Genomic DNA, 244412 nt, shown 5'->3' on the forward strand with positions numbered 1-244412 from the left:
GATTTTCAATTTTAACGCAATATACAAAAAAAACTTTTGTTGGACGTGAACTAATTTCAGAAACAGGATTTTGAAAAAGGTCGTTCTCCTCGGATGCGTAAGCAGTAGTTGCCCTCTCGGCCATGAATGCAGTGGGGAAATCATTCTACGCGCCGAAAAATTACGAATTCTTACCGAGAAAAAGCATTTCCTCTGAGGGCACTCGACTGTATTACACTGCGGTCACGACCACTACTGAGATCTGGGAATAAAGTCTCGTAGAAACACGAGCTTGGAGATTAAAGTCTCAAAAGGTAAAAATAAGAATTGTATATATATATATATATATATATATATATGTTGGAGTATTTCCACTTTCGTTTTCGATGAATGCTTGCACGTGTTGTTTGTCGTCCCATCTTTATTAGTCATGGTTTATAAAAACACGCGCCGACTTATATATATATGTCGGCGTAAATATGACTATTTACCTACCTATTATAAAAATAATAATGATTCAATGTGATAATCGGATAATCTGGTCATCAACTAATCACTCTGTGTTTGTTAAGATGAGAAATTGATGTAAAAACAGTCCTGTCAAAACTTGTAAACACGCTGACGTGTACCAAGCATAGACCTATATAGTAGGGACACGACATATTGTTCTATACGTACAATTGCTTATATAAATAGCACCCATTTTGAAGGCACACACATAAACATATATCTATCTCGTTCTTACTCAGTACTTTAACTCGCAGGAAAACAATATAACAGTATTTCAGTGCGTACATAAAATGAAACATGAATATACGTAAATGTCTCCGTCTCCGTCTAATGAGGCCGAAAATCCGCCATGTTTAGCGCGCCAAATGTCATTGTCACGTCAGTTCGGCCGTCTGTTTTGGGTTGTACATTATTTATTGACTTTGATATCGATTTAATATGATTGCTTAAATAAAATTTCTAATTTTATCATGCTTAAAACATACAAAAATAATAATTAAAAAATATTTTATAGGATCTCAAGAAAGTCGATGCCCCAAAACTATTATCTATATATATTTAAATTCATTATGGAGCCCTCATCCGAAACATAGATTATACACTTAATAATATATTTGAGTCCGAAATATCGGACACCATTTTTCGGTCGGAATCTATTCATCATGACACTAATCATAAATACCTCTTTAAAATATGTCATCAAAACATATTTAGACATTCTGTTTAGATATTTCGAGAAAAAGGCTACCGACAAAATCTCTTCGGAACTATTTAAATAAAATAGTTTTATTCCGCAGTGAGTAAAACACTATTGTAAATTCGTTAAATATTTATTAATTAAGTGATTTTAGAGAGGAAGTCACAAGGAATGACGTTTGTAATTTCATTAACGAATAAATGTTCTGTAGGTGTTTTTTTTTATCAGGCGGACCCTTGATAAGTTTAAAATTTGAATCACTCTCAAGTGAGAGTGATTCAAATGGTGCGGTGCACCTTCCTTGAGGTGCACTGCGGTAGTCTGTTACGGACTTTAGAGTCAGCAAAACAATTAAAATAGATTGTAATAGTCTAAGAAAAACACGTACTCAAAATACGATAACATTCAGCATGCTAGAAATGGGCTGATGGCATTGTACTATGCCATATCTTTATGTTTTGCGGCAAACGACACCTTTATAAAATCAGTGTAGCAAATTTTAAAAATCGTCATATCGTTTACTTGAAAAATTTGAAGCACGAACTCGTCTTAGATTTCACATAATATCTAAATCACATCTTCTTTGCACATAACAATATACTTAATTCCTATTAAAGTATAAATTCTACAAATACATTCATACTCAACAATATTTAAAATAAAATAAGCCAAGAACGTTTATCGATAAAACCTACTAACATTAAAATCTTCTGGGCAGCACTAAAACCGCCATGTTTTGTGGCCAGATGACGTCACAGTGGCACGAATTTTTTGTTGACGTTTCATTTCCATAGGTTTCCTACTTCAGTGGTACCAAGCCCTATAAATACGGCCGTGCTGTCTGGCGCTAATTCATTCCCGATCCTGCGGACAGAATGGAAAGCAGTCGACGTCGCCCAAAACACGTCATCTCGGATCCGCCCGATCCACTAACGGTGCTTCTAGGTACTTCAAGCACCGGTCACCGTTCTCGTCGAACCCGTCGCTTGCGACGAAGGGCTCGACGAGTAAATTAACTCTCAGACACAGCCCACTGAGTTTCTCGCCGGATCTTCTCAGTGGGTCGCGTTTCCGATCCGGTGGTAGATTCTGCGAAGCACGACTCTTGCTAGGGTTCGTGTTAGCAACATCGTCAGGTTTGAGCCCCGTGAGCTCACCTACTAAAGTTAGGGTTACGCTGACATAGCCTCTCAAGGCTCTCAGCTTAGGTAGGAAAAAAAAAAAAAAAAAAGGCGCTAATTCATTCGTGTCCGAGCCGTAGTACAGTACTGATCTCTCTGAACGTTGTCACGCTTCTCGTGAAATATACGCAGTTATTGTGAAGTTCTGGTGAAGTTTTGTTTCGGAAGCCCAAACATGAGTCATCGTCAATAAAGCAATAACCGTGACGTCAGCAATGCTGACGTCACACTTTTTAAAAACGTTCCATCTGTATCTCCCTCGACATATATATATATATACGGACAGAGTAAGCCTTACTAAAAAATCATTGTTTATTGTAATCTATACTTAATATTATAAAGCTGAAGAGTTTGTTTGTTTGTTTGAACGCGCTAATCTCAGGAACTGCTGGTCCGATTTGAAAATTTTTTTCAGTGTCAGATAGCTCATTTATTGAGGTAGGCTATGTATAGGCTATATAACATCACGTTAAGATCAATACAAGCGCAGCACCAATAAATAAAGTTTCAAAATCGGGGTTTTTTTCCCTTTTGAGAGCTTCCGCTGCGTGTGCTACGGAAACGGTTAAAGTTTGGCTAAAATAATGTATGACAAAATTGTTCCCCTTTAAAAGTTCTAAAAGAATTTTGAGACAGCGTTTGTCTATATTTTAAGGTTGGCTCACTATAACGTTTTTTATGCTAACTTTTGTTCTAAAATAAAGCATTATTTTTGAAGGTGTTTTTATAAAGATGATATTAATCCTTATCCAAATCAACACGTTATTCATTACAAGCATTTAATTTTAAAGCAATTTCCCCTCACTTGATTTTAATGAGGATCTCACTATGAGTATTTTAATGAGTATGAGAAGATATCGCAGCTTGAAAATAACATCGCAGCAAAATAAGATCAAGCGCATAATATTGAGATACAAGGCGCCGGCCAGCCGGTGCGCGACGGCACGGGATAAGTAGAATAACAAGAAACACCCAAATCATTTCAAGATAGACTTTGAAAACTATAGATTTCTGTGGATTTTTCCAGGATTCCATCATCAGGTCTTGATGATTACAGGACCATTCGGGAAGTGCACCCATTCGAACAAAAAAAAATGAATTATCAGAATCAGTCATCATCGTTCTCGAAAAATCGGTGAACATTCATAGATATAAAATGGTGCTCGAATTGATAACCTCCGCTTTTGAAGTCGGTTAAAAAGCGTGATTTTGATACCTTAAATAGCTCCTTATCCATTCTATTATTCAAAAATATTTTCACTTTCTACGTAAACGAAGTCGCGGGCAAAAGCTACTTGTCCTATAAGCACTTATTGTAGTTAGATAAAATGTGAAAAGTATGAAATTCGTTTGACGTTATCGTGAATTCAGTAACAAATCAATTTCAAAACAATTATCGTTCGCACTGCCTTCATTACTACTCTGCCTATCAATTATTGTTTTACTTCAGATAGGTAATTATGGGCATTGGTCAAATGCATTCGCCCGCCCAATAATCGATAAGCTTGATGGCAATCCAATAAACATCATCAGTCACGAACTCCCAGATACTGAAGTTAATTAAGTTGTTTTCGGTCCAACTTGGTTAATCTCAATAGGCACGTTTGAGTGAAGTCGATGAGCCCAATGTTTTTGTTGCTAATGGAGGGAGAAACTGGAAGATTATTTACAAACTTCGTCATTATCTCGAGATAAGCCTCATATCTTATTAACCGGCTTGACCTTTGAACTTCCATTGTGCTAGATTAGCTAATCCACGTGAAAGATAAACTAGATTTCAAAACCTTAAATTTTTTCCTGTGCACAATTACACTAACAACAGTAGTTAGTAAGGTACATTAACGGGGATTACTTCGCGGCAAAATTAGGTATCTTAGGCGGCATATGGGTGGACTCACAACTTTTACTACCTCATAAAATTATACTTATATTTATTTGAGCATCATAAACTATGTTATTTTTAACAATTAAATTATATTAACTAACAAGCTGACCCGGCAGACTTGTAGTGCCTCAATCGATAAGTAAAAGACCTAAATTTTTGTATAAAATAAACTTAAAACAAACAAAAAGAATTTTCATATTTATCTACCTTTTTAAACCTTCTCTGGACTTCTACAAATAATTCAAGACCAAAATTAGCCAAATCGGTTCACCCGTTCTCGAGTTTTAGCGAGACTAACGAACAGCAATTCATTTTTATATATATATAGATATTAAAACAATTTACCTAGAGTTTTGATTTCAAACTTACTTTTGATTAGAATAATAACAAGCAAATGTTGCATAACATGATCAATTTTTCTAGTAACAACAATAAGTGGGTATAGTTTGTCGACGGGCGGGCTCATCAGTCGTAGACAAGTGATGTTAACGAGGCTTTAAACACGGTTCGTTAGAGAAGCTTGAGTGGGTAGTTACTGAGTGCCTCCAGTTGTAGCAGGGTTGCAGCGTATGAAGTGAAATTATTTTGTCGTTCTCAGCAAAAAAAAAATATTGTATGACTCACCTGGCAAGTAAATATTTTAAAGTAATCGCTGAATATAAAGTAAGACGCCTTTTGTACTCATATAACGCGATGTCTACATGGCGGTGTTCAAATCAGTTCAGATTCAGTCAGGTACTAATTTCACCAATGAAATACCAAAATAAGACACGTCCAATTTCTTTCGCGATAAAGGAATAACATATTAATGAAACTGACAAAATAATGATTTGCGTAATTACTGATGGTAGGGCGTCTTCTGTGTCCGCGCAGATGGATACCAATAACTTGTGCCATCAGTCAAGCGTTTAAAAGTCGGAACAGCCGTTATACAATACAACTCAGAATTCGAACTCACGTAATAAAATATTATATCCTTAAGTGGGCGAATCCGGTGACGTCATACTTAATGCGTGTCAGGAAAATAATGGCGCGCAGAGGTTTCAGACGGCGCAGGCGCCAGTGACGAGCGCTTTTCGGACACCAGTGTGCTTAGTTCGAGCTTTTTAACGTTCTCAATAGCGTAAAAGTTAACAGCCGTAAGTCAAATTTGTAAGCAGTTGGAACAGCGTCCCTAGCGGCAAACGTAAGCATACGTTCCAAATCCATACAAATTTCAGTTAACTTTTACGCTATCGAGAACGTTAAAAAGCTCGCACTAAGCACACAGAGAAAGGCGGACGTGGTTACATCGAAGTCGCTTTATCTCTTTATATAATTACAAATTTGTTTGGAAGTTGAGATGTTTATGTAGCAATTCGTGTTGACTGTCTTTCTATTTGTTAGAATTCGTTCTAGAATCATTGTCATACACACCAATATATTTCTATTGAGTAAATTAATGATTTTGCAACATTTACTTGGGACTTACATATGTAAGTAAAACGTAATCGTTAATTATTTGCGATCGTTTCCATAGTTTTCTGCGCACCGAGAGTAATATAAACTAAAATGCGCCAAAAATAATAATCAAATAGTGACAACCCTACAAGTCAGCATATAGAGGTCAGTGTGATAAATATACGGTATAAACGTTCTATAGCTGTACTAGTGATAACACAAAAATTAATGTTTCAACTTAAAGACCAACATAGCATCACACCAATTTAAGAATTTACTAGAACAATCGCGAATTTATTAAAAAAAAATGCAGTGAAACATTTACAACCAGCGAAGCGGAATAAACAATTTAGCTTGTCTATTTATTCAGAATAACTATCCGAAATACTCGTTCGTACGTATGTATATATAATATGTAGTATAAGAACGTTTTAATTCTCTAAAACACACTTAGTCTTGTCTCAGAAAACTTGAGCGTGGGGCTTAATATAAAGGCAGTCCGTGGCTCTTTGTGAATAAAACAAAGAAGATGGGTAGATAGTCTTGTAAGTTAAGTGTTCCTTGTAATTAAATTTAAGGCACTTTTATCCAGCCCGGTGTGAAGTTTAGCCGAGAAGTTTCGTGGATAACAACAATCAGTTGTTAGATAATATGGATTAAACGTAACCCAAGTGAAATAAAGCTTAGATTAACTTCTTCGGATATTACTTTAGTGAATAATAAATTATTGTCTTATATTGTGCATTTAGGCAGCGGTTTGTTTGCTGGCATCGCTGATGTCCATGAACATCGGGGACTAGTTACCGTCCGTATGATCGTCTGCCTACAGTGGTAACAAAAAAGCACTTTAAAAACGATTTACGACAATTCGAAAAAATAACAAATTTACTGGTAGTAGGACCTCTTGTAAGTCCGCGCGGGTAGGTACCACCACCCTGCCTATTTCTGCCGTGAAGCAGTAATGCGTTTCGCTTTGAAGGGTGGGGCAGCCGCTGTAACTATACTTGAGACCTTAGAACTTATATCTCAAGGTGGGTGGCGCATTTACGTCGAACTGACTGAGACGTTAAAACACATGCCTTAACGTGGGTGTCGGAATTTACCTTGTTCATTATGTCTATGGGCTCCGGTAACCACTTAACACCAGGTGGGTTGTGAGCTCGTCCACACATCTAAACAATAAAAAAAAAGTAACCAGAATAATGTTCAAACAAACATATATTTCCTTTGAATTATGATTTTATAGGACAGATCGACGATCTCACTCACGGCCGACCTGATATTAAGTAATCCAGAGCCTTGCCAGAACCCAGATACTCCACGAATGCCACCACCCACTTCGAGACATGAACTCTAAATCTCAATTATATAGTATACGTTAAACTGCTGTTTCAACCTTTCAAACGGAGATATGCAATGTAGTGGTTAGTACCTACTCCTGTGTGCTCACACAATGCCCTACCATAAGTACCACGAATTCCAAGTACCGAAATTTCAGACAACAATCAAAAGCTTAGATAACAAACAGATTTTATTTTTGTAAGTCACTATTAACAACATACGAAAGACAATGTCTTTTTCGTACAAATCTCTATGTCAACAGCTTGTTCTGTAACAGAAATATACTTCGAAGACAAAAGAGATAGGTGGCGGACATTATATAAATTGGGCCTTTTTTTTTTCGCCTACATCGAAATGAAAACGTGACCCGTTTCAGAAACAATTTGTAAACAGCATAGCGTTCGTATAATTTGATGACTTATCTCGGATTTAAATGCTGATTTACTCAGCTAAAATAAAATTAAGGAGAAACAGGAAGCTACTTCAAACGTATTCAAGATATTATCTTATACCTTTAAACGAGCAATTCTTGTATATTAATATATATGTATATAATCTGAATCTCAGAAACGGCTCCAACGATTTTCATAAAATTTAGTATACAGGGGATTTCGGGAGCGATAAATCGATCTAGCTACGATTTATTTTCAGAAAATGTTGTTTTATTCGTGTTTTCAATAATCAACTCTTCCCGACATCTATTGGCGAAGAATAATACTATTTTTCTTAATTGAGGGCAACTAGCCGCTTTAAAGACACAACAAGATGGCGTTATAAAAAAAAAACCGTCATCGTCTAGTGTTATTTATTTAAACAACTGAACGTATTGAACCATAAGAATTTCTTTTAGAATGGAAACGAAATATAAAAGTACCTCAATTGAACTGGTGTGTATTTTCGACTGTATTTCCATCGTATTACATTTTCTTTGAGTCTCGCATTCCGGGCCCACCTTATTTATTTCCGGCACAATTCTTCCGAATGAGTCGTGGAGGGAAAAAACAGTTCTCAGAGCTTAGGCTAATCCTGTTCGAGCAGCGCAACATGAGCTCACTTACTGAGAGATTTACGGAAATTGCTGGCCCGTGAACATCTCATTGTGTTGCCTCGACTCACGTCACGTGCGATGTAGCGGCGCCCTTTCAAATACCCTTTTTCTTAAAATGTTTGTGCTTTTGCTTTTAACGTATCACGTGGCTCGATCAAATAAAGTAACACGCTAGGCGCGATCTTTGTTCTTGGTTATAATCCTTCATGGATTGTTTATTGTCACGGAACGTAACTTTTGTGCAATGAGTCTGGCAACACGGTCTTAAGAAAAAACACTTGTTAAATAATATGTGAAGCGAACCGGTTGCAGTTTTTAATTTTTCGTAAGTTAATATTGTAAATGTGCTAAATACGGAAGAAAATGTCGTATTAATCGATAACAAGTATTTTCCCTCAAGATCCGTCACAGCTATTCAAGCAATATTCGATATAATTGATCGAGAGCTGTTGATATTTACTGTCATTCCAAAGCCTAAGTAAAACCTAAACTAGCTCTTAGTGCTCACATCTTAAAGCTTGGGTTGACGTTGAAAACTGTTTATTTATCAATCTTGATTTTTTGTCATTAACAGATACACTTGAATAATCAATAGAAATAAATCTTATAGTGACGTCATCGTCAACGTCTTCATAAAATTTCTGGCTCAAATATTTTGAATAAAATTTATCATTTCGCAGTGATATTTTCAATTAACAATTCGTTATTTCAATGATAATTTCATTTCTTCCATCACTTACACACTTCATTGTAAATATAATTAAAACCACTTTTATGGCTTAATCTCCTTTTTTTAGTTTCGCGACATGGTCGGTCGTTTGCGACCACGAAATGTTAAGTTCGAAGTCGTCGTTGCCCAAAATGATAAGATGCCTAGTGCTCACTTATTGAGAGATGTGAGAGATACCGGTACTCAAATTTTTTCAATAACATACGTAGTTTAGGCTTCTTCATGATTTCCACAATGGAGAAATACTATTGTGCAACAAAAATCAAACCCGCAATACGTATAATTTTTTGCAAATTCAGATTCAAGCTTAACAAACAGTTAGCTTAAAAGTTTCCAGTTCAGCAAAAAGGAATAAAATGACCAGGTAGTATTTAAAAACAATTTTAAGTTTTTTTTATTATTATTTATTATCATAGATTCACACAACTGGATAAAATCTGCACACATAAACATTGAACTTATTTAGAAAAAAAAAAATACATTATAGTATTCACCCTTTTGGGTGTGAATACATCTTGTTTAAGAGCGGTTGTGCATAAGATAAAAATATCGATAACTAATATTAAAATTAAGACAAACAAAAAAAACTCAATACAAAAACCTACAAAAAACAATCAACAACAAAAAAGGCGGAAATTAATGTTCAATAAAAATCATATGTGGTTGGTCTACAGCTCGGTGTGGATCACGGATATTAAATTTATTTTAAGTGAGGCTGAGTGAGAAGCATGGCAAACAAATATGTCGATTTCATCACTATACTATTTGTCAGGAAAGTCATACGATAGACAAGTATCTAATTTAGTCCCTTTTTTACTTCCGGTTTGTGTTTCAATGTACCGAATTGTATTAGATAATCCCGTCGGACTGGTAGTTGGCGTGACCTGTGATTTCGTCATTAGGCCGGTCGAACGCCCGAGGCCCAGTTTGGATCAGTGTGAATAGTGCGACTTTTGTAACGTTATCGATAGCGTAAAAGTTAACTCAAAACTGTATGGAGTTGGAACGTTTGCCTGTGTTTGCTGCTAGGAGCGCTTTTCGCTGGCGCAGGGGCATGTTCGCTGAGCGCATACAAATTAGAGTTAGCTTTTATGCTATCGAGAATGTTAAAAAACTCGCACTAAGCACACTGTTTCCGCAGTGTGTCAAGCACAAGCGGCTACTACACCCGTCGCCTGGTTGACGTTACGTCGTAGTGGCCGGGAACGGCCTCCTTTGGATTATCAATTCTTGCTGTCTCAGTATTGTAACTAATCCTTTCGTTTCCACTTCGTCCATCTCTAATCAAATATTCACTGAATTAAGAGTGGCATATAATTAATCCTAAATTAAGGTAGGATTACTACCGATGCTATTCACACGACTTCATATTTAAACGCAACTATTCCTATGTTCTTTACCGGTTTTTTAAAAACGCTTCAAGAATTGTCAGTGGAAATGTGTATAAATACCAGTCATCTGTAAAATAACTAAAATAGGGAACATAATTCAACTGTTTCAATCACACTTATTCAAATACAAAAATTTTGTTATATTAAAAGCGACAAACAGAAGAAGAGGATTAGCCATTTCCTGAGAACAGACCATGAGAAAGTAATCGAAAACATACAATATTTTTGTTTGGTCACTCCGCACGGAGAGATATATTAGACAGCCGTAACTCAGGAGAACAGCGGCTGTAGAACAAACAAAAACACACTCCGCCTTCGAACGCGCACTCCCGGCGTCCGTCTGATTGATGACCATCCACTACATTTTTTTCGATAACGTTATCCACACGACAAAACTCTGAAAAGTTTAATGGCACGACTAGATATTTTCTATAACGTTTCACTCCATTACAGTAACTGAAAAAGATAAAGCGTTTCTTAAACACAATTCACTGACCGAAATCTTAATAATCCAAGAGGACTTTGTCGAGCGGAAAATCTCCTTTCACAAGCCTGAATATAAAAAAATAACAAAGTTTTTCGATAGTATTTTCCTTAAAATGTACGGATCAAACGATAAACAAACAAAATAATTCCAGGTTTATTTACATAGAGGCCACAGTTTCGGAATTCAGAAGCATAGGCTCAGCTTCCATTATAAGAGCGTAACGATGGATTTTACGATCGGGGGAAGCCACAACGCTTTGTACGGTTCCGTGGCGGAAAGCGGCTGCAACCTTACCCTATAAAGCCTTAACCAAACAACTATCTCGATATCGAATTCCGCCCGACTTTTGTCAATCACGCCTTCGACTTAAACAAGATTTTAAAATTTCCTTTGAAGGCTTTCTTCTTTTGGCATTCTTCCTCATTTTTATTTATTGGTAGTACTTTGGTAAATATGAGAGAGGTTCGCTTAAGCTAACGGTCTGGAAATAGCTTGATACTCGTTTCTAAATATGAAGTTGATCCAAAAAATCTTAAGATTTTATAAAAGCTTGGAGATTTATATACCACACTGTTAAATCCAAAATTCCTATCAATAGTTTACAAAGCAACGAAATATTAGGGTCGCTTTTTTATTTCAAGGTCTTTACAGATCGATCGAACTTTAAGGATTTTTTTCATTTATATGTCGGCGCAGCGCCAGGGATGGCTAAGCGGTAGTTTCCGTCATCACTCGTATTTGGTTGAACTCAGTTTATAAAAAGTCAATAAAACCTTTTGAATAATAATTATTGAAACTCAACACACACAACTTTCACAATGACAGGGTAAACCGACAGTTTCGTTCCACATACCGACAGACTGACTGCCAGGGTCTCACTGACTGAGACGGACGGACCGTCCGATACGGACTGAATGACTGTCTGACACGGAATGCCACGACTCTGTCCACGTACCACCATTTTATACTGTGGTGTTACGGAGTCTACCCTACATTTTGTGATATTTATCAAAACAACATTTCATCATTTAAAATAATAGTCAAAACAACGTCTTAATATTACTAAAAGTCGTTAACCACGACATATATATAAAGAGAAATAGGCTACGTAAGTTAGAACATATGGATTTATAGTCTTAACTAATCTTAATGTTGATCAGCGGACGATCCGAGTTCACGTGTTAAGAAGCTACCCCAGATAACGCTACACACTCAACCCTACCCATTCTGAATTTTGTCTCGGAATCGGATGCTTGAGTTAGGAAGCATCGAGTTTCCTAAGTGGCTTAGGTTTCCGCATACCCACCATACAACCCCAACATGGGGGGCTTGAAAATGTGGCGATTCAATCCCTGGCTCAAAAAATATACGAGTATAGCATAACATAAACACCTGGGGTATTAGGCTTAAGTATCAATGGCAATTCAAACTGAAAAACATTATTGCATCGTGGCGCGAATAGGCAAAACCGTGAACAGTCATATAAACTACCATCGCTATTAAGAATTAAGGATTTACGATTAAAATAATAGTTCAGGGCATTAACATACTTCTACACAGGGATGTTAGAGATGTTACTACATCTCACTGTTACACATTTACAATAGCTCGAACAAAGATCGTGTAAATATGTATGTATATTGTAATTATCATAAACTGGTATTCTTAGCATTATGAAATGTCCTTTTCCAAACCAGATTCGAAGAGAGATTTTTTAGACAGTGGCTAAGCTGTTTCGCTGTCAGTGTTGGCGTTCGCAGGCGACGTTGGTCAAACATGATCTGTGGGCCCACTCGTCTGCCTGTGAAGGCTTAAAAAGCATACGCATTCCAATAGTTGCCATGGCAACGATTGCTGTAAGACTGGTAGTTTGTGGATCGGAAAATGAGAGCCAACTCTTTATCTCGGGAAAACGTATTAACAATTTAAATGTGAAAACCACGTGATACATTTAGTAGAAAACAAATGCCAATCAATGAAAGCAGCTAGCTGTCTATTTTATTTGAGAACAGGGATGAATAATTTAATTTCAGAGCACAATATTTTGGTAGAATTAATTCGGCACTGGGAATCTCAGCTGCTCTATTTGTTTGTTTATTGTAATTAGCTTGTTAGTTGCAACGGTTACGGTTTTAGATAGGGATGGATTCATGAAATGTTGCTACTGACAGGGTATCAACAAGGATCAGCTCATTTAGACCATCGACCGTTCTCGACGCCCCAAGTCCTTCATCCTCGCGAAATTAACAAGCAAACAAAATTATTCTAGAATACTAGCGGCACGCTCCGGCTCCGCTCGGGTCTTTAAAAAAAATTTCAACGATGTATAACGTTGTTTAATTTTTTAAATAACAGAATACTTATTGCGGCGTAACTATAATAGTTAATAATGTAATGTTCTACAAAGTCGTAGTACATTATTTTATTCTATCATAAATAGTTTTCATAGGGCACGCGATGTAAAGAATGTTTTAGGTAATTTTTTACACCTTGTGTTACATTATTGGAGTTTTAGTAAGCATCCTATATTTTTTTCAAAAAAGATTATAATAGCCTATGTCACTTGGGAATAGTGTAGCTTCCAAACAGTGAAAGAATTTTTCAAATCGGTTCAGTAGTTTCGGAGCCTATTCAATACAAACAAAAAACAAATCTTTCCTCTTTATAATATTAAGCATAAACAAGTAGTATAATCAATTACTGCATGAATTTTAAACAAAACCGTATCCCCTATATAATAAGGAAGGAATGATAATGTTAACCCTACCCACTTTACAATGGGATTTGTGTTCAATTCCCAGCTTAGACACAGTTTTATTGTCACTCTTGTGTTTTGGCTGTACAGTAACATTAGTAATCCTAACTTTGGATTATTGACTATAGAACGTTTACTAATTCAGCTTAATCACGAGGCGGTCAAGTGATTCACCAGAGTATGGGTAGCAACATTTTTTAAGTTCCTATGCTACCAATGTATTGCGATAACAAGTATCAGCGCCAACAGACTTCGGTCACATATCTCAAGGTGGAATGCGACACTCATATTTGGATTAATATGGGCTCCGGTAACTGCTTAGCACCGGGTGGGCTGTGAGCCCACCCGCGTCGTGGCCTAAAAGATAAGACGTCCGGTGCATTCTAGCGTTGCAACGGTGTTCGAATCCCGCAGGCGGGACTAATTTTTCTAATGAAATACGTACATAATAAATGTTCGCGATTGACTTCCACGGTGAAGGAATAACACCGTGTAATAAAAATAAAAAACCCGCAAATTATAATTTGCGTAATTACTTGTGGTGGAACCTCTTGTGAGTCCGCACGGGTACGTACCACCACCCCGTCTATTTCTGCCGTGAAGCAGTAATGCGTTTCGGTTTGAAGGGCGGGGCAGCCGTTGTAACTATACTGAGAACTTAGAACTTATATCCCAAGGTGGATGGCGCATGTATGTTGTAGATGTCTATGGGCTCCAGTAACCACTTAACATCAGGTGGGCTGTGAGCTCGTCCACCCATCTAAGCAAGAAAAAAAAAGCTAATTCAACTATCAACTAAAATAGAAAATGCGAAATTAAATTGTTGAAGATTTAATTATGTCTACGACTTGCTCAAACCGAAATAAATATTATACATTATCCTAGTATTGTTTTCTTTACAAATACAATTTTTTCATTTCAATAATTCTCTTTATAACGAGTTTTTATTTAGTTAATATTTCAACCGTACAGAGATAATTATTGTCGTCAATCTAATCCGACAATTTTAAATATACAAAAAATCCTATTTCCGAGCCAACTTCACCGTTGATGATGATACCCTTCATTATCTAAACGACTAATCTAGATGTTTAATTATATTTTCCGCATTACGGTCACGGTAATGTTTTAAACGAACCCTTTTTATTATCACACGGAACTCGGATGATGTTATATGTAACCATGAAAATCTAGAAATTACACAAAATGTATCCTAGAATAACGACAAACAACAAGACCTATAAAGATGAATAAAGATGATTTCATTAAACTCGTTTGAATTTGGCAAATCAGTAAATAAACGAATGAATAGAATTCAAAATGGATTTTCTAAATTACTCGTATAGAACGTACCTTTTATAACGCTCAATGGAATATCAAATTTTCCGTTCTCACGAGAGGACAGTAATCCAAGCAGTGGCTTTCAAACTTGCTATCGACGCGTGCTTTTGTTAACGGGATCGACCGTTACGTGGCAACTGGGAGCTTGACCCTCGTCAATTACCTTCGATCTATCACCTCACCTGCGTAAGTACTCGTCCCGTTTTCATAAAACGCTTATGTACATATATAACATATACTGTACGTGTGACGCTTTGAAAATAAATGAATATGAAAATTGATGCCCCAGAATTTAGAAAAAAAAAAAAAAAAACGTCGTCGTATAACATCGATCAATAATGCTCGTAATTTATAATTATAAAATTTAATAGATACCAGTGGTCCCGCAGTAGTCGATTATATAATTCGACTATAATTAATTGGAATTGCAAGTTTGTACACCATTACGATTGTATTTTATACTTCTATAATCACAAATTTCGCAAAGACTACACTATAAAAATATTAACAAAGACAAACAATATTTAATCTATTCTCAATTTGACGACAGACGTCAAGAACAAAAGTTTGACAATAAATAGTATACATGCGTGTGTGCGTCAAATACATGGTGTGTAGTGTGTGTAATGTTTTTTTATGGATTTAATGTATCTTTTATGCATTATTTTAAAAAAATATTTGCATTGTGCACTTCTTCTCTATATTCTCTACTAGCGACCCGCCCTCGCTTCGCTTCGGAAACATTAAAACACACATGAAACCAAAAAAAATGAAATAAAAAAAAATAAAAAAAAGTAGCCTATGTTCATCAGGGACAATGTCCGCTTCTAATGGAAAAAGAATTTTTCAAATCGGTCCAGTAGTTTCGGAGCCTATTCGAAACAAACAAACAAACAAATATTTCCTCTTTATAATATTATTAGTATATTAGTATTAGTAAGTATAGATAAGTGTGGAAAATTTCATACTCCTCCGTCCGCGCAATTTTCGTACAAAGGGATACGAAGTTTTTTCCTTCACGTATTAATATACCTATATAGATTACGCAAAAAAAGAATCGTAAAATTTGAATCGTTTCCTTCGCTCCAGTTCGATAATTTTTTCGCCACGTAAATGTTCGTTGCTGAAAATTCTAATCTCTAAAGAACCCTAAAATGCGGCATTAAGGTCCCGCTAGTAAATAAATTCAGAAAAATCTCTGTTCGCAAGGTTTTGTCCTCGCAAAGGGTGACCTCGCAATGGATAATTTAGTGGCGGAACAATAATTCGACGACCGCCATTAATCTAGACGATTTGAAAGGCGTGTACTATTTGGTGGCCATTGTAATAAACATAAATAATAAGTGTTAATATTTTCGGTGCTACCACTTCGTAATAAAGTATTGTGAATAATAATAATAGAAAGCTGTATGATTATTATTTTCAATTAATCTCCAAAAACACATGATTACTATTTTACAATTTAATCTGGCATTTATTATTTCCGTCGCTCTTATTATTTCCGGTATACCCTACAATTTTTACGGTTACAAACACACGACGTTATTTGTCAAATTTTGAATTTTATGCTAATTTAACATCCGCTGATGCAAGCAGCGCAGGTTTGTGGCGAGACTTGGGGGAGCCCTATGGTCAGCAGTGGACGTCTGTGGGTTGATAGAATAGAAATAAAAGGAACTAGGAAGGAAAGTTCAACAATCAAAATAACTTAATATTTTTTTATAGTTTAATATGTTTAATATTTCAAGAGCTTACTAATGGAAAAGAGCACTGTCGTCATACATAAGATTTCTTAAAACTGCTGTTTTTTATTAAAAAATTTAATTGCTAAAACGGTATGCTGTTGCTGGTATTAAGTGGTCACCGGAACCCATAGACGTCAAGTATGCCAATGCCGGTCCATCATGAAACATGAGTTCTAAGTCTCAGTTTTCACTGTATAACGGCTGCCCCATCCTTCAAACCGAAACGCATTACTGCTTCACAGAAGGCATAAGCAGTTCATGCTTCCGCTCATACAGGTACATCACATGATGGCCTACAACCAGTAATTAAATATAATTAAATTATAATTATAATTCCTGAAACTGTAAATTCTATTACCCAATAATCTCGCGCTTTTAATGTCGATAATTTATTCATTGAAAATACCCAAAGTTTCGCATTAAACACTCAATTTACTAATTATTTACTCAAGGAATTCTAAACACAAACATAATAAAGTAATTATCAATGTTCCTAAACTAACAAATATTATAATTTCAATTCATTCCATTGACTTCGGAAGCTAAATGAACATCAAATTTAGAGCTTCAAGTTTGTTTATATTCGTAAACAGGTAGACCCTTTTAGTTTGCGAGAAATAATTTAATTTTAACCTGGCTTGTATTGTGAGCGCGTCCAAATAACCCTTATTTTAATATGAAGGTCTCTCGCATTGAATACGTGTTTTACCCAACGAAGTGAATATATTTTGTGCTCTGAAAATATCCTATAACTTATAAGTTCAAAGGACTTTCTAATATTAAAAGTTTGAATTGTTGGTGTGGGGGAATGATACCCCGCCCTGCTTAGCTGCTTACAATGCAGTTATAGTAATGATCAACATACGTTAGTCAGTGACTGGTCAACGTGGAGCGATCCACTGCGGTCGCTGACGCGAATAAACATCTAATCATACTCAGTGTTTTATAGACCGCTCTGATGAGGTTTATGGAGGACAACACGCCACAAACAACCAACGCACACGCCTCCTCCGTCTTCTCCCTAAAAACCTCACATTGGCAACATTGTATCTTTACAGAATTTGCAGTTGCTTAAGCTAACTTTAATGTTGTTTAGTAATATCTATATTTCAATTATTGCTATTGTAACTTTAAACTGTTTATCTGTATTCTAACTATGAACATATTCTCTGCAACCTACATTGAAGCATAGGCCTTACGCTGCCGAAACAAATATTTACTTTTCGGCAGTAATTCGCTGGCTCGTGGTAAATATTATTCACATTCAGGTAAAGAGTCCTAAATAAAAAAAATGACTGAATCAAAAGAATTTCATGGTTTATTCAATCATTAAAATATTGATACGAAAAAATATTTTCGTTTTTTTTTTGGACTAATGAAATACAATATATTTAGATTTGGGCATGGAATACACAATATTATTTCGTTTCTATTCAACGTCACGTAAATAAACATGGATGCCGAGCTTGCGCCTTTTGAAATGGAAATAGCTGTTGATAATTTTCATTTCAATTTATAGAAAATACAAAATGAATTCGATCAAAATAAAACAAGAAACAAATTTTCATGCAAAGCTAAGGGAGCGTGCTGTGAATACGAAAATCTCGACTAACGTTGATGGATTATACTAAATCACCCAACAGGGATTATTTCTGTATTGAAAAACCACTAATTCAATACAACGGGCCCATTTTATGTCATTTTTTGCAGTAAAAAACAGAAATTGAATTCAGTTTGGACGGAGCACAGTAAGCAAAAGCATTTCTGTTTTTTTTTTTAAATACATAGTCCATCTGACTACAATGGACCGTCGATATCGAGCGATGTTGTACAGTAATTACTATATTGTACGGCATTCGCGAGTTGTGGACTACTAGAAAACAACTTTATGGTTTAACCTTGTGTCTTATCATTATTATTTCCGACTTCCGAATTATTTCCGACGTTTCCGATGTTAGATATTTAAGGCGATTAAATGTCAGATATAACTGTAAAAATAATTTTAAGTATGTTAATTAAAATGGTTCTTATTTAGTGCATTAATGGACATGTTCGTGTATATCTAAATAAACCTTTAAATAAGAGCACAGTAACAACGTCATTCATTATATCAATTACCTAATAATTAATTTTAAAAGTAAAAAAACTAGGAATAAAATTTTAATTCGAATCCTTTTAGAACATGCTCCAAACTTATCTTATCTTATACCTTTAAACGAGCAATTCTTGTATATATATATAATCTGAATCTCGGAAACAGCTCCAACAATTTTTATAAAATTTAGTATACAGGGGATTTCGGGGGCGATAAATCGATCTAGCTACGATTTATTTTCAGAAAATGTTGTTTTATTCGTGTTTACAATAATCAACTTTATCGATAATCAACTTTATGACTCTTCCCGACATCTATTGTCGAATAATAATACTATTTTTCATAATTGAGAGCAACTAACTGCTTTAAAGACACAATAACACTAAAGCTATTTCAGCAGATGGCGTTGTTAAGCCACCCGAAACCAATGAGTGTTTGGTTTAAGGTTAGACCAAGAAAATGAATTGTTTATTTATATTATTTGTGTCTTTTTAACTCACGTGCTCACTTAAAAATGCCTAAACGATCTTGGAATATTTCATCATTTTATCAATATGTAATTCGCATTTAAATATAATTTCTAAAAAACACAATTTATAAAAAAAAAATAAAAAAATCCCGAGCAAAGCTCGGTCATCGTCTAGTTTATTAGAATACAAACTTGAAAACATAATATTGTGAGGAATATTTGAAATTATTAATTCTACATAATTTACATACACACATTCGGTTTTACATTTTCGCGTCTGTCAAAACGCAAAGCCCACTACTCTGTATTTTGATTTCTTATTCGTGTTTCAGAGCTCAACATTATTTAAAAATATTAAAACTCATGTATCTGACGGCGTTAACGATATTTATGTTATATAGCACGTGCAATAGGAGTGACTCACACAAGCCAGGTGCGCCGGCCGTGTCGTTCCACTCGTAAACAACAGCTGCAACAGAAGTGACTCATAAGCCAGCTGCGCCGGCTAGTATAAAAAGGCGGAACGTGCCTTGAAATGAACACCACTTCGATAAAGCGGCACGACACGAGAACCCTCTCATCGTGGCCGCCGGTAACTACATTCCCGATCCTGCGGACAGAATGGAAAGCAGTCGACGTCGCCCAAAACACGTCATCTCGGATCCTCCCGATCCACTAACGGTGCTTCTAGGTACTTCAAGCACCGGTCACCGTTCTCGTCGAACCCGTCGCTTGCGACGAAGGGCTCGACGAGTAAATTAACTCCCAGACACAGCCCACTGAGTTTCTCGCCGGATCTTCTCAGTGGGTCGCGTTTCCGATCCGGTGGTAGATTCTGCGAAGCACGGCTCTTGCTAGGGTTCGTGTTAGCAACGTCATCAGGTTTGAGCCCCGTGAGCTCACCTACAAAAGTTAGGGTTACGCTGACATAGCCTCTCAAGGCTCTCAGATTAGGTAGGAAAAAAAAAAAAAAAATGAAATGAACATTCGTTCGACTGCGTTTGCCCGGTGCACTTACTATATCGTTGTTACGTTGTGTGATTCAGTGACTGTTGTACGTACTGGTTAAAGTTGGACAAGTGTTAAAGTGAATTGTCAAGTTAACATATTGTTGATTAAATTAGAAATCAAAGGTGACTTCGTTTTACTTGGTGTTCAACAAAATAATATCTACCCTCAAGCCAACATCAGAAGTGAGATCAGAACTCTACTCTCACTGGCGTGACGTGTTTGAACATGTTCGAAGTACAGCAAAAAAAAACATGATGCAGATCAGAATACTAGTAGTGGTACGCCACAAGAGCGTGAATGCAGCATACGTAAGTCGTGTAATAACGTCTCTGTTACCTCGATGGAAGATCTGAGCCACGAAGAAATCGTCACATCTTACGTTCTGGCTCATGTTGCCCAGTTTGACTGTCGACTTCATCACATGGCATTTACTAACGGAAATACAACACGTAACAAGCTATTGCAAGAAATTAAGGCAAGTGCAAATCTCAAGTGAAACTTCGATCGCAATAATGGATCTGTCATGACGAGTGGGTAGTTCCGACACGAATCGTTTTTAAGCCAATGACTACTGCTAGAGTTACATGGCACTAGTACAGTAAACCAGGACATGAGACTGTGAATTGTCGCTGAAATTTTAGAATCTACTCGATTCAATACCAATAACACTACACGTTCGATGACTTCGGGCTCCAGCAAGCAAGCAAACAAGAAAGCAAGCAAGTTTCCGTGGGGAAGAAAAATTGACACATCTGAAGTCGTCGTGACCTGTAAGATAAGACGTCCGGTGCGTTCGTGTCTGGCGATGCGGCGGTGTTCGGGTTCCGCTGGCGGATGCAGGTTTTTCCGGTGAAGTGCGTGCTTGTGCGTGCTTGACATGTGTTCGCGGTTGGCTTCCTCAGTGTGGGAGTAACATCGTGTAAGAGAGGTGGAACCCGTAAAATTGTAGTTTGCGTGGTGGCTGGTAAGATTTGTTGCGGTAAGAAGTTTGCATGGTGGTAAAATGTCTTGTGAGTCTGCACAGGTAGCCGGAGGTGAGACTTCCGCGGTCGCGGCCCACCCAGTCGGCGAGAACCGGGCAGATCGCCTCGACGGTACGGAGGCCGGCCGACGGGTCCGCCAAACGACGAGACCATGCCTCCAGCACGGACTGCCGATATTGGAGCCCCCGCGCTCCGGCTGCACTTGCGCTAGGGCGCGCCGCCTCGTAGGAGACTGTGAGGTATCATTGAATAACTCTGACTGCGATCGCGCGCTGCCGGCGTCGCAGCGCGGCGACGTTCTCGTGGGTAAGGACGTGGCACCAGACGGGTGCTCCGTATAGTGCCATCGACCGCACGGGTACCATCACCCTGCCTATTTCTGCCGTGAAGCAGTGGTGTATTTGGTAGGTTTGAAGGGTGGGGCAGCGGTTGTAACTATACTGAGACCTTAGAACTTCTATCTCAAGGTGTGTGGTGCGTTTACGCTGTGGATGTCTATGGTAACCACTTAACACAAGGTGGGCTGTGAGCTCGTCCACACATTAATACGAAGAGCATAATCAAACGAAATTAGATACGAAGTTTAAAGGGCCGTTTAAAGTAGTTGAAGTATTGGATGGTGTCGATTTAATTTTGACTCTCACACATTCGCTTAAGGCTCGAGCTGCTACTTACCTCGCAAAAATACAGCCTGGTAAGATATCCTGGCCTACTATTAAAGAGATGCTGACAAAATTATCTAATGATGCAAGACCACTTCGACCTGGTTATTAAATTTGAAATGGAAAGCAAAAAGGGACCTGCTGAAGCCGGTATCCGGCTATGGCAACTTATAAAGAAGATTCCCGACGCTAATGTGCCAGAACAAATAGCCATCGGATTTGTTATATCAATACTGTCGCAGTGTGATGAAAGAATCCGTCGGGAATTGAACTCTGTCGTTATTACCACAAAAAATCGTCTATTTCACACATTACGTGGCTTTACCCCAAAAGAAAAAACGAAGATCCTGATAAAGAACCAAAACGCTCTCGAAGTTTTTTTTCGTGGAAGCTGCCATTTCTGCGGAAAACCTGGGCATCGTGCCGAAGGGTGTTGCGACAGATACTGCTCTCAAACTTTTTTCGATATTCCAGCAAAACCTGAACAACCTCCTCATCCGTGGGCGCCCGGCTCTCGCCTGCAAGTCAGCTGTTACGTGTGCGGTGATGCGAGTCATGTAGCTTCTGGGTGTTCCATGTGCTACAAGAAGAAAAACGGACACTGCTCCAGGTGCTGTGGCAGGTGCAACCAGAGACGTCAACGTGTGTTCCAGAGCTTCAGTGTGTTACAGATAAGTGGTTTTGGCTTCCCCTTTATGTTCCATTCAGGGTCAGAATGTAGTCTTATAAAACAAAGTCATAGTAATTTATTCAACGGTAAGCGGTTTCATGAACAAGTCACTCTTTGATCTGAAAGTAACTTAGACCCAATCATGATGGTAAGAGCACTTAGGGGATATTCAACTCGCCCTTAATAGTGCACGTTGTCGAGTAACAGGGTTTACTCCAATAGAATAGACGTTTGCCGTTCAGGGTAGTTCACTTGAAATATCTTAAAGTTTCAACAGAGTGATAATCCCTCTAGATTAGATCTTGATTTAGCACGGTCGAAGACCGGCGAAAACATAATAAAAAAGGGCACAAACTGAAGCTTGGTTTAGTCGAGGCAAAGCTAATATCATAGACCACGTTTTAAGTTGCATCCGTTAATGTCAGGATGAACGAACACGTTTGTTGTTCACAGACATACCATAAGAATGCGCGCACGAGGACGAGCGCACGTCAGTATGGCCGTGACGGCGTTAACGATATTTATGTTATATAGCACGTGCAATAGGAGTGACTCACACAAGCCAGGTGCGCCGGCCGTGTCGTTCCACTCGTAAACAACAGCTGCAACAGAAGTGACTCATAAGCCAGCTGCGCCGGCTAGTATAAAAAGGCGGAACGTGCCTTGAAATGAACATTCGTTCGACTGCGTTTGCCCGGTGCACTTACTATATCGTTGTTACGTTGTGTGATTCAGTGACTGTTGTACGTACTGGTTAAAGTTGGACAAGTGTTAAAGTGAATTGTCAAGTTAACATATTGTTGATTAAATTAGAAATCAAAGGTGACTTCGTTTTACTTGGTGTTCAACAAAATAATATCTACCCTCAAGCCAACATATCTATTAATTTTAAAGTATTCTTCAAAAATTTTCACAAACGTAGTCCTTTCGATGTACAGTATTCACGAAATGTTAATAATAATTATCGATTATTCCCGTCAGTGATTACGAACAGTTTCATAAACAGGCTCAACTGAAATTTACCAGTATTATTTATTACCTTAGCAGTCAAAACATAAAAATATAACAAAATAAGAGTTATTAATAAAAAGTTAACAAGATTAATAAACAAGAGTGCAAATTTTAAGTAAAAAGCTTAATTTCTAGTCACCGCGGAACATTATAAAGTTTTCGTTAATCAACCAAGACACAACAAGAGAACAATTAAAATGAGCTAATCACCATCATCATTAATGTAACTTGACTTACGGCTTATCTTTTCTGTACAATGTTTTGGAATCATTAAGTAAGCTGCGAAGTAAATAAGCTATTATAATTGGTGGTAGGACCTTTTGTGAGTCCGCGCGGGTAGGTACCACCGCCCTGCCTATTTCTGCCGTGAAGCAGTAATGCGTTTCGGTTTGAAGGGTAAGGCAGTAGTTGTAACTATACTGAGATCTTAGAACTTATATCTCAAGGTGGGTGGCGCATTTACGTTGTAAATGTCTATGGGCTCCAGTTACCACTTAACACCAGGTGGGCTGTGACCTCGTCCAACCATCAAGCAATAATAATAATAATAATAATAATAAATTGTAACTGGTACATAAATCAGCTGTCATATACAGCAGGAACAGCTGTTATACTATACAGTGGAGACTTGGACCTATTGTCTCAAGTTCAGTCTTTTTTTTATTGCTTAGATAGGTCCACGAGCTCACGGCCCACCTGGTATTAAGTGGTTACTGGAGCCCATAGACATCTACAACACACATGCGCCACCCACCTTGAGATATAAGTTCTAAGCTCTCAGTATAGTTACAACGGCTGCTTACCACCCTTCAAACCGAAACGCATTACTGCTTCACGGCAGAACTAGGCAGGGTGGTGGTACCTACCCGTGCGGACTCACAAGAGGTCCTACCACCAGTAAGTACGCAAATTATAATTTTACGGGTTTGGTTTTTCTTACACGATGTTATTCCTTCACCGTGGAAGTCAATCGTAAACATTTGTTAAGTACGTATTTCATTAGAAAAATTGGTCCCGCCTGCGGAATTCGAACACCGGTGCATCGCTAGATACGAATTCAAGCACCGGACGTCTTATCCTTTAGGCCACGACGACTTCAAAACTTCAAACTGTCACTGTATTGTGATATCTATGGGTTCCGGCATTTTTCGACGGCGGTGATTAAAAAATAGAAATAATATTAATAGTATTACATGGTAAAAGTGCTTAGAAAATGTATCAAAGTACTTTACTTACTTCTATTCAACGTATATAGATGTTAAGGGAAACGACAACAGGAATTATTGAAACAAAAAACGTGTTACAAATTGTGAATTCTAGAATAGTTATTGCCCCATTACGCTGATTAAGTACGATGCTTCGCGTAAAATGGCGCAAATTGAACATATAAATAACACAAAAGTATCGTCATACGATGCAATTTAAATAATACTAGACGTCCCGCAGCAGTCGAAATTCGACTATAATTAATTGGAATTGTAAGTTTGTACACTATTATGATTGTATTTTATACTTCTATAATCACAAATTTCGCCAAGACTACAATATAAAACATATTAACAAAGGCAAACAATATCTAATCTATTCTCAATTTGACAACAGACGTCATGAACAAAAGTTTGACAATAAATAGTATGCATGCGTGAGTGCGTCAAATACATGGTATGTAGTGTGTGTAATGTTTTCTTTATTGATTTAATGTGTCTTTCATGTATTATTTAAAAAAAATATTAGCATTGTGCACTTCTTCTCTATATTCTCTATATGTGTGGAAAATTTCATAATCCTCCGTCCGCACAATTTTCGTAAAAGGGATACAAAGTTTTTGCTTCACGTATTAATATATAGATTTACAAATTACGAGCATCCGACGCACCCTTGCATTCTCAAGCCATACTACATATGTACATACCATTGCTTTTTAGCCCAATTGAAGTTTTTGCATTGTAGTGTGTATATGTTCCGAAAATTTCTGTCGATGACTTTGAAACATTCGTACTTTAACGGATGTGACGTCGAGTGTATTCGTTTCACGTTTCGAATCATGTGACATTCTAAACTTGTAGCCTCTTAACAACTTTGAAAAACTCTTTTATCTATACATATAAATAAAATTGGAGTGTCTGTTTGTAATATTGAAACAATCGCTTTTTACTACATGCATATGAATATATATACGGTACATACACCAAAATAACATTTATTACAAATTTTGTCTATCTGTCTGTCTGTTTGTTCCGGCTAATCTCTGGAACGGGAGGACCGATTTTGACGGGACTGACAGGTAGCTGATGATATTTTTTTTCCACAGGAGAAAATCGCCGGATCCCCACCCGCACGGCAGGAGGGGTATGTGGGAGTCGAACCTCACTAAAAACTCCTGCCGTTCACAGTCGGCGCCCTACCCCGGACCGGGAGGGTACCCAGTCGGAGCTATTGAGACGGCGGGACAAGGTTTACGCAGAGCACATTACATCTATCCCGCCGTCCCCCAGACGCCGGACCGGCGGCCGCCAGCAACATGACCGCCGGTTCCCTCGGTCGAAGGGCCAAGAGCCCGATTGATAGCGCCGCGCTACACCTTCCCCCGGAGCGGTCGGGGGAACGTGACCTACCAAGCCGCCCCACACCTGGGTTCCTCCCCGCACAAAGCGGGTGGAGCCCGAAGCCCTTAGGGGGCCGGGTTACGGACGGGACCCCGGTCGCGACCTCCTGCTCGGCGGCGGCGGGTTTCTGCGTAGTGAGGAGAGCTTTGCCTCACTCGCCCCGCACATCTTAAATCTTTTTTCCATCCTACCTTTTTTCTTTCGTAATTACGCATTTTGACTAAAGCAATCACGCATTCTCGTTTGAAAGGATATTTATACCATTTATACCGTATCCATGTACTTTATGATATCCATAGATACGATTAGTAATAATGCTGACAAGTTGACGGCTCATCTAGAATTGGCTATTGTACCCACAGCCGAATGACACCTACTTATCTCCTACCGCTTTGATTTATTAGAAAAATATTTTTCTTCCTCCGCAATTTCAACCCCGGAACACTTTCATCGCATTATTGGTCGGGAGTACATCGGGTATTTTAATTAATAAAGTAAAACAGACCACAGAAGCCAACAGTCTACTATTAATCTATTTAACTCAAATATATTTAAGAACATATAGACAGGCGGAATATAAAAATGTATAAGTATGTATGTAATTTTTCGTCATTTACAACTGAACCATGAAAATTTTTATTGAAAGAGGCCCATAATTTCACTAGAAAGTTGGCTAAATATCGTGTTGTTGCATCTGTGCAGTTGCGGAACGTGAGGGGTCGATGTTAATTTTGGCGATGCGCCAAATAGAATTTCCGTAATCATTGTCCATGTTCCGTCCAAATGCTTGTTGTTTACGTGGTATATAACGTTGGAGAATCGGGCGCTCGGCTATGCAGTTTTCGTAAAGTTCGCGAACAGAAAATGTAAGCAAAAAACCTCTTTCTGCCTTACGTATTAAAATGCAATCCAGAATAAGTTTAGTAGTGAGCGTGCGTGACAAGTTATAAGCTAATAGGCATAAGCCGCCGTTCCACCAGCATAACGTTTGGAATAAATTAAAGAAATATATTGGAATCAGGAGTCTATCTTATAAGATAGACTTATAACCATTATAATGGTTTATTTTAGTTTTTAGATCTAATTTGGCTTTTGCTTGTGAAGGCAAACGAATTAAGGACCTACCGATAAGTAAATGGTTACCGTCATTCATAGATATGAGAGCTGTAACAAACGGCTTTTGGCGTGAATTTTCGACAGCCCCAAAAACCCAATTTCGCTGCTGAATTCTTTAAGCGATAAATAAATCTCTATAGTTCGATATAATTATATCTGTTCACCGACTCACGAAGATGGAGTTTCCCGGTGGGGACTATTAAATTAAGGAAACGTATTTCGGCCTAAATACGTTCATCTGTGAATACGCTTCTACCTCTAATGTAATCATTTGAATACACGAAGTACACAATTGACGTTACGTATTATTTTAACACAAGGAAACTAACTCCGACTAAAAAATAACATTTAAAAAAATTCGTTAAAAAATACAAAAAAAAGGCTGTTACTTTTTTTTTATTGCCCTTGTAGGGAAACGAGCATACGGACCACTTGATGGTGAGTGGTTACCGTCGCCCATGGACTTCAGCAATACCAGGGGTAGAGCCAAGCCGCTGCCTACCGCTTAATACTCTCCACAAGCCTCGTTTGAAGAAGGACATATCATAGCGCTCGGGAAACACCGTGGAGGGGAGCTCATTCCATAGCCGGATGGTACGTAGCAAAAAAGACCTCTGGAAACGTACTGTCGATGAACGCAGCGGTTCCAGATAATATGGATGAATTCTGCTCCGATGGCGGGAGGTGCAATGATAAAAAGGAGATGAGGGGATCATCTCAAACAATTCTTCAGAGCACTCCCCATGGAACATACGGTACAAAATATAGAGGGAACCGAAGTCCCTCCGCAGACCCAGAGGTTCCAAGCGATCCGTGAGTTAAACTTAGACTGTTATAACTATTAGGTGGTATTTTTAATTAATTTAATCTCGCGTTTTTTCGGTCATTATTTCGTTTTCAATACTGTACAGTTGTCGTGGCCACGGATGTACCAGTTTTTATTGTATCTACGATTCACGAAAACCGAACAACACACTGGATAGTATTAAGCTAAATAAACCTAAAGGCGACCAATAGCATCATCCAAAACCTTTTTGCGAGGTTATCTGGCGCTATATCCATTCAATTTGCACACGTGACACATGATGGCTCCGATAGCGTTTAGCAAATGCCACGCCATTTCTTTTATTTGACGTTCCCCGCACCTCTGTGGGGCAGGCGCCAATCTCTGCGTAATTGTACTGAATTGAACTGTCAGATACTGAACGACAGGAGTCGAAAATATAATTCTATCTATATACGTGAAGCAAAAACTTTGTATCCCTTTTCACGAAAATTGCGCGGACGGAGGAGTATCAAATTTCCCACACTTATAGAGAATATAGAGAAGGAGTGCAGAATGTTAATATATTTTTTAATTATACATAAAACTTCATTAAATCAATAAAGAAAACATTACACACACTACTATGCATTTGACACAACACATACATATACACACACATATACTCTGCGTTTATTGTCAAACTTTTGTTATTGTTGAAAGTCTGTGGTCAAAATTGAGAATAGATTAATATTGTTTGTCTTTAATACTATTTATCTATAGTGTAGTTTTGACGAAATATGTGATTATATTAAAGAAGTCTAATAGTGTTTGACAATATAACTATAATAATGTTTATAAATAAAATTTAAATTAATTATAGTCGAATTTCGACTACCGCGGGACCACTAGTAGGTACATATAAATTCCCTGATCCGGTTGATTTATTCATCAAAGTACAGGCAAAAATTCTATATCTGTGGCGTTGAAAGGCACAATTAAATGATTTCTGGTTTAATATTTCAAAAAGGAAGTTAAATTAAGAAAATAAATGTTTAATGGAAGATCTTATTCGTATATGATATTCGCTCTCGAATATAATTAATATAATATAATTTACCTATAATAATTTTGGAGAAATCCACTAAGGAAACATCTCTCACTCCGAGTGGGTGTTATTGCTCGATAGACCTATGGTCTCTATGTTCTTTTTCGGAATTTATGTATATTCAAACCTACATTGAAATTATCGTTAGCGCCTTTTAGGTTTCTGTAAATTTCTTTTGTATTATGGAGCTATACCCAAGTACTTTTTGATGTAATTGATAATAGGTATTATTAAAACACACAAGTTCATTACATATATAATAGCAATAAGGTGATCAAAAGGCCAATGCCCATTTTCTATGGGCGTTTGGGCCCCTAAAAAAAGTTGTCGCGCAATGATGGTTTTAACTTAATTTGATAGACAAAGAAATATCGTTTCATATTCAGAAAACGATTTTTATATTCTCACCCAGGTTTAAGAGAAATCTGTTTTTTTCTGCAGCCAAAATTAAGTTGTTAATTGTTTTCTTCGAAATCAATAATCGCTCTCATCATTATTTACAGTATGAAATAAGTTAATTGTGGTTAACGTTGCTAGAAATAAGCCCTTACGTACATTTTATTATTATTATATCATAATAATAAAAATAAAATTAAATGAAAATCCGGAAGCCGGCAACGATATTGTTGTTGTTGTTTTTAAATTCGCCAATAATTAGGCAAAGAGCGTAGCCTATACAGCCTAGTCTGTCGTAGTTATATTTTTTTAATGTCAATAAAAAGCCGATGTATCTCTTTTTATTGCTTTTTGGGAGTTTTGACGCCAACTCGATGAATAGCACATTGAGTGAGCGTGAATTTCCGCAGATCTTTTATCTTGAAAAAAAAAAAACAGTCACTGCTATGTTAGCCACAGTTTTATTCCAATGCCTCAATAATCGTGAACAACGATTATTGACGTTTAATACACAAAACAACACCCAATTTATATATTATACATCACAATAAACTATTAGAAAAACATTAAAATAAAACTTCAAGTGACTCGGGTTGCTGCCAAAACTCTCTGATCATATATAATAAGAATAGAGTAATGGTAGGCCATTGAGATTTTTACTAATGGAATCATTAATATCTAAAAATATTAAATAATTCATGTTTTTAAGTAATAATTATTATTTCAATACATAAATATTGAATTGAACAACAATAAACTAAAAAGTCTGTGAATTATAACCATTAGCAATTTTTTTAATTTGTTGTTCAAGTCACAGACAACTCTTTCGTTTGTCAGCATATAAGTTTACTATAAGGCTGTATGGGCTAATTTTCCCTTTGTCTATTGGCGAATTTAAAAACTATGGCACTCAGTTTTGGGATGTTATCAAATAAGTAATTTATTTTTTTGTAAAACAATGCCAGGGTGAAAGAAATGTTGATACATAAACTAAACAACATGAAAAAATAAGGCATAGTTTTTCAAGTACAAATAGTTTTGTCATGAAGTTGGCCCACTTTTGGGCATTGTCCTTTGAATGGGGAAACATATTCCTTAGTTTTTTTTGTTTTTTTTCATTGCTTAGATGGGTTGACGAGCTCACACCCACCTGGTGTTAAGTGGTTACTGGAGCCCATAGATATCTACAACGTAAATGCGCCATCCACCTTGAGATATAAGTTCTAAGGTCTCAAGTATAGCTACAACGGCTGCCCTACCCTTCTCACGGCAGAAATAGGCAGGGCGGTGGTACCTACCCGCGCGGACTCACAAGAGGTCCTACCACCAGTACAAATATTACAGGTATTAGAGTACTAATTTTCGTTAAAGTAAATAACTAGATACATGTCTCACAAAATTTCAGACTCAATCTTCGTCTGGGGGAACAAAGTATAATGTTCGAAAGGGAAAAAGAAGAGAGCTTACTTCGATACTCAAAGATGACGGTGTAGAGATTTCCTAGATGACAGATACCACTGCGACTCTATATGTTGCTATATTCTCTAGTGCAGACATACATATATTATGTTGTGTGAACTGTAAAGCCTCTGACAATAACTAATTTACACAAATTTTTACTAACTTTTCACTAATTTACACAGCCAAGACACAACCTAAAAATACTACATAACCATAAATATAAAAACCACTACCATTACAATACAATTAGACGTTTTTATGTTTAATTTCGAACTCCAAATTGTCATTTTGTGTGTCATTGGCTTTTTTGATGGAAGAATTGCTGGCGATCCAGAGGTCTTTCCGGCTTCGCCAGGACAGGTGAGAGAGTAGTCAAAAACAATAGAATTTGCCAACAGCTGACCAAGCGCCTCTAAATAAAAGTTAGCAGCTCGAGGCCAGCTGTGAATACATTTGTCACCGGATCGGAATCCTCAGTTTCAATACCCACTGAGAAGATCCGGCGAAAAACTAAGTGAGCTGATGCTATGGGCTAGGTTTCGCGTGGATCTCTTTGACGATTTCGACGAATACGATGACATGTGCTTTGGACAGTTTCGTTAACAGTAGCTTTCAGAAGCACTGACAATGGACTAGGTGGATCCGTTTGAACGCGTCTAAGGCGTCGACGGCACCTGGCTTGGAAATTTGGGTTTGAATTTGATGACTACAATGGATATTAAATAAACTAATCCTTTTTTTTTTAATGCTTAGATGGTTGGACGAGCTCACAGCCTACCTGGGGTTAAGTGGTTACTGGAGCCCAAACACATCTACAACGTAAATGCGCCACCCACCTTGAGATATAAGTTCTAAGGTCTCAAGTATAGTTACAACGGCTGCCCCACCCTTCAAACCGAAACGCATTACTGCTTCACGACAGAAATAGGCAGGGTGGTGGTACCTATCCGCGTGGACTCACAAGAGGTTCTACCACCAGTAACCATTTATATATCCAATATGAGATTGCGATAGTGAAGCGCTTAATGAGGATTATTTCCCGTATTTTCAGATAATAAGGTGTCTGGCCGCACACGACCGATTTCCCTATTATATTCGTTATAATTTTGTATACTAATTATCTCATTAATTTAATTAGCAACTCAACACTTTTGCAACGAAAGTATGCATAGTATTTAAGGAAGCACTTTTTTTTTAAATCCAGAGATTCCCTTGTTCTATGTAATTATTTGTAGTGCAGAATACTTTTATCCTATGTTATATGCGAAATAATATCAAAACATTTCAATAAATAATTTAAAGATAACATATCATGTAAGTATCGGTTTCACCAGATATCGAACCACATTATTAGTCTTGTTATGTTTACAGACCGAAGACCTAATATACCTTCTACCTTCACGCCTAGAAAATCATCTAAATATCTTATACTTCTTTAGTCCATACTAGCTAAACACACCTTTTTCATGCTTCTACTCATGCTGTAGACTCCGGCACAGTAGTGACCTCTTTTAAAATTAACTTCGTTTGTAAGCCAACAAAATTCATCTACGATTTATTCTTCATGGTGGCATCAATTTGAGGTGATACCGCCATCCCCGACATGATCACAATTTCAAAACCAAAATAACATTACCAACCAAACGGTCCAAAAAAAATCTTTTTGTGTTATCAATTTCAATTACCTACATAGAAATCTGTACAATTTTATAAATATTGTTTATGAATATTTTACAGAATAAGGAATGTAACATCGCTATATTATATGAACTGATACCGCTTATATCGGTTCGGTAACAATGGAAAATTAACCGAGATTCAAATACCCTGAAGCAGCTTAAATAAAAGCTCATCTCATTCCGAACGATAATATCAGATCATTTTATAATGCGATTAATATCTTAATAGGTATTCGGGATTACCTCAATTTTTAATTGAACAATTCGTTTTCTACCGAAATTTCGCTGTGACAATTTTTTGGGAATTACGATACTCATTTGTTTTTATGATTGTTCTAGACCTGAGATTTTCCCATGAATAGCGTCTGCACAAAGATTTATCTCTGTCAGTTAAGCAAATGCGTAGAAGACAACGAAGAAGCAAATTAACAATACACAAAAGAAATATTCTATTTTTTTTCTTTTTTTCTTTATTACAATCTATTTAAGAAACTATTTTAATATCACCAACATATATTTAAAGATGACTATTTTATTGCGTCGAATTACTTGAAAGTATTTTTTTGAACAATAGTTTAGAGAACAAATGTTCACGATTGACTTCCACGGTGAAGGAATAACAGCGTGTAATAAAAATGAAACCCGCAAAATTATGATTTGCGTAATTACTAGTGGTAGGACCTCTTGTGAGTCCGCGCGGGTGGGTACCACCATCCTGCCTATTTCTGCCGTGAAGCAGTAATGCGTTTCGGTTTGAAAGGTGGGGCAGCCGCTGTAACTATACTTGAGACCTTAGAACTTATTCTCAAGGTGGGTGGCGCATTTACGTTGTGGATGTCTATGGGCTCCAGTAACCACTTAACACCAGATGGGCTGTGAGCTCGTCGACCCATCTAAGCAAAAACAAGAAAGAACAAAAAAAACGATTAAACAATAGTTGAAACTACCAAAAAAATTTACAGATGATTTATGCAAATCAATGAGAATACGCACCAAAAATATTCCCCAATCCATCGGAGCATTAAGTGGAAACCGGCATTATTGTTCGCTTCGCCAAACCTCTCGACGAGATCACTTTGATATGATCGTCAAATATTGAATAAAGACATGCGGCTGTGACGTCACTCGCGCCTTCGTCTCGGAAAGTTCGAAACTTCTGTCACGTAACGTCAGACTTTCTTAAATCAATAGTACGTGTTAAATCACACTTTATTTTAATCCATTAAAAATGTAACTTATCTATAAGTTACATTTTTAAATGAATTGCTGTTCGTTAGTCTCGCTAAAACTCGAGAACGGCTGGACCGATTTGGCTAATTTTAGTCTTGAATTATTCGTGGAAGTCCAGAGAAGGTTTAAAAGGTAGATAAATATGAAAATTCTTTTTGTTTGTTTTAAGTTTATTTTATACATAAGTTTAGGTCTTTTATTTATCGATTGAGGCACTACGAAGTCTGCCGGGTCAGCTAGTTTTAAATATTTTTCATGCTGTAAGTTATTTTTAATATACATAAATCCGTAACGTAATTAAACAGCTGTTCAGCGCATCATTTTTCTATAGCATATATACACAAGTACAAACTATAAATCGCTTGCCCTGACTTACTGATTTACTAAGACCCAGGTCAAACTGGACTTATAAAATTGTACAAATTACTTGAGCTGATTTAGTGATTCACCAAGACCCAGCTCGAACTAGATCTATAAACTTGACGGAGTATAGCTATAGTTACTAAGAAAGGTATATTCATAATTCAACCCTAAAATGGGAAGAAACAAGTAAGACATTTACATGCAAAATCTTATTCCCTTGGTCATAAGGTGGAAAAGTTGAATGGATAAAACTTATTCCTTCGTCGCATTAACATGAAATTCTATAATACTTGTTAAAACAGAGATGTAACCAGTATACGTGTATCACAGAATGTCAATTTCAACTTTTACAGAAGTTAAATTACAGAATAAATTTACAGAAGTTAAAAAGGTGATACTTGGAACATGCAGAGCAAACGTGCGCGCAAGTCCGCGGGGCGTGGGTTGCTGACGGGGGTATAGGGAGACCCAGTGAAACGGTGCCTGCCGCCGCCCGCCGGTCAGTAGGGGACCTGAACCTGGGTGTCACAACTAAACTCCGCCCCAGGAAGCTGTCCCGCCAACCGGTGCAAAATCCTGTCATGCGGTCGTCGTGCCGGAGTCGGAGACCGGAGTGGGTCCCGGCGATCGTATGCAGGGTGGACTGGGGGCCCTTCCATGCCCTGCGTCAGCTTCTCGCGCAACCCCGGATCGAGTGTTCATTGTGCCCTGCGCTTTATTCAGGTATTGCCTTGATCTCACCTCTAGCATCCTATCTCTCCAAATCCTTACTCTCCAACTAAAATTATCATGAAAGTCGACAAAAGAAAAAGAGTTTTTTCGGCGGATCCCCATTCCACGTTTAATGTGGATTTCAGCAATGTCAGGGGCCTACACAGTAACCTTGACGCCGTACATCACCACCTTGAGACGGCGCAGCCTGCCCTCTTTTTCCTGACTGAGACGCAGATATCTGCCCCGGACGATACGTCGTACCTCGGATACCCCGGCTACGCATTGGAGCACACCTTCCTGCGTAAAGCCGGGGTGTGCGTGTTTATCCGGGAGGATGTCTGCTGTCGTCGGCTTCGGGGCCTCGAGCAACGGGACCTGTCCCTCTTGTGGCTACGCGTGGACTATGGGGGCTGTACCAGAGTCTACGCTTGCCTGTACAGGTCTCACAGCAGTGATGCGGGGTCAGCTCTGTTTGAGCATGTACAAGAGGGGACTGACCGCGTGCTTGAGCAGTACCCATCTGCGGAGGTGGTGGTCCTTGGTGACTTTAACGCTCATCACCAGGAGTGGTTGGGGTCCAGAACCACTGACCTCCCGGGTCGGGCTGCCTACGATTTCGCCTTGTCCTACGGCCTCTCACAACTGGTGACACAGCCCACCCGTGTCCCAGACATTGAGGGGCACGAGCCTTCTTTGTTGGACCTTCTGCTGACCACTCACCCAGCTGGATACAGTGTGGTGGTCGACGCTCCACTTGGATCGTCTGATCACTGCCTTATCCGTGCTGCCATACCACTCTCTCGTCCTAGTCGTCGAACGACGACCGGGTTTCGAAGAGTTTGGCGGTACAGGTCAGCAGACTGGGATGGATTGCGTGAATTTTACGCATCCTACCCATGGGGGCGGCTCTGCTTTTCCTCCGATGATCCTGACGTCTGTGCGGACCGACTTAAAGACGTGGTGCTTCAGGGAATGGAATTATTCATTCCTTCTTCTGAGGTGCCCGTTGGGGGTCGCAGCAAACCCTGGTATAATAAAGCCAGTAGGGATGCTGCACGCCTCAAGCGGTCTGCATACGTCGCATTTAATGTTGCTAGGAGATGCCGGGATCCTGATATCTCGGAGAAAAGGCGGAAATTTAACGCCGCCTCTAGGTCCTATAAGAGGGCTATTGCCAAGGCGAAGTCGGAGCACGTTGCCAGAATTGGCGAGCGACTGAATAGCTATCCCTCTGGGAGCCGTGCTTTCTGGTCGCTAGCTAAGGCTGCAGAAGGTAACTTCTGCAGGTCTAGCCTTCCACCACTGCGTAAGTCCAATGACAGTCTGGCTCATAGTGCGAAGGAGAAGGCTGACCTTCTGGTCAAGCTCTTTGCTTCATGCTCGACTTTGGATGACGGAGGAGCCACGCCGCCCAACATCTCCCGGTGTGACAGCTCCATGCCTGAGATTCGCATCACACAGCGTGCGGTCAGGCAGGAGCTTCGGCTTCTTGATGTTCATAGGTCGAGTGGGCCAGATTGCATCCCCGCAGTGGTTCTAAAAACATGCGCCCCTGAATTGACACCCGCGCTAACGCGTCTATATCGCCTCTCGTACAATACCAACAGGGTTCCGTCTTCATGGAAGACTGCTCATGTCCACCCTATCCCCAAGAAGGGTGACCGGTCGGACCCCTCGAATTACAGACCTATCGCGATAACTTCCTTGCTTTCCAAGGTGATGGAGCGAATCATTAACATCCAACTTCTTAAGTATCTTGAGGATCGCCAGCTGATCAGTGACCGGCAGTACGGTTTCCGTCATGGTCGCTCAGCTGGCGATCTTCTTGTATACCTCACACATAAATGGGCTGAAGCCTTGGAAAGCAAGGGCGAGGCTCTCGTTGTGAGCCTTGACATCGCGAAGGCCTTCGACAGGGTCTGGCATAGGGCACTTCTATCGAAGCTTCCAGCATACGGGATCCCTGAGGGACTCTGCAAGTGGATCGCTAGCTTTTTGGATGGGCGGAGCATCGCAGTTGTCGTCGACGGCTGCTGCTCCGATACCATGACCATCAACGCTGGTGTTCCACAAGGTTCGGTGCTCTCCCCCACGCTTTTCATACTGCATATCAATGACATGCTATCTATTGATGGCATGCATTGCTATGCGGATGACAGCACGGGGGATGCGCGATATATCGGCCATCAGAGTCTCTCTCGAAGCGTTGTACACGAGAGGCGATTAAAACTTGTGTCTGAAGTGGAGAACTCTCTGGGGCGGGTCTCCAAGTGGGGTGAACTGAATTCAGTTCAGTTCAACCCATTGAAGACACAGGTTTGCGCGTTCACTGCGAAGAAGGACCCTTTTGTCATGGCGCCGGAATTTCAAGGAGTATCCCTGCAGCTTTCCGCGAGTATCGGGATTCTGGGGGTCGATATTTCGAGCGATGTCCAGTTTCGGAGTCATTTGGAAGGTAAAGCCAAATTGGCCTCTAAAATGTTGGGAGTTCTCAACAGAGCGAAGCGGTATTTCACGCCTGGACAGAGACTTGCGCTTTATAAAGCGCAGGTCCGACCTCGCGTGGAGTACTGCTCTCACCTCTGGGCCGGGGCTCCCAAATACCAGCTACTTCCATTTGACTCCATACAGAAACGGGCTGTTCGGATGGTCGATAGTCCTGCTCTCGCGGATCGCTTGGAACCTCTGGGTCTACGGAGGGACTTCGGTTCTCTCTGTGTTTTATACCGCATGGTCCATGGGGAATGCTCTGAGGAATTATTCGAGATGATTCCCTCATCTCCTTTTTATCATCGCACCTCCCGCCATCGGAGCAAAGTTCATCCATATTATCTGGAACCGCTGCGTTCATCGACAGTGCGTTTCCAAAGATCTTTTTTGCCACGTACCATCCGGCTTTGGAATGAACTCCCCTCCACGGTGTTTTCCGAGCGCTATGACATGTCCTTCTTCAAACGAGGCTTGCGGAGAGTTCTTTATGGTAGGCAGCGGCTTGGCTCTGCCCCTGGCATTGCTGACGTCCATGAGCGACGGTGACCACTCACCATCAGGTGGGCCGTATGCTCGTCTGCCTACAAAGGCAATAAAAAAAAAAAAAAAAAAAAAAAAAATGCAGCAGTAAAGTTTGTGACCAAAATAAAGTGTAGTTTCTTCCATCAATACTTGATTTCCTCAATAGCGCTCTACTCATATATAGTATAAATTATTTTTTGTTCATAACTTATGCGTTCTTACATTAGTTTTCCAATTGACTTGAAACCGCACAGCTGCCTTTGGCCTTTTAAGGAAGGTTTTTGTCAAAGTACTAGAGGCTCAAAGGTGTCAGCCTAGAATTGTACGAACCGATCTCTTCTCGTAGGTGCCGTAAAGCCGACCAAGGGATTTTCCAAAGAATAGGCAGTTGTATTCTCGGAGTATTATACATTAGTATATCATTTACTGCTGGTAAGAACTACAGTAAGCCTGTACTAGTAGGAGTCATCATCTTACCTCTTTCTGCAGCGAGACGGTCGTTTTGACTTAAAAAATAGGACAGTCCTAATATAAATCAAGGGTGGCAACATTCACGTTGAGATGCTAATGGGCTCCACATGTCTCCACTGGTAAGTGTAGCCTGTTTCGTCCACCAATGCCATAGATAAAAAAGAATAGACTCAACAAATGGATGTATTTGACAATATTAGCGATGCTCACAAAGAAGCATATCAGATTGTGTTCATTATTTCTAATAACGGCTCGTGTTAGCAGGAATGACAGTAAACGGTAAAAAATTGAAACTTGTTCAAATGTTTATCTGTAAAAGAAAGCTTTCAAAAACTAATACAGATAATGCACAAGAACTTAGAGCGTTGTCTTATTTTTTCCCTGCCTACTCGCTGGTAACCTAAGGGGCTATTTCAGCTACGCCCAGACGGGTATGTGAACTCTCGGACTCAACCTTAGAAAATTTGCAATAGTCTTTCATGCTTCGAAAATACGCCTTAGAACCTAAAGCCCATATAAAAATAAGGCTTCACATTATCAGTAAGCACTCTACTGAAATTTTACTGTTAATTGACTCCTGCAGTGATAACAACACAACAAAGAAAACCAATTTAAACTTCTAATAATATTACTTACGTTTTGTTTGTTCATTAATACGATCCTATGAAATGTTCAGTTATCTCGGTCTGTTTGCCCTACAAATGCGACTATTAAAATTAGGTACGTAATTTATATTCTACACCATACTAAGTTAAATAGCTCGTCATCCAATTTTACTTTATCAGAAACATTGTATGTGAACCTGAATACCAATTTTATTAAACAAAAAAACCTGTGGCAAAGACCTAAAATAGATTATGTAATTCTATAATGTTTCATTGTTCTCTACCGATTCTGATTATCATAAAGATTTAAGACTAACATCAAGAGCTGTAAGCATAGATAATACACATAAATTAGTTATAGATAGGCAACTCAAGCACTCAACAAAAATGTTTACGGGCGTCGGCCACTAGATGGCTTCGTAACGATTAGTTTCTCATTGGTCCTGTAGATGGCAGTAACATATTATCTATCCTATATTTTATTTTTAATGAAGGATTTGGAAATTTTCAAAAACCACAATTTGCGAAAATTTTATCCATTTATCTATAACAAATAAAGATTTGTATGATTTTTTAATTTTCTGTGTTTAGTTATACAATAATGAAATGCCTTACTGTAACAGGATATAAGTTTAGGGGCATCCGATACAAGATGTCGATAGTTTCCATACAAATAATATTTGTCTTAAAGTATCCCCGTTTCAGAGCGCTGATTGTAAGGTGCAATTTTCTTGACGTATGCTTTCGTGCCCTCTTAAAATCATCAGGTAAATCTATGTTAACAAATAACTTTCGTCGTAAGATACAGTTATATAAGAACACTAGCGACCCGCCCTCGCTTCGCTTCGGAAATATTAAAACACACATGAAACCAAAAATAAAAAATAAAAAAATAATTAAAAAAAGTAGCCTATGTTCATTAGGGACAATGTCGACTTCTAATGGAAAAAGAATTTTTCAAATCGGTCCAGTAGTTTCGGAGCCTATTCGAAACAAACAAACAAACAAATCTTTCCTCTTTATAATATTAGTATAGATATAGATATAGATTATTCAACCGCAAAATTCGTAAAATTAAATAATAGTGGTTTATTTAATAAAATTAGTGGTAGTAGGACTTCTTTTGAGTCCGCGCGGGTAGGTACCACCACCCTGCATATTTCTGCCGTGAAGCAGTAATGCGTAAATACTTGAGACCTTAGAACTTATATCTCAAGGTGTGTGGTGCATTTACCTTGTAGATGTCTATGGGCTCCAGTAACCACTTAACACCAGGTGGGATGTGAGCTCATCCACCCATCTAAGCAATAAAAAAAAATACAGTACATATTTATTGTACCAAACGAACATAGTTTCGAAAATATAACACAGGTACACAAATAGCTTTTATTGCTTCGAGCGCAAACAAAACATTATTTTTTCCGCAAATAACTCTCGCCAGGAAACGTTTCCATATTTTCGCAGTCCCTATTGCATAAACCAAAGATATATTCTATTGGTTCCGTTCGATCGGAATAAGTTGGGTATCGTAAGTCAGCGACCGATGTGCGCCCAAAATCTAATTCAATACAATGGATGCGCACAGCGGGGTCGCGCGATCCACCCGCCGCAATTAGTCTCCTCCACTTAACTGTTCAAATATTTCTTCAGCAACAACCAATAAACAAAGTAAACGACGAATCGTTTTGTTTGCCTGCGCCCTGATTGATTTCGTATCAATGTTGTTTCGTGTTTTTTATTGCTTGTTTACCGAGGGAAATAGAAAAAAATCTAGTTAGTTGTACTGGGCGCATTTTTTTTTTGTTTTTTTTTTTATTGCTTAGATTGGTGGACGAGCTCACAGCCCACCTGGTGTTAAGTGGTTACTGGAGCCCATAGACATCTACAACGTAAATGCGCCACCCACCTTGAGATATAAGTTCAAAGGTCTCAGTATAGTTACAACGGCTACCCCACCCTTCAAACCGAAACGCATTACTGCTTCACGGCAGAAATAGGCAGGGCGGTGGTACCTACCCGTGCGGACTCACAATAGGTCCTACCACCAGTGATTACGCAAATTATAATTTTGCGGGTTTGATTTTTATTACACGATGTTATTCCTTCACCGCATTTTTTGTTTTAGTTCCATAGAGACAAATGATTAGATGTTGTGGCGGGTAGCCATCATACAACGCAAGATAATTGACAGATGCCTGAATCTCGCTTACGACATTTTCAAGATAAGCTCGCATATATACAAGTTCCGAACAACAGCATTTGGACCGTCGGTCTATCGAGCAAATAACACCCGCTCGGTGGAAGATCTTCCTTTCGTCGTTCAGCCTCCCACAATGTCACAGGTAACATAGACAGGTCCATAGACTTAAATACTGTCTTAATCGGGAAGATCAATGCAATAAACTGGAACGCATAGAAATAAACGAAAACCATCATAGGGACTAACAACGCTGCCTGCCTATCCTATGTTCCGAATTTTCATTTACGAACCTATATTACCATAATATTAATTGTTAATTACTTTTTTTACCTAAATTTGTTTTGATTTAAGGAAACACAAAAAAGTAATACATCGTACTAGCCATAGATTATACACTTAATATCTGAGGTACTAGCGAAATGTTTAACTGCCATTCGTATCATTCGATATTGCGTTGGACGGTTTTCATTGTCACTAATCAGTGAGCCGAGAAGACGCCACGGATAGTGGACGCCGACCGACTGAACGAAAATAGATATCTGTGGAAAATATGCTTCCGAAGATAATGTTTATTGTTTTTTTTTTATTACTTAGTTAGGTGAACGAGCTCACAGCACACCTGGTGTTAAGTGGTTACTGGAGCCCATAGACATCTAAAAGTAAATGCGCCACCTACCTTGAGATATAAGTTCTAAGGTCTCAGTATAGTTACAGTTACAACGGCTGCCCTGCCCTTCAAACCGAAACCCATTACTGCTTCACGGCAGAAATAGGCAAGGTGGTGGTACCTACCCGCGTGGACTCACAAGAGGTCCTGCCACCAGTAAAAATTATATTGTATAAGTATATTGTGAAAGTCTCACTGGCGTGGTACAGATAAAAAAAAAATATTAGGTAGAATATTAAATAGTAATAGGTAAAACTCGTTAAAGATATACATAATGTCATTTTAAAAGATTTCTTCTCTAGTACTGAGTAAGCACTTAATATACCTTAAAAAAATATTTCGTTAAACTTTTTTTTTTTATAGCTTAGGTGGGTGGACGAGCTCACAGCCCATCTGATGTTAAGTGGTTACAGGAGCCCATGGACATCTACAATGTAAATGCGCCACCTACCTTGGAAACTTAATGCTTGGTTTATTAAAAAAGTTCACGGACGTTAGTTCAGTGGTTACCGGAATTCATAGAAATTACAGATCAATGCCATACACCTTAAAACAAAAGTCAATTGTATAATTAAGGGCTATCCCATCCTTCAAACTGAAATAACACATGACTGCTTCGCGTAAGAAATATACTCACAACTGATTACGCAAATAAATAAAAATACAGGTTTTAACAACTCAACATTATTCTTTCATAGTGAAAGTCATACCTGAGGGATTCGGACACCTTTATACAAATACATGAAGTATCAGGAGCCCCCTCATACGATTAAGGGGCAAGATCTCCGGACTAAATTCTATTCTACCATCAAAAAAATTGAACAGGATTTGTTAGTGCTTGAAGATATGACGACGCTTACTAATCAAATACTAAGTTCCAAATTTACAAACCAAATTTATTGAGTACAAACATTACATTCAAGCTACACAACGAAATACAAAAATTAAGAAAAATCCAAAAAAAACGAGCACTATTTCGTAAAACATTTAGTGTTTTAGAACAATTCCATATCGGTAAAATTGTGAGACTACGCAAATCTATTATGACAAGCCACGAGATGTTAAGCCCGGAACCGGCTGACTGGAAAAGGGGTTAATTAAAACGTGAATCTACCCATCGACGCCAGTAACAGTGCGAATCTATTTAATAGGCATGTTTCCGGTTCGATTGTGTACAATATCTTAAACGTAATAGCTGACGTCATAATAAAATACCGATAAATTTAACATATTTTATTTGTATATTAGATTTTAAAAATTTATAAAGCAAACTACCTTATGTATTGTAAATATGAAGAACTTTTTTTTTACTAATTCATAAAAACCTTTTTTTTGTCATAATTCGCATAACAAAAAAATATATGCTTATCGAATATTTGGAAGTTAAATTATCGACTACCTATTATGTATTACATGACAATTGATCTGGTATAAATACTGATCATTGATATTGAAAGGATCTCAGCTAAAGTTTATTGGTAACTACAAATTCTATATATTTTATATATTTACTGCCCTATTAAATCAACTATTTATAGGTTTAAAAAGACGACCTAGCTTGTATCAAAAACTGGACAACAATATAGACACATGCAAGTTATTGGACAAACAATATCAAAGTGAAAATAAAATAATAAATCGAATTATAATTATTTACCAAACTAAAGAGTGATATAAACTTTTAATAAGTTCTCAAACCCGAAGTGATATAACGGACCCTCCGTGTGGCAAGTTTTAATACATCGTTAGCTATTAAAAAAAGCTCGTTGGTGTTTTTTTTAGTAGTTAGACTAACAACATTAGTGTCCTGTTAAAAATCACCACCTGAACCTTTCTTTAGAGCTCTTTCGAGCTCGTTTTCGTGAGCTGCTTCAATAAACACGTTATCCATGCTCCAAATTGCTCCCTCATTTGGTAACCACCGCCGATAAAAGAGGTATTACTTAAATATACAATGTAAATAGCTCAAAATAAAAAAAAATACAATGCTCACAAGCTTCTTGTGACGGGTAGCCATCACGTCGCTGTCACCAGTATAGATGCGAATGAGTATTGTATGGGTCGTCCGGACGTGTAGCGTAATGGAGAAAAGGTACCTGAGTAGGCGCCGTCGGTGGTCGTTTGGGTGGTAAATCAACTACGACACCTTGCACACTAATTAAATGTTTATTACAAGTAACACTTAGTCCACCCGAAAATACAACACAGTCTATCTTATACCTTTAAATGAGCAATTCTTGTAGGTATATATAATCTGGATCTCGGAAACGGCTCCAACGATTTTCATAAAATTTTGTATACAGGGGATTGCGGGGGCGATAAAGCGATCTAGCTACGATTTATTTTCAGAAAATGTTGTTTTATTCGTGTTTTCAATAATCAACTCTTCCCGACATCTATTGGCGAATAATAATACTACAACTAACCGCTTTAAAGACACAACAAGATGGTGTTATCAAAAAAAAAACCGAGCAAAGCTCGGTCATCATCTAGTATTATTACAATAACGAAGAAAAAAAGGTTACGAGCACCTACTCCTACGCCTACGGTGCCTACTCAGGTAACTTTTCTCCATTACGCTACACGTCCGGACGATCCATACAATACTCATTCGCATCTATATTCTCAACATTTATATATCTATTATCCACAAAGACCATACCCACTTAAGAGTACGGGTTCCCTTTTGTTCAAGTCCTGTAATGCCTAGTTTACTTCTGTATAAGTTGAAAAGATTATTGCATGCTTAGTGGTTTATATACAAGTCGAGCCTTCTAAAAAAATTTATGCCTTTATTTATGTAACCGCTACTATTACTCTAGTAAAAGTGGCTAAAAAAGAGAGAGAGGAAATTTATAAGTACACGTATTTCCATTTGAGCTTGGCTAAATATAATTGGGACTTGGCCAGGGGCATCTTTCAGGCGATGAATTAATCTCTTTAAGCACTCAAGTGCTTTAAGCTGTAGCTTTATGAAAACATTTTACTTTTTTAATCATTATAAAAGCAAGCATTTTCGGCTGAATAAATTAGGGATAGTTAATCATCAAATTCAAGAACATTTTTAGAAAATTAGATCTGGATTAGTCTGTTGATAAAACTGACTTGAAAAAATTGCTACGTATTAATTCTATACATTTCAATTGAACGTTTATCATAAAACATTGTAGGATAATAAAACATTGGTTAGTTAATTAGTTTATAAAAATTAAGTAAACGTGACTTCGAAGAAAAAATACAGGCTTCGTTTGAATAAGCCAACGGTGCTTTGATCCCAAAAATACAAATAACTTTGGACCAACATTTGAGTAGAGCGTAAAAGATAACAGAAAAAGAAAAACATCCGAACAACCATTTTCATAACAAAAAAAGGTTTTCACATGACTATACATTGCGATACGGAACAGAACAAAACTGACCTCACCCCGATAAGCTCTCGGTTGTTATAAGCTTAAGAAGAAAATTGGTTGGATCTGTAATGATCATAACTGAGCGACTGTCAATTCAGTTACGAATCCACGACTAAGATTTATGGTTACGGCTCGGTATTAGCAGTAAATTATTTACCTTCAGACGATTTACCGCTTGCAATGATTAATGCTCGCCACCTTGGACCGTGACTTCGTTGATTCTGGATAACACCGTCCGAATTTCAGTATTTGGCAAAAACCATTAGTGAATTACACAAACATTATTTACCTTAGATAGACGACGAGCTTACCGTCACTCTTTTATTGAGTGATGGCCAAAGCCAATGGGGACCACAATGTTGATGGGCTTAATTTGAGACACTCTTCGTTGCATAGTAATAACGACAGTCCTATCTGCCCAGATATAAGCAAAAATAGTCCGGATAGACTATAAAATAATAATAAAATCAAAAAGGACATTGCTTTTTTTTATTGCTTAGGTGAGTGGACGAGCTCACAGCCCACCTGATGTTAAGTGGTTACTGGAGCCCATAGACATCTACAACGTAAATGCGCCACCCACCTTCAGATATAAGTTCTAAGGTCTCAGGTACAGTTACAACGGCTGCCCCACCCTTCAAACCGAAACGCATTACTGCTTCACGGCAGAAATAGGCGGGGCGGTGGTACCTACCCGTGCGGACTCATAAGAGGTCCTACCACCAGTAAGAAACAGGAACACAAGCTAGCGGCTCACCCGAAGTGAAATAGCCAACGAAACTAAAAGACAACGCATTATGAATCCGGCATTTACTTGCCTTATTAAAGACTGTCACATCCTGTGAACTGAAATGTTTAACTGCATTATGGTAAAAATAGACTTGGATGGTGGAACTTATCCAAACCCAGGAATGCTCATGTTTGTTACAGTGTAGTGTGATTCCCATACGCAAGGGGTAAGCAGTAAGGTAATTAACATATAAATCTAAATAAAAAGAAAACATGATTAATACAAATTTTCATTCTCATTCTAATTCATAATTTAGTTATGAAATTTCTTGTTATTTTTGTATGCAACGCAGCGACTGTATTTTTTAATTTCATCACTGTACTATAGTTTGATAAAATTAAAAATACGTATGCGAACGATAACTCATTACACGTCCATGATATTGAGAATGCAATTTGTAAATGGGAATAGTTGCATGATTCAATCGTAAAAACGTACAAAAGATTCACACAAATGTAATGTAGTGAAACTTAGTGAAATTCATAACGGCTACAATTCACGCAAACTGTCTGGATTTCCGTTGCGAAAGCACTCCGCTGTACGACGGCACTTCATTACGGACTATCATGGCCGCACAGTCGGGAAACTGTTGAATTTGTACGTCGAGGGTGTTATTAGTGAGAGGAAGTTGCATCCAACGTGACAGACTGCGGCCGACCGCGACACACCTCGCCCCGGGGACGATTTAATTAGCCCCCGAGCTAGTTTTCACGTACGACAATAACTAACATCCAACTACGCTAACTTAGCTACTTTCCTAAACAAACATATACGTTGCTCGAACAATTATATAGAACTGTTCATGCGATACTTCACGCGTGACTTTATAATCACTTCCATACAATTATTGCGAATTCGTGAGCGTATACGAACATTCGGTTATTCATTATCGTCAAATACTATTAAAATCATTCTTATATTTTGGAAACTAGATTATTATATTGTTTAGACGAACAGGCGAGAGCAATGTAATTACATGTATATTTATTTTATATACGTATTTATTTTTATTCGTTATTTAAAATTAAATAGTTTTTTTTTTAAATAGGCCATACCTATATGCATGATATTAAATAGAATAATGTGATCGAACATCCTGAGAGGTCCTCGCACCTAGGGAGCGTGCGGAGTATGTGAGACTGCGCAACTGCGAACCGCGGGCCCAAGGATATTTTTTTTGGCCCTACTCTACTAGACAACTACTCAGTACTCTTACACCCGACGTCCGATCTCAGCCCGGGGTCAGAACCCGGTCAAAGTAGGGGGGTTCCCGCGATCAAAACTCCCAACGACACTACACGACCAGACTCGCGGCGCCATTGACACCAGGACGCCCGACCGACAGATCGTCGAGGCGATAGTCGACGACCAACGACGCCGACTTCCGCAGTACGATGGCCCTATTAGGCCGCCCAGAACACATAACATACCTTTTTTTTTTTTTCGGGTAGAGGGCCGAACCTCCTACGAGGTCCCCGCGCAAAAGGGGCGCGCGGGGTATGTGAGACTCAACGGTCTGCATGGTGTTGTGAGCAGACCGCGGGCCCAAGGATTTTAGGACCTACCCACTAAACGACTCCCCTGCACTCTTACACCCGACGTTCGACCCCCTCCGAGGTCAGAACCCGGATGAGGTAGGGGGGCTACCGCGGTCAACACTACAACCAGACGGCGCGGCTCACCCCAAGGACGCCCAGCCGACGGAGCCTTCGAGGCGAATCGATGGCTCTGAAACGTCGGCCGTCTCGGTACGGCAGCCCGTCGGGCCGCCCAGACGGTGCCGCTGGTGTCCCGGAATACCCCGCTGGACCAGAACCAGCCTGCCGGGTTGGGACGCGATACACCGTCGACCGGTCGCTCTATTCACTCCACAGCAGCGCGCTAGAGTGCTGGTAGCGCGCCGCGCGGCCTCACCCCCTCAGGTCGCCCCTTGACCTTCATCGGGGGGAGGCCGCTACCTACAGGGGCCGGGACGTACGGGCGTATTCCCGCCTCCGGCCCCCGGCTCGACGGCGACGGATCGGTGCGGAAAGGGAAGAGCTCTCCCTCTCTCGCTCCGCCGCCTCCTTCTGCGAGATGGTGGACTCGCAGAAGTCGAGCATCGCCTTCCAGGACGCGTCGCTGCTGAGCATCGTAGCCACGACGCGCGGCAGCGAGAGGTCCTCACCTATGACCGCGACGACGGCGGCGCGTTACTCGTCGAATCCAGAGCAACGCGCCAATGTATGTTCCGCTGTGTCTTCCTCGTCGCGGTCCGCGCAGTGATGGCACTGCGCCGTCGGTTCCCTTCCGGCTATCTTAAAGAGGTACCGGCCAAAACACCCATGGCCGGTCAACATCTGCGTCAGCCGGAAGGTGAGGCATCCGCGGTCGCGGCCCACCCAGTCCGCGAGAACCGGGCGGACCGCCTCGACGGTACGGAGGCCGGCCGACGGGTCCGCCAAGCGGCGAGACCACGCCTCCAGCACGGACCGCCGAGATTGGAGCCTCCGCGCTCGAACTACTCCTTCGCCGGGGTGCCCTTCCCCCCTAGAGCGGAGGTCGCTACGCCACCTGTAATCGGCAGCGAGCGCCTCCGCCTCCAGGTCCCAGGGTGGCGCCCCGGCAAATAAGCACGCCGCCTCGAAGGAGACGGTGCGGTATCCTCCGATGGCCCTGACCGCGATCGCGCGCTGCGGACGTCGCAGCGCGGCTAAGTTCTGGCGGGTCAGGGCCTGGCACCATACGGGGGCGCCGTATAGTGCCATCGACCGCACCACCCCCATGTAGAGGCGGCGCGCCACCTGATCGGGACCCCCGACGTTTGGAAGGAGCCGGCCGTCGCCATCAGTCGAGGGCCCAACTACCTGCCATATCTTTTTTTAAATGTTCTTAGATGACGGAAGGTTGCCTAAAGCCTAAAAGAGATCGTTTTTAACGATAAGATCACCTATTGTACCAATTATATACACCTGTTGACCCATTTTTAATGTTAATTCGATTTTGGTATACAATAAGGTATACTCTGCCTCTCTCTCTTTCAGACTAGTTCAGGACCTGCATTGTGTTCATAAACATTTTGAAACGTCCGTGGCAGTATCTTATTCTGAGTCGATCTCTTCATTGCTGAAGGTCGTGTGTAATCTGAAATGTGGACCACTCGATGCACAATGCTTCCCCACGTTTTCCTGTCTTCGGCGGTCTTTATAGCCTCGGTTATTGGCAGGCCGGTGAGCATCTTAACCAGATCAGACCAACGGGTAGGTGAGCGTCCGCGTGATCTTCTCCCGTCAACCTGACCAACTACCATCAGCTTCTCTAAGTTATCGGGGCCTCTACGAGCGATGTGGCCGAAGTACGTGAGAATACGTTAGAACAGCCTTGCGGCAATACCGAGCTCCTTCAGTATACGGTTTGTAAATTGGCAGTATACGGTTTATAAATTTCGTTAAGTGGAATGTTGTACTTGTAGCCATTCCACTACGCTGTAATTCGATCCTAGGGTAAGCACCGATTAGCCCCTTTTAATATGTATGTAGCTAAAGTGTTTTTACGAACGATTACTAGAAACGACATGAGGTCTTAAAAATAAAATCTCTAAATTTGTTGAGGTTGAAGTAAATCTCATGTCTCAAGATGCGCCGCACCAGTAATATTTTTTACCAAAATATCAGTGAAATCCTCACTCCAGGTAAAATATCTATAAACAAATCAAAGTAAAGAAAAAAGCTAATTACAAAAGCATACTTATAATGCAAACTAATTTATAGACCAATCCCAGAAACTTGTATACTGTTTATAGCCTTTGGATTTTTAATTATCTGAAATGTCAGCGGCAGGCAAACCGCAAATTAAACAACTTAATACGTATAGATATTATAGTGTGCCATGTTTAATTTTTGGTCTGAAATTGGAATCAACACAATATTATTTCACGTATGAAAACAAGATTCATAAATCTTTTATATCATTACGAAATCTGACCAATCGAGCTCTTCAATGAATTTACGAGTACCAGTTTAATTGAATTTCTTTTGAACTAAATTTTATTCAGTTTCAAAGTCGAAAAATGAAATTCGCCTAACCACTTCAGAAAAAACTTGAAGCGCCTCTGTTCAGTGACAACGAGTTTCGTAAGAGATTAAAAAAGTTTAAAACCGGCCAAGACTATTTTCTTTCTTTAAAAATTTTTCTCGAGAGCTGACGCTAACAGCGAGAACACTAAAAAAATGGACAAATGTGGTGGTTTTCTTAACCATCGATTTATTTAATTCGTAGAACCTCATCGCAATAGCAAAGTTGTTTATAGATGATTACATTCAGACGAATTTTCATTGCTCGATCATTCAGATTGTAAAGATCAACACAAAAGAAGTCACCGAATGAAATCCACTAATGAACATTCCTACAGTCGGGAACTACCACACACATTTTGTCTGGTCTTTTTGTTGGTTATCATTAATAAGGGTAAGAAATAAAACTCGCATCCAATAAAATATTTTACACCTCCCACGCTTAACAAATGAAACTCCCACTTAACAAATGAAAACGGTTCTTCGAACGAGGCCCTTATTTCACGAATGCACTTAAAAAAATATGCTAGTCCCCGAATTAAATTCTTTTAAGGGGCTGGTGTCTTTACAAAAAGATCCCATGAATAGCAAAAAGACAACCTTTTCATGAATTCAAGAATAACATAATCCTTTTCATGAATTCAAGAATAATATAATATTGTAAATTAGTAGTAACTGCTATTAGTAAGCACGTCCGGATTAGTTCCATCCTGCTTATTCTAGGCGCGAAATATTAATATTTTCCAATTTGAAGAATGGAACAGTAATTAAATACAATTGAGAGATATTGACCAAATCTGATATAATTGGGTGGCCCCACTCATAATAAGACATCGATGACACTAAGTGGTGATGAAAGATTTCACTTAATTAAAAGAATAAAATTCATTTAATTGAGGGCAAGCATTCGTAATTATAGCTTAGATATTTGCTGGATAGCTTAGACTACGATCGCATTTGAAGATCTTCAAACGGCTTTAGTGAGTAAGGAAAAGTTAAATCCATTTGTTACACAAGTCTGATCTTTTTAAAAGTAGGGTCATCATATACTGCATTAAATTATACCGTTAAATCTAAAAATGGAGCCTTTCGAACAAGTTCAACGATATCATTAATGAAACGGCTGAAACAATCGCTATAAGGCCATTACAAGGCACTTTGAATGCATGTCGGGAACTATCCGTGCTATATCTCAAACGCCTATTCCGCTTCGTTGCACACTAACTGCCTCTTAAAATGTAAATTTATAAACGGCCGATGTTGCAGAACCACCCTCGGTAACGTCAATGAGGATAATTAATACGAAGCACGAGCTGACCCCTGAAATATGAGAGCTGGATGAATTCTCGGAAACACCAACTCGCTAAGTGCGCGCTCGTTAACTTCACACAGAAGTGAGTCCGTGAAACTACAATCCAACTATGCTCGAACCGCCTTCTCTTGCGGATGCTAAGATTTAACTCAAACTTAAAAAGGGTATTTAAAGAAACTTCTTAAGTTGTTAAAGTCGAGAACATGGCACTGCTTTATAGCACTGGTTTTAATTGAGCAGAATATTTTCCTGCCAGTCAGTTATTGTAGAAGCTATTATACTGATAATTACTACTACATCGTGTAGTAATAACATAATTGTTGTAATAACATAATTAGTATGATTTATACGATACAAATAACATACACGATGGGGTAGCCGTTGTAACTATACTGAGACCTTAGAACTTATATCTCAAGGTGGGTGGCGCATTTACGTTGTGGATGTCTATGGGCTCTAGTAACCACTTAATACCAGGTGGGCTGTAAGCTGGTCCATCCATCTAAGCAATAAAAAAATAAAAAAAGACTGGCCAAAAGATCATCTCTATTTAATTAACCAGCTATTAATTAGAACATACGAGGATACAGCGCTGAGCTTTTCTATTTTTCACTACATCCCCCTATTCCTTTCATATTGCAATGTATATGAGTTTCAGCAACCGCTTAACATTAAGTAGACCGCGACTTCGTCCACGGATTCAAAATAAAAAAGAAGTAAATCAAAACAATAAGGGTACCTGTTGCTTTACTCTAATCAAAATCATTGGTTTCTCATTTATAAATCTCATTTAAATACGTTTAATCTCGAGTTTTAATTCATTTTATATTATAAATCCCTACTTTTTGTTGTTGCTTTAATTTTGAACTGACTCCTACTGATTTGGAAACTTGAGAATTGCAATCCAAATATACCTCTAAAGTTGTCGTGGTACCGTCTGTACAACAAGCTAGTTTGCTAGAAATGTTTTAGTTACAAAATCTAACAACCCACCAAGTTTCACGCCAGCTCGCAATGCAAACTAACGATGTTAGCCAGAATATTAACAAACTTCTGAGGCAGTGGAGACATTGGTAATCAGGTGACCAACAACGCTCCAAAACAAGTTAATAAACAAAAAAATTACTTACCATAGAAAAACAAAGCTTACAAAGTATTTCATCAGAAGATATTATAAGACAAAGTAAAAGTATGTGTTTATCCCAATAATAATGCTCCCAATAATTGCCACATAAAAATGCTCGGTAGGCAGCGGCTTGGCTCTGCCCCTGGCATTGCTGAAGTCCATGGGCGACGGTAACCACTCACAATCAGGTGGGCCGTATGCTCGTCTGACTACAAGGGCAATAAAAAAAATAAAAAAAAATACCATCGGTATCTAATTTTTATCTAGAACTGTTTTGCCTTAAATGATATAAAACAATCAGGACTAACAGCTTATTTTTTACATTATACATAGTCAGTTCATAAATTCTGTCACATGTTTAATGTAAAATAATTGAAACAAGTTTATTCATTATGTAACCATTCATATACCAAAATGAACTTAACAAAACATAGATTATTATGACACTAAAGTTTATTCAAAATGACCTCCGTGATTTTGAATACAGGCCTTCAATCTGCGCGGCCAGTCGTCCAGAAAATAACCTCGTTGGACACGCGGAATACGGTTGCTCGCTTCTTCACTACTGTGTGCGTACACCTTATCATTTTGTTTGTTGTAGCTCTCTTCTACGGTAAAAAATTTTTCATCCGAAAAAAGAATTTCCCGATATTTTTTTCCCGCGTACCGCTTCAACAAAGCGCAGCATCTCTTCAGTCTCAGGTCCATTAGACGAGCATTCAAACGATGTCCTGTTTTTGTTCGATATGCCCGAAGCCCTAAGTCTTCATTTAACACCCTTTTCACCGTGGTTCTGCTTAACCCCATCTGAAGGGCCAACAGTTTCTGCTTACATTTGGGATTTCTTTGAATTCGCGCCTTCACAGCTTTTATCACTGCTGGAGTCCTAACAGACCGAGGGCGACCACTTCTTGACCTGTCATCTACACTAGAGTCTTCATTGTATCGTTTGATGGTACGATAAACGAATCTTTTGGTTATATTCAAATTTATCAGTATTTTAAAAAAATTAATTGGCGCGTAACCGCAACGATGTAACGCAATAACTGCAACACGGTCTTCTTTAAGCGTCCACTCCATATTTAAAAATGAGTAAAATTCTAAAAGTATACATTTTTATTTTCATGAACAATTCGAAATTCGAATTCAATAAACTTTTTTGTGGCCAGCATTCTAAAAGAAAAGTTTTTACTGTGTGACAATACTTATGACCTGACTAGTTATATATATTTACAACGCATGCGAAATCAATGTTTTATTATCGAAGGTAAACAATCTATTTCTGGTGGTTACCGGATTCTAAACACATCACAACCTGAAAGGCTTTGCCTGCCTGCTTTGCATTTATACATGATATCGAACCTTTTAAACCACAACGTATGATGCACAGCTATACAGTATATTGATACCTGCCATATCTACCTGCGAGCTTACCACAAACCCTACCACCAGTGCGCTTAATTTTTGTTACATGACCCAATTCGTTTGTTGTGGAAATCGGTCTTAAGCACATACTTCCCTATGAAATTTGTTATCTGTCTGGGGGATCTAGATAAAGCAATAAGATATGACCCTATAAACTTTTAATAGCCGAATAATTACAGCTACACATTACTATTTTTCATGTCCTTGGCCATATTTACACAGTTTAAATCCAAATACACAATCTGTTTCCAACCGACAGGGTAAAATTGTTTCTAAAAAGTATTTGGATATAACGGGGCTCGAAATTATCCCAAGATCGAACATTCCTCCCGTTTACATAAAAATACCTTACCTTCGAAAAGGCTGGGTCCGTGAAATGCTGGCAACTTTTAAAATAAATATTTTAGGGAGAAACTCTGAAAGGTTTCCTTTACTGTGGATAATGTCTGGCACGCCACCTTTTAATCCTTTCATTTAACGCAACCGAGTCACGGAAGCTGTTCTTTTTTATATTATTCTACTCTCTACGCGAAGAATACTTAATTAAAACTCTTAACTTACCTGCGTACTGAATAAAGAGAAAATGGCCCGCCCTCACATCAATTGCAGAATTATCTTTTTTTTTGTTTTCTAAGGAAAGAATTGTTAATGGTTTTGCAGGATTTTGGAATTTAAATATTTTTGTGACAGACGCTTCAGAACGTCTCCGAGCTTAAACTGTAACACATCAATACATAATATTCCGTAGTTCCCAAAATAATGTAAAAACATCTAAACCATTACAACAGATCAAGGGCTACTCTTGCAAATTTACATGAAATGCTCCGTTCGAGCTTTATGTAAATATTGAACTGGCCAGAGCTTTCGGAGCTATACTCCGCAAATATATACGAGATACCTTTCGGGAATTTATGGCCTCACGACGGCTAATTTGGCCCTGAAAACCGCGGGCTGTAAATCGAAGCGGGCAGAAGCATTAATCATGTGAGGCTGGATTTAAGCTCCGCCCGCGCTTTAACGCCGACCATCCCGAATACCAATGTCCGAACTAATTAAAAACCAATCACTACCACTTAACGTTCTCGTGAAACACACCTTTGTTAATTGCAAAGGCGTTCCAAGGTTTCTTTTATCGACCGCAGTATCCCAACAATAATTAAACATCCTAATGGAAGGTAAGATTTATTTTAATTTAGAACAGAAACAAAACGATTTGGTTTTATTATAATTAAATATCGTATTACGATGCTATAACGACTATTCGTATTTCACAGATCCAAATCTAAAATAACTTTAAATATATTTCTCAGTATTTCCTTTGATGAAGAATCAGTTTTTAGAAACCTACGGTTGAAGGTTGCCGTTGGCTTGGGATACTTTGATACCTTGTGTGGCGAAGGCACGGTGTCAAGAAGTTTAAGTGACTTCAGTGCAGACACTTGGTGCATAAAATTCAACGGAGACAGGTTCTTGTAGCATTTGCCTAACGGTTGGATCGTTACATCTGAGAAATTAAAAGGATACCAAGTTTTAATAAGTAATTATAATTAATAATCATGTAATTTTTCATTATACGAACATCACATCAAACATAATATTATAATGAATGAGGCAATTTTAGTATCTGTAGCTTGTTTCATATTCGCAAATTTAAATTATAACAAGGTTCTAAGAACCCTTTAGTTTATATAGGTGAACAAACTCATCGCTCATCTGGTATTAAGTAGTTACGGGCATCTATAGACATCACACCGTGAATTCTACTGCTCACCTTGAAACAATACAATTGAGACTTTGAATTGTAACTGAGGTTTCAATTGTTTTTATGACAGCTGTCTACGCTCTTGTTTTGTTTTTCCTACCTAAGCTTGTTATCTGAGTTGTGTTATGTATATGTTATCTGTTGAGAGGCTATTTCAGCGTAACCTTAACTAGTAGGTAGGTAGGCTCAAACCTGACGTCGTTGCTAACACAAACCCTAGCAAGAGCCGTGCTTCGCAGAATCTAACATCGGGTCGGAAACGCGACCCACTGTGAAGATCCGGTGAGAAACTCAGTGGGCTGTGTCTGTGGATTAATTTACTCGTCGAGCCCTTCGTCGCGAGCGACAGGTTCGACGAGAACCATGACCGGAGCTCTTTCAACGAGAACGCATGACTATAGGTAATTCTAATTAATAATTAATATTTCAGTTTTTTTTTATTTCTTCAAGTTTTTAACAATATTTTAACTATATTAATCCTAAATAAACTTAATAATTGAAATCTTCGGGTGCAGGCGTGTTAAACATAACAGAACTTTTCAATTTTGAAATTTCATACCCTAAACTATGTAGTACTCTCTGTTTCGCTAAAAATTTTTTAAAACTAATATATGAGTTTTTTTATTGTTCTGTATTTTATTCTTTTATTTTTAAGAACAATTTAAGAAATCTACAAATCCCCGACTTACCCCGAATCGAGTTCCATCGAGAATCGTACACGTACGGAATGTCAGGCACGTCTTTATTATTAAGCCTGGGAGTTTGCGATTGAAAATATACAATTTTCTGGTGTTACATACTCACTTAGTCCAAGTGCACAAGAGAACAAGTCTATGTGGCAATGGTTTATCATAGGTCTATAGCTGTACGTTTTCATATCCGTCTTCCATATTTGCGCGCAAGCCGGTTCGTATATGTCAGCGCAGAATGTTGGGCACGTATGATTACATGCCTGATGTCCTCCAACTATACTAAAATCATATAGCCTTCGTCCGTTCTTTTCCATGTGTGGCTTACGTATATTACACAGACGATCCGGTATTTGACGTATATCTTAAAAGTGAAACGTTGGCCCAATTAAATTTTGTAAACATTGCACAGTTTGATTTATTTCGCCTGCATATATCGAGTTTAGAGGCACATTTTTTATTATATTTTTGAAAAATAACATCTTATATGATATTTTTAGCTAAGAATATTTTCAATAGTTTATTTAAAATTAGATTGAAGAAATTTAAAAAAAATCCAAACAGAAAACAGTACACAAAATTACGCTTATGTTTGTCTGATATATCAAATTTGAAAACATATTATTCTTCAATATTATACACACCAAGTAGAGATTTAAATTGACATCTATATTTTTTCAGATGACAGATATTTTGATATTTTAAGATAACTTGGGCACCATCTGATGCCTCCGCCACTCCACACACGTTGTCAAAAACATTGGAGCATTTAATTTCTTCACATGATTCAGCGAAAGTAGCCTGAAAAACTACTTACAATAGTTTTAACGATACAAGTTTTCACTAGTACAACACTTGTTTATTATATATTTATTATATACCGGTCGAAACTCCTTTACCTTCCCTTTGGATCTATTGAAAAACGTACAAAAACATTCTTTTGTTAAAACTACTCCGGTGAAAGGTTCAGAGAGTTCACATACTTTAAAGTCAATTAAATAAAAATCTGTAAGCAATGCTACATTGGGTTGAAGATTATCAAATTGTAGATATTGTTTTATGAAACCTTGAAAAACAGTTTTATAGATTGTTTAAGTATGATATATTTGCCAGATTCTAATAATAAAGAATTCTGTGGAGTTAGTATTTGCTCTACTCCTAGTACCTAAATGTGAATAAACGATCACTGTATGTCAGTAAAAAAATCAAAGAACGCTGCTGTAATTCCCCGATGATACCTTAGTCATTTTCAATGAGGCTCTGGAGAACACGGAACATGCAATTCTAGACCTTAAAGATTGATTAAACATAACATACTCACATACTGAAAAAAGCAGAATTAATCTAATAAAAAAAAGTTGATTTTGCGAATCGTAGAAAAAATACAGCATTCCGATCTCATATTTTTACACAAAAATGAATTTTCCTTTTATGCATGTTAGCGAAATTGCTTTTTAACGTTTCCAGTGAAAGTTTAACGACTAAAATTTTAATTAAACAAGTTAATTTATATCTGACCTTAAGACTCAGTATCGCAAGAAAATTCCCTATATCACTTAGGTCGGCCGGTGTTGTTTAATCTGTGGGAGTGGGAAATTATTCTATCTCGCGAAGCGCACAAATTGCGCAAGGACACAGCTGATTTATGAATGGACGTTAACTTTGGAGGTCGGACATTAGTGGCAAGTGATAGCCTCGCGACGGCGCCTAATTCAACACCGGACAACCGAAACCAACCCTATCTACATCTATATAACATCCACGTTCATTTGCAGTCCATCAAAAACCGCACTAACCTACATATTCCATTTACGTGCTTTCTCAAAAGGAACAATACAGAGGAGACGTTAAAGATATCTTGTCAAAATTTATTTGTGTAATAACATCAACTAACTAACTATATAGAATTTTTTTAGCCGACATTTGCACACATGAGCTTGTTGTGACTGGTCACAGCCTGCCTATATGGAAATTCCAACTGTGTCACTTACACTTTTTTATGAATACAATGATTTTAATTATTTTTTTCCAAATTTAAATGAATAAAATTTTTTTTATTGCTTAGATGGTTGGACAAACTCACAGCCCACCTGGTATTAAGTGGTTACTGAAGCCCATAGACATCTACAACGTAAATTCGCCGCCCACCTTGAAATATAAGTTTTAAAGTCTCAGTATAGTTACAACGACTACCCCACCCTGCAGACCGCAACGCATTACTGCTTCACGGCAGAAATTGGCAGGGTAGGTTTTACCTACCCGTGCTGACTCACAAGAGGTCCTACCACCAGTTTATTGCTCTTGTAGACAGACGCACTATGGCCATCTGAGTGGTTATCTTCGCTCTTGGACACCAGCAAGGGGCACAGCCAAGCCGCTGTCTACTGCTGCGTTTTTCCGTAAGCCTCGTTTGGAGAAAAACATGTCCCGTAACTCAAGAAGGGAAATTCGTTTCAAAGTCGGATAGTATATGGCAGAAAAGTTTGATCTATTAAGTTAGATTAAGAGTAGGCGTTTTCCAAAGTTACTAAGCCATCAAATAGTATTCAATTTTTTTATTATTGAATGTAAGTGAATATAAGTGATGCTAGTGATGAAGACAAGGTTATTCGTTGTCATTCAAATGTCACCTTATGTCATCCACGTAAATTTTAAAGTACCAGTGTATTCAAAACTTCGGAAATAATGCAATGATAATAAAAAAACGCCATATTAAACAGTTAAAATAGTTTTAATTATGTCTATCACTCGCAAATATCGGAGAACTACTTACTAACTCTTACATTGAATTGAGATCATTGCACGAACTTTCCCGTGACACCCGCGTGTCCTCTTTGTGTAGATAAGTGAATCTCGGTCGTTTGTCACATGCTTGCGACAGCTAGTATGCAAGTCCGTAGCCTGGAAAGCTTATCGTGAAACGCAGCGAGCACACTCGATCCGACATTTGTCAGAAGACTACTCTTGACCCCTGCGCGCATATATCACTGAGGCCATTCGGGCTTGTTCTATAGACGATATACATAGATTATACTGGATTTGCCTCGTGCCTTCACACACATGAGATTTTCTGTTCAAAAAGAATGAAACACGCTGCCCCTTCACAAACATATTAATTGCATCAACCACTTTTCTATAAACTATCAATCGACTTATAAGACTCATTGGTATGTGTCATCACAAATTAGCGAACACGCTATCGGGTTTAGCATAGGAGATAGATATATGTACCTGGCGTCCCAATTTTATAATTTATTTTATCATGATGGAAAGTATCGTACATACCTTCGTGCGCAATGTCATACAAATACAGGGCAGCCATCTTAGCGTGATTGGGTAAAAAACAACAAAAAAAATTCACATTTCACTGAAGATTATCACACATTTGCGATTTTGTTTGGCTTTAATCGACTTTGCTTGCTAGTTCACTTTATATAGGGTTTCATTTTAACATTGCTTCATTGAGGACTCCTTGCAACCTGATGGTGGGTGGGACTGCAACACGGTTTCTATTACTGGCAGTCAAATGTACAATGCCTAAAATTGTACTTTGCTAATTGCTTAATAAAAACTATTATTGTTAAACTACTATTATTAGCTAGGGGTCTTGGGCACGACGTGGGAGGAGCTAGAACAGACTGCCCAAGACCGATATAAATGGAAAAATTTGATTCGAGCCCTACACCCCAGCAGAGGGTAATAGGAAAAAATGATGATGATGATGACTATTATTAACCTTGCTTTTTATTATTATTACTACGACATGTCTTGAGACTGCACAAAAAAAACACATTTCTTTCTATTACATGAAGCAATCAAACATTCCAGTTTCAAAAGCAAGGTAGACTTTCTCGAGCCTAAAGGTGATAATTACACACGTTTGCGAAATCAATGGGCTTAGCTTAGCTTAGCTTAGCTTAACTTTGCAGCTATTGAACACCGTGTAAGCATACGTGCATGACTGAACTAATGACCAACGTCAGTACTGGTGCTTCATACTGAAAGTAAAAGAATTAAAGTCTTAATAAAAACTAACGACTCCATCAAATATTCGTCAACGGTTCTTAAATAGTACAGTACCTAGTATACTATTCGTCTAGTTCTTATTACCTATTCCAATATATTTATCACTGAAATCTGATAAGCTAATCTGAGATTGTACCTGTGACGCGTAATAATAATGTTATTAGCTATTCCCACCGACTGACGCACCCGTAATGACAAGGATTACGTTTGAATTAAGGCAGCACTTTATGGATACCCATTCCAGTGAAACGGCACCAGTTCGCAATTTATGATCATCGAAATTAAAATATAACTCAAACTCCCAGTTCACCTTTCACTGGGAATACAAGTATCTCCAAGTCGTATTTATTAAAATTATTTTGGAATGTTATTTTAGATGTTTTTTCTTGTACAATAATTTTCATTGTGATCGCAATCTACCTATTCTTGATTAAGATAGAAGTTTTGAATTAGGTATGTCAACGAAATCCCAGCCTCCTTGTATTAATTGGTCCTGAAGCCTTTGAAAGTCGTCGTGGCCTAAAGGATAAGACGTCCGGTGCATTCGTATGTAGCGATGCACCGGTGTTCGAATCCCGCAGGCGGGTACCAATTTTTCTAATGAAATACGTACTTAACAAATGTTCACGATTGACTTCCACGGTGAAGGAATAACATCGTGTAATAAAAATCAAACCCGCAAAATTATAATTTGCGTAATCACTGGTGGTAGGACCTCTTGGGAGTCCGCACGGGTAGGTACCACCACCCCGCCTATTTCCGCCGTGAAGCAGTAATGCGTTTCGGTTCGAAGGGTGGAGCAGCCGTTGTAACTATACTGAGACCTTAGAACTTATATCTCGAGGTGGGTGGCGCATTTACGTTGTAGATGTCTATGGGCTCCAGTAACCACTTAAACACCAGGTGGGCTGTGAGCTCGTCCACACATCTAAGCAATAAAAAAAAAAAAAAAACACTAGATGAAAACTACTATCCAAACTATACGAGAACCCACTCAAATACGTAAATTGTGTAAAATATTTACTAATTAAAAACTTTCTTACAATGACACCTACAGATTTCAACATTATATCTAAAAAACCCAGGGACCGTATAAAAAGATCAACTTAAATATAATTTAGATGATATTCATTAGATTAAAGATTATAACATATTATAATTCACATAGATATATATAATAATATGATACAAAATCGAGTTTGTATTCAAATTCGTAATTAATAAAAATGAAATAAAAATGTATTTGTTCGTTATCTTCACTAATTTAACAGACTTTATTTTAGGTACACACATATACATACGAAAAGTGCAATTATACAACTAGCTTTAAATGTAATGGTCATAGAATAAATGTTAGGACATGCATTATTCTTAACAATACACATTTTGTATTATAAACTACATTTCACTATTGCTCTTAACAATACAGGAGCTCTTGTAATTATCAAATAGTAATTTCTTATTTTCAATTACGGCGATACGAAGTGTAGAGAAGTGTGAAATATGAATAAGCTGTGGTAAGTATCTGAAAATTATTATACAATTAATTTAAACCAATTGAAATGTTCATAAAGGCCTTTGACGTTTTTGGAGATTTCTTTAATCTAATGTACTCCAATCAAAACGTAAAATTATTTTTACTAATGTTCATCTTTAAATATTTTTTTTATTGCCCTTGTATGCAGACGAGCATACGGCCTAATAGTGAGTCGTTACCGTCGCCTATGGACTTCAGCAATGCCAGGGGCAGAGCCAAGCCGCTGCCTACCGAAATTTAAAAGTATTTTCCTTCAGTGTAGAATGGCTACGCAGAGTGTGTGAACTATTACAGAATCCGAAACAGCATCAAACTACTGGCCTTACGTTTGTCGAATTTATTAAATTAAGCAAAGATTTTTATGCTTTCAGTAGTGTTTCGTGTTTGGGAACACGAAAAGTTATGTTAAGTTAGCAAGCAGACGCTCTCGCTAGTGACCATGATTCTTACGCGTCAGACTGATTAATTCAATTCACCCAACGGTCGAAATTTGACCATTATCACTGAAAACCTAAAATCCAGATTCATTTTATACATTAATTCTAGTCTTTCATTTTACTATTATCATTTATTCTAGGACAGTTAGAAGAAAAATATTTCCAAAAAAAGATAAAACAAAATGAAGGATTGATGACCGAGGAGAAAAAAATTACTGAACTGTTTTATCATTATCTACTTATGTATATATAGATTGAAAAAACATCAGTAAAATATATTTATTCTATAGATTTCAGTGTTATCATGTCAGGATTTATTACCAATACTGTATTTTTGGAACGCATCCAACAAATTCTCCATTACATTCGTTTCATCGAAAAACATTATTCTCAATTCACAAAGACTATAATGTTTAAAAAGTATTATTTACTTACAGAGCTATACGTGGTCATTGTGATTGAACGAAATTTCAAAGCAGTGAAATACAAAGGTTTTTGTGACCTGCAAATGAATATGACTCATTTATTAAATTAGCATGAATATTTTAATTAAAAAAATATGCATAAAATTACTAAGCTTGTTTTTCAACGAATGAGACAAATAATGACATTTTCTGAGTAAAAAAACACCTGTAAACATTTACCGTTTTTGTTTGGAAAACGCACATTCAAAATTTTCCCAAAACATAAAACAGTATTTTAAGTGGAAATGAATTCAAAACATATTCGGTCACATTGTATTTTCATGTCCGGACATTTCCATATTCACGAATCGACCGTTCGACAGAATAAAACACATTCAACAAATCAAAATAAACATTGAACAATAATAGCTGAAACCTTTTTCAAAATACATACATAAAATATAGAACATCGAATTCCTGCACCGATGGGATAAAAATATTTCTAAGAGAGGATTGATTATATGAATATAATGACCAACGGCGAATGAACGTAATCCATTACCTTTGAAGTACGACCAGGAGCGCCCGCCGGCAACGGGTGTTGGTTCTGTACCAGCCGCTTTCATACACCGCGTCAGATACGCCCACGCTCTGAAAACATTTTTCTGTCTTCACATACAAACATCTACTTGTAGGCTTTTAGCACATACATACGAACACAAACAACCCTTTGCCAAAAAAAATAATCTCTTTGTATGTTTTTCGTATTCGAAGTTATTATTGTAAGAAACCATTTCGTTTCTCGAATTGGTTCTTTTTGGTGTGAAACGAAAGTAAAGCTATGTGAATTATTTTTATTTCAATTTAGTGTTTTTTGCCGCGCATAATGTCTTATGAAATTCTTGGTAAATTCTCAGCTTCGTAATACTGAAAGGTTTCATTTTACTTTAACTAACTTAACTAACTTTTTACTGGTGGTAGGACCTCTTGTGAGTCCGCGCGGATAGGTACCACCACCCTCCCTTTTTCAACCGTGAAGCAGTTATGCGTTTCGGTTTGAAGGGTGGGGCAGCCGTTGTAACTATACTGAGATCTTAGAACTTATATCTCAAGGTGGGTGGCGCATTTACGTTGTAGATAACTATGGGCTCCAGTAACCACTTAGCACCAGGTGGGCTGTGAGCTCGTCCATTCACCTAAGAAAAAAAAAAAAGAAAAAAAAATTAGGCAGATAGGCAATAGATAGGCAAACTATATTAACTTTACTACTGTTAAAATCATCCATGACAAAGAAAACTATTATATAAAGTATTCGAAACGTCAAAAAGAATACAATGACAATAAAAAACGCGAGATTGAACCGTAAAACTAGTTTTAATCATGTCTACGACTCGCGGAAACCAGAGAAAATACTTAACAACCAGTTCCTAAAACAGTCTATATTAATAAATTTATAAAATTCCTAAAATATGTAGTCTTAAGAAGAACTATGACGATACATACATATATATGCACTTAGTAGACCTGTGTTTGTCTACGTCGTATTTTACGTTCATTTTCTTGTAAATAAATACCTTGAAAATGTTGTCATTATAAAAGTACAAATAGAAAATTCAATAATTAAAAGTAAGAAAATGAAATCCTATCCAATTTGTTAGGTACATAACCGTTAACATTTTATTAAGCTTGACCACACAACCATTGCATAAAAGTTTTCTTAAAGCCAATAATTACGATATACCATAAATGATGAGTAAAATACAATTTACGAGTGAATTTTGTAAAACAGCTATGTCACAGCAAAGATTTGTGTTTTTTAAACAGCATTGGAAAACACCCTATTGAATATTGCAAACCGAATAATGGATTTTGGTTTCACCATTTTTACGCTGCGCAACAAATCCTGCGCTGTGTAAAAGCTCTCAAAGCAGGTAACATAAGCAGAAATTCATGTTATATTGCCTTTATTTATAGCTTTTAGAGTTACTATTCTTACTAGAGAGCAAGCCAATTTTAAACTGAATTATAAAAGTCAGAATACCACTCTTGATAAATATTCAAAAGGCAATTTTTATTTTTTTGGTAGTGATTAAAATCCTAGCTACAGGCGCGAAGCTTATAGTGTATATCACTACTGCGAGCACTGTTTTGTATCACTCTTGTGTGGTTTCAGGTCGAAGCAATTTCAGATTTTTTTTTTATATTTCAACAGTGGAGCAGAAGATAACCACCGTAGACCTTACCAAAAAGCTTATGGGCCAGGACGCGGAAGCCAACATTCACGAATTTTAAATCTCAATTGTAATGGAATTTGTCTTACACTTTTACTTATAATTTCTTGGTGACAAACGTACCCAGAACGGCTAAGCTAAGTATTGCTGGCTCACACCACTACTTATTTTTCTGTAAGGATTTCCGATAAAATTTACAGCAGAACATTAAAAAAAAAAACTGAAAAATGTTAATCCATTTGAAATCTCTATATTTTACAATAGTTAATTTCAATATAATATGTTTTTTTTATTTATTTAAAACAAATCCAGTTCTCTACCTACCCTACAGTACCTAATCTTACACAAAGATTTTACTGAACCTAATTTGTTCGAGATAATTTTATTATTATTCACTTTTTTCAGTTCAATAATCAAAATGCGAAATAAATTTCTTACAAAATGAGTCTCTGGTTTTTTTTCTACTGAATCCAACCGTATCCAAAACTCATGGTAATTGCACAAACATGGAGATAATAAAGCGCTCGAACATGTGAAAGAGAATTGTGCTTATAACAGAGCTATTCAAAAACATTCGCCACTCCAAATCCTTCTTTGGAATAAAATGAATATGTGCTGAAACATCCGACGCCCCGGGATTACTTACTTGCCCAAATAACATTCCACGGATTCTTGAGACCTATTGTCTTAATTAGAACTCTGAAGCTAATACACTAAACCAAATGTAGAACAGCGGTTCCGTAAGCATATTGTTATTACGTTTCAAACTTTCTAAGTATGTTTATGCGTTATTAAACACGACTACTTAGTCTTATAGTCTTTAATAATCCTTAAGATACTTTTGTTTGTACTTGTTTTAGCTTGAGTAGGTGAAAATATAAATCCACTATTATCTGTGACGCAAATGGATATATTGTTATTCCTTTAAAATAATTAAAAAATTTCCATGACCTTCTCAAGCTTGAGAATATGTTCCCCGAGGAGTGAATAACTAAGGCTGTCTAGACGCTGTAATCGCAAAAGACGTGGTATGTGTGTGACAAGTTATTTATATTTAAATCAATACAATAAATTTTCATTTCTAGTATTCAAAGATATTAAAAGTATTTACACCTTTTTTATTGATGTACAAAAAAACTGTTTAATAATTTCAAAATAAATAAACAAGCATAGCGATCCAATATTAGTAATTATAACTTAATAAAATCAATATGTGTAAGTAACAAGAATGAAAGAGTTCAAAAGATACTTACCGCTCTATAAATATCGTCAGCGTACCAGCAAACGATTCCCATTTGAGTCAGAGCAGCGCCTAAGAAAAACTTATCACTCATTTCCATCCAGGGCTGTAGAAACTATAATAAAATTTAAACTTCAATCTACGTCGCTTCTCTACCGCTTGACATCTAAATAGTTTTAGATAATAACGTGAAGTTAAACATAATTTGCTAAACCCAAACTCGGTTGCAGACTCTGGCTTATTGGTTGGTCTTGATATTTTAATGTTATCTGCAACTTGTGATGGCGAATTTAATTCTTCTAGTTGGATCTTTAGTATTATAAAATTTACTCACCACGATCGTAAAAACGACGCAGCAGATATTAACAGAACTGAGGAGGACGTTTATGAGATTAACGACCGAAAAAGCATTCTCAAGATCATTGATGTAGCTAAAAATTTACAAAGGAATTATCATTGATATTTTAATTTATTGAAAGTTTTTTCGTACTGAAAGGCACTGGCATTGCTTACGTGCATGAGCGACTATGACTACTGCATTAGGCATTAGGTAGACCGTATGTTCATCTGGATCGCACCGCCCGCCACCGGAGTAGAGTTCATCAATACTACCTGGAGTCACTGCGGTCGTCAACAGTGCGTTTCCAGAGGTATTTTTTGCTACGTACTATCCGGCTATGGAATGGCTATTTCCCGAGCGCTACATGTCCTTCTTCAAACGAGGCTTGTGGAGAGTATTAAACGGTAGGCAGCGGCTTAGCTCTGCCCCTGGCATTGCTGAAGTCTATAGATGACGGTAACCACTCACCATCAGGTGGGCGTATGCTCGTCTGCCTACAAGGGCAATAATAATAATAATAAAGGCACTATCCTAATATAAGCGTATTATTGAAATCCAAAGAGTTATAGCACTGATATTTAGTCTCAAAAATTGTTTTATTCTTTTTAAAATTACCTACACTGGTCAAAGTCAAATAAATCCTCTTTCCTCAAGTACATAAATACTCACTCCATTATGTTTCATTTTAAGATCGTTTATTATAAAAAATATTTTCAGATTAATTTTATAAGATTACATCAATAGGCAAAAAGAAAACTTTTCAATACGATTTTCTTCTTTGTTTATTAACTGATTTCTTTTTTGTTTAGGAACCACTGACGACTTATAGAGATAATGTCCATAAAAAATTTGGAAACCGTATTTTTCCTACCTTACGAGAATATGTGAAATTAATAAAATTGTGTCTTAAGGTCAGATGTTGACAGTTCGGCGAAAAACAGTCATTCAAAATCACGTGATTAAAACGACTACCACTCATATAAGAACATTTGTGTGTGTATAAAAAATTGAAGTATATGCCGCTTTTAAAAAGATCATTTTGGTAATTTGGCAAATTAGCAGCGGCGTATTAACACAAAGGGACAGTTCCATACGCGGTAGAAGACTACATTAGACTGTTACTATAACAGAAAATTTTATAATTACCCAGCCGATTTACTGAACCTAATTTGTTCGAAACAATAATTTTATTTATTATTCAGTTTTCTCAGTTCAATAATCAAAATGCGAAATAAATGTCTTACAAAATGAGTCTCTGGTGTATTTTTACTACTGAAATGATTTCATCGTAGCAGTCATTGTCGGATTCGTAATTGCGCCCCTCGGTTGTAGCTAAGCGACGTATCTGCACTTCCAACAGACGTAACAACATGCTAATGTGGCTGGACATTGTCATGAATAACAGGTCTGAGCCGAGCATACAGCATACTGATATAACCCCTGGGAATAAAGCAAAACTGTTTAGCTGAATCGAAAAAGAACAAAAGCGGGTGTCCGTGAATAGTTGATACATTAAATTAGTTTTGCTTTCACATTGTTACTCGGTAATTTGGATATTATATGATGCAACTTTTGAGACGTGGCATTTTATTAAATGCTACTTATTGCACAGAGATGAATAACTATAATTTAATTCAATTAACTAATTTATTACGACTATATCCCAAATTATTCTCAGAACCTTTATTTACCTTTAAACCTTTATTATACTCTATATATATACTTTATTTCTCACTTAATTTGTTGAACGAGAAATAAAATATAACTAAATAAAATAAAATATAAAAAACGTTAATTTAATATATAGTAAGTAATACCTGAAAATGTTTCGAAAACATAAACTATTTCGTGAAAGATTGGTTGGGTTTTGTCGAAAGGATAAAGAAGCTGCCATACGAAGCCAAGCTCTCCAGGAGTCCCTCGCATTTTTCGGTACAAAAGAATGGCAATTGGCGTTAAATTGTACAACCAAACTCCGAGAACATTCCAGAATGCGTATACTAAAATACGTTACAATGTGTGATTAGACAGAGTATTATTTTTAACGTAGACGGTGTTTTAATTTCTTCATCGAAAATTACTTATATCACTTCTTTCAAAAATATCAAATTCCGAAACCATCGCTACTAAATAACAATATTCTTTATTAATATACTTAAATCGTTCTAAATAGTTTTGTAAAAATTTGCATTTTCTAAAATCCGTAAAACCTACATTGTAGAGACTTGTTGGTTCGACACAAGTTTTTTAAATATTTTCATCGTTTTCAAATCCGATTTCTCTTTCTCTTTCTGTCGATGCCATTCTAAGCGATAAAACTCGTTCGCAAAGTAAGTAAAATATGAACTTATTTAAATTAATGAAAATTACAAGCTCACGACCAATATGAAAAAATTCATATCCGACCTTTTTGACATCAAGAAATGTTGTCTGTTTTGCGTTAACTTACAAAATTGTCTTAGCTTTAAAGCGGATAGGCTGTCTCGTTTTATTTGCGCTGCTACTTCATCCTTAATCGAAACAGGCCATATGACTGCCAGTTCCTCAACTAACTGCTTGAAGGTGTTTCGTTTATACCATATCGTTATCAACTTCCCGAAACCTGGTTAAAATGTTTTTTTTATTATAGATTTAAAAGTAATTTATTTTATAGAGTCTCAGTGCTGTTTGAAATATTTAATTGACGAGTTAATTGATTTAAATGAACAGATGAATTTTCTTCTCTCTTTGATTTGATTAATTATGGGAGCCAATGGACATCAAATACGACGGTCGATTTAAAAATTTAAGACAAATAGGCTTCCATTGATGACTCTTCCAAAGAAAACTAAATATTTATCTTTAACTCAACGGTCGTACCAAAATAGTAGTGATACATATCTGTGTTCACTCTCGCAACACTGTGGTAGGTAACATGACGGCAAATTAAACATTAAAAAAAGATGTGTGGTATCGTGGGACACCCGATATGAACGAAGTCCCTTATTATAAAAATACTAGCGGCCCGCTCCGGCTCCGCTCGGGTATTTAACAAAAATTTCAACGATATTTTACGCTGTTTTATTTTTTTTAATAAAAGAACACTTATTGCGGCATAACTATAATAGATAGACATATGCTGTCGCGACACTTTTTGTAAATAATAATGTGTTCTACAAAGTCGTAGTACATTATTTTATTCTTTTTACACCTTGGGTTACATTATTGGAGTTTTAGTAAGGATCCCTGATTTTTTTCAAAAAAGATTATAGCCTATGTCACTCGGGAATAGTGTAGCTTCCAAACAGTGAAATAATTTTTCAAATCGGTTCTGTAGTTTCGGAGCCTATTCAATACAAACAAACAAACAAATCTTTCCTCTTTATAATATTAGTATAGATTAATTTTAAGTTTTATTCGAGGTATAAAGAATATAAAACTGGAGGTTTCGCAACAACCCACGATCATTCGGTAACGTGCGAACTTATTGTGGTACACTTCATTCACGGTTGTTTGCATAAGAATGTATTGCGCAAACGAACGCTCTGAGATCGTGCTCTATGAATGATAAAAAAATATGTTATTTTTTGTACGTTATTACAAAGTTAAGTCGTACACTGTGTGCATTACTAATAAAAATCTTACGTTACGAACCTTTTTTCCCGGTTAGGGTACCCCCCCGCATCGTCCCATAAGGAATTCCATCCAAAAACAATATTAATCTCATCTTATATACTGAATGATACTCTAATTAAAATATACATACAAACATACTCATCGTATCGTATCCCGCAATGTGTAAATAGCTTCCAACGAATTCTTCAATAGAAGCAGAATTTATCATCTGCCCAGCAACGTAGGCCACCTCGCCAGCGAGCATCAGAACTAACATCGACGATGAGAAAATAAACAAAAAGTACTTTTTTAATTTAGCTAAAACCGTTAAAGGTACTTCGTCGATGAATGATAATCCAACCCTGCGGATGCAAAAATTACATAACTTTAAAGTTTCTAATATTTCCATTCTGGCAAATTTTTGGTCGCTTTCAGACATATTTCTATCTGTTTATGAGGTTTGAGTACGAGTTACGTCCTAGCTCTCAAAGAAAATCTCTTACAAATGAACAAGTCGATATTTTCCGTAGCCTATATAAATGCTTTATGTTGTATTAATAATTTCGTTACTTTGAAAGTTATACCATTTGATAACATATACATAAAATATTCATTATCAAAAAAAATCTACATAAAACGCAAATGGGTTACGAACTCTCCCATAAATAATGTACGTTTTAAGAATACGAGCATTCATTAAAACTTTTTTTCAGACCTATCCCAGTTATGACTTTGACGAATGTTATTTGTCGAATATTAAACTTATTGGGGCTCTTTTGTGAAACTTTTTGGATTACTTCGAAAACATTATTAAATCTCTAACGAAAATTAGGCTGAATAGCACAATATGTAACGATCCAGATATATTTTCAAATTCATTTTAGTTCTACGCCGATCTTACTTACATTTAGATGCTAACAATTCCGAATTACTTATTGTATTATTTCACTGAGGACTTTGTTGCACACCGTAATTACGTACTTGCGTGGTTCCTTAATAAATAAATAACAGTCCCTTATCTACGATTAAGTCAAAAAATAAAAAAAAAAGCGACATAGACCAAATACAGCTACTATAATAACAAAAATCCTACTCTAGAGAATTGTACTAGAATTGTGGGTATTTTAAGATAAAAATCGCATAAAGTATACATTGCGTGATAGGGCGTATTGTAAATCAAGGAATCACATGCTATACGTATAGATGGCACAGCTCTGGTTGTTTTTGCCGCGAAATAGTTGTTGAATGGTGGCATTAGTATAATAACGTCTATGAGCTACGGTAAAATAAAATAAGGGAAAGGGAATGTTCACATGCTTTTGCTTTTGCCGTTTGCTTTGCGGGTAAAGAATAAAGAATTCCAGAATTTAATTGGCCAATTCGCTTTTTCTAAATCCTCTTATTATATAATATTTAATTCTATTGTTACGATGCCGTAGATTTATCCTTCGTCTCACCAGATTACTATCTCACTCGAGTATTTCATAAATTGAAAATGCTCGTAACCTGTTTCACTGTCAGACGCCATGCTCTAACTATAACATCTGTTTAATACACACCATACACAGAACAATCCATAAGGCATAATATTAAACAGAGTAGATAATTACACGACAACGACATTTTAAAATCCGTATGAATCCGTTAGTAATGGACATTTAATGATGAAAACTCTTTTTTACATTACTTACAACAGTTACAACATTTCATACTTGTACATGGCGCATCTTATCCAATTTGTGATGAAGGTTTAATTTTTATTATTAAAAACATTTGTTTTGTTTTAATACAATGCATCAAAACAAAATAATTTATGGTCGCTAAATTCTGACGTTTCTTGTTTACAGTGAAACAATATACGCACAAAATTACGACCGAGCATAAACATCAGCATAATTTAAATTTGTGTCATGTAAATTAGTGTCATTTGAATAATTTCGTTCGGAAACTCTGCTCTTTTTAGCTAATTACCTTTAATAGAAAACAAAACAAAAAACAGAAAATTCTACCGTGTACTAAATAGTAAGTAAACTGCCAAAGCACATTATTACCATGATTTTCATGCAAATTTATGAGAATGAAAACAATACAGTAGTTTTAGGTGAATTATTTTGAATTTAATTATAGTTTGTGAGCACACATCACGATAAGACGTTGATGAAGTGCAATAAACTGAACCCATTAATGTTAGACCGTTATCTGTTAATGTAAAGAGTCAAAGAGAGGATACGGTACCGAATATTTATAAGACATCCATTGATTTTTACACGAGATTAATAGAGGCACATGGAATAGAAAAAATTGTGGGTAAAATAACAACGTAACAACAAAAATAAAAAGAACAATCATAAAAAATAAACATGTCAAACGAAATTGTAATCACGTACATTCATATCAAAAATTTCAATCGTGTAACATAAGATACTTATCTAAATTATTTATTCACCTGAGCGTCAAATTATCTTTTATATGTTGCCCTATATCACATACATATTTAGGATAAAATGAGTTCGATTTCGTCGGAAATTATTATTATGGAAGCAAATCATGTGAATTTTTCTAAACCAGTACACTTGGCCTCTGTTCCTGAACAATGAAGCTCGACTACTAACAAGATCCGAAGGTCTGCAAATTTCGGATGGGGCGAATGCAATTAAAACTGTATCAAAAACAGAAAACTTATTTAAATTATATTTTAATAAGTATTAATTTGATAATTAATTGAATAATTAAGAGTTTTGCTAGTAATTTAATCGAAAAATCATAAATCATCGCATCGTCTACGATCTTGCACGATAATAAATTAATGCAATATCATACATACATACATTTTTATGTAAAACAATGATTATAAAATTTCTGGGACATCATAAAAGTTCAAGTTAAGAATCATAATGAGATTTTAATAAATAGAGGTCTTCACCATTTCGCATGCCCAAAGGTTTTTTTTTTGGTCAGTTGGAAATCGCCGAACTTCCACTGCAGATGGAGGGCGGGGCATGTCAGAGTCGAACTGACTAAAACCTCCTGTTGCTCAACAACCAACGTCCAAACCTCGCATGAGACAGAAAAGGCAAAGGGGGGAAGGGGAAGCGTTTAGTGCGGAGCACATCTCTCCCATCACCCTCCCCTCGGGACGCCGGACCGGCGACCGTCGGTGCCACGACCACCAGCCCTCTCGGTCGGCAGGCTATCCGGAGCCCGCCTAGATGGCGCCGGTTAGAATGGATTATCCTACGGAATACCCTGCTGGGTCAGAACCAGCGTGGGTCGAGGATAGCCGGCCTTCCATCGCCCGGATGCTCTTATGTAAAACGCGTGCAGAGCAGCTTGCACGTCGTCTTCTTAGGCCCCCCTCGCCGGTCCCCAGACTGACATGTGAGGGTGACTCGAAACACTTAGAGGGCCAGGGCTTGGGCAAGATCCCTGGCCCTGGATGCCCAAAGGGTAAATTAAATTTTAGTCTGTCTATTTAATCCGTAAAAATACAGTAGTTTTCACCGGAAACATGCAGTATAAGGCGATGATAAATTGATATAGCTCACTATAACAACAAGTAATTAGATTAGTTCAATAAATGAACTTGCTTTCCACTTACGAGTTGTTTTCGCAGTTTCAGCTTCAGGATCGATTACACCACATATTTAAGTCTCCTTCTCCCTTCAGTAACAACGACAATAACTATAATGATAGAATTTAGTAGCCCTAGTTTTTTGATACTCAATGAAAATTCTGTATGTGTTTCATCGCGAGAACTATCTATAAATCTATCTATAAAATGTAAGTTATATAAAAAATAGCACGAAATCACTTTAAAAAAAAGAGAGAACTTTAAGTATTGATGTACAATATTCCTTATTATGTGAAACATTGACATCGCCCTAAATATTCTATCGACTTTTTTTATAAATGTTTTTCTACTTGTAGTTTTCGGTTTAATTTATAAATAAGATTTTAAAAAATAAATCCATCCGTTGACGTAAGCAAACTATGTGCCGCAAATCCCTGGCTTGATGCAGTAAGAGGCTCACCTGTCCTGAGATTATTCTGTTCCCGCATTTAGAAGGCTTTGCAGCTTTGCGGGATTAGGTACAAGCGCGGGATCTCGTCTGTAAGCAAGCTGCTGCTGGATTCGCTTCTAACAAATCTTCAGTTTGCTGGAATTCTCCTCCGTAAAATATAACGTACCGAACATTTAATTATTCTGAAACATCTTCTTCGAGATATTAATTCAATAGGCAGCGGCAGTGGCATTACTGACATCCATGAGTCTACTTACCATCTACTACTACTTACCATCAGGCCGAATGCTAGTCTGCCAATATGGGGAAAAAACTTTCACACTTTTATAAATTTGCGTAATCCTTTGAAGGGTGGGACTTGCAAGCATGAGAAGGAAAATTTCGACCTGATATTCTCATAGAAACGTTATAATGTAATTGCTGCCCATCTTGAGATATGACATCGAATTTCCAATTGAACTGTATAACAAACTATCCTCTAACACAAGTAATTACGCAAATTAAAAAATTATGCTATTTTTGTTACACAACGAACTATTCATCATGGAAATAGTTCAAAAATATGCTGTGTTAAGGAATGTATTTTAGAAAAATAAGTGGAATTGGAACACCGATGACATTAATCGATACGAGTACACGGGGTATCTTTTCATCTAGACCACGATGGCTTACGAGACGAAAGATCATCTATGTCCAAGTACAATGTCCAAGCAAACTGATGATAAAGCAAATTATTTAAAAAAACAGTCCTTTATCTAAAAAGAACTGTTTCTTTTAATAATTTAATATTTGTAGAAATTTATAAATCATTAAATCTGTTAAAAAAAAACACGTTTTCCTTTACGATTTCTCGTGTTCATAGCACAGAATTCAAATAACATATTTAAAGAAAAGAACATCAGCAAAGAGAAATCAATCTCTTATCGGGGTAATCACATCCCTCAACGATAAGGAAAACAACACAAGGAAAGGAAAGAAACTTATAACTCAAACAGAATTTGAAAATAACAAAAACAAAATTACGTGGTTTAAAACAAATCGTGAGGAATCCATAAATAATAATAACAGAAATACAACTCCTTCTATCAGAAATTCATAGACTTATAAGCTTGGAACGTTATAAAGCTTTGAGTGGAGTTAAAGAAAATGTAAGGATTCTCAGCAGCTTATACGATTTTTCCATTGCATTGCCGTTTCTGTCATGTAATCCGTATCTCTACCCGCTTTTGAATCATTCATATTTCGACAAAGACACAATTCATAAACACATAGACAACAATTCGACATTTAAATTTAAACTTAAGCTTTCCTGTTACAATTTAAACTCATATTCTAACTATCATTCAAGATTATTCAGACCTCTCAAAATTTAGTATCCGTTTTCGTAATAAACCACACAGGAGAAAACCGCAAATTTCTCATGCCGCTTGCAAATCGATGTCTGAAGTGAGAAAACATAGTACTAAAGGACTTTTATATTTAATATAATAGCAAAAGCATCTAAAAACAACATTTAACTATGTAGATAAAGTGGAAATAAAAACTCTGAAATGTACATATTTTTCTTTATTCTTTGAGTTAAATCATCTAAGCAATTTCTACAGACCGAAGCGCACCGTCAATCGAGATACACATTTATCTTAATGATACACTTTCAGGGCTGTATTAGATAATATTTTCAAATACTATTCTAATACTATTATCATTTAATATTAATAATAGGGCGCATAGCATGTAGATAGCGTAGCGTAGTAAGTAGGTTGCGACTGTGCATATGGTCTAAAATAAATAAATATTTTTCTCTAAGTACGGGTCACTTCTGTTTATACTGTCATTGGCAAAATCAATGCCTAAGGAATAGGCATAAAAAAAATGACAATTATTATAATGCAATACATGCTTAACGCGGTATGTTCAATTTCACGATGAACGAATAATATAATTAAATAAAAGTCAAATCTGTACAGATGATAGCTTGCGTAACTCTTGTAAGTACAGAGTAGTTACAACCAAGTACACCACGCGGCTTATTTGCGGCATTTGTCCGGAAGGGTGGGACAACCGTCATAGAATTGATTAACTTTGTCTTTGTGTTCCAGTAACTACATAACAAGAAATGGAAAGTCGTCTGAGTATCTACAACTATAAAACAAACGAATCACTAGCAGTAACGTAGAAATTTGAAAAACCTTAGTATTGCGTCTGATGCTTAGATACTTCTTTGATGTCTTTATCAAAACAGTAGCATAAAATATTATATACATATATATATTTCGAATGGGCTAGTAATAAAATATTTTTATCTTTCTTCTCTTTTACGGTTCAGAGGCACGGTATTTACACAATACCTACTAGTGAATGGCTGTCGCCTTTCGCTTTATGTATCACTAAAGATTTATAATACACACATTTTCTTTAATCTAATCGGGTGCTCTCATAACGTGAAACTCTAATTTACAAATCAAAAAAACATGTATTTGCTAGCTAGCTAACGATGTAACAGAAGTTTAACACTATTATTTTAAAGGAAATGGGTAATTTGAGCCGTTTAGATATTAAAAAAAAACTGATTTACGGCTAATCAACAAAAACGTTCCTTTAGAAGTTATAGATTTTATAAGAACTAGAGGTCCCGCAGTAGTCGAAATTCGACTATAATTAATTGGAATTGTAAGTTTGTACACTATTATAATTGTATTTTATACTTCTATAATCACAAATTTCGCCAAGACACTATAAAAAATATTAACAAAGTCAAACAATATTTAATCTCAATTTGACAACAGACGTCAAGAACAAAAGTTTGACAATAAATAGTATGCATGCGTGTGTGCGTCAAATACATGGTATGTAGTGTGTGTAATGTTTTCTTTATTGATTTAATGTATCTTTTATGCATTATTTAAAAAAAAAATTAGCATTATGCACTTTTTCTCTATATTCTCTATAAGTGTGGAAAATTTCATACTCCTCCGTCCGCGCAATTTTCGTAAAAAGGGATACAAAGTTTTTGCTTCACATATTAATATATAGATAATGGGTATAGTAATAAGAATAATGGGTATAGGAATGTAAGTGGTTCATAGTTTCGAATTGATTTTTTATGTAATTTTGTCGTTGTAAGTTGTTGTAGACTATAGATTTCTTTGGTGAAATTACCATAGAACCTGAGGTCGATTATGATCGGTTAGTGTTTTTATAAAAAAGATATTTGGCATTCGGGGTCTGCGTGTGTGTTCTTGTCTCTTATGCGCATATTTCTGGCACCCGTAGCTCAAAATAAAATCCTAATTTAATGTATTGAGAGTATACTCGTAGAAAAAACATTGATATTGGATCTAGAGCAAAGAAACGTTTTCTTTTAAGGTGCCAATTATGTAATAGCTTAGGCGAAAGTTCACGTTTTCGTTTAGAAAATAAAATCCTTGACTATTTTAGTAGCAAGTCGCCGCGCCGCAGCCCTGACTACTGCAGCGGTCAACGATAGTCGCGACGCCCAGTCACCGACAACATCTACACTTGAATTTGTCCCCATCTCCCTGCTGAATTCAATTACACTAACATGAATAAACATTTATTTCTCTTTGTATTTTAACACGAATAGCTGCATCGCACTGCAGTAACTTTGTGGGAATTATAAAACTGTTTAAATAAAACTATTTGTAGATGATTTTTGTGCATTTGTAGAGAACTTTATTTCTTTCTATGAATATCAATGAATTGATAACGAGATTAAAGTTGTTATCGAACTGTTTATACAAAACCATTGCAGATCTTTTGAAATTTATTCACCATTTCGTCAGCAACGTATTTTCCAAAATTCAATAAATATTAATAGGGGAAATAATCTTCTGAACGTCAGTTTTACCAATGGTAATACATTAAGTTACCGTCCACTCAATCCCTAAACATATCAACGTGTATTTTAAGCTATCTATGTAAGCCTTGTTTCAAGAAAGCCCCATCATAGCATTTGAGTGATACTAACTTCAAAGTTATAGAACTCAAAATTTGAAAGAAAGGATCTTCACTGTTTTTCATGTTCAGACTTCTCACTCTCGTTCCGCGTAAAATATGTGGCCTCGAAATAATAAAGTGGTAAAAAAAATGTGACCACGTCATTTTCATTTCTTGCTCGAACTATTGACTGGGAAAGTGCGGCGACGGATTTAGGCTTGATGCCGCCCTAGGCCCTGTTTAACGGGCCGCCCTTATCTATACGCCATTTACTGGTGGTAGGACCTCTTGTGAGTCCGCGCGGGTAGGTACCACAACCTCGCCTATTTCTGCCGTGAAGCAGTAATGCGTTTCAGTTTGAAGGGTGGGGCCGTCGCTGTAACTATACTGAGACTTTAGAACTTATATCTCAAGGTGGGTGGCGCATTTCCGTTGTATATGTTTATGGGCTCCAGTAACCACTTAACACCAGGTGGGCTGTGGGCTCGTCCACCCATCAAAGCAATAAAAAAATCAAAAAAATCATAATAACATGTGTTATTAAAATACGTGCTAACACCTGAAAACGTTGAGTTTTGTGAACCGACAGTTCTTAGATTAGATTAATATCTAATTTATAATACAGCTTAGATAAGGATAAATATTAATCATGGCGGTGCGTTTGATTACTTTAAGCGTTTAGTTTCTTTCCTGTAATTATTCTTGTCCATCTGATAGTTGTCTGGAAGAGATCGCTCTTAGCGATAAGACCGCCAATTGTATTTTTGTATAAATATTTTGCGTTTGTGTTTATTTTGGTATACAATAAAGCATAATCTACTCAACTCTACAGTAGTTGTCAGAATAAAAGGGTGTGTTTCTAAATGGGAAACCCCCAAAATTTACCATGAGTACTATTTGTTTTAAACTTTTACGGCTATCTACAATTAAAACATTATTATTTCCCGTTATTGTTATTACTAATACTAATCTATATTGGACATCAGTTGGAGAGGCCTATGTTCAACAGAGGACAGTGGACAAGCTGAGATGATGATGACGATGATGATTAGTTCCTGATATTTTTCGTTAAATAATACTATGTACTTATAATTTTAAGTTCTATTGGCAAACTATAATATGTTATAAGTAATTACGGACGGCTATTATCATCATATTTATTTCTGATATTAATGGTCGTTGTATCAACAGAGTTATGAATTAATTGTATTTCCTTCTAGATATCTTTTTTTTAAATTAATTTTGTTTTGGTCTAATAAAGTATTTTCTCTCTCTGTGTCTCTCTATGATCGGCGGCGACCATGTGGTGGCTACAGCAACTTTGTCAGCTAGGCCGTTAGATGTTCTCTTAGTCAGTCTTAGTCAAGAAAATATGTTCTAAAATATGTATATATGTATATGAATAATCGATTTTCTATGGCATCGGAGAGTTAAGAAGGCCCTTTAGTTTTTACATTCTACTCATAATGTGAACAAACTTGAAAAATAATCACATAGTTTTCGGTCAACATTGTCGAATATGTGAACTTGGAAAAACATATCTTATTTTCTCACAATACTGCCGTTTGTAAACTCAGTGGTCTTATTTATGAGGGTACGTGACACGCATTTGTGAAAATATTGTCAGCTCCTTACACGACACCACACAACGCGGGCCCTCGCATCCGGAAAACAATGCCCTATCGTCAACTACAAAAGACAAGGACAAACAACAAAACAGTTCTAGTGATGTATACATATTTATGAACCCTTCTTTATCAAATTCAATATCTGTCCAATTTCAAAATAGAAATAGTGATCTTCTTCTTCTTCTTAGTCGAATACTTCATTGCTGAAGGTCGTGTCCTTGAAAGCCCTTCGTGGCTCTTTGTACCCTCAGCTTCCATTTGCTTCAGTTTTCGGCTTCTCTCAGGGCGTTCGTAACAGAGAGTCCAGTGAGCGAAGTTATCAGAAATAGTGATATTAGGTACTTAAAAATGGAAAAATTAAGTATCAACAGATTCAATACAGAAAATATGTAAATGAGCTGATAATAGCGTTCAAGCCGTAAAATTTTTTCCTCTACCTAATCGTTGGTAGCCTTAGTGGCTATTCCGACTTCGCGCGGACCGGTAGGTGAGCTCACGGACTCGACCTGAGAGAATTGCTAACACTAGCCCTAGCAAGAGCAGTGCTTCGCAGAATCTACCACCGGATCGGAATCGCGAACCACTGAGAAGATCCGGCGAGAACGTCAGTGAGCTGGGTCTATAGGATCGTTCGCTGACGGTGACCGGTGCTTGAGGGTCCTAAATGTGTAACGCGTGATTGCTTCGCGACCGTTACAATTATTTATTATGAAACCAATGTTGTAAGAAATTATTAAACTAACTATAAGACATAGGCAGGGTGGTGGTACTACAAGGGGGCTCCTCCTCTTTGCGTCGATAATCCTCAGTGCTGAGGGTCGTGGCCCCCTCTAACAACTTTCTCCTGTATTATCCTGCGCCATTCCTGCCTATCCTAGGCTGTGTGGATAGCAACGTAGCAACGTGACACGGGCTCATACCCACACATTTATACTCAAGCTAGGAGTTAGGTTCAATTTGAAAATAACCGGCTAATAATTAACTAGGTTCAATTTGAAAATAACCGGCTAATAATTAATTTTTGAACATAACACGTCATGATAAACTTGTTTTTCGGTGTTGTAAGATCGTCTTATGACCGGTCTATAAACAATAAACAGGGTGTATCTCTATACAGTCGATATTGACGGAGTCGTTATAAGTATTTATTCTCACAATGTTGAAAACTCATCCGGTGGTAGATTCTGCGGAGCACGGCTCTTGCTAAGGCTCGTGCTAGCACGTCGTCAGGTTTGAGCCACGTGAGCTCACTTACTGGCTCGGCAAATCTAGAATAACCCCTCGAGGTTAATAGAATAGGTAGGAAAAAAAAAGATGAAAACTTTCAATTAAAAAGAATAGTGTTCTTATTGTACTCTTAGAAGCAGCTATAGTGGTGTGAGTAATATCCAGACTGTTCGTATGAAAAATCCTCTAGCCTTGTTTACGTCTTACGAAAACAACAGAAAAAAACTAACATCGTCAAGTGAAATCTCTTATCACTTCACATTTATATATCGCCCGTGATTTACGTTACGCCGGAAAATATGTCTTTCTTACATAAACCGGAATTATGACAACAAAAATAGGTCATACGAAAGGAAAATCTATAAAATCACAAAGATATTCAACGATATTACAACTTCGTCGAATATTCTATTGAAGAATCCCGAAAACTTTAAAAATAAAACGATTAAATTTACCCGTGTATGTATAAGTAGGTATATATCACCTTTTTTGTTATGTTTTTGCATTGAAAATATTATTTTAAAAGTTGATTTTTCATCAAATTCGTGGCGCTATTGTGGAAAATACAATGTAAGAAGTTTTCGTTGTGGCTATTTCTAGTAAATAAGTGCCTCATGGCATAAGGAAACTAAATGAAAAGCTAATATATGTGTTCAGGTACATCAAGTTGTGTTCAAGTACATATGAATGAAATAATAATTATGTTTTGCATTTACCACCCACTTACTACTTACTACTACTGTAACTCGTAAACAAATAACTTTTCCTTTTAACTTTTATGTACTTTATTAGTTTTAATTTAATTGATTAGTACCAAGCGGTGACAACAAATACCGATTCACACCAATAAATTTGAATAAGAGAGAACTTGATGTAGTTGTAGGCAGCGGCTTGGCTCTGCCCCTGGCATTGCTGAAGTCCATGGGCGACGGTAACCACTCACCATCAGGTGGGCCGTATGCCCGTCTGCCTACAAAGGCAATAAAAAATAATAAAAAAATAAAAAAGTTATTCAATGGTAAACGTTGTCGTAATAACATAATTTTCGGCCTAAAAATTGTTTATTCGAAGACTCTAGATACAGATAAACGAGAGAGCAGATTTCCTTTAAAAAAAATACTTACCTGCAGAAAAATAGCCGTCCCCAACTAAATACTTTCCGTGATTTTGTTTCAAAGGCTGTTGAAGAGTATTCCTTCACATTAAAAGAACTTAACTGAGACGCCATTTTACCTTAGTGAAGCTAATATTAAGCCCTCTTACACTACTTAATTAAGTCAGTAGTGAATGAGTCGTGAGACCGCACGTACGTCGAGCACTCCAGCTACCAATTGCTATTTCCACTACGAACCGAGTGCACTAATGAACAACGCAAATGAAGTACGGCTACTGGGTACTGAATACATTTGCTAGTTCAATCTGGAACTGTTAAACCAAATCACATTGCAGTTATCATTCATAAATCTATGAATTACTTGCCGGATTGCCGGACCACATAGTGTAATCCGTGGTCAAAATGAACGTTTAAAATTCAATTAGAATTGGCCACCCTCATGACTGGGTACAAAAACACGCTTGCCAACTAAAATGGTATCACAATATACTTTCGCCACAAGTCTTAAGATGGTATTCACGATGCGATGTATATTTAGTACCACTTGATACCAGTTTCACAATGAGTTAGTCTATACCTACAGCAATAAACGAAACTAACAATTTTGTTAGAGTTCTAAAAATCTGTATAGACTAAATACGCACTCGTTTTTTCGGTTTTTTTTTTATTGCTTAGATGAGTGGACGAACTCACAGCCCACCTGGTGTTAAGTGGTTACTGGAGCCCATAGACATTTACAACGTAAATGCTCCACCCACCTTAAGATATAAGTTCTAAGATCTCAGTATAGTTACAGCGGCTGCCCTACCCTTCAAAGCGAAACGCATTACTGCTTCACCGCAGAAATAGGCTGGGCAGTGGTACCTACCCGCGCGGACTCACACGAGGTCCTACCACCAGTACAATTACATTAAGTACCAGTACAGTTATTTATTATTTATATTATTTAGGTATGTTTATTCTTATGTCATTCAGAGCCAATTAACTCTAGGATTATTGACGTACATAGTAGTACATCTATATACGAGTAAATCCGTACACGGCGTGAATACATTGACAAGACGAAAATGCATACTTTTCAGGGCAGCCATTTTTAAGTTTACATCTTATTGGTAAATCTATTTTTTTATCCTTTTATATAATTTTTATGCGTATTTAAGTAATTTCATCGGAATTTTCACACAGTGTAAGTATAATAATCAATTAACGTTTTAATCAAGAAAAAAATGACATATCAAGTTGCTCACCGACGACTTGTCAATTTATTCACCTAAGCAATTTATTAAAATCCGAGAAAAGTAATAAGATTGTTAACATAAGAGATTTAAAAAAAATACATAAATACGTAATAGCCATTTGATGGTGGTTGGATGGTGAGATGGGATGGGATGTGATGGGATGGTATGGACATGTGAGACCTTAGAACTTATATCTCAAGGTGGGTGGCGCATTTACGATGTAGATGTCTATGGGCTCCAGTAACCACTTAACACCAGGTGGGCTGTGAGCTCGTCCACCCATCTACGCAATAAAAAAAATGTGCTGAGACGAAATGATAATGAGGTTGGTAAGAGAGTGTTAACTATAAATGTGGAAGGATATAGAGGAAGAGGTAGACCTAAGATGAAATGGATGGATTGCGTGAAAGACAATATGTGTAAGAGTGAGCGAAGAAATGCTATATGATAGAGGAGTATGGAAGGAGAAAACAAGTTGCGCCGACCCCAGGTAACTGGGAGAAGGGCAGGAGAATAATGATGTAATAATAAGTCATTTGAATTGATCAATCTCAAACTAAAACCCAAAACGTGTACTTAATTTTATTTTTTATTAATTAAAAGAAACTGAAATTATTCTGCTTCTGGAATTACTATTATATTATTCTTTACTGTTCTTCTCCGTTTCCCTCTAAATCAGGGTCTTCAGTATCAGAGTCGTGGCATTTTTTGGTGGGTTGTCAGTCTTTATGTTTTTATAAAAATCGTGAAATGCTGTGTCTATTAAAGGTAATAAATCCACCAAATTCTTCTCTTTTCTGTACTTATTGGCAAGATGTCTTTGGAGACAACTTCTATCTGGACGTTATATACGTTACGTCTATATTATATTTTCTCCTTTTCTGAAAGTTGATTACCTTAAAAGAGCTTTCACTGTCAAATCTATCTTGAAACGTATTTCTCCAATAGGTTTTTTGTATTGCAGCCATTTTACAGTTTGCCGCAAGAATTTATCTTCAGAACTGTCTTTTTTAAATCGTGAATGGCTCTTTTTCGAACTTAATTTAGGAAATTTTCGCACTTAATTGGTACAACGGCATATGCGTTATTAATCTTACAAGATCTTGAGTTGCAACCAGTCATTAAAATAGATAGTTAATTTTAAGTCGCCTTTTCTTGTTGGTTCTCTCAATCAAGGCATTATCCGAATCACACATCATGTGAATCACAATCCAAGAAACTTGTGATTAATAGTATCTTGCGTTGGATACACATGAAGTAAATACATGAACATCGTTGCACCCGTATTATTTTTGTTTTGGCCTCCACATGTATCTGAATAAAATGTGACCTGTTTATCTTTTGAAGGCAAATTCTGAAAAAAATGCCACAGACACGACGCGATTTCACGAGCACCGATGGTTTCGTCCTACATGTAACATGTAGCCTTATTAGTTGCTAAATCATGGATTGTGAGATTGTAGGACCATAGCGGTCGTTTATAAAAAGAAACAGAAGTTTTAAGATAGGGGGTGGGTAAGCACTGCTGAAGATCATATGTATATGTTCGACTGGATGAGTTGCACTTTGCTTCATCTTTATCCTTTCTTTTTTCTAAATATTATTATGCTTTTTCATGCCGGTAATAACTTGACAACCGGATATGTATAGTCGCGAACACAATTATGGGCTATGTGAATAATTGATCATCTAAAGGTATTCTGTTAGTTCATTTAATTATGTGACGTAAATAACTTAACGTGTTGAGTTAATTAAATAAAAAACACTAATATGTTTAGACATATCTAAATGTCATTATGTTCTCGTTGGAAACAGAGTTGTTTAGTAATTCACAAGTGCGATATCCCAAAAATACGTGAGAGAATCGAGTTACTCATTTATTCCCCATATAAAACAAGTAATCTGGACGACAATTCTGCTATAACTTAAAATTTGATATTAGTCGACTTGTCAAGTTATTCACGCCGTGTACGGAAATAATCCATAAAGAACCCAGGCGACGCGCGCCGTCGTCTAATAAACTCTTCGGTAAGTCTTCCCGGCGTGTTAATTTGCCCACAGTGATAATATTTGCGTTTTTACGCTGAGCCGCTTTTATTGACGCCTTCACTGGCACTGGCAGCACAACATTGTTTACGCTCCAGTCTGCAAACACAAACAACCGTTCTCTACGGTCGTTTAGCTATACATGTGTACTAAAATCGATTGTCCGTACGTATGTGGACGTTAATCTCCATAATGATTGAACTAAATTGTATTCATGATGATCACGTATGTTTTCAGTGAGAAATAGCGATTTAGTGTGTGGCGGTAGCCATCATAGAACGTAACTATACTGAGACCTTAGAAGTTATATCTCAAGGTGGGTGGCGCATTTACGTTGTAGATGTCTATGGGCTCCAGTAACCACTTAACACCAGGTGCGCTGTGAGCTTGTCTCGCCATCTAAACAATTAAAAAAAAAATATTTTTGAGATACCTGAATATCACTAACGACATTTTTAAGATAAGCTTGCTTATATACAAATTCCACACAATAACATTCGGACCGTCGCCACGTCTGTCTACGGAGCAATCAAGGACGCTCAGTGGAAGATCTTCTCTTCTCGTTAAAAGGTATTGTTTCAGAAATCGGTTAATACAAAAATTATTCACATTAAATAGCCCCAGATTAGGATTCTTACATTTGTTATTGATTCCGAAATCTCACTAATTGTTGATAAATATGTTTAACTCCGTGCTGTATTCTGTGTAACTAAGACCGACGTAGCTCAGAGGTTCACCCAAGGTAAGAAAACTAAACAAAATAATAAAAATACTATAACATCTAAACGTTATTTAAATTATATTATATTCTTATATTATTTCATTAAATCATATTCACATATACAACGTTGTACAAATTAATGACCTCTTTTTCAATACATATTATTAATAGTATAGTTAGCTCTAGTAAGGTTTGACTGAAATTCGTCACATAGAAAACTCCAAAGAATTTTGAGAAAGTCCTAGAAAGATGGAGACACGAAAATTAATAGGTATTAGGAGTGCCTAAAGATTTATGGACCTAATTTGCATTCGCCTGACCTAGTCTTACTCAATAAAAGTTGAACCGCCATTTTTACGACCTTCGCTTCGAATTCCAAGCACTTTCGTTCAAATTGTCTTTTGACCATTTCTTGAGACAAACGAGTAATTTACTGTCAGCTGTTAACATTAATATGTAATGTGGTCCGACTTGTTTCAATAGACTGGTTGTAATGCGACAAACCCGCACATGTAAGTAGCACCGCACCATCTTACATATTTCAGTAACCACGTAACACGGAGCAGAGCGTGAGCTCATACAATGATCTATGCAATGAAAACAAAATTAAGCTTTCACTTTGATTGAATTTTTGTCAAATCTATACTATTATTATAAAGCTGAAGAGTTTGTTTGTTTGAACGCGCTAATCTCGGAAACTACTAGTCCGATTTTAAAAAATCTTTCAGTGTTAAACAGCCTATTTATTGAGGAAGGCTATATAACATCACGGTAAGACCAATACAAGTGATACACAAATAAAGAATGTTTCAAAATAAGGGTTTAAATAGCTCCTTAACATTCTACAATTCAAAAATATTTTCACTTTCTACGTAAATGAAGTGGGGAGTAAAATATAGCGTTATGCCAAATTAACTATTCCACGCGGACGGAGTCGCGGGCAAAAGCTAGTTTATAATATATAGTAGTATTATCTAATTATCAAAATATTTTTCTAGCGTAGTCTGGTTTTAAGCAGTTACTCTAAGATATGAGTACCGCTGTCCACTTGAGGGGTGGTGTTGGAATACCAATTGCTTCCAAACCATCCCGCATCCTGAAAACGGAATTGTGTGGATTACAACTACAAAAATCCTATTGCTATTATTAGTTGATGTAGCAACAATCAGACCTGAAAGAATCTTTGAGATACTTTTTATCGTGTGGTAGTACCTACAATTTCGCATCCACAACTTATTGTAATCGGGCTACGCATCAAAATGAAAACAGTCTCTTAGATTTACGTTCCTTTTTTTAAAATCTGGCATTAAGCAGCTACCAGAGTCCATAGCCAATGTGAATGCTGTTACCCACGTTGAGACATCATGATCAGTTTAATTTGCATTGAAATAAAGGCTTTCGACGCTTCAAGTATTTTTAAATATTCTTGTTTACTAGATTTTACATACATTGTATTACGTTATAAGTGATGTTTAAGAACCATGCTTGATAAGAATAATACATGTTATAAGAGAGAGGGACGGTGAAAATGTAGGGTGCGGCGAACGCCCCAGGGGAGAAGATCGGAGCGAGTGTCCCTCCTAAGATAGGCATGTGTGATTTGGACTCTATTGTATTTTTCAAAAAGACCTTTTTATTCCTCTTTTATATTGTACCTTTTGAAATTTAACGATTCTGAATAAGAGTGATTTTGCAAATTTTGTTACCAAAACATTGTAATTTTTGCTTCGCCCCGCTTTTTTTTTCTTACTGTAGGGATGCATGAAAAGCGTCAAGACCTACTTGATCTAGTGACCTAAACCTATAGATATCAATTACAAAAATCGCCGCCCATCTAGAGACATGAAAATCTAAGACCAGATACAGACGACTAAAACTGTTAAATATTTGAAACGCCAGAACGTCGGAAATAATAAAATAACAATAGAAAACGCGATATTAAACCGTAAAACTAGTTTTAATTAAATTTACGAATCGAAAAACCCGAAGAAAATACTGTAAAACTGTAAAACAACATTTATCACATCTTCTATTCGCAAATAGGTTAGTAAAATATACATAATAGTTATATAATAACAGTCCATTGTTAATTTAAACCCAGTTCTAACATCAAAATAAAAAAGAAGAAATAAATGCTTCTTTTGATTAAAACTAGCACTAACAAGTTATATTGCTCATTTGAATATCATCAACGTAGTTTTTCCATTACCGTAGTTGTTGTTTTGCTGTGAGCGCCGCGGAAAAGCTCTCGACACTTGAATAAAATATAAATCGCACCAATTTTAAATCCAGCTCGTGGAAATCCCTCTCGCGCTCCATTTGAGGAGTTGTTTTTTTTTCTAAATTAAAAAAGACTATTCTAGTTAGATGTTACATTTCAGGCTAATATGGGGCAAGAAATGTTTATATCATTAACTAGCTGACCCGGCAGACTTCGTAGTGCCTCAATCGATAAATAAAAGACCTAAACTTGTGTATAAAATAAACTTAAAACAAACAAAAGGAATCCGTCCGACGGGGGACACATCAAAGGGAAAACAAAATTGTTATTTTTATTTAATTCCGAGCTTTTTCATATTTATCTACCTTTTAATACTTCTCTGAACTTCCACAAATAATTCAAGACCAAAGTTAGTCAAATCGGTCCAGCCGTTCTCGAGTTTTGGCGAGACTAACGAACAGCAATTCATTTTTATTTATATAGATAGATTATAAAGATTGATAGCGTATTGAACACACTTTAAATATATATATTTTTCATTCGATGAGATATACTGATACACTGATAGCATCGTTGCATTTCAATGATAACCTATTCAATCGCCACAAAGGTAATCAATCTAAAAGTAGCCTTCTTAAAGGAAGATTTAGTTTTAGATAATATAAAATAAAATACAGATTATTAATATTGAGCAAACAGGTTTCAATCATACTTCAGTGGTTTCAAGCTTCATATCGGTATTTTAAAAGAACTTCCTTTTTCATATTGATATTTTAAATATATGGACAAGGTATTTTATTTACTTCAGTATTTCAAAAAGTACCAATATGAAGAATCTGAGAAGAACAAGAATGAAGAATGAAGATATGAAGAATACAATATTACAATATAACAAAAATTTTAAAGTCTGGAATCCCTCAAAAGATAAAACAATTCATCTCTAAAAAAATTGACGTGCAGTTAATTTTCTGTCAACATATAAGTACACATGATTTTTACCTACAATGAAAATTGGCGCGTGAATGTTAATCATAATGTAAATCAATACTGTTTCCATTCAATTTGAACGACTGAAAACGAAGTCTTTTTTTTTTTTTATTGCTTAGTTGGATGGACGAGCTCAGAGCCCACCTGGTGTTAAGTGGTTACTGGAGCCCATAGACATCTACAACGTAAATGCGCCACCCACCTCGAGATATAAGTTCTAAGATCTCAGTATAGTTACAACGGCTACCCCACCCTTCGAACCGAAACGCATTACTGCTTCACGGCGGAAATAGGCGGGGTGGTGGTACCTACCCGTGCGGACTCCCAAGAGGTCCTACCACCAGTGATTACGCAAATTATAATTTTGCGGGTTTGATTTTTATTACACGATGTTATTCCTTCACCGTGGAAGTCAATCGTGAACATTTGTTGAGTACGTATTTCATTAGAAAAATTGGTACCCGCCTGCGGGATTCGAACACCGGTGCATCGCTACATACGAATGCACCGGACGTCTTATCCTTTAGGCCACAACGACTTCAAAAGACTTCATTAGCTATTTTTATTTTCAAACGAGAACATTGACGTAAACATGACTGATGAAATAGTATTTAATTTTTTTACTAATTCCAAATTTAAATTCGATATTTCAAGCTTACTAATTGACCGAATATAGTTCGCTTAGGCTAGAATAAACTTATGTTTAGGCTTCATAAACACACGCTACAGCATACTTTCAGCAATTAAACAGTATAACTAAGTTGATTAACTATATTCAATAATTTACTATATCTCATCCTCATCACCTCAGCCTATCCACTGTCCACTGCTGAACTTGGCCTCTCCAAATGATGTCCAGTGCGGCCGATCCGTTGTCACCTGCATCCAACGTGACACAACAATTTTCACTAGGTTATTTTTACTGGTGGTAGGACCACTTGTGAGTCCACGCGGGTAGGTACCACCACCCTGCCTATTTCTGCCGTGAAGCAGTAATGCGTTTCGGTTTGAAGGGCGGGGCAGCCGTTGTAACTATACTCAAGACCTACTTCGAGAATCTCAAGGTGGGTGGCGCATTTACGTCGTAGATGTATATGGGCTTCAGTAACCACTTAAGACCAGGTGGGCTGTGAGCTCGTCCACCCATCTAAGCAATAAAAAAATAGGTTGTCGCTCAATCTATTAGGAGGCCGTCCCTCACTGCGGTTGCTAGTACGTGGTCTCCGCTTGAGGATCATTCTGCCCCATCGGCCGTCCGATCTTCCTGTAACACTTTATATTTAAAAGAAACCAAATATACAAACATAGACATATGTCCTGAATTTTGTGTCAGTAAAACAGCTAACATACATATACATAATTATAATTCGAGATTGCCATTCGAAATTTCACATATTGAAAATCTTTTGTTGATTAGGGTTTAAATAACTACGCAAAACGAAATAGAAGATGCGTTGAATTTCTATTTAGCCCATCTATTTATTTATACTACCTCATTTTTCTCATGCTCATTGATTTTGCGAAGTGAATATACTGTTTCTATTAAAGGCATTTTTTTTCCGTAACGCGTAACATCAAAGCCGGTAGGACATTTAGCTTCCGCAATATCACTATCACTGGAATTTCCGATAGATTGAACACAAGGCAAAAGGAAATCTGATTTTAAAAAGTGAGTACTTCCGCGAATTTCATTCTTTTTTCTTTCTCTATAATTACAGATGTTGCAGCCTATTGCAAGCATCACCACCCGCCTACTTTTATTGTAGAGACATTATGCGTCACGGCTTGCAAAGTTAATAGCCGTAATTATATTGTATGGAAGGGAATGAAAATTAATAAATAACAGCTTAAAATTTAAGACTTATTTTTTTGCACTACACCAGATAACTGACCGGAGCCGATGGAGGCTGGTAGTCAACAAGCTGGAACGGAGTCACGATCCTCAGCAATGAAGGAGCGATGGAGAAGAAGAAAGAAGTGAAAATTTACATTCATTGTTGAAGTTTTATCACTATGTAAATTTTCCGAAAACTTGTTTTACCTAAATAACATTTTGAAATAATTTACATATCGATAAGATCGTCGGTTCAATTTATAAAGCTTTCGTTCTTTTTCTACTGTCTTCTACAGTTGAATGATGATTAGATTGTAAAGGAAAATTGTAAAAATTAAACTTGCGTTGAATTATACGTTTGAATAAATTCTTCTCTCCTAAAATCAAAATTAGATTCAGATACACATATTACGTTTCCTTGGTAAAACAAAATGGAGGGTAAGATGATCCCAATTCGAGATCGACTAGATAAAGCACACCGCCTCCGCTACGTGGTGACCTGGAAAAACAAGCACACTTCTGCTTGCTTCAGATAGACGCTTTATCAATATTTAAAAACCTTTTTCTAACCTCTTTTCTATTTGAATATATTTGTCATGAGACAAACTGAGATGAATAACAGAAATGACATTCAAAATCATGACATATTTCTGAGTATATTTCTTATTGGTTCATTTAGTGCAAATGTTAAGTAAAACTTAGTGCAATATTTATTACCAATAATATTTTAATACGATACAGTTAAATCATCTACCCTTACTAACGGTCCACACTGTACAATTCTCCCTGTTAATTCCTATGGTTATTGATCAACGTCTTTATATGTTGAATATGTTTTTTATAATAACCAACGTAAATGCAATCTCGAAACTCTTAAAAACCGTTGAGAATATAGCTGAAAAACATCCGTACGTCGTTGCTTTATTAACGGATACAAAAGAGTACTCTTGTACTGGATCTATTATAAATAGCCAAACTGTTCTAACATCCGGAAATTGTGTACAAACCGCACCTGCTTTCGTCGCTGTTGGACTGGCTGTTTTAAGTCAATCAATGAATGAGAAGAACATTTTTAAGGTTACCCGTATCGCATTACACAACGACTACATCTTCGAATCGAAAGCCACAGAACTAAATATCACAAAAATGCACAGTAATATTGGACTAGTTTTCACTCTTCGAACAGTTCTAGATGTTTTTATACCTCCAGTTGAAATTGGCAATAGCTTTGCATCCGAATTGAAGGAGAAATATCTCGTTACTTTAGGATTTGGGTATATTAATTCAAATGTTATTGTTCTTCAAAAACAAAGCTATCAACAATCGCCCTGTGAGAATCCTAAATGGTATTACTGTATTTGTGGAATCGAAAAAATGTCTAGAAAATATTATGGACGAGAATTCGGCGATGGAGCTCCAGTATTATTCGGAATGGAAATTATAGCTATAACAGCTTCACCTTGTCGAAAGCTATCTCTTAAAAGTAGGAATACAAAGTATAATATCTTTACAGTCATTGGACCATACGTGCCGTGGATCGAAAGAACTATAAGATACGCAAATGCCACATATCGTCTTCAAAGTAACAGAGCTATTGGAAAGATACTTTCAGTTTTATCACACTGGCTTCTATTGCTTCCATTATTCGTTACAATATAAACGAGAAACACCTTCTCACCAAATCAAATAACATTTTTAAAGCATTTCGATGGAATAATCCTATTAAATATAACACTTCAATAAGTACTTCTAAAATTTACGTTACAAATAAACGATAAAGCTAAATGAAAATTTTTCATTTTCACATTTGGTCGTTAAACATGTGAAGTGCAAATTAGTTTGAAATTAGCGAACATTAATTAAAAAATTGTTGGACTTCCTTATATTTGGCCAGGTCTCGAGAAGTATCATTCTTATGGCAGAATTAGTGTTGTGAATTAGTGTTGTGTTACGAAAGCTTAGATTGGTCTTCTGAAATAAATACCTTCGAGTTAAAACTATAAACAAAATACTTTTTAAGTACGGATTTATAAAACAGTTTGTTTACGTCAACTTTATAACACCTTTAACATTGTTTAAAATAAAATCAAGGTTTGTTTTTTTTTTAATTTAACTACCCACTTAATTTCTCGTCGTTATCAAACAAAAATAATCGATATTTCTGATGTTTGTGTTATCAAAAATGATGTCGTCTAAACCTTTGACCTGCGCAGGGAGATAATGCTACCAGAAATTTTAGTCTCTAATATGTTTCCAAGAGATCAGTCGGTGATATTTACATGTAATTGTATTGAAGCATAAAATTAACCATGAATTTTGTTAAAATTTTTGTTCGTAAGATGAGTCAAAATACAATTTTGAAGCCTTTGAATCGAGTTGGCGTTATCGGTGTGCCGTTTGAAAAGGGACAAAAGAAATACGGAGTTAGCATCGCACCGGCAGCTGTAAGAGCAGCGGGTCTCATTGATGAACTAAAAGAAATCGGTAGGCCGAGTATTTTTTATCTAATCGTTTATTTTCGATAAGATGACTGAATATTACTTTAAAAACTATTGAATTCATGAACTATTATTACTTGCTTGTAGATGGTTTAGATGTAAAAGACTTCGGGGACATTGAAACAAGTTCATGCGAAAATAATGTAAATGTCAACAACATGAATCATTTACAACTAGTGTCGGCTTGCAACAAGAATTTATCAGAACGTGTGTCACATGTTCTCAAAGATGGAAGAATTGCAGTAACTGTAGGCGGAGATCATTCTATTGGTGTAGGTCAGTTCATTTATAGTTTTCTAAATGCAATAAGACACGATCTTGTATTAATATTATCTCGCTATTAAAATTTTAATGTATTATATTTAAGGTACCGTTGATGGACACTATAACGTGAATGAAGACATGATTCTAATTTGGGTTGATGCTCATGCGGACATCAATACGAACAAGACTTCGGAATCTGGTTCGGTTCACGGTATGCCAGTGGCTCTGTTGGTCAGAGAGCTTTCTGACTATTGGCCTTATTTGCCTACTATGGACTGGCAAGTTCCTAGGTATAAAAACTTTACAATTTTTTTTTTAATGTCAACTTTGACTATAACTAAAATAATAAAACACGGTAATTTTTTTGCTATAGTACAATTAAATAGATTGTTCCTAAATTAAAAAAAAAACACTTTTCTTCAAGATTTTCAATAAAAAATTTGGGCTATATTGGTCTACGATCGGTGGACAAATATGAAAGACTGGCCATAGAAAAATATAATGTTCCAACTTTCACAATGGAAGATGTTGATTTGTAAGTACAATTTTATATTGAAAATTATGAGAAAATTGATTATATGAGTGAAAATTTAAAATCAAACTTTCAGACACGGAGTAGAAAAATCAATAACGCATTTACTTAAAGTGTTAGACCCAGAAAACAGGAAACCTATCCATGTGAGCTTTGACATTGATTCACTAGATGCTTTGGAAGCTCCAAGCACGGGAACACCAGGTTTTTAAGTATTTTTATTTTAAAAATTTAATTATGAAAATGCACGAAAAATCCCATTAATCCTATTAATGCAATGCCTTTTAATCTGGTAAATGAGCATTTGGATAAAAATATGTACAAGCGTAGATACTTTAAAAAAACCAGGATGCTTACTAAGCTAATCGAGTTTTAAAAATAGATTAGGTGTAAGATATTTTCATATCTTTTTATATTACACTAGCGACCCGCCCTCGCTTCGCTTCGGAAACTGTTATTTATTATTGATTTCTCCACTATTTAATGGATGCTATTATAGATATAAGCCTTCTTCTTCAATCACTCTATCTATTAAAAAAAACCCGCATCAAAATCCGTTGCGTAGTTTTAAAGATTTAAGCATAGGTACATAGGGACAGACAGATATAGGGACAGAGAAAGTGACTTTGTTTTATACTATGTAGTGATTTTGCCGACATGTAACGCCCTATTTCTTTGTGTCCAAAACTCTTGTGGTACTTACTTTTACTATGTTTTTCTTTGTTAATTACAGTAAGAGCTGGCCTAACTTTACGAGAAGCAATTAAGCTGATGGAGATAATTCACACAACTGGACGTCTGAGAGCCATTGACTTGGTAGAGATTAACCCGGCAATCGGCAACGAGAATGACAGGAAAAAGACGATAGAAGCTGGTTTATGCGTGTTGAAAGCAGCTTTAGGGTTTTCTAGGAAAGGCTGTCCTCCTAAAGGCATAACAGATTTGCCCATACAAACAATTAGTAATAACAAAGACTTTGCTTAAAATAAGCTTAGGTAAGAAATAAATCGTATTAAGTTAGTTTTATTGACAATCTGTTTTTTGTAAAGACACTAAAGGCACAACTGTTGTGAAATAATCACTGACGTCTATGCCATCAAATCAGAACACACATTCTAAACAGGGAATCCTAGTGTTAACTAGAACATCAACGGTATTTAGCGCACTATTGTGTTAGAACTTCTTCAAAGTCAATGAAAATATATAAAAAACTATAATACGATTTTCGATTTTTTAATACGATTTTCGACGCGGAAGTCGGAACTAACGCTGCAGAAACAGCTCATAAATCAATATTGCGTTTGCAAATGTTGCGGAGAAATGATAATGAACGCACCGTTGCGATTTTGGTTCAAACGCTTTCGTGATGGAAATTTTGATTTGAAGAACGTGGTTGACCGCCCACACATGTGAATAACAATTAATTGAAATTTAATTAATTAATTCCTTGATTACCAATAAAGGAAGTAGCGAACCGGAAATACGGAGACGGACTGGCATGGCAAAATCTGCAATGACCCAACTGAGCAAAATCTGGAGAGACCATAATATTACCCACCGAACTAAAATACATCTGGTCCGCACCCTTGTCTTCTCCATTGCTCTATATAGTGCAGAGACGTGGACACTCAAAGCCGCAGATAGGCAGAGAATCGACGCTTTTGAGATGTGGTGCTGGCGACGTATGCTACGAATACCATGGACGGCCCGCCGCACCAACATATCTATTCTCAGGCAGTTAAAAATAGAAAAGATTCAACGTCTATTCACAATCTGCCTACAAAGAATATTGCGGTATTTTGGTCATGTTACACGTAGTACAATTTGGAACGCCTTGTGGTGACCGGTAAAATAGAGGGAAAAAGGCCTAGGGGTAGAGATCCCAAACGATGGTCGGACCAAATAGCGGAGGAACTGGGGATGCCTATCAGCGACGCACTCCACCGGGCTGCAGGGCGGGATCGATGGAGACAGTTGGTTGACGAAATCGGACGGAGTCACGATCCTCAGCAGTGAGGAACCGATCGAAGAGAGAGAGAGAGAAAGAGATGGTGGAAGCCGATCCGAGCCAAACTACCCAGGAATTAGCGGCATGGTTTAACCAACAATATTGACTCAATTGCGTAAAATAAATATGAAAAATGGGCACCTCATGATTTGACTGATCTGCAGAAAGAAATGCGTGTTGAAACTTGTGTTGGCTTGTTGAATAGATACATAAATGAAGGAATATTTAATCGAATTGTGACATGTGATGAGAAGTGGATTCTTTACAATAACCGTAAGCGAAAAATGCAATGGCTGACCCCAGGTTAAACTCCACAACAGTGTCCTAAAACGAAGCTTACCAACAAAAAGGTAATGGTAACTGTTTGTTGATCTCAGCATGATATTATTCACTATAGCTGTCTCCGATCTGGTCAAGCAATAACGGCAGATATCTACTGTGCAGAACTGCGAACAATGATAGCAAAACTTGCAGTGAAACAGCCCAGACTCATGAATCGATCTTGATCCATTATTGCTCCAAGATAACGCAAGACCTAATACAGCACGAGAAACCGTTTTAACTCCACAGGAACTGCAATTAGAAACCATTCACCCTCCGTATTCGCCAAACCTTGCTCCAACGGACTATCATTTTTTTTGGTGATTTGGACAATTTTCTACGTGATATAATTTTTCTTCCGAGGAGGCAGTACAAAATGCTTTCACACAGTTTGTAAAGTCTAGATCACCAGAGTTCTATCGCAAAGGCATAAATTACCTCGCTATTAGATGGCAGCAATGTCTAGATATTAATGGTAGATATTTTGATTAAATAAATGTTAGGAATATAAATAAAAAACAATTTTCAATTTTTCAGTACAAATCCGCAATTTCATACATTAACCCCTAATATAATAACGAGGATATATCGCATGCTGATTTCGGCTGTGACGACTTGTATGTTTTTGCAATTATCAATATGGGTGCTAGCAATCACGTTGTGAAGTCTACTGTAGTAGCACCAGGGCTCATCTAGATCGGCCGCTCTTTTGAATTGGTAGTAAAAAAACATGAAAACGCAAATTGCAGACTTTATAAATGTGATTATTAATTTCAGTAACCGTTTAATGGGAGGTGAGCTATCTACTCATCTGCCCCTCTTCTTTAAGTTAAAAAGTCTACGTTAGAAACTCACATTTCAATCAGTAAAACATAATAAGCGTAACATTCATAACGAGTAATTTTTAATCTAACTTTATGTTCCTATGTATTTGATTTCTTTATCTTACTTCAAATGCATAGTAGTTTAATTCAAGATGGTAATTTTTTCAGTAAGTTTGGAAACAGAAAATGTTTACTGAAACATATTTATATTTAATATATTATATATTATTTATATTTTTTTTTATTTAACAAAGTACTAATAAATATTCATTTTCGCAGGTGTTCATATTATATTTATCAGTTGTAAGTGCATTAAAGCCGATGTCGAGTTTAAAAGAGGAAGAAATAAAAAAAATCGTTGGAAAGTACATCGATGAAATACCTGACATTGAATCTCAGTATGTTGTCAACGAAGGACTCTCCAAAGCGATTTCTCATTTCTTCAAAGGGAAAATAAAATCGTTTCCTTTATACAAGATAAGCTTAAAGATTGATAAAAATCCTGTCAAAATACCGTGGAGTCTAAGCGAAGGAGGTCAAAACACGAATGTGAAAACCAAACAAATCAAATATAAAAAGAATAATAAAAGGGAATAAAAGACATTTTCTTTTTGTTTGTATTTTATTTAAGTCTTTGCAATACACATTCTGATCTATTATTAGAGTGAATTTTAAATATTGTTTTCAAACTATAATATTTAAAACACCCAATTGAACTTCGGAAAAATCACAGCCAAAATTTATAAATTAACATTTAAAACATAGGCTTTGTTTTGCATGCATAATGCCATTGATTTTGCAGAAAAATTAAAAGGCTTCCTCTATTCATTGTGATAAGCAGCCATTGTGTTTGGATATCTGTTACTGGATTGTACACACATTGCAAATCACAAGAGTTTGATGGTCATTTCCAAATCATGGATTGTTTTCAACAATTGCCTGACATTTCCATGTTGATTGGGATATATTGTTTGCTTAATAACAGAACAGCAATGTATAAGCGATTGCCTGAAATCGAGATGAAGGATCTAGAAATTTACTTGTGGTCGGTAATGTTTCTGGAACTTGTTGGTTTTCATGGACATCTTCATCTCCCATTTTGCTTGTACACGCTTCATGAAGTGTATATCCCGAGCTTTCCTGTGTTGAAACAAATATATTACAATGGTTTCGTATAAATGATGCCAAAGACAGCAAGATATTTCATTTCAAATTGTGATTATATTTTATACAATACTATAATGTTTACTAATTCATTTTGAAATTATGAAAATTTAAAGAAACTACTTACTTGGCAGCCATTTTCTGTTCCTTTGGCGCCCATCCCAGGGCTTTATAAACACCTAAAAGCCTGTGCAGTTTCCTATCAGATTTTTTTATTAGTGCTTGACTGCTCTGTGTCAAATTCTGTTTGTAGTATCTGTAATAATAAGTTATGTATTGCAACAAATAGAACATACTGTAAAAAAATGTTTTAGATCACATTTCAAAATTTGGTTGGTGACAAAATTCTAATGCATAACATATGTGTAATTGAGAACTATTAAGGTCCACCTCAAAGAGACATTTGGAAATCTCAATTTTATTTCATTTTACTAGAGTAGTTCTACAGACTAGCTCAGTCTTTGCAATCAGAGATGATTGAAGCCTAAAACAATCACATAGTAAATATTGCAGCATCCTTTAACATCAAAATGCCTTGAAATAATGTCTTTATCAAAATATTCAAATCAAAATAAGCCTTCCCCTAGAGATTGAAATGTATGGCTAACCTTACAAAGAATGATGATAGCACTGCATACAGTTGCCAAGATATAATAAAATAATTTATTTGAAATGTGTAGGAAATTAAGATAATGATTACTATGAATAACAGATGATAGGACTAATTGTCAAACTATTATATTATATTAATTCTCAATTAATTTTGCTAATTTGTTCTATAAAATACCTCATCAAAGATCTATGACCAACAGTAACTCCAGATGGCAACACCAATTGGAAATCATCTCCTTCCAGTGTTGCAGGACCATCTATTTCTTCATCAACATTCATATCTTCCCTTTCATCTTCATGATCAGGATATGAAGAACTAGAAGACAATGATACATATTATGGTGAAATATGTAATTGTTTTGAGAAATTATTAATCATATTACAGTAATTTTGTGCACTATGTCCTGTCCATACACTGTATCCGACCTCATTTACTCTAAAATACTGTGTATGATAATAAAGAAGCTAAAAAACAATCTGTATTTATATAATATATGTACATATAAAATTCATTTAAGAAATATGTTGAAACCTGTTGCATTTTTTTAAGACAAAAGTTGCATATGTCACTCTCTCGTCCATAAACAACCAGTTTTTTAGCAAACAATTACCATTTTTCCTATTTGTATGTTTTGCTATTATGTATGTGATGGTAGATAAAAAACCCATACAATCAATAAGATTTGCATAAGTTCATTCTAAATAAATCTCTAATTCACAAAAGGAGTTTCTATGCCAATTCTATCAGAGAGATAGTTTCCAAGATATTTGAATGAGTAAGCAGTATATCCCCTTTTACCCTTTTATTATGCCTTGAACTAAAGTTGATGATTAATTTGCTTCTTAGCAAGTATTCTACCTGTAATCATAGTAGTCTGCATACTCCGCTAAAGCAAGACCTTCGTGTAACATCTTGCAATGTCCCTTATCAATCATGTGGGCCCGTGCTGCCTCCATTGAGTAGAATGTCCTTCCAGTGTCATTACACCATAGGCACATATATCCCTGTGATATCTATTTCAAAGTAAAAAATGCCTTTAGATTTGCTAGCAGTTTGTTAATAAATACATTTATCACTATTTTGTGCTTTACCTTTTCTCCTAAGTACAACAGCAGACCTCTAATATTTATACAAAATTCTACATCAGGAATGAAGAACGAATGTGCTTCTGACATGTGTTTTAAGTTTTTTACCATATTCTTACTGTGATGTACACAGAACAAACAATCCCGGGGTTTGATAAGTGAATCACTTTCTTGGATGCGACACTCATCCCATTCGTCGGAATCTAGCTGTTGATAAAAATAAATAGTTAAGCTTTGGTCTTCAATCAAAACCCTTTGGTACATAATTAAAATTTACCTCCTCTATTTCAGAGTCAGTTTCTATATCTTCTCCAGAATCAGTAGTATTCACAACAACAAATTTATTCCTTTCGTTGGTTAAGCCGGTAGTACATTCAACTTTAACAAAACTGTCTGTATCAGATTGACCGCTGTTCTCTTGATCCTTTTGACTTTCTGTGTATCTTTCAACACTCACTTTGTGTTTCTTACTATTCAAATGATTGTTATACGAGTTCTTGGTGCTGAATAACTTTGAGCAGCATTGGCAGTATTGTGAATCATCTTGCTTTTCATTTTGACTTTCTCTGTGTTCTTTAGCTCTCTCTTCAAACTCCTCAAGGGTGACAGGTTCGATAGACGCTACTTTTCTTTTTAAATTATATCTATGCCAATCTAATTTATAATGTTCACGTTGTAATTCGGATGTGTTAAACAACACCTTACAGGTTATGCATGAAAACATTGTCATATTGTGCAATTAATAACTATGTTAGCTAAAATGGTAAAAAGATTATGGATACGCAATTAAATTTTTCAAATAAATAACAAAGAAATCTCGTATTTTCACCTGCGTAGATATTGCGTTTTAGCTTTGGAGGTGGACTACTTTGAAGGTGTTTTAACTTCGTGCAGATAATTTTAATATAAAAATGAGTGATTGATAGTAATTTTCCTACTTCAGTGATATTGAAGTGTAGTGTGATATTATCTGTGATAATTGTTGGTTTTTTTTCTATCAGAATGGCAAATGAAACATAGTCCATAGTATGTAAAATTTACATTCTTAAAAAAAGAATGTCTTCCCAAAAAATTGTAAAGTGAAATAAAATATAGACCAGGTATGTCTACCAGAATCTGATGGCAAAAAAAAGTGAAAAAAATAGCGATTTTCATATGGCAACAAAAAAAATGTCATCTGTCAAAACTGAAATTTCGAGTAATTGTTTTTGGTTTGGCTTCAAATTTCCTGTAAAAAGTGGTGAAAATGTCGAAGAAACCTCTTCGATCGCAAGCAAGAAATATTGTTTTCAATGTTTATCAAAGAATACTTGATGAACAAGGTGCAGAACAAACACAATCATCGATATAGAACCATGTGCGTTCACGGGTTAGTAGGAATGACACGTCTTGATGCTTTGGTTTATTACATTTTCGTGTGTATTATATATACTAAACTTTGGTTTATTTCAGGCTTGGTTTATTTCTAAAACTACCATAAGACGAATTGTTGCTGAAGAAAGATCTAACAGAGGCGTATTTAGTACGCCCGGTAAAAAGAGGAAAGGTGGCAAAAATACTGCGCCTTCCTCAAAACGTTTTACTTACTTTACTTGCTACCCAGTATTGCTAGCGTCAATTTCTTTTTTCCCTTTTTGCCATCAGATCCTGGTAGACCTAACCACCATTTTAGTAAGATTACATCTGATTACATCTCGTCTCGTCTCGTCTTGTCTCATCTCATCTCATTTCACTTCATATTATCATTTTTCATAAAAAGAAGAATATAAATCAAAATAAGACTTGACCTAAAGGTCTTAGTTACCAGGTCATAAAATCCCTTAAAAAAATTACGGCATAAGTGTTTTGACGTTTACAAATTGACACAAATAAATTTCACAATTTTATATTAAAATCGCCATAGAGTTGCTGCAGATGTGAATGATTTAATTTAATAAACTTTAATTTATAACAAAAACTAGGTAGGATATCGAAAATGGGGACCTATGGACAATGTGAAGTTTTCTTTTGCGATGTACTGGATTAATTTGCAAATAATTGTCGTTCTAAACAGTTGTTAATTTAGTGACAACTTAAAAAGTTTATATGAAGAACTTTAGAAAGTGTCCAAAACAAAAAAATACTAAAGTATTTGATTCATGATAACAGAAGAATTCTAATCAAATTGTGCAACAATGTTGGAAAACGATGATTTTGACGACGATTTCTTTACGCCCGTAGCGAGGTAATTAGTTTTAGAAGAAAATTTTCAGATAATCTTCGAATTACAATGAAAACAGTTTTAACTTTTCAGCACTACATTGGCTGACATCTTTGGTAATAAAGAGCCTAATTTTGGAAACTCAGAAGACAAAACATTAAAATATACACCACCTAAACCACAAATTTCTCCAAAACCTGTTGATACTAAACAAACACAGTGTGTATATGCTTGTGCACTAACTGCATATGAATGGTAAATATAAGAAATTCGATTAATTGAATTATTATTTATTTTAAATACTTAATTCATGTGTTCTTCTGTAATGAATGTATTTGTCAATGTGTTTTTTAATCAGGTAGCTGATTACTTACATACCTATTAGAATTCATTTTTCAGAAAAGTACATATACACAGCTAATAATTGAGAGTGAGCAGATTTATTTATTAAGAAAATAATTGTTTTTAATCAATTACAGGACTCAAAATGCATATGTATTAAAAGGGAAAGTTGGCTTTGCCATAATAAAGCAAACAATTGGAGAAATTCACAACATAGTGCTTTATGATTCTAACAAAACTACATTATCAAGTACAATAGTTTCAACAAAATTGCAAATAGTAGTAAATAACAATCATTTGGCTTTCTATGATAGTCTTCAGAAATACTGGTGCTTATATGCTGCAGATAATGAAGTAAAAATCATTACAGAGATCCTTAAAAAATTTGATATTGTATTAAGATATGGTGATAAAACTACACCACCCGATCTGGAAGATGAAACACCTGCAACAAACATAATTGAAAGTACAATTAAACAAAGTAAATCTCAAGCAAACAGTGATACAGACTCTTCTATGAATAGAAAAACTAAAATATCAATATTAAACAGAATGGCTAGCATGGGTCAGTCTGTATTACCAGCCCATTGTCGAATAGCAGACAGGGGAAATGACTCCTCAGACACTGAAGACAATAAAGAGCCACCGAAATTAGTTAGACATAAACCACCAAAAAATGCTATGAAAAAAACTTTCCCTGATAAAAGTATTGATATTTTACAGCCACAAAACATTGACAGACACAACTCATTTATAACAAAGATGCAAAAGCCTCTGGATAACTCTGCTTTATATACATTTGTGAATGATATATTAGTACCGGTAACAAGTACAAGCATTATTACTAACACAGAGCCAAAAGATGACAAAAATTTAGATTTGTTTTTGACCGAACAAAGAGTAAACAATGGTGAAATAAGAATTAACATAAACAGATTAAATGACAAGGTTGATAGTGTTTTAAATAAAATGTCAGATTTACATCATCAACAAAAAAGCACTTGTACAAGTACCGAAGTAGAACTGTTACACAAATTGCTCAAAGAATACGAAAGTAAAATAAAAATATATGAAGATTTGCTCAGATGTAAAAATCACGATAACCCAACTCAAAACATTACAAGAAACTGTGATGTACAAAAAGGGGACAGCTATCAACATGAAGTTGAGTTATTACAGAATAAAGTAGCTGTACAAGAAGATGCATTAAAATTAAGAGAAAATGAAATTTTTAAACTTAAGGAAAATTTAGCAGAACTAGAAAAACAATTATCTGTTGGTCAATTTGAATTACAAAATAAAATTAACTCATTAGAAAAAACATTATCAGTAAAACAAGAGGAATTAACTAGTACCACTAAAATATTAGACAACCTATCATTAAATAATACTGACACAGGGGTTACAGACAAAGTCAAACAAATAATGAATGAAACATATCAAACAGTTATAGAAAACTTTAATGATGACGATATGTACTCTGGTAATGATGTCAAAAAAGTTATTGGTAAAGTGATAAGAAAAATCACTGTGAACGCTTTAAAGAAATAAGTAAAAATGAACATAGAGTATTTAGAAATATCTAATTTCTAGTCCAACAATGGTTTATAAATGGTTATAAATAATGATTATTCTATAAAATAACATATAAGGTTTAGCTCTAAATAAGCTTATTAATAGTATAATCTTTATTTTATGTGCAGTAAGTGCTGCTGCTACTACTACAATTCCTTAAATGATAGTACATACTATAAAATCTAAATGCAAATTAGACATTACAGATTATCATACAGCTTATTGATTTTTTTATTTTTTTATGAATATTTGTTTTATTTTAAGGCATGGAATATTTTTAGACTAAATCAAGATAGACAAACCATTATCGTATTCTATTTTCGTATGGTTACCGACTTACCGTTAAAAGCAATCTATCGACTAAAATTATTTGAAAAAAAATAATGTCAACTTGAAATCCTTTTGTCAAAGGATTCGTGTCTGAGTAAATCCATGAATGATTGAGCTACTAATCTAAGCGGCATTAAATTGTATTAAAATTTAGTAGTGTAAATTTATTTACACTATTTTACAATTCGCAACTGTAAATTCCCACCGTCTAGCTAAAGCTATACTTCTCCTCTCCTAACACTTGCGATAATATCTCATTTTACCTCATTCATTTCTATTTCGTTGTATTAATCAATTGCCTCATTTATTTCTTCTATCTAATTTTTCTTACAAAAAGGTGGCTTTACGCTTTACCTTCTTTTAAATTTGGGTAATATAATTTATGTTCCTTTTGCCTGTTAGTGTATGAATATAAAAAGAAACATTTAATAAAGGGTACGTAAAATGGGGTGATTAGGGATTGAGAGGTGAATGGGGAAAAAACCAGGAAAATCTTTCGACGCATACAAATATTAGTTTTATAATCGTTGCAAAATCTTCCATTTTTTGTAGTGTAATAGTAGAATGTTGAAAGTTCACAAAACAACTCTGAATATGCATGATAATAGCTGATATGCTATAAAGAATCGCATTTCAAATTAACTTCTTGTGGTAGTAATTATTTTAGTGCTAGAAACTTTGCTCTCTTTTATTTATTTATTTTGTCTAGTTAGTGTTTGTTCAGTTTTAAATGTGTAATAACGGTGGTTTAATAACTGTTTAATATCAGTGAAAGTGCAAAAAAGTGGGAAAATGAAACAAAGCCGCTGGACGTAACTTCTCGGGATCCTCCAAAAGTCCACTGAAAAAATCTCATTATATGACCACCATTTTACCGAGATTATATTTCATCCCATATCATCTCATCTCATTTCATTTAATTTCATCCCAGTTGATTAATGTCTCAAATTAATCATCTTCATTTCACTTTACTCCTTAAAATAGCATGTTTAAGGCATGTTTAATGTAAAATAGCCATAGACCTATATAGTAGGGACACGACATATTGTTCTATACGTACAATTGCTTATATAAATAGCACCCATTTTGAAGGCACACACATAAACATATATCTATCTCGTTCTTACTCAGCACTTTAACTAGCAGGAAAACAATATAACAGTATTTCAGTGCGTACATAAAATGAAACATGAATATACGTAAATGTCTCCGTCTCCGTCTAATGAGGCCGAAAATCCGCCATGTTTAGCGCGCCAAATGTCATTGTCACGTCAGTTCGGCCGTCTGTTTTGGGTTGTACAATATTTATTAACTTTGATATCGATTTAATATGATTGCTTATATAAAATTTCTAATTTTATCATGCTTAAAACATACAAAAATAATAATTAAAACATATTTTATAGGATCTCAAGAAAGTCGATGCCCCAAAACTATTATCTATATATATTTAGATTCATTATGGAGCCCTCATCCGAAACATAGATTATACACTTAATATATTTGAATCCGAAATATCGGACACCATTTTTCGGTCGGAATCTATTCATCATGACACTAATCATAAATACCTCTTTAAAATATGTCATCAAAACATATTTAGACATTCTGTTTAGATATTTCGGGAAATAGGCTACCGACAAAATCTCTTCGGAACTATTTAAATAAAATAGTTTTATTCCGCAGTGAGTAAAACACTATTGTAAATTCGTTAAATATTTATTAATTAAGTGATTTTAGAGAGGAAGTCACAAGGAATGACGTTTGTAATTTCATTAACGAATAAATGTTCTGTAGGTGTTTTTTTTATCAGGCGGTCCCTTGATAAGTTTAAAATTTGCGTGCGGTGCGGTAGTGCGGCGCACCTTCCTTAAGGTGCGCTGCGGTAGTGTGTTACGGACTTTAGAGTCAGCAAAACAATTAAAATATATTATAATAGTCTAAGAAAAACACGTACTCAAAATACGATAACATTCAGCATGCTAGAAATGGGCAGATGGCACTGTACTACGCCATATCTTTATGTTTTGCGGCAAACGACAACTTTATAAAATCAGTGTAGCAAATTTTAAAAATCGTCATATCGTTTACTTGGCAAATTTGAAGCACGAACTCGTCTTAGATTTCACATAATATCTAAATCACAGCATCTTTGCACATAACAATATACTTACTTCCTATTAAAGTATAAATTCTACAAATTCATTCATACTCAACAATATCTAAAATAAAATGAGTCAAGAACGTTTATCGATAAAACCTACTAACATTAAAATCTTCTGGGCAGCACTAAAACCGCCATGTTTTGTGGCCAGATGACGTCACAGTGAAACGAATTTTTTGTTGACGTTTCATTTTCATAGGTTTCCTACTTCAGTGCACGAATTTTTTGTTGACGTTTCATTTCCATAGGTTTCCTACTTCAGTGAAAATAGCATGTTTAACCGTAAGGCCTTAAAAAACAGGGCAGAAAATCCCTTAAAAAAAACCATGCTAATCTGTGTTAACTGATAAATACATAGATTATACACTTAATATTTGTTTGAGAGATAGGTAAATGTTTAGGTTTCAAAGCATTGCACTAATGCCTACGATCATAAAGTGTCTTTAGATTAATTTTGTTGATACACTAAAAACTAAAAACATAAATTAAATTGACCCTATTGTAAATATTGTAACCGCACAAGTAATGAAAATCAAATCGGTACCGGCAAAAAATGGAAGACCTTGAATCGTCTTTAAATCAATACAAAGAACAAGTGAGTGTAATCTTAGAAGGATATACTCCAAAATAATCATCACGAATGTAGAAATAAATTGATAATATTTTTTATAGATTAAAATTGTGCAGCAATCCCTAGAAGCCACACATGACCTCAAAGAGAAAGAGTCTCTTTTAACACTACAATCTGATTTAAATCAACTAATTGAATTAACTCGAGAGAGCTTAGCAACAGCGACCAGCAAACATTTAAAATCCGATCTACAGAACAATGAGCAGAATAATTTGGATGAGGAATATGCTAAGTTCATGGTAATAAAACTTCTTTGTCACTTATGTAAATGTTCCTGCTCTTCTCAGACTTAAATAATTGTAATGTGGTCCGTTTTGTACGAAACCAATTATATCCTTACTATTTACACCTATAAAATCACAAGTAATAATATAAAAAATGGGTTAAGATACCTATTTTATAAGCTATTTGTTGATATTTAAATGAATCCTTGATAGATCCACTGCTTAAAAATATCAAAGGATTCTAATATCAAAATCTGGCATGATAAACTATAGAAATGAGTGGAGAACTATTCTTTTTTCAACATCAATACCAGAAAAAGCTATATCTGTTCATTTGATAAGATGTGATAACTAAATATATCAAAACAGTAAGTTGTGGTGGATCACCTCTGCAATAATCCTCAAGGCAATCTAATCTATCTAATCCATGGACTGGTAGTTCTAATAAAGTTATATATATTATAAAATCATCATTGATTTCGTACATAATGTTAAATATTATTTAAAACATTTTATTTGGCAGGCAGAAATGAATGACTCAAATGCATACAATGATGATAGCAAAAACAAAAATGATTCAGAAGAAAATAACGGCAACAGTGACATAGAGGTAAAGTCTAATATATACAAACTTTAAAAAAATGTCTACAATATTATTCAAAATGAAACAATTTGATTGTCGTCATCTGTTATACTAAATAAGCGTGCCTCTAGAAAAATAGCGAAATACTTGACAGAATGCAAAACATGAGAAAACAAGCAATGAAATGGAAACTTAATCCATAGACACTAAACATCTGTAATGAAGTTTGATGGTAGAGTCAGGATTAGCAACAACTAACTGAAATAGTGTGATGATTTAGTTAGTAAAATTGTGAAGACAGAAGCATCTTCTGATTAACTGCAGAAGATCATACTATTAATGCACTGGATCTGTCAAATGAAAACAAATTATTGCTTCACGGCAGAAATATACAGGGTGCTGGTATCTACCCATGCAGACCCACAATGCGGTTTTTATTTTTATAACGTAACATTATTCCTTTAAGGTGGAAGTCAACCATGACCATGTATTAATTATATATTTTATTAGAAAATTTGATAGCTTCCTGTGGGATTGAAACAGCATTGTATCGCTTGATATGAATGCACTGGGTGTCTTATCTCTTAGGCCACAACGACTTCGTAATTCTGAGCAGCAATACAGTCAAACCTGGATAAGTGAGAACTGGATAAGTGAGAAAACTCTATAAGTGAGAGTAATAGCCAGGACCCGTCATTTTAAGCTGCTAAAACCTCTATTAGAGAGAAACAGAAACCTCTGTAAGAGAGAGTCGTTTTTCCCTCATGGACCTCCATAAGTGAGACTGCGACTTATCTATACCTCTATAAGCGACAGTCGAGCTTTATTTATTTATTTTATTTAGGAGGAACGAGTGAAAAAACAAATTACAAATTTAACATCTGCTATTTTATGACTCATTCTTAACTTTTGTGGAACTTCCTACCATTGTTTTTGAATTGTTTTCTCGTCAATATTGAACCTATTCTATTTCGTGGAACTAAATAACGTTGTTATTTTATCGCATTCTTTTCGAATGGACACGTGTGCCTGTGTACCGTCATGTTTGTCGGACTTACTCAGTTTATCGTTAATCAATTGCGAAGAAAAATTCTATTCTGCATCATGTCTAAAAGGAAAATTAAAGTACTGTCATTAAGTGATAAACTTAAAATAGTGAATGCGTTTGAATACGGAAAATCGCGAAATAAAATTCAGAGAGAGCATTAGCGAGAAACACGGGTTAGTGAGAAACCTCTTTAAGCGGAAATGAGATTGTGCTCCCTTGAACTCTCTCTTATCCAGGTTTGACTGTACTTGTCTTATTTCATTATATTACCTCATGTCTCGACATGACTGAGCTATTTTTGATATAATAAAACTATTAAACCTTCTTTTTCCCTTCACACTGACAACTGCAGGATGACCTCTCTAGTTTATTGGGTATGAAGTGTGCTGTTTATCATACACACAAATGGGGTGGCCAGCCTAGTCTACACAATGCTATGGTCAGCTCGATACTGCCTAGGGCAGATGATGACCAATTCAATGATCTTAAGGTTCGTATATTTGTGATTTTTACTTTGATTACTAGTTAAGGTTACGCTGGAATAGCCTCTCAAGGCTACCAGCTTAGGTAGGAAAAAAAAAGTTTGATTAGTATTATAGTTTTTGCAAATATTTTACAGAAACGTGTTTTTTTTTTGTTGCTCAGATGGGTGGACGAGCTCACAGCCCACCTGGTGTTAAGTGGTTACTGGAGCCTATAGACATCTACAACGTAAATGCGCCACCCACCTTGAGATATAAGTTCTAAAGTCTCACACGCACGGTCTCTCTCTAACGCATTACTGCTTCATGGCAGAAATAGGCGGGATGGTGGTACCTACCCGTGCGGACTCACAAGAGGTCCTACCACCAGTAACGTGTGTTGTGTTTTGGTCTTTTCATCATAAGTTTCAATATCTAGACTGTAACTTTAGATTGATTGCTTAAAGAAATTTTTCCCTATCCATAGTCCATTAAATATCGATAATACATTATGCCTCAATTCTAGTTTTATTATGGCTGACTTTATTCTTTTCATGTCAACATGTAAAAAAACTATAATATTAAAGTGTTATAGGAAGTTGAGAGGACAAAAGATATTCTAAATTTTCGTGAGTCTATTTTCAATTTGTGATTTCAGGTTCAAATATTATTTACTCATCCAACACATGCAGAAATGTTGCCTTGTCCATTTTACCTAGATGGAGATTGTAAGTTTAGTGATGAACAATGCAGGTGAGCATAAAAATTTATATTTTGTATTACTTTAAATTTGCACTTCTGTAAGTTTATAAAAGCTCACACATGCCAAGTTTAGATGGTATAATTCCCAATAACACCAATAAGGACTACATTTATATTTTATTTTCAATTCAAATAATTTAAGTTAATTTCCACTACTAATTTCTAATAAATAATTTCTACTTTATACTAATTAATTTATCAATAAATTCTACATTATATGATTTTAAGTTAGTGATGATTATTTCATTAAAATATTGTGTCTGCATTTAATAAAATCTTATTAATAACCTCAATTAACATGCATTTAGTTCTAAATATGTTGTTAGGCTGGATATGTATGTGGTTGATGTACCTTTATTATATAAATATGAATCCAATTTAAAATCAAAAATCTACTGGGGACATTGAAATTTATAACTTAAAATAAAATATTACAGTGGGATTATTAAAACACAACGTACTGCAGGAAGTAGAAATCCTCTGAAGGTTTATATTCTGTTATCTAAGTTCGACTGCACTTTTGCATTATTATCTAACATAATCCAAATCTTGAACCAACATAAAATCGTGAGCGAAAGTCTGCTTTGCTCTCTACTTTTAGTGACAAAGTCTATTTCGCTTCCTACTTTCAGTGAAAAAAGTCTATTTCGCTTCCTCTTTCAGGCGGAAGATGCCACCTCCTCATAATTAAATAGGTTAATAAATTAATATGCATGCTTCAGTTTTCTTGGTGCATACATACCTACATTTTTAAAACATGCAACTTAGCAAAGGTTTGAATATATACCATGGCCAAAAATGGATTTATAGACTATGCACAATATACTATGGGCTTATACTAATACTGCTTGTGAAGTACATTACCACATGGTTTTTGTTTCAGATATTCGCATGGTAATGTTGTACAACTGTCTGACCTAAAAGAAGCAATAGAACCGGATTTCAGTTCACTTAAATCCGGTAGCAGTATTTTGTTGAAATTGAAACCACCAGATGATGAGGTAAATTAAGCAGCAATTATCGTGTAGCTGACGTGATTTTCGAATTTAAGACACATAATGCTGACTGTGGACTTTACGCTTTTGTTTTTGATGATACTGATTTTTGATTTTTAATCTAATTCTCAGAAACCTAAAAGACTAAAACATACATTCACAAACAAAAGAAGGTAATTAAACTAAGCGCCTAGATTGCAAAATTAGGCAATCCAGGCGCTTAGTAATAGAAATCGACATAATTACTCCAGTGCGTCCCGTAGGGCACCGTTGACCTACATGGAGTGTTCCTACAAGATATGTACAAGAAGTGTTCCTGTCAAATTTTACAGTAAACACAGGCAAGATGGTCATCATACACTGAAAGTTTGTCTGTTACTGTCTTAAATATGTAACTAGTCTGGCCATAAATACTGTTACGTAAAAACATTTCGTTTTTTTTTAACTTTTTATTTATTTTGAATTTGGAACACGTATATTATTTTAAAAACTTTTTTCGAGTTTGCGCCATCTCACATATTTTTTCGTGTTCATTATCAAATTACAATATCGAATGGGGTGTTAAAGAAAATAGGATTGCAGTGATCGTCGCCTTGCACAAAGTGGGTATGGAGCCGTCGGTCATATTCCAGACACTTTAAAAGCTTTGTATCAGCCGTATGTTCGTATATCGTACTATCAACAGATACAACAACACTTCGTCTATCGAAGACCAGAAAAGATTGGGGCGGCCGCGTGCTGTTAGAACTACAAAGACTGTTAATGCTGTTAAAGCCAGAATTCGTCGAAACCCCATTAGGAAGCAAAAAATCTTATCGCGAGAAATAAGATTCCCGCTAGGACTCTGTCGCGTATTATAAAACAAGACCTGGAGCTCGGTGCTTATATACAGGATATGCCCTAAATCAATATTTAGAATTAAAGAGAGTGGATCGATCAAAACGCCTTCTTTCGCGATACGCAGGTGAAAGGTACAGAAATATCCTCTTTACCGATGAAAAAAATTTCACGATCGAAGAACACTACAATAAGCAAAACGATAAAGTGTATGCTCACAGTTCTATAGAAGCTACTCAAGTGGTCGGAAGGGTACAACTTGGTCATCATCCTGCGTCAGTGATGGTTTGGTGGAGCGTGTTCTATCAAGAGAGTCACTAAACTACATTTTTGGGAAAAATGAGTGAAAACTTCACCCAAATTGTATCAAGAAACAGTCTTGGATCATGTTGTGAAACCTCCCAGCAATACACTTATTAAAAATATACCGTAGGCTTTCCAGCAGGACTGCACCTGTTCACAAGGCACGAACTACCCAAGCCTGGCTTGAAACCAACGTTTCGGACTTTATAAGAGCTGAAGACTGGCCTTCACATAGTCCAGACCTCAACCCTTTAGAAAATTATAGTCAACTTTAGAGGATGGCCTGCTCCGAACCACACGGCGACATTAAGTCTCTTAAAAAATCTTTGGAGCAAGCAGTGGCGAAATTTCTCTTGGAAACAATGCGTAAATCCAGATTCGTGGCCAAACAGATTAAAGGCCTGATAAAAGCCGAAGGTGGCCATTTCGAATAGAATATATATATATTTTTTGCTAAGGCTTTAATAAATATGTAAATAGGTATAAATGTTCATAATATTACATTACTTCATTAAAAAATGCATTTTAATTTGTAACAAAACTTATGGCTGGAGTAGGTACAATACAATAATGACAATCTCGAAAGACTTCTCATCACCGGCAAAGTGGAAAAAAAGAGACCTAGGGGGCGTGGTCCCATGCGCTGGTCCGATAAAATTAAGACGACTTTGGAATTCAGCATCAATGTCGCTATCCACTGCGCGGAGGACAGGAGTGAATGGAGGAACATAGTCCTAATAAAGTGCTCCGTAAAGGTCACGACCCTCAGGACTGAGAAATACGACGCACGGAGGAGGAGGTACACATAGAATTTCAGAAATGTGATGGTGATGACAATTATTTCCGATTTCCAGCATTTTCCCTTTCACAAAAGTCGCGAACTGAAATAAAGAATGCCTCAGATATATAATTTTCGTATAAATATTATCTAAATTTTCAGGATGTAAGCATAACAAAAAAGTCTACAGAAAAATATCATCTATGGCATAGAGGAATAGTGAAATCTATAGACAATGAAAACCAATTGTGCACAGTTAAATTGGAGCACGGCGTTAAAACCGGCGAAAAAAGGAAGATGGGATCAGATGAAATTAATGTGCGCATCGAAGATATTTTCCCTCTTACCTGTAAGTATAAAATCTAACAAAATAAATAAAATATATAGAATGAACTTGATTTTTTAAGTTTTTTATCGTTCAAAATAATTTGTAAATGCCCATAGTGCAAAGTTTTTATGTAACATAAACAATGAATCTGATATTCCTGATACGATGTTTCACCGTTTTTACCAGATTATTAAAAAATCAATTTTCGCAAAATCATTGGTCACAAAATAAAAACAAAACATTTTCTTTCGCATTTTGTTTTTATTTATTAAGGTAGATCGGTGAACGATCTGATAGATAGCCCACTTAAATGTAAAGTTACTGGAGCACTTAGACATCACAATGTAAATGTCGCCACGCACCTTGAAACATAAAGTCGAAGTTTTTAATTTTTTTTTATTGCTTAGATGGGTGGACGAGCTCTCAGCCCACCTGGTGTTAAGTGGTTACTGGAGCCCATAGACATCTACAACGTAAATGCGCCACCCACCTTGAGACATAAATTCTAAAGTCTCGAGTATAGTTACAGCGGCTGCCCCACCCTTCGAACCGAAACGCATTACTGCTTCACGGCAGAAATGGGTAGGGTGGTGGTACCTACCCGCGCGGACTCTCAAGAGGTCCTACCACCAGTACCTATTCTATTTTGATTTTGATCCAATATTGTGTAACGGGTGTCCCACTCTTCACCAAACCGACGAAGCTAGAGTAGCCCCTCGAGGCTAACAACAATTAAGTAGGAAAAAAACCCTTAAAACTGGGATGTGATTACTTGATGGTTGAATCAGGATGGTGTTCACGCTTGCGGGCTTACAAACATATAAATATACATACATATATAACATATTAATTTATATTTTGTAGCCGAATGCGAAGATGATTCGGATTCCAGTGAAGATCTGAGCGACTCTGAATATTCCCAGCAGAAAACAATACGAACGGAAATCGACAGACACACGCTTATCGTCGAAAAGAGCTTACAGAATAATGCACCAGCTATGGGAGAGTGGGAGCGACATACTAGAGTGAGTATGTATTTGTTTCATCTTTTTTTAGGAATACAAACCACTTATATGTATAAGCTTAGTTTTCTAGTGAAATTACTTAAATAGAAAGTTGTATTTATTTTGTTTCATATAGCATTGTACATATGCTTGCACAAACCTGTCAAGTATCTGAAATACTATTTTATAATGTTATAACTCTTTTAAAATGTTTGATCAGACAGTCTTAACCTTAACCAGAAAACCTTAAATATTATGTTGTTTGTATATGTAGTTTTGTTGCATACTTTGAAGTCGTCCGGTGCATTCGTGTTGAGCGATGCACCGGTGTTCAAATCTCAGGCGGGTACCAATTTTTCTAATGAAATACGTACTCAACAAATGTTCACGATTGACTTCCATGGTGAAGGAATACTGTCGTTACCAATAATACTACTCTTTGTTAATGGAGTAAAGCAGAATTAATATAATATTTTTAAGGAGACTAGTTATACTTCTTATACGTCTTCACTGAAAGACCAATAATTGTTAGTTAAATGAATATTTAGAGTAGCACTAAATTAAATCAGCACCAGATTTAAAGTTGATTAGTTGCAGTGATGAACTAGATCCAAGAACGATTCTAAAACATTTTGTAAGGTTAAAAAAATCTAATTTAACATTTGATAGTACAATTTAGAGTCCTAATAAATTAAGAGGACATATCTATAAATATTAAAAAACGGTATCCGTTGCTAACAAGCAAATTAAAGAAAAAACGCAAATTGAAAATTTCTGGGATATATACACATGTATTATAGCTCATTCTTTCAAATTTAGAAATTTTGTTATAGTGTAGCACCATCATAAATAAATGCATTTTTTATTATTATTTTTTTATTGCCTAGATGTTTGACGAGCTCACAGCCCACCTGGTGTTAAGTGGTTACTGGAACCCATAGACATCTACAACGTAAATGCGCCACACACCTTGAGATATAAGTTCTAAGGTCTCTGTATAGTTACAACGGCTGCCCCACCCTTCAAACCGAAACGCATTACTGCTTCACGGCAGAAATAGGCGGGGTGGTGGTACCTACCCGTGTGGACTCACAAGAGGTCCTACCGCCAGGATTTTACTACCCATAAATAATTAATTGAAAAAAAAAAGGTTTTAAGTTGATTAATATTCGACAGTCAAATGGTCTGTGAACAGGGTATAGGCTCGAAGATTATGTTCGCCATGGGCTATGTTGCGGGCTCCGGTCTGGGCGCCGCGGGCGAGGGGCGGACGCAGCCGGTTGAAGCGCGGGTGTTGCCCGTCGGAAAGAGCTTAGACCATTGTATGGCGATCAGCGAGAAACACGCCGGTCAGGATCCATTGAAGGTAACATTAACGGTTCTGATATAGAGACATTTCTGCATGTAAATAAATTATCGTCATTATCGTCCTTTCGCATTAAAAGTGTACAATTTCCAAAAATATTCGAAATTGAGTTAATATGCGGAATCATTTGGTATCACCAGCATTTTTCTCATAAATACTGTCAAAAGAACGTAGTTTAGTAATTTTTTTTCCTATATTTTGACTACTATTAACAAAATTAATACATAATTTCTTATTTCTTCTTATCTTACTTTCAAAGACAGATAATGCATCTGGTAAAAAATAAAAAAAAATAATGTTGCAAAGATGATTAATATTAAAAATACCACATGGTAAACCTTTAAAACACTCTCCTGTAAAATTAGTAAGTTTTGAGATTATACAGTTTTAACGAGAAGACGATATATTGCATGAGACGTGTTCCACCACTTGGTTTTAAGTCATTATCACCCTCAATTGAAATTACAACGCGAATATTGCTACAAACCTTGAGACATGAGGTCGATTACAATTGTTAACTGGATTACTGGACAACAATAGCATTGCAACAGCGATCCTGCATGTCAAATCCGAACATAGGATTGCTTCATGGCTGAAGTAGTCAAGACTGTGATCTACACCAACGGATACTCAAAATCCAAAACGTCGGAATCCGATAAAAAAATAGAGAATAAAACATTTATTGGATATTACCGTTAGTGTTAATGTCCCTAAATGCCACATATATGTACACTTTCATAACTGTTGCATAACCAGTTCGGTACTGGCTGGTAATTATTTGCAGGGGTTTTTTAATGTAATTTAATAATTTTTTAATTAGTATACTGTATGCATGATAATAATTGATATTCTAATTTAAAGGTGCAGCAAAAATTGAAAAGGTTACAAAAGAAAGAAGAAGAAAGAAACAAAAGAGCTTACGAACGCGAGAAAGAGAAAGAGAGAAGAAATGTTTTCAATTTTATCAATAGGACTTTGGGGGATAAAGAGCAGACTGAAACCAACAATTGTGATCCGACCGAAGTTGACGTTAAACAGTCCACTAGTAAAGATTTGAATATAGAAAAATTTAAAATAGATGAAGATGTAAATAGAATCGAACGTGAAATAATAAAGTTGAACAACTCATTAGTTAAATATCCTCAGGGAACAAGTGGTCACACGAATATTAACCTACAGATCAGAGAGAAAACTAAAGAACTACAAGCTTTAAAACAACGTGAGCGAGATATCATTAAAGAACAAAGACATAGAAAAGAGAAGGAAAAGATGACAATATTTTAAGTAATTAAATTGATAATTACAAATTGTTGTTAACCTAAATGTGTTTTAATTATTTTATTACACGGTTGCATTACGTATATTAAATATTTTATTTTTAATTAACGTAATAGTATATTTATTATTCAAAATAAATGTAATGATATTACCATGTGAGTTTCATTATTTTCCAAAATGTTTTATATGGATTGAATAGGGCGCGGGGACGGCTCTGCTAAACGCAATTTATCAAATTGTATTTGGCTTAAATAAACAGCCATGCATTTTGATTATGTTTAGGTTGACGCCGAGAATGAACGGAAAACTAACTGTCTTCGACCTACTTGATTGGCATTTACCCAAAGCCATAGTGTTTTTAACATCACGAGAACTGGGATAGGGATGGGGAAAGGGAGACATTTATTTTAACAGTTATGAACTGTGTTCAATTTCCTAACATTGGCTTTGTTTGATTGTAAAATTATCATTTTTATTTAAAATTGTAACACAAATAAGAATTCATTATCGCGGTAAGCCATTAATTTTGATTTATCAATGACGTTCGAAATGCTTATTTATTTCTGGTATAGTGGTTAGATCAAAGGATATTTTTTTTATTGCTTAGATGGGTGGACGAGCTCACAGCCCACCTGGTGTTAAGTGGTTACTGAAGGCCATAAACATCTACAAGGTAAATGCGCCACCCACCTTGAGATATAAGTTCTAAGGTCTCAGTATAGTTACAACGGCTGCCCCACCCTACAAACCGAAACGCATTACTGTTTCACGGCAGAAATAGGCGGGATCCCATATCAATATATAAAAAGTGTCCGCTGAAAGGAAGACAATTAAGGTGGGGCCATAATAGCAAGTGGAAAGATTTTAAAAACAGCGCCATAAACTATCACACTTCAGCTATGTTCTGATATACACTGCGAACACTGGAGTGTGACGCAAATTTATTATACTGCGAAGCCGTTTCTTTATAGTTAGCTATGCCGGTCACTGTTTAAAACGGAACACAGTAGATTATACTGTAATCGACATTTGTGGACTGTATATGGTCAGTCCTTAACGGAACTAATTTCTCCCCAGTATGAATAATGCTAATGCATATCGGAACATAGCCCTCACTGCAATCCGGCACATGTCACCTTTCAAACTGCTATATTCATACCCTTTCCACGTCCTACACTAGCGCTATTAAAAGTTGGTAAAAACGATTGATCAATATCAATTAATTATAATAACAAATATAATAAAAAAAAAATCGAATTCCTGGGGTTGTATAATTTTTTTTCGTATTTATTGTTACTAACATTTGCTTATAAAATAACCAGAACTCTATAAATTTTGTATTTAAAGATTGAAGAGTTGCGTTTGAAAATTATAATCCGCCATTTTTTTTATTTACCTTTTATTGAATAAAAGTCATGAATAATTATAAATTTTATATTTACACGTGTGATGTTTTAGTTTTAAAATAAGCGTACATGGCATAAAATTATAATTAATATTTGAAATATTTTCCTATAAATTAGTTATTTGTACTATCAATCAACATTATAAAGTACTTAAACATAATAATTAAATGGGTGTGTGACTAGCAAATAATATTTGCTGAATTTAATACAATATATTATAAAAATGAAATATTTTAGTAACAGTGGGTCAAGTATTGAATCACCCTAAATATTCTACTAATACGTTATGTTTGGAATAGTGGATACTAATAGCTAACTTTATAATCATTGTTTTTTCGCAAGCATTGATTACGCCAGAAAGTACGTAAGTTAATTATTTTTTTTGTAACATTATCATTTATTTAAAACTACAAAATAAAATGAGTATAAGGTTGTTAAGTTTTATATTAAATGTTTGCATTACTTAAAAATTTCGCGTTTTAATATACTAAATCTTAAAATTGCTACGTGAGCAAGATATTTGTACTTTACGAAAGTTATCCGTGCGGCTGTGTCGTCCGAAATCGTTTCCACGAAATATCTCTACGTCGAGAGGAATAGCGAATAAGACCCACTGTAAGTACATTTCAAACAATTAACTAATGTCGTCCATAGTGAATCATCTGACCTCCGTGCTCTTTGACATTATGTATAATTATGAATCCTTTCTTAAGATTCAGGACGAACGTTGTGATTACTAGACTTGCATACACAACTATTGTACACGACGTGTACCGTACGCAAACTATTTACTATTCGCTAAAATAATGAAGTGTAACTACACAGTAAAATTTCCTAAGCAAATTCATCACAGAGATTTGTTATATCCTCGTTGAGACAACCTTTGCGCTCTCACATTCATTCCCTTTCGTGCGTTATTCGTTAGAACAACACTTTAAATTTACAATCTATAAAACAATTACATTTATACAATAGAGAGTGATGAAATAAAAGAGAGACATTATTTTGTACTAAGCTAAACGTCTTGAAATTAATAAGTACACTCATATGAGACTCTTTTCCACGCGAATAAAATATTACTACGTTTTAAAATGATGTTTGTAACATTGTGATGTCTTTATTTAAGTATTTGTGATCGTAGGCCGCTCCTTGAGGTCGGAATGTTACATTTCTCGGACAGACCGATTAAAAAAACACTATTATAACATTTAATTAAAAAGGAAGGATATAAAATATCTAAAATATTTTCTATCAGAACGTTGGCTGCCTTGTGTTGTATGAAACTGATTATTCGTTGTTTTTTTTTTTTCAATCGCCTCATATAACTTTTTCTATATAATGTAACAGGTATAATACGGCAAGTGAGATTCGCTCGGGAGAAACCGAAACTGACTAAAGTTCCAACGCGATACAATGTGACGATTGTCGATTCGAAGCGGCGTATACCGTAGACCGGAGAAAACTTGCTTAGTTTTTCCGTAGCTTTTTTTTTATTGTTGTTGTTATTGTATTTTTATATAACTGAATCAATTCTCACGAACGATTCGTGGTTGCGTAGACTACGCGGCCCGCAGCCGAGCCACGACGCAAGCCATCGCCGATTCGACATTGTCGAACACCGGCACGCCCGCCCGCCGCGCCAGATCCGACAAGTAATGTCGGCCGCGATTGTAGTCCTTCACCGCCGCTTCGCTGTACTGTAAGTTAAATAAGTAATGGTAAAGTAAATATTAAGAAGAAAAAAAAAATTTAATTCCGGGTAAAAATGATCAGGCCGACATAATAGGTAAAAATTATAATTTGCGTAATTACTGGTGGTAGGACCTCTTGTGAGTCCGCAAAGGTAGGTACCACCACCCTGCCTATTTCAGCCGTGAAGCAGTAATGCGTTTCGATTTGAAAGGTGGGGCAGTCGTTGTAACTATACTGAGACCTTAGAACTTATATCTCAAGTTGGGTGGCGCATTTACGTTGTAGATGTCTATGGGCTCCAGTAACCACTTAACACCAGGTGAGCTGTGAGCTCGTCCACCCTTCTAAGCAATAAAAAACAAAAGTATATAGGTAGGTATTAGTTAGTATTAAAAAAAAAAAAAAAAGGTATTAGTTAGTAGGTAGGCCTGGGTAAAAATTATTAAGCCGACATAATAGGTAGGTAGGTAGGTAGGTATTAGTTATTAGGTATTATATGTATAGGTAGGTAGGTATTACCATCGGTCCTGATACATGTATAAATTTTCGAATTAATCGGACGTCTTGAAGTCGGTCAAAATGACGTTAAAAGATTTCATTACACAAATCGATATACATACATATCTACAGATAAGCTGATTAAAACGCTATATTATATAGGTGATTCATTATTCTTTTTTATGAAAATTACTTTATTTTAGAAAAAAAACTTATATGCACCTTAATCCTTGTGCTTTTTTATGAAAGCTTTATGGCATCGATTAAATTGTGTCGGGTACATATGAGTCGTCTATTATCAAAGGCGGCAATCTGTACATTTGGACAAAAAATTTTTATTGATATGTCAATACAGATTTATTTGAATATAATCGTCTCCTTCAAAGAATACGGTTCAAAACCTGCATTAAATAAAGGTTAATAGTTAACCTGTTATTTATCTAAGATGTCGTTCCGAAGAGTTTTGTGACTGCCAATGGAATACAAAGTCAATAATTCGTTTTTCTGATTTACCAATCATTGTCCAACAGTCAGATTGCCGCCTTTGATAATAGTCGACTCATATATGTTATTATATATTTACGCAAAAACAGTACCAGTCCTTGCTTTGTGTAGCCAAGAGTCAACACTATCATGAAAATAACAAAAATAATAATGATGAACGTGTCTTGATTTTTTCCAATATTTATTCATTTAAATATCTAATGAAATGTACTATATGTGATTGTATTTAACTTTTTAAACATAAACTAAATAATATTGCCAACAACCAAAAGATCATTATTTTTATAATAATTTTACTACTTAGCGATAATTTTTACTTTTATCAACAGAAATTAATACATAATACACACTAATACACAATACATTTCAAAATATCAATCTATGATTTCCCAACCCTATACATTGTCTTTGGTTACTCGTCAGCCATTGTTGTTTACTACATTAGTCTATATGGAGGGTAGAGGTAAGGAGAACCGTCTGATATGGGAGAAGCTTGAAGTATCCCACTTTCAGTACTAAATAACAGTTCAAAAATCCTCCAGAATGGCGCTAGCATAGGCACAGGGTATGATATTAATTTAGCAGTTGTTAACTGATTGAAGTATGCTGTTAGGAAATTTAATATGTTTAATAACTAGAGTAGTTAGTGACAGTGTAATTTAAAAGACCTAGACCAAACTAATTTTGTCAATGTAACCTAAATATATTGCTGAGGTAAAATGCGGAGACATCGATTGCATTTTCTTATCTGCTTTAAATAAAATACTTTTTGTGATATTTGTAGTGCTTACAGTTCTTTCGTCCTTTTTTATTTCTTTATCTTATTCTAATAACTTTTAGCGCCTTTTTTTAAATTTACCCGTTTGCTACTGTAGCGCCACCCTTATTTAGCAGATTTTAACGGACACATTTTTGACGGAAATTTTACGATGCGCGCACACCGTGACATAAAATTAACAGAATGAAGTTGCCCACTAAATCGCTCATTACAATACGACCGACGTAACTTGGCAAGTCTGAATATAGCCGCAGGTGAACTTTCGCGCATGTTCACTCGTAAAAAAGTATTATTAGCATTCATTTTTTAGTAATATAAATGACAAAATTATTATTTAATATAATTCATACTAAATATTATTAAATTATGAACGTTAAATATTTATTATTAATTATTTAATATTAAAAAAAAAGTAATAAATTTAATAAAAATAAAGTATAACTTCTTACGCGCGTACATAGGTACACGCACCCTTTTTTCACAAACAGAGACGGTTCTCCTTACCTCTATCCTCCATGATTAATCTACTGAGATTGGACAACGTATAGGTAGGAGTGTTTATACTCACAGCGGGCGCGGACTTCCTGTCCATCGGTTGAACGATGAGCACGGTGTTGGCGGGCCGCAGCCCCATGTAGTGCGCGGCCAGCACCATCGCCGCGAAGCAAGGCGCGTCGGCGCTCATGCAGAACACGAGCACGCGCGAGCCCAGCAAAAGATCCTCGTCGTATGTACCTGAAATTTTTATTTTCAACTGATTCATTTACTTGGATACTTGGGGACGGTTCGCGATGTGTGAAAAATAAACATAAACTATATATATACATAATGATATCCGAGTATGTACTTCATAGTAAATAAACTTAAGACAAAAGACTTAGCTGAGTTTTGTTATAACAATATATCTGATATAATAAGACAACACTTAAAGCCCTTAATCTCTTTTAAATTTAATATTTTAAGCAGTATTAATATATTATACAAATCTGAACTTTCTTTTTACTGAATGACACTGAAGAAAAACCCTTTCTTAAAACTAAAGAGTATAATAAAGGTTTTTCTTTATATATATAAATATTTTATTTAGATAGAACTGGTGGTAGGAACTCTTGCGAGTCCGCACGGGTAGGTACCACCACCCTGCCTATTTCAGCCGTGACGCAGTAATGCATTTCGGTTTGAAGGGGGGGCAGCCGTTGTAACTATACTGAGACCTTAGAACTTATATCTCAAGGTGGGTGGCGGCATTTATGTTGTAGATGTCTATGGGGTCTGGTAACCACTTAACACCAGGTGGGCTGTGAGCTCGTCCACACATCTATGCAAAAACAAAATGAACACGTTTATACCTTTAAAGGGTTGGGGCGTGACATCCTCGGAGACGGTATAGTAGTCGGAGGCGCTGAGTCTGTCTGTGCGGTCGGTAGTGGCGCGGTCTCGCAGCGTGACGTCACCGAGTGTGCGATCCCGCAGCGTGACGTCGGCGGCGGCGTGGTCCCGCAGTGTGACGTCACCGGCGGCGCGCGCGTACTTGTCGCGGCGCGGCGACTCTGCGGGCTCGGGCGCCGCACGCCTTCCCGCCGACGAGAACATGCGCGTGTAATCGTTCGCACGCGGAATCACGTACGAGACTCCTTCGCGCCGTAATATTTCTTCCGGCCGCGTTGTGTCACTCTGAAACCAATCAAAAATATAGATAAAAGTTTTGATAGATGTTACAATATCGAAGCTATAATGTGGTTCTACAATATTCGTAGTAGTATATCTTGTTCCTGGATCTTGACCTCTAAGATTATGCTCTATCTTTATACATATATTCGTCCAATGATCGAAAAATAATATTATCATGACCACTTAAAGATTTAAATTCGTTTTCTCTGTTTTATGTTCCTTTTTGTTTTTTTTTTTTATTGATATTCAATGTAAACATTGTACAATGTAAACATAAAACTGATGTTCCTCAAAAGTAGTAAACAAAAAAAGGAAAAAGAAATTGGTTAAAAATTTCATTATATTATAATAATATGTCAATGTATTGTCTTTGAATTTACCTTTATAAGCAGAAGAAAGCCTATGAAATTTCGTTTCGAAAATGGCCGTACTTCCACACATCCTTTCATGCTTTATAAAACTCCTATACGAATCTGTCAGTCGTGACATATAGTTGTACATAGATATCCACTATGATCGCTCTGTAGAGATATAGAGGTGATCGGCTTGTTTTGGGGATAGACAAATTTTGGTGGCCCGTAGATCTTTCATTAAGAGTCGTGGATGAACTCAAGTACTAGGAGGGGAGGTCCGCAACAGTTGCGCGAGCGTCTCCTGATGTCTAACAGCCCAAGGGCAGTATAAGCCCAGTAGATTACCTACCGGGAAGGTGCCACAGAGGTAGACGTCGTGCGTGGGCGCGCCGAGCATGGCGGGCAGCCTCTCGAGGCGTCGCTCGGTGCCCGGCGTGAACACGCTGTCGCCGCTCTCCGCCGTGCCCGCACCCGCGCTCTCTCTACCTGTCCTGTTCCCGCCATTCTGGAACACGAACATAACTGTTTTTTTTGACGTGACAACGTCTTATAATTCGATGGAGCCGGCTGCACGCACGAAAAAACATGACTCATGCGGCGTTACCTCGCTCTGAGGCGTATTTTCATATGACGCTGTCACGTTCAACTATCGTCAGTAAACCAACTTTACAGACAACCGTTTTTTTTTTACACGCTTTATATTAGCTTCACGTGTATGTATGTTTGTATGTTTGTAACTGACTCCTTTAGACGCGAGACTATCGAGGACCGATGACAATACACTAATTTGATAAGATTATTCCATTATTCAATTTGCAAAATAAGATTTTTGACAAATTATATAATTTTTATCTATAGTCGATAAGGCAGGAATTGATGTTAAAGTACTTAATAGTTTTAAAAATACGCTTTTATAGAAAATTTAACTAAAAAATTAAAAATAAATAATAGTTTAAAGAACTAAAAAACACGCTTTATATAAAATTCAACTAAAAAATAGAAAATAAATCTTTATAAATTTAAATTGAAAATATGTAGTGTAAAATATATTTTATTGTAAACAAAGCGTGGGGTGCTTATTCCCTACCTATGCTGATAGCCTTGAGAGGCTCATTGGGCTGTGTCTATGGGTTAATTCACTCGTCGAGCCCTTCGTCGCAAGCGACGGGTTCGATGAGGGCGGTGACAGGTGCTTGTGGTACCTAAAGGCACCGTTAATGGATCGGGAGGATTCGTAATGACGTGTTTAGGGCGACGTCGACTGTTTACCATTCGGTCCACAGGATCGGGTATGGGAATGAAGGAACGGAGCGGAGCGGTATGGATGAATGGCAGATATAGAGCATGACTGAGTGAGAGATAGGATAGGAGATGTCGTGTTAGGAAGTAAGAAAGACGGCGAATTAATGTGGAGCACATAGTTTTATTTTTTAAGTGTGAGGAGGTTAGTTACCGGTCGCGACGGCAGACAAAGGCGGTGTAACTCTGAAGACGTAAGACTTTATATTTTAGTTCCATAGATTATCAAAGACGTAATAAACATCAAGTTTGTGTCAACCGTTTCACTGGCCCAACCTGAATAGAAAACCCCACATAAAACTACATATTATCAAACCGCAACCCGCACAAAACTAATACAAATCGACGGGTGAATGGTTATTTGGTTCAAGCAACATTTTTGCAACTTTACATGCGAGCCATTTAAAGTAAAAAATTTGGAAAACTATATCTTAACATATAAAAAAAAATCTTCAGCTATGGGTCAGAATGGGGTAAACTTAATTGAAGTTCAATTAAAAACATCGTATTGTTGATACTACGAGCAAACACAACGGAACTTTAATTTTTTTTTTTATTGCTTAGATGGGTGGACGAGCTCACAGCCCAAATGCGCCACCCACCTTGAGATACAAGTTCTAAGGTCTCAAGTATAGTAACGACGGCTGCCCCACCCTTCAAACCGAAACGCATTACTGCTTCACGGCAGAAATAGGCAGGGTGGTGGTACCCACCCGCGCGGACTCACAAGAGGTCCTACCACCAGTAAGTAATTACGCAAATTATAATTTTGCGGGTTTCATTTTTATTACACGATGTTATTCCTTCACCGTGGAAGTCAATCGTGAACATTTGTTGAGTACGTATTTCATTTGAAAAATTGGTACCCGCCTGCGGGATTCGAACACCGTTGCATCGCTACATACGAATGCATCGGACGTCTTATCCTTTAGGCCACGACGACTTCAAATAAACAGATAAATGTCGCTTAAACCAAGTAGCCTTTTACTGTGGCTAATTGTATGAGGAACATTAATTCCTTGAAATTTCTCGCGCGCCACCTTCTGAACTTTGATCCTACTGTATAATAACTTATGTGTCATTACGGTCTATAAACGATTTTTTTATTGTTTAGATGTGTGGACGAGCTCACAGCCCACCTGGTGTTAAGTGGTTATTGGAGCCCATAGACATCTACAACGTAAATGCGCCACACACCTTGAGATATAAGTTCTAAGGTCTCAGTATAGTTACAACGGCTGCCCCACCCTTCAAACCGAAACGCATTACTGCTTCACGGCAGAAATAGGCAGGGCGGTGGTACCTACCCGTGCGGACTCACAAGAGGTCCTACCACCAGTAATTTACATTTTAAAGTTTCACCAAAATCGCTTCAGTATCTTTTGCGGGATATAACCACAAACATTCATACGTACTAACTAGCTTTCACATTTATAATATTAGTATGACGTTAATGAGGGTGTGTGTAAATGAATTGCTCAGGAGCAGTAGGACTACTGACTTCTAATTCTTATTTCGACTCCATTCATAATTACAGGCCACGGATTTGGACCAGCACAGTCGTGCCTACGTCCGTATTAGGGATCCACCCTAAACGTCTTCTACGTAAGGTAAAGATCTAGCAATAGCGTTCCGTAGATCATATCACACCGTATTTACTATTGGTAGGGTATATTGTGAGGTTTTGTTTGTGCCGCATAGCGATTATGCTTTGCGGTTTAAAAGGGGAGACGGCTTTTGTGCATATTTTGGTCTTTGAGTATGTCTCTGGGTGAGCAATTTACGTTGCGACATCTATGATTTAAACCACGTGGGCCCAAAACATTGACCGCCATTCTAAAGAAAATAAAATAAATCAAGCATCGCACCTTAGGAATGAAAAGTCCAAGCTTCCTCCCGTACGCTCTTAGTCTGGCGTTGTACACGTGTCGCACGGTGTTGTCCCGGGGCGCTTCACCACGGTCACCCCTCGTTTCTGCACCACCTTCAGAACTCTCCGTGCCGTTCCGATTTTGCCATTCTGTCATTATAAACGATAAACCATTGCTTTATTCATCTTACGGATCGGACGTATTTTTTATACGTTTCGTTTTACAAATATTTACAGCGAACAAACGACACACCGTTAGTCGTAGTGATGATAAAATAAACGCAACAAAAAAAAAAACGCAACATTCACGGAAACGCATCTCATAATCAGACGACCTCATGACAAAATAATGATTACGTTCGATGACGACTCTGCGAATGTGACATGCGCGCCTCATGATGTCCAACGACAGAAGCATAATATTAAATCAGAGCAAGCGAAATCGAAATCGAAAACAATGGGGTGTCGAACGTGCAGTGCAGGGTCGCACGCACCGGCTGGGGAGGGGGCGAACAACTCGCGGAGGGAACGGAACGCGCGCCGCACCCGCGCCCCCACGCCCGCGCCCGCCATCTCCGCGCTCGGAGATGACACACCTTCAACAGACACCGTCTCGACTTACTCAATACATATTCACGATTCGGGACTACATACAACACTTTATATACCGTAAAATGGGGGGAATCGGGACACTTTCAAAATCCAACACAAATTTTCCAATAAAATTGAGATTAAAATGGTTCCGGAGATTTAAATTTGTATATACGATGGGTTATTAGTTCATTACAAAATATTCACAAAAACTAGCTTGACCCGATTCACTTTGGCTTTGGAGTGAATCAGGTTACGTATAGAGACAATAGTTTTTCGATAGGGCTGGCACTATTTAGATTTTTGATAGGACTTTTTAATATCTTTAATGAGTTACAAAACTTTGATGACTAAATTAAACTATTAAATTTTTTTTAAACACTAAATAAAAGTCATTAACAGTTCAACAAAGTTAAATCTAACAACCCAACAAAAGTATTGTGACATCCCAGATTTATTCCCTATTCTAACTCTAGTCTCTATTCCCCCCAATTTACTGTACTGTAATTTTATTAATGATGCCGTCGAGTGTCTCACCTGCGTCGGTTGCGAGTTCGGCGACGGCCGCGCAAAACGTTTCAAAGTCGACAAAGTCTGCGGCGGGCAGGCTCCGTTCCGCGTTCTCTTTCGACGTTCTCGTCACTTCTTTGAGGGCGTCGATCGCCCTGGTGCGAGGTAACCGGCCGTTTCGCCCACCGGCTGCATCGTAGGCGCGTTTCAATCGGAGGATCGTGTGACCGAGCGACTGTCGCGGGTGCGTCCTAGCTCCGCGCAGCACGGTCCCGGCGCACTTCAACGCGGCCGGGATGTCGGTGAACGCGGGCAGACCGCGACGTTCCACCGCTTCCTGTAAAGTGGCTCTCGCTCGCGACAGCTCCACGTACTCGCTGCAATAGTAACAGTTCTTTCGAATTCAAAATAGAAGTTTTAAAGTTATAAAGCTACAAGTTTTTTTTTTATTGCTTAGACTGGTGGACGAGCTCACAGCCCACCTGGTGTTAAGTGGTTACTGGAGCCCATAGACATCTACAACGTAAATGCGCCTCCCACCTTGAAATATAAGTTCTAAGGTCTCAAGTATAGTTACAACGGCTGCCTCACCCTTTAAACCGAAACGCATTACTGCTTCACGGCAGAAATAGGCGGGGTGGTGGTACCTACGCGCGCGGAATCACAAGTGGTCCTCCCACCAGTATAAAAGTAAATTCATTCACAAGCTACAAGTAAATTCTTCAAACTCACTGATCAGAAATCGTCTCGTTGCCGATGTTCTGTCGGCGGGTATACGGGCGCAGTACGAGCAGCAAGTCGCGCGGTGCAGCTGCGAGGTGTGCGGCCTCGACGCTGGCGGCGACGGCTCTCGTCTCGCTGTCCAAAACGAAGAGAAGCGCTCGAGCTGCCGCTTTAGCGCGATGCTCGACCTCTATCAGCTCCGTGGACCAATCTTCCACTTGCTGTTGAACAATTCTGTCTCCATTATATCCAATGATAATGAACACGAAGCCCGCACAGATTATAACAAGACATGTAACATCTAATCTGTTCATAAAAACCTACAGCGACAACAGAGGCAATATATGTAATTTATACTAACGCTAGGTTTTTTCAATCGTTACAATCCAATTTAAAGCAGATTTAGAGGTCTGGAGGCCTCAGGGCAATAGAGGAACCGAGGCCCCCTAGCCCCAAATTATTTTCTAAATAAAATGAACAATCTTTTTCAGTCGAGTTTTCCAGTAAATAATTTGTTGTGGAACCACGTAAATTCTCTTGTTGTGGAACCACGTAAATTCTCTTAGTATTTAACAAACACATAAATATAATCAGAGACAAGAATTATCTGAAATTAAATTTTAGTGTTAACGTTAACATTACGTAAAACAGCGAAAAAAAGCATATCGAAGGAGAAGGAAAAGATGTTTACTAGTGTTTACTTGTCGGAATTTGAGTCTTTTTTTTCAAATCTCTATTGTGAGGGTCCTCCGTATGTGGAGGCTCCGGGGCTTTCGGCCCCGGTTGCCCTGCCCTAAGTCCGGCCCTGATTTAAAGTGAGCTCCCATTAGTAGATCCATTGATTGTGAATTTCAAGCGGACACTTGAATACATTTAAGTTATGTACAATGTATGCTAAACGTAATACAAAAGAAAGTCAACGTATGCTATTTTTCATACAAATTAGTCGTTTTCCGATAGCAGCCGTTATTTGTTTGATTTAATTCGTGAACGTGCAATTTATATTAGGACGTGTTTGTATCTACTCTGATAAGGATCAAAAATGATATAATGTTTTTCTCTTAATATTATAACATCATATTGAGCACACGTACGAATCGGAACTTTTTCTATGCGAACACGCATTATTGACGAAAGATTTTTATCAACCTTTTAGATAAGCTATTCGAGTTTTTTGAGAATATTTTTGATATATCTACGATACATTTGAATTAAATCCGATTAAAACTAATAGAGGTCCGCGCGGGTAGGTACCACCACCCTGCCTATTTTTGCCGTGAAGCAGTAGGTAATGCGTTTCGGTTTGAAGGGTGGGGCAGCCGTTGTAACTATATCTCAAGGTGGGTGGCGCATTTACGTTGTAGATGTCTATGGGCTCCAGTAACCACTTAACACCAGGTGGGCTGTGAGCTCGTCCACCCATCTAAGCAATAAAAAAAAGCACGTTAGATTTTTCAAGTCATTGTCAATGATTCAATGTGATGGCGATTGGTTATCGTGAATTGGAATTCGTCACGTAAACGAATCACAAGAAACCGGAATCATCACACGAAAAAGTACTTCCTTACTAGTGACGTCACGTTATAATGTTCACGGAGATTAATTGAATTAATGTCGGTAGCATTTATTAATTATCTTTGGCCTCGTGCTTGTTATCGAATTTCGTTTAATTGTAGATACTAGAAAATATCTGTGATAAAGTGCGTGTTTCACAAAATCATTCATTTACTTTCTAAAGCATCGACGAAGATCAACAGGCAGATAGATAGTCGAAAATATAAACGTTTTTATGAACTTCACAACGGAGATGTCAAGAATTTAGTTGTGACATCACTCTGCGTGTACGTTTGTAATTTAAGCAATCACTTAAATATATCTATATAAATAATTCGTTTCGTCTTTGATTGTTGTTATTATACTCAGTTGTTTATCTCGGTGAACTTTTAAAACTATTGTGTTTCGTCAGTAGTACGATTAAAAAAAAATTGTTTACAATCTCAGTTTTCTGTATTTAAGTTGACCTATACATAAAATGTTTGTTCACTGTTAACGCTGTTTTACGCTGTTGATTAATATTTTAAATGAATGAATATATGAGGCCGTCATCGTAAAAGTGGCTTAATCCACAATTTTTCATAATCATCATCATCATCATCAACAGCCCACAGTCGTCCACTGCTGGACATAGGCCTCTCCCAATCTTCACTATGCTTACCTATATTTATATTGCAATTTATTTAAAATATAATAAATTTTGATGCAAAACCGGCCTATCCGTAGTTTCACCCATGGATAACAGATGGCTTTGTAAACATTTTTTTTGCGTGCGTAGCCCACTGAGTTTCTCGCCGGATCTTCTCAGTGGGTCGCGTTTCCGAAGTAGTTTCTACGAAGCACTGCTCTTGCTTGGGCTAGTGTTAGTAAATTTGTCACGCTGAGTCTCGTGAGCTCACCTACACGCTCGATGATCTAGTTTAACCCCTCGAAGTTGCTAGAATAGGTGGGAAGAAAAATACCTGTAATGTAACAATCGTAATGCACAAAACTCACCGGATTGAAATACGTTATTCCCATCTTCTTTAGCATCGGAATAGCAATGTCCGATCTCCAAGTAGTCGGGTTGCAGGAACCGCCGAGGAATACTTCGCATGGCGGAGGCGACGGCTCGCTACCTGCGCATCATTATCGTCAACAAACGGTTCAAGGGTAGACAGCGGATAGCTTAGCGGAATTGAAAATCTTAAACTCGTGTTAAGTCAAGTTCGAGGTCTTTATATGCAATAATTTTAGAATATAAGTTTAATATACTATACAATCTAATTCAGACGTGATCAGCTTGAAATAAAAATTTTAGTCACATTTGTTTTGGTAGTTTTGTTTTGCTTAGATGGGTGGACGATCTCACAGCCCACCTGGTGTTAAGTGGTTACTGGAGCCCAAATACATCTACAACGTAAATGCGCCACCCACCTTGAGATATAAGTTCTAAGGTCACAGTATAGTTACAACGGCTGTCCCACCCTTCAAACCGAAACGCATTACTGCTTCACGGCAATAATAGGCAGGGCGGTGGTACCTACCCGTGCGGACTCACAAGAGGTCCTACCACCAGTAATTATGCAAATTATAATTTTGCGGGTTTGATTTTTAATACACTATGTTATTCCTCCACCGTGGAAGTCAATTGTGAACATTTGTTAAGTACGTATTTCATTAGAAAAATTGGTACCCGCCTGCGGGATTCGAACACCGGTGCATCGTAGATACGATTACTCCGGACGTCTTATCCTTTGGGCCACGACGACTTCAGAGGCAGATAGTTTGTCTCGTTTAGAGATTATTGACGTCCATCGACAGGACAGTGTGAATGTCGTCACCGACTTTTAAACATGGATCGTGGTCTTTGCTTTTTGGCCGACGAACAACAGCCGACTTCGTAGCTAGTTACCGTAGCACACGCGTAAACGACCATCCCATCATTCAAACGCATGATCAAGTGAAAAGTCGTGCGAACTGTTAATGAAAAATAATCCCGATTTTTTTTTAAATGGAATCCGTTAATTTTCTAATTTGGCGAATTTCTGGTAGAATCGTGTATAGCAAGTAAAAACGTCTCTAGTTGTGTCGCGAAGCAATCGCGCGATCGATCTGAACCGCTGTCCCACCCACAACGGTCCTACAATACAAGCAAAACTTCGATCTCATATCTCAGCTTAAGCTACAGTTACTTTAGCATAGCTATGGACTTCGGTAATCATTTAACAACAGGTGGGCGGCCAAATCGTGGGCCCAGCTACAGAAAAAAAACACCTTACCATAAACAATAACGTTTACATTTTATGTTTTATTGTAGGATAGGATGACATTTTATCTTGAAGTTTCATAATTCGATAACCACCTCACGTATATACACATTCATCAAAATAGGCACCAGTCCCAAGATCTAAGCAAAGTTATATGACCATACTGAAACTGTTAATGGTCGTAACATACAGACTTTTCAACCTGAATTCAATATATTTGACCTTTCAAAGTTAACTATTTTCCACAGATATTATGTAAAATGTAGGTATTTAAATTGTAATCGACAAATGAGGTGTAGTCAACAAGGCGAAGATGAATTATGAATTTAAGAATCATTATAAATATTGTGACAAGGTTGATTAATTGCAATGAATCGAACTGTTGACATTAAGGATCGACTGTCCTATTCAATGATGGGCTAAGGCACGCAAAAGAAACACGTTTAATTGAAAACAATTGCGGTACGATTTAGCACGCAACTAATTTGAAGATATCGGCGTGGGAGGCACTGCGGCTCGAGTAACGTGAGTACTCATCATTGAGATGTTTGATACGTTTGAATTTTCAAATTTAATTCGAGTACCTACATTTTACGGTTGTGCGAAAAAAATAGTCGCTGTTGGAATGTCAATTAACACGCAACCGAGAAAAGCAGGAAAAGTTCGCGCGATTCTTTCTAAAATTATAGAAGAAAAAAAACACTAAAATATATTTACGTTTCATTAGCGAATGCAAATAACAAGTTTGGAACGCGTTAAAATTGGATTGGCTCAATAAAAAATATCCGGATAGTCGAAGAATATAAATAAAAACAAAAACACAATAGACATTCACGTAAGTGCTTTATCGAAATCTGATCAAACGATCGTATAGTTAAATTAGAATGATGAATAGTCCTATTGGACATATAGATAATTAATTATGACAACTTGTACGAGAAACCGTAGTGCCTGCTAACAACAGATTTCGTTCGTTCAAAGCTGTGCTCCTCGTCAATGATTGATGACTATCGACCGCGTAGGTTGCGACATGTAGGCCGCACGTACTATGCTCAACACACCCACTTGGAGATTAATGATTCCCATAAATGGTAATGAATTCGGTCATTTAACTACTCAAGATTTTTAATAATAACCAAATTGATCGTCTCGTGCGAAGTTATTTTACTGCTACCTTTGGTACTGCCTACGGTTATAATAAAGGTATTGGCGGGCTATTAAAACAGACAATCGTTGTTAGAATTGAATTGAATTCATTCATGTTTACAGTGCAGTTTATAAGTCGTGGCCGGCCAGCACATCAATCCAATTCGGGAACCTCGTTCAATGCCAAAACGAAAACGTAAACAACAAGGCGGCGGACAGATCAACAAACGCAATGTACATCGCCGTGACTATCCACACGCGGCGATTTTTAAAGTACCACAATCGTAATCTCTCAAACCTAAAACGAGAACTTGCCGTACTATTTTTCCTAAATCCAGTTAACACAAATACACATCACTCGATACAATGTATTATTATTCGACACGGACACAAACGTTTTTGTAATTCGGAACGTAAAATCGATTTTCACCGCGTAAATGTAGGGTAAATAGTATTTGTTTATATGTTAGCGGGAATAATTTTTAAACGCACAGGGAACTATCATTGTGGTAGGCGGCATGTCTGCAGATGTATCGTGCAGCCGTGCGTGGCTGCGAAGCACGATGTCCACCCGCGGACGGACGACGGCCAACTGACTGGCGTTCGCGCCACACAATTACTCGTCCAAGGAAGTACTAGCCGATGCCACATTTTAAAATATTATGTATAATCCGTCATGTCTATGGCACTACGAACACATGGTTGCGGGAATTAGTGACACTTCAAAGACTGCTCCTCTTTGCATTACTTTCAAGTTTCTTGACTTACAAGATGAAGAGACAATCTGACCAATGAAGATGATCATAATCAAGGTATGTATTAGGGTAGCAGATCAATCAGATTGTGTCAATACAAATAAAGCAGACTGAATGTACAAAGTTTGCTGTTAAAAATTAACGATGAACAGACCTAACGATCGTTTAACATAATTTAACAAAACAATGACCCGAGTACTTAATCTATTAACATAAATTCAGATAATGTTATGAAATATTTAAAAAAAAAAAAAAAAATGTTCTCAAACTGTCAATTCAAACTACATCTAATAAATGTCAACTAGATTACAAAAACGCCATTATAGAATTGTATTAGCCGTCTCACAGAACGGTCTTCCGGGAGATAAGGAAGTAAATGCGCTTCTTCGTCGTTTGTTTACTTTATAATATGTCGTACGTTAGTATCACGTGGTGTGTATTTGCGTTATCCGAACAAAAATCGTGGGCACCTCGTTATTCGTTCGAGGGACAACAGGCAGACAAAGTGACGTTTCCTTAGTCTGTTTATAGTACGAGCGGAAGAGCCTGGAAGGCCGCATACAATATTTACTTAGTCACGATCACGCACTTCCACGAATTCAGTAAATTAATGAGAAACGAAAGTCATTTTTCGGTCCTGTTTTGCCTAAACTTATTTAGGATCGCATTCAAGGTACACCGTGACTTTGAGACGTCACTATCCTCACGTTGTATCGCACGTGATGCATTCTGAAACCCACGGACGCTATTGATCATTTTCTCACATAAACGATTTAATAGCTTTATAGAAACTCTCGATGTTTGATCTTGCGTGTTGTACGCTTAAACCGATTCGTATTATATAACCAGTTAGTTATTTTGGAATATTATATTATTCAGCAATCCACGGATTATAGATCTCCAGTCTGACGTTAGCAGCTTATCTTATTAATAGTAAATATAGATTGAGATTTTAATCGTATAACATCAACATAATGTGACCTGGCGTTAGTCATAGTACGTGATGCGATAGGAGATTGACGCAAATTGAACGCATCACGGTTGCAAGTGCAAAATACAAACTAACATCGTACGTTATAAAATTATTAGACGAATGTATCATTACATGATGATTATATACCTTTTGTTACAGAGAATATAACATATAATCCATGTTGCATTATCCACGTTTGTAAAGAAGATAAGCTTTCATGTGATAAACTCACAATCGATACTCTGATGTTTAACGTGATAATGTTTTGGTACGTATTTCTAAAATACTTAATATAATTTCAACGAAATCGTCATCTAATTGTCATTTTGAAAATATAAAGTCGATATTTACGCGTCTGATGAATGGCCGTAATTTTGTAATAGGCAATGAGAAAGTGCAACCCAAACTACTATATACCACTCACTACCAGTATAGAGTATGTTCTACCTGTCTTGCCTAGTTTCTAAGGGAGCCCATACCTAGACAATTCAGTGTAGAGAATGCTGACAGTCACGATGATACATGAAGTCGAAACCAAATTGCATTGTACGACTGTAATGGAATTGTATTGTACAGCGACTGATCTAGATCTATCCTTCAAACTGGAACCTAACTTCGTATAGAAATGGGCACGTCGTTAACAGATCGAAGGCTCAGGCGCTCATAGATAATTTTATACACAACCCATGGCCCATGCCGTTCTTAATTCAAATAACGTTCTTAAGTCAGATTTCAATAATTGCAAACGTGTTGTCAAACTTAATAAGGACACAATGAAATTTTACGTAATTACGTACCTAAGACTAAAGGATAAAAGCATAGTGGTGGGTACTTCGTTTTGAAGCTGTGTCCTCTCGAAACTACTTTCACGGTTCGATCCCGCTTTTTTAATGTCATTCTATTATTTCAGACGCCTTGAATGCTTTATAGTTTTTGTGGTCACGGAGGATGGAAGTCGAAAATAATATGATGACAATAAAAACCGCGAGCGGTTTAACGCTCGACGCGGGCATGAAATCTCCATCTTCGGATCCGAGATACATTCAAATAAAGCTTGTACGCGCTGAGGAACCATTTAAGGTGATTCTATCATATTATTTTTATCATAACACCTCTCGCCGTCAAACCAGCGTTAATTCATAATACTAATTGAAATTTTCCTATATCGCTCCCCCACTGCTGAAGATCTCGACCACATGTGACGTTCTTCCACTGTGTTCGATCATGGGTGACATGGACCGCATGGTACAGATTACCCCCAAGTGCTTCTTTTACTAGATCTGACCATCTGGCTGGTATTCTGCCTACTTGAAAGCACTACATTAATTTGCAGTGTATTTCAAAGAATATTTCCACCACGTACCAGTAGGCTCTGGAATTTAACTTACTTAAAAAGTTCCAAGACATTTGGACAGAGGCTTTATTTGCGCTGATCTCGAGGCTGTTCATGAGTGAAGCTGACCTCTTTTGTGGTGGCTAACCTAAGCATTACGTGTAACGATAACAAGATAGTAAATGAAGTACTGAATAATTATAATGTTAATGTTTTCACTTTAAGTCCCTCTTTGGATTGGTGACATTTTTACAATTACAATAATCAAGTGTATATATGTACACGATTGTTTATTGTTTTAATTTAATAATTCAGCACTCTTTTTTTTTGTTGTTAAATTTAGAAATATCTCAAAGTCGTCAGCACCGTAATTGTCAGCTGGTCAAATAAGGAAAACTAAGACTTTTTCACTATCTGACCACTACAATCGTGCGTGGGATGATAGAATTAATCGAGGCCCCTAATTAATGAAACATGACGTAATAAATAACTTATTTCGGTTGCAGAGCTATAAAGATCAAAATTGAACAATCATCGTGTTTACTATAAGAACGAAACAGTGATTCGTTGGATACGGGCGGAAGTTTAAGAGTCAGGAAACTCATAAAGAATTAATACTGAAACACGTCCACAGTTTGACAGACACTGGGACTACAGAGTATTTCTGGATTAGTACCGTGCGGAACGTTTAGTCACCATTTGTTTCATCCCGACTCAAATCGACCTTCCACAATATAAAGTTGCCGAATAAAGCTATAAGCACGGTCAATTAGCTGCCGTAAATCTATGAATTTAATAGCTATATATTACGGATTTAGGTGGGCCATGACAACACTGACTGTTGGCAATACGCAAAGAAAAGTCGACATTGAAAGCGAGGAATGAAACATCTCTTACCGTTCACGTGTTTACATATCGCATCTTTATCCCTCAGCTCGACGAGTTCCTTTTCAATGTTCCATTGAGGTGATTCCGGCTTGCTGGACACCCTGCCAACGAAACGTTTGGACACATCAATAATTATTTCAAGCTCTATTGTTACAAAACAGCCACGTACAGTTATTCAGTGCATGACAAAATGTCTCTTATTGTCTGACGTTCAAGGGTCAATGATCGCCTCACCACTCGAAGCTCAGAACAGTCTTAGGTTCAAGACCGAGTAAACGACAATTGATCATATTTAACGTCACCGGTAAAAAAAAACATGATTCATATTTAATTTGAACGGAAGGTACATAATGAAATTTACTAACTACACATGAAGTACAATAATGACTAATTCAAGTTTTATATGTATATAAGCACTGACCTAAATCGTTGTGTGATATTTTTGAATTTTGCTTACTGTCCATGTACCCATGTTAGCCGTTGTAACTATATTTGAGACCGTAGAGCTTATATCTCAAGGTGGGTGACGCATTTACGTTGTAGATGTCTATGGGTTCCAGTAACCACTTAACACCAGGTGGGCTGGAGCTCGTCCACCCATCTAAGCAATAAAAAAAAGTACTATTGAACAAAATGATGCTGCTAGAGAATAGAACAGTAGAAGTGAGGTGGAAATGGAAATGGAAATGTTTTTGTGTTGATACTCACTGCCTCGCTTGCCTTGAGCACCGGCGTAGCTCAGCTGCAAACACGCAGAATTCTCCGAATGTGAGAGTGAGCGATTTGCGACGCGCACACTGTCGTGCGCATACCAGCATCTCGAATACTACAACAACAACGTAACGTAAGTAATGTCGTTAATAAAGACAACCGCATTCCCGGCAAGGCAACTTGTACGGTCAACGTTTCTATTAAATAATAATTGTCGTACATAAACTATATAAAATTCTTAAAATATTCAGAACAGTATTTGCCTTGTCATTATTATTATAATGCAGTGGCACCAAAATCTAACTGAAATCAATAGTCTCCTCTAGAAAAACTATACAGTGAACAACCAGTATAGTGCATAAAAAGAAAAATAAACCTTCGAAACCGCGTTAAAACTGTTAAAATATGCGTGAAAGTTGTAATAACGATAATAATGATTTTTATTACCAGATTACGGGAAATATGTAAAGTTTATTTATTTATTTATTAAAAATGGTTCAGGATATGTTGCGCAAAATCGTATTAAGTTGTAATTAAGTGTCGATCCGGAAGTCCGCGTATGGATTTATAAGTTGCGAACAGTGGGGCAATAAACAAGAGTCATGAACTCATTGGGAGGTAATTGGTCATCAGTGAGCAATAGCGGTGAGATCACACGTTCGGCCTCATACAAACAACCTAAAAGCTTTGTATACATGTAATTGAACACGTTTATTTAATGTGAGAAATAAAAATCATAACTATTGATATCGTGATCATGCTATAAAGATAATAAAGAACTAAATACACGACAAGTAATATTTTTACTATTAAATATTTTTAGACATGCCACACTCTTGTATGAAACTATTGTACTTATGTACAATAACTCACGGGTATTTTGTTCATGGATTTGTTGAAACACGATAACAAGCCTTAGGAAAATAAAATTATTGATTCGTTGGTAAGAATATACATTTATACGATAAAGTAGATTTCAGCATTAACAAATTTTACAGCTTACAGTTTTGTACATAGATAAGAATAATAATTGTAAATACTAATGTTATAATTCCGAAAGTAACTCTGTCTGTCTGTCTCGCTTTCACGCCAAAACTACTGAATCGATTTAAATAAAATTTGGTACAGATATATTCTAGAGCCTGAGAAAGGCTACTTAGAGATAGGCTACTTTTTAATACGAAAAAAGGGTTGTAAAAGGTTAAAAGGGGACGATGAAAAATTGTATGGAAATATTGTCATTTTTAGAGCTAAAAACTTGAAACTTATTTTTAGACTGGGATTCGATATTAATAAATATGACAATAAGTTTACACGTCAGAATAACACATAGACTATAATATATAAAAATATAGTGTGAATTACCAAAATATTCGTCGTGGCCTAAGAGAGAAGACGTCTGGTGCATTCGTGTTGAACGATGCACCTGTGTGCGGGTACTAATTTTTCTTATGAATTACGTACTCAACAAATGTTCACGATTGACTTCCACGGTGCAGGAATAACATCGCGTAATAATAATCAAACCCGCAAAAATATAATTTGCGTAATTACTGGTGGTAGGAACTCTTGTGAGTCCGCGCGCGTAGGTACCACCGCCCTGCCTATTTCTGCCGTGAAGCAGTAATGCGTTTCGGCTTGAAGGGTGGGGCAGCCGTTGTAACTATACTGAGATCCTAGAACTTATATCTCAAGGTGGGTGGCGCATTTACGTTGTAGATGTGTATGTGCTCCAGTAACCTCTTAACACCAGGTGGGCTGTGGGCTCGTCCATCCATCTAAGCAATAAAAAGAATATAAAAAAATAAGTTCAAAATGAATGATTCACCATTTAAAATACTAAAAGTTATTTAGGTCATGTCCTTTTTTTGTCTGATAAAAACTAACCCTAAAAACAGCCAATCCACGATAGCAAAATTACAAATCTGTTCATAAATAACAAAAGTTTTGGTTGTTTAAAATTTAATCTAGACAAAGGGCGCATTATTTTTGTACAATGACATCAACGATTAATATAGCGAAACAAAGGAACAGAACGTCCCGGTCTTCTTCTTATCTTAGAATCTTAGAATTTTCCTAGCGGATTCAAATTATTTATTATTTGCATGTACTTAGAATTCATTATCACATATGCCCTACTTGGGCTTTTTATAAGCTCGACATCAATTAACTATCAAATTCAATCCACGCGGAAATTTCGTGCCAATTATTCTTGTGCCTGGAAATAACACAAAACCGTTTGAAAAAGGGTAGAATTTATTGAAAAAGAGAGAGAGAGGGGTATGATTTTCTTCTTCATTAAAAAAATTATAATCGTGCCATTGTTTCTTGGTGACGTGGTCAAAGTGGCTTTAAATTTGGACATTTCTAAAAAACCAATCAAAAATAATTTGAAAATTTAATTTTATTTCATAGTATTAAATTCATAGCCAAATTTAATCTCGCTCGTTATTTAAAACACATTGAAAATGGTAAAACAGCGGATTGGGGTTACTTTACACTTTATTTGATGACCGTTTTTTTAAGTTTTCTCTGCATATTTACGTTATGTGAATAATTTATTAAAAACATTTTTTGTAATTGCTAAACCAGTTATGTAAGTAGTTAAATTATGTTAAGTTGTTAATGTTCTATTTTTATGGTAGTTTTACATTCATTGTTTTCAGAAGACGTGTTTTCAATTCAATTCAAATCATTTATTTCAACTCAAATATTATGAATTAAAAAAAAAAAAACTCTACCAATGATTCAAAAAGGGCCACAGCTCTGAGAAGAACAAGTAAAATCAAATCATCCGCCCTTTATTTCTATTTTGTTTTTAAAAAGTACTTTATAATTTTACATAATGAAATTATAGAGGATTACATTTTTGTTGTATGAATAATATAATACACACGACCGGAATTGCGTGACTAACTAGTTTTTATTTTAATTTTCAAATAATTCTAATACATTACGTTAGGACTTATATTTAATTTACCGGGTCGCTCAACCTTCGGATAATCTGGCACAACAATTTAACAAACAAGGCCATGCCTGATAAACTTCCCTAACTAGCATAAGGTACTGTTGAATTAAAACGATAATATAATATAAATAAATATATTATTTAGTATGATTACGAATCATTTTACAATATCCAATGGTGTACCTTTCGTAACAAGACGAAGAAACCCCAAGCCCGACGAACTGCAAAGATTTGTTTGTTTGTTTGTTTCGAATAGGCTCCGAAATTACTGGACCAATTTGAAAAATTCTTTTGCCATTAGAAGCCGACATTGTCCCTAATGAACATAGGCTACTTTTTTAAATTTTTTTTTTTTATTTTTTTTTTTTTGGTTTCATGTGTGTTTTAATGTTTCCGAAGCGAAGCGAGGGCGGGTCGCTAGTATACATATATGGGCTTTCGTGCGAGTATACTTACAGGATCGGGATTACTTTTATTTCGTATCTTTCAATAATTAATACTAATATTATAAAGAGGAAAGATTTGTTTGTTTGTTTGTTTCGAATAGGCTCCGAAATTACTGGACCAATTTGAAAAATTCTTTTGCCATTAGAAGCCGACATTGTCCCTAATGAACATAGGCTACTTTTTTAATTATTTTTTTTATTTTTTTTTTTGGTTTCATGTGTGTTTTAATGTTTCCGAAGCGAAGCGAGGGCGGGTCGCTAGTATACATATATGGGCTTTCGTGCGAGTATACTTACAGGATCGGGATTACTTTTATTTCGTATCTTTCAATAATTATAAGCAAATATTGAAAAAAGTACTTAGTTAATGGAAATAGCTTTTTCCTTAAAAGCAGCTTGACTTGGTTTATGGTACATATTAGATTATAAGTGCCGAAAATTTCATACGATCATTTATTGTGTAACTCTTTATTTAACCCATATAATTCGTTCAGTTCAATTCTTCAAACTATCCAGAATCACCGTCACAGACTTTTACTGGTGGTAGGACCTCTTGTGAGTCCGTAAGGGTAGGTACCACCACCCCGCCTATTTCTGCCGTGAAGCAGTAATGCGTTTCGGTTTGAAGGGTGGGGTAGTCGTTGTAACTATACTGAGACCTTAGAAGTTACATCTCATGGTGGGTGGCGCATTTACGTTGTAGATGTATATGGCTCCAGTAAACACTTAACACCAGATGGGCTGTGAGCTCGTCCACCCATTTAAGCAATAAAAAAAATAAAATAAAAATAAGACATAATTTTCATCGATACACGATTCGTAATTTTTGATGTCGTCGGAAAAAATCGATTATGTCATCTCCATAATTTTGTTACATAATAATTTTATGCTTAGTCTTAATTTAAACATGGTCAAGGTTCAAGTTTACTAGTATTTCGTTTAATTAATGGAAACTACTATTACCGATTTCTCCTTGAGAAGCTTTCATTGCATTTGATACTTAAATCTTACTAGACGATGACCGAGCTTCGCTCGGTTTTTTTTTTTTGATAACGCCATCTTGTTGAGTCTTTAAAGCGGATAGTTGCCCTCAATTAAGAAAAATAGTATTATTATTCGCCAATAGATGTCGGGAAGAGTAGATTATTGAAAACACGAATAAAACTACATTTTCTGAAAATAAATCGTAGCTAGATCGATTTATCGCCCCCGAAATCCCCTGTATACTAAATTTTATGAAAATCGTTGGAGCCGTTTCCGAGATTCAGATTATACAAGAATTGCTCGTTAAAAGGTACTAGAGGTGCCGCAGTAGTCGAAATTCGACTACAATTAATTGGAATTGTAAATTTGTACACTATCATGATTGTATTTTCAACGCCAAGACTACACTATAGAAGAATATTAATAAAGACAAACAATATTTAATCTATTCTCAATTTGACCACAGACGTCAATAACAAAAGTTTGACAATAAATAAATAGTATGCATGCGTGTGTGTCAAATACATGGTAGTGTGTGTAATGTTTTCTTTATTGATTTAATGTATCTGTTATGCATTATTTTAAAGAAATATTAGCCTTGTGCACTTCTTCTCTATATTCTCTATAAGTGTGGAAAATTTCATACTCCTCCGTCCGCGCAATTTTCGTAAAAAGGATACAAAGTTTTTGCTTCACGTATTAATATATAAAAAATAAGATATCTAAAATCAATGTGGGCGGTCACTTTTACTTAGGTAATAAATAGTATTTATGGACAAACAGCTCTTACAAAATTAAATTACTTCTTTGATTTCAATTTAAAAATTATTGATTCCCAATGACGTCTGAATACACTTCATTCAAGCCAAGATTCAGCAGAACGGTGTTTTCGTGAAGCAGTGTATATACCCTCAAACGTTTACGTGTTTAATAATGTTGATTGTAGTCCCGAGATTTACTGTTGATAAATCAACAACACGGGGCGAAGCTTAACAGCGTTGGCCCGTAAATTCTTCAGTATGACAGATATTTATTAATTACACAATGGACTTGTTACTTTGAGATATAATCGCCGCCAACTGCGAATAAGGTATTGTTATTTAACTAACAAGCATTTTAAACGATTTGTTTGTGTGTCGAAAATTATTATTTTTATTATTTTTTAAATAAATTTTTGTTTTTGTTTATTTATTTATTAATCATAGCATTTCATGCAGTCTCTATCTAAATTTGAACGGTCACTTTGACTTCATTTTTGTTTGGAATTTTTAGAGCACTACCTACACTTTATTAATTAACTAAAATACGTAAAGATGAACAGAAATAGTACAAAAAAATGTACATTTAACTGTCTTAAATATAAGTGGTATTTATTTTGTTATTCGTAAATATTATTATTTATGGTAATTATTATTTAAGTTACAGTGACAAACAGTGGGATTTTTTCTTATCATTTACTATTTCCTATCAACTTTAGGTATTTATTTAAATAAATAAATGAATCACGATTTTCAATGAAAGGCAAAAATGATTAGGAAAAAAGTTACTTCGGAGGAACGCCAATAATTGGTATTATTATAAGAGCGATGCAACAACAGCAGGGCCATACATTAAGCGGAGGATTGCTCTTAGCAGTTGCAACATGCGGAACAATATAATATGGTGGAATGCCATGTATAATCTATATATATAAAAGAAAGTCGTGTTAGTTACACTATTTATAACTCAAGAACGACTGAACTGATTTGGCTGAAAATTGGTGAGGAGGTAGCTTAAAGCCAGGAGAAGGACATAGGATACTTTTTATCACATTCCCGTGGGACTTGACATAAAACGTATAACAAAACCCAACTGACAGCTAAACGTAATATATGCTATGGTTAATTGTGTTAATTATAGTAGAATTTTGAAGTTGACTGGTTGATGTGTTTGAAACAAACCGTGTGGCGGAACAAAGTTCGCCGGGTCCGCTAGTTTTAAATAACATAATGACATTTTATGTTGATTCAGCCTATAAACCGATGACGTAAGCGCGTTATCGTTCAATTTAATCGATGAGCCGGCATCGTCGCCACGGAACATAATGTAATCCTCCTCGGACATTGCCATCTTACGAAAAAAAAAAAAACACGTATCACTCCCGAAGCTCATTCATTAATGTAAACGAATAAACAAATTTTACAAACATTTCACGTTAGTTTAGTTTGGTTAACGCTTCGCTTCAAAAATCATTATCAATAGGTTAATTACCTCGGGCAAATAGATAGTAAGATCGTGGTAATATTCGGGGATATCAAGCGTTTACGTCATTTTCCGATAAAAAAAACTGAAGTTATGTAAGCAAAAAATGCATTTAAAGTTAAAGCATTAACAAATTCGGCGAATAAGTTTTCTTATTTGTCCCTACCCAGCTGATAATATTATAGATAGTATAGAGAACACATTCAGAATCATATTTTATTATTATGTAAACTCTGATATCACGTTTAGAGCATACATCTGCACTATACTAATTACATGTAGTTAAATTTATTTAGTTTTATAATGGCAATTATTTTGTAAATTTGCCTAGCATTGCAAATTTGAAATACTTTTGGGACAAAATTAAAGAATCATGAAAACTGTTCTTGAAAGTGATTATGACTGACCAAGTATTGTATAGTATTATTTCATCGGATCCGTATGCCTATTGTCTATATAAAATAAGTTACATTACCCTGTGTCTTAGTGGGATACAATTCGATGTCGTTGAATAGGCTCTGGATGCGATCGGCAGATGCTGGATGATCGGGAGGCCCCACGCGGCACTCCCAAGCGCTCGCAACCTCCCTGTAACAAACAAAACACAACTATACTCTAACTGGGTTTTTTTTCAATCTACACAATATGATGCTTCGCGTTTGTTTTGAATGGGAAAAACACCAGGAACAAACAATAACATTACAGTTATAGAGAAATACTTACATTGTTTGTTTTACGAATGATTTTTTGAAACGTAAAGTATAAATGTGACAAAAACAGTACACAGACATATTACAAGAACTTTAGTCAGTAACTAAACAACAAAGATAATGACAAGCCCTTTAAATATTTTGTTTGTTAGATACGTACCATCTAATCAAAACATGTCCACTCATAAATTTTAGATCGTTGCTACACATTTATTTAATCAAAGGAAAGCGAAAGGTAGTTTCTAGATTTTTAGGTGAACGAACTTTTTTTTGAAATCTGATGTGTATACTCAACCCGCTGAGGTCTCTATAAATTCCATTAAGGAGGAGTATATCACAATCCACAACTAGCATAATATATTAATGGTTCGGAAAAGTATTTTTTTTCCAATTTTATAGGTATAAAACCATATGTTAAAATCCGTCAAACAAACGAGATCCGAACGTGCAGAAACCGGAAAATATCATCAGTTCGTGGGAGCCGTCACCTTTTTGTCCCGAGTAACTAAATCCTTTTTTGTATCCATATTTTTTTTGCTATTGATAGAGCGTGGTTTGAGCACGCAATTTGCTTTGCAGCACATAACCTTCCCGGCCATATCTGCTGCGAAGTCATGCGTTCCGATAAAGACCGAGATAGTTATTTCCGAGGTAGAGATTCCGCCTTAACGTCTGAAACTAGGTACCGAAATACACGTTTCTCTATCGACTTCATTAAACACTAAACACCGGCTAATCCGTGAGCTCATCTGCCCAAAAACCATCATAGATTTAATAAATTTATTTACAAATTTTATAATAGGTAAATACTATTCAAGTACAATAATCACTTAAGAATGTGATAATTTCATTCAGAAACATCGTTTCATTGAGATGAGAGTGCACTATCAAAGATCAAAGGGGTATCTCTCGATTGAAAATGGAAACAGAATCAAAATGAACAATAAGTACGGTATTCAAATAAGTCATGCTTTTCAGCATGGTCACCGAAATACATACATAGGTAAAGCTTATATACACACACGTCTAGACATAATGCATAATGTATATATTGTACTAAATTACACGTGAGAATTGAAGTGATTATGAACACAAATTCCTTTCCCACGATAAAAACTAAGACGTCAACAAAATTACTCTTGTAATACTATATATACAAGTCAGCAATTTAATGGACACACACATTTTGTTTAGCTAGACGCCAGTTACATTCGTAATATACTCGTACTTACAAATAATGTTTGACTGTAGATGAATAATTATTATTGACACAATCACATTTATCTATCAAGGCTGCGACTATCAAAACTTTTGAAATACCAGAGTAAAAATCAAATACTATGACTGTTATCAAACAAATTATGATTGGCCTCATAATTTTTGTTTCGTTAAAAACGAATAAATCAAGTGCTACACGGGTAATGTGTGTTTACGAGACGAATACATGCGCAGAATGATACAAAACAAATGCCTTACTGCGCTTTAGTTAAGTGTAATTGGATGATACAGAATGTGACGCGCCACCAAAGGCAATAGCTGCTATTGACCTACACAGTCACTTTTTAATCGTGACCTCATGTCGATAAGGCAAACAAGATTTTCCTGGCAATAACGACAGCTACTATGAATCTATGAAAATTAATTTATTGACAGGATGATTTGCTTTATTAGTGATTATTTTACAGCATACTAAGCTATGTAAGTAATAATAAAGTCGTTTAGCATTTTAATCACTTAGCTAAACATTCACGAATGACATCCCCACTGAAAGAATAACATCTATAATAAAAATAGATCCCAAAACAAATACAATTTGCGGAATTACTGGTGATAAGAAATACTGTGATACCTCGCGGGTGTGTACCACCACTGTGTCTATTTCTGGCGCGAAGAATTATTACATTCCGGTTTGAATTATGGAACAGACCTTATACTCTTATACATTCAATTTGTGATGTCTCTCCTTCTCCTCCGATATCATAAATATCACGATACCCGTTAATAGTAGCCACCAACTAATAGATTACAGTAGACTCCACACTATAGAAGTTAATCGTGGACAATTTTTTTCAATTCAATTTATGATATCCAATACGAATTAATTTTAAAAAATTTGCTGAGTACCTCAAAATTACAACACAGTCACTGTATCGTACACATAACGTATCTATGGCCTACATACAAATTTCTGTATAACCACGGGCCCTATTCGTTTTGCCTAGAGGCCGCAAATATGTATTCAATGTTTCAATGTTCTACATTTGGTGGCCATACCAATTCGTAACCTTAGTGCTTTCTACAGTATTCCGAGAAGTACATGGGTATTACACACAGGTACATACTTACTTATACGGGTGGCAATTACTCATTTGAAGCTGTCATTGGCTGTCCTTTCAAGAGAAATGATTAGAATGACTAATTCAATAACGACACATTTTCTAACAAGTTCTAGAGAATAATACAAAAATAAAACGCAAATCCGTTATCATTCAATTGTTCGACTTCAAAAAAGGTGGAGGTTCCCAATTCTACTGTATTTTTTATGTGTTTGATGTTTTTGAAAAAATTGAAAACTGTAATTTCAGATACGGGACCCATTTATAAACATGTGTTCTTGAGTTATCCTTAATGAAAAATATTTAATAGATTTCGACTGATTATATGCTTATTCTGTTGAAGTCGTTTTTTTTTCCTAAAATTTTGTAATTTTTTTTCCAGAAATTCTTTCAGTAAGTAAATTTTAGTTACAGTAATTTTTTTAGTTACAGTTTATTTTAGTTACAGTTAGAAAACTGTTTTAACTACTGTAGATCGAATTATCGGAACGAAACCCAATGACAATTTTCCACGTTTATTTTTAGTGAGTTTTTTTTTTTTAAATATAGCCGTATTCAAGCCATTCACGGTCATTCGGCCCCAAAATTGGATTCCTGTACTGTGGGAACCAGAAGCTGATATACATACATACTTATCGATTACGTTTGAATATATAAATTACATGTCGATAATAAACACGCAGACACAGAGCAAACAAACCTGACCAACCAAACCATCATACCAATGTTTGCCCTATCTGGGAATCGAACCCACGAACCTCGGCGCAACAGTGACCGGCACTAACTACTGCACCACCGAGTCAATCACTTAATCGCGTCACTTACTTTTGGGATTAATTATGCATCAATTCTATATCAAATAATCTCCTAATGTTTTGGTACGTAATCATTGAAAAAGGATACCTTTATTATCTTAGAGTTACTCGAAATTTATTCATGAGCGGAGTGGATTAAAGTTTCAAAGAAATGCTATCTCAGTCTGGGGATCGAATAAAATATCCACATTTCGTCGACGGAAACAACGTGACGGTTAAATTAATCCGATTACACTATAACATTTCGAGATTGTTCTTAATAATTGCCAAATGTCGGGTGGTTTTCTATTGTTGGTCAATTTTATCAAATTTCTTTGTCTTCTAAAGTTAAATTCCTAAACCTGTTATTTTAACCTGTTTTTTTTTCTGTTACTTTAACGACCACTCAGAACGATAGGCACGTTTCAGTTCAATCTACGTATTTTAAGGTCTAATCTCTCTACGCTGTTTATACTACGGTCCAGGGTGGGTTCCTTTTTTTGCAAAGTTATATAATATGTACTTCACGATGCAAGAGTGATAACGTCTTATTATAGCCTCAAATCTGGATAACTTATACATCATTTATAGTAGCAGTAGAATCATTCATAGAGGGGGTGCTATAGGCCCATAGTACTCATCAGTATCACCGTACTACTTATTTCTTCCATGAAGCACTAATGAGTTCTTGCGTGAAGAATGATTTCTTTACGTATATGGGATTTCCAAGCTACAGTAAAATAATTCGGGATGTGGTTGGTTTAAAATACTGTAATTTCAAACGCCTTACAGCATCAAAATGACTAACAGAAAACAAATATCTGACGAAATAACATTTTGATGAATAGACCAATCCAAATAAAAAATAAATTTTTACATTTTATTTATTGCTCAGATGGGTGGGTGAGCTCACAGTCCACCTAATGTTAAGTGGTTACTGGAGCCCATAGATATCTACGACGTAAATACCGCCACCCACCTTGAGATATGAGTTCTAAGTTCTCAGTATAAACGCATTACTGCTTCACGGCAAAAATAGGCAGGGTGGTGGTACCTACCCGTGCGGACTCACAAGAGGTCCTACCAGCAGTAATTATGCAAATTATAATTTTGCAGGTTTGATTTTTATTACACAATGTTATTTCTTCACCGTGGAAGTCAATCGTGAACTGTGTTAAGTACGTACTTCATTAGAAAAAAAGGGTACTCGCCTGCGGGATTCGAACACCGGTACATCGCGCTTAACACGAATGCACCGGACGTCTTATCCTGTAGGCCACGACGACTTAATTCCACTAACTATAAAAATGAATTTTATTAATTATATAAATTAATTATTTTATATAGAATTAATTATTCCTGAAATCCAACACAAAAGTGGAAGTTGTTTTAATAATAAAAGACGAAAAAAAAATCGATGACTTAAAATATGCAGAGAGAAGTTTAAAAATAACTACTAGAGAACTACCTATATTACGTTAAGTCTAGCATGTTAACATAATATTATGTACTTTTCTGAAACTGAAGAATTAATATGTAGCAGTATATTTTCTATTAAAACACTTGTGTCAACATTAAATCTTACTCTAGCTAAAGAAGCACGTTATATAAATTGCAGCATGACAATATGATTGGAGGCGCTCTTTGACTGGCGGTATAACGCGAACAGCTTAATCACACGTAATTTAAGACTAAGATGGTAGGTAACATGATGTGTTTAATTTTTTTTGTCACGAGAAAGTAATTTCAGTTTTTTGTAATAAAGTTTCTCACACGCTATCAACAGTCATGTATAATGGTTGTATATGTTTAGTGTATGTTTAGGGCCTACATAGGTGAAAGTGTTTTCGAAAATGAAGAAAGATTAAGAAAGAAGTGTAAAAGATTACAAAAACGACATTAAAAAGTTTTTATATTGAGCGCAGTGTAATGTAATTAATGATCAAATGACGCGCTTTACTTTTAATAGAACTATAATAATTTTTGATCCGTTTAATACATAAAAATAGTTACTTTATGTTTATCCAAATTTAGTTTTCGGGTACACCCCTTAGAGTTAGAGGTACAGCAATGCCTCAGGTATCTGATGTCTTAAGCAGGGTCGGAGAGTTACCAATTAGAGAATTGCCCAAGTTAACAAATAACATAATGACTAAGCTATTGGGCATCAAAAAAATCCCGAACAATTAATTATAAGGTGCGTAGCCACATTCGCGATGCGGTGTCTATGGACTCCGGTGACCGCAACAACAGATAGGTCGTGAGCTCCTCTGGTAAATTTTTTCCGAGAAACTTGCTCACTACACGCCTACCGACCGCGTCAATTATAATGTGAAATAACGAATAAAATAATACTTTCATACAATATTCCAAACAATTCGAACTTGTTCATAACGTGAATAACATTGGTTATCAGTATATAACATCCATGATCACGCCTTTAATTATTTATTAATCTTCTATCAGTCATAACTTCATCGTAAATCGCCGTGGCCTAAAGGATAAGAGGGCCACCCCCGTATCTTTAGTCGTTCACACGAGCTTAAGTCGACTCGACTCAACCTCCAACGCGCGTTTTGGTATGCTTAGTCGTAAAAATAAACTTCACTCAAACGTCCTTGGAAAATTTTCCTAACCGGAGTGGAGTAAACGAACTGTCAAGTCAAGGTACTAGGCTGCACTAAAAGTATCGGGAATGAAATATTTCCACTGTTCCTGTCATATTAAAATATTTTTAATTGAAAACTCCTTGGTTTTAAAAATCGAATACCATTTATTTATTTAAAAAAAGATTCTCGGTCTTGTCACGAGGTTTTGTCAAACTTGTTTAGTCGTTGAGAAAATGGAATTGACTCGAGAAAATTCAAGAGCGATTATTTATTATGACTTTCGAAGTGGTTTAACACAAAAACAGTGTGTTGACCGGATGATTTCTGCATTTGGTGATGAAGCCCCATCCAAAACCACAATTTATCGCTGGTTTGCTGAGTTTCAACGTGGACGTGTCAAGCTCAGTGATGATCCCCGTCAAGGTCGTCCAAAAACTGCAGTCACCCAAAAAAACGTTGATGCTGTGCGTAAGCTGATTGAGGAAGATCGACATGTGACATACCGCGAAATTCACGCAACTTTAGACATTGGCATGAGTCAAATACAAATAATCTTGCATGAACAATTAGGTGTAAAAAAGTTGTTTTCCCGATGGATACCGCATTCGCTCTGTGAAGAGCAAAAAGCGGCTCGCGTTACTTGGTGCGTCAGAACTTTCGAAAGATTCCACGCAGGATCCTAAAATGCTGTATACAACATTGTATCTGGTGACGAATCCTGGATATACGCGTACGAACCCGAAACAAAAAACCAGTCACGAGTTTGGGTGTTCGAAAATGAGTTAAAGCCAACAAAAATTATTCGTTCACGGAGTGTTGCAAAAAAAATGGTGGCCACGTTTGTCTCCAAAACCGGCCATGTTACGACTACTCCTCTTGAGGGACAAAGAACGGTTAATGCAGAATGGTATGCTAGCATTTGTTTGCCACAGGTCGTTTCTGAACTCCGTAAAGAGAACTGCAACCGCCGCATCATCCTCCATCACGACAATGCGAGTTCTCACACCGCGCACAGAACAAAAGAGTTTTTAGAGCAAGAAAACATAGAATTATTAGACCATCCGCCTTACAGCCCCGACCTAAGCCCTAATGATTTCTATACTTTCCCTAAAATAAAGAATAAATTGCGTGGACAGAAATTTTCATCACTTGAAGAAGCTGTGGACGCCTACAAAACGGCCATTTTGGGAGACCCCAACTTCCGAATGGAATGGTTGCTTCAATGATTGGTTCCATCGTATGGAAAAATGTGTCAAATTTCGCGGAGAATACTTCGAAAAGCAATAAATACATTTTTAAATAGTAATGTTGTGTCACTTCGTTAATTCCCGAAATTTTCAGTGCCGCCCTCGTACGTCGCGACGTACCTTGAATGTTCCTCAAGGCTGGTTTTCTATCAATTTCCAAATAGTATGTGGACCGCAAATGGAAATATATGATATTGTTGTGCGATGGCCTGGATCTGTGCATGATTCGCGTATATTTTGATAATTTTTATTAATAAAGTAAATAGTTCGAGATTAGACTCTTGTTTAGACTCGTGGTTAGACATTTGAAACTCCTTATTTTATTTACCTTCATAAGAGTTATAGATTATACACTTAATATATTGATAAGAGTCATATTTTGCTTACTACCTAATAAATAAAGTCAATCCGATTATAAGTTTTATTTATGTAATAATAAACTGGTGGTTGTGGAAAAGCACTTCAACAACACGATGCAATCAAAATCACACAAAAAATGCGAATAAAAATACAAAACCGGGTCCGAAATCTAAAATAATAATGGGTTAGAAAATAAATAATACACTTTCAAATTTACCGCACGCACACATATTTACGAATCACTCAGCAACTAAAACATCAAACAAGTACAATGCTTCTAGTTTCAAACAGACAGCGGCAGCTTGACTTTGTCATTAAACAATGACCATAGACTACAGAACTCTATGGGTTTGATGCTAGCTTGATCAAATTTTCCTCAAACTGATGTTGTCGTCGTGACGCAATAACGCGACTCTACCTCACTCGAGGACAGTTGAGGAATATTGTTTTTTTTTTCCTACCTATGCTGATAGCCTTGAGAGGCTATTTCAGCTTCGCCCTAACGTTTGTAGGTGAGCTCACGGGGCTCAACCGGAGAGTTGCTAACACTGACCCTAGCAAGAGCAGTGCTTCGCAGAATCTACCACCGGATCGGAAACGCGACCCACTGAGAAGATCCGGCGAGAAACTCAGTGGGCTGTGTCTGTGGGTTAATTCGCTCGTCGAGCCCTTCGTCGCAAGCGACAGGTTCGACTAGGACGGTGACCGGTGCTTGTGGTGCCTAAAAGCACCGTTAATGGATCAGGAGGATCCGTAATGACGTGCTTTGGGCGACGTCGACGGTTTACCATTCGGTCTACTGGGTCGGGTATGTAATTTCCAGCGGCTACGATGAGAGGGTTCTCATGTCATGGCGCCTTCTCAAAATGGCGCAGCGATGCCGACTGTAGATACTTACTAAATGAGTCGAGCTCCAGGTCATCGTGGAGATCCACGTTCCTTAGGAACCATGGCGCTCCGACGGCTATCCTGCAGAATCGGGATTGAATAACCTGAAGGGATTTCAAGTGGGTGCGGGCTACGTGAGCGAACACTACGCTTGCATACGTCATGACGGGGCGTATACAAGTTTTGTAGAGAGTTACCTTATTACGGAGGGACAGTTTGCTTCGACTACAAAGCATTGGGTAGAGTCGTCCTAGTATAAACGCGGCGCGATCGCGAACCGTTTTTATGTGGGGACGGAATGTCATCCCTCTGTCGAGGGTAACGCCTAGGTATTTGACCTTCGAGGCCCACGGTATGGGCTGGCCAAAGAGAGTGATGGGGCTAACGGCGGAGGTGTTTGCGCGCCTATTAAGGAGTGGGATGCTCGAAGTGGTGTTCGGAAGGCGACCCCTTTTGAAGAGCACCACAGCTTCCGGAACCACTGTCCCATGGTGGCTACTGCGATCTGGAGTCGCCGATGAAGCAAAGACATCTTCCTATACGAGTAGTAGATAGCCGTGTCATCGGCGAAGAGCGCTAGATGGGTCTCCGGAGACCGGGGTATATCATTGATATACAAACTAAATAATAACGGGGAGAGCGCGGAGACTTGCGGGACTCCGGCAGTCAGTTGACGGGGACGAGAACGATTTCTCTCTACTCGATATCGAAACGAACGGTTCGACAAGAAGTCTCGTATGATGAGCACGACTCTGTCTGGCACTCCCATGTTATACAGTTTGTAAATTAAACCGGTGTGCCAGACTTTGTCGAACGCCTTCGCGATATCGAAGAAGAGAGCGCCGGTCGGGATTTGTTTTCGCCTATTTAGCCCTATCAGGATGTGCTCCGTGAGGCGGTGCACTTGTTGTACGCACGAGTGTTTAGCGCGGAATCCGAACTGTTCGTCTATGAGAATTTTGTTCGCGGTAACAAAGTCCCAGAGGCGTTTCCTAAGGAGGAATATTGTAATGGTCGACTAAAAATACCAAACTCGAGTAAGTTTGGGAGGAATGCTCGAGCATCATCGGATGAGTTAAGAGTGGAGGACTATTTGACGAAACGTCTAAAGATAAGGGCACCAGTGTAACGTGATGCGATAATAATGTGTTCAATTCTCGTGGGCAGATTCAACCTTTTTTCCTATCTATACTTGACAGGCTATCTCAGCGTAACCTAACAAGTAGGTGAGCCCAAGAGGCTCAAACCTAATGACGTTATTAACACTAACCCTAGCAAGAGCATTGCTTCGCAGAATCTACCGCCGTATCGGAAACGCGACCCACTGAGAAGATCCGGCGACAACTCAGTGGGCTGTATCAGTATCTGTGGGTAAGATTCGACCAAAATTAGTAAAGAAACACGTAATTTACAAGTGTTTACTAACAATGTCTTCCATAAGAAGGAATAACATCGTATAAATTGTCGATGTCGATTAAACAATCAGTTTCATGTCAAGTAGTTATTTTAAGCCATAATAGAGGTATAATAAAACTCCAACTCACTCAGAAAGAGATGGTATTCTGTTTTTAAACGGATTATTGTATCCTTCCCACCAAAATAATACGAGTACTTCGAAGCAGAAATAGGCAATTATTTAAAATGAGTTGAAATGAAATAATAATATCTTATTACCTACCACAATATTTGTGGTAGGTAATTTAATTAGTGGCGTCTATTGTTTTAAAGCTTTGAGATCTTGTAATTAAGGCATATATTTGAAATTTCCATTTTAATGTATGTGCTTAGATGTGTGCGATGTTCCTTGTGTAGAGGAGGTAGGTACATGTAAGTTACTTAGTACATATTTTATTTAAAACGTATTTCTTTTAAGTTATTAATATTAGGTACCTCCCCTTTTACACACTCTTCTTTTACTAGCAAGGCGAAGGAGTCTGCCGGTCTAGTGAAAGAAACTTTATGAAATCGGAGTCACCTTTCCTTTTTACAAGTAGTTATTACTATTTGTTTCCCTCCTAATGCATGCTGCTTAATGTTTTTATTCATTTTATTATTTAAAATTAAACCTAATCTAATTCCTAAGCCTTGGAATCATTGAAATTATTTAATAAGTAGCTATTAAAGTTGAACGTCAAAAGTGTCACTATAACCAAAATATCATGACCGGAAATATTAAATACCCTTGGGTTGCTACGAGGACGCCGTACAAGATTCATAACAAAAGATTATACATGTTGTTCATGACAGTTAAATTATCGATACGATAATGATAGTAAAAATACAAACGTAAAACGCGTGCGACTCGAACGGTTGAGTGCTTACAAAAATATACCATGACATCATGGTGTGGGAAAGAGACGGACTTTTACGTTCGCGCTCGCACACAACACGATTTTATTTTACATATCAATGCATTTACTTCATTCTTATTCGACTATAAAGTTACGATGATATCGTATTAAGCGATATTCAGTTTAGGAAATTATAAAAAATACATCTAATTCATATTCACTTATTAAACTGGACATTTTATTTCTTGACAGTGGACATAATTAATTTCCGCTTGAATAACTTTTTTTTTACGATTTTGTCAATTTAAGCATTTAGGAAAAGTGAGGTCATAGTAACGAAATTAGCTATTATAATGAACGCCTTGTAGTCGTCATGTGTCCTCCTTAAATCGTATCGTTAACTTCTGACTCATATTCTATGCGTTCCTGTTCTTTTTTTTGTTAATTAGATAGTAATTATTAAGTACCACGAAGTAAAATGTCAGGTGTGAAACTGTTTTTAGGTCAAGAAACCGCCCGAATATCGCTTCCGCTTACAATAATAAATATTGGATATGTTTATATCCCGTTTAGAATTTTCTCGTATTCATGGTGCATTTGGATCCAAATTTATTTCTTGTGCAATTTTAAGCACACTTCATATTTTGTCAGACGCAACCATTGAGTTTAAGTGTGGTACCTACTTAGATTTCAGAAATATTAATTACACAAAGCTTTATTTACTGTCTTAATTGTAATTCAATTTTTTTGTAAATACCATGTTAGTCATCTAAAAAAATTTCTCAGTTTATAATTTATACCTGGCCATGACCCGTGCATATTGTAAAACCTATTGATATTTAGCTCACAATATCATTAGCGGGTCGAAGAGTACAGCGTTAGCACAATAGATACTTAATGCCATATTCAATACAATCGGCTCTGGAACGCACTCTTTATTTAAGGTATTATTGATCAGTAATACAAATTGACAAAATAATTATAATTGATTTAGGCCCGTCCGCTACATTAAATATTCAAGAGATGCAGAATGAACCGTAGTAAATCAACAATTGGCGTAGCGGCGTAATTAGCTACATCACCTCTACCCTGCGACCTGGGTAAACAAGTCACCATGATGTCATGCTGATGTTGTTGACCCAACGACGAGCTATGCTAGCGTTCGCCGCTCATCATCAAACAACACGTGACGGCATAATATGACGATTTTGTAAAGCATATTCTTTATATTACTACGAGTTTTGCGACTACCAAGCATTTACTTTAAATCATAAGTCGCACTCATACTGTCACTAATACAGTTTGATACCAAAGTTCTTGTGAAATGCTCTTGCCGTTGTAAGCCGTTGTAACTACACTGAGAACTTAGAACTCATATCTCAAGGTGGGTGGCGGCATTTACGTTGTATATGTATATGGGCTCCAGTAACCACTTAACAGCAGGTGGGCTGTGCGCTCGTCCACCTATCTAAGCAATAAAAAAATAAAAAATAATACTTTGATGATCCCTCTAAAAAAAGAACACGATCACAACCATTTTATGCAACTTATAACGGATTATTTTATTAACGACTAAATTATTCTTGAGGGACGGACGGACAGGTATAATATTTGATAGCATTCATTTTCTGACTGAAATCTAAATACAAGCAAAACGAGTTTAGCGGTTTGACAACAAATTAATGGTATAAAGTAAACATGAGTCAAGATTACATCTGGATTGTCTATGAGGTACGATGAGCCCGCTAGCAACAATACGATAAAAGTAAAGCACGGTCCAGTGGAATCGCAAAGAATTTATTAAAAAGCACCACAATACCGAAGATGAAGAGATCTAAGAACAGAATCACAATTTGAGCTTGAATAAACAATCATTTTATTCACTATTCACGTTACGAAAATTATAAGATTTTAGTTCTGCGGTCACTGAGCGAATCATTTCTTTTGAGAGTGAAGTTGCGGCGCATTATGAAATGTAGTGTTTGGTGCCTAATCATTCTATCTTAAATCCTAATACATATAATAATATTGAGGAAATTCCGTAGCAGTAAGAGCAAGTTAACAATTTACGGTAAGTACCTATCCGAGAAACAACAAAATTACGTGTTACTCTTCTTTTGTAATATCGTAAACGTAAAAGTAGACACCTGACGACAATATAACGGGGTTCGGACGAGATATTTTAAATTAAATCTTTCGTGAAGTTCGTTTTGCGAAGTCAGTGAAGGGCTTTCTTTCTATCCAAAAACGTATAGGTACATAATATTTTACTGCTTATTTAACGAATTGCTTTATTTTTGTACCAAAAATACAATGGGAAAACCTTACCTTGCCAAAGTGCCTTTCAATTTGATCATTCCATTTTGCTTATTCGACTTGTGAGAATCGATGATGTCCCGAGGTGGATCCGATTGCTCGAACGTCGCGGCGACACACGGCGGCGCTGGACACATAACGGATTCCATGCGACACGTGATTGCCGTTCGCTTAGGAGGCGTGATGCGCGGATACGTGTGATGTCGGGAGTCACTCGTCGTACTGGCATCTGTAGTACGTCTTTGCTTCGGCAAAGTTCTCGCGCATATTGCACTCGCTGCATTCTTTAAATGAGTCCTGAACCTGCTGTTGTTACCAGACACACTTAAGATCGCACCCTCCATTTCTACACCCTTAAGGTTCGCACATTCACTCGAGTATATTTAAGAACTTCATCTTTAATACCACAAAACATATCATCACAATGAAACTCTATTACACCATCGTTACATTTGTAAGGAAATCTATATTTACTATTATGAATAAGTGTGCGGAACACTTTATCCGTTTCCCGTTGTATTCACATATTATGTTATGGTTATCATTACACATGTTCTGTTTAACTCAATTTATGTTTGTTAAGCAAAATTATCTCTGTAAGTGCAAGGTAATGTTACACAGGTGAATATTGTTATACAAATTATCTAAAATAATAAACTACCCGAATTTTATACGAGAACTGGGCATATTTGGTTAAAAATCAAAAAGCAGAACTAAAAGTATGTCAATAAGAAACTCTAGTCACATGACCATTCTATGATGGAAAGTAAATATACAGCATAGGGTAAGATGGGAGACGTGATTCTTTTAATACAGTTAAAGATATCAAGTACATATATGCGATATTGACATTCATATTGACATGCAAAATTAAAACATCTGGAATGCACTTTGACTAGCGTAACGTAACCGAAATAGACTTCCAGTTTAAAATATCCTACGTAAAGCCGTTATATAATATTTAGGGTATGAAGAATTCGTAGATGTCACGGAAGGTATATATGTGAAAGTTCCAAATGGCGAGCAAAGAGTCCGACGACCTAGATACCACTGGGCTGTTATTGTGGAAATCGAACTTCTGGAGCTTCAAATGGCAGATTGGCGAGAAATAATCAAAGAGCAAAACTATAAATGTCCACGCTCTTCACTAAATTCTTATAATTTCTGTTAACTATTTAACAGTACATTTAAATGGCGCCACGCTTTCATCGGGGTAAATTAATTTATAGCAAAAATTATTTCGCTCTGTAACATTCATTAAGACTTTACATTATTTTAATGTACCCTATATTAAAAAAACTACACCATAGCAGTTAAAGCAAAATTGTATGCAACTATTATAGATAAATAAAATTAAAACGTCAACTTATCTCCTTTTTCAAATAATCTAATCGACCAACGTACTATAATATGGTGCCTAGTGCTACTTGACCTGAATCTGCAAATCTAAAAAGGCAATGTGACTATTATCTACTTTAGAATTTATTATTTAACAACATTTTATTTTATTCTTTAACGATATTCACTTTACTCATTTAATACAAATTTTAATATCCTATAGATAGTGCGGGTACTAAAACTACAGCATTGTGTCATTTAGTCATGTTTTCATGTAACAAGCTTATTTCGTTTTGAAATACGTTTCGCTTCGGTAAATACATATCTCAATTTTCAAGAAAATTTCATTGCAGTTATTTTGCAAACAATCAGGTGTATTGAAATGCAAACAACACGTAATTAAGTTTATTGTGTACGATTATGTACAATTGCTTTCAAATTTGAAATTGTAAACTGTTTATAATACGCGTCGCAGGTTTGCGGAAGGCTGTACCGAGAGGAGGTGCGGTGCGGAGGGTGAAGTCGTCGTGGGCGCGCTGACATCACCGCCGGAGCCAGCCGATCTTACATCACCAGCCTCCTACGAAAAGGGTATCCGCCAAACGTGGCCACATTTCCCCCTCCCCGACATTTATTTCTAATAGTCTTTCAAGACTTTGTAAATATCATTTTCACAAGATAAAAATCATTGGGTCAAGATTTTATGCATTGACGCCTATTAACACATTTTTCACACATTGTAATATGAATCATTATTTTTCTAGGAACCGTTTGTTATTAAGTTTAATTTGCATGAAACTAAGCTTCAGCTACATAATCAGGAATTTGCTGGCGTTTTTAATAACACTCGTGGTCCACCGGTAGTCGAAATTCGACTATAATTAATTGAAATTATAAGTCTGTACACTATTATAATTCTATTGTCAAATACTTTTATATACTTCGTTAATCACATATTTCGCCAGGACTACACTTTAGACAAATATTACATAATAAAAACAAACAATATTTAATCTATTCTCAATTTGACCACAGACTATAAACAATAAGAAAAGTTTGACAATAAGCAAATAGTATGCACGCGTCTGTGTAATATTTGTTTTTATTGATTTAATGTATTTTTATCCATAATTTAAAAAAATATTAACATTCTACAGTCGTTCTCTATATTCTCTATAGGTGTGGGAAATTTCATAATCCTCCGTCCAAGCAATTTTCGTAAAAAGGAGTACAAAGTTTTTGCTTCACATAGTAATATATCAATATGCAACTGTAAGGAAAACAAACATATTTGCAATACGTAGATCTAAACAAACTAACGATTGTCTAAACAAAAATCAATAAATTACGTAGATCAAGACTGCCAAGGCTAACGTTCAATTCTATGACAATTATCATAACCTAAAGAAGGTATCTTTAGGTAAGGTTTTAATTTTGTAGTCATAATAATTAAGGAACAGAGAGGAATTAAATGTACCACATAATTATTTTATTAAAGTTCAAATTTAATTTCTCTTAGTTTGGCATAAAGTATTGCTGAATCAAACGAGTTGAGTGGCTACACAGCGACGTTACCCATTGGCATATGTTAGAGAAAGTTATTAGTAATAGTAAAGATGACTATTCAATTTATTTGTAAAAGTAAAGAAAAAGTATGCCATACTAAAGCAGCTAGTTACTTTACTATGATAGTCATACCATTTGCGTTGAAAACATGAAAATTAGATGGTGCAGTCCTGAAGTGGTTATCACCGATCCAATATTTTTATACTAAATTACCTAACATAAGTTCGTAATTAGAGGATGTTGATTGCGGACTGTTGAATACTGAGATCGATTGACAAGGTTTTTTTAAAATATCATTTTGTGTAAATTTTTAATTTTATTGTCAACAGGCATCATTGGGTCACGGAGGCATGTACCGTATATATTCCCACGGCAATGATGTCAAATTGGTTTATCAATCACTGCGGGACGGATGTGGCGCGGTGTCGGCGGCCGCTACAGAACGTAGGCGGTGTGTTGTACTGGCGTTGAGTTCATAACGCATTGTTAATCGACCGGCGCGATGTGCTCACTGCCAATTCAATCTAGCGACGCAATTACGTGTCCCGCGGAAGCTGTGTTTTTCTACCTTTACGACCAATTTAATATTTAATTAGTCGTCGAGCATTTTGGCATATCAATAATTTTTGTTCTGCGAATTTGAAATTGTTACCGTTCTTCGAAAACATTGTGCACGCTTATATTCTGCAACATTTCGAACCGTTAGTTGTTAACACCGATTGTAGCCTAAACAGGTTTAACGGAATTTCGTGATGCGAACGCGGATGTAGACGGTAATTTGAGAACGATTGTAATGCTGTTAAGCAGTCGGGACATTAAAGTACACTGGAACGAGGTCCGAGGTCATACCTTCATGATATTTTCATTGTATTCTCATTCAGATGACGACTCAAAGACATCCTCAACATTGTGTACTAATCAAATCTAATCGAATAACACCTTTTACAGTGTATATACGACTCGTTGCTAGCGTGTTACTAAATCACATCATTTGATAGTTTATTTAAGCCAACAAAACTTCTCGAATAATCAATTACAAAATTTATAGCACTTCGGATACAGACTTATTGTATTTAATAAGTATCATATCAGCTTATTATCATTTACCAACTACATGTTAACAACGATGGAATAATTAACCAATATATGTATATCTTTTAAACAAGTGTTTTGTGGTTATCATAGCCAATAGACAACAGAGCATGAAAGATGCCACACAACTTGAAATGAGACATCGAAATCTCAATTATATCGTGTGGTTGTCATACCTATGTAAAAACTGGAACGCGTTACAACTTCGCGGTTGTGGCTACCCGTGCGGTCTCGCGATGCGCCCAACCCAAAAATATATTAAACTGTAATGTTTAGTACAGTTTACCGCCGGAGGTTATTATGGTGTCCACTATGCGGCTAATAATCTAAGCTACCTACGGATACTATGCAATCACGGTCGCATCAGACTGCATGTATTATTTCCCTATCCGATCTGTAGCAGAAGTCTTATTTACTTATCTAACCGTTCCCTTATTAAAAATCTATTTGACTGCCTGTCTATCTACACCAATAAAATGGGTACGAGCGAACATAAAAAAAAAATTAAATGGTAACGAACGTATGCATAATTTTCCTTATCTTATCAAACTTTATGTTGAACAGTTGATTCATTGTTACGTTTCAGCAAGGATAGGAGCTCACAAACTAAAATTACCAATTGATATTGATACACCGTCTAGGTATCATTATGCGCAGTAGCATCACAGCTCAGTGTAAAAAGCACATCATATCCTATTTAATAAGATCACATACCCAATGAAGTCATCTATGTCATTATGTACGCATCCGCTATCAATGGAACGAAATGCCCGCTCATCCGAAATTATAGTACAAATTATACGAGCGAAATATATGAACAAAGCAATGGTGACGTGTCAAAACTAGTTATTTTCATTGGTTTTCTTGTAATTTAAATGGGGTGTGATATTTTCCTACTAGAATTTTTAACCGCTCTAGATTATATGTATTGTGTATCTACCATACAACATCCTATGATATACTAGATTACATTCGGTGACGATATTGAATTTGAAAAATTGAGATTTATGAAATAGCTAAATTTTGTGCCAAACATTAATTTCATCAAATCGATCGTCTTGATATCGAATATAATTTAAGTAAAGTGTTCTCACTTTAGTAGAATTATCACATTATGTTTTTTTTAATTACTCAAAATCTTTAAAAATTTATAAAAATAATTTTCCAATCGATGTTTTTCCAATATTATATCGCTCCTATTCTAAATTCTAGAATCTATCCTACACTTAACGTATGGAATAATAAAAATTTTCACACAAAAGTCCCACATATCGTGAATTTGATGAAATTATTTATAATAACCTCAATTCTGACGAACCTACTTAGACAAGCATTTTAGAACGAACGTGACAATGACAACTATACTTCTACATAATTCACCTGTGTAACATGTGAGGAACAAAAGACAGTACCGATTTTCCACCAATACATTATTTCCATAAATCAATTTCACACAACGTCACCGAAAATAAACTTGCATGTTTGTACAATTAGCGATAAACAAGTCTTAGTGTTAGCGAAGAACATTATGAGCGCATGTACCACGCGCCGAGGCTGATCGCACAGCACTGGTAACCGGCGAACGATAGCGCTCAGCCGACCCTACGAGTCTTTGAGACCGATGACGACCGACGCACCGACGCATAGCTATAGCTAACTACCTACACTGTAATACAACGGAAACTTATATTAAACGAGCAATAAAATTTACATCGACTTTAAATTTATTAATATATTTTTTTTATTGCTTAGATGGGTGGACGAGTTCATAGCCCACCTGGTGTTAAATGGTTACTGGAACCAATAGACATATACAACGTAAATACCTCCCACCTTGAGATATAAGTTCTAAGGTCTCAGTATAGTTACAACGGCTGCCTTCTTCAAACCGAAACGCATTACTCCTTCACGGCTAACATAGGCATTGCGGTGGTAGGTACTTAACCGTGCAGACTCACAAGAGGTCCTTCCTACGAGTAATTACGCAAATTCTAATTTTGCGGGTTTGATTTTTATTACACGATGTTATTCCTTCACAGTGGAAGTCGATCGTGAACATTTGTTAAGTATAATACGTATTTCATTAGAAAAATTGGTACCCGCCTGCGGGATTCGAACACCGGTGCATAGTGAGATACGAATGTACCGGACGTTTTATCCTTTGGGCCACGACGACTCCGATTAGTACATAAATGGTAAAGCGTGAGCAGTGTTGCTCCATCAGTGATAACAGTTATTACACAATTCAATTTACATGTTTACGTGTTTACTCAATTAACACATAACAAAGAATAGGCTTACAATTTATTGATTTTCAATAGTTGTTAGTTTTTAATTTTTATTATAGTGTAATAAATAAATAAAATTGACATGCAAGGTAATGAAGTCTTCTTAGGTTGTAAGACAGGTTTTTATTAAGTAACATTTATTGTACGTTTGCTTTTGTTCTGGTCACATTATTATTACGACAATAATAAACAGATTTTAAATAGCTATCAAATTATTCTAGAGTCGTCGCTATGATCATGAGTAGGCTAATGAGTATTTCTCAGCCTGAAAGCAATTGATGACCGTAGAAATTTGCTGTAAAAGGCTATAGGCAAAATCATTAATGCTGCATAGCATTCTGTACTGGAACGAACTTCCCTTCTGTCTTGAGCTTTCTCATATCATTTCTTAAAGAACAGATTGAAGAAAGTAAATAGCGGTGGATAGCATATGTTCCACTGACATTTTCAATGTCCATGAGAATCGGTGACAACTTCCTATATGTGATACGCCAGTCTGCCTTCTAAAGTAACAAAAATACGTTATTCACGTTGCTTAAGATTGTGGTCGTTTAATTTTTTTTATCATTTAACATTCTTCATCTGACTGAGATCGGTTTTCGATAAATTCTGTTTTATTCTGCGTCAAATCCTATAAGTATTATAATCTTTCGACATTAATGTCTGACGCCATTTTCAGAGGTTGATTAATTTGAACGAACAACTATGTCTGTACCGTAGGAATGTACAGGTGCACTTCGGATATGAGGAAATAAATAATGAAACGGGTGCTTTTCAATGGCAAAACAATGGTTTCACGAACAAAGGCATTTATGCAAAAAATAAATTTTAATTTTTGCGTTGATATGAAAGAAAACAAAACAATATTAAAGACGGATTTATACGATTTATACTTTATATTATGTAACTAAACGGATTTAACAATTATTTAACAAGTATTAAATTTATGGACATCGTATTTTTATATTATATTTTATGACCATCAAACTCGTTGATTTAGTTATTAAAATCACAATTTCCCAAGCGAAAATGTCAAAACACAAACAAATAAACGAAGACTGTAATCAGTAATTGTGTAAATACGGGAAAATAAAATTTAGCGTAAAATGTAGTAGTAACAGGTAAATATTTTTTTAAACCTACATAGCATGGCAGCGATAGACAAGGATCGTACGGTTTAACACATTTTTCTAGTGTCATTATCCAGACAAGAAAAGGGCGAATACCTTTGTATGACGTATGTATAGCTCGCGTTTCCTCTTAAATATACTGAGGCAATTAGTAAACAATGTGGAGGATGTGTGTACTTCCAACTTTATTTAGAAATAGCGCTGAATAATAATTTTACCTTATTTCAAAAACAGGTTTTAAATTCAGACCATATACTTAGTCTGGTCATAAATACTGTTACAATAAAAAATATAAAAATTCTATTGCAAATAACATTTATTACTTTTACAGTGTGTTAGTTTAAAACATAAATATAAAACAATTTAAAGTATAAAAAGCTTATTCGAAGTTATCTCCATCGGCTGCAATAGAGTCCTTTAAACGTTATCAATAGAAACACGCACTCTTTCCATGGGAAAAATTTTCACTGCCAATCGTACGGATTGTTTTAGGGACTCCAAATTATCATGGCGTTTAGAGCAAGCCGTACTCTCTAAAACTGACTATAAATCATAATCCAGCGGATTAAGATCGGGACTAGACGACGGCCAGTCTTCAGCTCTGATGAAGTCCGAAACGTTCGTTTCCAACCAAGACTGCGTAGACCGAGCTTTATGACCTGGCGCCGAGTCTTGCTGGAAGGACCATTCTTGATTATTGAACATGGTGTTGTTATGGGGCTTCACTATCTTCTCAAGAATGGTATCTTGATACACTTTTCGACAGTAAAATTCAAAATGACATTTTGACGCCAACTGTTGCACACCGGAATTGGGTGAAATCAACAGTCCGAGTAAAACCGAGATCCAGATCTAAAAAACCTGATTTTCTCTAAATCTAACATGAATTTTGTGCGAGAGAGAAGATCCATTCATTAGGTACAGTTTTAAATGTGTTAGAAAGAGTAAAACACATAATAGTAGAATTTGTGCCGATGTTTTGGTACCTTTTTCACAAAAGTATGGCTCAGTCACTCCTTCATAGCTAATACCCCACCAAACCATCACTGAAGTCGGATAGTGCCCACATTGCACTCTGTCGACTAATTGGGAAGCTTCCTTAGAGCTTTGAGCATAAATACGGTAATTTTGTTTGTTAAAATGTTGCTTAATTGTAAAAAAATTCTCATCCGTAAACAAAAATTTTCTATGTACCGCTTCAGTAGCTGTTTCGATTTTACCACCCTATTCTCTTTTAAATTATCAGTGAAGACATGACCAGTACGTCTCTTATAGGCTGCAAGTCCTAGGTCATATTTTAAAATACGCGACATGGTTCTAGGTGCTATCTTCATCTCCCGAGATAAAATATTTTGCTTTCGGACAGGATTTCTTCGAATTCTTTCCCTTACTGCTTTGACCACCTTTTTCGTACGAATACTATGTGGACGGCCAGATCTTTTTCTGTCACAAACAGGGGAGGTCTCATTACACCTATTAATAGCCCGGTACACAAACATTTTACTAATACCAAGCGTATGGAGAGTTTTAAAAATTGCATTTGGCTCCATACCTACTTTGTGTAATGCAATCACAGCGATTCGGTTCTCTTTATCACCCCACTCCATTTTAATATCGCAAAATATTGCACAAGGTATTGGCGCCAAAATGAGAAAACTCAATGAGCTATCATATTAAAAATGACAGATTCCAAATTCAAATGTAATATATTGTTTATTTTTAATTGTAACAGTATTTATGGCCAGACTAAGTATATATATAGGTTTCTGTAGGTACAGAACAAACTATAAAATCTGAGTCCCGAAAGTTCCCATTGATTTGTTGTTCCCCGTGTTTTTCTTCATAGGTTACTTTACGTTTTAAATAGATTATAGGAGACCAGTTTAATGGTACAAGTATCAGGACATACGACAAAAAATAGACTTAGTATCAATAAATCAAGCATGAGTTCTTACGATATGAATCTAAAATCTTAGTCTATATAGCCTCACTCAGGAACTTGTCACTATAAAGTAAACAATGAAGCGCAAAATGATTTTGGCATTGCTCCAATTCAAAGAAATCATTGCCAAATTCATCTAAAACTGAATTTACGATTACCCACTTATTAAAATTTATGTGTGGGTACAATACATGCATCTACAAGTCGTTCTATGCACTAAATACGAAAGAAAGTTAGTTTATATCTTATTTATTTAGATTGTAGACCCACGTGATATTTCAGAAATATAGAGTTCGAAATATATTTGATCGTAGCCAGTATGTGTGAGGAACGTGCATCGATATTTTGGCAAGTCCACGGGTGTGTGTCGCGGACGACCGATGCGATGGCATCATCGCCGTAGAGAATCGTGACGTCACCGCGCCTTTTCCAAACGTGGCCGCCAGACGAAAATAGTCCCCGCCTCGCCTCGCCGCCGTCCGCGGCCTCTTGCACCGTCAGTACCGTCACCGACAGAATTAGCGGCAAAGCAGCTGACAGCGACACCTAGCAGCCAACTTCAACCGCTCTAACCAGATGGTCAACTGCAAACTAGTTATTTATGTTCGTGCAAAAATTTTGTCAGGGTCGAATGATTTTAAACATAGTACAACCAACAGAGAAAAATGATAATTTTGTTACCGTTTGCAGGTAGACTAAAATCCAACTAGAACTTACGTTACCTAAATTTAATTTCGATACAATTTTAATGCTATTGCTTTTCCGTTATTGGTTTTATTTTTTATAGATCGTCAAGTGAGCTCACGACTTACATAAAATTATTATAGGAAATGGTTACTAGAGATTTGGCAAGTAAATGCCAATTCGAGAAAATGGCTGTCCTACACTTCAAACTGGAATGCAAAATTCTTTTACGATACAAAAATCTGGCCATAAGTACCTATTCGAACTCGCACTAGGCCTAACAGAAAATATAAATTAATATTGATTTTTCATTGAAAATGCATTTTGATATCTTGAGAAGCTAAATTTGAAAACCATATTAATTTTAGTAGTTGCTTATTTTCATAGCAGCGTGATTTTGAAATGTTTTAAAATACAAACCGTTTTATTAAAATATTGTTAAATTCATTAGCTACGGTTACTTCACTATTACAAATGCTATTATATGAATATTGTTTAAGTTTGTATATCGGAAAACGAATATTATCTCTGGAATCGCTGAACTAATTTTAAATCCATTTTCCTGGGCTATAAAGACTATTTTTATATTTTATGAATATGAGCTGCCTATTTATGTAAAACATCAGCTGGAGCTGATCCGTAAAACGTTTATTTTGAAGGTCTTTTGGAAGGTAGGTACTTACTTTGAAGGAACGTCCAATGTAAATTACAATTAACGATCCATAAGCGATTATAACATTAAAAAACACCGACACACAAAAACATTTTTACTGGTGGTAGGACCTCTTGTGAGTCCGCACGGGTAGGTACCACCGCCCCGCCTATTTCTGCCGTGAAGCAAACTTATATCTCAAGGTGGGTGGCGCAATTACGTCGTAGATGTCTATGGCCTCCAGTAACCACTTAACACCCGGTAGGCTGTGAGCTCGTCCAACCATTTAAGCAATAAAAAAATAAAAGTAAGACATAATTTTCATCGATACACGATTCGTAATTTTTGATGTCGTCGGAAAAAATCGAATATGTCATCTCCATAATTTTGTTACATAATAATTTTATGCTTAGTCTTAATTTAAACATGGTCAAGGTTCAAGTTTACTAGTATTTCGTTTAATTAATGGAAACTACTATTACCGATTGGACGAGCCCACCCATATAAGCAATAAAAAAAAACATATCTGAGCCGACTTAACCTAATAGGTGTATGGATCTAATAAAGAATAAAAAAATAAAAAAAACATATCTGCATGTCAAATGCGGTAGAAGGGAAAAATTCAGAGGTATTTCTATCTAAGACGCAGGCTAAATATTATATGCATTTTAAGTGGAAAGTTTTTCTCTATAGTCGGATTTTTTATTAGACGAAGTAAACTGACGTTTACTGTGTTGTCAGTTTTTGATGAAATAAAAATAGTGTTGTGACAAAGTGAACGATTGAAAAAACTCCTGAATTAATGAAATTGCCTCGATTGTCTAGTGAATAGTTAGTATGCCGAACTGCCGATATCGGGCACGGGGTTCGAATTTTAGCCGTGCTTTGTACATACCAACGAGTTTTCGACGAAACATTATGTTCCTATGGTATCTACCTGTACTGAATACCGAGTGTTTTAAACATTAAGAAAAACATTGCGAGGAAGCTTGTAAGACTGTCCTATTTCCAATGCATCATATAGTTGAAACTATAGATGTATAAAATATAACAATTATAGGTACATAGGTAATGAAAATAAAAAAAACTGATTGTAGTTACATACTACTAGTAACATATTATTATATTGGATCACTTTAATACAATTTTATTGTAAAATATAAATAATATTCTTTTATAGTTTGAAATTAATGAGTAACTCTTCACACTCATTGTTCATTTATGTGATTGAACGAGAACTGAACGCATCACTATTACTTTAAATATAGCAACATTATTTCACAAAGTGACATTAGCTACTGTCAGCTGGCTTCGTCTAATTAAAAATCCGACTATATATAGTTGTAGCTTTCTCAGACATTTCCGTTTCAACAAGTTTCAAATCACATCCGTCGTATTCAAGTTTTCCCATGGGGCCCAAGCTAGGATTTTCTTCTGTGTTACGGACACCGAAAACACATACGAGACAAAAACAAAACAAATAGACCCTGTGCAATAAATATCTGACAAAGTAACGCATTTCGACCGAGAACCGTACCCGAGACACAGCAATTAGGGTCACCAACAATATGACCAATGAGCTTTGGTTAAATGACTAAACGAAGAATAATAGAAGATATTTTCCATAAACTAATTAATATTTCTCGAATAACTGAATTTGTGGACGAGCTCACAGCCCACCTGGTGTTAAGTGGTTACTGCAGCCCATAGCCCACCCACCTTGACCACCACCGGCTGCCCCACCCTTCAGACCAAAACGCATTACTGCTTCACGGCAGAAATAGGCAGGGCGGTGGTACCTACCCGCACGGACTCACAAGAGGTCCTACCACCAGTTATAAAATAGTTTAATAAAACAGTTTTAATGAGTAAACGCATAAACAAACTTTCGAATACGTGCTTATAAAATAACAATAAATAGAAAAGGACGAGAAATATTCATTCAATAATTCGTTGCTGAAAACGCATGCGACATTCAATCAGTTCCGAGAAAACTACTCGCGTTTCCTGGAAGCGCTACTACTGTTGACGCACACAAGCACACACACGAGTTCGCGACTCAGCGTTGTTCTACACAATCGCCCGCGGCCCTGATAACGCAAAGCCGTGACGACGATACGTATCATATGTATCGGTGCTCTCATTATCCAAGCAACTCGTATTGCGTACTCGGCTCAGCTTACACCTAATAAAACAATTGGCCATACACAAGTTACGGTTCGCGGGTTCGAAGAGTTCGATCGATGCGTTTACATTAACATTACTACATTATCAATGTTTAAATAGTCGATTCACTATGGAGCTAACGACGCGACTGTTTATTTATTTGGATCGTAATAATCGTTTAATTTTTTTGGTATTTGAATTTTATCTTGAGTGTGCAAATATGCACAATTATTAAAGACAAAACATTGCTGACGAAGTGTTATTATTAAGCAAAATTGTTTATTTTTAGTATTATATTATTTATTAGTAGTAATTTCACTGTGAAATAGACATCATTTGGTCAGAATGACATGTTCTTTTTGATAAAATATGAAATAAGAAAATAAATCTTTCCATAGTAAAACTTTCAGTTATCCAATGGATTTAGTTTCTAATGTGTGGTAAGTCTTTAAAAAATTAAAATGAGTGTTGCAACTCAAAACGTATAATTTTAAAAAAATGTAACCATTTATATACCTGATATCGTTAAAGTATTACGATTTTATTATTTTTGTTTATTTTTTGTTTATATATTATGCTTGGCCTGTTTTATTATCTCATAAAGACATACTTAAGTTCCTCTCTGATATTCATCCAAATTATGTACTCAAATTTACACGGATTGTTTAATTTGACAGAAAAAAGAGTTTACAGAAGAGTTAGCAAATAACTTTGTATTTAGTTTCATTCCTAAGCTTTTTTATGTTACGGTTATCGGAATTCGCGATAAAAAGTATAGTACAATATAAAATAGAGCTTCAAATCATAATGTGCCTTATTAATGCCATCAATAAATTTGTTAAGTTTATGTAACCTGATTAACTAAAATATAGTTGTTTCTGCGTGTTCATTCTTGAACCTGTGATATTTTGCAAGAAAGGCATGCTTGATACACCCGCGCCAAGAGGGTCTTACGTACACGCGGCATTTATAAATGACGATCAATCAATAGTAATTCAATAGAATGATCGTCTGGGCATCGGGTCAACGGCGAAATGGCAACGGTCAATAGTGATGACTTGACATGCGCACCGAAGAGCAATGAATCAATTAAACTCATTTCATTGCTAGTTATCGTGTATCCTGTTTATGTTCATGTTTGTAATTAACTTTTTTTTTACGAAATGTTACAGGTCGAAAATTTCTCCATTTATCAAGAACCTTTCAACTATAAATTACGTTCTATACTTAAATGTCTAAATCTAATATTCACAATTGAATCAAAACACAAAAAGTTGAACGCCGCGACGTATTTTTGGGACGCGATGAAGTTTGGAAACGCTATGAGGACATGCAAACTGCATTCATCATTTAATAACAAGAAACCGACTCACGAAATTTTTTTTTTGTTTGCTTTACTCACATCTAACCCACGAAAAAATGTCTTCTTTTACTAATAAATGGTTAGTTAGTAAGATTCAACAATATTATTTAATCTATACAACATACGACATAGTGTCTTTACTGCAAAGATAAACTAGAGCAGTATACAGAATATGTGTTCGTCCTCTAATTAATATAAAGTAAATAACGTGAGGGGTACTCACTTGGTGAGGCTGGAAGTAGCATCGCAGACCGCGGCGGCGACGGCGGCCCGACGCTCCGCTGCCGCGTCTACCATGCCTCTGCATCACCGCGATGGGCATCACTTGCGAGTCGCGCCACCTCGCCTGCTTACTACACCAATACACTACACTGCCACTGACACGCTCACATAGGTCTGTTACTATCAACCCTCACAGCTCCACCACGATACACTCCATTGAGAACCACCAAATAATGTTATTCGATATTGAATGACGGTGCGGCGTGAAGTTACTGTATTACGATCTAATTTTACTGACACTTTCACCTGAAATGAATGAAAAAAGATGAAAAACCAATTAAATAACACTGAAGGATGAATTGTATATTTCTTATTTAAAAAAATTGTCCTTTTTCAAAAAGACATTGTTACAATATGAATATGACAACAGAAGATTTGAGGAGAAATCTCCGCAAATCAACGTCCTTTCACTGCGTTTATTCTGCGTGTATGGGGATTATGAGCAACATTTCAGCTCATCCAGGGAGTTACCCAGTCCCCTAGAGTCTGACCGCCCCAAGGAGCGACCTCGGTAATATATCTATTCCCAGTATACAACAACTACCGTGCACTTTTTTACTGGTGGTAAGACGTCTTGCGAGTCCGTACGGGTACCACCACCCTGCCTATTTCTGCCGTAAAGCAGTAATGCGTTTCGGTTTGAAGGCTGGGGCAGCCGTTGTTCTGTAAACTGAGACCTTAGAACTCATATCTCAAAGTAGGTGGCGGCATTTACGTTGTAGATGTCTATGGGCTCTGGTAACTACGTAACATCAAGTGGGCCGTGAGCTCGTCCACACACCAAAACAATATTTATTTTTTTATCTAGCTGTTGAATATGGTTGGGAACAGTCATGTGAAATAGACCCACCCAGGCAGTTTCGTGAACTTTTAGAACAATTTGTTTTGCTAATGTAAGCACCTATACACAGACCGCTCTGGCGATCTCCGCACTAAGGTCCACGAGTGTTGAAGGTGCTGTGGAGATCTATGTTAAACGGTGCCGCCACGTGCCATGCATTTAACTTAGAAGGTAGTTTTGTTTTAAAACGGCAACTGTTGCTCTAATGAACGCAACGCAACGAAGGGACATCGCAGTCTTTTTAACCAGTGCGAAACTATTCCACCTCCTATTTGAACCCATAAACCAATATCCTACTCTCAAAATCAAAATAATGCGCACCTGTTTGCATAGTTTCACATGTTTTCCAATTCACAGTTCGGATACCAACATCCATCTACCTACGTAACCTACCATTTCAAGGACGAAATTCAAACTTTGTGAATTGTTAAACTAATTAGTGATTTATCTAATTATTTTTGTATTTAAAGGGTAACGATTATATTATTATTAAAATAAGATAAATAACAACCACGGAGATCGAAACATTTTTGATCGTTTATTTATTATATGTATGTATGCCGCGTATTTTTTTTTATATAGTATAATTATATTAACCAATTCCAATTTTTAAATCTTAAAAATACATAACACGTTATATACATGACATACTAGTTGTGATGACTATTTCGTAATCAACGATTTTGTAAATTTGGCCAAAAACAGCTTAGAACCAATGTACAAAACTTCCAGTTTTTTTAATGGTACATACCTGCCGAGATTCAAATTAGTGAACATAAATCCAGAAAACAAAATTATTGGTCGATACAGAACCAAATCTTGGCTTGTAGATAGGTACTTATTTTTTTCGACATAGTGTTTATTACATTTACATAAATTACATAGATTATGAAATTAGAAAGCTTATCATTTTCAGTTCTGTCTTAGGCCGGTAACTAGAAAAATACCATATAAAAACCTCTAAGGCCAAATTATATTGTACTTGCGCATATTAAATTCAGTATATGCCTACTTAAAATAAGTATTCTAAAGTTGCTTTCAGTTATATTATGTAACATTTTCTTATTAATATACTTTTTAGTTATTTATTACGAGCTAAGTTCGTATTTTATGAAGGTCTACATTTTATGTTTTAATATTTTTGCGGGGAATGTGCCATTGCCATAGTGTCAGTGCGAGATATAAATCTATAAAAACATTCAGACACAGTAAGAATGGCAATGAAGTGTAAAACAGTATTACAATATTTTTTATGTATGAGATCATCGATAAGTATATACAACAAATGTAATAAATATAAATATGACTCACCAAGTATGTACTCTGAAACAGAGACCGTGTAGCCCGTGTAGGTTATCATTATCAATATTGATGAACGTCATGCCAACTCTTTACAATAAGCTTCATTTACTAGCACCCTTTTTTATATTTACAATAATAAAATACGAAAAAGTAACATAAACATCAGAAAATTTTCATTTTATTTAATGCTAGTTTACGAGTAAATCACAAATTTATCAGATAGAAAGAGAAACAAAGCAAATGTAAACTAGCATAGTATTGAATTTCTATTTAGGACCGACTACTGCCATCTATCGTCACCAAAGACAAATACGTGAATAGACACCACAGTATTTGACATTTCATTGTATTACATTATGTTTGTAATGTAGTACAAATCAGAACAAAAGTTGAATGTCGTGGCAATGTATTCCCGTTTTGATTTGATTTCATTATTTTTACCATATTAAAATGAAATTATATAAATTACACTAGGTTACGTTGACTAAAGTATACTATAGCTTAATAGAAACCTTTTGTGAGCTTAAGGGTTTCATGTAAAAGTATTGAAGATAACGCTTTTACAAGATTATTGCATACAAATGAACTAAAGTTTTTTTGTGACAATGTCTGCATCTGTTGATTAAAATTTGAAACATAATAAGCTTCTAAACAAGGTCAACAGTTTTCATCAACTGATCGTGAACAAAATAATTAAAAATATCTGTGTATTATGATTGTGGTTCTAAATAATGTACCTTTTGCGTTTCTAAACCATCAAATCAAGTCTCCGTGTCCGCGAAAATGATCTGTACTTTGTTTTTCGCAATCACAACGTTACATGAACATGGATGACCTAAAATGCGAATATGTGAAGAGAAAAAGATGTTTGGGACAGACAAAAAGTGTAAATTAAAGATTTGATAATGTTCACCCTAGTTACTTGTCAGTAGAATTCAACGTATTCACTTCCTCAATCTTGATCTGTGTTTTGTTCGTACTCAAAGGTGAAAATGTGATGTGTCAAATTGATTGTTTACCTCGGGACAGGTGAGTGGATTGTAGAAGTAGTACGTCAGGGCGACGGGAGGCGGGCGGCATGTCTGGTCGGTCAAGCCCCGTGAATGGCGGCTACGAGTCCGCAAGGCTCACCGTCCGTAAAGATCTGTTCCCTGATGTGAGGGTTCCAAAACTAGGAGCTTCTTCCAAGGACGATTTAGACGAAATAGAAACTGATGAATCAGCATCTGGCGTGAAGCTTGAGACTGATTTCGAGCAAAGCATTGACGAAATTGCCAATAAAAAGGTTCAGGCCAATGGGGTCCAGCCGCCTCCTAGAACCCGCCATAAGAAACACAAGCAGCGTTCCCGGCGAGATACTAAACATACCACTCTTAATGGGTATCTACCCACAGAAAGTAAACGTAAAAAACACCGACATAGAACTCGTTCAATGAACAATACAGTGCAAATTATTAGTGGAAAAAACTTAAGCTTAGTGAGTAGTAGTAAGTATCGGGATTATGATGAAGAAATGCAAGATGCAGAGGAAGAACAACGAGTTGAGGAGGAGGAGGAAGATGTGGAAGAAGTGCTTGAACAAGAAGAAAGTTCAGACGATGAAGTGCTCAAGTGCAGTGTTAAGTTACCATCAGTAATATGTATGCAGCGTCAAAGTGGCAAACCATATAGTCATGAACTTAGTCAATTATCTACCAAGAAGAGTAAAAAAGATTCAAAAGAAAGAAGAACTCATGCAATCACACCTTGTAGTGGCAAACCCCGCTCAATGTTAAATATTTGTTCACGAAGTAAAAAGAAAGCAAGGAAGACAGAGTCAACTACCACTTATCAAAGCCAAATTATAGATACAAATTCTATTAAAATTAAAATACGAAGAACAAGTTTACATGAACCTGTAAGTATTAGTTAAATAATTTAACTGAAAATAAACATATTAAATATTTTTGTATCTATGAATTTTTTTTATGGTTAGACAGGTAAACAAGTTCCTAATGCCTAACTGGTGTTAAATGGTTACTGCAGGTCAGACATCAGAATATGAATGCCTCCACCCAACATAAGACCAAAGGTTTTTTGTATAATATATCAGCTGTACTTCAACTTTAAGGAAGAAATAGGTAGGATGGTGGTACCTAAAAGTTTTGTCTCTCAAAATATTGTACCACCAGCCTAGAAACAAAACAGGTTGTCACATGCACTAGTATCTGACTTTCACTCATAAATAGTTGACTATATCTATATGGTTTTACTCTATACTATACCAAATCATGATATTATCATCACATATCAAGTAATTAGCCACTCAATATTTACTTATAATACAGTTAACAATAAAAAAACACAATTGATTAAATTGGTATGATTTGGTAAATAAAGAGGTATTTTATTATTTGATTTTAGACTTTGAATTAGGAGTCAAATTACTTGACATATTATTATAACTTAATAACGTTTTCTCAGTATTTAATTATCATTCATTCAATTCAATTATCAAACTGTGTGAAAGATAGGGTGGAAGATATTACACCATGTATCCTAAGCTCAACTCAAACAATATAATGAAACTTAAGCAAATAAGTAAATGTATTACATGCACATTATGTATAAAATTAAAATCTGAGTCATCTTGTTTCATAATCAGGTTCTAGTTCAACTTCTAAGGTAATATTGTCATTTATAATACCATAATCATCATCATCAACACCACATAAATGTACAGCTCCCTATGGATATAGGCTCCCTAAAGGTTTTGCAACAATAAACAATCCTGAGCTGCCTATATCCAGAAGATTCCTGCAGCCTTCAACAGGTTGCTTGTTTACCTGGTAGGAGACCTATCCACTCTGCATCTACCATCATGAAAGGTTTTTTGGTTCTGTTCTGCAAGCATTTCCCAATGCTATACCAACCTTATAATCCTAAGCTATGTCAATTACTATCATTCTCTTGTGGATCTTCCCATTCCAAATTTGATTGTGCAAGGGAACTTCAACTCCTATAAATAAAACTCACAGACACTCAAGTCTGATTACTTAATTAAAAATACATAAATAATGGAACTGTTTTTCTAAACTATTATTCATAAGCAACTTTCACTTCAATATTGCCCATGCTATGGAGATGCATAATTTACCATCCTGTCTCTTTCTGCAGTAAGACAGTTGTGCCTTCCATTTTAAATATTGTTACCAAAATTAATTCTCTGAAATTGATTTCTTATGATTCAATGTGTGAATTTCTCATATGTCCCTGTGGGTTGCAAGATCTATTTTTCACCAGGGTCCTTCTGTTCACTTAGACTTAAATTAATGAAACATGTATCCCATAGAAATATTTACATTTATTATTTGTTGGTATTTGTTTAAATGTATATAATTTACAATAGTTGAATGTGTAATTTCAACAATTATACTTTGTTGAATCAAGTGTTTTAAAATATAAATTAACATAATTTAATAAATGTATACAAGAATCTAAAAGGTAGTTTTAAATAATAATGAATAGGATTATACTGAATAGGAATATATTATAGATGGATAATAGAGAAACCTTGTTTTGATGGTTTCTTAATAGTATGGTGGAGATATTCCATCATGGTACCTGTATCTTTAACTCAGTAAACCTAGTTTTAAATTTTACTAAAATATTGTAAAATTTGCAATGCCTTGAAAACACGTATAGTCTCATTAAGGTTTTTTCCAGCTTTCATATATTAAATAAGGTTGAAAATCATGCAATACACCTGATGGCAAACAGTTTCAACTACTGATTCAAGTTTTTACTAGGTTTCGGATTCTGTTCATAGCTTAATAAACGTTTCTTCTGCACTTTCGTTAGTCAATACGATTATATTGTAATAATATTAAAATTGTCGTGGCCTAAAGGACAAGACGTCCGGTGCATTCGTATCTAGCCTAGCGGTGTTCAGATCCCGCAGGCGGGTAACAATTTTTCTAATGAAATACGTACTTAACAAATGTTCACGATTCACTTCCACAGTGAAGGTATAGCATCGTGTAATAAAAATCAAACCTGCAAAATGATAATTTGCGTAATTACTGGTGGTAGGACCTCTTGTGAGTCCGCACGGGTAGGTACCACCACCCTGCCTATTTCAGCCCTGAAGCAGTAATGCGTTTCGATTTGAAGGGCGGGGCAGCCGTTGTAATTATACTGAGATCTTAGAACTCGCATCTCAAGGTGGGTAGCGGCATTTACGCTATAGATGTCTATGGGCTCCGGTAACCACTTAATACTAGGTGGGCTGTGAACTCGTCCATACATCAATCTAATAAAAAAAAAGACTAAGAAAGATCTCAACATTTAAGATTAATAAAATTAAAATTAACATTAATATTCCAGAAAATTACACCAGTTCCCGTCCCGGTCTTAGACGTTAGCCAGAGAAAGTCTAAAAAGAGGCGAACTATTTCACCGGTTGCCAGTGAGAGCTCCGGTGAAGAATACGATCCTTCACGCGGTGATACCGCAGCAGCCATGAGTGTCGCCGCACCGAAACCCCGGCATCCACGTCCTAAAACTCCCAAGACTCGTAAATCTAACACCAATAAAAGTAAGGAACTATATGAATAACATTTTAATTAGTCAACATAGAGAAAGTGTTGCTTCGAATGTATTACGTAATGTGTATACGTATTAATGAATATCGGAACTATCAGTTTTTGTAAAAAATATTATTACGTAATAATTACCTAAATATTTTGTATATGTACCGGATGTTTTGTAATAGTTTCCGAAAACAAATAGTGATGGTAGTTAATGTGATTTATAATATGATAACTACAAAATCGCTATGGAAAATATATGTGTGTATATTATTACATTTTCCTTTTTTTTCGGTAAATGGAAATTCCAGCATACGCGCCTGATTTGCGGTCACTTGTTTTTTACTAAACTAACAAGTAAATACTAAGTGTAAGTCTCGGGCAAGCTACATGATTTCGATCTATATAATTCCATTACATGAATTGTAGGAAATTATTCCTTGCATGCAAATAAAGAGTAAATTAATCGGTTTTCGTGATTCGTTGGCACAATTAAAACTTAGTCGTTAAAACGGTATTCGAAATTTCGGAAATCAGAAATTGAAAATAGTAAAAATGATATTAAACCCTAAATTTTTACGTTAATAATTAGCAGATGAATAATGAAATTCAGTTTATTATTCCCTTTGTAGGCAGACGAGCATACCGCCCAACTGATGGTAAGTGGTTACCGTCGCTCGTGGACGTCAGCTATGCCAGGGGCACCGCTTTTTGTTTTTAAATCACCGGACTATAAATCTAGACGTTGATAATGCTTACTATGCTTCCAGAAAAAAAAGAAAAGACTGAAAGAAATAGAATAAGTGTGGTGCAAAATAAAGACACAGGACCACAAAGTCCATGGGGAATGTCAATGCCTCGTGAAGTGCTTTTGAAGATATTTGATTATGTGATCTCTTCACTCGGCACGTTACCATCTGTAATAAGGTATTCTATATTAAATAATAGCCGTCATCATAACATAAATAACGAATTTTTTAACATGTAATAATATTGCATAAAAATATATAATATTTTGTTTTAATTTCAGATTAGGTAGAGTTTGTAAATTATGGCACAGCGTTAGTTGCACACCAGATCTGTGGAAGAGCGTTGATCTTGCGCAATACACGATCGAGAAATGTAAAACAGATTACAAACTGGTCTGGCTCCTCGAAAATCGTTTATCTCAATGTCAAAGCTTAAATATTGGTGAGTATTTTAAGTCGAAATAAACCTTGATTTGTTTTAACAAATATATAATAAATTATTTGTAATGTTGATCTGTTATATTCATCCGAAAACGAAACATGGACCCAAATGTATTATATTGAATACTGAACGGCACTAAATCCTGCATTTATCTATGAAAGTTACTTTTTGATATTCAATAACGCCTACAATCTGTAGTAGTGGCCATATTATTGTAGTCCGTAGTAGGCTTAATGGATCACCATCATCATTATTCTGCCCTTCTCCCAGTCACCTGGGGTCGGCGCAACATGTTTTTTCCAGAGCCATACTCTTCTATCATATACCATTTATTCGCTCACTACCTCACTGATATCGTCTTTCACGCAATCCATCAATTTCTTCTTAGGTCTACCTCTTCCTCTATATCCTTCCAAATTCATAGTTAACACTCTCTTACCAACCTCATTTTCATTTCGTCTCATCACATGTCCATACCATCCCAAAAGCGCACTTCTCAGCTTCTCTGTCACAGGTGCCACTTTCAGACTTCCTCTAACATATTCATTTCGTATTCTATCCATTCTCGTTACTCCACACATCGATCGCAACATTCGCATCTCTGCTGCATGCAATCGCCTGCTTAATGGATATTACAGAAACATTTCAACGGCCGTCTGGTGTAGTGGTAAGTGACATGGTCACTACACAAGGGGGTCGCGGGTTCGAATCCCGCCAAGGGAAGATATTTCTATGATAAAGATAAATGTCTATTCCAGGGTTATGGATGTATATTAAATATGTGTATGTGTATAATAAAAATCTTATATTTATTTCCGTTATCTGGTACCTGTAATACAAGTTCTTTACGAACTTATCACGGGACCAGTTAACGTGGCGTGACTGTTAGTAAATATTTATTTATTTGTTTACTTGTTCACAGCTCAATGGAAGGTCTGCAACATAGGCTGGGTGTTGACGAGCGTGGCGGAATGCTGCCCGAACCTGACCGAGCTCAGCGTGGCAGGCTGGAGTCGAATAACAGCCGAACAACTGTACGAAATACTTAGATCCTTACCAAATTTACAAAGATTGGATCTATCATATGCGGTGAGATTGTTATTAAAATTAATTTTCTATTTATTTATTTTTTGTTTTTAATTAAAAAATTTAATTTAAATCTGCTCAAAATGTAAATTAGCTTTGAGCATAAATCGACATAAATACATATCTTCGCTGTCAAACCAAAATCTGCTATGTGCAAAAACTCTATTTAGAATTAACGAGTAAAAACATTTTCGTATAAAATTTTATATGAAGGTGAATTTTTAAGAACTATCAAGAACAACTATTTTTAAGAACAAATGAAAGCTATAGGTAAATATTAAAGCTACAGATACATAACAGTTTTTTTTTTACGGTAGATAGGACTGTGAACTATACAAAAAGGTCAAAGAGTAAAAATCTCAAAAAGTCTACATAACAGATTTTGGTTTGACAACGACGATATAAAGCTATTTTCATTAATAAGATTTTTTTTGTTAAATATACAAAATTTCCAAGTCGCCATCACTTTTAACTGCAATCACTGGATATTTATATTTCTCGTTTTGACATCGACCGAGCCCGTAAAACGTGAGATGACGTAACTATTAAGCTATTAATCACTACATAGTATAAAACAAAGTCGCTTTTTCTGTCTCTATATCTGTCCGTCCCTATGTATGCTTAAATCTTTAAAACTACGCAACGGATTTTGATGCGGTTTTTTTTAATAGATAGAGTGATTAAAGAGGAAGGTTTATATGTATAATAACATCCATTAAATAGTGGAGAAACCAATAATAAATTACAGTTTCCGAAGCGAAGCGAGGGCGGGTCGCTAGTAAATAAATAAATTTACAATAATTAATTGCAGTCCGAAACCGGCGGCTCGGGTTCGTGTCTTACGGCGGCTTCGATGGCACGTGTGTGTGAAAACTTCGGCGAGCGACTCACGCATCTCACTCTGGCGAACAACAAGTTCACAGCCTTGTCTCAGATACTTTCCTCTGTTGCGGTAAGTTTACGTTCCTAACATTAATTCGTCACCTTGTCGGTCGCCAAGTTTGAGCCCCGTGAGCTCACCTACTAGTTAAGGTTACGCTGAAATAGCCTCTCAAGGGTCTTAGCTAGGTAGGAAAAAAAAAACATTTGGACCGTCCGCGTCGCGTTGGTCTACTGAGCAACATCACCCGCTCGGCGAAAGATCTTCCTTCCTTCGTCGTCAAATCTATAGTTTTAATAATAATTATAGGCGCACTGTAAGAATCTGGAAGTGTTGGACATATCCGGAGCTCAGGCCACGACGCACCCGGCGGCCGTGCCCCTCGAAGCCCTGCAGAAGGGCTGCCCAAAGATGAGAGTCTTCAGAGCGGCCAACGCGCAACTGATTTTGGCGTCCGCGACAACGTCACAACAGGTTCGCGATAATTTATTGCGTCTCCTATAATATTCTATACTAAATATAGTGTATTATTAAGAATTTTAATAAGGAAACGAGGGCTGTGTGTTTTCGTATTAAAAGTGTACAATTTCCAAAAATATTCGAAATTGAGTTAATATTCAGAATCATTTGGTATCACCAGTATTTTTCTCATAAATACTGTCAAAAGAGCGTAGTTTAGTTATTTTGACTACTGTTAACAAAATTAATATGTAATTTTATCTTACTTTAAAAGACAGATATTGTAACTGGTAAAAACTAAAAAATAGTTGCAAAGATGATTAATATTAAAAATATCATATGTTTTAAACCTTTAAAACACAGTTATAATGCGAGAAGACGATATCATAATCGTGTGCAAACTTATAATTTCAATTAATTATAGTCGAGTTCCGACTACCGGAGGACCACAAGTAATCTATCTATCTTCTATCTATATATATAAAAATGAATTGCTGTTCGTTAGTCTCACTAAAACTCGAGAACGGCTGGACCGATTTGGCTAATTTTGGTCTCGAAGTATTTGCGGAAGTCCAGAAAAGGTTTAAAAGGTAGATACATATGAAAATGCTCGGAATTAAATAAAAAAATAACAATTTCGTTTTTCCTTTGCCTTTTGTTTGTTTTATGTTTATTTTATAGAAAAGTTTAGGTGTTTTATTTATCGATTGAGGCACTACGAAGTCTGCCAGGTCGGATAGTTGTATTTTTTTTTTTTTTTTTTGCTTAGATGGGTGGACGAGCTCACAGCCCACCTAGTGTTAAGTGGTTACTGGAGCCCATAGACATCTACGACGTAAATGCGACACCCACCTTGAAATATAAGTTCTAAGAGCTCAAGTATAGTTACTACGGCGGCCCCACCCTTCAAACCGAAACGCATTACTGCTTTACGGCAGTTATAGGCGGGGTGGTGGCACCTACCGTGCGGACTCACAAGTCGTCCTACCACCAGTAAAAAAGTGCACGGTAGTTGTTGTATACTGGACATGATACATTATCGAGGTCGCTCCTTGGGGCGGTCAGACTCTAAAAGAGTGGGTAACTTCCTGGATGAGCTGGAATATTGCTCATAATCCTCACACTCGCAGAATAGGCGCATAGGGTAGACCCGTGCGGGCTCACATGAGGTCCTACCACCAGTGAAAGAAAGAAGTATAGACGCGATAGTATAGACACGTGTTGGCACGACACAGATGGAGACGGACGGCTGGACGCAGTTGGAGGAGCTGTCGGTGGCGGGCGAGGCGGCGGCGGAGCGCGTGGCGGTGGGCGAGTACCGGCTGGGGGACGACGCGCTGAGCCGGCTGGTGCGCGGCGCCACGCGGCTGCGGCTGCTGGACCTGCGCGGCCTGCAGCGACTGTCCGACTCCGGCCTCGTGCGCGTGCCTGCCTGGGACCTGCAGCATCTCTTCCTTGGAGGTCAGCTTAATTGTAACCAGTTTTTTCTGACTTTGTTCGAACCCATGAATACAACATGTCACGGTTGCAGTTTAAAAAACAGTTTTAAACAATTAAAGATCCTTTGTATTAAATTATATTGTTACTGACTGTAATTTATTATAAAAAGTATTCCGATGACTACAGTAGGCGCGCGAGTTCATGTCCATCCTGAAGAACGTGGTAGTGCTGTGACCTAGTTAATGATGGTAATTTCGATAATAAGTACCAATTTAGTCAACAGCTGTCGATTTGGTTTAATATAACTTAAGGTAAGGCTTTGCAATTTATAAAATAAAATAATTGTGATAAGTAATTATTTGTTTATTTCTAATAGAGAAAAATATATTTTAAATTCCAATTCAATCACTATCAAATGAAAAGACAACCGACAGATCAGAGTCGGAATCAGTATGTATCTTTTTGGAGTTTACTCCTTTAGAATCGATTTACATATATAGGCCCGGGGTATGAAAATTATGGGGACCAAAATCGTACTAGCATGTCACACGAAATGCGTTATGCGCCTGATTGGCTCCTGATTGCGTGATGCGTGCGCGCGCCAATCAAAATCGTACTAGCATGTCACACGAAATGCGTTATGCGCCTGATTGGCTCCTGATTGCGTGATGCGTGCGCGCGCCAATCAAAATCGTACTAGCATGTCACACGAAATGCGTTATGCGCCTGATTGGCTCCTGATTGCGTGATGCGTGCGCGCGCCAATCAGGAGCCAACGCGCGGCCGCGTTATCGCAGGTGACGCCGGGCTGCTGCGCCGGCAGTCCGCCACAAAGCCTCGTACTGATCGCGCGTTTCTCTCATTATTGTATTTTCATATATTTGTTAGTCGTTTGTTTTGTGTCTCGTTAATTTGTTAATAATCTGTAGTGTATCGTGTTGTCGTAATATAGAACTATTTCTCGTATTGTTTCGTTTAATTTTTTATATCCAGTAAACTCCAGTCGTGCGTCGGAGCGGACACACACACTTTTTTAGTAGGTTTTTTCTATCTGAACTTGTTGGAAGCGGAGTAGTCATGGTTAAATAACACAATAGCGTTAGCGTAAATTTTCGATATCGATAAGCGCGCGTCACAACCGTCAAGGACAACACTCGACGTCAGACAAATGCGGGGAGGTGGGTGAAGGTGGGGCGAGCTGTCCCCCGCGCGTCGCCTCTGGCCCCGATGGACATGAACTCGCGCGCATACAGTTCATATGAGAACGGTCAATTCATTCTTTGTCGTCTCATTTGTGTCCGTCTTTAAGGAAGTCAAAAAATGTACTGCCTGCTGCTAGCACGTATGCCCTCGTTCCATTTCACTCTTTATTTTTGAATTCTTGTCAAGTGTCTGTCTTAGTCTGTGTCTATGTCTAGTCGTTGTAGTTCTTATGTCCTCTCAAAGAGGTTGCACGCGACGACAGTAGACAGTTTATAATACTTAAAGATCTTTTGTTTAATATAAAATTTCATCACATTGTTACTAACTGTATTTTATTATAAAAAGTAATCCGATGCCTACCTTTTAATGGACCGAACGTAATTCGTATCAGGCTGTAACGTGACGAGGCAAAGTAACGCTTGTCTGGAGTTGATCTGCGAGAAGTGGTCGCACAGCCTGCTGGAGCTGGACCTGTCGTGGGCGTCGGCAGCGCGGGTGCTGGACGACGCCGTCTCCGCGCTCGCTGATTCCACCACCAGCAAACTGAGGTTCGTCTTCACCTATAGCTGTTTATCGTCTATCTGGTACCTTTACTGGTGGTAGGACCTCTTGTGAGTCCGCGCGGGTAGGTACCACCACCCCGCCTATTTCTGCCGTAATGCGTTTCGGTTTGAAGGGTGGGGCAGCCGTTGTAACTATACTGAGATCTTAGAACTTGTATCTCAAGGTGGGTGGCGCATTTACGTTGCAGATGTCTATGGGCACCAGTAACCACTTAACACCAGGTGGACTGTGAGCTCGTCCAACCACTTAAGAAATAAATTAAAAAAACCTTTTGTCTGAAGTTTCTATAAACAACACTAGTGACCCGCCCTCGCTTCGCTTCGGAAACTGTAATTTATTATTGATTTCTCCACTATTTCTAAAACATCCTCTTCAATCACTCTTATCTATTAAAAAAAACGCATCAAAATCCGTTGCGTAGTTTTAAAGATTTAAGCATACATAGGGTTATAGGAACAGAGAAAGCGACTGTTTTATACTATGTAGTGATTTTGAAAAACAAATTTCGATATAACGTTTATATAACAGGCAACAAATGATTAGTTTCTATATTTTTGAATATTTGATAGTCGCGAAAAATTTATTACACCAATTTGCTAACGCAATCGTAGCCCTATAATTATCACATATCCTATGACGATACGATATGGGAGGTGGTGATCTAACTATAAAATCTAATTTTTTACAACCAACCTCTGTGAGGTGAACTCCCATTTCTGTATGTTATAAATCATATTATCCGAAGAACACGTGATTTTCACGGTTCATTTTTGATGCTAAACGATCACTAAAGTCCATGCAGCCCATAAGCCCACACAGGAGAGAGTCTAATGTCTAACGTCTTTAGACATAAGGTCGAAGTTTCAGTGGCAATGGTGTAACGACCATCCACCCTTCAAACCGGAACTAATTTATATTATAAATAACCACTGTAGATGATAGGGAAGTAGTGAGAATTATTCTAGAAAAACTTGATTAGTTTATAACTAAGTATCTAGACATTTATTTATCAGTGAATTTGATGAACTCGGTTGAGTATTAAATAATGAAATATTTGTTTTAGAATACTAAATCTGTGCGGTTCTTCTGTCTCATTGGAACCGGTGAAGAAAGTTCTGCTCAGGTGTCCGCACTTAGAATACTTGAACCTCAGTTCCTGTCGAGCCTTACCTAGGGGGATGAAACGGTCGTATGCGGGAAAAGAACTGCAAGATCTCAAAGATAGCTTCGATCCCGTCAAAATAAAAGCGAAAGAAGAGAAAGACGTTGAAACCACGACACCAAAAAAAGGAACAAAAAAGACTCAACCAGATTCAAAGTCTGATACTGATGCGAAGGAAACAGGCGGTGATCTCACATCTGCCTCTGATACTAAGATTGATTCAAATTCTCTAAATGAAAGCGAAAGTAAATCTTTCCATTTCCAAGAACCCAAAAGTCTCTCCGACGTCGGCTTAAGTGAAAAACTTTCTTCATCCCTAGAATTCATTTCTAAATCTTCTATTGATGGTAAAACCATAAATAGTAAGACGAGTGATTTATTCACAAGCAAAGACAGTATTGATTCTGCCACTTCCGTCCTAGAGGAAAGGAGATTCACCAGAGACGTTACTCCGAAACTTTTGAGTCCAATGTCGCAGTCTAGGCCCGATTCCTCGTCCACGCCGAGGTCAGAATCGAAATCAGATTTTGGTAGTCCCCACTTTAGTCCCGTGCCAAAACCGGACAGTCAAGTTCAGAACAGCCCCGATGTACAGACAGAGACAATAAAGAACAATTCGTGGCATTTGGGCACTTTCAAATCAACTCCCACCTACAAGTCGGAAGCGAGTCCTCTCAATAGAATAGATAGCAGTAGTAAAATGAAGCACAACAAAATGATAGAACAGTGCAGTCCCACCACGTCCCTCGAGAACACAAACAAACGCAGTCCTGACGTACAGGGTGTTAAACAGGACATCAAGAATCCCAACACTTGGAACTACGGGAATTATAGTCCTATGCCCAGACAAGACAATCAGTTTTCCTCTCAAAGAAGTCCATACTCTGCTCAACCGAGTCCAGCCCAGCCTAGTCCGTATTCAACTCAACCGAGTCCCTACTCAGCACAACCCAGCCCGTACTCGTCGCAACCTAGTCCGTACTCAGCACAGCCCAGTCCCGACACTAGTCAAATAGTCAAGCCAGATCTGCCCAAGTCGGGAGCTTGGAACACGGGCAACTACAGCCCAATGCCCAAACATCATGCACCGTTTTCTCCTCATCCGTCGACCCACACCAGTCCGGATCCAGGCATAGGTATGAAAGCTGACAGCTTAAGAAATAATCCAAACAAAACCCCCGGACAATACAGTCCTATGTCGCGACAAGATCGACTGCATCACAGTCCGTATTCGCCGAGACCCAGCATAGATAATACAGTTTACAGCAATAAAAAGAGCCCCGGCGTCGGTAATTACAGTCCAATGATGCGACCGGACTATCACCTCCCGAGCCCCGACAGAGGTCCGACCTCCCGCACTTCGATGAGCGGACGAAGTGCTGAACTTTACGCACGGAACGTTTCCAAAGTTCCCGATTTATTACATAACATACCGCTTCCAGATAACAGCTGGGGAATTGAAAAGTTTAATCAGACAGCCGTCACTCCCACTTCAACGATAGAATCTTTAGTGTGGGGTACGCCTTCGTTCAATGCAGAGCCGCCGTCGACCGTGTCCGGTCGCAGCGAGAACGTTCCCTCCGCGCCGACATTGAACACGCCGCCGCCGCGGCCTTGGACCGAGTTGCCTTCGTTTGAATCTAGTGTTCGAAGACTGAACGACAATTTAAGTGATCCGTGGAGTGTGGGACAATTCCGCGTCGAGCCCCCGCACGCCGTGCACAATCATTTTGTTGAGCAAAACGTTAATTTTGATTCGTTGAGTTCTCATCATCTGGGACATCAGACGCAATCCCTATCAAACTTCTTGGACGACGGTTTCTCGGAAACGTCGCGCGTCGACTGACCGTATTAAAGTGCTTGCAGTATAGTTTCTCGAATAATATCAACATTCACGACATTGTATTGTTCGAAAACGCATATTTCTATGAAGCGAACACTAGGGTGATATAAATTACAATTGATTGAACAATTATATATAGTTTGTAAATAAGATTATGTAGTTAGAACATAAGAGTAAGGAAGCTAGTAAATGCAGTATGTTTCGCAGGCATCATTAAAATAGTTAATTAACTGATAGACTATCGACATAGATAGAATATCCCTGTCGTCTGAGTTAAGTTTAAAATGAGTCTTTATTTGTATGCCAAAATCTTTTTCACTGAGGCCAAAATAGTTATATTTATTTGAACACATATTGTCATTTGTTGTTAATGAAATTAAATGACATTTAGTAGTTATAATTTAATATTTGTTATAATTATGGTCCCTCGAAGTAACAAACGTAAGTAAACATTTACAAAACAGCAATAAACATTCCTTCGTCTCTTGCATAACATCACTGTTTATGATTTTAAATTTCTAAATGCAATTCTGCATTATTAGATATTTTAGAAATTGTTGATGTGTGAATGGATATTATATTGTTGAAAATATTTTATTAGAATAGGCTCAAATGAGGTTTAATAATGTGCATATTTTAAAGTGGGGAAATATAAATTTTATTTGTACAGCAATACTTCTCGGTCAACTTCAGAGTCTGTAATCATCTTTATGTTCAAAAACTATAAAACAATTTTTTTTTAAAAACCTTGCTGATCCCTCTTTCATTAATCTAATGAATAGTTTTGTATAATTTATACATTATCATAAAACTGTTTTTGGCTTTATCAAAATTTCACACGTAAATCATTTTTTATTTGTATTTACAGTTTCATAAAGTAGTGGAAATCAAATATATAACATTTTTAGAGAATACTGAACGATCCCATGTACTTTAATAATTGTTAAATTCCAACGGTTTTTTTAAGTTAACTGTGCACGGCATTTTTATTTCCTAAGACATTAAATTATTTTTTTAAATAAATTGAAATAAATAAATTAAATCCTCGTGCAACTAAAAACACGCTCTACGTTTTCTTTCTAATTTATTAGTGAGTAGTAATCCTGCCTGATATTGAAAATTATATTTAAAAAATGCTTAAATTAATTTGAAAGTAACCTTTAAATTTGTATGATTTCGCTATACTCAATCAACATTGTGGAATTCACAAATTGGCGGATGGATATCATAACATATAAATCGTCGAAGTAAAACTTATAATATACTCTGTTCCATAATAATAATTTTTCGATCAATTAAGAATTATTGCCTAATTAGCAGTTGTTTGTGACAAGAATAAAGAAATCAATTCCAAAAATATAACAATGATTCACTGAAATCTGGAATTTTCACAAGATACGGATTCTTCTTGCACAATAATATATTTTTTTAAATTAGATTATAAAAAAGTAACATTATCTTAAGTTTTATTACAATCGTGTCGACAGTAACAAATTAGTTAATGTTTATTACATAATGAAGTAGCAGCTTGTAATGGAGCAGCAATCAAAGCATTAAATGTAAATATTGGTAATTTTTATATGTACCTACCGTCTCGTTTATATCACGAATAAATAAATGTTATTTGTACGTGATGTTTGTTGACACGTTAGTAAATTTTGACATAACAAATTTTAGAAATCCATAAAAAAAATTATTACAAATTATCATGAATCCAATGTAAATTATTTCACACGTCAATCAAAACTGATGACCTCTTCTGGATTTAATAATAAAAAATCATGTATGCAATTATTATTTTTTTGTTTCCGATAAATAAAATACTATATTTGGCCAAAATAATCGTCAATTGTATGATTATTATTTAATGATTAAGGAATTTCATGACTAACGTTTTGCAAATATTTTAGGTGAAAATTATTTTTATACTTGAAATCAAATGTATTATAACGTGTTACAGAGATTTCTCATCACATTTTGCTAAATGAAACTAAAGCAAGTACATAGTGCTTTGTTCGTATTTCAAATTGTTATTTAAATAACACATTCGAAAATATTAAAATTTTTAATTGTAGTCCGCAAAATCTATAAACAGCCAAAAATACCCTCTCAACACCCCCATTAGCCTTACTAATTGCCTAATGTTTTAACTGAAGAGAATATTTTAATAGTTTTATTAACTTATTAAAAAAATATAAATATTAAATCATCTATACATAGAATGTATAAAATTTAAGGTATAATTTACGTTAGTTAATAATGTACAATAGTTTGTATAAAATAAAGTTGACTAATATCTGTAAGTTCTGTTATGTAGAGATTTTTGTTTGTAATATTGTTACATTACTACGTGGACTTCTCGCACGGGGTCCAATTTTTATAATCTAACCAATAAAATATCGATGTGGTTGTACATTTGAATTTTCAATAGATTGTATTTATTAAATATTTTGCGTTGACAAATTGTTTTGTCCCATTAATTCCTTTAAAATTGAACTGCGAAACTAACTGGAATGTACGAAAATTACTGTGATAAAGTAACTTATATTACAGAGTATATAAGACCTCTCACGTTTTACAAAAAAGTCCCACTGAAGTTTCAATTAATAATAATTTAAAAGTGACCTTATTTAATTCCAAAGTCTGAAATGAGTCAACTTCATCTCATTTCGCTCCATATCATTTTTCTCAGAACAGAATATCTGCGTAGATATTTAGTAATTTAAGATTTTTATAAACTCGACTCTGGCATCAATGGTATCGCAAGAAGTCAATTGCTATGCTCGAGAAAAAAGGAGTAGGTAGAAAGTAGGGGGTAGAAAGAATTAAAACAAACTCAAATAAAAATAATGACAATATCAATGTTTAATATTTAACAAGCAATTAATAGTTATAAAAATATTACGCAGATCATAGTAATTAGTTTCTTTTACATTAAATGTTTTTTTTATGATCTTACAGTAGGTATGTTTGGTATTTAGGTACCTATCTATACCTAATATAAATTATGACGGTGAAGGTATGACCATCAAAGCAAAGGTTATAACAATTACAATTCTATTACGACCAATGAAGTCGCAATATATACAAATACATAAGATTCATGACTATAATATAGATAGATAAATTCTTTATTGCACAAACAAACGTAAGTATATACTTAGTTGGCGAAATCATTCTATTATTTAATCAACAATAATGTACTCAAATTTCAAAATTTATTTTCTAAATATTAAAATAATATTCGAGATGTTTAACTAGAACGCTTCATTATAAATTTAACTAAGGATAATTATAAAACAATTACATAATTAATGTAGCCTTTGAAAATGTTTATAAAATGGCAAGCACAGATGTTTTTTTTTTTTAATTCAGGATTTTGAAGAACTGTCCCGTACACTAAGGCAAGTGATGGATAACGCCAGACACGATGTAACTAATAACATCGTTACTCCATAGTTTAATTTAATATTATTTTTGCATGGCACGCAATTCAACCCATGAGTAATAAATTAACGCGCATAATACGGTCTGGAGAGAACGCGGCTGCCCGTTGTGTTTGCGTTATCATAAAGTTTAGTACAGTGTGCTTAGTGCGAGTTTTTTAACGTTCTCGATAGCGTAAAAGTTAGCTCATATTTGTATGGAATGGAATCGTTTGCGTACGATTGCCGCTAGGGGCGCTGTTCCAACTGCATACAAAATTGGGTTAACTTTTACGCTATCCAGAACGTTAAGAAACTCGCACTAAGCACTCAGGAACATAGTTTCAGTTTACTTCCCGTTAAACCCTGTATGTAATGACTATTCCTATTTTTGAAATCTCGTAGCTGGAATGTTATCGTAAAACGGATTAAATTTTCATTTTTCTTATAGCTAATAGACAAATAGTATGGCTATAAAAGAAAATAAGGCAGGCACAAAATTAGCTTAAAGACGATGCATTATAGATTTTGTTAAGTACATACAATTACAGAAACAAGCTATTAGAACTTATTCGTATTTTGTTAAATGCTATCATATTCTGCATAGTCGAAGTCTACAGATCCTGAAGGCGCTAACAAGTCCTGCTGAGGATTGGGTTTCTTTTCACTTTTAGACTTCTTACGTTTTTGTTTCTTCTCTTTGCGTTCTGATATCTCACTGTAGTCGCCGCGGTCTTTATCTTTGGACTTTTTCTTCTTGTGGTGTTTTTTTTCAGACTGAAAAAGGGAGGTTTTTCAGAGTGTACAAAGGTCACCTATTGAAATTTTTCAGCGCTGTCCATAAGCAATGCCAGAGGTCGACTATACCAGGAACGTTGACCCCAACCGAGAATCGATAGTTGCCAGTTAGGTCGTGGCAACTGTATTTAAAACAGATAGATCTAATAGAAAACTATGTCACGGAAAAAAATGTTATAATGGTTTTATTAATTTATATTTTGAAAGTGAAATAAGTAACGATAGTTTAAAAACTAAAATAACGTTTTCCCCTTATCTATTCGCTGGTAGCCTAGAGGGCTATTCCAACTACGCCCGGATTGATAAGTAGATAATTTGTGGATAAATTGATAGATAATTTGCTATAACTATTAAATAGCCCTAGCAAGAGCAGTGCTTCACAGAATCTACAAACGGATCGGAATCGCGACCCACTGAGAAGATCCGGCAAGAAACTCACTGGGCTGTACCGGATTCAGTTATTTCAGATTTCAATTATTCAGATTATGTACCCTTAACTCTAAAAAAACCTTAACTAATCTAGTTCTCAAATCATATTTGAAGTTTTTTTTTTAAATATTGTGTCTGCATACATCTTCAAGTAACGATGGTCGATACAACTAGTGAACTGCTTTAGATACCCCACTGCCATCACGATCTTGATCTAATTTAATCATCATCATCTCAGCCTGTCCACTGCTGAACATAGGCCTCTGATGTCCAGTGCAGCTGGGCTTAATATGAAAACTAAAAACTTCCAACGTAACATTTGAGTTTAGTAAGCCTAATAAACAATATTGTGTCTCAAATAATATCACTCAAATTTCAGACTTACCTTATCACCAGGATCTTTAAGGGCATCAGGATCTTCGCCACCTACAAAATTAAATTGAACAATAAAAAAGTAATGATTAAGTAATGAATTAAACTGAATTTTAAAGAACTATGACGCCATCTACTATAAAAAATCTGAATTCTGTATAGTAAGAACGCTCGCCATTTGCATTGCACGCTTGCACTTTCATATAGCATCATGAACAATTCCTTAAGGAATTTAACAAACAGACAACATTTTTAGTAAGTCTAAAATTACCTTCAGGTGATCTTCTAACGCTAGAGTCACCACTCCATGGAGGGAAGTCATTATCCAAAGACAATTGGATGTTATGTCTATTTTCAAATATAGGTAAATTTATATCTGGATTTGATGTCTTTTCAAATTCCGCTTCACTCTCCCGCTCTTGGCTTGTATTTCTTTCAATCGTTTTACGTAAATCTGTTTCCACTAGCTGGTCTTTTTGTTGCAGCTTTGTTTTTTGTGTCAATTCAATCGAAAAAGTATCGATATCAAGATCATCTTCATCTACTGTAACTTTAGGATTTGTAGTGTCATCATCACTGCAATATTTTTAGTTAAATTAAAAAATATTCTGTTTTATCTCTATAAATTTTATGTGGGATAAAGGTGGCATATTATTAACTATAATAAAAATCAATCGTATACTTTAGTAAAACAGAATAAAAGTTATTTCAAACCAAGTTAATAAATAAAATATTCAGCCAAAGTTGAATTGCTTAAAAGAGTGAAATGTACTATCTGGTCTGTAAATAACTTATAAGGAGTAATAACTTCTGGTAGTTTTTTTTAAATTCAAATCGAATAATAATTCAAATCTTGTGTCAAAAAAAATTTAAACTAATATACCTTTCCGATTCAAATTGTATCTCCTGTCTACTACTAGACAAAGGTGTTAGATCCTCCAAGAAGCTACTATCTAGTGCACCAGCATAAAATTCGTCTAGAGTTCCAACAGAACTACCCGCATTTGTGACTGAAGGTGTGCTTTGATTACTAAAACAAAAAAATCATGCACCTTAACATTAATCATTCAATCTTTTAAAAACACTTTCTATAAAAGATTAAATGCTTCCATAAAACCATCAACAATTGATAGAAACCAAGCATATTATTTTGCTTTACCTATCGTGTTGGAGGAGGCGTGGCGGCGTCGTGTCCATGTTTACAGTTTGCTTAGGTTTTATAAGATCAGGGTGAACAAATTGAGTTTGCTTAGCTTCTGGTATTTGTGCTTTCATTGATGGATTTAGAGATTGGGCCAGCTGTAATTTGTATGAATTTTATTTGCATACTATTTTAAGATGAACACACATAAGTATAAGAGATGTACATAGTACCATCATTTGGTTTTTTTTTTAAATAAGTATGTAGACTTGTATGGGTGTATTGAAGTCATTACAGGTATTTTTAAACAATGTTATGTCTACATTATTACTTTGTTCATGAAGACATGTGAGATCTGTATTTATTCAGGAAATTGAAATGCGATAACCATTCGAACTACAGTGAAGGGACATCAATTTTTTGTTTCTCATATATAAGTAAATTATTTTAGGGACTTATATTAAAATTTCAACTCACTAATGGATTTACACTGGGTGGCACTATGGGTTTCCCACCACCTAGTACAATGCTAGGAGAGCGTTCATTGCTTGGTCGAGGTTCAACTTGATTAGTGTTCTGTTTCCTTTTATTTGTTAAACGATCTAGGAATGTGTTGTACTGTGATTCTTCTGAATTCTGGAATATGTTATACGTATATAGATGTATGTATAAGTCTAAAAAATATATGTGAGGAGTCTATAATAATTCTGTAGTATAATAGCAACTTTAAATGATGTCATTATTCTGCTGGTAATAATAGGCAGCGGCTTGGCTCTGCCCCTGGCATTGCTGAAGTCCATGGGCGACGGTAACAACTCACCATCAGGTGGGCCGTATGCTTGTCTGTCTACAAGGGCAATAAATATAAAAAAAATCCAGACTTGATAACATTGAAATAATTTACGGAATCTGATATTTTACAATTTTGATTAATGATTATGTATTATTAATATATGTGGGGCTTAGACTATAAATTTTCCAAACTATGAACCTTAATTTTTGTGAAAAATTACCTTAAGAATTGTAACATAGCCCTTAATTCATTTAACTATTTAATACCTGATATTCATCTAATTCCTGCTCTATTTCTTCCATATCTCTTTGATTTCTCTGTAGTTGCTCTAACAAACTTGTCTTTTGAAGGCGCAAAAATGGTATACTCAGAAACTTATGTAATAAACGCAATCCAAAGCCATTTCTCATGGACGATTCTGCATAACGAACTGGAGCTGTTCTGGTGAAATTTTAATACAAAAAAATAGATTAAATGCTTCCACTTAAAATAATATTTTAGAATGTCTTTTTTCATAAGCTGAAACTGGATAAGTTTTAAATTTTTAATCATTAAAAGAATGAAAGGTCATTGAAAACATAATTAGTAAAAGTTATATTAAAGATATATATTAAATGGGTTGAAAAGAGTTCATGGATTAAACCTCAATTCAAGAATAAAATTAGAAATACTACTAATCCTAAGTTATTTGTTAAGGAAATTTATTAATATATTCCTTTTAATACTGTATAAACTATTATATGTATGTATGTGTGTATATATGTATGTATATGTATATGTGATTTTGTATATATGTAGATATACTTTTTTTGTATGTATTCGTTACCTAATATAAATATCATTGCACCTACCACTATTTACTCTGCACTACCTTTGGTTGACTGGTAGAGAATGCCTTAGGCATTAAGTCCGCCAATGTAAATTTTACATGAAGTGTAATAAATAAATAAATAAATAAAATAATCCATAGAAAATCTCAACAATAAAATTATTACTTAACTAAGTATTTCATTAGTAAGTTTTGACTAATTAATTCACAAACACATAAAACTATTACCTAATTTGCTTTGCATTATGTAAAGCCTGTTCAATATGGTGGGAATGCACTTGGCGATGGTGCTGCATATCACAATGGTTTCCTAAGATAACAACTGGCAAATCTGCAGGTACTTGTGATAGTTCTTTCACAACATATTCAAATGTCCTGTAATCATAATTTAGGAGCATTTCTGATAGTTCTAATAAATATCAATTATACATCTTCATACATTTCTGATGTATCAGTGTATTAAAAATAAAATAGTTACCAAGGCTTAGTTATATCAAGCATAAGTATAACACCAGTGGTATTTTTGTAGACATCCAAAAAGGTTGCATCTAGTACAGGAGCATCGAGATTGTCCTCTAATGATGGGGCTGATTGATTTTCTAACTTCAGTCCTATTGGGGTTTTCTTTTTTGTACGTCCTTTATCCACAACCTCCCAAACTTCTACCTAGTTAAAAATGGCAATTATGATATATAATTTCATGCAAACCTTAGATTTCAGTAAAATATAGATAAAAAAATTCAAATTATTATATGCTTATATTTAACTTCATTTATAATGGATCCTAATAATAAAATTATATGGATATAATGGAAAACAAAATATTATTTTCCAGTGAAAACTAAGTCATAGGCTGTATATCTCTATACTTTACTATTTGAGAGTTTAGATCCTACTTTTGTTCTTTTTTTTTTTGAGCGGTTTCTTAACATGTTATAAGTTTTTTTTTACAGTTAACCATTTTTCCAGGGACAGTTTTTCGGACTACTAGTAAATAAGCCATACAATTTGATTGGAAAATACTACTATTGATGACCTTCACTATATAATCGCTGTTTTTATAAGTCCAGTGTATTGGAGCCACTTGTATTTGATCTGTTGGAACATAGTCTTCGATAAATGGACCGCCTTGAAGACGTTGAAGAAGGCACGATTTACCAACATTTCTATCTCCTTTGATCAATATTTTCACTGTAATAAAAATATTTATACATTTTACACTTTTCTCAGAAATAGAAACCTTTAATTAAATTTTATACTGTGTATTTACTATTAAAATGCACTCCTCTAGAAAACTTTTTCTGCAACGAGGAAGACATTGGCATTGGAGGAGGGCACCGATCATCACTGCTTCTAGCTAACTTTTTCAAAGCAGAAAACATTTTTTGAAATTATTTAATACTACACGATGTAAACAATTTTAATAAAATAATGTTAAGCTTGGTAAGTCAAAACAAGTTTTTCTTGTTTGATTGGTTCATTTCAATAAGCAAAGGAAGCACCAACCGTACAGCTAAATTAATTGTGATCAAGCCAACGCCTAATATTTTATTAATGTTGAAAGAATTGCAATGGAGGAATTAAGAGGAATCGAAATTGTTAAGGAATTGAATTAAATGAGACGACATAAAATATAAACATGAATGAGGACTTCTTTGTGTCTTGTACCGTATATTCTGTAGAAAATACTCTAGGGAAATAAATGGTTTAAAACTATCTGGAAACACTTTCATCCACTTTTTTTTCCTACGTATGCGGATAGCCTTGAGAGGCTATTTCAGCTTCTCTTTGACATGTAGGTGAGCTCACGGGGCACAAACCGAGAGTATTGCTAGCACTAGCAAGAGCAGTGCTCAGCAAAATCTACTACCGGATCGGAAACGCGACCCACTGAGAAGATCCGGTGAGAAACTCAGTGAGCTATGTCTATGGGCTAATTCAGTCGCAAGCGACGAAGGGCTCGACGAGGACAGTAACCAGTTCCATCTACGGTTCATCAACAAAGACCTTTTTTTGCCAAAAACATCTGGCTCTCCTTCCAAGGACTTTCCTGACCGCAACTCTTTCTTCAAATCTCTCTCACTATGGTGAACATTAAGCTGAAGAAGTTTATTTGCTATACTATTTTTGCCAAATCTTAAACTTTAATTGGCTTTCCTGTAAAATCGCTTGAATCAAATAGCCTTTCACCACTTGATATGATGACTTTTATAAATAGTTTGGAAAGATCCAAAAGTTACGTTAAGTGAATTTGTTTCATTCTGGCTCACTTGGCCTCGGCTGAAAATTTTGCATGTACATATAAAAATACTGTTAGGGGTATTAACAATATTTGAACGTTTCTAAATAGTTTATTAGATGTTAAATCTTAATTAGACCACAAAGAGATTTAAATGAGACATAAATATTTACTGTAATTCTTAGCTGATTTGGATGGATTACTAAAACCAACATTAGTGATACACGATAGTATGGAGGGCAGACGAAAGTTAACTATGTCTACTAGTTACATTATTTATGTGCTTGCAATTGATGTATTATTTTATTAAAAGCTTCTTCCCATTTAAGTTCCAGAGGTTTCAAATCCCCAAATTCAATTATGTGGTGCTTTTTTTGTATGAGGAAAATTGTTGTTATTTTAACCATTATTTATTACTACAATATATTAATAGTTATTTACAATTTTTAGAATTTTTATAATTTCAATCCCATTTTGATTTCTTCTTTTCAAAAATCTCTTTTCCATCTTTATCAATAGCAGAATAATATCCCATTGATTCATATTTTTGTCGCATGTATGCAATGTATCCTAGAGCCAAACCAAAGCATGTCAGTCCTATGCTCATTATGACTATATTCTGAAACAATAAAGTTTTCATTTAAAATGGCAGTCAGAGGTTTCCCATTGTCAACTACAATATACAATTACTGCTATATATTATAATATAGCATTTCGCTGGTATTTATTTATAGCACAGACTGGTTAAAAAACGTGTTTGGTCTATATGTTTAAAGGAGCCAATAGATATAATGTGAATGCCACCATCCGCTTTGTGACATAAGGTCTATGTTTAAATTATGTTGTAGAATTGTTGCACTCACTTTTATCCATAAAAGAATGATGAATTGCTTTTCTTAATTTGTATTTCAAAACTACTATTTATTATATGACTGCTTTTCATTGTTATGGAGAAGCATAAAATAACTATATGTGCAAATTTTGTCATCTCTGCCTTCTATTTAGACTATAACATAAAATACATCTGAGTGGTAGTTTTAGAATGGGTTCAATATGCTTAAAGTCTACATTATCAATCAGTGTGATATTTAATAGACAGATTAAAATGATGACCGGGTCATTGATTTTAATGTCCTTTCATTACTTGATTGTTTACAAATCTTAGTTAAAGAAGTGAATACCAGCGTCAAGAAAGTAAAGCTTATGGGTTCATGAAAAATTTTTACTCACGGGTTTTGCGTATAGTTCAAAATTGACCACTCTAAATGCTGTAGTTGATCGCATAGACCGCAAACCCTCGCCAGGTTTATCATCGTGTGGTTTTGACATTGTTTACAAAATATGATATTTTCTATGAATGGAAGTCGTATTGCGATTCAAAAATTTTTTTTCTAAAAATTTTTGTGTGATTATTGGACATACACTGGAGAGGCACAGAAAATGTACCCCGTGCAGCCAAATCTTTCATTACGAAGACTTAGATCAGCCGTTTTAAAAAAAGTGAAATGAATCAGAATGAAATGAAAATGATTTTTCTATTTATCTCAAACCAATTAGGTAGGAAATTGCTGAAATTTTAATTTTGGGGGTTTTATTACAGGATGATTACATCACCGTGAAACTCAATCGTCAACATAATTTGTTAGGTACCTACATTCTTTATTAAAAAAATTGGTACTTTCTTGAGGGATTTGAACAACGATACATCGCTAGATACTAATGCACCGGTCGTCTTATCCTTTAAGCCACGACGACTTCAAGGTTGGTTCAGAAAGTATTAGCTTTTTTACTGCCATAATTAATTCTTTATTAGTGAAAATATTTTGAGACTAAGTCAACCTGCATGCCACTTGATTATAAATTATATTACGTGGAATGTATTTGCAATGATCTAAAAACACAGTTTTTCGTTTTCAAGTATGGTTTCAATACATTGGTTACCGTCTTAACCCATAGACGATTGTACTTACCTAGCAAACTTGTATTTATTCAGCGGTACAAAATAAATTAGCTGTACTGGAAGGTGTTTAATCTATGCTGGCAGCCCTACTACTCAGTGAAAGGGACTTTTTGGCGGGAACGCGAGGAGTGAAGTTGTGTGGTTTGTTTTATTTTGTCTATTTAGTGTTTCTTCGGTTTAAATGTATAATAATGGTGGTTTATTAACGGTTTAATATCTGTGAAAGTGCACAAATGTGGGAAAATGAAACAAAGCAGCTGGACGTAACTTTTCTGGATCCTCCAAAAAGTCCACTGAAAAATCTTAGTAAATGACCACCATTTTATTGAGATTATATTTCATCCCATATCGTCTCAATTCATTTCATTTAATTTCATCCCAGTTGATTAGTGTCTCAAACTAATCATCTTCATTTCATTTCATTGGTAGGCATCGGCTTGGCTCTGCCCCTGGCATTGCTGACGTCCATGAGTGACGGTGACCACTTACCATCAGGTGGGCCGTATGATCGTCTGCCTACAAAGGCAATAAAATAAAAAAATCACTCCATAATATCATTTTTCATAAAAATATAAATTATAATAAGACATGACTTAAAGGTCTTAGTTACCATGTCATAAAATCATAAAAAGAATAAACTCGGTGAAAAAAGGCGATGTGTCAAAACTATACAGGTTTTCTGATAAATTTCTGAAAATGTTCATTGTTTTTCTTCAATTGTTGTTTAAATATCAATAAATATACAATCTGTGCTGTTTGCACGCTGTTAGATCACGAAAATGGAATCGGACCCTGCTACTCACAGCGATTCTCACGATGGCGCGGAAGTGTCGCCTCAAGCCGATAACCAGGATAACCAGGTTGCCGATACTATCGATGATTTGCCTGACAATAATTCAGCAAGTGACGATGTGACCACTGAGCCTGAGGAACTTGGTTTGTATTTTCATTTTTAGATATGTACCGTTGTCATTCGCGTTTACGATTTTAGTTGATTTGCTTGCATCGGTACCGTTGTTTTACGTATTGTAGAAAGTGCTTAGATACTATTTACTTCGTTTATTTATATGTTTCATATAAAAAAAGATATGTGTGGCTTTGCAGTATCCAGTTTCTGTAGATTAGTAATTTTGCTTCTATCATATAGCTGCGAATGGTGGTCCAACTAGCAGCAGCGATGTTTTGGACGTAGAGCCTTCTATTGCACCTCCTGCTCAGGAAGAGCATCCTGTAGTTGAACAAGGTAACAATATCTCTGACTATAATTAGAACATTAGCAGAAATAGATGTTATAAAAAATGTTATCAATTTTAAATGAGAAAATTTTAATATTCGTTTATTTCCTTGCTCAAAAATGTAGCAAATGAAAAGATAGTTAATGTGAATAAAAATTAATATTGGTCAGGTAATGCAGATGCTGAAGATGAAATGGACATAGATGAAACTGCTTCAGGTGCTATGAACGAGGAATCAGCGTATATCGGAGATAATTGTCTTTCTACACCTGTAAGCTTTTTTTTTAAACTCACTTAACTCATGCCTCTTATTTGTAAGAAGTAAGCTTTTAATAATAATTAATTTCTAAGAAGCAGCTACCTCTTGTTTAATTGATCTTGAGTATTTAGATGCAAGATAAGATGGACTGACAGACCTCATTAGAGCTGTTAGAGCTTAGTAGTGAAGTCTGTTAGTCCCAATACTGTAAGTAGCTCAAAATATCAAGAATGTCTAACTTATAAAAAAATTGCAATTTTTTTTTTAATTCTGACACTTTTATGCATATTTATGTTATTTAATGAGAGGTTATTTAAAAGTTATCAGTATTTGCAGTTATAGAGAGAAAACAGCAAATTTCTTATAATTGCAGTGATTGATCCCTTCTTATTTTCTTTCTACAAATTTTTGTTGAGTCATAATTTGGCTGTAAAGTATGCTTGTGTTCTAATCTGAAGGAAAAATTAGACAGCAATCTATTCCACTGTTAATTGTATATTCTATTCATTCCTATTATTACTGTTTAAATAGGGCATTCTTAATCTGGCTGTTAAGAATAAATTTAAAATTACTATAATGTTCCCGGTTTGTGGCACACTACACTAGTACGTAGTAAACAGATTATTGCAGTTGGTTTGATTTTTACAATCATTAGACAGTTTATTGTGGCTTTTTAAATTGAAGTAATTAAAATTAAATTGAAGCAATTGAATCCTATTACGACATTGAAAACTGTTGGCAAAAAGGCATTAATTTAAAAAAAATATGTTCAGGCAGATACTGAAGAGAATTCGCCCCAAAATGATCAAGACAATCAACTAGATTCTATGATAAAGGAGCCAGAGTCAGAAGAAGCAGAGGGTCTAGGTGATGCTGAAGAGTCTCCTGATCAGTCTATCAGTTCTGCCATTCTACCAACAGATAGTGGTGTAGGTGAAGTTGAAGGAGCACCAAGCGTTCAAGATGGTAATTAAATATTTTTTTATGTTGAGTTTAACTTAATGAAAGTGTTAATTAAAAATAAATATTGAAACATTTAATAAAAATATATTTTTTAATTGAAATATGCAATATTTGTACATTTCTGCAACTTTGAAGGATCATTGTTCTTCTCTGCTGTGAAACACTAGGAATTTGGGCTATGCAGAATATATGAAGACATTTTGAACCAATTCCCGTGACCAAAACTTTTTCTTTGTATGAATTGTCCACATTGAAAAAAATATGATAATAAATTGGACCTGTCTCTGTCCTGTACGCAGGATGACTTAGGGTTTTTAACGACAGAAACAAAATCTATCTAACTAAAGTGGATTTTCAATGTTATTAATTTTTGAGCAAGAAATTTTTTATTTTCTCATTTTTCATTCTTATAGATGAATCAAGTACAATGGATGAAGATATAGCTGAAGGAGGGGTGGCCAGCAGTGATGATGTGAACGACATTAGTAGTGCCGCACAGGAGATACTCAGCACTGGAATAAGGTAATTTTATAGCTTCTTTTCCAACATGACTACTGTAGCTTACAAGATTGATCACTTTATTTTGGTGATTTTTAGCTCGAGCACTGCAGAACCTGGATCAGACATTTCAAGCAGCGGCCAAACAGAGCCGTCATTAATATCATCCACAGCCAATGGTCCAGGCATAGTACATTCGTTTTCGCTCACTCCTCAACAGCAGACCACAAACGAGTGAGTGTCGTTTATTATAGCAGAAGAAGAGCAGATGCAATATTAAAGTTCAATAGATATCTCAAATTTCTATCGAGCAGGTTCGGCGACGCTGATACCTCGGAGATGGAAGGCGCCGCCGACACGGCACCCGCGGGCAGCGAGTCGTCCATGCCGCTTCTCACCATGACGGCCAACGGATCCGCCGCACTCATCTCGCCGACCTCGACGCCGACGTCTACTCCGATCCAAGGTGTGAAATGACATTTTCTTTTTTATTGCTTAGATGGGTCGACGAGCTCACAGTCCACCTGGTGTTAAGTGGTTACTGGAGCCCATAGACATCTACAACATAAATGCGCCACCCACCTTAAGATTATAAGTCCTAAGGTCTCAATATAGTTACAATGGCTCTCCCCCACCTTTCAAAGCGAAACGCATTACTGTTTCACGGCAGAAATAGGCAGGGTGGCGGTACCTACCCGCGCGGACTCACAAGAGGTCCTATCACCAGTAATTACGCAAATTATAATTTTGCGGGTTTGATTTTTATTACTTGATGTTATTCCTTCACCGTGGAAGTCAATCGTGAACATTTGTTGAGTACATATTTCATTCGAAAAAATGGTACCCGCCCGCGGGATTCGAACACCGGTGCATCGCTCAACACGAATGCACCGGACGTCTTATCCTTTAGGCTACGACGACTTCCAAAAGTGGTGTGGTGTGGTTTTAATTCTTGACGGGACAAGACACACACTTTTTATTGTACTGTCTATTCATTGAAACAAAATAACAAACTGTTGATGAAAATGAGCAAAAACTTGTTTTTAGATTTTAAAACTAGATACACATATTTATATACATACGCATTGAACATGTCCTTCTTCAAACAAGGCTTGCAGAGATTACTCAGCGGTAGGCAGCGATTTGGCGGTGCTCATCGTATTGCTGACGTATATATATTTTTATGGTGATGGAATAGGAATTCGAGATAAAGCATAATTTAATATGAGTAAACCTGAAGAAAAATGGTTCTTCTTCTTTTTCTCCAACTTATCCCACTAGGTGGGGTCTGTACAGCCAAATTTTCTCTTCCATTCTCTTCTATCAGCCGTCATCTCAACACTCACTCCTCTCTCTCTCTCTCTCATATCTTCATTCACACACTTCATCCGTGTCTTCTTCGGTCGACCTCTTCCTCCTCTACCTTGCACTACCATTTCCATACATCTCCTAGTCACATGCATCTTCTCTCTACGCTTCACATATCCATACCACGCTGAAGAAAAATGGTTAATTGTTAGTTGATCTTTGGTGAAGACCAACGTCAATAAGAGCGGTTCGGTGTCTTAGGTGAAGAGGGCGGGGCTACGTCGGTGTCGTCATCGGTGGGTGCGGCATGTGCGGCAGATGCGGCAAGTGATGTCGGCGCGGCGTCCGCGGCGAGCGGCGAGGCGGAAGGAGCCGTGAGCAGCACCCTCCCCTCCACCATCGCTGCGCACGCTCTTGCCACACTCGCCAGTGCTGCTCTTCACCATCACGAACAGGTTCGTGTCGAAATCGTCATAAAATGTGTGGTGACGTGGGACACCAGATAGGAACGAAGTTCCTTATTATAAAAATATTCATTACTAATTTGTACGTTATTACAAAGTTAAGTCGTACACTGTGTGTATTACTAATAAAAATCTTACGTTACGGACTTTTTTTCCCGGTTAGAGTATCCTTCCGCATCCTATCCGCATAAGGAACTTCGTTCCAAAAAGTTATCTTAGAAATTTGAAGAACTCGATATTCATACTACTCTCATACTATTCATAATACTCTCGGATTTAAAACAGGCCGAACCAGAAGAGCCCAAGAAACACGACGAGGACGCTTGGTACACGGTTGGCATCGTCAAAGGAACTACGTTTACGGTATTAAATTTTATTACCTTACACATTCTGAAATCTTCCGTTCGAACTGTATCCTAGCTGATATTCCTCTGTTTTAGGTTCAAAATTATATATCGGATCCAAACATAGACTTGTCTAATTTATCTTTAGACAGTCTTCCCGATTTGACCGGGCTGCCGACGACGCCCCTAGAACATGGCACAGCCTATAAGTTCAGAATTGCTGCTGTTAATTCTTGCGGCAGAGGAGAGTTCAGTGAAGTAAGTCTTTTAAAAACCTTTTTGTTTTTGAGATTAATCACACGCACATTTGATTGTTAAATCGTTACGAAATTGCAATGGAACTAAAAAAAATTGTTCAAAACTGATCAAGCATAAACTACTTTTTGCTTGTCGTAGACATTAACTGTTATTCGCTTTTAAAAAAAAACAGTTTAAATGATCGTAATTAGATTGATATAATTTTTTTTAAATGCACTGGAATATTAAGGACGGTTCCAAATATTTTTTTTCTAAATTATATGTAATTTTGATGACTATAGAACAACTTTGTACTTAATGGTGTCAAATGTAAAGTTGTTAACAGATTTTTTTCCTACCTATGCTGATAGCCTTGAGAGGTTATATCAGCGTTACTGAACGAGTTGTTAACAGAACTAGCTACCATAAACTATCGAATTTGAAATCAGTGTCATAGTCATTACTAGCCTGTAACAATACTTGCATCAGGGCTTCAAAACTTATGAAATCTCTATCGAGCTTGGCACAGCTAATGACTAACCTGACCTTCAAACAGAAACTTATTAATATTTCTCAGGAAAAACAGTTAACATCATATCGCATATCTACTCATATCGCAATGCGTCTTTGCCTTTGAATACCAATTTTTACTGAAAAAAAAAGCCAACTGACATATTTTTTTTGTTACTGGTCATAGGGCTAATTTCTGCCGGAGTAGTAACAATTTGTTACTTCGTATTTCCTGTTTCTGCTACGAATCATGAGTTCCATCTTGAAGGAGACGATAGCTGTTATTTGAATTGTTGGAAAACATCTATAGGCACTTAACAGCGGTTGGGTTGTAATCTGATATAGAGCTGCAACGGATAATGTCTATACACTGTTGTAGGAATCTGCATTCAAAACCTGTCTGCCGGGATTCCCTGGTGCGCCATCAGCTATCAAAATATCAAAATCAGTAGAGGGCGCACATTTGTCCTGGGAGCCACCGCAAGTTGCTGCCGAAGGGATTTTCGAATACTCGGTCTACCTCGCGGTGCGCTCCAACACTCAGCCAAAGGTTAGTTTATTCTATATATATATCCAGATAAGCTATGCTCTATGTGACGTACTACGTTTTCAATAAAAATGAATAAATTTAAATATCACAAAGAATTGTTAATCTATGTGAATTCACAAAATAGACCTAAGTCATGCCAAATAATAAATTAAATAACTTTTTCCTGGTACAAAGATTACTCTCTTAATTTAGAGAAGCTCTTAATTTGTTGAAACAGATGAATTGATACAAAATTTTCTGACATGAAATAATAAGCAATTTTTACTTTCATTATTTAACTTAAGATTTTATTAAAATTATGTATGTAATGTATATATTTGACAGACTATGTGGTGTAGTAGTAAGCACCCTTGATTGATTTGTACTATGTTTCATTCAGATCAAGAACAAAATTCTTCGGAATTTATTCGAATGAGGTCCTTCAAGAAACTCATTAGTAGATTTTTGGCATTGCCGATATCCACAAGAGATTGTGATCATGTTCGTTCAAAGATGAGTTTGTCGCATGAGCATCGTGCCTTCGAAGGCAATATAACAATAAGTCCGTTGTTGTCTGATTGAAGGACCCTATATACGGAAAGTTCCAATCCGTCGTTTCGATCTTCGATCTGTTTGAAACGACGGATCGTTTTGTATGGGGTCCTTGAGCACTAACTACATCGTGTATGGACTTTTGGCGGGAACGCGAGGAGTGAAGTTGTGTGATTTGTTTTATTTTGTCTATTTAGTGCTTCTTCAGGTTTTAGTGTGTAATAACGGTGGTTTATTAACTGTCTAATATCTGTGAAAGTGCACAAAAGTGGGAAAATGAAACAAAGCTGCTGGACGTAACTTCACGGGATCCTCCAAAAAGTCCACTGAAAAAATCTCAGTAAATGACCCTCATTTTACTGAGATTATATTTCATCCCATATCATCTCATTTCATTTAATTTCATCCCAGTTGATTAATGTCTCAAATTAATCATCTTCATTTCACTCCATATTCTCATTTTTCATAAAATTAAGAATATAAATTAAAATAAGACATGACTTAAAGGTCTTAGTTACCAGGTCATAAAATCCCTTAAAAAAGGAAACATCGTGTATGCGCAGGAAGCGGCGAAGTCGCAGCTGGCGTTCGTGCGCGTGTACTGCGGCAAGGCGAACACGTGCGTGGTGCCGCAGTCGTCGCTGAGCGCGGCGCACGTGGACTCCTCCACCAAGCCCGCCATCATCTTCCGCATCGCCGCGCGCAACGAGAAGGGCTACGGCCCCGCCACGCAAGTCAGGTGGCTGCAAGGTCGGTACGCGTCCCGCCCTCCTCTCACCCTGAACACCTTACCTTCATTATTCATCTATCAATACGTTTCTTTCGATCTCGCATTATAATATAGCGTTATCGAACCCACAACTTAAAGGAGGTTCCATTCGTGCAAGAACTGACATTATTCAGAGACGAGTCAAATATTTTGCATGCAAGCATCTTCTAAATGTTAAGTTGAAGAAACAAAATTGCGATCGGCCCGTCGGATGCTGGGGGGTCACCGTGAGGCCGCGGGCGCGAAGCCGGGCCGCCATATATCGTAGTATACTTTTTACATATCGTTTGAAGAAGAACTTGTCATAGCGCTTTGGAAACAACGCGGAGGCGAAATCGTTCCCGAGTCTGCGGGTGCGTTAGAGAAAAAGCCGAGCCGCCACGTACAGTACCCGAATACTGTTTGGTACTCGGGTATTGCGACGCCTAAGAATAAGGAACCGTGATACGCAGGACTCGAAAGCTGGATTCGGGTATCGTGGATCGGGAGATTTTAAAAAACATGTTTTTTGTTTATTATTATCGTTTGCAACGTTTACTTTGTAGTATTTAAATTTGCTTATTTTTCCTGAAGTTTAAAACTAGTGGAGAACAGTGTGCTTAGTGTGAGTTTTTTTTACTTCTCGATCGCGTAAAAGTTAACCCAAATTTGCATGGAGTTGGAACAGCGCCCCTAGCGGCAAACGCCAAACTTCATAGAATTGAGGTTAACTTTTACGCGATCGAGAAGTAAAAAACTAGCACTAAGTACACAGATTTGTAAATGTCAAAATTTATGCGATTGTATCGGCAATGCGTTTTAAATACGAAAGGGACTGAATCCGCCGTTAATTACTGTTCTAATATTATAAAATATTAAATGTATTTACTTGATTTAATTATTATCTTAATATATCTTAGGTATATACCTATATATAAGTTTAAAACTGGGTGTTTATCATGAGTATCGTAATTTGAACAAAATATATTTTGTAAATAATAATATATTATAATAAAATAATATAATAAAAAAACATTCATTCAGAAATGAATACCATAGTCGTTTAACAATATTTTGTAGGTTTATTTGAACCTGGATTATGTGCATCTTTTTTTTTGTCTTATCAGTGTTAGAAACAGTGTAGGTTTGTAGTATCACCCTGATCGTTTTGGCCACAGATATATTGCTTTATTGTGTATCTAAAATAAATTAACAATATTAGTGGAGATGGATATGTTTCAATTGAAATTGAAAATATATTGTTCTTCAGAATTTTCCTGTGCGGCTAACAAGATGCGATCACTTTAATGATAAGACTGGTTATTAATGTAAATTGTGTTTTGTCGTGCAATAAACTCTCTCTGTACATCTCTCTCGTCTCTACTCGATACCACTTACAGAGAATTACGTTTGAAAATTTATTGTTTGAATTTTTCCAAATTTAAAATGTAAACTAATTCAAAATAAATAAAAAAACAGTTTAAAAACTACGCTTTAATAACAAGCCGATTAAAAATTTAATTTCATATTATTGTCATTAGTCTTGGATATGTGCGCAAATATCTTTTAATTAATTAAATGCTTATCTTCGAATTGATGAAAATAACTGAGATAGCAAGTATTTGCTTTTAAAATTAATTTCCATTTTATCTTTCAAAATCTAATTTAATAGAACAGGGACTGCAGCAATGCTTGATCTCTATACCTTACGAATATTATAATTTAAACTTGTTTGTATACACTTTTTTAAATTGACAATTACATTTATTCGTATTTTGAATTCTGGTTCTTTGCGTTCTATAAATTCTTAAATTTGATTAAATTAGTTAATGCAAATGTATGAATTTAGTATCTATATTTAATTTTCCTTGGCGTTACTACATTATCGGTTTTAGCATTAATATTCTGGAAAATATTCATTCATTACTGGAGGTAGGGCGTCTTGTGAGTCCGCATGGGTAGGTACCACCGACCTGCCTATTTCTGCCGTGAAGCAGTAATGCGTTTCGGTTTGAAGGGTGGGGCAGCCATCGTGCTGTTACAACTGAGACCTTAGAGCTCTTGTCTCAAAGTGGATGGCGGCATTTACGTTGTAGTTGTGTCTATGGGCTCCGGTAACCACTTAACACCAGAGGGCCGTGAGCTTGTCTAAACATCTAAGCAATAAATAAATAAAATATAATTTAAAGCTTCATACGTAGGGCCTTCTTCAATTAACATAATACACAAAAAAGACGAGCCCGTTGAGTTTTGTTTGTACCGCTTCCTGTCATCGTTGGCTTTTTTTTTATCAGCGAAGAATTCCTTTTCAAATTTTGTAAGTACGTATAAATTGACATGCAAATATAAAATAAATTACATTGATTTTAGTTTGTACTATTTCAAACGTGTATTTATAATTTTATAGTTGTCGAACTCACTCAGGTTATATTTATCAATGAGCAATGTTTACTAGATAATTGTCTACCGGATTATCTGAATTACGAAATTCTCTGAATCACGTAATCGACGAGTTCCCACATAAAGAATCTTCATTTTAAGTAAGTAAACGAAATCGGCGAAGAAGGCGGCTCCCTTTTTATTTGAAATGCATCGTGTATATTGTGTATTTAAACAAAATTTTAAGTAGAACAAGAATTGTATATAAATGTAAAAAAAAAATTAAATATTTTTTTAAATCTATATTGTAATGCTTGTAACCAAGTTCGGAAGAGCATAGAGATTGCTTGCATGTCTACGAACATGTCATGTACGAAATTAAATACAAATTTGTTTTATTTATCATGCATTATAGCGATACGGATCCAGTCACCCAGTGGTAGGTACAACATTTTCTATCCAGTGTAAGGATTAATTGAATAATATGTTTTTAATGTACGTTAATGCTTGTTCGCAGATATTAAATCCACTGGTGTGAAAAGAGCAGGAGAGGGAAGGTTACCGGGAGCGTCCCCTTCAAAGCAACCTAAACAAATAGTACATTAACTTTTTTTTATTGATTAAGACTACCCGCAAATTTAAATAAGATCATAAGAAGTATTCGTTACATCGTAGTGTTAGTTGAACATTCTGATCGATGATTCGTCTTATAAAATTCAGTGAAAGGAAATCTCAATACCTATACATATGTAATAAAATTCTAAATGGAAATATTAAAACGTTTCCGGGGGGATTTTTTTCATTCATTTTTAAATACATTATATGTTGCGTTATATTTTTCAAACGCGACACATTAAACTTAAGAAGCTGTGCCTAAAATTATAGACTTAATGAGGAGACGACTGACTTAGGAAGGAAAATAATGAAATTGTTTTTTACATATCCGTGTGTGTACGTTAAAGTAATATTTTAATTTTGTTCTAAATAGAGAGCAGAAGAGCAATAATGATAATTGTAATTAAAACCATAAAATTTCCACCGTGCTTCACTGACGTTGTCGCAACATAGTTTTGTTGTCAGGTTTTGGGAAGTGGTATGAAGTACAATAAGTGTTATTGAGACATGCATTGGACCGTATTAACGATACAGTGATACAGTGATCGTGGCAATAAGCTTAAGGTTCGTTTAATGGAAAGAAAAACTATAAAATGTAATTTGGCTTTTAATTATTAATTACATATTATTGAGTACACTATACACTTGTTTCATTGCTATAAAATGCTATCTAATCAAAACTTCGGTAGGCTTTTAAAAATAATACAAATCAATTTAAATACCTTTCGCTTATACAAAATTTCCTATATTCAAATATATTTTGCATTTTATTATGATTAAAGCAGTACCACTAAATTTTATTTCGGACAATTTGTAGATGTTATTTCTCCGCAATACCCCAAAATTATGCTCCAGCTGAAGAACATAATTCAGCTTTCGTTACTGAAAAACATAATTCAGCTTTCGTTACTGAAAAACATAATTCAGCTTTCGTTACTGAAAATTAAGAATCGTTATTGTCGGTAGAAATCATCTGAAGCTATTGTGCCGTAGCACGTTTGTTTAAAAAAAAGTTGCGATATTACCTACCAAAGAAGTAGTTCCAAATAGTTTGTACCATCCAATAACGATATTAGAAAGGTTTATGTCGTCCAGCATTATTTGGGCCACGCCCATAAATACTTTTTTCCCCTCGATGCGACCGTAGTCACCCCAAACAGTAACCTGAAACAAGAACATGTCTAACTAAACCTGAACTAAACAAATACCGAAATTGCAAAAATGGGACTGCGTTACGTAATACAATTGATGAAACTTCGATCTTGCCTAAATATGGTAACCAATTGACACTGGGAGCACCCCCTCTCAGACACAACCCACTGAGTTCCTCGCCAGATCTCAGTGGGTCGCGTTTCCGATCCGGTGGTGGACTCTGCGAAGCGCTGCTCTTTCTAGGGCTAGTGTTAGCAGTGTCCTCAGGTTAGAGCTCCGTGAGCTCACCTACTCGTCCGGATACGCTGGCAAAACCCATCGAAGTTACCAGCATAGGTAGGCAAAAAAGAGCACCTCTGAGTAATAAAAAGTTTTGACATAGAATAGACATGTGGGTAGACAATAAAAATATTCCTCAGTCAGCTGCGGACTTTTTGGCGGGAACGCGAGGAGTGAAGTTGTGTGGTTTGTTTTATTTTGTCTATTTAGTGTTTCTTCGGGTTTAAATGCGTAATGGTTGTTTATTAACTGTTTAATATCTGTGAAAGTGCACAAATGTGGGAAAATGAAACAAAGCCACGGGACGTAACTTTTCGGGATCCTCCAAAAAGTCCACTGAAAAATTCTTAGTATATGACCACCATTTTACTGAGATTATATTTCATCCCATATCATCTCATTTTATTTCATGCCAGTTGATTAATGTCTCAAATTAATCATCTTCATTTCATTTCACTCCACAATGTCATTTTTCATAAAAATATGAATATAAATTAAAATAAGACATGACTTAAAGGTCTCAGTTACCAGGTCATAAAATCCCTTAAATAATCAGTCACCTGCAGTACACATCCTTTGAAGTTTTCTCGAAACGTTAGCGTTTGCTGGTAGAGAGGGTCGAGCGTACGTCGTGCGGTTGTTGTCTTTGCTTTGGCTATACATCGCTTTCCGCTCACGAGATAGACCTTGACGTATGGCGCTGGAAGGGTTCGGCTTCCTTGCCTGGCTTGTAAGCCGCGAGCACGTATGACTTCCACCTGAAAATATAGATTGAACTTGCGTAAACCCATGTGCTCCACCGCGAGATAAGATAAAAAGAAATTGGACTAAAAAAAAAAAGATATTTATATTTTTTAACCTCTAAGAATCCTTTTTGGTAGCACATTGAAAGTTGGACATCTCCAAGCGTAGTCGCTCCTAGTAATTGTCTTCCGACCAGCTGTCCGGGACCTAGGCCGTCAATGAAGTCCGACAGCCCTCCGCCCTCTGAAGAACCAGAACCTCGCATGCCCGGGGACCACCTGGCAATATTGGGTATTCGATAGTGTCTACTATAACTAAACTCGGGCGCATATTCCACGTCCGTGTCGTTGCGTTAAAATCTTAAGTTTTTCTATCTTGTTTGTACTAGTGTGTAGTTGGAGCCTTCATAGTTTGGTATGTCTGTCGCAGACCATTCATTCGATTCTATTTGATTGGTTGGATAGCCGTGGTTGCAATGGAGACATCGACCTCACGCTTGAAGGTTGGCCACGACACTCATACGAACCGGTATCTACAGTGTGCTTACTACTAAGTACACTGGCTTTGCTAACTAAGCACGTGCCTTACGTTGGTTGTGAGACCACTGTATTAAGGCACTAAAAAGATAGAATAGGATGACCGTAGTTCTTTCTGGCTGTTTTCACATTCTTAGTGCAATACGTAAAAGGAAGTGCCTATCGGTGCGCCGATTACCCGGTCAGCGCGGATGTACCTAACATATGCGCACGGACTTAAATGATAAAATATATCTAGTGTTTATAGGGTTTGTGGTAACCCTTTTTCATTGACCAAGACAACAACAATTTTTCAGACAATCTCCCTGATATCTGACAGGTTATTAAACACACATGGAACTATAACGCTTTTTCCAGACAGATATCAGCTTCAAGACATCAGTAGCATGTCCGTTCCCGATAAAATCAAGGATGACGTAATTACATAGTGATTTCTGTACCCGACACTATCTATAATGTGACGTGATTCTCATATTACCAAATTATATTTTTTAAATTTCAAAAAAATAATTAAATTTTAGCATTCCTTCGTAATCGTATAAAATGAAAATATTTATATAGCACTCATCTAGAATCAGTTTTGTGATAATGTGACACGAGTTTATCGTCACCGATATATATATGTATTACATCCACCAAATCGATACAGTAAGTCTTGTCAACTAGTCGTAGTTACATAGTATCGTCTTCGCTCTGGTCATGTAATATTATTGACATGTCAGTGTAATGAAAATATACTCAAGCGTAACCCATTGTTTCAAAAATAAAGAGGCCGTGTGAGTGAAAATATTAGTTCTCACTCATACAGCCTTATTACATTCGTTTAATCGCAGTAAATAGATCATCTCTCATTACAATACATGGCTTTCACATTATTACTTTTTTTTAAATGAAGTAACAATTTATGATGACCCGTATGCCTTTCCAGTTTCACCAGGACCGGTGGGCGAGCAAAGGCTCAACTAGGACATTATTACTCTGTTACAAACAACTACCGTTTTACAATCCATATGGATGAATAACTAATGTACATACTTAAGTAGGGGACAGCGTGGCTTCTACAGCCGACGTGCCTATTGGCTTACTGTGCAGGATCGATCGAAGAGGGTTGATCAGAGCGTTTTTCAATATTTCAAGTGTCATTGAGAAAGTACTTTCGTGAAATTTAACAAGAATGCTTAAAATATACCTACGTTGAAAGCTATAATTGGGCCTCGACTTTGTTTGCCTAGACTACATTGAGCACAACAGTTTTAACAGTTATTGTTCTTATTATTGTTTTCGGATTTCTCGAGCTGTAGATAAACCGTAGACATATATATAGCCGTAGACATATAAATAAAACTACTTTTACGGTTTTTTGTTGTCATCATATTATTTCCGACGTTTTGAATACTTTACAGTTTTCGTGGAAGCGGACAGATAAAAATGCGAGATTATCCGTAAAAATAGTTTTAATCGTGTTATTTACTGTTCTTGATCAATATATTATAATGTTTATTGAAAATACGTCCTCGTTGAACCCGTCGCTTGCAACGAAGGGCTTCGCGAGTAAATTAACCCATAGACAGCCCACTGAGTTTCTCGCCGGATCTTCTCAGTGGGTCGCGTTTCCGATCCGCTGGTAGATTCTGCGAAGCACCGCTCTGTCCAGTATTAGCAACACCTCCGGTTTGAAACCCGAGAGCTCACCTACACGCTATAAAGCTGATATAGCCTCTCAAGGCTATCAGCATAGGAAAAAAAAGGTACCCAATAAGCTAGACTGACAGCAGTATCAACATAGGCGATAACCAACTATGGATTGTAAAACTATGCATTCTCTAAAAATATATGACTACCTTTTTTAAATAACAAAAAAAAATAGTCCGTAATGTACCTAACAATAAACAAATAAAATATCTAGTATAATAAAAGTTATAGTAATTCTGTGTAGAAAATTCTGTGTGTTATGCAAGAAAATGTCACATCACGATATAAAGCTTATTTGTGTTATGAATGAAAAATAGACAATCCATTAAAACCTTCAAGTAATTTCTACGGCAAGTACACATGATAAGTATTTATACATATAGATAAGTAACAAGTATATAACATTGATACAATAGTGAGGATAGGGCGGTAGTCTTTCGGATGCACAACATATAATTTAAATAAGTATTTAAAAGGGAAATTGTACAATATCAAAGATACTCATAAAGGAAGGTGCTAAGAGAAACGCTAGAGAATATTGGTACTCAACTAAATGTAGTTCATCAATTAATTTAATAATGAAATACAAGATCTTTATTTCTCAGCTTAATATGTTCCAAGACAGTGATAAATATCTACGTACGAAATTGAATAGTATCTATAAATTTTAATCTACTTTATGACATCGATCTATCTAAAAATGCATGAATGGACGGACGGGTCTCGTAACGTCTATTCGTTTTATGAAAGTAGTCTATTATCATACCCCAACATTTATTATTAATTCATTTATAACGAATTTGTTGAACAAAGTATTCACCGGTAAAAAATTGTTTCATAATTATGTATTTTGATTCCTGAAAATAAACCAGCACAAGAATATTTGTACAGCAGATTTTTATATTGAGTTTTAAATTAGTTAAGTTGATGTGTTAAAACATAACAAGGGCCTGTAATCACCGGTGAATTTTCAAAATTGGTATATTTTGCGTACAGTAAACAATTTTTATTGAAAATGTTTTAATTTATGACAAAGTGAATCGATAAAAATAAATACCAATTTGTGAATGGAATACAACTTAATTTTGTTTCCATTTTATTTGTGCACTGGAAATTCACATGATGGTTTATCTATGGGGGTTGTATGTAGAGAAAGAGACAAAGATACAAAATGACAGGCAGTGAGAACTGGCGTTCACTTTTCCTTTAGACTTAAATTCTGTCTGTCAGCTTGATCCGTCCATTTCTGCATTTATTAACATTCCTTATTATATTAACTGCTCCACATTTCATGCGAAAATTGTTTAGGAATGTGAAATCAAAGTGAGAAACATGAATGTGCATGAAATATTATGAACTTCCTGCAAATCGGATGCAAAATATTTAGCTAAGTTCGAGCATTACGATCAGCTTCTTGCGATTTTCGCGCGAAATGTGAGCCGCGTTACGACAAATTGATGCAGTTGTCATGAGGCCAGTGACAGTGTTAATACTACACTGCTCCAACGAGTCATGCAAACCTTTATGGATTGATTACTTTAGAAATGTATATTGATGAACGCCAATGCAAAATTTAAATAACAAATTAGAAGTGATAAAAGTGTGTGCAAAATTTGGGTCTTTCAAGGCAAAAACTGCTTATCGTGCATAAACATTAAAACCCATTAAATATCTGTGATATGTAGATTTGTTGTTAACTCGATATTAGTTACTTCATAAAGTTCAGGGTAAATTTTATTTGTCATATTGAAAGCAAATGTTAATCACTCTTGTACGTTATGCAAGAATCGAGAGAGTGCATCGTTTTTGCGAAAGAAGACTCGTACGTGCTGAGCAAAAAGAATGAGTGAGGTCAATACACCAATAAAAACCTGCGGCATGCGTTTACAAGACCAAGGCGCACAAAGAGGGGCAGAACAGAAGACGCCAACAACATCGATATGCACACAGAAGGAACGAGAAGAGGCACTCGACGAACTGCGAGCGGAACGGAGCGGGCGAGCGAACGACTTACGAGGATCCCTCCGAACTAGATATGGACAGGAGGCTGACGGCGCAGACCTCGTGCGAGCGCTGGAAGCTGGTCACCGTGCCGCCCGAGCGCTTGCGTCGCGCGCCACCGCTCTCTGCGCGACCCCTCACACACGTTACACAGTATCACAGTAGCCAGTAATAGTACGAGTAGTGCTGATACCCACACTACATACATCTAACTATGTATATCTATTACTATCATTTTCAATTAGATTTCGAGCGATTCGTTTGATAGGTCTCTAAAAATCAATTCTTCGGTAAATAAGTAATGTGTTTAGTATTTTAGTTCTCGTGAGACTTAGACATAATTAAAACTACTTTTACGGCTTTTATTGTCATTCTATTATATCCCATGCTTCGATTACTTTACAGTTTTCGTGGTCACGGACGACTCACCTGGCGAATACTTTAATGTATCAGAAAGTCAAGAAAAAACACGAGATTAAATCGTAAAAGTAGTTTTAATTGAATATATTTATTGGCATGTTGGAATCGCTCAAAATCACATTTATTCTTAAAAGCTCAATATCAGCATACATATTTTAATAAAGCGATATAATATATGTATATTTATCCATCGACAACAAGGTTATGCATGTAAATGTATGTAGGTATGTAAGCATATTAATTTGCAGCATGCCGTGTTTATACTGCCAATCATCGTCAGGTGAGAATGACAGCAAATACACTGTCTCTGACGTTTCTCTCTAGTCACGGATGTTTTGTTACATCGATAGACATTTCGATTGAAAAATATTTCTTGAAGAGCTACCGCCCCGGACGCACTATTGTTCCAATGTCGGCGGTATCGAGCGAACCTGTCTTCGTCGTTCTCACTGGATGCGGAGGAGGCCCGCGACACGCCGGTGCCTCCTCTCATTTCGCCGGGAACCACTTCCTCACTGCGTTGCACCGTAAACGAATTTTTGCCACGTTTACCAAAACCTAACCTTCGTTTTCGTCCTGTAGGTTTTAATTAGCCATTACTTTTAGATGTAACCTACGCGACACATTATGCAAACTATATTATGTTACGTAACAAGGCCTAAAAATTTCAAACATCGAACACTATTACAGTAAAATGAAATTGACAAAAAACGCTGTTAACATAATTATTTTAGAGTTCACCTGTGGCTGACAATTGTGAGGTAGAGTTGCTTTTCTTGCCCATGCCCGGCCCGAAATAATCCCGAGGCTCAGCTTTTAAGAGGACATCATCAGTGCTTGGCTCCAGCTCGCCGGTACCACCCAACGCAGTGTCACTTAGACTGCCATCTTGACGGACAATTCATGTACAATATATTGTTACCACTTGAATTGCAAAACTATTTCCTGAATTTATCAAACAAGTTTGCACTCCAAAGTAATGTAGGTATAAAGTATATTCGGTATCTGTCAGGTATCAGAGTCCGTTTACTGGCTATTAATTTAAAAATTTAATTATGAATAATATTTACTATTTAGGTAGGTATTATACATAAACCTAGTGACTGAAGATAATGGATAAGTTAATTGATTACCTGTTTTTTCATCAGGCGGAACATCTGCGTTGCTTAAACTCCGAGTGAACTGGCCTCGTCGAGACTCGCGTCTCTCCAATGGCTGTGGCTGATTATTGTTCCTTCCGTTGTCCCTTCCACCATAATCGTTGCTATGTTTCGTTTTTCGTCGTGTAGGTTTCCCGGTTTTTGCAGTTGAATTATTCGTTTTGTTTATTTCGCGGCAGTTATATTTTTGTTGCAACGTAGATTGTTGGGGGGCGTGGTCGATTTGTACCACCGAAGTAGACGGTGCCGTCGAATCATGATCGGTGTGGTCAGTGTCGTCATGTGGCAGATGAGATGCGACAGGTGTGAGCACACGGCGACAGCAAGTGTTGCGATTGGAAGGAGAAAGAGCAATAGACAAACAATTAGCAATAATACTGATTTCTCTATCTAAACGGTCACTGGGTACTAGGGAATGAGAACGTGGTCGAGCGTTTTTAATAATAGATGGCAAAGGTTTTCTTAAAAATAAATCTATACTTGGTTGCGGTGGAGATGAATTAAGTGAATCATATTCCTGAAAAGTGGGAACCTCGTTGATGCTGACCGAATTCGTTTTTGTTTTCCTTTTGACACTTTTATCTACATCAGCTTCATCAACGTCTTTTGATTTATTTGCCGAAATATTCACCATTTTAAATACGTCGCTAAGGTTTTCAGATGTATTAAGTTTAGGTGAACCCTTTAAAATGACGGAATCGGAGTAACGCCTTGGATTCATTTTATGATTTTTCTTATTTTTGTCTGAGTACTGATTGAAATTATTCGTATTTGATGAATAGTCGTCACTGTTGATATTCAATTCTCTTTCATCGTTTAATGCGTTAAGGTCAAGCGACAAAACATTTTTGCGGTCATTTTTTTGTGAATATTTTGATAGATGTTGATTGGTCTTATTTTCATCTAATAGCTCTTTACTGCTATCCTCGTAATTAATTTTATCATTTTTTTCGACTTGTACAGTATGAAGTGTATTGCATTTATTAATATGATTTAGAGAATTAATATTGAATGTATTATTTAAGTTTTGTTTATTATTTAAGGTAATTGCTGCAGGTAAAGCCGGTAGCGTTCTTGGAGTTCTAAAACACCCTAAATCAGGAAGCTTTCTCCTCACTTCTTTGTATCTTCTTAGATTATAAACGTCTTCATCCGAAGACGAAGGTTTTTGGTCATCTTTTATTTTTACTTTTTGTGGTAAATGTATCTTTCGTTTGTTAAAATGCGTTGAGCTGCGTATTTGATTATCACTTGGACGGTAAAAAACTTTTTTAGGTAAAATATAGCCATTTGCCGTAGACTTTGAAAACCTAGATAGTGGCAAATCAATTATGCATTCTTTGTTGTTCTCCGTTAGTTTATAGGCATTCGTACAGACGGGATACTCAGGAAAACTGTAACTCCGTTCATAAGAATAGCGACGATTGCAGTCTCTAGTGCAAGAGCCTGCAGACCGACTTCGTGCCGGCATCCCTCGGATTCGGCGAGGAGTGCGTGTCTGTGTAGTCCGTTGCGTGGACGACATACCAGAAATTGTTGACGCGCATTTTGAACATGATATCATACGAACGACACGTTCAGCTGTGGCAGGTACGTATAAAATAGGTAACTGGCGACAAGGAGCACCGGAAAAACAATGAAAGGTTTCAGGTAAAGGAATAGCACTATCGCACGAAGAAGATGTACTATGGGGGGGAATGTTTCGTTTCCGGCTGTAAATTAGGTCAATAACATTTTAAAGATCCTTTAAACTGTTGGTTTGTGCCAGTAATGTTTTAATACTATTTTTTTTTGTCATACCTAAGCATACGTGTCGGTCGAGGTCGTTCGGATTGTGTGCTGAAGGCGCTTGATGTTACAGAAGCGACCGATTCTAGGTCGGAATCTGCTGCTGTTGCATCAGGAGATAGCCTTCTCCGTGGTGCCCAACTACCGCCACTGCGGGCAGCAAGCTCCGAATCAGATAAACCCGCATAATGTCGCTCCCATCCTGCATATATTGACATTTAAATATGAAATGAAATGAAATAAAAATGTGAAAAGTTTCTACTGACTAACATTTCTTTTAGAAAGAAAAACAAAATCGAGGTTAAATAATATTGATAATTTTTACAACCCAGAAAGGTATCAATGGTGTGATAATAATAGATAAATCTAATAATAATCATAAATAAATCCATATTCAATTGTTTTTTTTTTAAAGTTACAGTTTATGGTTAGACATGTAAAATCCATACATTAGCTAATACTTACCAAACGGAACAGTTTTCTATTTTTTTAATCATGTCATAAGAATGAATAATCCAATATAATCCACAAGAGTGGATTATACTATTTAATAGGCAAGCCAGCTTTTTCTTTTCTCATGTGTAGATCGCGTTTGTATTCAATAGGTTTTAGCTGTTTTATATGTATATGATTTCGTTGTATTGTTAAAATAACTATAAAATAATAAGTCGGTAGATACCTCTACCGTCCTGTCTTATTTTTGCTGCGATCAATTTAATCTCGATTTAAAGCTTAAGACCGTCTTCGATACAATACAATTAAGACTTTGACCTCTTATTACCTTTTAATTAAATGTCGACGACGTGACAATCTTCTCTTTGCTCTGATTGGTAAGATCACATTGATCATATCCTGACCGCTTACATAGTTAGTAATATACATATAATAACGTTTTACAATAGGAATCTAAATAATTTTAATAGCTACATACTACTACTACTACTACTACTACTATCATGCTTTTATCCGAGTGAAATGTGTAAATAGGTGAACTGTGTTGTGTACAGCTTTAAAGTATGCGATATCTGATTGTTCGACTCAAATCGCGGGCGATGACTAGTGAGTAAATATTAATATTGTAATGATGGACGAATCCACAGAGTATCTCTCTGCATTTGCTCCATATTTAAGGAGGCGCTTAAGTTTCTTGTACCTTAAATATTTAAATTTATAATTTTAATCTGCATTATGTACATAAGATTTAGAGAATCCTTGTGAACTAATACTTTGATTTTATAGTCTTTTGGGTGACGCACGGTCTGCGCTTGGCCCATTTTAGCGCGAACATTTTGAGTGCGGACGCCGTTCGGTATATAGGTATCTGTAATGCGTCGACGCTAATTTGTGCTTGTACATTGGGCAGTCATCATTCAGTTGCTTGTCAATAACTTTGGATTACGTCTGTAGCCATATATGTATAAATTAGTAATTAGATTAAATAAAACTGGAATGCTGAATTAGTTGTAATGGTGCATTTGTACGCGACCATTGGGAACACGCTCTCGGAGCGTGGTGCAAGAGAGACGATCAAAACTTGTGTCTGAAGTGGAGAACTCTCTGGGGCGAGTCTCCGAATGGGGTGAATTGAACTTGGTTCAATTCAACCCGATAAAGACACAAGTTTGCGCGTTCACTGCGAAGAAGGACCCCTTTGTCATGGCGCCGCAATTCCAAGAAATATCTCTGCAACCTACCGAGAGTATCGGGATACTTGGGGTCGACATTTCGAGTGATGTCCAGTTTCGGAATCATTTGGAAGGCAAAGCCAAGTTGGCGTCCAAAATGCTGGGAGTCCTCAACAGAGCGAAGCGGTACTTCACGCCTGGACAAAGACTTTTGCTTTATAAAGCACAAGTCCGGCCTCGCGTGGAGTACTGCTCCCATCTCTGGGCCGGGGCTCCCAAATACCAGCTTCTTCTATTTGACTCCATACAGAGGAGGGCCGTTTGGATTGTCGATAATCCTATTCTCACGGATCGTTTGGAACCTCTGGGTCTGCGGAGGGACTTCGGTTCCCTCTGTATTTTGTACCGTATGTTCCATGGGGAGTGCTCTGAGGAATTGTTCGAGATGATACCGGCATCTCGTTTTTACCATCACACCGCTCGCCACCGGAGTAGAGTTCATCCATACTACCTGGAGCCACTGCGGTCATCCACAGTGCGTTTCCAGAGATCTTTTTTGCCACGTACCATCCGGCTATGGAATGAGCTCCCTTCCACGGTGTTTCCCGAGCGCTATGACATGTCCTTCTTCAAACGAGGCTTGTGGAGAGTATTAAGCGGCAGGCAGCGGCTTGGCTCTGCCCCTGGCATTGCTGAAGTCCATGGGCGACGGTAACCACTCACCATCAGGTGGGCCGTATGCTCGTCTGCCTACAAGGGCAATAAAAAAAAAACAAAGGCTTACTCGAAGAGTTTTCCCAACAGTGTGCTTAGTGCGAGTTTTTTAACGTTCTCGATAGCGTAAAAGTTAGCCCAATTTTGTATGCAGTTGGAACAGCGCCCCTAGCGGCAAACGTAGGCAAACGATCCCATTCCATACAAATATGAGCTAACTTTTTCGCTATCGAGACCCTGGTGGTAGGACCTCTTGTGAGTCCGCGCGGATGGGTACCACCACCCTGCCTATTTCTGCCGTGAAGCAGTAATGCGTTTCGGTTTGAAGGGTGGGGCAGCCGTTGTAACTATACTTGAGACCTTAGAACTTATATCTCAAGGTGGGTGGCGCATTTACGTCGTAAATGTCTATGGACTCCAGTAACCACTTAACACCAGGTGGGCTGTGAGCTCGTCCACTCATCTAGCAATAAAAAAAAAAAGTTAATAAACTCGCAATAAGCACACAGATCGTATCTAAGATGCAGTGTGCACGTTTACAAGTCACTGCATCTGCTGCATAAAACAATTGTGTCGTAAAATTTAGGAATTGTACATGTTAAGTATGTTAATAAAATTAAGTAATAATAGTATATAAATAAAAATTACAAATAAAAACGAAAACGCTTGAATATTATTTTAAAACTGGTAATCTTGATCGTATTAATCCGGCACATTGAAGTTTAATAATTCTGTAGATCCGCGGTTATTCCTATTTTGTTGGATGCGGAAGGCCCAATTCTAATTAAATAATTGATCCTATTCAGATTTCAAATATTCGGTTCTGAACTGAACCAAGAAATACGAGCTTTATATTAATCAATTGAGGAAAGCGTATACTAGCTCTACGAATATGAAGTAAATGTAGAGTGACATCCCGTCTAACTTTTAGTTACTAATTTATAAGATGGAACAGCCGCCAATCGTAGATCAGAGCGACTCGGATCTATTGTGAATGAACGACGCAGAATGGTAGGTCTTTCGAGAAAATACTGACGAGGGTGTTTCTCAATTGAATATGTGTTTTAAAACGAACAGTACAATAAACCAATGTTGCAAAAAAAAACAAATTTGCCTAATTTAAACCTGTACAATCTTTTGGGTCATTTAAAGATTTATTTTTATTTTTTAATGTATAATAATGTTCTTTATTTAATCTTCGGTATTCAAGGCTACCAATGGTTTATCGTGAATCGATGATACTCGTTGATTACTGTTTAATTGACATTTTAAACAGCATACATAAAAACATTTCGTTTTCGGGCGAGGGCATGCATGTATTGACCTTGTGGCGTGCTGCGGTACGTGAGTGTGGCGCCAATGTGGTGCGGGGCGATCCACTTACGTTCTTCTAGGTCCGCGGACACCTGCGCTCGTACAGCCCGTTGGGTACTCTGACTCTACAATAAATATTAAATTAAGTAATGAATTGATTTGATTGAATACAAAATTTCAATTTTGAAATTTTATTTGTGGTAGGACGTCTTAAGAGCCCACACGCGTAAGTACCACCACCCTGCCTATTTCTGCCGTGAAGCAATACCGCCTTTCGGTCTGAAGGGCCGGGCAGCCGTTATAGTGTAAAAGCTGAGACTTAGAACTCATCTCTAGAGGTGGGTGGCGGCATTTACGTTGTAGCTGTCTATGGGCTCTGGTAACCACTTACACCAGGTGGGCCGTAAGCTCGTACATTCATCGAAGCAATAAAAATTAAAAAAAGTTGTTATTGTATAGATGCGACAATGTTATTTTAGTCTAAACTACACATATCTAACGGGTTGGTTGTTTTTGAGATTTTTTTATTCCTTTTATACTTATATACAGAACGAACACGAACGATCCTATTTACTGGCTTATAATTCACGTATCCATAATTATATCATTAATAATGTAACAGTGACCATTCCACTTCAGTCTACTTTACATGATCTACTTCTTCATCTTTCTCAATTCTATATCTACATATGGAATACTTAGAAAAATATAATAAAAAAACACGACACAACCCGCTTGTTCGATATTATGTAATTTTATTTCTATTTTCCATCTCGTTCTTTTAAATTGTAAGATATATCTTGCGTCACCAATGTCCCATGCGTCCCATCATGACCAGGTCGGAGTTTTCAGGCGACAGCTCAATTAGGTGATAAGCCCGTATTTAATCCCTTACCTGGTGCGGTATCTGAGGCAACTGGCGTTTCTTGGGACTCGTGGTGGGTGTGGCGGTCGCCGACCGTGATTGGAATCGAGGAGCATACGCGTGTGTCGGCAACCGCGAGCCGTCGCCTCCTCTGTCGTCATTAACTGTAAAATATGTGCAGTTACTTAGTTTTACCTCTGACCAATAGATTTTGTACTCATTAAAATAATGTTACTACATTTTAAACTTTACATACATTTGATTTTTTCAATGGATGTGAATAGGGTTGCCAGATTATTTTTCAGCCTATAAGGGACAAATGCTTAAATGGGCAAAAAATACGGGAATTTATTTTTTTATACGGGACAAATAAAAAACAAATTTATATAGTGACATTCTTTTTTTTATATTTCTCCGAGGAGCAAGTCAGTTTTAACATAATTTTATCGGTTTTGACATATTTATAAAAATCAATGCAATTATAATCGTACGGTTCGAATACGGGACAGAGTCAGTCCCGCCGGGACATTTTAAACTAAGCCTAAAATACGGGACGTCCCGGGATATAGAGGACCTCTGGCAGCCCTAGTCGTGAATGACGTTAAGAGATCAGAAGAAATAATGTTTTGAGATTAGTGGACAAAACAATGGACGTTCTGATTTACATGCTAAACAAGAATAAATTTACATTTAAAAAAAAGCGCCATGTTCACAAGTATTTCAAGATCTCGTTGAAGCGATGCAATCTCTAGAAAACAACGCAAATGTATTGTTGCGCGTAAATAAAATTTATGAAAGGTATATACAAGGGAGCATTGCGCATATTTAAAGTGTGTTAATTTCAAAACCAGGACAGCATGCTTGTCGATTAGGTTCGAGGATAGGGCGTACGGAAAATGCATGAAAAAATAGTAGTACAGGAAGAATAAGTAGGTAAGTGGTTAGTAAAGTAGTGGATGAGAGACGCGGCGAGAAAACGTGCGTGTTTGGAGTGTTCCGTGCGGGGTCCAAGCCCGCTGTGGCGACGTCCACGGAGCAAACGTTGAACAAGAAACCAATGGCATCGGTCCAAGACAAAGAACGTTATCGAGTGATAGGGACGCGGTGGCGCCGCCGGACACCTGCGTAGCGCCAGACGTCGCGGTCGGCGGGCGGCGATAGCGAGCGGCGCGGAGACTTGCTGCGGGCGCGTTGGGGCCGCGCCACTCCCGCTGCAGACTGCGACCGCGCTACGCTGTACCCGCAGCTCTGTCACAAACAACAAAATGCACTGTTTTACATACGCATTGATAGGCAGCGGCTTGGAATTGCTGACGTCCATGGACGATGGTAAACACTTACCATCAGGTGGGCCGTATGCCCGTCTCTCTCTGAGGGCAATTAAAAAAAAAAAATTTTTCATTCATCTTTAGAAGCAATAATTTTTTCTTTTATGTTGGTAGCATGCAAGTTTTTTTTTAAGGCGTTTAATTGAAATGCCAAGCTTTCTAACGATATTTATAATTAGTCGGGTAATGGGTAATGTACCTGTGCTTAGTGCGAGTTTTTTTAATTACTCAGTCGATGTTAATGTTATGTTTAATTTGTGTGAGTTTGTATCAGTGCCACCTAGTGGTAAGCTTATGAATCTCATTTTGTGGGAGAGAGAAGGTTTGTTTATGTTGCTGTCTCATGTATCGAATAGCTTTACCGAAGTGAGCCTCTCGATTATTGTATGTGCGAGTGCGAGTTACAAATTAATGGATTTTGAGAGTATTTCTTCACTTTCAAGCAAGTTAAGTAGTCACTAAAAATTTTGCCGTGAAACCAATACAATATCAAGATTTTTTCTTTCGTTTTTAATAATAATGTTGTTTTTTAAGGTTTTATCTATTCTAATGGTTTATACACATATATTTTTTCGGTTAGAAAATTTTATAGACGTCTAGCTAGTTGTAAATACATATTAATTCTTTGCTTTTTCATTTAATTCTTATTAAATCATTGCTTTTTTTTAAAGAGTTGTTTGATGAGAGAGAGAGAGCGAGATAGAGTTGTTTTTTTTTTATTGCTTAGATGGATGGACGAGCTCACAGCCCACCTGATGTTAAGTGGTTACTGGAGCCCATAGACATCTACAACGTAAATGCGCCACCCACCTCGAGATATAAGTTCTAAGGTCTCAGTATAGTTACAACGGCTACCCCACCCTTCGAACCGAAACGCATTATTGCTTCACGGCGGAAATAGGCGGGGTGGTGGTACCTACCCGTGTGGACTCCCAAGAGGTCCTACCACCAGTGAAAGAGTATTCTTTATTGTACACAAAATGAATAAATATTGTGAAACATTTTTTCTTGGTCTTATCGCTAAGAGTGATCTCTTCCAGACAACCATTAGATGGGCAAGAATAATTTCGAAATGAATTGCACACTGTATATCTATCTATTATAGAAATATATACACACACGCACATACACACGCGTACACACACACACACACACACGCGCGCAATATACATATTTACAGGTACATACGTACAGATTTATATTTATAAATTATATAGAAATTTGAACAATGTAATAATAATTTTGCTTCTTTACACATTTATAAATAAGGATGGATGCTCGTAATAATTTTAGTATATTTGGGCCACCTAATGAAGATCATCAACACTATTACCGTAAATACAATCATTTTATAAACGTTCAACGGGTAAAAGATTAAACCTATGTAAAACATAATTTCTTTAATTAAAAAAAGCTGAAATAATTACCTATTCCAAGATTAATTATGTTAAGTATGTCTAAATATGTAATTACAATTAAATAAATTCTATAATAAACTTCTAATTCTAATACTTCTATTAAAGTTACTAAAAAAATATGTTTATGCTGGGCAGTTTTCGTGTATTTTAAAGGTTACGCCATTACGGCAAAGTTTGTTTACGAAATTGCACCCTTAGAATGGAAGTGGTATAACTAAAAAATTTAAGATTAGTTTTATATTTCAAAACACTTATGTATTATTATTAAGAACCTACATTTTAAGTAGGTAATACGTGCAGCAAAAATGTTGGACTCCTTTTCACGAAAATTGCGCGGACGGAGAAGTATGAAATTTCCCACACTCATAGAGAATATAGAGAAGTAGTGCAGATTGCTAATTTTTTTTTTAATTGTGCATAAACATATAAAAATAAACTAAATGAATAAAAAACCTTACACACATTACCATGTATTTGACACACACACACGCACACACACATGCATTTATACTTTTTTTGTTTATTGATTTATCAATCTGTGGTCAAATTGAGAATAGATTAATATTTTTTGTCTTTAATATTAATTTTCTATAATGTAGCCTTGGCGACATAGAGCAATGATTATTATAGAAATGATGATAATAGAAAGGTGACAATAGAACTATAATAATGTTCAAACTTAAAATTTAAATAAATTATGGTAAAATTTCGACCACTGGACTACCATTAGTAGATAATAATAAAATCATTTATTGCCTTTCACACAGATTTAGATTATTACAGGCAGCCTACAAGGAAACAACAAAAAAACAAAACACTATTATATCATTTCTGGCAAGCAGCTCAACATTTGCACTTGTATATTATTAATAGGAATTTTATTAAGAATATTGACAATTTATGAGGAATTTGACAAGTACGGATTAGTTATAGATATATGTAGTTACATATTGTAAATTAAATTAGTTTTATAAGTGCAATAAAAAATAATTTAAATGATAAAATGATAAAGCCATACCTTTTTCCAATGTGACGATTAGAGGGTATCCTATTATTCTTTTCTATATTATTCTATCAGCTTATAAAATTAAACAGTCTCTTTTAGTTTAGAAAAGGACAAAGTACTCTTTCTGTCTTTTTCAAATAAAATGGCATGCCTTAAAGTGTTTAAACCGAAAAACTTAAAAAAATACAATTATTGTATTACAATATTGAAGTTCAGCAGAAACTAAGAATTTTGGGTTGAGCCACTTTAATTCTAAAGGTACAAAATAGTATTGAACACGTGACATTACCCGAATAATTTTGAAAGTAATTGGTTCCCATTAAAATGCTGTTAAAATTCGTTGTATTTCATTTAGACGGTCTAATGCCAAAACATCACGTGCTACCAATATACGAGAAATAATATTATTGCTGCTCTCGGTGAATAAACGCCCTGCGAAGCGAGTAGCATATCTCAACTCACACTCACAATTCTTCATTTTTCACCGTATAGAACGTTAACTCGATTTGATTTTGATTTATTCATTTACAATTGAACAACTAGGAAAAAAAGATGAAAAGACATTTTGGAGGGACCGCGAGGAGCTAAATTGTGTGAATTGTTTTATTTTGTCTATTTAATGTTTCTTAGTTAATGCGTATTTAATATTTCTTCGTGTATAAGTGTAATTTTGAGACCGTCCTGGCCTAAAGGTTAAGGCGTCCGGTGTATTCGTATCTTGCAATGCACCGGTGTTCTAATCCCGCCGGCGGGTATCAATTTTTCTAATGAAATACGTACTTATCAAATGTTTACGATTGACTTTCACTGTAAAGGAATAGCATCATGTAATAAAAATCAAACCCGCAAAATTAATTTTTGTAATTACTGGTGGTAGGACGTCTTGTGAGTCCGCACGGGTAGGTATCACCACCCTGCCTATTTTTGCCGTGAAGCAGTAATGCGTTTCGGTTTGAAGGGTGGGACAACCGTTGTAACTATACTGAGACCTTAGAACTAATATCTCAAGGTGGGAGGCGGCATTTGCGTTGTAGATGTCTATGGGCTCCGGTAACCACTTAAGATTAGGTGGGCCGGGAGCTCGTCCACCCATCTGTGCAATAACAAAGTAACGTGGGTTTATTAACTGTTTAGTATCCGTGAAAGTGCGAAAATTTAAAAAAATTAAACAAAACCGCTGGACGTAGCTTCTCGAAGTCTTCGAAAAGGTCCACTGAAAAAAATCTCAGTATATAATCAGCATTTTGCAGAGATTATATTTTATCCCATATTATCTGATCTCATTTCATTTCATTCCATGCCAATTGATTAATGCTTCAAATTAATCAAATCCATTTCACTCCATATTATCATTTTTCATAAAAAAAGATTAGGCTCTATGGCATGATATTTTTGCCTCTCTAGTTGGAAAAATAAAACTACTAAAGAAATACTCGATCGAAACGTTACAATCCACTAATTTGTAACACGCACTCGCACAAATGTCATTCGTAGTACTCATTTCGGTAAAATTACTCGGTTACGAGATCACAACGTTAATATGAACTCGCACTCACAAAATAACACCGAGTACGTTTGCCGCTAGGGGCGCTGTTCCAATTGCATACAAATTTGAGCAAACTGGCTCGCTAGTGAGAACGTTACAAAACTCGCACTAAGCACACTGGTATCGGTGTTGCAACTAACCCGATCTCTAGACATTCCAGTAGTTCTTACTCGACTTGCGGGGGACATATCGCGTCGGCTGCTTCTTATACCTTCCATATCCATCCTCTGTAAAATTAATACATTACTGTAAATTTTAAAACTCATTTTTCTTATTTCTATATTTTATATAACGAGTTAATAGTTTTAAATAGCAGGGATTAACATAAAAATTAAAAAAAATCTTATTGTAGTACATTAATAGAACAGTCACTCTGTAATACTATAAGTAATTTTTATATGTGTGTTTATAGGGTGTAATTATATTATATCGTCGTTGTCAAACCAAAATCTGCTATGTGCACTTTTTGACCCTTTCGAATACTTCACAGACCTATCTACCGTATAAAAGAAACTGTTATGTGTCTATAGCTTTAATATATTTTATCTATAGCTTTCATTTGATATAGTTCTTAAAAATTCACCTTCATATAAAAATTTATACGAAAATGTTTTTAGTCGTTAATTCAAAATAGAGTTTTTGCACATAGCAGATTTCGGTTTGACAGCGACGATATATTATATCAGTGACCACTCATCCAACAGTTGAAGTTGGTCGCCACTGCGGTAATGGGCTTTAATTCATCATAATCATAGCGCACTTCTTTTGACCCCGAATGACGTCATACGTAATGATTTTTGCATATAATTTTTCTTAAGATTTCTCGATTGCTTATTGGCTAAATTCTTATTCCCGCTTAGATGGACATACAAACGAGGTCTCTCCGTGTTAATACCACCACAGTAGGAGTCTTTAAGTCACCATACATTCTGCAGTGGTTATTCTATCCCACAAAACAGAAAGTGTGAAGCAAACAATGAGGGCTTTCTATAATGAAATATATTATTTATCTTTTAATTTAATATAGTAGTGGTTAACTTGGTGGTGGACTTAAAATAGTAAATTTATGAAATTTAACAAAAATGAAAGATGACAGGAGCTTTATAAACGTTTTGAAGGCGTTGATGGCTTAGTTATCAAATTGTAAAAAAGAGGCACATAATGTCTCATGATATCTTAATAAAAGTCGTAACTATGCACGTAAACTTTATACAAATACCGATTAAAATATTAATTGCTACGACACTTTAAAACTAATTTCACTACTGTTTTCTCAAACAAAATATAATTATTTGCTCAACAAAACGAAATGAAAATGAGGTTGGTAAGAGAGTGTTAACTACGAATGTGGAAGGATATAGAGGAAAAAGTAGACCTAAGAAGAAATTGATGGATTGCGTGAAAGACGATATGTGTAAGAGGTGAGTGAGCGAAGAAATGGTATAGGTATGATCAGGTGACTGGGAGACTGGGAAAAGGACAGAGAATGATTATTGCTCAAAAAATTATGTACAAAATTACTTAAAGAGAAACATTCCTAATGTACAATTTCTTACATCATGAGGAGGTGGCGGACTAGAGCTAGACGCGAGGCTCGAAAGAGAATGATGACGTCGTAGGTCACATTCACTTGGCGTGTCCGAATCTGATAATCGTGAGGTCGATGTCGATGGTGGAGATAAATGATCACCGTCTGCCTCTTCCTCGCGGTATCGCTGTAAGTTAACTAATATTACTGGTGGTAGGATCTCTTGTGATTCCGCACGGGTAGGTATCACCACCCTGCCTATTTCAGCCGTGAAGCAGTAATGCGTTTCGGTTTGAAAGGTGGGGCAACCGTTGTAGCTATACTGAGACCTTAGAACTCATATATCAAAGTGGGTGGCAACATTTACGTTATAGATGACTATGTGCTTCGGTAACTACTTAACACCAGGTAGGCTGTGAGCTCTTCCAACCACTAATGCAATAAATAAATAAAAATTAAAAACCTAGATTCATACAAAAGGAATGTTGCTATTATTAAAATATTATGCAAACGAAACTTACATAAAAGCTACTGGAATCTTCATGCGGCTTTAAGGTGTACCAGTTCGGCTCGTGATTCATCATTATGTTGTCAAGATCAAGTAAAACTTCACCAAGAAAGTCATTCGGTCCGTAACGATTTAAATCCCACACTGTCACCTAAAGTAATTTTTAATGAAGTACTTAAATTAAATTTTTACGAATCTCAGCTTTACATCTGCAATGTATTTCAAGTAAATTACCTCCAGTGTTCTTTTTTTGATGTCAGTAATACGTATGCCACAATAAACGAATGTTTGGTTCCATCTCGGCTCTAATGTATTGGCTAGCGTTTTAGTTCTTCGTTTGCTTTTTTCGCTCTTGTCGGGAAGTAAAAATATCTTTGCGTAAGGACATCTAGGCGAGCCGTCTGCGCGCGGAGTCAAGCCACTTGCCGATACCACGGTTACCAAGAGTTGTAGGGCACTTATGTCAAAATATATTTTCAGCTGTAGAAAATAATTTTTTTTAGTAAAATGGTTAAAGACAATGTAATGGTTAGGAAAGTTGTCCTGGTCTCAGACCTGTATACGTCCAGCTACATTTGCGTTGTGATGACTATGACGATTGGATCGACGCCGCGAGTGTACATCTGGAGATCCCGGAGACGTCACAAGCACGCTAGGCTTTTCGCAGCCGCCCACCATCATTGTCTCCGTGTAGACTTCTAACGAGAGTCAGTCTTATATTACAAAAATACAAAAAAAAAACATACAAAAATACTTTATTTTTAAAAACTAGTCAAAACAATACAATGATTGGAGTCTCCTTTTAAGCGTGCAATCCTGTACTAGGAGACTCCGCTCTTCCATAAAAGAATGTAATTATTAATGTACTTAATTCTGAAATCATTGTTTAATTTGTTGATATTTTACCTTTATGGCTTCTCCATGGCTGAGCTCCAGGTCGAGTGACCGGAAGAGAACGTGATACCACTAATTCGACATGAGTATCGTGCTTGCTGTCAGCAACAACTGCTGCGACCTCTTCGGCCGATCGACCTTGAAGAGGCACACCATTCCATTGTAAAACTTCGTCTCCTGCCAAGTAAAAATGCATTGACTTGATATATCATGCAAACATGAAATAAGTATGATTATTGACTTTTAACAAAACTTACCGATTCTTAACTGCCCTTCCAAATCGGCTATTGATCCTTTCTTAACTTTTTCTATTATAGCACCACGTATGCCATCGGGTAGCAATTTTCCACCTACGACTTTTAAGCCCAGGATCGCTGCAGAAGAGTGCGAACTACCCTCCACAACGCTTTTGCGTAGCACCATGTGACCGATCACGCGCGAACCATCCGCTGACGCTTGCCAACTCGGCGGAAACTGTTTTAACATACGAGCACTTAATTGGTTAAGAGTAAAGATATACGCAACGACACCCGTGGATACCTTGAATATTCCATCAGTTATTCTTTAAACAGTTTTAGTATATGCGTGACTGTTTTTGAAAACAAATTAAAGTGCACACAAATACCTAAGAAGTTGGTGCATGCTTGTTGATGCATTCATGCTACAGCCAAACACAAAAAACAATTGAAACGACCTACGAAATTTTATAGGTGTTGGAAATTTCTAAATCTGTCTCTTCTATAAGTTAGTTTAGCTTGAAGTTTTTTTTTCTTCCAAAAAGGCGGTCTAAGTGAAGCGACGACCGCAGTTATACGCTTCTTACTAATTTTAATTGACGTTTAGATTTCAAAAGAAGTTCACGAAGTTACATGTTTAATCATAGTGAGTCATTAAAAAGTTGTTACTGTACTTACTAGGTAAGGATTTTTTTTTTTTTAAGGTTAATACATTATGCGGTCGCCTCCCCTTCCTAACTCTGAAACTAACGATTGTCTCCTACAAGCTACAATTTATAAGTTACAAAAACATCTTCGAGAAATAGTTTTTTGTATTAGTACAAGTCAGTGATTTTTAGCAGTCTCAAACAATAAAGGAACAACCTATTTAAAAGCTATAAATCATTACAATCTCAAGTATACCTTAGGGCAATCGCCTCTGTTTGAATCTTCACTGGATGTGAATGTGCTAGAGGTATCGATGCCTGAATCTTTTGTTGCAGAATCTTGGCTTGTCTGCCGCTCTGACTCCCAGCGAAGGGAGGCCCAATCGCTTGGAGCGCCCGACGCATCACGGCCTCCCCTCGGAAATGTCGCTGCGCCTTCGTGACCATCGAAACGGACTGTTTTTTTTCTCCTTTCAGTAAAACGTCTATTGTCCGAGGAGTCTTCCCACAAGTACGCACTCTTATATACGGCGCGTTCGGGGCGCGGGCCCTCGTCTGGTATATACGGACGTAAATATGCACCTTCGCTTTCGTCACGTGCCCGCCATCGACAATCGGTCACGGAATCGAAACTGCGTCCACCGGCTGGCACAGTTCTGTGTTCGAACTGCCCGCGGCTCTCGTTCTCATAGCCAGCTGACGAGTGATTAGTCAAATTGTAATAATTGATGGCAGCTACGTTGGCACTTCGCAGATGCGGGTGCCGGTGAGAAGCACACGCTTCTAGTTTCCCTAAGGATGACATCGTTTATTGATATAGCAAGGAGAAGTAATATGCCTCTTCGTGCATATTTTATTAACCAGTGACTTTCCCCTACGCGCCCGGAACCGCTTTTATTTCGTATGAGACAAGAAGAAGCTTCAAACATTATTATAAATTTCGTTACGTGTACAATTGTGTAGATAGATTTGATGTCAGTATTTTGTCACTAAGTAAAATAATTAAACTGAAAGCAGTGATCCACGCATAAGCGGAAAGAACGTGTGTAAACTCATCCAAGAACACAAAAACAACCACCATGAACTTAAAATAAAGAGGAAATGCACTGTCACGAAATGAACAACATAATAATTGTATGTAAAATGTTTGTTATCCTTTAATGTTCTGTCAAGCGATTGTTACTTGAATCAATACCAAATTTATAAAATTATTTTTTAGGTTATTTGCTTAACGAGTTGACTCCGTAGTAGTATTAATACTTATAAGAACTGATTCAAATAACAAAGTAAAAACATGCACATTTACCGTTCACATTGAAAATTCGATTATTCAATGCGGCAGTTTGAAACCACACCGAAATAATCAACTTTTAAAGAAAGTAGGTATACCAATATTTTATATAGTTAAATTCCCATAAAAATTTGGTTTCATATAATTTTTAATATTTAATCCTGGTGAACGTTGCAAATGTACTTTGGCAAACAAAAATACATATCCATATTACAGAATTAATTTTCTTCGTCAGAAAGTACTCATTAACAGTCGCATATATTATTTTGATCAGTCGTACGACGAGAGGAAGAAGGATTTGGCGAGAATAGAATTAGTACTGAAACATCTAGAATTTAGCCATTTAAATACAACGCACAGACAGTTTACAGTTTTTCCCGAAAAAACGCCCTCTCACCGATAAAAACTTATTCATTTTCTCGTTTAATATTGCTTGACGTTGACTTCGGGAGCTGTCGGAACTGCTCCTATCTCTACTAGGACCTGTAAACACGGGATTGTGTAATAAAGACCCATTTAGCACACAGCACGGCTTCCGGGCGCGTATGAGGGCGCACGAGCAACGCGCACGTGGCGTCATGTTTTTTTTATTTTAAATTAAATGACATTCCAATAATGTTCACCGAAATTTTTAAAGATCTGAAAAAAATATTCGATAAATAAATTTTGTAAATAAATACTTATTACATACATGTAACATTAATATTCCGTATACATCGTACGTAAAAATATTGTAATAATGAGTTAAAGTATGATTGATCGTTCGTGAGATAAGTTGAGGTGCTCGACAACTGTCTGCAAAAGATAAAATCAAATTTCAACTGAAATATACTTAAAATTATTAAAGGAAACCGTAAAACATTTCTCGAGAGCTATTTATTGTTTATCAAACTACCTGGGAAATAATAAAAAACCTCGCACGGAACACCTTAACTTTAGTAATGTACATTGAGTGTGAGAAATTTAAAAGAACTTGATAAGTAATTTTTAGTGATGTTAATTAATTGAGTTTGTGTGTCTATCATAACGTGTGTGATTGCTTGTATGTTTGTAAATTTGTTATCGAATAAACGTTGTGTCTATAGATGTGTCTTAAGAATGGCAAAAAAATACTTGGATGGGCAGGATTAATTGGTGTGGCAAGTGGCAGGATTGGGTGTTTGGACGGTTTGAGGGTATTATGTACTTACCACGATCACGATACTCGTCGTTTTCATCGGAGATACACTCCGGTACTTCGTCGTCCGATGAGGAGGAACGAGGTGGTAAGGGCATGCTGTGACCAGCAGGGCCGTGTGGTAACAGTTGCGCGGGTAGAGGCGCCGAGATCATAGTGTCAACTACACCATAGGCGGCTTTCTGTCTTGAATGTACCAGGTGAGGGTGCGTTCTCGCCAATCCCTCCAGTTCTCCGTAGCACCTTTGTTCTTGTTGACTATACTGACGTCGTAGGGCACTTCCTGATCTCTGAAGTGGCTGGTTTTCTTTTTCGGCTGCACTATGCGCTCGCTCGAGTTTGGGTCTTTTATCATGCGAAGCATCGTCTTGGGGCAGCAGGCCTCGCAACTCAGACTCCATCCTCCATAACATAGAATCCGGACCTGTGCTTTTGTGTATCCATTGTCCAGTTTTTGATAATAGTTCTTGTTTTTTTCGGCAAAGGATACAAACCCAAATAACCTGTAACCAATAATTGAAATGTCCACTCATTCTGTTTCCTGTTTCGAACGAAACAATCTCATGAACAAGTAAATCTTCTTGATGTAACGAGAGATGACATTATTCAGTGCCTACCCCTCAACTATCAATTTGTAGTGTATATTTCTGTAGACAAATACCTACTACAACATAGAATTGCAGGGATTGTTCAAAGCAGACCTCTGTCTCATTGATAAGCATGAGTCCTATATTGAAACACGAGGTAAATATTTTGTAGTTCATAAAAAGTTGGCTTTTGTTTTATTCGCACGATCGAGTAGACAAAGCAACTTGAATACAATCATCTTGGCGATTTATTGTGCGGTTGAAAATTTGAATAATGTCAACCCGTTTGGGCAATACTAGAGGGCCCGGCAAATACTCCTTGCTAAACTTTAAACGGAGGAGGACGGAGGCCACAGATATTGCCTCATTGCTGTAAAGTTTAAATACTTACCTTATTAGATCGTAGAGTGACTTTGCCACCACAGCGAGCGCAGCATCTCACTCGGCAATAGTGGCAAGAATGTCCAACGCCGTCCGCGAATTTTGTCTTCAAACAAATATGGCAGGTGGCAGCAAGTTCCACACCCGCAGCTCTTTGAAGTTCGTTTCTTGTACGAATTGTTTGCTCTAGCACTGCTACTTCGTCTTGTTTACGTCTGTCATTGGATTTAATGTATTTGAATCACATTACACAAATACAATGAAAGTCACAATTGTTTCCAGTTATATAATTTTCGTAAAACCATAAATGTACCGTTTCCCAAAAATTTAAACAGGAAGTCCGTATAGAAGATAATTAAAAAAGTATATAATGCTATTTTAGAACAAATTAAATTATAGAGGTTTTGCAACATTGACGCAGTACCTAGTGCATTTACGTCATCAAGCCACCGCGGTTGATTAGGCGACAACCCGCCACTGCGTGGGATTATTGTTCACAATGGAGGAATGGTAGGCAGTAGGCACTATAGCAAAATATCCCTAATGCTTTTAATAGTCGTTAAAATCATCCAAATTGTCCTATAGATGAAGTGAATAGTATTGAGATTTGCATTTATATTTATAAGACAATAACATTTATATTTTATTCATTTGTTTTGTTCTGCCAACAACGTGAACACTAATTCAGAATATTCATAGATGTATTTTATTTTTGTAAGTGATAAACGTGATTATATTTATAGAACATGCGATAATTCAATTAACTATGAATAATATGTATTATTTATTTCTACTTTTTCTTCTAAATTAAATTTCAAAATAAATAAATTTATGAGGAATAAATTAATATGAAATAAAAAAAAATAACAGAATAATATAGAAATCCAGAACAACACAATTGAACATAAATAACAAAGAAATTAATAAAAAATATCAAATTATGTTTAAATGTCACTAATCGAAAACAAACAAATAGATCGAGAATAAAAATTAAGATAAAACTGAATACTGTGAATCTACCTCATAAAACAGTATTTTAATAATAAATGAATCTCCGAGTAGTGACCGATGATAACACGCCGTAGATATCAAATTTGTAGATTTAATTTAGACGAATTGTGATGATACTTGGAATTCGTATTCTCTCAATATTTGGTCAGTAAGAGGGGAGGGACGTGGGGTCGTGGGGTAAGGCGTAAAACACACCTCATAATTTCGTGTTCGCGCTGCTCCTCCTGCCTTTGGCGCATTATGACTCCCTCGATGATGGCGCGCTCCTCGGGCGTGAGGTGCGAAAGGTCCGGCATGTCAGCCATGGCGTGCGGCGGCGAGCCGCGAGCGGTGCGCGGGCCCGCCGCGTGCTGCGGTGTTGTGCCCGCTACGACAACCGTACCGCGCCACCCCGCCGATGGTTTACTTAATAATGACCACCGGGCCAATCGAGCGTCGCTTTCCACTGACGTCAGTGCCTTTATTGATCGATTCTGTATACCGTAATGTAGCCCGGACGCGCTTCGACCTGCGCAAAGTGAATGCGCGCGCATCGTCCAGTTACAGAATTTCCTATCGGTGCATGTAAAATCTTTTCAGTACAAAAGTACTTATGTATTTTAAGATCTTATCCATCAGAACTTCCAACATCAGTAATTTTTGTCTAGATTTTTTAACAGGCGCAAGGGTTATACCTACTTACATAATGTACTAAGATCCGCGGAGAACTATGCAAGGGAATCTAGTCTACAATGTCACTTATTTAGACAAATAAAAAGCGATGCTTGTATATTTTTGCTTCTACGCATTCCTAAGCCATTCATCAGATTGTTAGAGAACTTGATACAGTTGTCGTTGGTACTCAATGGAAGGTCAAATCAAAAGACGATAGGTGACGCGCGAAGAGTTTCAAGAAATCAATATTTTTCATACAATTAGCAACAGCTACAGCGTAACATGGCCGGGTTTTTAGAAATTTGAATCTATCTATCTATCTTTCAGGCCACAGACGTCCACTGCTGGACATAGTTTTCCCCTAAGCCCCGCCACTACGGCAGGCTCTTAAAAATCTCAATTTTGCGTAAGATTTATAAATTATTTTGTCTGGTAAATAGTAGGTACCATGCAAATCATGTTTTTATAATGAAATTAAATCAAACAAATTATCTTAAAAGAGTTTTTTTTTAAATTTACCTAAGTATGAAAATATTCTTGATAACGACCACGCATCGGAAGACGCAGCGTGGGTAAGCCTCCCACGAGGTGAATCGACCTGCTAAAGGTCGTGGGAATCTGCTGGATACGAGTAGCGTAGTCACGAACGGTATCATAGTGACGAACCTTGGAGACCTGCATATGTCTAACATGAGATTTCGGTGGGCTGATGACGATGATGAAAAAGTGACTGCAAAGGGAAGACCTTCTATCGGGCGGGAAAATACGATTGCGGTCGGCATATCGGTGGCTCATTATTGTTATCCAGAACTCTTTTTTCCTAATGTTTCTTAAAATTGTCAATAATGCGATTTAAGTCCTTACCAAAAAAAGTTATAGATGTAATAAAGACGATTCCATTACATCAGGATCGTGAAATGAATAAGTTATAAAATAATTATAATAGCATTCCTCCTTTTTGCCTGCTCACTTATTCGCTGGTAGCCTTAGGGGCTATTTCAGCTTTTTTTTTTGCATAGATAGATGGACGAGCTCACAGCCCACCGGGTGTTAAGTGGTTACCGGAGACCATAGACATCTACAACGTAAATGCTGCCAACCACTTTGAGATATGAGTTCCAAAGTCTCAGTATAGTTACCGCTGTCCCACCCTTCAAACCGAGACGCATTACTGCTTCACGACACATATAGGCAGGGTGGTGGTACCTACCCGTGTGTACTCACAAGAGGTCCTACCACCAGCTTCTTGCGCTCAGAGAGTTTGCTAACATCAGCCCTAGCAAGAGCAGTGCTTCGCTGAATCTACTACCAGATTGGAATCGCGACCCACTGAAAACATCCGGCGAGTAACTTAGTTTTCTTAGTCGAACTCTTCGTGCGAATGAACGAAGTTCGATGAGCACAGTGACCGGTGCTTGAAGAGCCTAAAAGCACCACGGAACCTATCTTTAAAGTGATCCGATACGTCCTGTCTCCAGTATCTAAATGCCGGTCGGTGGTTTTAGTATGCTATGAAAATACACAGACCAATGCTACCCATTCTCCGGTAAATCCCGAAATGGCTTTTTGCGACACCAATGGGACGAGGTAGATTGATGATATTCTAGGCTACGATGCAGCTGTCTACGAGATTTTTACCTCCGCTAATCGCATCCCTCTATACACAAATATATTAAATTTAGGTCTATTATACATGTCGATGGACGACGTAAACAAAGATATAACAATGGTTTAATAAAACTAATACCATTATACACTTTGAAATTTTATTACAATCAGCCTGTACTATACGCTGTTTATCACTTGAAATGTTTACTTTAAAAAAAGTGGTTTGTCACATTAATCACAGTCGAGTGGCGGAGCTTCACATTCGCCCGGCAAATGGTTTACGTGCTCATTGTGGTAAAATGATTTGACTCCGTCTCCCCAAGGAAATCGTTTTGTTCGGACTCGCATATATTCATAATCGCGGCATGGTCCTTTTGGTGGTGGTTCGTGGCCAAGGGCGTTAAAACTTTGTATCGCTATCAAAGGCAATAATACAAAGTATGTGAAATTCCTGTATTTTTTCCAAGTGTCTTTACCGTGGTGAAATCGAGGAACACAGGGATTATAACAAATCGGTCCAGGCTTGCAATCAGCCGGTGGCACGATGACTTTCCCACTGCCAGGCTTTGGAGGACAGCCGCATTTGCTTGGACGTGGTGGACCACAAAGACTGTAGCGTCTGGCTTTTTCAACTGTCCAAATCAATGGCCTTTTAAATTTATTGATAACGTTAAAGCGCATATTTTAATTGTAATTTGGAATTTTCAGTTTTTATTTTGTAAAATTTAACCCAAATGTTTGCTTATGCTAGGCAGATGACGTTTCAATGGAGTGCGCTTATTTTAAGTGATAATTCTTTTTTTATGATATGACACCCATATGCTTATAAAAAGGTTTGTTTAAAATGTAAGAAAAATATACATTTTTAAACGACTTCCACTGGTAGTCGTATGGGATAACCACAAGGCTAAGATGGCTGAAGCCTAGGACGGCAGATTTACACCTAAAATATTTTTCATTGTCTTAAGGAAACGTAAGGAGATACGAACGTAAGAGATTTTTGTGTATCCAAATGATAATAGGTCCATACGACCATTTCAAGCTGTTTTACACTTACTTTTTTGTTTCCAGATTGTGATTTGAAAATTAAATAACAGTTTTAAACCGTAAGTATCCGCAATAAAGATTATATAATTAATTGCTGATGTATATTATTAAGTGAGCAGTATTGAGTCACACCTTACTCCACCGTATTAGTAGAGCTACCTGCTCCTGCTTCGAAGCAATTC

General features: G+C 36.4%; 12 protein-coding genes across 47 annotated transcripts; 5 read left to right on the forward strand and 7 right to left on the reverse strand.

The window, feature by feature from the left end:
* Nucleotides 1-55199: 55199 nt before the first annotated feature.
* Nucleotides 55200-59710, reverse strand: LOC149501455 (uncharacterized). Its single transcript, XM_089732835.1, has 5 exons — nt 59674-59710; nt 57288-57454; nt 57033-57189; nt 56504-56752; nt 55200-55441 (listed from the first exon to the last, which is right to left on the reverse strand). Exons 1-5 carry the CDS (start codon nt 59708-59710, stop codon nt 55206-55208), a joined length of 846 nt encoding a protein of 281 aa, XP_089588961.1. The 3' UTR covers nt 55200-55205.
* Nucleotides 59711-61686: 1976 nt separating this feature from the next.
* Nucleotides 61687-71057, reverse strand: LOC114249396 (odorant receptor 4). The gene is made up of 9 exons (XM_028182950.2): nt 70357-71057; nt 69053-69205; nt 68421-68603; nt 67848-68043; nt 66598-66694; nt 66277-66378; nt 63355-63443; nt 62824-62890; nt 61687-61939 (listed from the first exon to the last, which is right to left on the reverse strand). Exons 1-9 carry the CDS (start codon nt 70634-70636, stop codon nt 61880-61882), a joined length of 1227 nt encoding a protein of 408 aa, XP_028038751.2. The 5' UTR covers nt 70637-71057; the 3' UTR covers nt 61687-61879.
* Nucleotides 71058-93323: 22266 nt separating this feature from the next.
* Nucleotides 93324-98251, forward strand: arg (arginase). The gene is made up of 7 exons (XM_028182970.2): nt 93324-93676; nt 93778-93966; nt 94058-94244; nt 94379-94489; nt 94563-94690; nt 95220-95481; nt 97919-98251. The coding sequence occupies exons 1-6, from the start codon at nt 93502-93504 to the stop codon at nt 95468-95470; spliced, it is 1041 nt and encodes a 346-aa protein (XP_028038771.2). The 5' UTR covers nt 93324-93501; the 3' UTR covers nt 95471-95481; nt 97919-98251.
* On the reverse strand, nt 98243-101447 carry LOC114249392 (cytoplasmic 60S subunit biogenesis factor ZNF622). Of its 2 annotated transcripts, XM_028182946.2 has the most exons (7): nt 101331-101447; nt 100779-101256; nt 100508-100708; nt 100275-100429; nt 99591-99731; nt 98931-99059; nt 98243-98779 (listed from the first exon to the last, which is right to left on the reverse strand). In XM_028182946.2, the coding sequence occupies exons 2-7, from the start codon at nt 101229-101231 to the stop codon at nt 98668-98670; spliced, it is 1191 nt and encodes a 396-aa protein (XP_028038747.2). In that variant the 5' UTR covers nt 101232-101256; nt 101331-101447; the 3' UTR covers nt 98243-98667. The 2 variants fall into 2 exon arrangements, with proteins under 2 accessions (XP_028038747.2, XP_028038746.2); XM_028182945.2 differs by having other exon boundaries at nt 100779-101447.
* An 871-nt stretch (nt 101448-102318) lies between these two features.
* On the forward strand, nt 102319-104840 carry LOC114249398 (uncharacterized). The gene is made up of 3 exons (XM_089733245.1): nt 102319-102725; nt 102795-102956; nt 103181-104840. Exons 1-3 carry the CDS (start codon nt 102676-102678, stop codon nt 104592-104594), a joined length of 1626 nt encoding a protein of 541 aa, XP_089589371.1. The 5' UTR covers nt 102319-102675; the 3' UTR covers nt 104595-104840.
* A 2050-nt stretch (nt 104841-106890) lies between these two features.
* Nucleotides 106891-117862, forward strand: LOC114249397 (zinc finger CCCH-type with G patch domain-containing protein). 2 transcript variants are annotated; one of them, XM_028182951.2, is made up of 10 exons: nt 106891-107707; nt 107785-107982; nt 108491-108577; nt 109951-110088; nt 110718-110812; nt 111705-111822; nt 113897-114083; nt 114927-115087; nt 116262-116432; nt 117294-117862. In XM_028182951.2, exons 1-10 carry the CDS (start codon nt 107666-107668, stop codon nt 117714-117716), a joined length of 1620 nt encoding a protein of 539 aa, XP_028038752.2. In that variant the 5' UTR covers nt 106891-107665; the 3' UTR covers nt 117717-117862. The 2 variants fall into 2 exon arrangements, with proteins under 2 accessions (XP_028038752.2, XP_089589372.1); XM_089733246.1 differs by having other exon boundaries at nt 107250-107707; nt 108495-108577.
* A 1268-nt stretch (nt 117863-119130) lies between these two features.
* raw (NDT-like domain-containing protein raw) lies at nt 119131-176369 on the reverse strand. Of its 11 annotated transcripts, none has more exons than XM_028182977.2 (14): nt 176060-176369; nt 173849-174153; nt 146329-146441; nt 139212-139329; nt 138513-138604; nt 132156-132277; nt 129615-129826; nt 128910-129259; nt 128276-128377; nt 127780-127931; nt 124962-125117; nt 123938-124262; nt 123157-123323; nt 119131-120813 (listed from the first exon to the last, which is right to left on the reverse strand). In XM_028182977.2, exons 2-14 carry the CDS (start codon nt 173920-173922, stop codon nt 120676-120678), a joined length of 2121 nt encoding a protein of 706 aa, XP_028038778.2. In that variant the 5' UTR covers nt 173923-174153; nt 176060-176369; the 3' UTR covers nt 119131-120675. The 11 variants fall into 11 exon arrangements, with proteins under 11 accessions (XP_028038778.2, XP_028038775.2, XP_089589358.1 ...); XM_028182974.2 differs by lacking the exons at nt 173849-174153; nt 176060-176369 and adding exons at nt 159417-159959; nt 164813-164970; XM_089733232.1 differs by lacking the exons at nt 173849-174153; nt 176060-176369 and adding exons at nt 159417-159998; nt 164813-164970 and having other exon boundaries at nt 139224-139329.
* Nucleotides 176370-176421: 52 nt separating this feature from the next.
* Fbl6 (F-box and leucine-rich repeat protein 6) lies at nt 176422-192285 on the forward strand. The gene is made up of 10 exons (XM_028182886.2): nt 176422-177947; nt 180416-180626; nt 181389-181545; nt 181649-181809; nt 182732-182898; nt 183707-183847; nt 184085-184249; nt 185470-185695; nt 187269-187425; nt 188505-192285. Exons 1-10 carry the CDS (start codon nt 177129-177131, stop codon nt 190447-190449), a joined length of 4149 nt encoding a protein of 1382 aa, XP_028038687.2. The 5' UTR covers nt 176422-177128; the 3' UTR covers nt 190450-192285.
* A 1002-nt stretch (nt 192286-193287) lies between these two features.
* On the reverse strand, nt 193288-199707 carry LOC114249394 (rab-like protein 6). The gene is made up of 11 exons (XM_028182948.2): nt 199504-199707; nt 199270-199424; nt 198712-198899; nt 198462-198608; nt 197671-197845; nt 197089-197247; nt 196630-196769; nt 196354-196500; nt 195742-196046; nt 195484-195524; nt 193288-194648 (listed from the first exon to the last, which is right to left on the reverse strand). Exons 1-11 carry the CDS (start codon nt 199613-199615, stop codon nt 194454-194456), a joined length of 1764 nt encoding a protein of 587 aa, XP_028038749.2. The 5' UTR covers nt 199616-199707; the 3' UTR covers nt 193288-194453.
* A 1159-nt stretch (nt 199708-200866) lies between these two features.
* LOC114249383 (small integral membrane protein 8) lies at nt 200867-201872 on the reverse strand. The gene is made up of 2 exons (XM_028182927.2): nt 201703-201872; nt 200867-201091 (listed from the first exon to the last, which is right to left on the reverse strand). Exons 1-2 carry the CDS (start codon nt 201799-201801, stop codon nt 200936-200938), a joined length of 255 nt encoding a protein of 84 aa, XP_028038728.1. The 5' UTR covers nt 201802-201872; the 3' UTR covers nt 200867-200935.
* A 1171-nt stretch (nt 201873-203043) lies between these two features.
* LOC114249389 (uncharacterized) lies at nt 203044-213713 on the forward strand. Of its 9 annotated transcripts, XM_089733239.1 has the most exons (14): nt 203049-203368; nt 203580-203675; nt 203838-203938; nt 204700-204892; nt 205303-205411; nt 205487-205621; nt 205678-205853; nt 206957-207150; nt 207445-207522; nt 207600-207761; nt 208630-208800; nt 209895-210081; nt 212874-212897; nt 212976-213713. In XM_089733239.1, the coding sequence occupies exons 1-14, from the start codon at nt 203212-203214 to the stop codon at nt 213062-213064; spliced, it is 1872 nt and encodes a 623-aa protein (XP_089589365.1). In that variant the 5' UTR covers nt 203049-203211; the 3' UTR covers nt 213065-213713. The 9 variants fall into 9 exon arrangements, with proteins under 9 accessions (XP_089589366.1, XP_089589364.1, XP_089589365.1 ...); XM_089733240.1 differs by lacking the exon at nt 212874-212897 and having other exon boundaries at nt 203044-203368; nt 205702-205853; XM_089733238.1 differs by lacking the exons at nt 212874-212897; nt 212976-213713 and adding an exon at nt 210409-210632 and having other exon boundaries at nt 203044-203368; nt 205702-205853.
* On the reverse strand, nt 213663-241355 carry Rim (Rab3 interacting molecule). 16 transcript variants are annotated; one of them, XM_089733217.1, is made up of 22 exons: nt 241117-241350; nt 239921-240125; nt 238956-239445; nt 236731-237266; nt 235849-236065; nt 235604-235768; nt 235253-235395; nt 234932-235177; nt 234711-234848; nt 234218-234376; nt 232802-232888; nt 228485-228611; nt 227394-227527; nt 226509-226623; nt 222858-223047; nt 221031-222769; nt 220639-220785; nt 219491-219602; nt 215364-215526; nt 215065-215262; nt 214099-214237; nt 213663-214009 (listed from the first exon to the last, which is right to left on the reverse strand). In XM_089733217.1, the coding sequence occupies exons 1-22, from the start codon at nt 241224-241226 to the stop codon at nt 213918-213920; spliced, it is 5652 nt and encodes a 1883-aa protein (XP_089589343.1). In that variant the 5' UTR covers nt 241227-241350; the 3' UTR covers nt 213663-213917. The 16 variants fall into 16 exon arrangements, 15 of the variants coding, with proteins under 15 accessions (XP_089589343.1, XP_089589348.1, XP_089589345.1 ...); XM_089733222.1 differs by lacking the exon at nt 219491-219602 and adding an exon at nt 220329-220473 and having other exon boundaries at nt 236731-237170; nt 241117-241347; XM_089733219.1 differs by lacking the exon at nt 219491-219602 and adding an exon at nt 220329-220473 and having other exon boundaries at nt 226569-226623; nt 241117-241347.
* Between the last annotated feature and the right edge of the window lie 3057 nt (nt 241356-244412).

Source organism: Bombyx mandarina, chromosome 15, assembly GCF_030267445.1.
Source record: "Bombyx mandarina strain Sakado chromosome 15, ASM3026744v2".
NCBI lineage: Eukaryota > Metazoa > Arthropoda > Insecta > Lepidoptera > Bombycidae > Bombyx > Bombyx mandarina.

Coding starts and splice junctions, on each gene's coding strand:
- LOC149501455 (XM_089732835.1), bottom strand. CDS start 59,710: ATGGCTGCCCTGTATTTGTATGACATTGCGCACGAAG. Junction 57,455..59,673: donor GTATGACATTGCGCACGAAG/GTATGTACGATA, acceptor CTGTTTTTCAAG/GTTTCATAAAACAATATCTA. Junction 57,190..57,287: donor TCAATAGATCCAAAGGGAAG/GTAAAGGAGTTT, acceptor GTAGTTTTTCAG/GCTACTTTCGCTGAATCATG.
- LOC114249396 (XM_028182950.2), bottom strand. CDS start 70,636: ATGTCTGAAAGCGACCAAAAATTTGCCAGAATGGAAATATTAGAAACT. Junction 68,604..69,052: donor TTTAAAGCTAAGACAATTTT/GTAAGTTAACGC, acceptor AACGTATTTTAG/TATACGCATTCTGGAATGTT. Junction 61,940..62,823: donor CAATGACCACGTATAGCTCT/GTAAGTAAATAA, acceptor AATAATTTTCAG/ATACTTACCACAGCTTATTC.
- arg (XM_028182970.2), top strand. CDS start 93,502: ATGAATTTTGTTAAAATTTTTGTTCGTAAGATGAGTCAAAATACAATT. Junction 93,967..94,057: donor AGATCATTCTATTGGTGTAG/GTCAGTTCATTT, acceptor ATTATATTTAAG/GTACCGTTGATGGACACTAT. Junction 94,691..95,219: donor TCCAAGCACGGGAACACCAG/GTTTTTAAGTAT, acceptor TGTTAATTACAG/TAAGAGCTGGCCTAACTTTA.
- LOC114249392 (XM_028182946.2), bottom strand. CDS start 101,231: ATGACAATGTTTTCATGCATAACCTGTAAGGTGTTGTTTAACACATCC. Junction 100,430..100,507: donor TGTTGTACTTAGGAGAAAAG/GTAAAGCACAAA, acceptor ACTTTGAAATAG/ATATCACAGGGATATATGTG. Junction 98,780..98,930: donor GAACAGAAAATGGCTGCCAA/GTAAGTAGTTTC, acceptor GTTTCAACACAG/GAAAGCTCGGGATATACACT.
- LOC114249398 (XM_089733245.1), top strand. CDS start 102,676: ATGTTGGAAAACGATGATTTTGACGACGATTTCTTTACGCCCGTAGCG. Junction 102,726..102,794: donor TTCTTTACGCCCGTAGCGAG/GTAATTAGTTTT, acceptor TTAACTTTTCAG/CACTACATTGGCTGACATCT. Junction 102,957..103,180: donor GCACTAACTGCATATGAATG/GTAAATATAAGA, acceptor AATCAATTACAG/GACTCAAAATGCATATGTAT.
- LOC114249397 (XM_028182951.2), top strand. CDS start 107,666: ATGGAAGACCTTGAATCGTCTTTAAATCAATACAAAGAACAA. Junction 115,088..116,261: donor AGTGGGAGCGACATACTAGA/GTGAGTATGTAT, acceptor GTCTGTGAACAG/GGTATAGGCTCGAAGATTAT. Junction 116,433..117,293: donor CCGGTCAGGATCCATTGAAG/GTAACATTAACG, acceptor TCTAATTTAAAG/GTGCAGCAAAAATTGAAAAG.
- raw (XM_028182974.2), bottom strand. CDS start 159,748: ATGGAGGGTGCGATCTTAAGTGTGTCTGGTAACAACAGCAGGTTCAGG. Junction 132,278..138,512: donor GATATGTAAACACGTGAACG/GTAAGAGATGTT, acceptor AATGATGCGCAG/GTAGCGAGCCGTCGCCTCCG. Junction 120,814..123,156: donor ACAGGAAGTCCGCGCCCGCT/GTGAGTATAAAC, acceptor TTTAACTTACAG/TACAGCGAAGCGGCGGTGAA.
- Fbl6 (XM_028182886.2), top strand. CDS start 177,129: ATGTCTGGTCGGTCAAGCCCCGTGAATGGCGGCTACGAGTCCGCAAGG. Junction 177,948..180,415: donor GAACAAGTTTACATGAACCT/GTAAGTATTAGT, acceptor TTAATATTCCAG/AAAATTACACCAGTTCCCGT. Junction 183,848..184,084: donor AGATACTTTCCTCTGTTGCG/GTAAGTTTACGT, acceptor TAATAATTATAG/GCGCACTGTAAGAATCTGGA.
- LOC114249394 (XM_028182948.2), bottom strand. CDS start 199,615: ATGTTTTCTGCTTTGAAAAAGTTAGCTAGAAGCAGTGATGATCGGTGC. Junction 197,248..197,670: donor AGGAATTAGATGAATATCAG/GTATTAAATAGT, acceptor AACATATTCCAG/AATTCAGAAGAATCACAGTA. Junction 194,649..195,483: donor TTAAAGATCCTGGTGATAAG/GTAAGTCTGAAA, acceptor TCCCTTTTTCAG/TCTGAAAAAAAACACCACAA.
- LOC114249383 (XM_028182927.2), bottom strand. CDS start 201,801: ATGTCAAAACCACACGATGATAAACCTGGCGAGGGTTTGCGGTCTATG. Junction 201,092..201,702: donor TTGAACTATACGCAAAACCC/GTGAGTAAAAAT, acceptor TTATTGTTTCAG/AATATAGTCATAATGAGCAT.
- LOC114249389 (XM_089733237.1), top strand. CDS start 203,212: ATGGAATCGGACCCTGCTACTCACAGCGATTCTCACGATGGCGCGGAA. Junction 203,676..203,837: donor GCATCCTGTAGTTGAACAAG/GTAACAATATCT, acceptor AATATTGGTCAG/GTAATGCAGATGCTGAAGAT. Junction 208,801..209,894: donor GCTCCAACACTCAGCCAAAG/GTTAGTTTATTC, acceptor GTGTATGCGCAG/GAAGCGGCGAAGTCGCAGCT.
- Rim (XM_089733215.1), bottom strand. CDS start 241,226: ATGGCTGACATGCCGGACCTTTCGCACCTCACGCCCGAGGAGCGCGCC. Junction 234,377..234,710: donor AAGATTCCAGTAGCTTTTAT/GTAAGTTTCGTT, acceptor GTTAACTTACAG/CGATACCGCGAGGAAGAGGC. Junction 227,528..228,484: donor CGACGTCTGGCGCTACGCAG/GTGTCCGGCGGC, acceptor CATATTTTACAG/TTAATGACGACAGAGGAGGC.